This window comes from Coregonus lavaretus (assembly GCF_964263955.1).
Source record: "Coregonus lavaretus genome assembly, chromosome: 31".
Taxonomy (NCBI): Eukaryota; Metazoa; Chordata; class Actinopteri; order Salmoniformes; family Salmonidae; genus Coregonus; species Coregonus lavaretus.
In genome coordinates, this window is record NC_140018.1 from 28,693,764 (window position 1) to 28,982,121 (window position 288,358).

Genomic DNA, 288,358 nt, shown 5'->3' on the forward strand with positions numbered 1-288,358 from the left:
AACATGCTGGTAGAAATGAGGTAGAACGGATGCAAGTTTCCATGCATTAAAGTCCCCGGCCACTAGGAGTGCTGCCCTGTTTGCTTATGGCCTTATATAGTTCATTGAGTGCAATCTTAATGCCAGCATCGGTTTGTGGTGGTATATAGACAGCTATGAAAAATATAGAAGAAAACTCTCTTGGTAAATAGTGTGGTCTACTGCTTATCATGACATACTCTACCTCAGGCGAGCAAACCCTCGAGACTTCCTTAGTATTAGGTTTCGTGCACCAGCTGTTGTTTACAAATATACACCGCCACCCCTTGTCTTACCGGAGTCAGCCGTTCTATCCTGCCGATGTAGCGTATATCCCGCCAGCTGTACGTTATCCATGTCATCGTTCAGCCACGACTCGGTGAAACATAAGATATTACAGTTTTTAATGTCCCGTTGGTAGGATATCCTTGATTTTAGGTCGTCCATTTTGTTTTCCAATGATTGTACGTTGGCTAATAGGATTGATGGAAGAGGCAGATTACTCGCTCGCCGTCGGCTCCTTACAAGCCACCCCGACCTATGTATCCACTTTGCACAGTTCAAAGTGGGTACACCACATTACATAAATGTGTTGCTTACATATGTTTATTTTTCGCTGTTGTGTAACTTATCCTCAACCACTGCAATTAACACTGAAACTAGAGTAACACTAGTTCTCTGATGTTGTATACAGATGTAGGATCTTAATTTGTGCAGGTTTGCTACAGCAGGAAAAGAATCCTGCAGCAACAGGAAATGTGAATTATGTGGATTATAATTAATGGACATTTTTCTAGGGATTTATACATTTTTCGTAAGCGAAAATCAAGTCTGAAATGTAAAAGTGGAAATTAAACCTCAAATACACTACACATTTACTACTGCATTGCAGGAAGGTTCTCCTGCAACAGGGTGATCTGATTAAGATCCTACATCTGTAATATATTAGATTACATCTAATATTATATGTTAGATTATTAGAGTAATATACCCATACATTTATGGGAAGACTGACTGGCATTGTGAAGTTTGTACCATCTCAGCCTTTTCAACTGAGAAATGTTTCTGGTGAGGGCTGATGGGGAACAGACAGACAACATATTGGGGGCAGCCAATATTTTTGTTAATTTAGATATGAAATGCATCAAATATAAAAAATATTTTTCAAATTGCAGTGTGTTTTTTTTTTTTACATGTATACAAATTTAGTGACGGGACTAAAACAACTTTTTTGAACAATTGCAACATAATGAGTCGATCTTCAGTACAGTAATACAATTTCATCATTTGTGACATCACTAATGTGAGTCAAAGAACAAGAACTAGCAACTGCCTGGCTCTAGAGGGAAGGGATCAAATCACCTGTCTCGGTCAATGAGAGAAGATTTGAAATAGACAAGATGGCGGCATACACATTGTTTGATTACTTCATGGAGCAAAACATTGATGTAAATTTAACTGAGCATTTTCTAAATTCAAACAAACCCCCTGCAACTAGACATGGACGTTTAGAAGACATTGGTTGTTAGGAATTGAGGAAGTGTCGCCACGTTAAGGTTGGTCAAAACTTCTCTGCGTTATGCCAAACAGTACCTAACCTGTAACAGCTAATGGAGCATCACATTAGCCTGTTACAATCTGTTAGCGTCAAATGTTTGTTGTTACATAATAATAAAGATCACGTAATTCTAAATGATCATATACATCTTACTTCAGGTAAACATCATTCTCAGTGCTTTAGCGGGCAAATGAAAGACATTAAATAAAAATACAAAGTGGTTTTTAAAAAACAACAGAAATGAGCCAAGTGTTAGAGAGTCAAAAGAACAAGCACTCAGTGCTGAATGTCTGTTTTCAGCAAGGCAGTTGTCCTCCTCAAAGGGAATTCTTGATTCTGAGACTTTCACTGTCATTCCATCATCTTAATCTCGCCCACCCAGCCAGCTCCATCGGCCGTTGAGCCTGGAGCCAGGTTACCGTACAGTGGTTCCCCAACTCCATTCCTCGAAAACCTCCAACAGGACACATTTGTATTGTAGCCCCAGACAAGCACACCTGATTCAACTTGTCGACTAATCACCAAGCCGTTGATGAGTTGAATGAGGTGCGTTTGTCCGGGGCTACAACAAAAATGTCTACCGTAGGACTGGAGTAGGGAAACAATCTTCCTTCTAGAGAGTTCCCTTAAGATTGTGGGTCCTCTCTACAGTGCATTCATGGAAATAGCAGCCACAGCAGGTGGGGTGAGGTTCACAGAACCCCAAACCTTCACACAACTCTACGCTTGCCACTATGGGGACCCGTGTTGGTTTTCAGTCAGTCTTGTGCAAATTGGTAAGAAAATCATTCTTACGTTCAATGTGCCTCAATGGGCACTGCAGCCCATTATTTGCAGTAAAAAAAAAGTGCACCAGTTCATGGTGAACATCTTTAGGCTTCAGTAACAAAACTAGACTTTGTTGAAATAACATGAAAAATATACACTTATATTACACGTTTACAGAATACACATTTACAGAAGTTCATAAAAAATCCCAAAACACAAGCCTGTTTGCGCAAAACAATGTGAAATTGTATTACAGATCAAAAACTCATTACATTCGGTTGCTGTTAAGTTATAGTTCCAGTTCTTCAGTGCCGAATTTCTTGTCATTGATCAGGTATAGAAGGATCGTTCCTGATTTTCCATCCATTGTGATCATGGTTTATCTTGAACCTTCAGCAAAGACTTCAAATGAAAAGTCATTTTCTCTCGGCTGTGGTCGGAATGTTGGGGGGCAGTTTCACCAACCCAGTGACTGGGTGGTTTGGGCAGGACACTTGGAGACGGGGGCTCGCTGAATTTAGCTCCAGCATAGATCTTCTCTCCGTCTTTGAGCTCCTCCTCGGGTACAAGCTCAGCTGGGGATACATTCACGATCTTGGCACTGTCAGCTGAGTTGAAGGGCTTCTTCTCCTCTCTATGGAGGAGCTGGAAGGGAGCAGAGGGTGGCTTCTGGTAGCAGCTGCTGTCGCTTTTCATTACTGAGAGAGTATTGCCAGGTGCATTAGCGTGCCTGCTCCTATGGCTCCGGGTGTTCAGATTCTGGGCAGCTTGATTGTGTCTATTGAGGTTGTGGACAGACTGGCCTGCTGGTGCTGTGGCTCTCTCCACTCTCCCACTTTTTGACTTCAGCAGCTGGGAGGAAAGAAAAACAAAATTACAATCTCACAAGGTCAGAACCATTCTAACATGGTTATGTAAATTGACTTTCTATTTTGATTGCTACGCAGAACACTTGAAGAAAGAAAGAATAATTGCCAGTTCCACCTCATTTGTTTTTGGTGTCAATGCCTTATGTAAACATCTCAGCAACTGGCACATCACCAGCATGTTGAAATCCTTCAAAACAAGTAACCTAAATACCTGTAGCATGTCTATTCTGGTCCATCTTTTTAATAAAGTGTACAATGTGAACCTTATTCCTATAGGTCCACGGATAAGCATACCAGTGTGGGGTCGTGGGTTGAATATACATTTGTAAATATGCAAATTGAGTTTTTAGCCGTCAAAATAAAGTACGGGGAGGGGGGACTCCATCCCACTGTTTCAAGCGAAATTGTGTCACGTTGCATAATAATGCGTGTTGTTTACACTATGAATGATGGCTAATGGATACAAAGCGGCGTAACTTTTCATTAAGAATAGACAAAAAAAGACATCCAAATGTACAAGCACAGAATAACGAAAAACATCTTGTTCTCAAATTAACTCAATTTTATACCTCTTTCTTTGTTCCCTGCTTAAGATGATGAAGGGTCATCGCAGTTGACTGGGTCCGGTTGGTCGCGAGCTCGGCACTCTGCACTGGGGATTTCGAAACTGCGACATAGTTGTTGTCTGCCAGGCGCATGGGGTTGTTTCTCATCGGTTTTTGCTGGTGTGTCCGCTGCAACCCCAACGTTGTCGAACGCAGTTTTCTTCCACCTTTCTTCAGCAGTGCTTGCCTTGGTTTGATTAGGTTGGCCCCGACATGGTGACAGGTCAAAATTGATGGCTTACTGTTTTCAATATGATGACTTAGTGATTCGCCCAACATGACTTCAAAGTCCCGTGAAGGTGGCGAGGGAGGATACATCGACGGAACTAGCTACGCTAACTTCTGAAAAATAGTCAGGCTTGGCTAACGTAACCAGCTACCGACGTTAAGTTATTTACCTCATTGGCTTAGTACTTCGCTATCAACAGCTAACGTTTGTCGCTGGCGGAACTGAAGTCTCCAAAAACCTCTATGCAGATCAATTGCAGTGGGTTTTCGATAGTACATTGAGGACGAGTTCAACGATGTTGATGGCGTAGCTAATCTTGTAACTCTAAACTAGGTCTTCGAAGACTCGAGATGGCGCTTCTTCTTCTTCGATGAGGTTTAACCGCGGATGCCATCCAATTTGTTGCATTACCGCCACCTACTAGACTGGAGTACAACTCCCTTATATTTTGCTTGTAAAATAAATAAATACCCTACCATCTAACACTACACTCACAAATTCAAAAATATTATTAATCATTAACACCCCCCTACTCCACTATTTAAATATATTCACTCCTACCTCATGCCCTCGACCTGAAATGGGACATCACCACTTAACACTCCCTGTAACTCTTCTGATGTCATGTCTCGCACACCCAATACCTCTCTGCAGCTGCCACCACAACCTCAATTTTCTTTGACTTACGTTCCATCCCTGCAGTACAATTAATAACCATTGCTATAAATGCTAAAAATCCAATCTTACTGAAACATATATCACTTGTTGGCCTATCCCTCTGTACTGGTGCAAACCTACTACTCTCACCACTCCTCACCCTTGACCCATCTTCCTCTACTTTCTTCACTGCCTCAGCATATGACAACTTCTTCACTACTCTTACCCTGGAAACCTCAACCTGCCTCTCTCGCACAGGTCATTTCTGATCCCCAGCCCCATGGGCACCCCTACAGTTATCACATACCACTACTTTCCCCAATGCTACACATTCCTTTGTCTCATGCCCTTGTGCACACCGTGTGTAGGAACCTCCCTCCTACACACTGCTGCCACATGCCCATAAGTTTGACAACTGTAACATCGTAATGTATTCGGCACATAAGCTCGTACAGGATAACTTATATATCCTAACTTCACTTTGTCAGGCAAAGACTCAACTTCAAAACTCAAAAGAACAGACAATTACTCTTCTGTTTCCCCACTCTCGCCACCCTGTTTGCGTCGCACCAAACGACGAGCATCACAAACACCGGAATCTTCCCCTTCAGTTGGTCAACTTTTATATTTACATTTACTGCTACCCCAGTAATCACTCCTTTCAATGGCACCCTTTTCCTGAGAGCGAAACAATTCACAATTATTTCCCCCATTTGTTTAACTCTGAGCGCCTTCTCCCTCTGACCAACAGAAACACAAACAATTATCACTAGACCACTTTGAGATGGCGCATGACAACTTCCTGACTATACACGCTATTCGCAAAACCCCGGATGTACATAGCCGCCACCATTTTAATTGGACAATGCAGGGGAAGCATGAAATTGCAGACCTCCCATGTTGGAAATTAAGTAATGTATGTTGTCATTCATTCTCATGATGGGTACTTTCCAAGCCTTCGAGTATCGGGGCCTGGGGGTATCTATCTGACTGGCCACCTGCCTCTCTGTCTGTCAGTGTAACACAGTAATATAATCATTTTCATTACACAGAGAGATGTTTTCCAGACACACATTATTGTTTTGTTTTCCTCATGTGTCTGTCCTCTGAGCCAGGCAGCCAGCACTGTTTTAGTATTCAGATCGCACTGAGGGAGGGCATTCAAGCTGTTGCTGAGCTCTTGTACATCTGCTTGCCTGGTTGGATCCGCAGCATCAAAATCGCTAGGCAACAGCTGCTGCCTGTGTTGCTGGGCCGGGGGAAAAGTCTCATCACATGAGCAGACCCTCTGTGATTGGACATCCTGATCAACATTTTCTCCATTTCATTTTCTTTTTCCACATACACACACAAAGATTACGTAATGATTGTTCAGATTTGGTGGTCTGATGTACACTCATAGTATCGTAGACAGCTGTCCTGGCCACATGTTCCCTAAACAAAGGGAAGGGAAATTAATCCTGTCATGTGCATATTTGTCCTCTGTCCCTCTGCTCCATGAGCACGTGCACTACCATACTATTGCACTCAGTTGAGCAACATTACATGATCAGACACAACAACATCTGTGCCTGTCATGGGCTGGGTAGTGAGGGATATGGGCAGGATATCTTATTTACATTATATAATTACGGGTTGAATGGATCAGATATTGTATTGGAATCCCCTTTGTATCTACAGTATATAAAAACATCAGACCAATAATATATAATTAATACTCACATTCATACATATGATATGAAGGGTGGCATGGAGAACTGCATGGATGAGGCATGTAGAGAACCTAAAACAGAGAAAAGTTCTCCCTTTGAGGGTAGTGCGTACGTCTATGGGGCCAAGCTTCCTGCCATCCAGGATCTCTATACCAGGCGGTGTAAAATTGTCAAAGACTCCAACTACCCTAGTCATAGACTGTTCTCTCTGCTATCGCACGGCAAGTGGTACCGGAGTGCCAAGTCTAGGTCCAAAAGACTTCTCAACAGCTTCTACCCCCAAGCCATAAGACTCCTGAACAGCTAATCATGGCTACCCGGACTATTCGCACTGCCCCCCCCCCCCCCCCCCCACCCCCCCACCCCACCACCACCCCCACTTCTGCTATTATTTTCTCAACACTTTTTTGTTGTTGTTTTATTTTACTTCTTTATAAAAAAAAAAATGCATTGTTGGTTGAGGGCTGTAAGTAAGCATTTCACTGTAATGTCTACAGTAAAGTAAAGTACAGATGAAACAAAACTACTTAAGGACTTTACCCCACTTTGTTTGTGTCATATTTTGTTGCGGTTGTACAATTTCATAATTTACGAAATAGTCTTCCACACATTAAGCAACGAGGAATTTTGGGGTTAGTCTACCACCTAATGGTTATTTTAAGTAACTGCCATCTAATGGCAAAACAGCGCGGTGCACACTGGGAGAAATTGAGGATTTGATTTGAGTTAATTCATGGACATTTATTTGGGTTCTTGAGAAAACGGAGGATTACCTCGACATTTGGACATTGAACAATCGTGAGTAAAAACCTATATTTGAATTGATTTTCTTATTCCTGTATTAGATCCTAAGGGCTGGGTTAGGCCCTACATCTAACAAAATGATCTTAATTTTCAAGGCCCCAAATCCGCAGAGCATTGGCGCACGAGAGCTCGCGGTGAAGGGTGATCTCTCAGGGAACGTAACACCGATGTTCAGCTAACGGACTTGCTGTGGCTAACGTTGGCTACTTCTTCAGTTTGTGAAATTACAGTAGCCACGCTTGGACAAAATGTCACACACTGGGCCTCCCCCTCGATGGCGGAATTGTCCTAGAAGAGGACAACCTGTAGCAGGTGAGTGGCGAAAGCTTGTTGTGTTGCTACAACATTGGCTACAGTACTGGTGTTGTGGCGCACGAGCTACCTAGCTAACTGTCTCGCACACGGCAACTTGTCTCACATTTTGTTAACACAAGTCAATGATTCAGACCTTTTTATGACCTTTCGTTTGATCAACTATGTATTCACTGGACGAGAACCGCGTGTCACCTTAGACTAGAGGCAAAACCCCAATGCAAACACTGTTAGCTAACGTTATGTTAGCCCTTGTAGAAGTCGAGTACATCACGTGTCACAACAAACCAGCATACATATCTATTCGTGTTAATATGACGTGCTCAACAAGAAAAACAGACTAAAAATAAAGCTAAAGTAAACACTAATGGTCGGTGTTTCTATAGCTACCCCAGCTAAGAAGGATGTGTGTTTTTGTAGTTAGGATTAGCTAGCCAGATTAGGATACATGAAACGTCGCATGCCATTCGCTTAGAACCATGGAAATGAATCATGCTTACTAAGGGCGCTCCTTTTACGTTTTATTTCATGTAAATGAGCTAATAACCATAGGACAGTGAGTGTAGATACATGAGTGGTACTGTTTTCATGGTGTCTGTATATGTTGTGGTGACCAGTCTGTGACCCCTCTTACTTTCACTGTCTCACCAGGTAAATTCCTGCCAATGAAAACTATGTTGGGCCCCAAGTATGATGACAAAGTGCCAGAAGAGAACAGGTTTCATCCAAGCATGCTATCCCAGTATTTAAAGAGTCTAAAGGTATGTATTTCCTGATGTTGAAATTTGTTTACTAGTAATTTGTCTCTGTTTGGGAAAATATACATCGTTTAATGTCAACGTATGTTTTGTGTCTTCTCTAGGTTAAAATGGGTTTGCTTGTTGATCTAACAAACACTACTCGCTTCTATGACCGCAACGAGATCGAAAAAGAGGGTGTTAAATATGTGAAGCTTCAGTGCAAAGGGTATGTATGAGTGACCTGTTTTTAAAACTCAATATTTATTGTCCATGTTTACATATAGAATTGCCACTAGTTCAAAATAATGATATCATTTCGTGATTGAATATGTTGTGATGAGTTCCTTCCTTGTTTAGCCATGGAGAGTGTCCTTCAGCAGAGACCACTGCGAAGTTCATCAGACTATGTGAGCACTTCATGGAGAAGACTCCAACTGAATTGATAGGTAAGGAATGTTTGTACTGGAGCTGTACATTTCTTCTTCATTGTCGGACAATGTCCCAGGGTCTGGCTTGTTGTTCACGTGGAAAAACATGTTATTTATGATTTTGATAAGAGTCAAGAGGTGTAATTCAGTTACATTTAAACCTATTGCAACAATATCCCAAAGAACATCAGTCTCCTCTTTGGGGTGTTGTATTATAGCATATGCCTTCATAGCACTCCAAAACAGATTTTAAAGTAAGAGTAGGTCCACGTTTGTACACTAGGGGGAGCCTGAATATAACTACCAACAAGTTCTCATCTTATCATAATAATAATAATAATAATAATAATAATAATAATAATAATCTTATCAGTCACCCTCCCTTCCTAATATTATTTCAGCTCTTTGTGATATGATGCATTTTGTGTTTGTAAATACTAAATATTTTATAAAAGCAATTGCATCTAGGGCCTCCTGAGTAGTGCAGCGGTCTAAGGCACTGCATCGCAATGCTTGAGGCTTCACTACAGACCCGGGTTCGATCCTAGGCTGTGTCACATCCGGCCATGAACCCGATAGGGCGGCGCACAATTCGCCCAGCGTCATCCGGGTTAGGGGAGGGTTTGGCCAGTGGGGCTTTACTTGGCTTATCGCGCTCTAGCGACGCCTGTTGGGGAGTTGCAGTGATGAGACAAGATCGTAATTTGATAGCACGAAATTGGGGAGAAAAAGGGGCAAAAAAAATATATACACATTTGTAATCGCATCTTCGCATGCTTTCTTATAGAATTATAACCGTGTATTGGTTTATGGTCCGCTCTGCTCATAGAGGTGGTGACACACAGTAATTGATACTGATCATAAGCCAGAATATTGATAAACAAATTAGGTGGAAGCCTGAAATGTGTAGCGGCTTTTGCAGGTGCAATGTTTAGTATAGATCACCATATGTGTATGCAATCACTTTGTTTTAGCTCAGTGTGTGGCCTGCCTGAGTATACCTTGGACCACCTTGCCCCTTAACATTAAGATCACTTTATTGGTCAATTGCACACAAGGTCCAACCTAAATGTGACTTCCGCTTTTAACCCAATCCCTCCGAAAGACACCCCTACATACACATAAACCCTTGCTGCTTAGTGAGGCTTGAAGGCAAATAAACCAATTCCAAAACATTGCAGTTATGAATAAGGAATGCATAATCTCCCGTTGTGCTTTTTGTATGGCCTTGAGCATGTAGTAGTCAGTGGGAGATGCTGAAGTGTGCAGTAAATTAATATACAGTATATTGTCTGCTTGAAATTCAACTTCCACAAACAGATGTTCCTACAGGATGCTTTAAATTATTCTCCTGATGTCTCAGTTGTGTTGCACTTCACTGTTCCCAATGACACTATGTCTGAAATCTGTCTTGCCTACTACTTACTTAAACTGCATAATGTGTACTAATCGTACTACATACTATTTAGAACATACTTTTTAGCGGTTAAGAGCATGGGCTAGTAACCCAAAGTTTGCTGGTTCGAATCCCCGTGGCGACTAGGTGAAAAATCTGTCAATGTGCCCTTTAGCAAGGCACTTAACCCTAATTGCCCCTGTAAGTCCCTCTAGATAAGACCGTCTGCTAAATGAGAAATCTAAATGTAATGTATAAAAAAACGAATGCAGTAAGCAACAAATATCAGCATGCTAGGCTCATTCTACTGAAAATGTGTAATTCGCAATTACGTTGATTCCTGCCACTCGTTCATTTTGGTACAGTGTGTCTCCTCAGCTGATTATGAGCTATTGTCAGACACACGTGGGTCTCTAAAGACTATTTTCTTCCTGAGAAGTGTGCAGCGAATTCTACTAGATGAAAAGCCGAAAGGAGTATGACATCCTGGCATTTAAAGCATACTACATTCTCAAAATTTCACATACTATAAATCTTTCTGTTTTCTGATACCCAAAATACATACTATTTAGAATGCAAGTACGGGTATTCAGACACGGCCACGGTGTCTTTTGCCAAAGCTCCATCCAAGGCTACTAGAGCACCGAGGTGTACTTCCATGCTGTGACCAGCAGGGGGCTCTGTGGCACTCTGTTGTGGCTTCTGGCAGTGCAGTTCCACAGCCACTGGAGCCTCAGGGTAGACTATATGAATGTCATTATAAAAATGTCCACTGTCGGCCACCCATTGATCTTCATCTGTTCTCTCTCTGGTATTAATGCAGCCTTTGAAATTAGACAGCGGGACTGGTGAATGTAACCCTATTTGGCGGGGGGGGGTAGATCAGCTATGAAATTACCAGACAAATTTGTCAATCAAATAACATTTATTTGCATCATCCCCCCCCCCCCCCCCAAATAAAAATTAAATCATCATCATTACCGGAGACTTCATCTCCATTTCTGTTGCCGGACAGACGGATAGACAACAGCTTGTCATGTCTGATTGCTGTGGGGGAGATATGAGAGGATGTTAAATGGTGTTAGAGCAGTCAAGCAGAGGTCAGTCAGTGGAAAAGTCTGTAAATGCAACCATTGGAGAATGCCATGCATTGACAATTCAGACTTTGTATCTGAGAGAGTGAGAGTGACTTTCTTTGATCGTATTTTCAGAGATTTCATCAGAGATCTGCTGTTGCCTTGTCTACCCAGTGAGTTCCCATTTTATACCGCTCTCCAATTCTTCCCTTTTTAAAGTTGATAGAAACCGCTGAATACCAATGACCGACTGCATCATAGCTGAGAGAGATGCTTCACAGACTGTCAATCAAACATGTTTTTTCACTCAAACCAGATCTCAATGTTGATAGATGCTCTGCCACTAACATACATTTAAAGAGGTGTGAAGATTTTGTTTGCCCCTATTATACTTCCCTGCTTTGAAAAATGTCAACGCAAACATAAACCGATTCCTTGTGTGCCCTGGCTGTTTCTTTGTCCCTCCTCCACCCCACCCCTCCCTAGCGTTAGATTGGGTCTGCTGTTTGTATTCATAAAGCGACTCAGTGTGAGAGTGCTGATCTAGGATCAGGTTCTCCCTGTCCGTTCATTATCTAAAAAAGCAAAACAGATCCTAGATCTGCACTCCTACTCTGAAATGCTTTATGAATACGGGCCTTTGTGTATGTAGCATAACCTCCAGACACAGTCAGATAGTGGCTGATGAACTGGTTTTAAAGTAACTGCCCAGTGTTTCCAGATTTCTATGAAATATGAGCTTTATTTACTTATAATATGAGTGAAGTTGTTTTCCTTCCCCCCAAAAAGGTAATTAAGTATGTTAAAAGGCTGCTTTTCTGTGTTGGAATGGTGTGGGTGTACCCCAACAACAGAATGGTGTGGGCATATAGTGGTCATTAAAAATATTTATGCAAGTAGACCGCTGATTGGCCAGCTCATCTTCCTCTAGAGCCCTGATTGGCCAGCTGGTCCTCCTCAAGGAGATGACATGTTCTCATGTTCTATGAGAAAATAGCAAGCATTTTTGAAACGGTCTGTTTAAGGTGGGATTTTTTATTTTTTTTGTCATTTTAGCAGACACTCTTATCCAGAGCGACTTACAGTTAGTGAGTGATTACATTTATTTATTTTTCACACTTTTTTAAAGTGTTTTTTCTGTAATTTATGCTTTGGCCACAAATACATGTATAGACTCCTTTCTGTGTTTGCAAACATTGCCGCACAATGGCGATGCGCGCAAGTTGGTGGCAGAACACGGAGGAGATCTTATAGAACGCCAGCAAAAAAAGCCTCTATTTACATGTTGCTAATCAGTGCATTTCACACTACTTTTGGATTATAATTGGATTTTAAGGCTCGTATGAATGTCCTGCTTAATATAATATTTGTGTCAACATCGCAAGTCAACTGCATTATACTTAAAACACTTCAACTTCAAACAGTAAAATGGCTCTTTGGCTAGCTTTTGTATAATTAACATAATAAAAAAAATCCCCATCAACATCCATCAGTTTAAGCTAGAGATATCCGCCAATGTCGCCCTTCCGCATCTGCGGTGAAAGGTGGCAGAGCTAGAGCGGTATTTGTCAGTCCATGAGACATCCCGAAAATCGATCTTCTCACGAAAACGTCTGTGGCATCCGACCGGTTTAAAAAAATCAATGAAAGTATGGAGGTAGTTTTGTGCCTACCCAAAAAAAAGGGGTTAAATATGTATTTGTTGAATACAATTGCGAGTGTACACACACACACACACGATTGTAGTAGTAGTGACAGATGAGCGCTTTGCTTTATTGACATGTGCGGTGTCTTTCTCTCTCTCTCTTCTCCCACAGGTGTCCACTGCACTCACGGCTTCAATCGGACAGGCTTTCTTATCTGTGCATACCTGGTAGAGAAGTTGGACTGGAGGTAAGGCCTACCAATCCCGATCAATCAACACCCCACGGAAATGTGTTTGTCACACATTACTTCTCTGTGTGTGCATCTCACTGCCAAATCACATGTTCATGTATTCTAACATTGACCACACAACCGACACAATTCCCATAGTGGTTTGGCTTGCATCACTTCTGTGTGTTCAGGTTGGACCCCTGTAGTCCCCTTAGGGGTGGAGCCATGTTGCCGTGGAAGCAGACTTAAGCCTTGTGGTTGACCGGGTTGGCTTCTATCAGAGACTTCTATTACAACTATTTCTGCCTGCACAAACCATATGATAAGCGCCAATACAAAACCGACCACCTCATTGACACACCTCTGCAATAAAAGTCTCTGGGTTCTATATATGTGATGTCACGAGGAGGGATGCAGTCAGTATCAGTAAAGTCACGCTTGGGGAAAGACGGAGGCTCTCAGGCTGGTGGTGAAGAGTCAACTCCACACCTGACTGCAGAGGTGCTGAATAATTTACCGCAGGGGATGAGTGTGTCTTTAGGCAGAAAGAGAATGTGGATCTGTAAATGGGTCTAGAAAAGGTTAGCAGAATCTGTTAATTCCCTTGGGGTCAGTGTTGGACGTATAGACAGGATGAGGATGAACAACCTCCTCATTCTCCCCCCTCCCATTTCCTCTGGTTAAATAATCCCACAGTACACACAGACAGAGAGAGTCTGAGATGTGCATCAGTTCTGGTTCTGGATGACAATATCACATGTGGTTCATATTTCCTTTCTCACACTGTCAGCCACAGAATCAGTCAGCAGACATACAATAACTACTCTGCTACTTAGCAGCGATCTGATCAGATACGTTTGTTGAATAATTTTTGGTCAAATAGGATTGATGAGCTGAGACATCTAGGACGCTGATAGCTTGTTGACATCCTGTCTCTAGAGAGGTCTGCTGTGAGGCTAGAGGGCCTGACTGATGTTTTTATTGGATAACATCAGGGTTATATGGTGGCAACCAGCGCTGAACAATACGGTTTTTGGCAGCAGCCAACCCAGCCAGCCAAACCTTGCACTGTTTCTCGTTCAGGTGCATACATCAGGGCTCTACAGTGCGACCATTTTACTCGCATATGCGCCTAAATATTTTGCAGTGCGACCTGACATTTTAGGAGCACCAGTGCGCCTAGAAAAATTAAGCATTCTAGCTTTAATACCTCAAATATTTGTTATTGTGCTCCTACATTTCTTTGTGCGCCTACATTTTTAAACTTAGGCGCACACATGCTCCTTGTAAAAAAAGGTCAGCGTAGAGCCCTGTACCTGAATCGTCATTAAGTGGAAAAGGAATTGGTTCAAGGGGCACAGTTTTCTCAATCGTGTCAGACAGAATAGATTACACTTTCCTCCAAAACTCATAAATGTCATGACAATCCAGGGCCTGACTGATGTTCTGTTGTGTTCCTCTGTGTGTCTCTTGATGTGGGTCAGTGTCGAGGCGGCGGTGGCTGCGTTCGCCCAGGCCCGCGCCCCTGGGATCTACAAAGGTGACTACCTCAAGGAGCTCTTCCGTCGCTATGGAGATGCGGAAGACGCGCCCGCCGCCCCCGTGATGCCAGAGTGGTGCTTCGACGACGATGGCGACCAGGACGACGACGGCAACGTGATTGGCCAAGAGTCTCAGTCAGGCCCCTCCTCCTCTGAGTCGGCGCCGGGGAAACGGAGGAAGGAGAGACTAAAATTTGTGAGACTCAGACTGACTGAGAAAAGGGAGGGCACTGGGGAAATGGGCTGTTGCCAAGTAGAGAGACTGTGTCCCTAATGGTACCCTATCCCCTATATAGGAAATGGGTTGCCATTTGGGATGCAGTCTGAGAGTGACTGAGACAGAGCACTGGGGAAATGGGCTGTAGCTTAGGAGCGAGAGAGGATATCCATTGGTTCTGCTCCATATGACACATAGCTCATGTGGTGTGACTGAGAGCCGTGTGGGACCCTCTGTGAAATTGTTGCTCTCCAAATATACATCATATGCCTCTTAAGTCGGTTCCGAGAGGAGACTCCTCTGAAGTGAAACGAACAGGGGCAAATTTGCTTAAATCACAAGAAAGGAAAGATCCTGGGCCCTCATCTATTTTTCAATCTGTATCCCAAATGGCACTTCTATTTAGTGAACTACTTTGGACCAGGGCACATAGGGCTCTGGTTGGAAGTAGTGCACTAGATAGGGAATAGGGTGCCATTTGGGATGTAGTCTCAGTCACAGACCCAATGAGTGCACCACACCATGGAATGATGGCATTAGATAACATCAAATCTTCCCCAAATGTTATTTCTGGGCTGTTTCCTGAGCTGTCAGGACAGTGTGTTTTGAATAGGACGTCAATGTTTAAAATTTAAAAAATAAATAAATAGTTATTCTCCCAAATATTCAAGTCCCAACCTGTTGTGTGTCATGTTCTCTCTTTCTCAGGGTGCTATATTCGTGGAGGGGGTCACAGTGAAAGGCGTCACACAGGTCACCGTACAGCCTAAACTGGCCGAGATCCAACGGAAGTGTCAGGAGTTTGCGGAATGGGAAAAGTGAGGATTCTTTCACTCTACCAATCTCTTTCTAAATCTCTCTCTCTTTGTCATATCTACCCGTCTGGTAGCACTGTGTGTGTGACTCACTCTTACTGGATCGTTCTATAGGCTTTGTACTGTTATAGGCGTCCGCATGCTTCCCATCTGAAACAGTTTGTGCATATATTATGACGACATTTTGTGACGTTTTGGTCTTCGGCGAGGGTTCTTTCGTGCGCATGCCATTTTTTTTTTTAGGCAAGTCGAAGGTTGGTAGCCAAAGTCTATGCCCCTTCGTCTGTGATTGGTTAACAGTAAGGATTCTTCAATGAAGTGTTTGTCATTCAACGAGAGACTCGTTTTTCATGCACATTTTTTAAATAGAGAAATACTGCACCAAACATCTGAGTTGGATGTAAAATTGTGTGGCTAAGACCTCGGAACAAAATAACTCAAGAAATCTAATATTTTTTAGATGAATTCTGACTATTTTGAGGAAGTGTATACTGGGTACGGCGTCTCAAGAGGGAGAGAGTACTATTGCCACTTTTGTCTCGTTTTTCGAGCGGTCTTTTAAGCAAGTATGCAAGGCACAGACATTCACTTCGCCTGTTCTGCTAGGAGCAACTCAAACCTAGTATGCAGACGCTTTGAGACACCAGGGTAGGAAATGACTGTTCTGCCGTAGATGTCTTTCTTTACTAGCGATATGGAGGAATTGTGTTGTTTCAGCTCTACAGCCTCATAATGTTTCATATAAGAGAGGAGTTTCATATAAGAGTTTATAAAGCCTTCTGAATTTCCAGTCCCTGATGTTCTCACCAGGACATTGTTGATTAAAAAAAGTTGTATTCTGTGTGTGTTCTAGGTCCGGGTTTCCAGGTGCTCAGCCCGTGTCCATGGACAGGCGGAACCTTCGCTTTCTGGAACAGAATCCCTACAAGGTCAGCTGGAAGGCAGACGGCACACGGTGAGTCCCTCGTCTCTCGGTGTCCTCCTCCCTCCTCCTATATGACCACAAAGGGCTCACAACAGGTTGGTTAACACACTTATAGAATTCCCATCCAGCTGTGCTTCACTGGAGGACTTGAATATGAATCAATATGTGCAGTGGATTTGGCTACTTAGCGGTTTTCTCTCTCTTCTCTCCCTGGTATTTAGCTTCCAGTCCTCACTGAGACTATGCAGGAATATTATGGTGAGCAGCACATGCCTTTATATGGCAGTATCTGACTGTGCACTCAGCACTGAGCCACTGGCTTCATTTCTCGTTAATTTTCCTGGCCTATTAGTCGGGACTGTGAGCTGAATACTAACATTGTTCCCGTACACTGCACCCATGGATTTTAATAAACTTTGATTAGCCCAGCGCACTTGAGTGGCTGCGCTACTCGGTTTGTGTGGAGATTTATTGGCTGCAATTGCGGAGTGGCTGGACCGAGGCAACCACAGGAGTAGCCAGGGGCTGTGGCTGTCTCCCACATCCTCCTTCCCATTGGAATAAGACTTCCAACAGACCAACACAGTCTTCCCAATCACTTGTCAGTGTGAATTGTTTTGCCTTCCCATACCCTGGAGGGGGGTGTACTTGTTTTTAGTATTCTGGCGGCCTGTGCTGAAACACTTTCTCTCTTGATACGCTGGTGAATATTTTGTCAGCTGGTGATTGTCAAGCAAATAACTGTCGGTCTCACGGTAATTGACCGTTCATTAACATAAATACATTTGCATCTCCTGGCTTCCACACATAGCCTACAAGCCATTTTTAAAAGTCTAATAAATCCATGTAATATAGCCTACACCTTGACAATAAATCCATTATTTATTTTAGACAGGTCTAAAGAAGCATGATATGAAGAAAATGTAGTCTATTTTAGAAGAAAAGAATAGCTCTAATACTCTGAGTTGTCCTTATGTTAGGTCCTGATGTGGCTATGCCAAATGGCTGTGGGCTACACTAGTTAATTTAGCAGACAAGATTTGCTTATAATTCCATGGCATTATTTTATATTATTTTATAGTATGAAGAATACAATTGAACAAAGCTGAATAAAATATAAATATTTTCTCCAAACGATTTGAGGGAGTGGGCACACGTGGCTATTCTGTGTTGAGCAGTTAACAAAGAAATAGGTACTCCTATATGCTTAATTTAGAGTTATTAATGTAACTTTAGTTGTTCTACAAACGTAGGGCTATATGTTTAGATTTTTAATACATTGTAAGGCTGCATGATGAGACTAATGATGATTAGAAAAAAGTCGCTTGAAAGGCATGAGCTCTGCTTTGTTTTTTGTGCAGGCTGGACACACTCCAATAGTCTCTCATTCACAATTTGACAAGCACTTGATAATGCCTTGAATTTCACGACCAGCATCCCCTTTGTGGCCGTAATCCATGCGTTGTGCCCTTCTCCCTGAGTGTGCTGCGCAATCCGAAGCGTCTCTCTCTCACATGGCTCTCCGTCACGTGATCAGGTCTTTCTCACAGGCTACAAGTTAAGACAGACACATCTGGGACGCAACTGCGCGCATCCTTATCCAATTCCGAGGTGCATATTGAAGATATTGGAAGAACTGTCCACATTTACTTTTCGTCAGCCAACAAGATGACTAGGCCTAACGAACAGCAAAAGCACTAGCCAATGTCAATCTACTATCCCCCATAGTACAAAAGTTGACCTATTCTGTGCGAGAAATAAATATTCCAAACATAGTCTGGGACAGTTGTGGGATGCGATAGATCGCTAATTAATACAACCACTAGCATCAAAAAACCTTTTTTATGCAATGTGGCTGACTCAACAGATCAGAACGTTTAGCATAAAATGTTGATAAACTATTAAGTTATTTCTTCACATAATAAGCACAGCAATGGGCACATGGTAGTAGGCTATAAGCGCGAATGTTCCATTAGCAGAAAACACCATTATCAAAAGTGACCGCAAATGCAATTATGCATGTAATGCTTTTATTGTAAAGGTGCATTTTTATGGTGAAAATGATCTTCCCCAAACTTGAAACTCACGTACTGCTTATATATGCCAGTTAGGCTCTACACCCCTTGTAAAGCGGATTACTGTGCTTAATTTTAAGAAGTTATTTGCCCACTTTAGTTGTGATACAAAACGTATTAAAACATATAGGCCTATGGGCTAGGCTACAGGAGGTGTGCGACTGATTCGATAGGCTAATATTGTCACCCATCAGACTATTCTTGATTTAATCTTTACATATACTAAATAATATATGTGTGAAATTTGTTTTGATTTAGAATGGACCACTATCATGCACCTGTATCGAAACGGGCAGCGGGAAAAAATACATGTCATCTATGCACTTAAATTGTGAATGGAGGACGCTTTTCCACGTGGTTTATTTTCATGCCAGCCAGATAGGCTATTCTCCTGTTGTAAGTATAAGCAATGTGCTTAATATTAGGAAAGTTGAGAAAAAAATATAGTAGGCCTAGCCTATAGAAAGCTGATGGGATCGTTTTTTTAAATTAGCGGACATCACTCTGTTTTCTCCCGCAATTGCATGGTCTATAGAAATATTGCGCAACATGAGCTCATGGGCTCTCATGAAGTGTTTGATTAGATTTTCAAATTAATTTGCATTGATGTCAGAGTGATTAGAGGGACAATAGTGCTGAGTACCAGGGAGTTAGCAAGTTTGGTAGGCTACAAATGACCAGCAGCAGCATCAGAGCTTGGAGAAGCCTAATTACCGTGACTAAACGGTCTTGTGGAATTTGACTGCCTTCATGACTCGTGAGTGCCGGTGTGGCGGTAATACGTTCACCGCAACAGCCCTAGAAGGAACTAACATGTCCAGCCGGCTCTCTTCAGCCACCAACCCTTGGTCAATGTCACTGATGGGGTCCTTGGTGCACTGGGTCTTTTCGAAGAACGGCCCCAGTTACTCCTCCTTTATATAAGTGAGAAGAACCAGGCCCACCTTGTTCATTTAGGGGCATTTCCCTTAGTCGGTACAGAGGCGGTGTCCCCATCTGTCTATACTGTACGTCTGTCCTTTTCATGACTGCAAGCCATAGGCTGATGGCAGGCCGTGCTTAGAGCAGATTTATGTTTTCCAGAGCTGAGATGGATTTCCCATCTAAAACTCCTTGGTTGCATCCCAAATGCCACCCTATTCCCTACATAGTGCCCTACTTTTGAACAGGGCCCATAGGGGTAGTGCACTATATAGGGAATAGGGTGCTCTTGTGTTGTTCAGATAAATGAGAGTAGCTTGTTTTCTCCTGAGAGACCAGCCAGGCCTTCTTATTCACTTTGTAACGGCTCGCCTGTGGTGGAACCACTGCCTCCCCGCCCGCCCGCCCACTGCCTGCCTGACTCTGCCTTTCTGCTTTCCTCCAACCACTTCTTAAAATGTTCCTTCATCTTATTGTCACTTTTTAATGCATCTCCAATCGCTAATTGTACAGGAGATGAAACAAGCTCACTCTATGGCTTTTTGCTTCCCCTGGCCTGCACTCCAAAGTACATTATGAATGAGCCCTTGTGGGTTGAAGCCATGGTAAATGTTCAAATTGTTGCTCTGTAGTTTTTTTTTTGGTAATATCAATCGGGAGTGAGTCGTGCCAGTGCATTCATGCACGACTGAGTAGCATCATCATGAGCAGGGCCCAGTCATAGTTTAAATGCCCAGTTGGAAGGGAAGCAAAAGAAAGAATGGAAGTGAAAGTAGTGGGAAGGAGGAGTCATTGAATAGGTGCAAGTCTGTCAGAAACTGACGCTGATCTATTCTTTGCTGGAGCAAATTGAGCCCTTCACACCAGATAAGACATCTTATCGCACAATGCACAGTACGGCTCCATCAGTACACCAATAACAGGGCTTAGAGATATCGATGCAATGATACTTCCTGAGATTTGCCATGGGGGATTGCTTTCTGGTTGATGCAGCTGTCCACCTTTTTGAGTTTACTTAACCTTGTACATGCTGTCTGGTATCTATCCTAAAGGTTACAGCTCAATGCTACAACCAGTCTAATGTGAGACTCCATTCTCCCCATCCCCATTCCTCAGAGTTTCTCATCACTCAGCCAGAGACCTCTTACTTTGGATGTATTCATTAGTTGGAATCTGTTGCAAAATGCTTCATCTGTTGTGAAAAGTTTTGCAATAGAAACAGTTTACTGTTTGCTCTAGGAACCAAATGGAAGCAAACGGAATGAAACTGGGAGGGACCTACCTGAATTCGTTGCAAAACATTTTCAGTTTGAAGTAAACGGACAGAATCAGACTAAAGAATACACCCCTTGACATCTCTTACAGAAAGGCTAGGCAACCCTCGCAGGCATCTCATATTTTTGATTTAACCGACCTGGAAGACCAGGTGTGTTTCAATTTAGGCAATCACTGAACTTATCAATTAGCTCAATTGACCAGGTGTGGTGCCCATGTTGGACCAAATTATTCAGTACCTGCGGCACTCCAGGACCAGGTTAGCCTACCCCTGTCTTACAGTAACTGTCCAGTGAAAAATATATATAAAAAAAAATAACATATACTACCGTTCAAAGGTTTGGGGTCACTTAGAAATGTCCTTGTTTTTTGAAAGAAAAGCAATTTTTTTTGTCCATTAAAATAAAATGTTGTTTGCTAATCCAAGTTTATCATTTTAAAAGGCTAATTGATCATTAGAAAACCCTTTTGCCATTATGTTAGCACAGTTGAAAACTGACAGAGTTGCAAATAAAAAGCCATATCTCAGACTGCCCATCTTAATCTTTAATTTTTATTGGCCAGTCTGAGATATGGCTTTTTCTTTGCAACTCTGTCTAGAAGGTCAGCCTCCCAGAGTCGCCTCTTCACTGTTGACGTTGAGACTGGTGTTTTGCGGGTACTATTTAATGAAGCTGCCAGTTGAGGACCTGTGAGGCACCTGTTTCTCAAACTAGACACTCAAATGTATTTTGTCCTCTTGCTCAGTTGTGCACCGGGGCCTCCCACTCTTTCTATTCTGGTTAGTGCCAGTTTGCGCTGTTCTGTGAAGGGAGTAGTACACAGCGTTGTACGAGATTTTCAGTTTCTTGGCAATTTCTCGCATGGAATAGCCTTCATTTCTCAGAACAAGAATAGACTGACGAGTTTCAGAAGAAAGTTATTTGTTTCTGGCCATTTTGAGCCTGTAATCGAACCTACAATTGCTGATGCTCCAGATACTCAACTAGTCTCAAGAAGGCCAGTTTTATTGCTTCTTTAATCAGAACAACAGTTTTGAGCTGTGCTAACAGAATTGCAAAAGTGTTTTCAAATGATCAATTAGCCTTTTAAAATGATAAACTTGGATTAGCAAACACAACGTGCCATTGGAACACCGGACTGATGGTTGCTGATAATGGGCCTCTGTACGCCTATGTAGATATTCCATAAAAAATCAGCAGTTTCCAGCTACAATAGCCATTTACAACATTAGCAATGTCTACACTGTATTTCTGATCAATTTGATGTTATTTTAATGGACAAAAAAATTGCTTTTCTTTCGAAAACAAGGACATTTTGAACGGTAGTTTATATATATTTTATTTATTTTTAAACCTCATATTCTGTTAGCTCATACCCAAATAATGTTGTTGACCCGTCCTTTACTTGTAGGTGTGGCGAAAGCATACATTAAAGAAAAAACACTTGTTTTGACAGCTTTTAGAGATGAGAATGGATCAGTTAGGTTATGCTCCTCTGCCTCAGCTAAGCTGACACTAATGGCTTACTGTGTTTTTCTCACTGTTTTTTCATATTATTTTCTTCCAGTGTGCTAAGCTGACAACAGTAATGCCTTACAGTCATTGTTCCTTTAGGCCTACATCTTATTCTTCGATTTCTATTCAGGTAGTGTGAAAGGTTCACACTGAGTTGAATGTCTGACATTGGTTTAAGATGCGTGCAGAGCATATAGGATTATTCAGAGCACGTTTTTTTTGTGTGGATATTTGCATTATTGTCTCTTCTTCGGCGGCGGTGGAGCTCAGGTAATGAGCGCCGCTGCTCTTGTCACTGGAGGATGGTTGACATTTAAGGTCTCATGATGATGAAATGAAATCGTGCCTATTTTGTCAATCAGGGACATTTTGTTCCGACAGATCGTGTCCGGATATCTTCTTCTATTGTTTGTGGGAGATGAAAAATAGGGCCCATTTGAAAGCCCACTAAGTGGTAATGGGCAATTTCACAACATTTTCAGGGCCATTCATGTAGCTAGAAGTTGTAAAACCTCCATTTGTAGCAAGGTCTTTTTTTTTTTTTTTTTATGTGAGAGGAGGTTTTCAGAGAAGGGGAATATTTATTTCAGAGACATGCTGTGCTGCTTTTCCTGTGTGTTTGGTTTGGTGGTGTTTTTCTTTTACCTTTACACAGTTTAATATATAATAATAATAATATATGCTATTTAGCAGACACTTTTATCCAAAACGACTTACGGTAGTGCTTACATTTTCGCATTGGTGACCAACATCTACCAACTGAGCCACACAGGACCACCAGTTTGATGTGTTTGCCTGTTTAGCCTATAGCCAAAGTTCAAAATGTGAATTGTGTGTCTGTCAGATGCAATAAACAGGCAGGTGCTGAATAAAGAGCATTGATGATAACAATACACCCGGTCCTCCCTGAGCCTGGTTAAACGTCCTCTCTGAATGATGGTGATGTTTAGCTACATAAAGCCTGAAAAGCAGCACCTCTCTGATCGCCTCTCTCAGGATACTTCCCAAATGACATCCTATTCCCTATATAGTGCACTTCTTTTGACCAGAGCCCTATGAGCCCTGGGTCAATTGGTGTTAGAGGTGTTCGCTGAGCTGCATATGCTCCTGTCCTATGATGATGAGATTAGTTCTGCTTTTAATCTCCACCACCGTCGACTGTAATTAATCACAGGAACTGTGTCGTAATGATTAATAAGTGTTCACATTTACTGAAATATGAGCCCTCAATGCGAGAAGCAGTTAGAGCTGTGAAATTATTGTTGGTGATGCGATTTATTGGAATTTCAAGGATGCTAACGCATATTTCTTCGGGAAGGAGATTTACTGATTGATTGCCAAGGTGTAGTTTGATCGTAATTTATCTTCCCCAGGTCCCTCACGGATTATGCAAAGAATTCCTGACTCTTATCTCAGTCGTTAAATATCACGCATGCTGCCTGGCAGATCACATTTTAACAGCTAAATTGGAAAGGTGGTCCTGCAAGATTGGTCAGCAGGAGTGACAGACCGCTGAGGGGGGTCTGAGTAGTTTGGGACGTAGGGGTCTTGGTGGAGGGGGGGCTCTCCTGGCTGTCAGCAATGGTTTGATCCTTGTCCTGATCCACGGGTTGGAGAGGAGGAGGAGGAGGAAAGAGGAAGAGTGACACTAATCAATGTGCTCCCTGGGCCTCTAGAAACTCCCTTATCTCAGACCAACAGTGGACAAGAGCTTAACTCCTCTTTTCTCCTTCCTCACCCCCTTGTGTAGCCTAGCAACAGTCATTTTCTCAAAATGAGTAATCAATAGGACTGATGGTGTTTAAGAAATAAATAAAAAATAAAGAACTGATGGTGTAAGAAGTGTTGGATTAGATTGTATCTCTAGGCTGGCTATTGAAGGAGACTTAAACACGGGTTGTTTTATCTAATATTGGCAGTTATGCTATGCCTCTCTGACTATCTTTTTATTGTGTTGATCTGTCAGATTTTCAATATTCAGATGTAGGATCTTAATTTGATCACTCTGTTGCAGGAGAACTTTCCTGCAATGCAGGAAATTTAAAGCTAGAATCCTTAATAGAAACAATAACAAAGCGGACACCCCACCTCAGTTTTGGTAAAAAGCTGAGGGATGGGCCTGGAGAAATGTAACCACTCTCAAATTCATAGACAGAGCTATGGATGCAAGGACTGACCATCCATGATATATCAAAATAATAGTTTAAACTATGGTTTGAGGTTTTACAGTGTGTTTACATTTACATTGTTTACAAACAGAGTAAAACAAGCTTATATTTGGGGTTCTTATGGGGTACGACAGTTGAACTAAGTTCATGAGGCATTCATAAGTTATATTCAAATCTATTTGGTATTAGGCCTGTCCCCAACTAAAAAAAATCTTGGTCGACCAAGAGTCGTCTGTTCTTTCGACCAATCGATTCGTCGAAATTTTAAAGTGTGTATTTTTCCATAAATAGACACATCCCATGTGTTTTGAATCAAATCAACTACCGGTATATTCACTGAGCTTGTCTGATGCTTTAAGTGAACTGTTTGATTAAATAATTAAGACACACAAATTACTAGAGGGAGTCCGTCCGCAATTGATTAGATTGTGCCGGACCTGGCTCAGACTTGCTGTGTTAAAAAAACAAACAGCGAGTGACTGTGTGACTAGCACCCGTTCACTCTCTCCTCCCTGCTGCAGCGACCACCACAGAACATCAACAGTGTTGCTGAAGCTGCAACATACTTACAGACAATTCTGACTGAAAAGTTACGTTACCGAAATCCTTCATTTGTTTAGGAAAAACATTCCCTATTCCCTCAACCCTTGCTCTCTTTATGTGACACATGTATGCATCGCATGCACGTGACCAATAGGGCCTGACCTATAGCATATCATAATCACATCAAAAAATTGGTTATAACAAACTCTGAACACCGTAACTCATGTGACAGCAAAATGGATGCAGAGGACGTGACAAACTCGAAATGGGGAAATGTTTACTGGTTGCACAGGAGGTAAAGGGGAAGTCTGATGTGTGGAATACATTTGACTAGTTAGAGAGCAAGAAAAAGAAGGTAAGGAGCAAGCGCTGCGAGCATATTATGGGTGCCAAACAGGTGCTGTTAGATTACAATTACATGTTTCTGACCATTTGGAACAATGTAAACAACACTAAATAAATTAAGCGTACCAGAGAATCTGTTGTAATGTTCTTTTGTGGGGGTGAAAGCCGTTTACAGAAAATACTAAAACAGTCGCATTAATTCGTGAATGCAATTTTCCGAATGGAACGGTTTAGGCCTATTTATTGTTTACGCAAATTATTAAATGGTTGCTTTATTTTATTGGAAAACTAAAATGCTTGATTGCATTTCAAATCATGAATGACTCGTATGCTGTGTGATGACATGAACAAATACATTATTGATGATACAGTAGCCTATATACTGTACAGTGTATTTGGAAAGTATTCCGACCCCTTGACTTTTTCGACATTTTGTTACGTTACAGCCTTATTCTAAAGTATTTAAATATTTTTTTTCTCTCAAGCTACACACAATGCCCCATAATGATGAGGGGAAAAAACAATTTAATCCATGTAACGTAATAAAATGTGGAAAATGGGGGTCTGAATACTTTCCAAATGCACTGTATAACTTCAAATTAAACCAAATTGTTTGCGCCCATGACTATTGGTTTCAATAACATTTTCAGCCAACTTGCAAGAAAATACTTTTATTAATATATTTTTACTAATCAGCTTTCAGTGCTTCATTTGAGCCGGATCCTGCTGGAACAGGATTCGGCACTTCTCAGTTTTGGACCCCCCCCCCCCCCCCCCCTCCATAATGTGAATACATAGATTTTTAGCCCAGGCCTGATATTCTAAGAGTTGGCCGGCCCGCGCTTATGCTTTGCGCAACATTGAAATCTATGTTTAAGACCAACGCCTGGCTGTGGCAGTGTAAGAAGAGCGCCTGTATCTCTCACAGAACTAGAATGTGATTCACTCTCTATGATATCTCTCTCTTCTCTCATAGACATGAGTCTGCAACTCTCATCTCAAGTGTTGCACGTCATAATTCATTTAGTTATAGAATTATAGCCGCTCGACGGGTTCTGAAGGAGCTGCAGCACCCCTGATAATTTGAAATAAATTTGCCAAAGTTTTATAGAATTACTGCTGTCCAGAAATAAGTGAAATAATTCCGAATATGAGAAGGCCCATAATTTAGCCACAGAGCTTCTTTAAATATAGCCTAGCTGTGGATTGTGTGTAGCCCAAGGCATAGCCTACAGTCGGGAACGCGCTGCCAATCTGACAATGAACAGCGTGCAGGCGTAAAAGGCCTTTTGCAATATTTCAAATACAATCGCGGGACAACACAGGTTGTAAAGCAAATGGCTCCTGCTGAAAAGAGAAGACTCTAATCTGTCTGCTGTAGCCTACCAAAATATTTGATCGACATTCAAATATTGTTTGAGCGATTGAGCTGTGCATCATTGGGTGAGTCAGTGAAACTGGAATGCTTTTTTAGGACTAATTTCCTCATGTCTCCTCACACCTAGGCTTAGGCTATTGATGGATTCAAGACGAGGTTATTTTTATTGATCTCAGTTTGTAAAATGATGCAGAATTGCATGAAATGCATTTATAAAAGGCCACATTTTTCCAGGACCCTAGGCTACTAAACAATTTCTCTGAACCTTCGCCCCATGTAAATGTGATATTTTCATTTATTATGTTTAATACATTTGCAAAGATGAGGGGGAAAAAACGATTTAATCCATTTTAGAATGCTGTCACGTAATAAAATGTGGAAAAAGTCAAGGGGTCTGAATACTTTCCGAATGCACTGTAAATTGGGTTGTTAATGGCAGCTCTGCCTTGTCTGCCAGTGGACTCTGCTGCGTGCTAATGATGTGAAAAGCTGCTGGATCTGAGGGTGACTAGGTGGGTGAAGCTGCTGTCACTCAGGCCTCAGCCAAAACAATGGCCGTCTGCGCATCATTAGGACCAAAGCATTGGGGAAATAGACAAGGGGGGCGGCAGGTGGAGAGGGATTTCTGCCAATATGGATAATAGGGAATTTTGAAAATGTAGGGCCTACATTTTCGGGATCCATGATAGTTTGGCAACGGGTATACAGTGTCATTATGATGGCTTGAAAGAGGGAGAGCAAGAGGCTTATCCTTGACTGATGAGGAAGGGCCCCTCAGAGTGACAGCAGAGACATGGCTAACTGGCCAATTAGATGACAGGGGGACCACTTTGGCCCTGCAATAACTGTTTTTTTCTCAGTGGGTGAGATCTGCCCACTTTTCTTCCAAAGTATAGCTACACTCAATCTTTTGTTGTTTTTACAAGAACATCGGCCCAATTCAGAGAAAATATAGGGGTGGTGTCGTTTGAAATTTGAAATTCTACTTGTGCAGGAGAGGAGACATTGTCTCGACTCCTCAAACTTCATGTTTGCTGAAGCCATTGTATGCAAGGCCAGGCATTGAAATCAAATGAGTCATTTTCAATTAATCTATCTCACATCACTGTCATTCTTTCAATCTCCTCCCATCTTCACTTTCCTGACAGTCCCTCTCTTTTCAATATCTCTCCATCCATCTAGCTTTCTCCTCCTCCATCCTCTCTTCTGATCAGTGGTAGGGGAGTGCAGCAGAGCTAGGCTGCAGCCCAAATGGCATCATTTTCCCCATGTAGTGCACTACTTTTAACTAAAAGTAGTGCACTTCTTAGGAAATAGGGTGCCTTTTGGGATACATCACTAGAGACCTGGGTCATTCTCACCGCCCAGTATTGATCCCCTCCAGTGGAGTGGAGGTGTGGAGGACTATTACAGCTCCACTTTCCAGGGTCCACCTGGAACCATTTGAATGTAATGATGAGAATGAGATTATACGTCTGGCCCTGGCCCCCACAGTGTTTTAAAAGCCCTCCATTTACCTAGAGACGGGTTGTTTGCATTTGTAAATTATGTGTGGATGAGAAGGGCTATAGCCTGCATCCCACCCAAGGCTGAGGGCCTTGTGGTAATCATGTGCACCAGGGCCTAAAATTAACTTTTTGGTCCACCAGCCACAGTGGCAGGTTAGTAGATTTAACAAAAAGTCGACCAGACACTCAGATTTTTTACCAGCCAAAACCACCCCAAAATAATGTATGACCATGCTTTGTAATGTTTCTAAAACAAGAAATGTATTATCTAATCAAACATTAGTAAGAAGTAATGTGGTTTATTGCTCAATTTCATTCAATTTTTTGTGACCTGAGTCAAAAGCTGCCCCTTTTTAAAGGTGGGAGTTTACCGTGGTAACAGGGCCAAGTGTGTGTGATTTTGGATCTGACTACTTGCTAGTGAACGGTCGTCACTAGTTACCACAGCCACAAAGTCATAAACCCAGCCTATTTCTAAAATGTATCTTCTTAAAATTGGATTTTAAACCTAACCTTAACCACACTGCTAACCTTATGCCTACCCCTAACCTTAAGACTAAAAAGCACCTTTTTGAATTCATGATCTTTTACGATATAGCCAATTTAGACTTTTTGGCTGTGCTATCTAGTGGAAACCCAGTAGACGCCGTCTCTTCGCTAGCAGTTGACGCAACAGACTCAAACTAACATTGAAAAACAACCAAGCTTGTGAACAAAACAATGTCAATAGCCAAAAAACAAGAGGACAATGTCTCACTTTGTTGACTTTTGAATAAATTAGACAAACTTCTATGCCTGTGTGCACCGCTTCCAAAAATTAATCTATAAGCACTTATCTCACAGTGCGCACAGCTCCCCAGCCAGGCAGTGCTGCTGTGTGAGGTGGGATATAGGATTCATATTTCTTTGTGCGATTAGCAGCTGTCGTGGAAATTCTACACAGGGACACTTGAAGTCAATCTTAAATGAATAATTGTTTATTATCAGCGCGCTGGAGAGGTTCCAACCAACTCAATGCACCAAGTACACATGTCGATCAGGAGCTCTACTCGGGGCAGTCACGTTAGTTCTCTTATTTACAGAAAAGTTATAGTTGCATGATTTAGCTTATTCATCATTCATAATTAATTCATCATTAACATTTGCTTCATTCATGTAACCAACCAATACTGGGTCATGCATGTGACAGACCAATACCTCACGAGGCTTCTTCTCTCTAAGCTGAGACCTGGACACTGAAATATCTGGGCGTACTGCCAAATTGCAGATACTGATAGTGAGGATTCGTTCAATCAGTCACTTGCATGAACACAGAAATTGGTTATTAGAAAAGCACAAACATAAAATTTTCCATCACACAGCTATGAAACAAAATGGCAGAAACGTTGAAAACAGCTACTGCAGCATTTGTCTGCTATAAATCACAACTCGCACGTACTTGACTTTTTGACTATTTTTATTTGCAAATGTGAATAATAGTCGCACTGTAGAGTCCTGCAAATTGACCACACGCTTACGTGGCTGGTGAAATATACATTTTTAACCTCCGCATTTGGCAGGTGGCAGGCATACAGTTTATGCCCTGATGTCAGTGGCGATTTTAGCATGTACATCTTGGTGCGGCAAACTCAAAAAATGTTTTACATGCATGCCAGCAAAGCCACAACACTAAACAATACACTAAACGTCTTTAAAGCGTCTATGTCTGACTGTTTGCGCGAGTGGATCTTATGGGACACCAGAGAGGCTGTTGTCCAGACTCCTGAGGCTTTGTCAGCAGAGCAGATTCAGGCAGTGATTCTTCCAGAACAGAGCCTATAGGAGCAGAGGACTGCAAGGCAGATGTGGCTCACCACTCCTCTGTCACAGGGATCAGGAACTCAACGAACATCCTCTCTATGGACTAGTACAGCTCCAGCAGACCTGCACTGTCACACTTTTTTTGTCTTATAATAATTATGTCCAAGAGTTTTTATGGCCCTACTTGCAGACCTGCACTGTGATTGTAGCTGGAAGATTAGATGCCTCCTACTATGACAGCACGCTGTTGGCCCTACTCGTAATCCTTTAACAGGTCAAGAGTGAAAGACCGAAACAAGGCTCTTTTAGGGGTCTTGATTTTCTATGAGAGTGCATGCTCGTCTCTCATTGGCTGAGAGGTTCTTTAACAGGAGTTCTCTCTCAGGGCCTGCCTCATATTGTCGGAGTCCCAAATGCACCCTTTTCTCTATCTAGTGCACTACTTTTGAACAGAGCCCAAGCCTCTAGTCAAAAGTAGTGCACTCTATAGAGAATGGGGTGCCATTTGGGACACAGCCATTGTACCCCACTCTTCTCAGGGACCTGGATGCCTTCCAGAGCTCTCTGAACAAGCTGGGATAGATGGCAAATTAATTAGGTCTAATCCATATATGATTGCGTTTTTTTCCCACCTGCAGTTCTTCTTACTGTTGCTCAAGCTGTGGAAAATGCAGAAAAGTTTGCAGTGGGGAACTATACAGTGATCTGCTGTCTATCTCTGTCACCACCACCAGTGTCCTCTCCCCTGGAGAGCTGTACGTCTCAGTCACTGCATTTTAAAATGGGTTCACATCGCCATCTAATAGGTCGGGCCCGCCTTTGTGTTAATTTAGTAGTTTGCAGAATAAGCCGGGTGCCATTAGCACTGCATGATTGCACTAATGTGATAAAGTGTTGTAATGGGGGGCGAGCTCATCCGCTCACTGTTTTAGGATGCGTTGATTAGGATACTTAACCTTTAGGAGTAAAACAGGAAATGAAGTGGAGTTGCTCATTTAAAACATCTTGCTTCACAATACTTGGCATTTGCAGATGGAGAGAGAGTGGCGGTCGGCCTCCTGGAAGCATGTAATTGGATTCATCAACTCTGCCATGTAATCATTGCCGAGCAGGTTTTTTGTGTGTTGATTGTAAGAGGAAATGTGTGTGATTGAGTGTGTGTGTGTGTTTGATCACATCCCCTCAGCTCTCCTGTGGAACCTACATACCCCTGGAATCAGATCAGTCATTCTGATGTTCTGTTTTTAAAAGTAAGAGTTTGACTGAGAGTATATGCTGATGTTCGCAGGTATGTCATTCAAGGAAAGCTCTGTATCCTCCACTTCATCCCTGGTTGGGGTGATGGAGGGATCAGGCAGTAATCAGACGGAGGAGGTGTGACAGGCTGCTAGCTACATAACAGTTGGGGTCTCTCTCTTCACCACCACGCTCCACAAATCTCTCTCCACTCCTCTACCATCACCCATGTAAATATGTAGACTAGAGCAGAGAGCCTGGGTCATATCATATTTGCTCAGCAGCTTCTTAAAAAACCCAGTTAGACTTGCGCAATATCCTGTGTTTCACGTCTCTCTATTTCTTGAGGATATTCTAATTAAACAATGTTCAAAGCAGTATGATTATATCTGGTGTGGCACTGGGGTGATTTGAATGAGGACAGCTGTGTGTGTGTGTGTCCTATTGTGGCATTGAAAAAGTACTGTTCAAGAATTTGCCAAGGAATACAGCAAGGCAAAACAGAGAGAGAGATAAGGCCACCACTCCTCCTGAATGGCTGGATCAGGGGTGTATGGCCTTGCCTCTAGTCCTTTACTGTAGATGCAGTCAAAGAGCTTTCTCAAAGTTTCTCAGAATAAAACGTTATAATGCATCCACAGTATCACGATAAAATTGTATTCTGTGGTCGTCCTGAGGCCAAGGAATGTGCAGTGTATTTCTTAATGCAAACTAAGTCTTGTATCTCACCTGCAAATGCCCGAGGAACTCATTCAGGATTAGTGCTAAAACTTCCTCAATCAGTGAAACAACTCGCAGCACATTGTGCTATTTGAAGATAGAGCCACCTCTAACTGGAGGCTGGCATATTTTCATTGAAGCAGAGCTGCTTTAGGACATAACCTCACAGTATATCAGAGCCTGTGACTTTTTTTGTCATTCAGTTTTGCCAATAGAGGAGAGAATTGGTTTGAAAGTGTCTACGTGCGCTATAATATAATGCGGTTGTTTCTGTAAGTAGGGGTTGAGGTGAGTTCCGCGTTTTGAAGTTTGGAGTTTGATTCTGTGTTGTTCCCCAGATACTCTATTAAAGGTGCAATGTGCAGAAATCGCTCCGTCATTTCCTGGTTGCAAAAATTCTAATAGTTTGCTTAATTTCATTTTATGTTACGAAACAAGCAGTCATTGTGTAGAGAGTCATTGTACCATCTAAACTGCTGTGAAATATATTTTCCATAACCAAAAATATTGTATTTTCAGCTGTTTGAAGCTGGTGTACAAAACCTAAAGTAAAAGATGCAAAAAATGAAACGTAAGAACTGGAAGCATGGAAATACGCACATAGAACAGATCTATCGCTTCTTAGACTTGCTTTCAATGAGAGTGACATTTATATGTGAATTTGGTGGGGTTGCGCATATTGCAGCTTTTAATTTTTTACCAATAGCTACCTGGACTGTCTGCATTGACCCTTTTTTGCGCTAACTTTTTTGACTCATCACGTACTCTGTATGTGATTTTGATCGGGTTTGCCAAAAAGTTGCATATTGCAGCTTTAACCCAACAAAGTTTTGATTTGAACTGTAAGAAATGCAGTTGAATCTGCCGCTCTGTGAGTAATCCTAATGCAGTTGTTTGTGTCTGATATTAAATGGCTTTCTGGCTTTAGAAACTTTGCCATCTATCTACAGCATTCAATATGTATACTGCCTCTGCTTTGTTCGTTGAATGTTTGCTACTTACTAGTAAATGGTTGTTAACTTAAAGAGGTTAAGTAAACTTGAACTTGTTAAAGATGGTTTCTTTGCTCTATTTTCCACAGGTATATGATGCTGATAAATGGGAAGAATGAGGTGCACATGATTGACAGAGACAACTCGGTGTTCCACATAGCCAACCTAGAATTCCCCTTTCGGAAAGACCTCCGCGTTCACTTATCCAACACACTACTTGACGGGGTAAGTAATTCACTCTCTCAGTGTCTCTCTCTCTCTCTCCGTGTCTCTCTCTCTCTCTGTGTCTCTCTCTCCGAGTCTCTCTCTCTCTCTCCTCTTTCTCGCTCTCGCTCTCGCTCTCTCTAATTAGCCAACACACTACTTGACGGGGTAAGTCCTTCACACACTATCTCTCTGTCTCTCTCTCTCTCTCTGTGTCTCTCTCGCTCTCTCTTTCTCTCCTACAGTTAATGTCTCAGAATGGTGATTCGTACTGTACTATGTGACGCTTAGCCTACGATATAATACCCATTGAGATATTAGTCATATATTCATACAAACTCTCTCTACTCTCTCTTTCGCTTTGTTTCTCTATCTCTTTCTCTCTGTTTCTTGCGCTCGCTCTCGCTCTCTTTCTTTCTCTTTCTCTTTGTTGCTCTCTCTCCCTCTCGCTCTCTCTCGTTTTTGAAAAGCCTCCTTTTTATGTCAACACTGTGACTTCTCTGGTCTCATTGAAAGACCTACAACATTCCTGTCTTTATTCTTTCCGCCCTTTATGTCCCCTGCCTGTCCCCGTAGCCCTACCCACATCGCCCTGCTGCTCCACCCACACATGACTGACAGCATAAAGTAGCTGTTGTCAGCCTCCATCCACACCAGGAGAACCCTGTGCTTCCTCTCAACACCTAGGCCTAGAGGAGAACAGTGAGAGCAGTGATCCTTTCACCCAGTCCTCCACCACAGCCTGTTTTACAAGACAGGAGAGGAAACACTGTTCATAAATCATACCAGAAAAACCATAGATTCATCCGCCTTTATCCTGCCCTGTATTGTAATGTACTGGATAGATACCTTCCTCCCAGGAGGCTGTTTGTTATTGGCTGTCATGTCTTCACCCTGTAATAACAGGCCAATCCAGGCTACTGGAGTTTTTGTACTAGAGAAGGTGTGCATCCCAAATGGCACCCTATTCCCAATATAATGATATTCCCTATGGGACCTGGTCAAAAGTAGTGCACTATATAGGGAATAGGGTGCCCTTTGGGACTCAGCCTAGGGCTCTGAGCAATATTATTCCAAGGAGATGCATCTTTATCTTTCCTCTCGGTAATTCAGTGACTGATTGAGATGGTGGGTTGTCTCTTTGTTCGGGCCTTTTGTGCAAGGAACACATTAGCAGGCTTTTGAAGCAGCTCTACACTGCAGATGTGACAGTCCGTCTAGCCTGTCGTCAAGGCTTCTTGGTATCCTTTTTGTTGTTGTGTTGTTTTTGATGACGACTGCTAACAGAGTCCCTGTCCAGATAGAACCTGTGGCTATGCTCAAGAGTTTCATCCATAGATTCTTCATAGAATCTTACTACTTACACAGAATCTGCCTCTGCCACAAGGCTTTTACATTTAAAAAAAAAATGTAGTCATTTTTAGCCGACGCTCTTATCCAGAGCGACTTACAGGAGCAATTAGGGTTAAGTGACTTGCTCAAGGGCACATCGACAGATTTTTCACCTTGTGTGTTTGGAATTCATGTCAGTGTTTTCAGTGAACTACCCAGAGACCTAAAATGTCTTTCATGTTTGCAGATATATTGCCAGTGGAACTGTTGCTGCATACATTCAATCTTCAGCTCTTCTGTGGCAGTGGCTCTGCTGCTAGTGACTAGCTTATTGATATATCACCACACACATAATACATAACTGTTACTGCCTCTGTGCTGCACTGCTGCATGTACAGAGGTCAACTCACAGATATACAACTATATTCATCCCCCAGAGCAATTCACTCAGTGTTGTCTTGTATTTGTCTGCATTTGTACACTCACATTGGAGTAAATATTTTATGAGTAAAATCCCTTCAAAGGACATAAGCTGGAGTGAATTCGTGCCATAATAGCTCTAAAGGAGTAGTTCCCTTGATGTTCCTACAGGTCATGTCAGAATGGTGATGTGTACTGTACTGTATGACGCTTAGCCTACGATATGATACCCATTGGGATATTATTCATATATTCATACAAACTCTCTCCTCTGCTCTCGCTCTCTCTCTCTGTTTCTCTCTCTCTCTCTCTCTCTCTCTCTCTCTCTCTCTCTCTCTCTCTCTCTCTCTCTCTCTCTCTCTCTCTCTCTCTCTCTCTCTCTCTCTCTCTCTCTCTCTCTCTCTCTCTCTCTCTCTCTCTCTCTCTCTTTCTGTGTTTCTCTCTTTCTCTCTGTTTCTCTCTCTCGTTCTCTCCATCTCTTTCTTGTTCTCTCTTTCTCTTTGTTTCTCTTTCTCTCCCTCTCCACCTAGTTGCATAATGTGGCTGTGAAACCCAGTCATGTCAGTTGGGCTTCTCACCAGCTCTGAAGTACCTGATTCTCAACTCCACAATGTTGAATAATGAATGTGTAAATCTATTTCTGCTAACGTTTGCCGTTTCTCTCCCTGGTACTCTTCTCTGGTGTGTGCCGCAGTCTGCCGTACATACCCCTCAGGAGACACAGCCAGCCCCTTTGAGAGAGCTATGTTTAACCCCCCCCCCCCCAGCTTGCTCAGCTCCTCTCGCTGTCTGATTGGACCACAAATGTAGAATTATTTATCTTAGAAGAATGTGTTGCCCCCCCCTCCCTCCCCCTAGTCTCTCTCTCGCTCCGTCTCTGGGTCTCTCTCTGTCTCTGCGTCTCTCTCTCTCGGTTTCCGTCTGTCCTCATCACCCCCCGTCTCTTGTTTCCACAGGAGATGATTATCGACAAGGTGAACGGCCAGCCCGTCCCGCGCTACCTGATCTATGACATCATCAAATTCAACGTGAGTAGTGCCCTGCCCACCATGCCCGTTCAGCCAAGAACATGTTGCCCCTGTAATTCCCCTACACCCCTGATGAGGTGCCAGACATACCAGGTAGTAGTCACTACGCCATAACCACCAGGCCCATTAGCAGCCACTCTATCCCCTGTGTTGACCTCGCTCTGGTCCCCTCTCTAGTCCACATTGTCACTGCCGAGTGAGTGAGTGAGTGAGTGAGTGAGTGAGTGAGTGAGTGAGTGAGTGAGTGAGTGAGTGAGTGAGTGAGAGACTAGTCTGTCAGACTGATTAATTCTTCAGGAGAGGATCTCAGACCGCCTGCCTCTCAGCTCGCTGGCTGCCTGGCTCAGTAAAGCCTGATCATAAAGATCCAGGACACTGTCTGAGACCTATCTATCGCAAGTGCTACGGTCTGAGGACTGAGCAGCCATTCTGAAATTGCTAAACATGTTTGCAAAACCATTTTCAATATATCTCTATCACAGCAGTTTCAGAGTAGCCTCCCTTGACCACAAGCCTGTTTAACATTTTGGCAGGCCTATGCCTTTGTGAATGCTTAACTGCATCCGCAATCTACATTTTTGTTTTTCTATCTCACAAGTTCCATTGTATGCACCTCCTACTGAAGACACTCAGCTAAGGATCATTGAGCTTGATGATTCTCTTCTAAACTGAAGCTAATTATCAATTTACCGCTAATTATTTGCGTGGGCGATAATTGCCACAGATCAATTTGCTGACAATATTTGGTATAGAAGTGTAAGACTGCATCCCAAATGGCATCCTGTTCCCTACAACGTGCACTACTTTTGACCAGTGCCGTATGGGCCTAGTAGTACAATATATAGGGAATAGGGTAACATTTGGGAAGCACCTTGATTATGTATTCACTGGCTTCTTTCACAAAACTCATTTTCACTGAGCTGTGAGATTGCTGCTCTTTTTTTCTCAGGGAAATGTCCTATATGCTATTTTTAAGAGCCTGAGTAAAACAAGGTGGTGCCAGATAGTGTTTCTACCACAGAAGGTTGGTGGCACCTTAATTGGGGAGGACGGGCTTGTGGTAATGGCTGGAGCGGAATTGTTGGAATGGTATCAAATACATCAATCACATGGTTTCCAAGTGTTTGATGCCATTCCATTAGCTCCGTTCCAGCCATTATTATGAGCCGTCCTCCCCTCAGCAGCCTCCACTGGTCACTACTTATGTCTAATGAACTCATAGCTGATGCTTAGGGCTGGGCGATATGGCCAATATACAGTTGAAGTCGGAAGTTTACATACACTGAGGTTGGAGTCATTAAAACTCGTTTTTCAACCACTCCACAAATGTCTTGTTAATAAACTATAGTTTTGGCAAGTCGGTTAGGACATCTACTTTGTGCATGACACAAGTAATTCTTCCAACAATTGTTTACAGACAGATTATTTCACTTATAATTCACTGTATCACAATTCCAGTGGGTCAGAAGTTTACATACACTAAGTTGACTGTGCCTTTAAACAGCTTGGAAAATTCCAGAAATTATGTCATGGCTTTAGAAGCTTCTGATAGGCTAATTGACATCATTTGAGTCAATTGCAGATGTACCTGTGGATGTATTTCAAGGCCTACCTTCAAACTCAGTGCCTCTTTTCGCTTGACATCATGGGAAAATCAAAAGAAATCAGCCAAGTCTGGTTCATCCTTGGGAGCAATTTCCAAACGCGTGAAGGAACCACGTTCATCTGTACAAACAATAGTACGCAAGTATAAACACCATGGGACCACGCAGCAGTCATACCGCTCAGGAAGGAGATGCGTTCTGTCTCCTAGAGATGATCGTACTTTGGGGCGAAAAGTGCAAATCAATCCCAGAACAACAGCAATGGACCTTGTGAAGATGCTGGAGGAAACAGGTACAAAAGTATCTATATCCACAGTAAAACGAGTCCTATATCGACATAACCTGAAAGGCCGCTCAGCAAGGAAGAAGCCACTGCTCCAAAACCACCATAAAAAAGCCAGACGACGGTTTGCAATTGCACATGGGGACAAAGATCATACTTTTTGGAGAAATGTCCTCTGGTCTGATGAAACAAAAATAGAACTGTTTGGCCATAATGACCATCGTTATGTTATGAAAAAGGGGAACGCTTGCAAGCCGAAGAACACCATCCCAACCGTGAAGCACGGGGGTGGCAGCATCATGCTGTGGGGGTGCTTCGCTACGGTAGGGACTGGTGCACTTCACAAAATAGATGGCATCATGAGGAATGAAAATTATGTGGATATATTGAAGCAACATCTCAAGACATCAGTCAGGAAGTTAAATCTTGGTCGCTAATGGGTCATCTAAATGGACAATGACTCCAAGCATACTTCCAAAGTTGTGGCAAAATGGCTTAAGGACAACAAAGTCAAGGTATTGGAGTGGCCGTCACAAAGCCCTGACCTCAATCCTATAGAAAATGTGTGGGCAGAACTGAAAAGTCGTGTGCGAGCAAGGAGGCCTACAAACCTGACTCAGTTACACCAGCTCTGTCAGGAGGAATGGGCCAAAATTCACCCAACTTATTGTGGGAAGCTTGTGGAAGGCTACCCGAAACGTTTCACCCAAGTTAAACAATTTAAAGGCAATGCTACCAAATACTAATTGAGTGTATGTAAACTTCTGACCCACTGGGAATGTGATGAAAGAAATAAAAGCTGAAATAAAAATAGTAGTAGAGAAATAAAGTGGTGATCCTAACTAATTTCTACTAGGATTAAATGTCAGGAATTGTGAAAACTGAGTTTAAATGTATTTGGCTAAGGTGTATGTAAACTTCCGACTTCAACTGTATATCACAATATTCTTCAAATTTCTGACGGTATGACAGTATTTGACGGTATTTTATGTTTTTGAATAATACAAGTTCTAAATTTGCTTTGAGTTGTGTATGACCCTAGGGTGGCAACACATACATTCTAAGTGTTTTCAGAGGGGCTTTCTTCATTCTGATTGTTTTATACTGTTCAATCACAATTCCACTAAAATATCATTTCCACACTGTCATGTTAGGACTGCACGATATGAGCAAAAAGTCTAGGCCTTATTTTTAACCAAATATTGCAATTGCAATTTGACTTGAGATTTAGATCAAAACACTTGGGTTAACTGCTGGAATCATGGAAATATGATGATAATTTTAATTCTATAGTTAGAATGTAAAGTTGGACCCTTTTGAATACGGTGTTTGACATGGCAACGAATGAAAAAGCCAAGGAGGTGTTCATGGAATTAGGAATTAGAATACTAATAGGATCTCTATGGAGGCGTTATTGTGACAGGGTAGGAACCAAAGTGTTGGTCAGTGTTTCCCAGGGGAATGGGACCCTATAATCTTTGGCTACAAAGATTGACTATCTTTGGCTATGTTTTATCTTACTTCATGTAGCTAACCTATTCATGCTTCGCCTGTCCTCTCTGATTTAGAAGATACTGTTGCAGAAACAGCATGCTGATTTAGGCCTACACCAGCACTGGTATCAGGCTGTATTAGCTAGCTATGTTTTCTCTGACTCAGTACATTTTATTATAGCCAGCTTACTTGCGATTAGCATTAGCAGCTAACATGATTTATTTTAGCCACAACTTACTAAGAAAATATATTAGCTCTTTGCAGGCAGTTCTATACACAAACTAATAGTGTAATTATAGAACGCTTGTGGATTTATATTAAGAAGCAAAGTGGAAAGCAGCATTGTTGTCATCAACATATTGTTGCATCTGCTGCATTGACCATGCAGACTGAAGCGTGAACGGTCGGCAAATGATCTCGTGGTCGAGCAACAACAACAACTGCGCTCCTTGAGTGACGGGGCGGGTTTGGTGTGCGAGAAGGAGACAATTTAACTATCGGAGTAAACTATAAAAAGTGGTGTATCACATTTAACAAACCAAACATTGAAGTACTGTTTTATAGAAGGTAGAGTAAAAACCCAAACCGGTCCGTGCATCAATACCGTTATATAGTTAAATACGGTATAACGCCAAGCCCTACTGATACCTATCGCCTATCTTCATGCTAGGCCTTTACCAGGCGAGCTTAGAGATGAACGATCTTGCATGAATCAGGCAGTGGAGGTGGCGGCACAGAGGTTAGCAGCGCTGCGTGGCTCCCCGAGCCATCACTAAGTGCTGCATTATTGATCCCCATTACCCAGGCCATTATTGGCCTCCTCCATTATCCTAGTCAGGCTGCCCAGCCCTGGCACCAAGCACCAGGCTCCACACTGAGAGGACCACCTATTGTCCTGCCTGCCTGCTGCCCTGAGGTGGGGGGAGGGCACAGTCACAACTTATTTTGTCAAGACAAGTTACAATCAATCACTAGTCGCTATTCACTTGTCTGCTTTACAGCCAGAATCAATGCTCCTTGTTGGTCAGGTCTTTATTGTAAAAGAGAATGTGTTCTCAATGACTTATCTAACCTGATTGAAATAAAGGAAAAATAAAGGAAAAAAACACAAGTGGATAATAATGATGTATCCATAGAAATATTATATTCATTCTATTTCTATGGATGTTTCCATTTGACCCTATGTGTGGTGGCTATAGTTCAAGGAATCGAGGATACACAGCTTTGGTTGAAGGTTTGTGCAGTAGAGATGAGTCGATTGGGTACAATTACAGTTTTTTTTTTTATAGCTCATGCTGCATTACTCCGTTACGGTTCATAACATCAATAGTCATTCTACACAATGCCACAATGCTGATCCATTGTCTATGACTGGTTGCCGCTCGTAAAATGTAATTTCCTGACCCCAACCACCACCCGGAGACGAGGAAAGAATGTGTCTATTTTATGCTGTTGCCAGGAGTTTTTAAATACTAATAATAATAAAAAAAAATGTTTTCCTGCAAAGGACCTGTCGGTGTCAACTGCAGAGTTAAACCCTGCCACTCACTGTCAGCCACCAACTGGTGAGGAATCCAAGAGCTGTGTCATGATAAAGACAAAATGTCACAGTAGATTCATCTCCATATTTAATATATTTCATTTCCTGACAGCACATCACCGTTTATGCTTAATTGATTTTCTAATGGAAGACATTAACTTGAAGTTAAACAGCCAATGGCCAAGTGACTTCTGCAATTAACATTATGCACAGATGTACCCCTAATATCCCTATTGAGGTCAGGTGTGCCATTCGGCGTGATAGAAAAAAATTATGTTCTCATTGTACTGTGTGCGTGTGTGTGAACGCTTAGAGTGATACCGTTGCTAACAGCCCGGTAGTCCTCATTACTGTGTCGTGCTGTTCTGCAGGCGTGTGAAGCCTTGCCTTACCTCCTGTCCAATCCACCTCACCAGTCACCCAGAGGCTTCTGTGCGTGTGTCTGGGTCTGTGTGTCTGTGTGTTTGTGGGTTTGTGTGCTCCCCTGCAGTCACCTTGGAGCGTGAGAGCCTTACTTCCAGACTGGCTCTGCTCTGCTGCACACCAGCACAGGGCCACACTGCTATGGTCTGAGGTTTGACCATGGGGATTTCCAATGCAGGGAGCCTGGTCTTTGTTGTGATGTCACTGATCACTGCAGTCTCCACATAGAGTTTATTTGAATACCAGGGCTGACCTCATTTAGTCGACTGGTCGATTGTTTGGTTGATAGGCTGTTGGTCGACCGAGATTTCTTTAGACGAGCAGTAGCAAAAAATAAAATAAAAATCATGGTCTACAAGACACCTGTCTTGATTCGTTCCTGTCTGAATGGACTGATCCATTGTGGAGGCAGTGGGGATGGCACAGTCCATCAGTCTAAGACATTTGCTACTGAAATTGTATATGGTTATATTATGTAAGAACAATTGTGCAACACAAATAAAAACAATATTATTTTATAACAAAGACTCTTTCTCCCACGTTTGATCGTGGTTGCTGTCCGCGGTTCTGAAACATATCAGTGCACTGTTGAATTGGTGCTTTTTCCTAGATAATAGCAAAGTTAACCAGCATATTGGTGTTGAGAACAATGCGGCGGAGTCAGCAGCGGAGTTAGGAGACGAGAAAACAGCCGTTGCCTTAATTGTCTAAGAAAAGTGAGGAGAGGGGAAACACCAACTGAATTAGGTCTATAATCAATAGCCTAACAGTTAAATGTGCTTGGTTTGATAAATTATAATTTATACAGAAATAAGACAGATCCTGCTTCTGTTGCCTGTTTAAGTGTTTGTTTAATAGCCTATGGATTCCGTGAGCACCAAGCCTCAGGCAACCACAACGTTGGATAAACAATTTCACAAATTCAGCTGTGTTTCATCTTTGCTATGCTGTAATAAAGGCTTTAGACTTTTTTTTCATTAGACCAGCCTGTCTGGTATTAGTTATAATTTATTTAGTGTTTACACTGTTCCAAATTGTCTGAAATTATAGTTATAATAATAATAATAGCCCTCCTTTTTCCTTGATCTCCTTAATGTTATTATTACTATTATTATTCTGATCATCATTATAATAAGTAATGTCATTTATCATTAGTAGGCTTAGTATAGCAGCCTTGTATAACCACCATCGAGCTGTAGGCCTAAGAGCGCATCCTGTTTAGTCTTAATACTGTAACTTACTTAGGCCTATATTTCAATACTTATAGGCTACTGTATCAATCAATAATGTATTAGTTCATGTCATTACACAGCATAGGAGTCAGTCATGATTTGAAATGCAATCAAGCATTTTAGTTTTAAAATAATATGACAAAGGGACCATTGAATAATTTGCGTAAACAATAAATAGGCCTAAACCGTTCCATTTTGGAAATTGCTTTCACGAATGAATGCGACTATTTTTAGTCTTTGCTGTAATAAAGGCTTTACAAATAAACGTTACAACAGACTCTTTGGTACGCTTATAATTTATTTAGTGTTGTTTACATTGTTCCAAATGGTCAGAAAACGTATATTCTAATTTAATAACACCTGTTTGGCACACATAATATGCACGCATAGCTTGCTCCTTTTTCTTGATCTCCAGTATTTTTCACAACTAGTCAAATATATTCCACGCATCTGACTTCCCCTTTACCTCATGTGCAACCAGTAAATATTCCCCCGTTTCGAGTTTATTTGTCACAGCCTCTGCATCCATTTTGCTATCACGTGTTACAGTGTTCAGAGTTTGTTATAACAAATGTATTGATGTGATTATGATGTGTTATAGGTCCTATTGGTCACGTGCATGCGATGCATACATGTGTCACATAAAGAGCGGGTTGAGGGAATAGGGAATGTTTTTCGATTGGTCGAAAAAAACTGAACTTTTCTTAGTGGGGGACAGCCCTAGTGAATATACAGCTGTACCTGTCACTACTCCCCAGCGTTACTACATCATTGGAAATCTACAGTGCTTTTACGGCATAGTTGCCTTTCTCTGACTGTTTTATAATTCTTCCAGTGCCGCTCCTGCCTTTAAAAAAAAAAAGTGCTTCAGAGCCCCCTACAACTGTAAAACACTGTGGTGAGGTCCCAAAGGAAATCTATGTATTACGCTGCTGGCGACAACGGGTACAGACTCTCACACCATTTTAATGTGTTTTATCCCAGATTAGCCGAGAGTAGCAAAGTTCACACCAAGTCTCTGTTTGTTGTTGTTGCTGCTTCTCTGAATTTTCCAAAAATGACCGTATTCCCGTTTCTCCCTTTTTGTTTTGAAGACATCTTAATTTTGTGGTAGTGCACTTCCCTAGTGCATATTATAGATTTTATGCCAGTGTGTGTATATATAGATTCCTTCCTACTCCCTCGGTTGAATTGCTCCCTTAGAGCTCGTATATAATACACTTGATTGTGGCTTGTCTGATATTACTTTTTTCTCAACAAGCTTTCCCTTTTCCCAACACAAAGCATGCATAGAACTCTATTTCCTTATTGATGAACCCATTCATGAGATTATCTGCATATTTCCTTTCTTCATTGTATCCATTCCTATCCAATTCATTCAGTGTGCTGAGGCTATATGATAATTATTTTGTGGGATTAATTAATTTGTTTTTATTTATTTTATTTTTATGGGACAAACATTAACATTTACTGTAGTGTTGAATAGAATCACACATTTGGAAGCCCAAACAAAACTTAACTCACATATACAAAAAAAAAAAAATATATATATATATATATATACTAAACAAAAATATAAATGCAACAATTTCTAAGATTTTACTGAGTTACTGTTCATATAAGGAAATCAGTCAATTGAAATAAATTCATTAGGCCCTAATCTATGGACTTCACATGACTGGGAATACAGATATGCTGTAAAAAAATAAAAATAAAAGTAGGGGCGTGGATCAGAAAACCAGTCAGTATCTGGTGTGACCACCATTTGCCTCATGCAGCGTGACACATCTCCTTTGCATAGAGTTGATCAGGCTGTTGATTGTGTGCCTGTGGAATGTTGTCCCACTCCTCTTCAATGGCTGGATTTTGGCGGGAACTGGAACACGCTATCGTACACGTCGATCCAGAACATGCCAAACATGCTCAATGGGTGACATGTCTGGTGAGTATGCAGGCCATGGAAGAACTGAGGTGATGGCGGTTGATGAATGGCACGACAATGGGCCTCAGGATCTCATCACGGTATCTCTGTGCATTGACATCGATAACATGCCATCAATAAAATGCAATTGTGTTCATTGTCCATTATGCCTGCCCATACCATAACCCCACTGCCACCATGGGGCACTCTCTTCACAACATTGACATCAGCAAACCGCTCACCTACAAGACGCTATACACATGGTCTGCGGTTGTGAGGCCGTTTGGACGTACTGACAAATTCTCTAAAACGACGTTAGAGGAGGCTTATGGTAGAGAAATGAACATTTAAATTATCTGGCAACAGCTCTGGTGGACATTCCTGCATTCAGCATTCCAATTTCACACTCCTTCAACACTTGAGACATCTGTGGCACTGTGTTGTGTGACAAAACTACACATTTTAGAGTAGTCTTTTATTGCAACCAGCACAAGGTGCACCTGTGTAAGGATCATGCTGTAATCAGCTTCTTGATATACCACACCTGTCAGGTGGATGGATTGTCTTGGCAAAGGAGAAATGCTCACTAACAGGGATGTAAACACATTTGTGCACAAAAGTTAAGAGAATTAAGCTTTTTGTGTGTATGGAAAAATGCTGGGATCTTTTATTTCAGCTCATGAAGCATGGGACCAAGACTTTACATTTTGCTTTTATATATTTTTTCAGTGGTATGAAAAACATATGCATAACCATGGTAGCAATTGAACGGGAATCGTTTGGAGATTATGGGGAAATTATTAGATCAAATGTGAGTACACAAGACTGAATCCAAACATTACACTTAATTTTATGTGTATTTTACATATACTGTACTTTTTGTCGGATTTGTTAATGATGAAATCTGAAAATATTCTGGATACATTCAGTAACATGATAAAAATATTCCTGGAAAATGTGGGGTAGGTGCAACATAAGAGGACTTTACTGGTGTCTCCAAGTGGCCACAAAAGTGTCCAAAGTGTGCACAGTTCCTAAGTAATTTCAATGCAGCTATAAGGTGCTTTTTTGATCTTTCATAGCTGTGCCTTTGAGGAACTAGAGCAAACATACTTGTAGTTGTTTTGTTTGGACCACAACCCTGAAAAACAATTACTGTTGTTGTTTACGCAATCCAAAAACGATTCATTATAAATTGCAATCTGGGTCAGGTGGGCATAATTTGAAAGCCTGCTCTATTGCCAACGTGACTAGCTAAGTTATAACATACGATATTAAAGTGTTAGGCTTTCACAATGTATTTCAGGGACATTTTGGTGCGCATAGAAAGGAGTCATGAGGGCGTTCAGGTGCGTGTGCCGCTGTTCAGAACAACTCAGGGTATGACACCATGTCATCTTGTAACTACACATCAAACATAGTTATCATAAACATTAACACTGTATATGACATGAGTTTTATAATATGGAAATGTGAAGTGCACATTTGGACTCACGGGTGTTTGGCTTGCTTGTATGACATCAAAGCAGTATTTGTTATAATCCTCAACGTCTCATCTTTCAAAATACAGAGTCCTCTTAATTTAAAGCGTTGCCCCTCACTCAGACAACAAAACATTTGCCAAAGTTGTCCAATTAGCGGGAGGGATGAGGGGTTAGGGATGGAGGGAGGGAGAGAGCGAGCGAGTTGCTCAAATTCAGAATGGCTGTCAGTTAACCTATACAGCGCTGTGAAGCTCAGAGCCAGAGCTTTAATGTCATGTATAGCATGTTATTGTACAGCCACTGTGTTCCAATTTAGCAGTTTATCAGTGTCCAAATCTGTAATTTATAACCTGTATACAGGTATGACTGTGAAGGGCTACGTTAGGGAGCAATGGAAGTTTTAGGCTTGGATAAAAACAAAAGAACGTTGTCTGCATAAAGGGGCATTTTGTGCTGCGTGTCTTTGATCTTAACGGGAGCTATATCATCATGTGCACAAATGTGAATAGCGAGGGGTTCTATAGCTACAGTGCCTTCATAGTATTCGCACCCCTTTACTCTTTCCACATTTTGTTGTGTTACAGCCTGAATTTTAAATTGATTAAATGTTTATTTTGTGTCACTGATCTACACACAAAACCTCATAATCTCCAAAGTGGAATTATGTTTGTAGAATTTTGTTTTTATTAATAGAAAATACAACTGAAATGTCTTGAGTCAATAAGTACTTGTTATGACAAGCCTAAATAAGTTCAGGAGTAAAGGTGTGCTTAACAAATCGCATAATAAGTTGCATGGACTCATTCTGTGTTCAATAATAGTGGTTAACATGATTTGTGAATGACTACCCCATCTCTGTACTCCACACATACAGTAATCTGTAAGATCCCTAAATCGAGTAGTGAATGAAGGGCAATGAATGGTAGATGTGTAAAAAAAAAAAAGCAGATGCTGAATATCCCTTTGAGCATGGTGAAGTTATTATTTAGGCTTTGGATGGTGTATCAATACAACCAGCCACTACAAAGATACAGGCGTCCTTCCTCACTGTTGCCAGAGAGGAAGGAAACTGCTCAGGGATTTCACCATGAGGCCAATGGTTACCACTTTGAACTCAAAATATTCCAAAACATGCATCCTGTTTGCAACTAGGCACTTAAGTAATACTGCCAAAAATGTGGCAAAGAAATGCATGTTTTGTCCTGAATACAAAGCATTATGTTTTGGGCATGTCCAACACATCACTGAGTACCACTCTTCATATTTTCAAGTATGGTGGTGGCTGCATCATGTTATGGGTATGCTTGTCATCAGCAAGGACTACAGTGTTTTTTAGGATAAAAAGAAACAGAATACAGATATAAGCACATGCAAAATCCTAGCGGAAAACCTGGTTCAGTCTGATTTCCAACTGACACTGGGAGACGAATTCACCTTTCAGTAGGACAATAACCTCAAACACAAGGCAAAATCTACACTGGAGTTGCTTACCAAGACAACATTGAATGTTCCTGAGTGGCCAAGTTACAGTTTTGACTTAAGTCGGCTTGAGAATCTATGGCAAGACTTGAAAATGGCTGTGTATCAATGATCAACAATCAACTTGACAGAGCTTGAAGCATTTTTTAAAGAATAATGTGCAAATATTGTACAATCCAGGTGTGGAAAGCTCTTAGAGACTTACCCATAAAGACTCACAGCTGTAATCGCTGCCAAAGGTGATTCTACAAAGTATTACCTCAGGTGTGAATACTTATGTAAATATGAGATTTCTGTATTTCATTTACAATAAATGTGCAAAAATTTATACAAACATGTTTTCACTTAGTCATTATGGGTTATTGTGTGTAGATGGGTGAGAAAACAAATATATTTAATCAATTTTGAATTCAGGCTGTAACACAACATAATGTGGAATAAGTCAAGGGGTATGAATACTTTCTGAAGGCACTGTATAGAGAAGAGTGCCGGTGTAATAGGGCAACCCAGTCAGCAGCCTTAGAACAGGCAGAATGACGGCGACATCCCCTGATTTGGTTACCACGGTTGCTATTGGGTGTCCGTAAATAATGATTATCCAATTAATAAATTCCTTTCCAAACCCAGAATGCTCCAGAACCGACATCATATACTTCAACTATCTGATCAAATGCCTTAACTCTGCATTGAGCAATAAGCATAGCTTCATCTTTATGATCATGATGCATTACGTTGGAAAGGCATCTCAAATTGTAGTATATACAGTGGGGTCTGGAATTATTGGATCCCTTGATAAAGGTGACCAAAAAAGACTGTATAAACGGAGCTATATTGTATGCAAAAAAATGTTTATTTGCTAATACAATTGCTCAGAGAAATACATTTTGTTTAACAAGTAATTTTTTACAAAATCTCAAAGATGGGGGTCAAAATGATTTTGATCCCCTGTTTTCAATACTCCTGCACCCTCCCCTTGCCAGGATAAGAACACTGAGCCTTTTTGGAGAACACATTGGGAGGGATCTTAGACCATCCTTTAATATAGAATCTTTCCAGATCCATTTGCGGACAAGTTTCAGCCTTCTGACAGCGGCAACCAGGTTTTTGGCAAAAATATTGTGGTACTTGATAAAGTTCATGATCCTGTTGAGGTATTTGGCCAGGAACGCTTTGGCTTTCGAAAGAACAATGCATATGCAGAAAATATCTCCTCCATACTGTAAAATATGGTGGTGGATATTTTTTGTTATGGGGCTATTTTGCTTCCACTGGTCCAGGGGCCCTTGTTAAGGTCAATGGCATCATGAACTTTACCAAGTACCAGGACATTTTAGCCAAAAACCTGGTTGCCTCTGCCAGGAGGCTGAAACTTGGCCGCAAGTGAATCTTCCAGCAAAACAATAACCCCAAGCACACATCAAAATACACAAAGAAATGGTTAATTGACCACAAATTCTACATTTTGCAAATGCCATCTCAGTCTCCGGACTTGAACCCCATTGAAAACCTGTGTTTTTTTTATTTTTATTTTATTTCACCTTTATTTAACCAGGTTAACCAGTTGAGAACAAGTTCTCATTTACAACTGCGACCTGGCCAAGATAAAGCAAAGCAGTGCGATAAAAACAACAACACAGAGTTACATATGGGGTAAAACAAAACAAAGTAAAAAAAATACAACAAAAATACATATATATATACAGTGTGTGCAAATTTAGCAAGTTATGGAGGTAAGGCAATAAAATAGGCTATAGTGCAAAATAATTACAATTAGTATTAACACTGGAATGATAGATGTGCAAGAGATGATGTGCAAATAGAGATACTGGGGTACAAATGAGCAAAATAAATAACAATATAGGGATGAGGTAGTTGGGCGGGCTAATTTCAGATGGGCTGTGTACAGGTGCAGTAATCGGTAAGGTGCTCTGACAACTGATGCTTAAAGTTAGTGAGGGAGATAAGTGTCTCCAGCTTCAGAGATTTTTGCAATTTGTTCCAGTCATTGCCAGCAGAGAACTGGAAGGAATTGCGGCCAAAGGAGGTGTTGGCTTTGGGGATGACCAGTGAGATATACCCGCTGGAGCGCAGACTACGGGTGGGTGTTGCTATGGTGACCAATGAGCTAAGATAAGACGGGGATTTGCCTAGCAGTGATTTATAGATGGCCTGGAGCCAGTGGGTTTGGCGACAAATATGTAGTGAGGACCAGCCAACAAGAGCGTACAGGTCACAGTGGTGGGTATTATATGGGGCTTTGGAGACAAAACGGATGGCACTGTGATAGACTACATCCAATTTGCTGAGTAGAGTGTTGGAGGCTATTTTGTAAATGACATCGCCGAAGTCAAGGATCGGTAGGATAGTCAGTTTTACGAGGGCATGTTTGGCAGCATGAGTGAAGGAGGCTTTGTTGCGAAATAGGAAACCGATTCTAGATTTAACTTTGGATTGGAGATTCTTAATGTGAGTCTGGAAGGAGAGTTTACAGTCTAACCAGACACCTAGATATTTGTAGTTGTCCACATACTCTAGGTCAGACCCGTCGAGTGTAGTGATTCTAGTCGGGTGGGCGGGTGCAAGCAGCGTTCGGTTGAAGAGCATGCATTTAGTTTTACTAGTGTTTAAGAGCAGTTGGAGGCTACTGAAGGAGTGTTGTATGGAATTGAAGCTCGTTTGAAGGTTTGTTAACACAGTGTCCAATGAAGGGCCAGATGTATACAAAATGGTGTCGTCTGCGTAGAGGTGGATCTGAGAGTCACCAGCAGCAAGAGCGACGTCATTGATATACACAGAGAAAAGAGTCGGCCCAAGAATTGAACCCTGTGGCACCCCCATAGAGACTGCCATAGGTCCAGACAACAGGCCCTCCGATTTGACACATTGAACTCTATCTGAGAAGTAGTTGGTGAACCAGGCGAGGCAGTCATTTGAGAAACCAAGGCTATTTAGTCTACCAATAAGAATGCGGTGGTTGACAGAGTCGAAAGCCTTGGCCAGGTCAATGAAAACGGCTGCACAGTACTGTCTATTATCGATCGCGGTTATAATATCGTTTAGGACCTTGAGCGTGGCTGAAGTGCACCCATGATCAGCTCGGAAACCGGATTGCATAGCGGAGAAGGTACGGTGGGATTCGAAATGGTCTGTGATCTGTTTGTTGACTTGGCTTTCAAAAACTTTTGAAAGGCAGGGCAGGATGGATATGGGTCTGTAACAGTTTGGATCTAGAGTGTCACCCCCTTTGAAGAGGGGGATGACCGCGGCAGCTTTCCAATCTCTGGGGATCTCAGACGTTACGAAAGAGAGGTTGAACAGGCTAGTAATAGGGGTTGCGACAATTTCGGCGGCTAGTTTTAGAAAGAAAGGGTCCAGATTGTCTAGCCCAGATGATTTGTAGGGGTCCAGATTTTGCAGCTCTTTTAGAACATCAGCTGTCTGGATTTGTGTGAAGGAGAAGCGGGGGGGGCATGGGCAAGTTGCAGCGGAGGGTGCAGAGCTGGTGGCCGGGGTAGTGGTAGCCAGGTGGAAAGCATGGCCAGCCGTAGCAAAATGCTTGTTGAAATTCTCGATTATTGTAGATTTATCGGTGGTGATAGTGTTTCCTAGCCTCAGTGCAGTGGGCAGCTGGGAGGAAGTGCTCTTATTTTCCATGGACTTTACAGTGTCCCAAAACTTTTTGGAGTTAGTGCTACAGGATGCAAATTTCTGTTTGAAAAAAGTTAGCCTTTGCTTTCCTAACTGCTTGTGTATATTGGTTCCTAACTTCCCTGAAAAGTTGCATATCGCGGGGGCTATTTGATGCTAATGCAGTATGCCACAGGATGTTTTTGTGCTGGTCAAGGGCAGTCAAGTCTGAGGAGAACCAGGGGCTATATCTGTTCTTAGTTCTGTATTTTTTGAATGGGGCATGTCTATTTAAGATTGAGAGGAAATTACTTTTAAAGAACAACCAGGCATCCTCTACTGACGGAATGAGATCTATATCCTTCCAGGATACCTGGGCCAGGTCAATTAGGAAGGCCTGCTCGCTGAAGTGTTTTTGGGAGCGTTTGACAGTGATGAGGGGTGGTCGTTTGACCGCGGACCCGTTACGGACGCAGGCAATAAGGCAGTGATCGCTGAGATCCTGGTTGAAGACAGCGGAGGTGTATTTAGAGGGTAAGTTAGTCAGGATGATATCTATGAGGGTACCCATGTTTACGGATTTAGGGTTGTACCTGGTAGGTTCGTTGATAATTTGTGTGAGATTGAGGGCATCTAGTTTAGATTGTAGGATGGCCGGGGTGTTAAGCATATCCCAATTTAGGTCACCAAGCAGTAAGAACTCTGAGGATAGATGGGGGGGCAATCAATTCACATATGGTGTCCAGGGCACAGCTGGGGGCTGAGGCGGGTCTGTAGCAAGCGGCAACAGTGAGAGATTTATTTCTGGAAAGGTGGATTTTTAGAAGTAGAAGCTCAAACTGTTTGGGCACAGACCTGGATAGTATGATATAGCTCTGCAGGCTATCTCTACAGTAGATTGCAACTCCACCCCCTTTGGCAGTTCTATCTAGACGGAAAATGTTATAGTTGGGGATGGAAATTTCAGAATTTTTGGTGGCCTTCCTAAGCCAGGATTCAGACACTGCTAGAACATCAGGGTTGGCGGAGTGTGCTAACGCAGTGAATAACTCAAACTTAGGAAGGAGGCTTCTGATATTTATGTGCAGAAAACCAAGACTTTTACGGTTACAGAAGTCAACAAATGATAGCTCCTGGGGAGTAGGAGTGATACTGGGGGCTGCAGGGCCTGGGTTAGCCTCTACATCACCAGAGGAACAGAGGAGGACTAGAATAAGGATACGACTAAAGGCTTTAAGAACTGGTCTTCTAGTGCGTTGGGTACATAGAATAAAGGGGGCAGTTCTCCGGGCGTTGTAGAAAAGATTCAGGGCATTATGTACAGAAAAGGATATGGAAGGATATGAGTACAGTTCAGGTAACCCTAAGCGTTGGGTAACAATGAAAGAGAGAGCGTCATTGGAGGCACCGATTGAGCCGGTCTCGGCGTGTATGGGGGGTGGAACAAAGGAACTATATGAGGCAGTTTGAGAGGGACTAGGGGTTCTACAGTGAAATTGTATAATAAGAACTAACCCAAACAGCAATAGGCAAGGCATAATTGACATGGGAGAGAGGCATAAAGCAGTCACAGGTGTTATTAGAGAGAGCTAAGACAACAACTGGAAATAGCGATAACGTTTGGGCTAAGACTAAACAGAATAAACAGGACAGGGTACCGTGTAAAGGAACAGTCCAGCAGGCATCAGCTGTGCAGCTGAGTGATCATAAGGTCCAGTGAACAGCAATATGTGAGTCCGAGAGCAGTTCAAATTGGTGCTTCAGCACAGCTAGCAGGGAGCACAGTTGTAGTTTGCGTGTGCTAGCGGGCCGGGGCTGGCAGATGGATCTTCGTGGTCGTCGCAACTGGAAGCCTGATGAAACCACATCAGACTATTTCGTCGGCAAACCAGTCGTGTTGGATCGGCGGGGCTCAGTGTCAACACTAGGAGGTCCTGTCCGGTTGACAGAGAGGTAGATAGCCGGGAGATGGGCCTGAGGCTAGCTCAAGGCTAACTGGTGCTTGCTATAGGGCAATGGTAAATCAGCCAACAACAGGTTGCAGCTAGCTAGCTGGTTGTGATGATCCGGCGCTAGGGTCCAGTGATTCCGGCAGAAAGTCCAATAAGCTCTGGGTCGATAGCACGCTGGGTCGATAGCACGCTGTGCAGACTGGCCGACGAATTGTCCAGGCTAGAGCTAGAGCTGGCTGGTGGATAGTGTAGGCCACGGACAGTGGGGAAGACGCTAACGGTGACTAATAGCAGGTAGCCATTTAGTTGCGGCTACACTAGTATCAGCTTACGGTTCTTGATGAAAGTTATAAAGAAATAATAGAATCCTTTCCACGTTGGGTGAGGCGGGTTGCAGGAAAGTATATTTAGTGAAGAGGGCAGTCCATAAGCGTAGACAAAGGATATCATGGATCTAGAAAGATGCTGTATGGAGGAATGGTCTAAGACAGCGGTTGTCAACTGGTTTTGCCTCTAACCAAATTTGACAATGATAATTCAGTTGCAACCCAATATTGTGTGTTATGGATTGTGTTGTATATTTTGTTGTTTTGATTGCTGTTGGCTTCTTGGCCAGTTGTCCCTTGCAAAAGACACTCTGTGTCTCAATGGGCTTTTCCTGGTTAAAGGGATAATCCACCCCAAACCACTAATTCCTATGATTAACAGTGTTAAATAACACTAATATGTGAAAAAAATTATGTGAACAAATGTTTCATTTTATCGTTATAACAAGGTTGGTAGAAACCTGAAAATAGTTTTTGGAAATCTGTTGTAGCTCAAGTCTACTACAAAACCTGCAATGCAATGCTCTCTCTCTGGGCTGGCTGGATAGCTAGCAAGGTGGCTAGCTAAAAAACATAGTTACACACAATAATACCAAAGTCAATATCAGCATGTGAAGTAGCTAGCTAGCTTCAAAATCGGCTAAACAAACTGCACTATCAATTTAGGAGTCCATCTCACCAAGTTCAACTTGCAGTTCGTCTCTGCTCAGAGCGAGAGCAGAGTATGTTTCTTTCCCACAGAGATACTTTTGAGGAGATGGGGAAACTCCATTAGAATTGTATTAACACCAATTGTGTATGTTGCCCATGCATTGGCAATAGGCCGCGCGGTACATTCTGCACGATTCTGGGACAATGAGAGCTCTCCTTCAAGGAGTGAATGGGAGTCAATTGGGCGCTACCTCAAAAAGCAAACATTAGCAAGACTTTCGTGAACAAGAAATACAACATTGCAAATCTTTTCCAAGATGTGAGATAATTAACTTGTTCTCTGTAATATCGTATAGCTTTTCAATCGTGACATTACGTACTTTCGAGGAAAATTGGGAGGTTTCTAGACTCATACCCTGACTTTGAGAAGGGATTGCTTGACGATTATCTTAGCAACCGCGTGACGCAGCATGACAACGTGAATGCGATGGGTCAACAGTCATTTGGTGGGGCGTTTCTCCATTCATTGTCCAATGCGATTCCTATCTCCTCCTTTCTGTAATATCTCTGTTTCCCACAGACACACAGGGCGCATTGCGACATGGTACTTGAAGGAGAAACGGAGTTGAATAATTTGGTACACTGTTTAGATTGAGCACATCTAAGCTATATATATACTTTGTCATGACGATATAAATGGATGGATGTGTTCTAGACAAGTATGCCCATATAGGGCTGTGGCGGTGATGAAATCTTGTCAGCCGGTGATTGTCAATCAAATCACATTTTATTTGCCACATGCGCCGAATACAAAAGGTATAGACCTTACAGTGAAATGCTTACTTACAAGCCCTTAACCAACAATGCAGTTTTAAGAAAATAAATAAAAATAGATAAGTAGAAAATAAAAATAGCAAATAATTAAAGAGCAGCAGTAAAGTAAAATAACAGTAGGGAGGCTATATACAGGGGGTACCGGTACAGAGTCAATGTGCGGGGGCACCGGTTAGTCGAGGTAGTTGAGGTAATATGTACATGTGGGTAGAGTTAAAGTGACTATGCATAGATAATAAACAAAGTAGCAGCAGTGCAAAAGAGGGGGGCAATGCAAATAGTCCGGGTAGCCATGATAAGCTGTTCAGGATTCTTATGGCTTGGGGGTAGAAGCTGTTAAGAAGCCTTTTGGACCTAGACTTGGCGCTCCGGTACCGCTTGCCGTGCAGTAGCAGAGAGAACAGTCTATGACTAGGGTGACTGGAGTCTTTGACCATTTGTAGGGCTTTCCTCTGACACCGCCTGGTATAGAGGTCCTGGATGGCAGGAAGCTTGGCCCCAGTGATGTACTGGGCCGTACGCACTACCCTCTGTAGTGCCTTGCGGTTGGAGGCCGAGCAGTTGCCATACCAGGCGGTGATGCAACCAGTCAGGATGCCCTCGATGGTGCAGCAGTATAACTTTTTGAGGATCTGAGGACCCATGCTAAATCTTTTCAGGCTTCTGAGGGGGAAAAGGCTTTGTCGTGCCCTCTTCACAATTGTCTTGGTGTGTTTGGACCATGATAGTTTGTTGGTGATGTGGACACCAAGGAACTTGAGGCTCTCAACCTGTTCCACTATAGCCCTGTCGATGAGAATGGGGGCATGCTCAGTCCTCTTTTTTTCCCTGTAGTCCACAACCATCTTCTTTGTCTTGATCACTTTAAGGGAGAGGTTGTTATCCTGGCACCACACGGCCAGGTCTCTGACCTCCTCCCTATAGGCTGTCTCATCGTTGTCGGTGATCAGGCCTACCACTGATGTGTCGTCGGCAAACTTAATAATGGTGTTGGAGTCGTGCCTGGCTATGCAGTCATGGGTGAACAGGGAGTACAGGAGGGGACTGAGCATGCACCCGAGGGGCCCCCGTGTTGAGGATCAGCGTGGCGGATGTGTTGTTACCTACCCTTACTACCTGGGGGCGGCCCGTCAGGAAGTCCAGGATCCAGTTGCAGAGGGAGGTGTTTAGTCCCAGGGTCCTTAACTTAGTGATGAGCTTTGAGGGCACTATGGTGTTGAACGCTGAACTGTAGTCAATGAATAGCATGTTCTTCTTGTCCAGGTGGGAAAGGGCAGTGTGGAGTGCAATAGAGATTGCATCATCTGTGGATCTGTTGGGGTGGTATGCAAATTCGAGTGGGCCTAGGGTTTCTGGGATAATGGTGTTGATGTGAGCCATGACCAGCCTTTCAAAGCACTTCATGGCTACAGACGTGAGTGCTACGGGTCGGTAGTCATTTATGCAGGTTATCTTAGTGTTCTTGGGCACAGGGACTATGGTGGTCTGCTTGAAACATGTTGATATTACAGACTCAGTCAGGGACATGTTGAAAATGTCAGTGAAGACACTTGCCAGTTGGTCAGCGCATGTTCGGAGGACACATCCTGGAAATCCGTCTGGCTCTGCGGCCTTGTGAATGTTGACCTGCTTAAAATAATAATATAATAATAATAAAAGTCTTACTCACATCGGCTACGGTTAGTGTGATCACATAGTCATCTGGAACAGCTGATGCTCTCATGCATGCTTCAGTGTTGCTTGCCTCGAAGCGAGCATAGAAGTGATTTAGCTCTTCTGGTAGGCTTGTGTCACTGGGCAGCTCGCGGCTGTGCTTCCCTTTGTAGTCTGTAATAGTTTTCAAGCCCTGCCACATCCGACGAGCGTCGGCGCCGGTGTAGCACGATTCAATCTTAGTCATGTATTGACTGATTGCCTGTTTGATGGTTCGTCGGAGGGCATAGCGGGATTTCTTATAAGTGTCCGGGTTAGAGTCGTACGGTCACTGTGGGGACGAGTCGTACGGTCACGTACGGTCACTGTGGGGACGAAGTCATTGATGCACTTATTGATGAAGCCAGTGACTGATGTGGTGTACTCCTCAATGCTATCGGAAGAATCCTGGTCCTCTGTAGCTCAATTGGTATAGCATGGCGCTTGTAACGCCAGGGTAGTGGGTTCGATCCCCGGGACCACCCATACGTAAAAATGTATGCGCATATGACTGTAAGTCGCTTTGGATAAAAGCGTCTGCTAAATGGCATATTATATTATATATATTATTATTATACATATTCCAGTCTGTGCTAGCAAAACAGTCCTGTAGCTTAGCATCTGCGTCATCTGACCACTTCCTAATTAACCGAGTAACTGGTGCTTCCTGCTTTAGTTTTTGCTTGTAAGCAGGAATCAGGAGGATAGAGTTATGGTCAGATTTGCCAAATGGAGGGCGAGGGAGAGCTTTGTACGCGTCTCTGTGTGGGGAGTAAAGGTGGTCTAGAGTTTTTTTTCCCTCTGGTTGCACATTTAATATGCTGGTAGAAATGAGGTAGAACGGATTTAAGTTTCCCTGCATTAAAGTCCCCAGCCACTAGGAGCACTGCCTCTGGATGAGCATTTTCCTGTTTACTTATGGCCTTATACAGCTCATTGAGTGCAATCTTACTGCCAGCATTGGTTTGGGGTGGTAAATAGACAGCTACGAAAAATATAGATGAAAACTCTCTTGGTAAGTTGTCTGGTCTACAGCTTATCATGAGATACTCTACCTCAGGCGAGCAAAACCTTGAGACTTCCTTAGTATTAGATTTTATGCACCAGCTGTTGTTTACAAATATACACAGACCGCCACCCCTTGTTTTACCGGAGTCAGCCGTTCTATCCTGCCGATGTAGCGTATATCCCGCCACCTGTATGTTATCCATGTCGTCGTTCAGCCACGACTCGGTGAAACATAAGACATTACAGTTTTTTATGTCCTGTTGGTAGGATAACCTTAATCTTAGGTCGTCCAATTTATTTTCAAATGATTGAACATTGGCTAATAGGATTGATGGTAGAGGCAGTTTACTCACTCACTGTTGGATCCATACAAGGCACCCCGACCTACGTCCATGATATCTCCGTCTCTTTCTCATGCGATTGACAGGGATTTGGGCCTTGTCGGGTGTCTGTAGAATATCCTTTGCAACCGACTCGTTGAAGAAAAAATCTTTGTCCAATACGAGGTGAGTAATCGCTGTCCTGATATCCAGAAGCTCTTTTTGGTCATAAGAGACGGTGGCGAAAACATGTACAGGATAAATTACAAATAATGCGAAAACACACATAATAGTACAATTGGTTAGAGGGCTGTATAACGGCAGCCATCTTCTCCGGCGCCGGTTTCACGGTAATTGACCGTTAATTAACATAAACACATTTAGCATCTCCTGGCTTCCACGCATAGCCTACAAGCCACTGATGCAGACCTTTGGAACATCTACATTTTAAATAGTCTAATAAATCCATGTAATATAGCCTACACCATCACAATAAATCCATTATTTATTTTAGACTGCTCTAAAGAAACATGATGTGAAGAAAATGTAGTCTATTTCAGAAGAACAGAATAGCATACTCTGAGTTGTCCTTATGTTAGGCCCTGATCTGGCTGTGGCCTACACTAGTTCATTTAGCAGACAAGATTTGCTTAGGATTCTGTGGCATTATTTTATGGTATGATTAATATAATTGAACATACAGTGGGGAAAAAAGTATTTAGTCAGCCACCAATTGTGTAAGTTCTCCCACTTAAAAAGATGAGAGAGGCCTGTAATTTTCATCATAGGTACACGTCAACTATGACAGACAAATTGAGAGAAAAAAAATCCAGAAAATCACATTGTAGGATTTTTAATGAATTTATTTGCAAATTATGGTGGAAAATAAGTATTTGGTCAATAACAAAAGTTTCTCAATACTTTGTTATATACCCTTTGTTGGCAATGACACAGGTCAAATGTTTTCTGTAAGTCTTCACAAGGTTTTCACACACTGTTGCTGGTAATTTGGCCCATTCCTCCATGCAGATCTCCTCTAGAGCAGTGATGTTTTGGGGCTGTCGCTGGGCAACACAGACTTTCAACTCCCCCCAAAGATTTTCTATGGGGTTGAGATCTGGAGACTGGCTAGGCCACTCCAGGACCTTGAAATGCTTCTTACGAAGCCACTCCTTCGTTGCCCGGGATCATTGTCGTGCTGAAAGACCCAGCCACGTTTCATCTTCAATGCCCTTGCTGATGGAAGGAGGTTTTCACTCAAAATCTCACGATACATGGCCCCATTCATTCTTTCCTTTACACGGATCAGTCATTCTGGTCCCTTTGCAGAAAAACAGCCCCAAAGCATGGTGTTTCCACCCCCATGCTTCACAGTAGGTATGGTGTTCTTTGGATGCAACTCAGCATTCTTTGTCCTCCAAACACGACTAGTTGAGTTTTTACCAAAAAAGTTCTATTTTGGTTTCATCTGACCATATGACATTCTCCCAATCCTCTTCTGGATCATCCAAATGCACTCTAGCAAACTTCAGACGGGCCTGGACATGTACTGGCTTAAGCAGGGGGACACGTCTGGCACTGCAGGATTTGAGTCCCTGGCGGCGTAGTGTGTTACTGATGGTAGGCTTTGTTACTTTGGTCCCAGCTCTCTGCAGGTCATTCACTAGGTCCCCCCGTGTGGTTCTGGGATTTTTGCTCACCGTTCTTGTGATCATTTTGACCCCACGGGGTGAGATCTTGCGTGGAGCCCCAGATCGAGGGAGATTATCAGTGGTCTTGTATGTCTTCCATTTCCTAATAATTGCTCCCACAGTGGATTTCTTCAAACCAAGCTGCTTACCTATTGCAGATTCAGTCTTCCCAGCCTGGTGCAGGTCTACAATTTTGTTTCTGGTGTGCTTTGACAGCTCTTTGGTCTTGGCCATAGTGGAGTTTGGAGTGTGACTGTTTGAGGTTGTGGACAGGTGTCTTTTATACTGATAACAAGTTCAAACAGGTGCCATTAATACAGGTAACGAGTGGAGGACAGAGGAGCCTCTTAAAGAAGAAGTTACAGGTCTGTGAGAACCAGAAATCTTGCTTGTTTGTAGGTGACCAAATACTTATTTTCCACCATAATTTGCAAATATATTCATAAAAAATCCTACAATGTGATTTTCTGGATTTTTTCTCCTCAATTTGTCTGTCATAGTTGACGTGTACCTATGATGAAAATTACAGGCCTCTCTCATCTTTTTAAGTGGGAGAACTTGCACAATTGGTGGCTGACTAAATACTTTTTCCCCCCACTGTAGCTGAATAAAATAGAAAGGATATTTCCTCCAAACGATTTGAGGGAGTGCGGACATGCAGCTATTCTATTTTGAGCGGTTAACAAAGAAACAGATACTCCTATATGCTTAATTTAGAGTTATTTATGTAACTTTAGTTGTGATACAAATGTTGGGCTATATGTTTTGATTTTTAATACATTCTAAGGCTGCATGATGCAACTTTAAGTTCACCCTTCATCAGTCTCATTCACAATTTGACAAGAACTTGATAATGCCTCGAATTTCCCGGCTGCATCCCCTTTGTGGCCCTTATCCGGGACAGTTGTGGGATGCGTTAGATCCCAAATTAATACAACCACTAGCATTAAAAAAACGGTTTTAAGCAATGAGCTTGACGCAACAATGTTGATAAACTATTAGGCTATTTCTTCACATTATAAGCGCAGCAATACACACACGGCAGTAGGCTATAAGCGCAAATGTTCAATTAGCAGGAAAAAGGCATTCTCAAAAGTTACCACAAATATGATTTATGCATGTAATGCTTTTAATATAAAGGTGCATTTTTATGGTGAAAATTATCTTCCCCAAACTTGAAACTCATGCGCTGCGTATGTATGCCAGTTAGGCTCTACACCCGTTGTGAAGTGGATTAATGTGCTTCATTTTAAGTTATTTGGCCACTTTAGTTGTGATACAAACCTTATCAAAACATATAGGCCTATTGGCTAGGCAAAAAAAACATGCACTGTTTCTTGCCTTAAACTGGGCATCATTCACAAGTGATAGGCTAATATTGTCACCCATCACACTATTCTTGATTTTAATCTTGTTTTTACATATATACTAAATAATATGTGTGATATTTGTTTTGATTTAGAATGGACCATTATCTTGCACCTGTCTCGAAACAGGGGCAGCGGAAAAAAACATATTTAATCTATGCTCATAAATAGCAAATGGAGGATGCTTTTCCAGTGGTTAATTTTCATGCCAGCCAGGTAAGCTATACTCCTGTTTTAAAGAGAAGCAATGTGCTTAATATTAGGAAGGTTTAGAAATAAATATAGTAGGCCTAGCCTATAGAAAGCTGAAGGGATCCTCTTTTTAATAGAGGCCATCACTCTGTTTTGTCACACAATTGCATGGCCTATAGAAATGTTGCGCAACATGGGCTCTCATGAAGTGTTTGATTAGAATTTCAATTACGTTTGCATTGATGTCAGAGTGATTAGAGGGACAATAGAGTACAGAGTACCAGGCAGTTAGCAAGTTTGGTAGGCTACTAATGACCATCAGCAGCATCAGAGCTTGGAGAAGCCTAATTACCGTGACTAAACGGTCACATGGAATTTGACTGCCATCATGACTCGTGACCGCTAGTGTGGTGGTAATACGGTCACCGTAACAGCCCTATGCCCATACCATCTATTGACTGATTTGGCGATCTGGAGTGCAGGTAATTGTTTTAAAAGCGTTATAAAATGTAATAGTGTGTTATCCCCTATATCCAGTGACGAGAATTATGTAGTGATGACGTTTTCCTACATGATTTCATGATTTTTCACAGACGGACAACTTAAAAGTTAAATCAAGTGGACTTTTTCTATTTTACCCACTGATAGAACATAGGCTTTCACCTAATTGACAGGAGTTTAATTATTTGTATTTCTGGGGGTGGATTATCCCTTTTAAGTAAAGGTTAAATAAAAATGTAATAAACATGTTCCTTTTTCATGACAGCCATTCACCAAAATGTTAACTGAGAACATTTATTATCAATTCAAGAGGAGGATGTAATAACAGACTTTGATCTTATTCAAAACCAGTGCAGTAATGTTAGTAAACAGTATTTCAGTGCAAATAAAAAAATCATTAGGCCACTCAATCATCAATTAACTTGTGAACAGCATAAAAACACTGAATAGTGTTTTTGTTTTTAAAACCATACAAGTTTGAACCAATGCAATAAAAAGGTCATAACCATTAACAGAATTAACCGTTGCCTATTACTATTTATTGAATCAGTGTGTATGTGTGGCGAGAACGCTCTTATTTTAGTGGATCAGTATGTGTGGGTGTGTGACGAGAACGCTCTCAGAGTCCGAATGTAACCACCTACCGACCTGTAAAGCCTGCTACAAGGCAGTGCAAATAAAAAAATTAATCACAATTAATCGGAAAGCTGGGGGTGTTTGTTAAGTTTATCAAGGTCTGGGGTGATGGTGGACAGGGCAACTTGGAGGTCATGCTGGGTGTCCAGTTTGTTTCTGCTTTTTGTTTTCAGCAGAGCCGTAGCAGAGAAGCCACTCTCGCATAGATAGGTAGTGCTGAACGGTAGTGTGACTCTGATTGCATGACAGGTGAGAGCAGGATACTTCCCTGCTATGCTGCACCAGAACTGTGGGAATGTCATTTGTGGGAATCGCTTGCTCAGTCCACGATCTAATGACCGCTGCACCAGCTGGCTTTCCTCGTTGCTTGACAACGTGACACTGCCCATCTCCACTCCAAAGAGATCCCTTATTCAGTCGTGGTCCTGCCTGGTCTCCTCTGGGAAGTAGTCACAGAACCTGCCGTGCAGTTTAAGAAGGTACTGCGTCACTGTCTGTCGCCATGGTCTGCGTTGCCGAGGTGTTGCACCTCGTAGTTGGCATTGGGAAACATGTCTAGCCTCCCGGTGGAAACGTGGTTTGCTTACACAGTCAGTTCCTTTTTTGGAAGCGTCAACTTTGTCCCTCTGTTCGAACCAATTGTGTCTCCTCCCATGCATACACACGTTCAATGAGTTCAGCTGGTAAAAAAATATCAGCAAGGTAAGCAATCTGAGCGAGCCACACTTCGCTCTCAAATAGTTCTGCCAGGGAGGACTTTTTTTCAGAGAGAAATTATGCGATCTCGGTTCTCAGCTCATAAACCCGGGACAGCACTTTACCCCTGGAAAACCAGCGGGCCTCTGCATGATACAACACCCGGACATGCTCGCTGCCCATATCCTGGCAGAACGACTGGAAACACCTGCTATTCTAAGCACTCTTTTTAATGCTGTTGACCACTTTTATTACGTCTTGCAGAGTCTCGTGGAGCTCAGGCACCATATCTTTGGCTGCCAATGCCTCTCTGTGCAAAAAGCAGCGGTTCCATGTCGCACCGGGTGCCCTGTCCAGGATTATTTTTACAACCCCAGAGTGTTTCCCTGTCATTGAGGCTGCCCCATCCGTTGTCACACCAACGCGCTTATCCCAGCCCAGTCCCACCGATCCCAGATATAGGTCCAGTGTATTGAAGATCTCAGTTGCGGTGCTGGTGGTGGGCAAATCTGTAACTAATCAGAAATGAATCCTGGAAGTCCTATTCCCACACACGTCTCACGTACACAATGAGAATGGCATGGTTTGCCACATCTGTGGATTCATCCAGCTGCAGGGCATAGTAGTCATTCGCTATGCGCTCCGTGGTCTGGCACGTAATGTCCCCAAGAACGCTCTCATTTTGTTGGATCAGTGTGTGTGGCGAGAACGCTGTCATTGTATTGGTCAGTGTGTGCGACACACTGTGTGTGTGTGGGGCGAAAGCTCTCGGAGTCCGAATGTAGCTATCTCGGAGGCACTGTGTATGTGTAAAGCCAGCAACAATAAGCGATGCACTGCACGCCTGTGTGTAGCAGTAGTGTTTCAAAACAAAAGTAAAACAAAAATATATAATAATAATCTTCACAAATGTCCTTTTGAAAACCTCATCCGGAGAAGAATTCGTGACATATCCGAAGACCCAAATTTGGGTCGCAACCCACCAGTTGAGAATCGCTGGTCTAAGATAAAATAAAAATAAAAATAATATGCCATTTAGCAGACCCAATGTGTTCTTCAATCTCATAAAACATTTTAGAAAAAGTTTGTGTCGTTATCCTCGCAAGGGGAATGTGCTGGACTATTGAAAACAGTGGATCCAATAATTTGTAGATTTTTTATTATTATTTACTTGTTAAACAAAATATATTTATTTTAGCAATTGTATTAGTATAAAATAATATCATTTTTTAATGTTTTGAGTATACAATATAGCTCAGTATTTGTATTATTTAATTTATACAGTCTTTTTTGCTGATCTTTGTCAAGGGATCCAATAATTCCAGACCCCACTGTATGTCGGTTCAAGATAAAACCTGTCTGGTCGGGGTGTATAATATCAGAAATATATTATTTCAATCGGTTTGCCAATATTTTTGTCAACACCTTATATAGCGGCCACAGAGATGAGATGACATCGGGCGGCAGGTAGCTTAGTGGGTAAGAGCGTTGTGCCAGTAACCGAAAGGTCGCTGGTTCTAATCCCCGAGCTGACTAGGTGAAAAATCTGTCTGTGCCCTTGAGCAAGGCACTTAACCCTAATTGCTCCTGTAAGTCGCTCTGGATAAGAGCGTCTGCTAAATGACAAAAAAAATAAAAATAATAATAATCTTTTTTCACTAATCTCCTCTGTAGTTATCGTGGCATCGAGCGCAACTGCTGCCCCCCTGTCTAATTTAGGAAGTTCAAATTCGGTGAGAATTTGTGGATCAGCAGGATCACATTTTGATTGTTATAGCTCTGAGTAAAACTGTGCAAAGCATTTATTGATATCCCACGGATCTGTTACAATTGTACTATTATTGTATTTTATTTGATGAATAGCTTGTGTATGCCTTAGCTGCCTTGCTAATAATTTATGCGGTTTGTCACCCAGTTCAAAATACCGTTGTTTAATTCTATCAAGTAAATAGCCTACCTGTTTCTAAAGGATGTTATTGTACTCATATTTCGACTGATCTTCTCAAGGACTTCATTCGAGGAATTGTAGCTCCCCTAACTCTTGTTCGATTTCTTTCAGCCTGGTGTGTTACTTACTCTCTGATGTATATTAAATAATGTGACCTCTAATCACAGCTTTGAGAGATTCTCAAAGGATAGTCATCAACATCCCCGTGTCGTTAGCGCCAAGGAAAAAAGTGATCCTTCAAATACTGACAGAAAGCCTCATCATTCAACAGGTAAGCGTCTAAGCGCCACGGTCACTGACCTGCAGACATATTGTCCAGTTTCAGCACCATGGAGAGCGGAGAATGGTCTGTGATTAGAATCCGGTGATATGTAACAACCGCAGCAAAGAAGTTGGCAATTCTGGAATATGATTAATGAACAGACAAAAAGAAAGAATAATCCCTATCTGTTGGATGCGTCAGTCTCCAAATATCGACAACGTTAAGGTTTGTCATTGTATTTAGACAAACACTGGCATTTGATTGTTGACCTTGATAGCTGTTTATCTAAAAGAGGAACTAACATACAGTTGAAGTTGCCACCCACAATAACATTTGTATCCAATATATTTGTTACGGCCTTAAATACCTTTTGGAAAAATAATGGATCATCGAAGTTGTGCCCATATAAATGAACCAAGGTTATTGGTATCCAATTCAGTGTACCAACCACAATAATATACCGACCATTAGGATCTGAAATCAAGGATGAGTAAATAAAAGGAATGTTTTTCCTTATCATGATTGCTACCCCTCTCGCTTTTGCATTAAAAGTAGACTGGTATATCTGACCAATCCAGCCAACTCGTAGTTTGGCCTGAGCCGTGTGTTTTTAATGAGTTTCCTGAAGAAACACCATGTCAGCGGCCAGTGATTTAAGATGGGGAGAAAACCTTAGCTCTATTCACGACCTGACCTAAGCCATTACAGTTGCAACTTACTATCTTTATTCCACTAGGTCATATAAAACCCAAACCAAAGCTGTCCCGCCATACAGGAACTTATCATACCACCTGTACTGAAACTGAATATACAGTGAGGGAAAAAAGAATTTGATCCCCTCCTGATTTTGTACGTTTGCCCACTGACAAAGACATGATCAGTTCATAATTTTAATGGTAGGTTTATTTGAACAGTGAGAGACAGAATAACAACAAAGAAATCCAGAAAAACGCATGTCAAAAATGTTATACATTTATTTGCATTTTAATGAGGGAAATAAGTATTTGACCCCTCTGCAAAACATGACTTAGTACTTGGTGGCAAAACCCTTGTTGGCAATCACAGAGGTCAGACGTTTCTTGTAGTTGGCCACCAGGTTTGCACACATCTCAGGAGGGATTTTGTCCCACTCCTCTTTGCAGATCTTCTCCAAGTCATTAAGGTTTCGAGCCTGACGTTTGGCAACTCGAACCTTCAGCTCCCTCCACAGATTTTCTATGGGATTAAGGTCTGGAGACTGGCTAGGCCACTCCAGGACCTTAATGTGCTTCTTCTTGAGCCACTCCTTTGTTGCCTTGGCCGTGTGTTTTGCGTCATTGTTATGCTGGAATACCCATCCACGACCCATTTTCAATGCCCTGGCTGAGGGAAGGAGGTTCTTACCCAATATTTGATGGTACATGGCCCCGTCCATCGTCCCTTTGATGCGGTAAAGTTGTCCTGTCCCCTTAGCAGAAAAACACCCCCAAAGCATAATGTTTCCACCTCCATGTTTGACGGTGGGGATGGTGTTCTTGTGGTCATAGGCAGCATTCCTCCTCCTCCAAACACGGCGAGTTGAGTTGATGCCAAAGAGCTCAATTTTGGTCTCTTCTGACCACAACACTTTCACCCAGTTCTCCTCTGAATCATTCAGATGTTCATTGGCAAACTTCAGACGGGCCTGTATATGTGCTTTCTTGAGCAGGGGGACCTTGCGGGCGCTGCAGGATTTCAGTCCTTCACGGCGTAGTTTGTTACCAATTGTTTTCTTGGTGACTATGGTCCCAGCTGCCTTGAGATCATTTACAAGATCCCCCCGTGTAGTTCTGGGCTGATTCCTCACCGTTCTCATGATCATTGCAACTCCACGAGGTGAGATCTTGCATGGAGCCCCAGGCCGAGGGAGATTGACAGTTATTTTGTGTTTCTTCCATTTGCGAATAATCGCACCAACTGTTGTCACCTTCTCACCAAGCTGCTTGGAGATGGTCTTGTAGCCCATTCCAACCTTGTGTAGGTCTACAATCTTGTCCCTGAGATCCTTGGAGAGCTCTTTGGTCTTGGCCATGGTGGAGAGTTTGGAATCTGATTGATTGATTGCTTCTGTGGACAGATGTCTTTTATACAGGTAACAAGCTGAGATTAAGAGCACTCCCTTTAAGAGTGTGCTCCTAATCTCAGCTCGTTACTTGTATAAAAGACACCTGGGAGCCAGAAATCTTTCTGATTGAGAGGGGGTCAAATACTTATTTCCCTCATGAAAATGCAAATCAATTTATAACATTTTTGACATGCGTTTTCTGGATTTTTTTGTTGTTATTCTGTCTCTCACTGTTCAAATAAACCTACCATTAAAATTATAGACTGATCATTTCTTTGTCAGTGGGCAAACGTACAAAATCAGCAGGGGATCAAATACTTTTTTCCCTCACTGTAAAACACTGACCCCATCCCATTACTGAGTGACTTCCCCCAGCAAAGCACCCCTTAACTAACACACAAACCTTATGGTGCCTAGACATAAAACCTAAGTTAACTCTGCATCTATAGATGCTCTGCATAAAACAAAAATGAAATGACTATTTTAGCTCTCACGTAGGTGATGAGTGGGACTAAAACATGATAGGCTAAGCAATGTTATAAACAATAACATCTCACCCATAAGTTCCAATGTTCATTGTAATGAGCATCGGCAGGAAATTCAAACATAGTACTGGCCTGTATTTGGCCATTTAGCCGGTTGACACAACAGTTTTGGTTCCTCAGCCAGGGAGCTTGCTTGCCAATAACAGTTTGGCTTCTTTTGGAGTGTCAAACAAGCATGTTGATCCCTCGACTGTCACCTTGAACCGGGCTGGGAAGAGGAATCCATATCAGATGTTGGCTGCCCTGCCTTTTTTGCGCAGCTCATCATACTATTTCCGTTTGTTCCTCACCTCCAAAGTAAGATCTGGGTAGAAAGACACCTTGGCTCCATTGTAGTTGAGGGGGATCTGCAGCCGTGCGATGAATGGCATTGGTGGCGCGCCCCTAGCCGGCTTCGGTGCGGATGATCTGTGTGTGCGGTCGATTAGGATGGGCGTTTTGAAGTGTTCACTCCCCAGCAGGGCCGGTATCAGCTCCGATACAAATTCAGTGGGCCTCCCTTTCTCTGTGTCTACCTGTACCCCAAAGGTTCAGATGTTCTGCCATCTCGAATGCGATTTAAGCATTTCCGGTTTCAGGTTATTTTTTAAATTATTTTTTTATGTCCTGTAGCCAGGCATCATGATCGACTGTTGTCTGCTCGACCTCATGCACCTTTCATTCACAGTTCCTGTCAAGGTCCCAATATTCTTTGAGATAAAAGCCAACTTTGCGTCCACCTTCTCGCTTAGTTAGTTTATAGCGACCAGTAGGTCACTCGGAGTGGGTTCTGAGGGGAGCTCTTGGGAGCTAGCATCTTCAGCTAACTCCTTGTGGGTTGAAGATGTTAGCATCGGTTCATAGGCTGTCTCGTCCAAAATACCTTGTTTAGCGCCCCCCTTTTTGGTGCCTTTTCCTCTTGTCATCTTGTCAGACAATGTTTGAATTTATAGGTTGTGAGAGATTAAGATAAGTATGAATTTGTTTCAAAATTGAGCAGAGCTCTAAAAATCCAAGTTTATTCCATAGCACGCTTTCTAATGTCCCCCGGGATTAATTAAATTGGGTTATTTAGCTTCTTGCATATATTTGTCATGCTTTGTTTAATCTGTCCCTTGCATAATTTATGGCTTTTCTGGCTGTATGAACAAAATGCCATGGCATTAATTATGCTTATTGACTCTTATTGATGTTTGTACTTTGCCCGGGTCAAGTGAATTTGAATGCACTTTTCAAAAGGTCTCTCTTTGCATTTCGATTTTAAGAGAGCAAATCAAAACATAAAAGTAAGAACAAGGTTGGAGAAAGGTGGTATTTCTGACTCTAGACTACCTCTGGCAGCAGGCATACTGCACTCAGTGAACTGTACCTCAACAGTCTGGAGGACTGCACATGCCCAGAATAACTGTTTTTAATCACTTGTAGCTGTGTCTTACACTTCCACCTTGTTCTTCCCCCAATGACACACATGACAGATACTGTAAAATTGGTTGGCTTTGATACCAGTTGTTCCAGGAACATGAAGCTCTGCTTTGAGTTGCTGTGAATTGGATTGAATTCTCCGTCTGTCCATCCAGTGACGCGGTGTGCTGTGTTGTGAAACATGCATAAACGGCTTCAACGAGCCAAAGTCTAGCCCAGGGATGGGCAACTGTGATGGGGGTGGAGGCCACAAAAAATCTGAACTCCCCATGAGGTGCCGCAGTGGCTCGCGAGTCTGCGTACCTACATCCATACCCACACATGCAGTCAGAGCCCCCCCCCCAACAAAATAGATGGCTAGACTGAGTTGCCAATCTAAAAACAATTATCTGACATGGGTTAATTGACTGTCAGTGACTGACATAACAATATAAAAACTGCTGATGCGCAACCACATTTCAAAATTGGACCTTGTGTGTTCTACAGTAAGTTGAGACCCCGAGTGAATTCCCCCCCCCAAAAAATCATTACGAAAGCTGCTGTAGTTTAAACACGTTCTTAATTTTAATGTAATCGGAAAGTTTTCTCTCTCTGCACATTGAGTCTGACCATAATACATTTGAAATGTACATACAAAATGGAATAAATCTTCTTAAAAGAAAATAACTAAACTCTTGCTCATGGGGTGTTTACATAATCCCCTCTGCCCACCATCCATTAATAATAGCAGTAATTATATTTGTCTTCACAAAGCCCAACCAAAGTTACTGAAGCCTAGCAGGCAGGCGCGGGAGTGTCTTCATCCCAAATGGCACCATATTTCCTATGTAGTGCACTACTTTTGACTAGAGCCATATGAGCCCTGGTCAAAAGTAGTACACTACATATCGAATAGGGAGCCATTTGGGACACATACATTGTCTTTAGAGGTTGTGTGTGAGGATTTCAGAGTTGGAGGCGAGCCATGTCACCAAGGCGGCTGCTGCTGTGGTATTATACGGCTGCTGAAGTGCCTCATTCTCAAAATTTTAATCAAACAGCACTGTAATAAGCCCTCACAGCAGCACATTTGAGAAGTGGGGTATTATTCCCTGAGCTGTTTGTTATAGAAGTTTCAGTTGGTCCCTACACAGTGATGTTCTCCTCAGCAATGATTCCTACTAGCACCCGAGAGGCATGGCCTTTACTTAACGGTGCAGAATACAAATATACACTGAGTGTACAAAACATTAGGAACACCTTCCTAATATTGAGTTGCATCCCCTATGTCAGAACAGCCTTAATTCATTGGGGTATGGACTCTACGAAGTGTTGAAAGCGTTGCACAGGGATGCTGGCCCATGTTGACTCCAATACTTCCCACAGTTGTGTGAAGTTGGCTGGATGTTCTTTGGGTGGTGGACCATTCTTGATACACACGGGAAACTGTTGAGCACTCAGCAGCGTTTCAGTTCTTGACACACTCAAACCGGTGCGCCTGGCACCTACTACCATACCCCATTCAAAGGCACTTAAATATTTTGTCTTGCCCATTCACCCTTTGAATGGCACACATACACCATCCATGTCTCAATTTTCTCAAGGCTTAAAAATCCTTCTTTACCTGTCTTCTCCCCTTCATCTACACTGATTTGAAGTGGATATAACAGGTGACATCAATAAGGGATCATTCAGTAGCTTTCACCTGGTCAGTCTATGTCATAGAAAGAGCATGTGTTTTGTACACTGAGGTAACAGCCTTTCTTTTACCACCTGATGGTTCCCCATAGATTAGCAATGTATTGATTCAGAGTCCCCCGGTGTTGTGTGGTCACTTTATAGATGATGCCGTCACATGCTCGAGCGTCACATACGGTCGATTGGCTTGCAGAGAGAGTGTTTTCTTCTTGACAGGGTATGAGAAGCTTTAAATGTCAACCAGTTGTTACCCGCATGCATTTAGCTCTTGTGATATTTTTCAAACATGAAGTGTTAAAGGAAAAATCCACCCAAAACCACTCATTCCTATAATTTACATTTGTGAACAAATGTTTCATTTCGTCGTTATAATAAGGTTGGTAGCAACTTGTGGAATTCTGTTGCAGCTCAAGTCGACTACAAAACCCGCAATGCTCTCTCTATGGGCTGGCTAGCAAGCTAGTTAGCAAACGTACACTACTGTTCAAAAGTTTGGGGTCACTTAGAAATGTCCTTGTTTTTGAAAGAAAAGCAATTTCTTTGTCCATTAAAATAACATCAAATTGATCGGAAATACAGTGTAGACATTGTTAATGTTGTAAAGGGCTATTGTAGCTGGAAACGGCTGATTTTTAAAAATGGAATATCTACATAGGCGTACAGAGGCCCATTATCAGCAACCATCAGTCCTGTGTTCCAATGGCACGTTGTGTTTGCTAATCCAAGTGTATCATTTTAAAAGGCTAATTGATCATTAGAAAACCCTTTTGCAATTATGTTTGCACAGCTGAAAACTGTTGTGCTGATTAAAGAAGCAATAAAAAGCCATATCTCAGACTGGCCAATAAAAATAAAAGATTAAGATGGGCAGTCTGAGATATGGGTTTTTCTTTGCAACTCTGCCTAGAAGGTCAGCATCCTGGAGTCGCCTCTTCACTGTTGACGTTGAGACTGGTGTTTTGCGGGTACTATTTAATGAAGCTCCCAGTTGAGGACCTGTGAGGCACCTGTTTCTCAAACTAGACACTCTAATGTATTTGTCCTCTTGCTCAGTTGTGCACCGGGGCCTCCCACTCCTCTTTCTATTCTGGTTAGAGCCAGTTTGCGCTGTTCTGTGAAGGGAGTAGTACACAGCGTTGTACGAGATCTTCAGTTTCTTGGCAATTTCTCGCATGGAATAGCCTTCATTTCTCAGAACAAGAATAGACTGACGAGTTTCAGAAGAAAGTTATTTGTTTCTGGCCATTTTGAGCCTGTAATCGAACCCACAATTGCTGATGCTCCAGATACTCAACTAGTCTCAAGAAGGCCAGTTTTATTGCTTCTTTAATCAGAACAACAGTTTTGAGCTGTGCTAACATAATTGCAAAAGGGTTTTCTAATTATCAATTAGCCTTTTAAAATGATAAACTTGGATTAGCAAACACAACGTGCCATTGGAACACCGGACTGATGGTTGCTGATAATGGGCCTATGTAGATATTCCATTAAAAATCAGCCGTTTCCAGCTACAATAGCCATTTACAACATTAACAATGTCTACACTGAATTTCTGATCAATTTGATGTTATTTTAATGGACAAAAAATGTGCTTTTCTTTTGAAAACAAGGACATTTCTAAGTGACCCCAAACTTTTGAACGGTGGTGTACAGTGGGGGAAAAAAGTATTTAGTCAGCCACCAATTGTGCAAGTTCTCCCACTTAAAAAGATGAGAGAGGCCTGTAATTTTCATCATAGGTACACGTCAACTTTGACAGACAAATTGAGAATTATTTTCCCAGAAAATCACATTGTAGGATTTTTTATGAATTTATTTGCAAATTATGGTGGAAAATAAGTATTTGGTCACCTAAAAACAAGCAAGATTTCTGGCTCTCACAGACCTGTAACTTCTTCTTTAAGAGGCTCCTCTGTCCTCCACTCGTTACCTGTATTAATGGCACCTGTTTGAACTTGTTATCAGTATAAAAGACACCTGTCCACAACCTCAAACAGTCACACTCCAAACTCCACTATGGCCAAGACCAAAGAGCTGTCAAAGGACACCAGAAACAAAATTGTAGACCTGCACCAGGCTGGGAAGACTGAATCTGCAATGGGTAAGCAGCTTGGTTTGAAGAAATCAACTGTGGGAGCAATTATTAGGAAATGGAAGACATACAAGACCACTGATAATCTCCCTCGATCTGGGGCTCCACGCAAGATCTCACCCCGTGGGGTCAAAATGATCACAAGAACGGTGAGCAAAAATCCCAGAACCACACGGGGGGACCTAGTGAATGACCTGCAGAGAGCTGGGACCAAAGTAACAAAGCCTACCATCAGTAACACACTACGCCGCCAGGGACTCAAATCCTGCAGTGCCAGACGTGTCCCCCTGCTTAAGCCAGTACATGTCCAGGCCCGTCTGAAGTTTGCTAGAGTGCATTTGGATGATCCAGAAGAGGATTGGGAGAATGTCATATGGTCAGATGAAACCAAAATAGAACTTTTTGGTAAAAACTCAACTCGTCGTGTTTGGAGGACAAAGAATGCTGAGTTGCATCCAAAGAACACCATACCTAATGTGAAGCATGGGGGTGGAAACATCATGCTTTGGGGCTGTTTTTCTGCAAAGGGACCAGGACGACTGATCCGTGTAAAGGAAAGAATGAATGGGGCCATGTATCGTGAGATTTTGAGTGAAAACCTCCTTCCATCAGCAAGGGCATTGAAGATGAAACGTGGCTGGGTCTTTCAGCATGACAATGATCCCAAACACACCGCCCGGGCAACGAAGGAGTGGCTTCGTAAGAAGCATTTCAAGGTCCTGGAGTGGCCTAGCCAGTCTCCAGATCTCAACCCCATAGAAAATCTGGAGGGAATTGAAAGTCTGTGTTGCCCAGCGACAGCCCCAAAACATCACTGCTCTAGAGGAGATCTGCATGGAGGAATGGGCCAAAATACCAGCAACAGTGTGTGAAAACCTTGTGAAGACTTACAGAAAACGTTTGACCTGTGTCATTGCCAACAAAGGGTATATAACAAAGTATTGAGAAACTTTTGTTATTGACCAAATACTTATTTTCTACCATAAATTGCAAATAAATTCATTAAAAATCCTACAATGTGATTTCCTGGATTTTTTTTTCTCATTTTGTCTGTCATAGTTGACGTGTACCTATGATGAAAATTACAGGCCTCTCTCATCTTTTTAAGTGGGAGAACTTGCACAATTGGTGGCTGACTAAATACTTTTTTCCCCACTGTATGTCTGGGCCTGCAAATGGCACCCTATTCCCTATTTAGTGCACTACTTTCGGCCATGGCATAGGGCTCTGGTCAAAAGTAGTGCACTCTGTTGGGCTTTATCTCCAACCTTACAGGCTGGCTTCAGGTTTGCATTTCAGTATTTCTCAGTTCTGCTGAGAATGGTACGTCACAACAATCTTTCTCTGCAAGCCTCTTTCTCTCTTTCTCTCTCTCTGTGTCTCTGTTTTCTTTCTCTTTTATCTCTCTCTCTCTCTCTCTCTCTCTCTCTCTCTCACTTTCATTTGGCTTCTTGGAGTGTTATTGCAGCAAGATCTGAAAATCCACAATCCGTGTCAATGCTGTTTGAATGTAGGCTAGACTACGTCAAAGCCCTATGAGAAGTCCAAAGAAAGTAGAATACTGTATGGCTTTAGTCAATGATCATGATGATTAAGAGGATAAAGATGATGATGAGGAGGATGATCATAGTGAATGATGAAGATGATGCATATGCTGTGCTGCAGTTAACACTCATCAGCCTGCCTGTCAGCTCCTCCAGTGGTCCGTTCCTGCTAATGAGTGAATGTAGTTGGTGTTTTTAATTAAGCACATCCAAGCAGACAAGACTGTCACGGGATTGCAAGGGAAGGCTGCGATTGTCTCTCTGCAGCTCTCTAATCTTGTTAGTACTTCATTATTTATTTATTTTCCTTCTATTTCATTCACTTTAGGGAAAATAATTCTCTGTGCACTTTTCTTGTTGCAGAGTTTTGTCGGCGTTTGTATTCCCTTTGCTGTATGAATAACTAAGGGCTTTGAAATTTGAAGTTGGACTTGACTTGGATTTGACTTCCCAGAACAAGTACTGAGATCAGTGCCTTTCTTGCTTTATGAAGTAATGATTGAAGACCCTAACATGCTGTGTTCATTTTACTTACTGTCAGTCTCAGCTCCCTCCACCCTTCCAGACTGTGAAGTGGCTGGGCTGACTAGGCTGACCTGTATGGAGGTAAATCATTGACATAATGATTTGAGCGTGTAGAATATATTTGTAGTTGTAATAGCATTTGCAAACTTGTAACTTAATATTTGCGAGCAATAATTGCATCTGTACACCTGCACATGTCAATTTCACACGCTCAGACTGGCATTGCTTTAGAGCCCTACCGTGACAAAAGCTTTGTAGATGTGCAAACAGCGATTTGCAAGGGGAGAGAACGAGAGCAGGAGCTATTGGAGGTGGGACCTGTTTCTTCTAACCAATCAGATGATGTTTTCATAGACCACCAGGGCTCGACATTAAGGTTTTTCCGCTTGCAAGTCAAAAACATTGTCAGGCAACCAGAATATAGATTTCAGTTGTCCGAATGGACAAGTAACAAATCACAATACCAAACAATTACTTCAATCAGAATTGGATCAGGCAGCACATAGCAGGGTAGTGCATGGTTGACATTCTGAGTAAATTGCCTATATTCCTATTTGCTATAGCCTATTTCAATAAATATGTTATATTTACACAAAGCAAGAGAACAATGTAGACGGAGCTAAGTCTCCCCAATCCAGTGCAAAATATCCGGTCAGATTTTTCATTAAAAAATTTTATGATCTGGGCCAATAGCCAAAGTTTATTTTTATAGCGGACACTCCGGAGTCTTATTGTTATAGAAGCACACATTTTTTATTGTCTCTCCATTTCATATGAATATGACTTGGTCTATTAAGCCACTATTTCAGTTTAGTGCATGCTAGATTTCTATTGGCCCAGCGTCATTCAGAGACTTGTCCCGAAGCCACTCCTGCGTTGTCTTGGCTGTGTGCTGAGGGTCGTTGTCCTGTTGAAAGGTGAACCTTCGACCCAGTCTGAGGTCCTGAGCGCTCTGGAGCAGGATCCAAGGATCTCTCTGTACTTTGCTCTGTTCATCTTTTGCTCAATCCGGACTAGTCTCCCAGTCCCTGTTGCTGAAAAACATCCCCACAGCATGATGCTGCCACCACCATGCTTCACCGTAGGGATGGTGCCAGGTTTCCTCCAGACGTGACGCTTGGCATTCAGGCCAAAGAGTTCAATCTTGGTTTCATCAGACCAGAGAATCTTGTTTCTCATGGTCAGAGTCCTTTAGGTGCCTTTTGGCAAACTCCAAGCGGGCTGTCATGTGCCTTTTACTGAGGAGTGACTTTCTTCTGGCCACTACCATTAAGGCCTGATTGGTAGAGTGCTGCAGAGATGGTTGTCCTTCTGGAAGGTTCTCCCATCTCCACAGAGGAACTCTGGAGCTCTGTCAGAGTGAGCATCAGGTTCTTGGTCACCTCCCTGACCAAGGCCCTTCTCCCCCGATTGCTCAGTTTGGCCGGGTAGCCAGCTCTAGGAAAAGTCTTGGTGGTTCCAAACTTCTTCCATTTAAGAATGATGGAGGCCACTGTGTTCTTGGGGACTTTCAATGCTGCATATATTTTTTGGTACCCTTTCCCAGATCTGTGCCTTGACACAATCCTGTCTCTGAGCTCTACGGACAATTCCTTCAACCTCATGGCTTGGTTTTTGCTCTGACATGTGCTGTCAACTGTGTGATATTATATAGACAGGTGTGTGCCTTTCCAAATCATGTCCAATCAATTGAATTTTCCACAGGTGGACTCCAATGAAGTTGTAGAAACATCTCAAGGATGATCAATGGAAACAGGATGCACCTGAGCTCAATTTCGAGTCTCATAAGAAAGGGTTTGAATACTTATGTCAATTTTTCTAAAACCTGTTTTCACTTTGTCATTATTGGGTATTGTGTGTAGATTGATGAGGATTTTTTTTATTGAATCCATTTTAGAATATGCCTGTAACGTAACAACATTTGGAAAAAGAGAAGGGGTGTGAATACTTTCTGAATGCACTCAGCGAAGTGACGTTGCACGAGCAGCACCACAGATATTGCGACGAGCAAGATGCATGAGTTCGCTTCACGCATTTACAACGTGATAGATAAGGGACCAAAACAGCTGAGAAGTTGAGCCTCGCGCTTCAAGCTCTTGGTAGTTGCTGAAATTGACCCACTCAGCTGTTTACTTTCTGCATCTACGTCATAGCACTGAGTCTACCTTTAAACCTTCTTCATAAAACTGTCCCCCTTTTTATGTCAGATGGTCCAGCACCATCCTCATACAATTTCTTTCATTTTCGGTCTAATTCTCATTTCTGGAAAACGCTTAAAATAAAGGTTAAATTCCAGGTCATGTGACATGATTAACCAAAACACTGGGTCCTATACAGAGAGGGCAGTACAGACTTACTTTTGTAAGTATTAATTGATGACCGAGGTGAGGAGGGACACAATCTTGTTTGCCATCAGGTCATTTATCATCTGTGATATCTGGGCACCAATCCAAATTGTGTTATTACACAACTAGTTCAAACTATTTTCAAATGCTATACGTTATGATTTAAACCTTAAATGGAGTAGAGTAACTGTGTTATATCAAACTAGAACAACAAGGAACTACTACTGAATAGTAGCATGGGAGACTTCTAAAACAAATTGTGGCTGGCCACCACTAATGTTTACAACTCGGAAAGCATTAAGATAGTTTTGCTAAACGATTGCCCTCAAATAACTTGTTTGAAGTTGAAATCACAGTAGGAGATAACCTTACTTTTGAGTTACAGCAGCACACTGACAATATGCAGCGTAAAAGCAAGGGGTCGAATGGGCCTAAATGAAGAATAAAATAATACATTTGTTCTCGTGTTTTATTAGAGGGGGTAGGGGCTGTTTGTGACCAACTTTGTAGCCTTGTGCTTAGCGTCTGAGATTGGAAGGTTGGAAGTTCGATCCCCGTCTGAGTTAACCAAAGACTGTAGAAATGGGCCCCAATGTGTCTCTGCATGGCACTCAGCATTAAGGAGATGCTGTTCGGGCTCGCACAAGCCAATGCTCTTGAGATGCCGCTTACGTAATTTACTGAGGGGCTGTCTGGCTCTCCTAGGCCCCCAGGTCCTGCCATTATTGGGTCAGTTTGTACTGAGTTGTTTGGTACCCAAGGTCCCCCAGGACAGGATGGTGCTCCTGGTCAACTGGTAGGTCCACAGGAGATGTTGCAATCCCAGCCAACTGACACTCTGGCGCATGCTGCTGAAAAGTCCAATAGTAGATATCACACATCTTTTGGGATCAGCTTGCATTGAGACTAATGTATTGATACTGTTTTTACCCCTATTTAAGATTTTTTTGGGTTGACTGTCCTTAGTACAAATGTCTTACCCCATCATATAACTCCAAATTAAATGTTTTAACCCATTATTTTTGTTGTCATAAGTCTTTGTATTGCTTGTACCAACTGAGCCATATGTTTAAAACATTATGTCCTTGCATCCATAGTTCAGATAGCATAGTAGCCCACACATGCATAGTAATTTTTCTCCTAATTGTATGGTCACGGTCTTAAAGTCTCAATACTTAAAGGGCTTTGAAAACAATGAACACAATATTGGGATGCAAACCAGGTGCTTGAAGGATCTTCTGGGCCTTTCCCAGTCATGGTGGGCAAAACTTGCAGCCGTGCACCTCACTGAAGACCACTACTGAATTGGGGTAGGATATGGTGGTAGTACTTCATGGGAGTTGGTGGTGCAGAAGGCCTAGTAGAACAGAATGCAGCCCTTCTCACTCAGTAGCCGGAAGCAGGAACAAAGCAAGGTCCCTCTTGGTTCTCACTGGCAAAGACTATGTCATGCACCCTGATGGTAGGAAGGTGCACTGGTCAAACATTACGGTACTAAAACCCATAGACAAATGTCTTGAAACAGAGTAATTACACAGAACTCGGGTTAGTGTTGAGATTTCATGTTAGACTCACCAATACCAATCTTCCCCAAAGATTGTAAATTAACCCCTTTTAAGCTTATACCTATATTATAATGACAGCACACCTAACATCTTAGGTGAATGGGTCAAAATGGCCTAATCAAATCAAATGTTATTGATCACATACACGTGTTTAGCAGATGTTATTGCGGGTGTAGCGAAATGCTTGTGTTTCTAGCTCCGACAGTGCAGTAATATCTAACAAGTAATATCTAACAATTTCACAACATATACCCAATACACACAAATCTAAGTAAAGTAATGGAATTAAGAATATATAAATAAATATGGACGAGCAATGTCAGAGCGGCATAGACTAAGATACAGTAGAATAGTATAGAATATAGTATATACATATGAGATGAGTAATGCAAGGTATGTAAACATTATTAAAGTGACTAGTGTTCCATTTATTAAAGTGGCCAGTGATTTCTAATCTATGTATATAGGCAGCAGCCTCTAATGTGCTAGTGAAGGCTATTTACAGTGGGGGAAAGAGTATTTAGTCAGCCACCAATTGTGCAAGTTCTCCCACTTAAAAAGATGAGAGGCCTGTAATTTTCATCATAGGTACACGTCAACTATGACAGACAAATTGAGGAGAAAAAATCCAGAAAATCACATTGTAGGATTTTTAATGAATTTATTTGCAAATTATGGTGGAAAATAAGTATTTGGTCAATAACAAAAGTTCTCCATGCAGATCTCCTCTAGAGCAGTGATGTTTTGGGGCTGTCGCTGGGCAACACGGACTTTCAACTCCCTCCAAAGATTTTCTATGGGGTTGAGATCTGGAGACTGGCTAGGCCACTCCAGGACCTTGAAATGCTTCTTACGAAGCCACTCCTTGGTTGCCCGGGCGGTGTGTTTGGGGTCATTGTCATGCTGAAAGACCCAGCCACGTTTCATCTTCAATGCCCTTGCTGATGGAAGGAGGTTTTCACTCAAAATCTCACGATACATGGCCCCATTCATTCTTTCCTTTACACGGATCAGTCGTCCTGGTCCCTTTGCAGAAAAACAGCCCCAAAGCATGATGTTTCCACCCCCATGCTTCACAGTAGTTATGGGGTTCTTTGGATGCAACTCAGCATTCTTTGTCCTCCAAACACAACGAGTTGAGTTTTTACCAAAAAGTTCTATTTTGGTTTCATCTGACCATATGACATTCTCCCAATCCTCTTCTGGATCATCCAAATGCACTCTAGCAAACTTCAGACGGGCCTGGACATGTACTGGCTTAAGCAGGGGGAAACGTCTGGCACAGCAGGATTTGAGTCCCTGGCGGCGTAGTGTGTTACTGATGGTAGGCTTTGTTACTTTGGTCCCAGCTCTCTGCAGGTCATTCACTAGGTCTCCCCGTGTGTTTCTGGGATTTTTGCTCACCGTTCTTGTGATCATTTTGACACCACGGGGTGAGATCTTGCGTGGAGCCCCAGATCGAGGGAGATTATCAGTGGTCTTGTATGTCTTCCATTTCCTAATAATTGCTCCCACAGTTGATTTCTTCAAACCAAGCTGCTTACCTATTGCAGATTCAGTCTTCCCAGCCTGGTGCAGGTCTACAATTTTGTTTCTGGTGTCCTTTGACAGCTCTTTGGTCTTGGCCATAGTGGAGTTTGGAGTGTGACTGTTTGAGGTTGTGGACGGGTGTCTTTTATACTGATAACAAGTTCAAACAGGTGCCATTAATACAGGGAACGAGTGGAGGACAGAGGAGCCTCTTAAAGAAGAAGTTACAGGTCTGTGAGAGCCAGAAATCTTGCTTGTTTGTAGGTGACCAAATACTTATTTTCAACCATAATTTGCAAATAAATTCATAAAAAATCCTACAATGTGAATTTCTGGATTTTTTTTCTCTCAATTTGTCTGTCATAGTTGACCGTGATGAAAATTACAGGCCTCTCTCATCTTTTTAAGTGGGAGAACTTGCACAATTGGTGGCTGACTAAATACTTTTTTCCCCCACTGTAACAGTCTGATGGCCTTGAAATAGAAGCTGTTTTTCAGTCTCTCTGTCCCTGCTTTGATACACCTGTACTGACCTCGCCTTCTGGATGATAGCAGGGTGAACAGGCAGTGGCTCTGGTGGTTGTTGTCCTTGATTATCTTTTTGGCGTTCCTGTGACATCGGGTGCTGTAGGTGTCCTGGAGGGCTGGTAGTTTGCCCCCGGTGATACGTTGGGCAGACTGCACCACCCTCTGGAGAGCCCTGCGTTTACGGGCGGTGATACAGCCCGACAGGATGCGGTCCTGCCGATGTGGATAGGGGGGTGTTCCCTCTGCTGTTTCCTGAAGTCCACGATCATCTCCTTTGTTTTATTGACGTTGAGTGAGAGGTTATTTTCCTGGCACCACACTCCCAGAGCCCTCACCTCCTCCCTGTAGGCGGTCTCGTCATTGTTGGTAATCAAGCCTACTACTGTTGTGTCGTCTGCAAACTTGATGATTGAGTTGGAGGCGTGCTTGGCCACGCAGTCATGGGTGAACAGGGAGTACAGGAGGGGGCTGAGCCCACACCCTTGTGGGGCCCCAGTGTTGAGGATCAGCGAAGTGGAGGTGTTGTTTCCTACCTTCAACACCTGGGGGCGGCCCGTTACGAAGTCCAGGACCCAGTTGCACAGGGCGGTTTTCAGACCCAGGGCCTCAAGCTTAATGATGAGCTTGAAGGGTACTATGGTGTTGAATGCTGAGCTATAGTCAATGAACAGCTTTCTTACATAGGTATCCCTCTTGTCCAGATGGGATAGGGAAGTGTGATGGTGATTGCATCGTCTGTGGATCTATTGGGGAGGTAAACAAATTGAAGTTGGTCTAGGGTGGTAGGTAAGGTATACAGCAGGTGCAATGATGATTAGTTAACAAGTGAGGATTCAATTCTGTGTCAGGCTCTCCAAACTGCTTTATTTGATCAATTTACAGATTAACTGCACTGAACCCTGTTTGTGCTGATATTAGTAGGATTATAATGACAGTGCACCTTAAATCTTAGGTGATAGGGTCAAAATAGCCCAATTCTCATTGTATACAGCAGGCTGACCACTTCATCAAAACACTTTTGGAAAGAAGTTTATTGTGATCATATATTTTAAAATATTTGTTTAATATTTGAATATCAACTGATGGCTAACTGAAAAAGGATAACTTCTCACTATCTGAATGCCTAACTCACACTAAATTAGAGATTTTTGGCAGGAGGGATACAGGACACACGGGTGAGAAGGAGGAATGCAACTAGAAACACTGAAGGCATGTTAGTTTGAACTCGGCTACATTTGTTACCTGCAGTCTTGAGAGAAATATAGATTTGACAGTGATGAACAATAAATTGGTGGTTCTAAAAAAAAAAACCTACATGAAAGACTGATTCATCCATTTTCTTTTAGGATAAAATCTTTATTTCACAATAACAGTAAGGAATTCATAGCAGAATACTAATGTTTCAAGCATCATAAAATACTTTGTCTAATTACACATTAAAAGTATAGTTCTACTACTAAAACCCTACATTAGTGATTACAAATGACAAAAGCAATAAGTTTGCGTTTATTAGCTGAAATTGACTGAATAGTTAGCTCAAGACGTGTGTATTTTCTGATGAAGATCTCCTTGGAGGGGAGAAACACTTACAGTGCCTATATAAAGTCTACACCCCCTTGAACTATTTTCACATTTTGTTGCGTTAGAAAGTGGGATTGAAATAGATTGAATATAATTTTGTTGTCATTGAACTGCACAAAATAATCAATGTCAATGCAATTCTCAAATTAAATAACTAAAATATAGTTGTTGCATAAGTATTCACCCCCTTTGTGTTGTCAAGCCTAAATTAGTTCCAAAGTCAAATGACCGGGAGACCCATGGGGCGGCGCACAATTGGCTCAGCGTCGTCCAGGGTAGGGGAGGGAATGGCCGGCAGGGATGTAGCTCAGTTGGTAGAGCATGGCGTTTGCAATGCAAGGGTTGTGGGTTTGATTCCCACGGGGGGCCAGTATGAAAAATACAAAAAATAATGTATGCACTCATTAACTGTAAGTCGCTCTGGATAAGAGCGTCTGCTAAATGACTAAAAAATAAAAATAATAAAGAAATAAATCACATAATAAGTTACAGTGAGTGAAAAAAGTATTTGATCCCCTGCTGATTTTGTAGGTTTGCCCACTGACAAAGAAATGATCAGTCTATAATTTTAATGGTAGGTTTATTTGAACAGTGAGAGACAGAATAACAACAAAAGGAATCCAGAAAAACGCATGTCAAAAATGTTATAAATTAATTTGCATTTTAATGAGGGAAATAAGTATTTGACCCCCTCTCAATCAGAAAGATTTCTGGCTCCCAGGTGTCTTTTATACAGGTAACGAGCTGAGAAAGGGAGTGCTCCTAATCTCAGTTTGTTAACTGTATAAAAGACACCTGTCCACAGAAGCAATCAATCAATCAGATTCCAAACTCTCCACCATGGCCAAGACCAAAGAGCTCTCCAAGGATGTCAGGGACAAGATTGTAGACCCAAACAAGGTTGGAATGGGCTACAAGACCATCGCCAAGCAGCTTGGTGAGAAGGTGACAACAGTTGGTGCGATTATTCGCAAATGGAAGAAACACAAAATAACTGTCAATCTCCCTCGGCCTGGGGCTCCATGCAAGAAATCCCCTCGTGGAGTTGAGAACGGTGAGGAATCAGCCCAGAACTACACGGGAGGATCTTGTCAATGATCTCAAGGTAGCTGGGACCATAGTTACCAAGAAAACAATTGGTAACACACTAAGCCATGAAGGACTGAAATCCTGCAGCGCCCGCAAGGTCCCCCTGCTCAAGAAAGCACATATACAGGCCCGTCTGAAGTTTGCCAATGAACATCTGAATGATTCAGAGGAGTACTGGGTGAAAGTGTTGTGGTCAGATGAGACCAAAATGGAGCTCTTTGGCATCAACTCAACTCGCCGTGTTTGGAGGAGGAGGAATGCTGCCTATGACCCCAAGAACACCATCCCCACCGTCAAACATGGAGGTGGAAACATTATGCTTTGGGGGTGTTTTTCTGCTAAGGGGACAGGACAACTTCACCGCATCAAAGGAACGATGGACGGGGCCATGTACCGTCAAATCTTGGGTGAGAACCTCCTTCCCTCAGCCAGGGCATTGAAAATGGGTCGTGGATGGGTATTCCAGCATGACAATGACCCAAAACACACGGCCAAGGCAACAAAGGAGTGGCTCAAGAAGAAGCACATTAAGGTCCTGGAGTGGCCTAGCCAGTCTCCAGACCTTAATCCCATAGAAAATCTGTGGAGGGAGCTGAAGGTTCGAGTTGCCAAACGTCAGCCTCGAAATCTTAATGACTTGGAGAAGATCTGCAAAGAGGAGTGGAACAAAATCCCTCCTGAGATGTGTGCAAACCTGGTGGCCAACTACAAGAAACATCTGACCTCTGTGATTGCCAACAAGGGTTTTGCCATCAAGTACTAAGTCATGTTTTGCAGAGGGGTCAAATACTTATTTCCCTCATTAAAATGCAAATCAATTTATAACATTTTTGACATGCGTTTTTTTGTTGTTGTTATTCTGTCTCTCACTGTTCAAATAAACCTACCATTAAAATTATAGACTGATCATGTCTTTTTCAGTGGGCAAATGTACAAAATCAGGAGGGGATCAAATACTTTTTTCCCTCACTGTACAGTGGGGGAAAAAAGTATTTAGTCAGCCACCAATTGTGCAAGTTCTCCCACTTAAAAAGATGAGAGAGGCCTGTAATTTTCATGATAGGTACACGTCAACTATGACAGACAAAATGAGATTTTTTTTCTCCAGAAAATCACATTGTAGGATTTTTTATGAATTTATTTGCAAATTATGGTGGAAAATAAGTATTTGGTCAATAACAAAAGTTTCTCAATACTTTGTTATATACCCTTTGTTGGCAATGACACAGGTCAAACGTTTTCTGTAAGTCTGTAAGACACCCGTCCTGTAAGGTTTTCACACACTGTTGCTGGAATTTTGGCCCATTCCTCCATGCAGATCTCCTCTAGAGCAGTGATGTTTTGGGGCTGTCGCTTGGCAACACGGACTTTCAACTCCCTCCAAAGATTTTCTATGATGTTGAGATCTGGAGACTGGCTAGGCCACTCCAGGACCTTGAAATGCTTCTTACGAAGCCACTCCTTCGTTGCCCGGGCAGTGTGTTTGGGATCATTGTCATGCTGAAAGACCCAGCCACGTTTCATCTTCAATGCCCTTGCTGATGGAAGGAGGTTTTCACTCAAAATCTCACGATACATGGCCCCATTCATTCTTTCCTTTACACGGATCAGTCGTCCTGGTCACTTTGCAGAAAAACAGCCCCAAAGCATGATGTTTCCACCCCCATGCTTCACAGTAGGTATGGTGTTCTTTGGATGCAACTCAGCATTCTTTGTCCTCCAAACACGACGAGTTGAGTTTTTACCAAAACATTCTATTTTGGTTTCATCTGACCATATGACATTCTCCCAATCCTCTTCTGGATCATCCAAATGCACTCTAGCAAACTTCAGACGGGCCTGGACATGTACTGGCTTAAGCAGGGGGACACGTCTGGCACTGCAGGATTTGAGTCCCTGGCGGCGTAGTGTGTTACTGATGGTAGGCTTTGTTACTTTGGTCCCAGCTCTCTGCAGGTCATTCACTAGGTCCCCCCGTGTGGTTCTGGGATTTTTTCTCACCGTTCTTGTGATCATTTTGACCCCACGGGGTGAGATCTTGCGTGGAGCCCCAGATCGAGGGAGATTATCAGTGGTCTTGTATGTCTTCCATTTCCTAATAATTGCTCCCACAGTTGATTTCTTCAAACCAAGCTGCTTACCTATTGCAGATTCAGTCTTCCCAGCCTGGTGCAGGTCTACAATTTTGTTTCTGGTGTCCTTTGACAGCTCTTTGGTCTTGGCCATAGTGGAGTTTGGAGTGTGACTGTTTGAGGTTGTGGACAGGTGTCTTTTATACTGATAACAAGTTCAAACAGGTGTCATTAATACAGGTAACGAGTGGAGGACAGAGGAGCCTCTTAAAGTAGAAGTTACAGGTCTGTGAGAGCCAGAAATCTTGCTTGTTTGTAGGTGACCAAATACTTATTTTCCACCATAATTTGCAAATAAATTCATTAAAATCCTAGAATGTGATTTTCTTGAAAAAAAAATCTCAATTTGTCTGTCATAGTTGACGTGTACCTATGATGAAAATTACAGGCCTCTCTCATCTTTTTAAGTGGGAGAACTTGCACAATTGGTGGCTGACTAAATACTTTTTTCCCCACTGTATATGGACTAATAATAGGGGTTGATACTTGACTTTTAAATTACTACCCCTTCCTCTGTCCCCCATACATATAACATCTGTAAGGTCCCTCAGTCAAGTATTACATTTCAAGCACAGATTCAACTACAAAGACCAGCGAGCTTTTCAAAAGCCTCATAAAGAAGGGCAGTGATTGGTAGATGGGTAATAATAACAGATCAGACATTGAATATATCTTAAAGCATGGTCAAGTTAATAATTATGCTCTGGATGATGTATTAAACCACCCAGACATCAAAGATGCAGTCGTCCTTCTGAACTGAGCTGACAGGGAGGAAACTGCTTAGGGATGTGACCATGAGGCCATTGGGGATTTTAATACAGCTACAGAGTTCAGTGGCTGTGATGGGAGAAGACTGAGGATGGGTATGGGTATGCTTGACATTGGCAAAGACTGGGAAGTTTTTCAGGATGAAAAGAAATGGGATGGAGCAAACACATGCAAAATCCTGGAGGAAAACCTGCTTCAGTCTGCTTTACACCAGATACTGGGAGAGGAATTAACCTTTCAGCAGGACAATAACCTACAACACAAAGCCAAATCTACACTGGAGTTGCTTACCAAGAAGTCAGTGGTGAATGTTCCTGAGTGGCCAAGTTACAGTTTTGACTTAAATCTGCTTGAAAATCTATGGCAAGACATGAAAGAAGACAAAAAGACTCTCAGCTGTATTCGCTGCCAAATGTATTTCTAACATGTATTGACTCGGGGGTGAATACTTACAGTATCTAAAACAGGTATAGTAGTGTTTTATTTTTCATTAATCTTTAAAAAATGTTTATTTTTCTTCCACTTTGACATTGACATTGAGTATTTTGTGTAGATCGTTGACAAAAAATGACAAATCCATTTTAATCCCACTTTGTAACACAATGCAAAGAAATCCAAGGGGGGGTGTAGACTTTCTAGTGCATTTGGAAAATATTTAGACCCCTTCACTTTTTCCACATTTTGTTACGTTACAGCGTTCTTCTAAAAATTGATTAAATAGTTTTTTCCTCGTCATTAAAATGGATTTGTCATTTTTTGTCAATGATCTACACAAAATACTCTGCAAAGTCAAAGTGGAAGAAAAACACACAATACCACATAATGACAAAGCAAAAACTAATTTTTTTGTAAGAAAAAAAAAGAAAAAAAGATCAGTATTCAGACCCTTTACTCAGTACTTTGTTGAAGCACCTTTGGCAGCGATTACAGACTTGAGTCTTGGGTATGATGCTACAAGCTTGGCACACATGTATTTAGGGAGTTTCTCCCATTCTTCTCTGCAGATCCTCTTAAGCTCTGTCAGGTGGGATTGGGAGAGTCGCTGCACAGCTATTTTCAGGTCTCTCCAGAGATGTTTGATCAGGTTCAAGTCCGGGCTCTGGCTGGGCCACTCAAGGACATTCAGAGTCTTGTCCCGAAGCTACTACTGCCTTGTCTTGGCTGTGTGCTTAGGGTCATTGTCCTGTTGGAAGGTGAACCTTCGCCCCAGTCTGAGGTCCTTAGCACTCTGGAGCAGGTTTTCATCAAGGATCTCTCTGTACTTTGCTCCGTTCATCTTTCCCTCGATCCTGACTAGTCTCCCAGTCCCTGCCGCTGAAAAACATCCCCACAGCATGATGCTGCCACCACCATGCTTCACCATAGGGATGGTGTCAGGTTTCCTCCAGATGTGACACTTGGCATTCAGGCCAAAGAGTTCAATCTTGGTTTCATCAGACCAGATAATCTTGTTTCTCATGATCTGAGAGTCCTTTAGGTGCCTTTTGGCAAATTCCAAGAGGGCTGTCAAGCGTTTTACCGAGGAGTGGCTTCCGTCTGGCCACTCTACCATAAAGGCCTTATTGGTGGAGTGCTGGTTGTCCTTCTGGAAGGTTCTCCCATCTCCACAGAGGAACTCTGTAGCTCTGTCAGAGTGACCATCGGGTTCTTGGTCACCTCCCTGACCAAGGCCCTTCTCCCCCGATTACTCAGTTTGGCAGGCGGCCAGCTCTAGGAAGAGTCTTGGTGGTAATAAACTTCTTCCATTTAAGAATGATGGAGGCCACTGTGTTCTTGGGGACCTTCAATGCTGCCGAAAGTTTTGTATAGTACGAACTAGAGCCCTTGCCGTGGTACTTATTCAGACAAGAATACATTCTAAGGTCTGGTCAAATACACAGTAAAGTAACTAGGGATTGGAATTAAGGTAGCCCGCTAGCCAGAGGCTAGTACTTTGTGCCCAAAAAGCTGGCCAGTGCCCAAAATCCATCCTGAAGTTCCATCACTTAAAGTAACCTTACTGTACCATCTCTAGACCACTAATTTTCCCCCAGTTGTTGGTTTATGAAATTCAGGCTGATGCGACCAATCGGGATACGGTTGACCTATATGATACCTGGAAGACTATGGCTGGGACGGTGGTCTGATGGTACCCATCTTAATCAGCCTCTGGCTCCGTATCTTTCTGCCTTTCAGTCTCTTGTCTGTCTCTAGAGCCTTGTGCAGCCATTCTGTGATGTTGGATTGTGGAAGGGTGAGAGATTGTAAACTGGTCTTTCTGCACAACTCAACCTTGTTCATCTTTAATAACAATAATAGCTATGGGTGACCCATCATCTCCACACTGGAACACATAATCACAGTCCGATATATAAATGAGAGAACCATGTATGTGCTGTACTGTACTGTGGACATTCACACATACAGCAATGCACGGACGCACGCACCACAATGCCTGAATCTACATTTTACACACAAATACATTTGCAAACAGTCACGAGCACAGACACATGCGTTCAATGAGTGACGTCACCCTATCTGAAACCTAAAAGTAGTAGTTTCCCTTGCTCTGAGCGATAGGTAACAATGCTTTGTGGTTGACAGTTGTCTATGTGTTTAGAGGGACACTGGTTAGAGCCCAAGCAACACTGTTACAGTACATACAGAAGCACACACCCATTCATAGAAAATCTGAGAAAATATAAATAATTTATCAGTGGTTCCCATGTAATGCAGGCAGGCTAAACAAACTGGCTGGCATTTACGACAGCAGCAGCGACCATATTTCGTTTACAACCTAAGATGATAGAAAGTTATGATTGGACTGGTGCCCAGATATCACTGTTGCTACATGAGTCACAGAGAGGGCAGTACATACTTACTTACTTTTGCAGTTATTAATTGAGGACCCAATTAATGTGAGGGACAACATTTTGTTGGCCGTCATGTCCTCTGCAGCCAGTTCCTGCACCCTCATGGACAAAGTGTTGTAGTAAAGCTTGAAGAACCTGCCAAGTTGTGTTGTAATGTGTTGGGAAGCACTACAGCAGCGTCACTGCTCACTGTGGCCTACAGCCTTGCCCATGTCGCGCTGCAGCACTATCCACAGTTGCTTGACCAGGTCGTCTGACAGGCCCTGCACCTTGCCAAAGTAGTTTCGAATGAGGTTCATGTTGTGCATGTTCTTGCTGCCTTTGCGGTACTGATTGTACATGAGGTCATTCCATGAGCACTCCAGGTTCATCAGCTTGTGGTGGCCCTCCAGCACCTCGGCTTGCTCTATCATTAACGGAGTGTCTGCCACCCTCTCAGGCACTGCACAGGAAGGGAGGAGAAATGTTAATACATAAATACATTAACTGTACAGTGTCGCATCAAATGCAATGCAAGCCATCAATAATAGTTCCCAATCAAGTGGCATTTAATGGTGCAGCTGACTGTGTTGCATCCCAGCATATGTGAGGTCCTTCAGGTTCTTAATGGTGTTGATGCTTTGCCTCCTGTCATTGCTGACTTCTGCCAGGGAGTTCTGGATGTCCTTCCCATCCCCCAGGGCATTGTGGAGCTGACCCCATCTAACTGGGAGTGGATTGCAGCCTGGAGTGTGGGGACAGACAATTGTAAATGGTTTAGATAGGGATTCACATTAATCAAAGGGCAGTAGCTACAGATTCACAGAATGCTGCCAATGTCAAAGCAAAACAAATTACGTTATACCTTCAGTCGTGCTTCTACTAAAACCTCAGATCTAACTGGGTGATCAATAAATCATGGGATTTATGTCAGTTTCTCGGTTTTAGCAGATTAATGATTACTTTTCTAATGATTGTGCTAGCTAGCTAGCTATGGCTCCATACAGAATCAAGCTAGCTAGTTAGCTTAAAAATAGTTTGCAAAATAACTTTACCTAATTGATTTCGGTAGCTTGCATCAGACTACAACGTTAGAGTTACAAACTCTTAATAACAGTGACTTGGACAATAGCTTCCAAAAATGATATTACAGAAGAAAAAAGCTTGCTAACTGGCCATAAAAGAAAGACATTTAAACTTACCTGCAATGACAGCTAACAGCTGGGCTTCTTTGGTGGACATTGCCAAGTGGTAACCTGGCAATGCATGTCTTGATTGACAGGTGGTTGCGCCAGACAACACGGCTGTATGCTGGTCTATGTAAATCTCATCTGATTGGTTAGAAGAAAGACGTCCCACCTCCAAGAGCTCCTGCTCTCACTCACTCGCTCTCCTTGCTTGCAAATCTCTGTTTGCACATCTACAAATCTTTTTGTCACGTAGGGCGCTAAAGCCCTGCCAAAAGTCTAAGCGCGCAAAATTGACATGCACAGGTGTACAGATGCAATTATTGCTCGCAAATATTAAGTTACCTGTTTGAGAATGTGTTTACAACTACAGATTATTCTTTCATCTTCACAAGTCATCAGTTACACACTTGCAAATTGTGTTTACAACTACAAATATATTATACACGTTCAAATCACTATGTCAATGATTTACCTCCATATTCATTAGGGCGTAAAGGAAAACAGAAAACAAGCGTTTCTTATTTGGCAAGTTTAGGTAGTGTAGTCCATCCCTGTTTCTGTCCGTGTTCAGGGTCGTATTCATTAGGCACCAAACGGAAGAGAACCGTCTGACCGTTTAGTACCTAATGGAAGAAAATGGACTGACCGTTTGGTGCCACATGAATACAACCTTGGAGTGTGGCCCCTGAGGTTTGGGAGACATACTGCGGTCAGTCTGAAGTGAACCTATCCTTTTCTCAGAAGCTCTGTGTGAAAAGCAGGAGTGGAGGACATTAGACAAGACCCGTTGGCATGGCGACCTCACTAAAACGTTGATTGAATATATAGACATTCAATACCTGTGGCTTCTAGCTGCCTTAGCGATGCTCTTTATTTGATGGCCCTGGCTCTAGCTATCCCAAGAGAACTCAACAATTTCAATCTCTCTTTCTCTCTCTCTTGCTCTCCCTTTCTCTCTATTCAGTTCAGCTCATGATTATTCAGACCTGTACACTGTTGCCATGGCACTGGATTGGCAGTTCGTAACCTTGTCATATCTAGACCAATCTATCAAGAGGATTTCATTTGAAAATATCAACCAAGTAAAAACATCCAAATGCATTCGTTTTCACTGTACCATTGAGCTGTGGGGGAGATATTATCCCTACTTTGATTGACATTGCATTAGTAAGTCAGGTTTTGCATTAGTTCCTTCTCGAATGAATTATGGAAATGCAAAGCCACACAATGTGTTCGAAGATGATTAATTTGTTTGTCTGTTTATCTTTCAGGGTCAGCCGGTCGGTCAGTGTGATTTCAATATTCGGCTGTTGTGCATAGAGAAAGAGATCATCTCCCCTCGGATGGAGAAGATGAAGACGGGACAGATCGACAAGACCAAGGAGCCCTTCAGTGTCAGGAACAAGCCATTCTTTGACATCCACGCAGCACGAAAGGTAATATATGCATGCATGTGCACACACACACACTGTGCCAGGGCCAGATCATCACAAGTCTGTGGTGGTCTGACATTCTAGCCGTACGTGTTACTAATGCATTATTTAACTTTCATCAGTTCAGGGACTCATCTAAGGTCTAATCAAAACAACAGGATAGATAAACTTTGTAGATGCCTCTATCACCATTAAAAGAGAAATGATCAAAGCTTTTATTATCAGTGGGAATATTAATGAAAACTCTAAATAATCAACAGAAATAATAATTAGCTCTGAAAATGGCCTATGTGGCTCCACTATTTACAATCTATAATTGATTATTCACAGATCATGGAGATATTCTAATGAGCCTTTTTTTAAATTCGATAACCCGGCCTACCTCTGTACAGAGTTATTTGTGTTTGCAGATCATGTGCTGCTGCTGACAAGGACAAGAGTGTTTTTATTCTCCAATAGCTATTAAACCTCCCCAGCAAGGCCCTCCCCCCTTGGTCTCATAATGGCTCCACCGAAGGGCATTGCACAATTAGCTAGATCAGTGGATCAGCGCCGGTTCAGTGGGAAACTGTAGCTCTGTACGTTCACATTAAATGCCTGATAACAGAGTAGAGGGAGCAAGGGTTTCTGGTAGTCTTCACATTTTTCCCACCACTGTTCATATGGCTGGTCTGGTCATGGCGGGAGCAGGGAACAGCTCCAGTCCCAGCTACTATCACTGATCTCTTTGTGCTGGAGCCTTTGTCATGTATGAAATGTTAGCCATGAATGACTGGGTTACCACCCTGGTTAACCCGGTTCCAACTTCCAATCCCTCCTGTCTGAGGCCTTTATGACAGATTGCCCACTCTTGTTAGCGGGATGTAGTTGAAGATATTCAAGTCATTTGAATTATGCCTGCCTCATTCGCTATGTCTTTGTTCTGATGCTGAGGCCATCTGCTCTGCATACAGCCATATCTCTGTTAGAGACATCATGAAATGGGGGAATAGGAATCTGGTTTATTCATTCGCGGTGGCGCAGCTTTCCACTTCATGGCATGTTTGCCGGAAATTATTTTTATGATATTTCAATGAGGCCGAGGCTGTGTGATGGCTTTTCTTCAAGTTTCCAGCTCTCCTGAATTAACACTAGGACCGCCATAGGCCAACGGCCACTGAGGTTTGATTTTGTAAATAAAAGAAATCAGCAATAAAAAGCAACATCCTGCTCCTTCCCTGACCTTTCCTAAATGTTTGTATTTTACATTGCTCATTTGTCTGAATTTAGAAATCACAAACAGAGAAGTATTTAGAGCCTTTTTACCCATTGTTTTCACACCTATTCCCAACTTAACCCGCCACGACAATGCGCGCTGTAAGATGTTGGAACCCAACCAGGTGCTAATGCATCTCTCGCTCCTCACTGAATGAATGACAAAAGGATGAATAGGTCATAATTGTTCACGTTGCTTCACAGTTGAATTTAAATTAGGCCCAACAGAATGGTGAGAGTGAAGAGGTTGATTTAATTTAGAAAGAAAATAGTATAATGATATGTTTGTGTTATGCCTATTTATCAGCGTTGGCACTCATGTTTATAGCAAATAATTTGACCGTTTGCCTTGCGGGTTGATACATTGTGAAAATAAGCTCTTACGGGACTGTTTTATTTACTATAATCTAATTTATTGCTAGGGAAACTAAAACATGCTACATGTTGCAGTAGGCCTTTAGAATAATGCAAAACATATCCTTGACTCTATCCAAGTTGATGAGCGAGGAGAAACAAACCATGCCAGTTAGCCTGCGCAGCCGGCCCATCGAATCTATACCGAAACTAATTTCACACAAGACATAGCCTATAGACAATATTAAATGGACAATAGTCAGAGTGACAATATTATCAGTTATTATCAGTTGTATGAAAAATTTACGCACTCACTAACTGTAAGTCGCTCTGGATAAGAGCGTCTGCTAAATGACTAAAATGTAAAAATGTTGTCAAATTGAACATGAAGAGATGGGCGCATCTTGTATTTGACAGTTGCAGGGAAAGGAGCATCACTTTATCAAATCCTTCTTCAGAGTCACATGCAGGTCAAATGTTTTGATTTCTATATAGTATCAGAAAGATAATATTTTGCAGTTTCTATGACACTTACCTTTGTCAAATAACTCTACAAAATTCAAGAGGTAGAGCTCTATTTCCAAATTTCACTTTTTGCAAGAATATCTGTGCTGTCCATGCATTCAGCACATGACCACTCGAGTGGCAGCGTTGTTCTTTGAAATAATTCTGTTTTAGTATTCTAATGTTACCTAAGACCTTTATAAACACAACCAAATAATTATTCTTCAGATAGCATATATGAAATGTATTTATTAGAATGGTGATGGGTCATTGGCTTAAAGTGTCGAAAATTGGCTTTAGGCCTACATTTTTCACTAGGACTTTGTAGAATTATACAAAACATATCCTTGAATCTATCTAAACAAATATCTATTGTTATATTTTTACATGGATATATTTCCACGAATATTTCTTTATGCACTATTTCTCAATCATTGGTGCTTATGTTTGTGCACCTTGCGGGTTGATATGCATCTTAATGTGCAATTTTATTTTCATATTGGACTATATAGGCCTGTCTTCTGTCTGCACTTCACAAAATAGATGGCATCATGAGGAAGGAAAATTATGTGGATATATTAAAGAAACATCTCAAGACATCAGTCAGGAAGTTAAAGCTTGGTCGCAAATGGGTATTCCAAATGGACAATGACCCGAAGCATACTTCCAAAGTTGTGGCAAAATGGATTAAGGACAGCAAAGTCAAGGTATTGGGGTGGCCATCACAAAGCCCTGACCTCAATCCTATAGTGTGGGCAGAACTGAAAAAGTGTGTGTGAGCAAGGAGGCCTACAAACCTGACTCAGTTACACCAGCTCTGTCAGGAGGAATGGGCCAAAATTCACCCAACTTATTGTGGAAGGCTACCCGAAACGTTTCACCCAAGTTAAACAATTTAAAGGCAATGCTACCAAATACTAATTGAGTTTATGTAAACTTCTGCCCCACTGGAAATGTGATGAAATGAATAAAAGCTGAAATAAATAATTCTCTCTACTATTATTCTGACATTTCACATTCTTAAAATAAAGTGGTGATCCTAACTGACCTAAGACAGGGAATTTTTACTAGGATTAAATGTCAGGAATTGTGAAAAACTGAGTTTAAATGTATTTGGCTAAGGTGTATGTAAACTCCCGACTTCAACTGGGCTCCCGAGTGGCGCAGTAGTCTAAGGCACTGCATCTCAGTGCTTTAGGCGTCACTACAGACCCCCTGGTTTGATTCCAGGCTGTATCACAAACGGCCGTGATTGGGAGTCCCATAGGACGGTGCACAATTGGCCCAGTGTCGTCCGGGTTTGGCCGGTGTAGGCCGTCATTGTAAATAAGAATTTGTTCTTAACTGACTTGCCTAGTAAAATAAAGGTAAAATAAAATAAATGTAACCCCCTGAGTCAATACATGTTAGAATCACCTTTGGCAGTGATTACAGCTGTGAGGATTTCTGGGTAAGTCTTTAAGAGCTTTCCACACCTGGATTGTGCAACATTTGCCCATTTATTATTTTCAACATTTTTCAAGCTCAGTCAAATTGGTTGTTGATCATTTTCAGGTCTTGCCATATAATTTCAAGCAGATTTAAGAACATTCACTGTCTTCTTGGTAAGCAACTCCAGTGTTAGCCTTGTGTTTTAGGTTATTGTCCTACTGAAAGGTGAAAGCAGAATGAACCAGGTTTTCCTCTAGCATTTTGCCTGTGCTTAGCTCTATTCCATATTTTTTTTTATCCTGAAAAACTCCCCAGTCCTTAACGATTACAAGCATACCCATAACGTGATGCAGCCACCACTATGCTTGAAAATATAAAGTACTCAGTTATGTGTTGTATAGGATGCATGTTTTGGAATATTTGTATTCTGTACAAATTTCACTCTGTCAATTAAGTTAGTATTGTGGAGTAACTACAATGTTTTTGATCCATCCTCGTTTTCTCCTATCACAGCCATTAAACTCTGTAACTGTTTTAACACTAGAACCGCTGGGTCTCGAGGGACCCCCCCTTCAAGCTCATTTATACAGTAGGTGTAATTAATACATTTCATATACAGTACCAGTCAAAAGTTTTGACACACCTACTCATTCCAGGGTTTTTCTTTATTTTTACTATTTTCTACATTGTAAAATAATAGACACCAAAACGATGATGAAATAACACATATGGAATCATGTAGTAACCAAAAAAGTGTTAAACAAATCAAAATATATTTTGTATTTGAGATTCTTCAAAGTAGCCACCCTTTGCCTTGACGACAGCTTTGCACACTCTTGGCATTCTCTCAACCAGCTTCATGAGTTAGTCACCTGGAATGCATTTCAATTAACAGGTGTGCCTTGTTAAAAGTTAATTTGTGGAATTTCTTTCCTTCTTAATGCGTTTGAGTCAATCAGTTGTGTTGTGACAAAGTAGGGTTGGTATACAGAAGATAGCCCTATTTGGTAAAAGACCAAGTCCCAATTTGTAAGTCGCTCTGGATAAGAGCATCTGCTAAATGACTTAAATGTAAATGAAATATTATTGCAAGAACAGCTCAAATAAGCAAAGAGAAACGACAGTCCATCATTACTTTAAGACATGAAGGTCAGTCAATCCGGAAAATGTCAAGAACTTTGCAAGTTTCTTCAAGTGCAGTTGCAAAAACCATCAAGCGCTATGATGGAACTGCCTCTCATGAGGACCGCCACAGGAATGGAAGACCCAGAGTTACCTCTGCTGCAGAGGATAAGTTCATTAGAGTTAACTGTACCTCAGATTGCAGCCCAAATAAATGCTTCACAGAATACTTTGACATACAGTACCTTTTGTTTGGTTGTAGTGCGTAATAATCTCAGGCTTTTCTCTTTATTTTGTCCCGTTGTCTTGTCATTCTTCAGCACCGTTGTTGACTACAACGGCTGTGCAGGTGCCTTATTTTGCGCAGAGAGAGGTAGCTCCTATCTCACTTTGTTCATGGTGCCAGCCAGGCTTGTTTTCTTTACAAGCAACTTGTTCGCCAATGACAATGAAGTGAAGAAATTGTCCATGGTGACATTTGTCCCCTTGTCAACGTAAGGTTCTACAAGCCTCATCACCACATTCTCCGACACTTGCTAACCTGCTGCCAGATATTGAAAGCCTTTCATCATGTACAATTACGCACGCTCTCACTGTGTAGCCTACTCCAAGTAGGCCAGAGTAGACTGATAAGACTGCTTGGATTTGGTGGACTGATATAGGGTGCATACCATTTTGAGATTATAATTAGAATAGATCAATAGAATGGCCCGCCCTGTTCTTCATTCACAATTGGTGATTACATAACTATGCATAATTCGCTTCCCCTCGCTCATCAACTGAACCATTCCCCCCCTCATACTTTACTTAATGTATTTAATCTGTGTGAAATTAGTTTCGGTGTAGTTTAAGTTCAGTTTCGAGACAATTGTCGGGGTGATTATCAGCTGGGCACTGCACTTTCAACTGTCAGGAGAAGGAGCAGCGCAGGCCCTACTGTCGGGAGAAGGAGGAGCAATGGGGAAAACCATTCATGCCCTCCAAAAACGGGTTATAACTCCATTTCTGTTTGTGATATTAAGATTCTAACAATGACAGTGTGTTATTACATTTACATTTACGTCATTTAGCAGACGCTCTTATCCAGAGCGACTTACAGGAGCAATTAGGGTTAAGTGCCTTGCTCAAGGGCACATCGACAGATTTTTCACCTAGTTGGCTTTTTTCTGGCCACTCTTCCGTAAAGCCCAGTTCTGTGGTCCTAGGGACACATACTCCAATCTCCGCTGTGGAGCTTTGCAGCTCCTTCAGGGTTATCTTTGGTCTCTTTGTTGCCTCTCTGATTAATGCCCTCCTTGCCTGGTCTGTGAGTTTTGGTGGGCGGCCCTCTCTTGGTTTGTTGTGGTGCCATATTCTTTCAATTTTTTTTATAATGGATTTAATGGTGGATGTTCAAAGTTTTGGATGTTTTTTTTTATAACCCAACCCTGATCAGTACTTCTCCATAACTTTGTCCCTGACCTGTTTGGAGAGCTCCTTGGTCTTCATGGTGCCGCTTGCTTAGTGGTGTTGCAAACTCTGGGGCCTTTCAGAACAGGTGTGTATATATACTGAGATCATATGACAAATCATGTGACACTTGGATTGCACACAGGTGGACTTTATTTAACTAATTATGTGACTTCTGAAGGTAATTGGTTGCACCAGATCCTATTTAGGGGCTTCATAGCAAAGGGGGTGAATACGTTTGCACACACCACTTTTCCGTTATACATTTCTTGAAACAAGTTCTTTTTTTCATTCCACTTCACCAATTTTGACTATTTTGTGTATGTCCATTACATGAAATCAAAATAAAACTCAATTTAAATTAATTACAGGTTGTAATGCAACAAAATAGGAAAAACGCCAAGGGGGATGAATACTTTTGCAAGGCACTGTAATTCCACTTTGACATTATTGGGTATTTTGTTTAGGCCAGTGACCAAAACATCTCAATTCAGGCTGTAACACAGCAAAATGTCAAGTGGTGTGAATACTTTTGAAGGCACTGTATGTGTTAAGTACGTATTTGTTTCGTGAGTAATCTCTCCCTGCCTTCCCCACCAGTCTAATATCCACAACTCATTTATAAAACACGGCAAACCGTTAGTTCAATAAACAGTGCTTAATTGGATCATTAAAGCAGTGTGATCAGTATCAGCAAGCCTTTACCTTGTGGGTCTGAGACCTCTAACCCCTCCAATAACACCAGCTTAATGCTCCCTAATTAGAATGTTTCTTCAGCACTGCAGTGTGTTCAGGGCAGTTGTAAGCGGAAGCAAGGGAGCAAATACGATTTTATACTGCGAGAGCCATTTTCATCTTCAAATGAAAACTGTTTATCTGCAATTGAATTTTCTCAGGGACCTGAAATTTGGGCCTAGTTCATTTTCATACTTCATGAGATTAGTTTATTTTCGCTGAACACAGACTGATGGCGTAGTCGGTGGGGGACTAGAATATGGCTTAGCTGATATATTGACTGCATTATAGCTGGGAGAATTGGACTTTAAAAGGGAGTTAAAGTTTTAGGTGAAATGGACTGGGGGAAGACTGAAGCATGCAATTTCCATCTCTGGGGCATACTTCAAAGCACTCAGTTGTTTTTCTGTGAGGAGCTATTAGTCAGAAACAGCAGTCCTTTATCTGTGTTGCACCATGAGAGAGCCACTTTGAGGTTTCTAATGCAGCGCTATGGAATTACCTCAGCTCTATTGTATTCTGGTTTGGGCCTGGCACCTGTTTCTCTTACCTCTGGCTGTATTGGCCCAGTGTTGTTGTTGTTGTACCTCAGGACTCATCCAGCCAGTCACAGGTTAATGGATGAAGATGACCGCATGACTGCCTCTCTGTATCCCATCATGGTTGCATCACAAGTAGTGCACTATATAGGGAATAGAGTGCTATTTCAGACCAGGGAATCCATTAGGAAAATGTGGCGCCGTACATTTTGACAGGCAGCATTTTAGTTTACCGGACAATTTAAGAAATGTACCGGACCCATATGCATTGGTTGCATAACCTGATTCGGGCGTCAACCCACAGTTCTCAGAATTACAGCAATCACATTCAGTTTATAGTAATTAATCTTAACAGAACATGCAACTCGGATGCAACGGCGTGCGCCATTCTTACCGAATTCCGATGTCCATAAGGCTAGGGGAAGCTAAGCTTTCCCTAAAGTAAATTGAATTCAATTGCCAAAATTATATAGCCTAATTAGCTTACTCCTGTCTATACATAAATAAATAAAACCATTCAAAATAAGCTACTACACCAGAAAGCATGATTTGACCACAGAGGATAATTAGCTTCTTAAAAAAAACAACATGTGGATTGTTTTAAATTGCTTAGCCTACAGAGCGAAAGGCCCGCAATTTGTGCAGAGCACGCGGCAAATACCAAATAGATGATTGTTAAGTTGTGACTGTCAGTGAAATGCAGAGAGACCGAGCCAAGCATATCACAATATTTAAAAATAGAATCGTTGAAAAACAGTTTGGAAAACAAATGGCTATTGCTGTAAAGAGAAGACAATGAAAATAATCCAGTGTGTCTTTTAGTGATACAAATTCTCCGTGAAAAGTAGCCTTATTATCTTATTGGCACCAGCGGAGAACATTGTCCATATACCCAGTGACTGTGCATATTCACTGTCCTTATTATTGGGTCAGTGCTACTTTTGTTTGTTTTTGGACAATAATGTCCTCCTCCAGGTTTGATGGACGTAATATTGTATTTGTCTCCTCTTTTCGTAGGCCTAATATATGGATCAGACAATGTTTGTCAGTGTCAGCAGAGTAGGCTACCTTGTAATTTTTGTCGTTTAAAAAAAAGATTCTGCTAATGTCTCCAGTCATATAAAGTTTAGTAGAATTGCATGAAGTGTATTTATCAAGGGCCGACATTTTCCTGTGCAAAGTAAGGAGAAGAAATGTAGGCTGTCTGATATAGCCTAGGCCTACTCCAAGCCACTACTGCATTGAACAGTCTTTTTTGCGAAGAGTGATTGAGTTTTTATTATTAGCCTAAATTATGACTATCCAATCTAATCATCACATTAGGAATAGTAGGCTATCTTACATAAGAATGCTTTATTATAAAGGTGCATTTTTATGGTGAAAATGTGCTTCCCCGAACTTGAAACCGACACGCCACCTATGTTAGAATAACTGCCCACATTTACTTTTCTTCAGGCAACAAGACAAGTAATGAACAGCAAAATCACTAGCCTATGTCAATCTACTGTCCCATATAGTAGAATATTTGTTTTTGTGTGTGTACTTTTTACCCCTTTTTCTCTCCTATTTCGTGATATCTAATTGGTAGTTACAGTCTTGTCCCATCGCTGCAACTCACCTACGGACTCGAGACAGACGAAGGTCGAGAGCCATGCGTCCTCCGAAACACGACCCTGCCAAGCCGCGCTGCTTCTTGACACACTGCTCACTTAACCCGGAAGCCAGCCGCACAAATGTGTCGGAGGAAACACCGTCCAGCTGGCGACCGAAGTCAGTTTGCAGGCGCCCGGCCCACCACAAGGAGTCACTAGAGCGCGATGGGACAAGGAAATCCCGGCTGGCCAATCCCTCCCCTAACCCGGACAACGCTGGGCCAATTGTGCGCTGCCTCATGGGTCTCCCGGTCATGGCCAGCTGTGACACAGCCTGGGATCGAACCCGGGTTTGTAGTGACACCTCAAGCACTGTGATGCAGTTTACCTATGCTTGTCGGTCTGTGCGAGAAATAAATAGCGTATTCCAAACAGACTCTTGGACAGTTGTGGGACGATATATCCCAAATTCATACAACCAGTAGGCCTAGGCTACATCTAAAAAATATATAAGAAAGCAATGAGGCTCATGCAACAGATCAGAACTTTTAGCATACAATTTAGATAAACTATTATTTCTTCACATTATAAGTGCAGCAATGCGCACAAGGCAGTAGTCTACGTGCGAATGTTCGTTCCATAATGCAATTAGTGGGAAAACACCATTGTGAGCGGTTTCATGTGACAGAGATGAAAATATCCGTTAGAAATTTAGAAAGATGGGAGGTCTAAATATGCAACAACTAACATGGGTTGCTAATATGACTAGGATTGTGCTTTTGGCTACTGGACAATCAAATACATTTGATTTGAAAACCAATAGAACATGAGAGAAAAAGGCTACTGGTTTCAATGGCATATGGTCTTCATAAAATAATTGCCTTCACGTTTGGTTGGATTTTGGCTAGGCTTCTTTGAAGCAAGGTAAGACATGCCTCATAATATGTAGTAAACGTTCAGGTTTCAAACAATTAAGTATATGTTTTCAGAATGCATACTGCCTCCAGCTCATTGCAAAGTGGTGTGCGCTGAAGCCTGCCTAGTTGCCTACACACTTCAATGGCGAATGGGAAGCGCGCTTTAATTACCAGTTGAGAATATTTTTTTATCATGGCCATTGTTTTTTACACGCGATTGCCTTTAGAATTGTTGTGCAATTATTGGGCTTATTAAAGCACGTTTCACTACAGCAGCAACAAACAGCTGTCTGAGCTGTATCGGCAGCTCTCGCGCTACATCCACTGGTATTTACATGGGATTTTTCCCCCCCCCAGACAATTGGCCCGGCGGCAATTCTATTTATCGGCTTGTCAATTTTTTTATCTGCCAAAAGTCTGCTATTACCGGCTAACGGAAACCCTGTTTGACGCAGCACATCTCCCTCCTGGCCCAGCCCGGCCCTTAATAAACAGGGCTAATTGTGTTGAGACGCCATACCCATGCTTTTTGTGCCCTTAAATTGTCTATGGGGTTCAGATCGTCGTGCCGGGGCCCGGGCTGGTGTTGCTGACTGTCGGAGAGAATTACATTTGTCAGGCTGAAGGAGAGTAAATCCCCCTTAACAGCGTGTCTCATTAGTGAAGCCAATGCTGGCTGTCTGCAGGCTGGAGGCTGCCTTCTCTCCTCACTCACTGACCTGCTCCCACCCACCTAGCACCCTCCAGCAGCTCAAGGTGAACGTGGTGGGGACTGGGGAGGGAGACGCAGTCCGGGGATGGGGGTGAAGGAGTGAGTCATGGGGATGGTGGGAGTTTTGTGTGTGTGCGCATGAATGCATCATGCATGTGAATGCGTGTTATTGAAAGGTGTTCTATCCTACCCTTATCTAGGTAGGCTTATGTTAAACATTTCCAAGGTCTTGTCCAGATTGCCATTTTTCATCAGAAGTTTTAGACCATGTTCATTGTTTTTGTTTGTGTTTTTGTGTCTTTGCATGTCATTGGAAGGTGTTCGGTCTTTCCCTTATCTAAGTGTATTTAAGAAATTCCAAGGTCTTGTCCAGATTGCCTTATTTGAATCAGAAGTTTTAGACTATGTTTTGTGTTTTTGTGTGCAGTACCAAGGCCTTGTCCAGATTGCCATCTTTTAAGTTTTTGACAATGTTCAGTGTGCCATTTCGTTAACGCAATAATTACAGAAGTAACATGCGTTGCGATTTACATTTTATTTAGCCTAATAAAAAATGTTGATGTCGATAAAATCCCTGCTTCCCCTTATCGGTATTCAATTCATAGCAAACTGTAGAAGCGTGTAATCATTAATTCGCTTGCAGCAAACCTAAAGCAAATCGTTTTTCAGATGTGTTTTTCTCCAGCAAATGTTTGTCTTCTCGGAAAGGTCCTGCACAAACTTCTCCTGTATTAAAACTTTGAGACTGATAAATAGGCCATACCCAACCAAGAGAAAACACAAAGAATGTAGTGTTGACACTGCCTTAGAACATTCCACCAATACCACCCCCTCCGCACTATACCGCAATTGCACTCAAACACACACCTTCCACAATGCCCTCCAACAGTGGCCTTGGTAACATCGCAGCAATTACCATGGTTGGATTCAAGGACCACATCCACCATTATCACCTGCATTCTCTCTTCCCTTCAACAGTGCCTTACAAAGAGAAACATGTAGTTTACCTTCTTTTATAAGGGCTATTATGATTAAAGAGGTTTGTTTACCTCAGTTCTTCTGGGAATTAGAATCTTTCTTCAAGTCCTCGTCAGAAAAAAACTTAAGCAATATGTAATGACGCAGATAAATTAATGTAGTCAATGGTGTATTCTATGGAGTGATGAGTGTGTGTGATTGCCATACCAATATATTAAAACAGTGCATTTTCTGTCTTTAGTTTGGCACTCCATTACATGCCCTCCAGGCTTAGCGAGAGAGCCTGTACACTACAGTTGGAGAGAGCCTTGAGCTCTCTGAGTGAAGTCAGCAGGTGTCAGTCAATCTTCAGATGTGCTCAGGAAGCCTGGCTCTCGATGGGGTTCTGAGCTCTTTTCAATGTGTCAGTCAGACACTACCTCGTCAGCCAGGCCTCTGCTCTGCCACCCTCAGTGGATGACGCATAACGCCCTCCCCTCCTCTTGGTTGCATCCCAAATGGCACCCTATTCCCTTTATAGTGCACTACTTTTGACCAGGGCCCCTAGGGCTCTTGTCAAAAGAAGTACACTATATAGGAAATATAGGGTGCCATTTGGGACGCAGCCCCTGCGTTCACATCCAGACCCAGGATCCCCCAGTCAATCTGCCAACTGTCCCTACCCAGCGCTCAGAACACAGCTAAGCCACCTCTGTCTAAAACAATACGGGGATATATATTCTTCTCTCTTCCATGCTTTTGGACAGTTATGCCTTGTGGGACTCTTATATTGGCATTAAACCTCTTTGAAAAGGACAGTGTCCAAAATCTATCTTGCCTACTACTTACTGAAACTACGTACTGTGTACTAATTGTACTACCTACTATTTAGAACATACATTTTTGTAAAAACTAATGCAGTAAGCAAATTATATAAACATACTAGGCTCACCCATCCTGAGAATGCGTCATCTAATGCGCAATTGCATTGATGTCCAACATTCATTAATTTGGGTACAGCGCGTCCCCTTATCTCATTATCAGCTATTGTCAAACACACGTGAATCTGGAAAGACGATTCTCTTCCTCTAACGTGTGCAGCAAATTATACTAGATGAAAAGACAATGAATATAACATCCTGGCATTTAAAACTTACATGATTTATGAAATTTCACTTACTATAAAAACAGCTTATTTTCGCATACCTAAAATGCCTAGTATTTAGAAGCCAACTATGGGTATTTCAAACATGACCACGGTCTTCTCTGTCTGTTGCTGTAAGCTCTGTCAGACAGTCGTGTGAGGACTTCAGTGTCGGGGGAGCTTTCTGGGAAATGATGCAACAAGCGTCATTATCCCCATCATTACCTTTATCATATGGAAGTTGAACATGATAAACCTCAGCGCCAGAGTCGCCACAAGCTCAGCATTACAGAACTTGAGTGTTAATTTACTACTGAATTACACCAGACAGAATGAAGTCCTTATTGACACCTCAGGCTCCCGTCGCATCCCAGATCGCTTTGCAGTTGTGTGAAATTCAGTGTAGTGTTTTCATTAATCATTAAGCTTCTAAGCCAGCAACCATCCTGCCTATATGTAGGCTACATATCTACCTCAAATACCTCGTACCCCTGCACATTGATCTGGTACTGTTACTCCCTGTAAATACTGTAGCTTCATTCTTGTGTATTTTTATTCCTCGTTATTTTTCGTATTTTTTTTACTCTGCATTGTTGGGAAAGGGCTCGTAAGTAAGCGTTTCATGGTAAAGTCTACACATGTTGTATGTGGTGCATGTGACAAATTGTTAGTTTTTTTCATTTTGATTTTAGGGGGTTCAGGCATCACTGGGGGATATGTTCACAGAGGCATGATGGAAATGAGCTCTTTGCTCTTATGTTGGAGGGAGAGATCGGCTCCCTGCCTACACACATCATGTCTGCAGTAAGTGGATGTGCTACTGCCACCACCTTCAATTGGATTTGCAATAGAAAATAATCACGCTCATCTTGAAGACTGAACTGTTTGGTTTAAAACTCATCCTGAGTCAGCGAGTCTTGAACAGTCACTTGCCTGAGATCAGTGAGTTAGGGATACACAGTGGCATATCATCACTTTCAGTGATCGCTACACTGACCTGACCGAATCAAATATGGCGGTGTCTGGACATCTTCATCTTGCTCATGAATTTTAAAAAATTTGATTATGGTTTTATTGAATCCATCCATCAACGCCAAACCCCCAAAAGTCCTCCGCCGCAGCTTCATACTCTAACCTTGTTTGACTCGAGGCCAGCAGGCAGTAGCCTTGTTACTCAGTTGTCCCATGCTCTCTCTCTGATGTCGGCTTGTGTATTTAACAGGGAGGCTCAACCAACTGAGGCTATATTCTTATATAGGGAATGGACTGCCATACTCTAACTGAGCCACATGGGACCCCATCTTAGGTTGCGTCCCAAATGACAGTCCATTCCATTTATAGCGCACTTCTTTTGACCAGGGCCCTGGTCAAAAGAAGTGTGCAATATAGGGAGTGGAGTGAAAATTGCAGGTATGGAAGAAAATTACAGGCATGGAAAATTGCAGGTATGGATGAAATAATGAGGCAAACAGTGTCACAGTGTTATGAATTCTCACCCTGTGTACTCAGGCTGTATGTGTCGTGATTCTGTGGAAGCCTTGGTGGTTTGCTCACAGCTGTCAGATGGCTTTTAACGCTGAATGTGATTTACTGTGCTTTTACTGATACAGTAAATGTGTTTTTTTTGTCTTCGTGCATGTCTGGATACGTAGTATGTCTCCATATACACTTACAACACTAGAGAAAACAGTTGGCTCTGTATTAGCGGTTTTCTGAGAAACTGTATTGTACATAACTTGAATGGAAAAATATTTTCTGTTTATACAGTACATGGTGTTGCTGAGAATTTATTCTGCAAGACTTATGTCTCGCCTTAGATGCCTGATTTAAAATCAAATCAAATTTGTCAAGTGTAGACTAACAGGGAAATGCTTACTTATGGGCCCAACATTGCAGAGAGAACAAAATTGAAATAATAGATAATAAACAGTAGCAGCAGAGAATGTGCAGATAGTCTGGGTGCAGACTAGTCTGGGTAGCTATTGGTTTACAATTTAAAGCTGCAATATGTAACTTTTTGGGCGAGCCGACCATAAAAATGTGAGTTATAGATCTGTCATTCTCATTGAAAGCAAGTCTAAGAAGTGGTAGACATGTTCTATGTGCGCTATTTCTATGCTTCCTGTTCTTAAGTTTTGTTTTTGCTTCTTTTATGTTCGGTTTTGTACACCAGCTTCCAACAGCTGAAAATACAATATTTGTGGTTATTGAAAATATATTTCACAGCAGTTTAGATGGTACAATGATTCTCTACACTATACATCGCTTGTTTTGTCACATAAACTGAAATTAGGCGAACTATTAGAATTTTTGAAACCAGGAAATGGCAGAGCGCTTTCTGCATATTGCACCTTTAACTATTTAGCATTCTTGCAGCTTGGGGGTAGAAGCTGTTCAGGGTCCTGTTGGTTCCAGACTTGGCGCATCGGTACCGCTTGCCGTGCGGTAGCAGACAGAACAGTCTATGACTGGAGCTGAAGTCTTTGAAAATGTTTAGGGCCATCCTCTGACACCGCCCCGTATAGAGGTCCTGAATTGCAGCGCCGTACGCACTACCCTCTGTAGATTAGAGTGAATCTCAGTTTTGCAGGGGGCCTGTGCCACTGAACTGTGACCACTATTCTATAGAGAGCTTATCTTGTGTCTCTCTTCGTTTGTCTCTCTCTCTATAAGACTGTCCCCTAATCTGACATAGCCAGTACAGTGCTCCGGGAGCAGCCGTTGGAGCTGCTTTTATACGCTTCAGAAGAGTTGGAGTCTTTTGAAAGAGAATAAGGTGTCACTATTCTGTGGGAGATGTGAGCAGCTTGTTTCCATTCCTAAGCTACTGATTAGTGCTCAGTGCTGATATCTCATAAACACCCCAATTTAACATACTTTTTTCTTTTTCCTAGGTGTGATTTCATCATCACTTCAAATGTGAGATTCTCTGACTAGAAATTCCGTTTTCTATCAGATTGTAAAACAATGAACATTTTGGGCTGATTCTACAGTTGTATCTGAGAATGATCCATGTCAGGATTCTCTTCTGGATTTTTTAAGAAGGTGGTGCTGCTGAGTACGGCAGGGGCGAGGTCCAGAAGTGGGCAGTGCCCCCCTTTAGAATCAGAGATTTTTGCATTTTTTAACACCTGTAACTGCAATTTCCTGAAATCTAGGGCAAACAATGGCCTTGTATAATAACAAATAACATAAAACAATAAATATTCATAGTGGCGCAGTCAGTCCACAAGGTGGCACAGTGCCTCTCTTACATTATTTTGGGGAGAACCCTGCATAATGATATTCATATTTTGAGGGAAAGGTTCTCAGATGATAACAGACAATTGCGGCGACAATTTACATGCAACTGCATTTTTTATCAGATCGACAGTCACACCAGCTGTGGCTGTGAAATTAATTCAGAGCCTTTTGTTAATTGTACATTATTTATTGAATGTGTTAAATGTCAAAGTCCTCCAACACTCTCACTACTTAGTTCAGAGACTGGCTGTCTCCTGAACTACTGTCGTCTCAGCCTCAGAGCAGCTTCCTCTGAGAGAAGACGGGGAGGGGCGGGGCAGCTAGGAGCAGGGATGTGGTCTTTTGTGTCCTAAATGGTACTTTAGGAATAGGGTGCCATTTGGTTTGCAGCCCTTGTTTGATCTCTAGAATGGTTGTAGGATTGGTTGGAGTATATATGAGTTCAGTGTTGAGAACCAAGCACTCAGGGACAGACCTTTCAATAAAGCATGGAGGTTGCAGTGGTAGTGATAAAAAAAAAAAAAAGGGAAATGGGTGTGAAGAACAATGGTAAGCTGGGCATTGTAAAACCCACAAACAGCAAGCGCCTTCCATGACGTTATCACCTACCATTGTATTCGATCAAGGCGTAATTGGGACATTTGTTAAAATGTGCACTCTGTTTGGTGCCTATCAATATTAAACAGCCCAGCAGGACGGTTGATGGTAAGTTCTTCAGATGTGATTTGTAGTGAAGGTGTGCACTGCTATCATGTGATTTGTAGTGAAGGTGTGCGCTGCTAACAGAATGATCCATGTCAGGATTCTCCTCAGGATTTTTTAAGAAGGTGGTGCTGCTGAGTACGGCAGGGGGGAGGCCCAGAGGTGGGCAGTGCCCCCCTTTAGAATCAGAGATTTGCAGGGAGGGATAGAGAGAGGGAAGAGAAAGAATGCAGGGAGGATGGCATGCTCGTTGTTGTTTTAATGTTAATCAGCCCTTCTCCGACCGAACTATGATTCATCACTGTGCCACTATGTGAAATTAACCTGGACGTTCAGCCGTAGGGGAGAAATTGCACTGACTTCCATTCCATCACCTTGGCATGAAGATAGGTACGCCATTTTACCTTTTGTCTCTGCGTCGAGTGCAACGCTAGTCGTCAGGTACAGTAGTTATTCCCTCCTTCCGCTTGACGTCTCCTGTGGAAGCCTGAAAGATCTCCTAATAGGACTGTGTGGTTTCATCTCCTCCGCAGGCCTTCCAGGCGAAGGCTTCGTGAATCCTGTCTTAACAGGTTTAGCATGAAAGCCGGGGCTGCTGGGCTGCGGCCCTCTCTCTGTAGCTTCCAAGCAACCATAGCTCCAGGGAACTTCCTCTATGGAGGTGGGTGCGTCGGTGGATGTCTTCGTCGGCTCATCTCTCCACCTCAGGTTCACCTCTCTCTGTCTCCCTCTTTCAATCTCTCTCTTTCTCTCTGATGGCTAGGAGATGCAGTGGGGGTGGTGGGTGTACTATGGTGTCAAAGAACTGAAAGGGAACTCCAGATAGACCGCTGTGCCGCCTACATACAGTTGCATCATAAAGACAACAGCAGTTATTTTTTGTCTGGCTGGAAGCAGAATTATTTTATTCTTTATATGGAAGTTGAAATTCAGTACGGAACCGTAATGACTCACTCCTATTCCATTCCAGGTTGTCCTGATGCTTCTCTTTAGTGGTAATATTCACTGTCAGGTACTGTCTTGGGTTGTTATCTACTGCCAGCTGAAGGAACCATTATCACTACTTTATCTAATTTTCCACCTGTGGCAACTGGCAGGTCTTCTCAACTTAGCCACCGAGCAGCCATTCTGATAGGGGCTTATTTCATTATTTCCCCCTATTGCATTCTGTGCATCTTAGCAGTGTTTGACATTAGAGAATTTGGCTCCAAAATCAATTGCGCCTCACAATAACGAAATCTGGCTACTGCAGGTCTGTTGTGTGTTTAGCTCCATTATAATGAAGCGTTGTTTCTAAGTAATCAGCGGGCAGATGATACCTCACATTTCCTGCGTGTTGACTGTACCTCGGCTCAGGCAGCTTGTTGACAGGCTCCTAATCTCCCCTCTCCTTTCCTCTCCTCTGTGTCATTCTATGTCATTTCAGCAAGCCGTGACACCCATCCTCTCAGATTGTTCTGAAATTGTTTCTGTAGTTAGAAACAGATAAGATGAGCATTCCTGCAACATTATTATTTTGTAGAAATATAATTTGATTTGAGAAATTAAGCTAATTGATTGCACCCATAATTGCCATTTAAAATGATAGGATTCATATAATATTCAATAAATATAGTACATAACATCTGATTTGGACATGCATTTTTTCTAACAAGGAGTAAGACATGAGGATTCCAAAGAAATAGTCAAAAGCCACCCACGGACTCCCCCACGCCAATTCCAACCCAACAATGAGTATACAATATCAGTTCTCTATGTTTGACAAGTAATATGGAGCTGCGGCTTGGCGTATTGTTTCTTCATCCTATGTAATGCATTCTCAGTTAATTTTGTGACCTGTAAGCAGTCTATGGAAAAGGTACGACAGCAAACCATCCTTTGGTTTTGTTTACCTGGCCACTGCATTTGTCGCACAAATCCAATGCAAGTCAATGGTACCTTTGAAACAGTGGCCAGGTAAACAAACTCAAAGCATGGGTTGCTGTCGTACCTTGTCCATAGACTGCTTACAGGCTTAGGAAACCAATATGTCATTTTGTAATTTGGGTGATCTATCCCTTTAACATTGAGGGGGTGGGGGGATTCTTAAAAAATAATCAACTAATAGCAGGAACAGCACCATCTAGTGGTCAGAAATTGGTAATGTAGGATGAGACATAAACCTAACAACTTCAATTACTAATTTCTCTGAACAGGGGAAAAAAATATCACCAAATTCACTGAGAATGCTTTACATAGGATGAAGAAACAATACTCAGATCCGCAGCGCCATACTACTCGTCAAACAGAGAACTGATACTGTATACTTGTTGATGGGTTAGGATTGGCGTGGGGGGTCCGTTGGTGGCTTTTGACCATTTCTTTGGAATCCTCATGTCTTACTTATTGTTAGAATTTTTTGGGATCCAAATCAGATGTACTATATTTATTGAATATTATATGAATCCTATAATTTAAAATGGCCAATTTGGGTGCAATCAATTCGCTTAATATCTCAGAAATACAATTATATTTAAACAAAATAATGTTGCAGGAATGCTAATCGTATCTGTTTCTAACTACAGAAACGATTTCAGAACGATCTGAGATGGTGGGTGTCTCAATCCTCTTTTTTGTGCTTTTTGAGGTGGAACGACTCCTCTCCTTTCTTCTCCTCCCCCCTCCTGACTTCAGAGTGCAGAAGCGCCGTCTGTTTCCTAGCTACAGGCTCTTGTACCAGGCACACAGCCTAATCCTCAAAGTTAAATGTCAGATTCTGACAATGCAGAGAGAAAGACTCTTCATTCTTCATGATTAGTTATGTCTATTGTTACAAGTGTCACTGACTCCAGTCACTCAGCAAGTATGATACAATAACTGGTGATGACAGTTCTATATGAATATGATGATTGTTGTTATGTTCCTGTCTTGTTGTATGTTGCTGTTTGTATTTCAGCTCTGTCTCCTCTCTCCTAGTGGATATGATACCTTAACCTGCCTTCTGGCTAATGCAGAACTGTACTTATAGAGGAGCAATGCCATTTCTTGTCAGTTATCCTATTTACCACTCATGTTATAGCACTTATGGCACATGTAGAAAAATCACTCCTGGCTAATTGTTTGTAAACCATTGAAGAGATTGTAAAACTATGGATAAGAAAGAGGGGCAAGAAGGACTCCATGATATTAATTTGTTGTTCATCTCTTGGTCGTTTTCATGATTTATGTTGGCATTGACTCAAATCCAATCAAATTTTATTTGTCACATGCGCCGATTTACAACAGGTGTAGACCTTACCGTGAAATGCTTACTTCAAGCCCTTAACCAACAATGCAGTTCAAGAAATAGAGTTAAGAAAATATTTGCTAAATAAACTAAAATAAAAAGTAACACAATAAAAGAACAATAACTGAGTGACCCATACACAAAAGAGAAGTTCCCATCTCTTTTATGGACCTGCTGTGAGTATGCAGCCTAAACAGAGAAATAAATGCGGTCAGAGACCTACTTGAGCAGCACCGCCCCCTCAAGATTCTGAGCCTGCCTGGCAGGGTTGGTCCTACAAAGCCAGAGCCCCCTGATGGGAGAGCATTATATACAAGGAAATTCTCAAAGCTGCTAATGAGAACCTTGACAACCTTTTACCTAGCCGGTGGGGATTCCAGTGGGGTACCCCCACCCAGGTTGTGGCAGTGCTGGCAACACTGGCTGCAGTAACCCATGGGGAGGGGGTCACACTCGGACAATCAGAGAGGGGGTTTATCATTGTGGCCCAGGTGGCACAAAATAATCAAAGGTCTAACTGCATGGAGATGCTTGGGAAAAATGGTTACAACGGGGGACCAGAGTATTTGTGTCTCAGGTGAAGAGGGTGGATCTGATCTCCATCACCTAGGACTTGACATAGATTAAGTAGATTAATCAAATCTGACATTGTTGTCAATTTCTGCTCAATCTTGCATGCTTTCTCAATCAGCTGTAACTGTATGTGCACTCGTAAATCAGGTCCTTTCTTGAGTTGGGCTCTGGGATATAACAACCGTTGAGTATCTGATTTTATGGTGGATTGTGGAGGAGGGGGGATGAGTGTGTTGGAGTATGTGCTTGTGTGTTTGTCCGGCATCTGTTGTGGGGGGGTGGGGATGTTGGGGGGTGTATGGGATGGACCACTGTAATTATTTGCTAGGATAATAATTGCTTGTCAATAAATTAATTATAATACAATGGCAATCCGGGTTATATGTTAAAATCCTACGTATGAACTGCCAACATTATTACGCATATTAATTGATAATGATGGAAAATAAGATATGCAAGATATTTGAATAGATATATATTTTTAAATAGTTATATACAGTGGGGGAAAAAAAGTATTTAGTCAGCCACCAATTGTGCAAGTTCTCCCACTTAAAAAGATGAGAGGCCTGTAATTTTCATCATAGGTACACATCAACTATGACAGACAAAATGAGAAGAAAAAAAAAATCCAGAAAATCACATTGTAGGATTTTTAATGAATTTATTTGCAAATTATGGTGGAAAATATGTATTTGGTCACCTACAAACAAGCAAGATTTCTGGCTCTCACAGACCTGTAACTTCTTCTTTAAGAGGCTCCTCTGTCCTCCACTCGTTACCTGTATTAATGGCACCTGTTTGAACTTGTTATCAGTATAAAAGACACCTGTCCACAACCCCAAACAGTCACACTCCAAACTCCACTATGGCCAAGATCAAAGAGCTGTCAAAGGACACCAGAAACAAAATTGTAAACCTGCACCAGGCTGGGAAGACTGAATCTGCAATAGGTACAGTGGGGGGAAAAAAGTATTTAGTCAGCCACCAATTGTGCAACTTCTCCCACTTAAAAAGATGAGAGAGGCCTGTAATTTTCATCATAGGTACACGTCAACTATGACAGACAAAATGAGAGAGAAAAATCCAGAAAATCACATTGTAGGATTTTTAAGGAATTTATTTGCAAATTATGGTGGAAAATAAGTATTTGGTCAATAACAAAAGTTTCTCAATACTTTGTTATATACCCTTTGTTGGCAATGACACAGGTCAAACGTTTTCTGTAAGTCTTCACAAGGTTTTCACACACTGTTGCTGGTATTTTGGCCCATTCCTCCATGCAGATCTCCTCTAGAGCAGTGATGTTTGGGGGCTGTCGCTGGGCAACACGGACTTTCAACTCCCTCCAAAGATTTTCTATGGGGTTGAGATCTGGAGACTGGCTAGGCCACTCCAGGACCTTGAAATGCTTCTTACGAAGCCACTCCTTCGTTGCCCGGGCGGTGTGTTTGGGATCATTGTCATGCTGAAAGACCCAGCCACGTTTCATATTCAATGCCCTTGCTGATGGAAGTAGGTTTTCACGCAAAATCTCACGATACATGGCCCCATTCATTCTTTCCTTTACACGGATCAGTCGTCCTGGTCCCTTTGCAGAAAAACAGCCCCAAAGCATGATGTTTCCACCCCCATGCTTCACAGTAGGTATGGTGTTCTTTGGATGCAACTCAGCATTCTTTGTCCTCCAAACACGACGAGTTTAGTTTTTACCAAAAAGTTCTATTTTGGTTTCATCTGCCATATGACATTCTCCCAATCCTCTTCTGGATCATCCAAATGCACTCTAGCAAACTTCAGACGGGCCTGGACATGTATTGGCTTAAGCAGGGGGACACGTCTGGCACAGCAGGATTTGAGTCCCTGGCGGCGTAGTGTGTTACTGATGGTAGGCTTTGTTACTTTGGTCCCAGGTCTCTGCAGGTCATTCACTAGGTCCCCCCGTGTGGTTCTGGGATTTTTGCTCACCGTTCTTGTGATCATTTTGACCCCACGGGTGAGATCTTGCGTGGAGCCCCAGATCGAGGGAGATTATCAGTGGTCTTGTATGTCTTCCATTTCCTAATAATTGCTCCCACAGTTGATTTCTTCAAACCAAGCTGCTTACCTATTGCAGATTCAGTCTTCCCAGCCTGGTGCAGGTCTATAATTTTGTTTCTGGTGTCCTTTGACAGCTCTTTGGTCTTGGCCATAGCGGAGTTTGGAGTGTGACTGTTTGAGGTTGTGGACAGGTGTCTTTTATACTGATAACAAGTTCAAACAGGTGCCATTAATACAGGTAACGAGTGGAGGACAGAGGAGCCTCTGTCTTGCTTGTTTGTAGGTGACCAAATACTTATTTTCCACCATATAATTTGCAAATAAATTCCTTAAAAATCCTACAATGTGATTTTCTGGATTTTTTTTTCTCATTTTGTCTGTCATAGTTGACGTGTACCTATGATGAAAATTACAGGCCTCTCTCATCTTTTTAAGTGGGAGAACTTGCACAATTGGTGGCTGACTAAATACTTTTTTTCCCCACTGTATAGAGGTGACAGCATTGGAAATGCTTTTGGCGGTTAATCTGCTTCTGTTTTGTGCGTGGCACTGTGTGCTGTTTTCGATGGATGGGTCCTAGCCTCTCGGGGCCCTAGGGATCCGGAGGGATGTGGGTGGGATGCCGATCACTGGGATGACGGCTCAACTTGGGATGGGGAGAGGCTTTAGCGGGGGAATTAGTGGAGAACAATTGAAGGGATACTTAGTAGCAATGCAAATATCATGGTACAGCTATATGGACACTCAATCGTTACGTTATTCTTTTATGGTAAATTTACAAACATATATAATGATAAATAGACTTGAAACTTGTATCTCATTATGGTGTATGTTGAAATAAGTATAGCCAGTTATAATTGTAATGGCTTAGCTGATAATAACAAAAGAAGAACAATATTTACATGGCTCAAAGAGAATGAATATAATATCTATTGTTTACAGGAAACTCATTCAACAATTCTAGTTGAAGTTGCGTGGAAAAAGGAATGGGGGGGTGAAATATACTTCTCCCATGGGCAAAGAAATTCAAAAGGGGTGATGATATTAATTAATAATTTCGATCCGAATGTGCAAATTGTCAAAATAGATACGCAAGGTAGATGGATTATTTTAAATATGTTATTGGACAATAAACAGATATGGCTCATTAACATTTACGGACCAAATAATGATGATCCACACTTCTTTGACAATATATATAATAAATGATCAACCCTGCAAGCAATTCAAGACAATATTATTATGGTGGGGGATTATAATACTGTTTTAAATAGCTCAATGGACCGTAAAGGAAATCACACCACAAACAATCACCCACATACTCTTAAGGAAATCGTGAATGTCATGGATACATTAGAACTAGTAGATATATGGAGGCTTAAATTTCCTGATCTAGTGAGATATACATGGCGGACACTCAATCAAGCTAGTCGTCTTGTCTTCTTTCTTATCTCATTCTCGTTGGCACCAAAAGTTAAAAAAGTGTTGATAGGGGACAGAATGCGGTCGGACCATCATATAATTGGCATATACATTACTCTTACTGAATTTCCACGTGGGCGAGGATATTGGAAATTTAATCAAAGCCTATTGGATGATAATTTATTTTTAACTAGGACAAAGGAATTTATAACTGACTTTTTCCGACATAACATAGGTACAGCAAATCCCCTTATTGTATGGGACACCTTTAAATGTGCCTTTAGAGGCCATGCAATTCAGTACTCATCTCGAAAACAAAAGCAATTTAGGTCAAAAGAGTTTATACTAACAAAGGAAATAGAAAGTCTAACAGAACAGATAGATGGCAATAAAAACTGTAACATAGAGGCTCAGAATAAATTAGAGGAAAAACAAAAAGAAATTGAGAAACTTATTCAAGAAAGATCAAGTGTAATATATTATAAAAAATAAAGCAAACTGGATGGAATATGGGGAAAAATGCACCAAATTCTTTTTTAATCTTCAACATAGGAATGCTACCAAAAATAATTTAATGAAATTGGTTACAATTGACGGAGTAACCCATGATTCACCAAATGATATTTTGAAGGAGGAAACAAGGTACTTTAAGCATATGTTTTCGTTTCAGTCGCCTCCATCTCCTCTAACTGAAGCTAATTGTAGAGCTTTTTTTTCTATTGATAATGTAAAATTAACAGCCAAACAGAAAGACTCATGTGAAGGTGAAATTACAGAGGAGGAACTTCTGGATGCAATTAAAGACTTTAAGTCCGGGAAAACTCCAGGGTTGGATGGCATACCAGTCGAAGTATACCAAACCTTTTTTGATATACTAAGAGGACCGCTATTAGCATGTTTTAACCACTCCTATGTATAAGGTAGATTATCTGACACTCAAGAAGAAGGTCTGATCTCATTATTACTGAAACAGGATACAAGTGGAAAATATAAAGATCCAGTCCATAAAAAAAAATTGGAGGCCCCTTACACTTCAGTGTTGTAATGCAAAAATTCTAGCAAAATGTATAGCGCATAGAATTAAAAAGGTATTGTCGGATATTATTCATTCTAATCAGACAGGTTTTTTACAAGGAAGATACATTGGAGATAATATAAGGCAAGTATTGGAAACAATATAACATTATGGAAAATCTGAGAAACCAGGCCTGCTATTCATAACATACTTCGAAAAGGCATTTGATAAAGTACGACTGGGATTTATACATAAATGCCTGGCGCATTTCAATTTTGGTGAAACTCTTATGAAATTGGTCAAAATCATGTATATTAACCCTAGGTGTAAAATAGTAAATAATGGCTATTTCTCAGAAAGTTTTAAACTGTCAAGAGGAGTAAAACAAGGTTGTCCACTATCGGCATATCTATTTATTGTGGCCATCGAGATGTTAGCTATTAAAATCAGATCCAACAATAATATCAGGGGATTAGAAATCCAGGGCTTAAAAACAAAGGTGTCATTGTACGCTGATGATTCATGTTTTCTTTTAAATCCACAACTAGAATCACTCCACAGCATCATAGAGGATCTAGATACATTTTCCAACCTCTCTGGATTACAACCAAATTATGACAAATGTACTATATTACGTATTGGATCAACAAAATATACAATTTTTACATTGCCATGTAGTTTACCAATAAAATGGTCTGATGGTGATGTGGATATACTCGGAATACATATCCCAAAGGAAATAAATGATCTCACTTCAATAAATTATAATAGAAAGTTAGCAAAAATAGATAAGATCTTGCTACCATGGAAAGGTGGGTGCCTGTCAATTTGTGGAAAAATCACCCTGATTAACTCTTTAGTATTATCCCAGTTTACGTATTTGCTTATGGTCTTGCCTACGCCTAGCGAACAGTTTTTTAAATTATATGAGAAAAAAATATTCCATCTTATTTGGAACGGCAAGCCAGACATAATTAAACAGGCCTATTTATATAATGAATATGAATTCGGAGGACAGAAATTATTAAATATTAAAGCATTAGACCTATCACTAAAAGCTTCAGTCATAAAAAGGTTATACTTAAATCCGAACTGGTTCTCTAGCAAATTAGTAAAATTGTCTCACCCAATGTTCAAGAATGGCCTTTTTCCCTTTATTCAGATTACAACCACTCACTGTGTTATTTGAAAAGGAAATCATCTCCCAGATATCACTATTTCTAAAACAAGCCATAGAAAGTTGGTTGCAATTTCAATTTAATCCTCCAGAAACGACAGAACAAATAATGCAGCAAATATTGTGGTTAAACTCAAATATACTAATTGACAAAAAAAAGGTATAATCTTTGTAAATGATATCATCGGTAGGACTGGTGGAGTTATGTCGCACATGCAGCTAACAAAAACATATGGAAATGTCTGCTCTACCCAAAATTACAACCAAATAATTGCAGCCTTACCGCAAAAATGGAAGAGGAAAGTGGAAGCGGGAGAAAGTAAGGAACTTGTCTGTCGGCCTTGCATTAGAGAACATAATTGGTTAAGGAAAACTGTGATAAATAAAAAGGTATCAGTTTCATTTAAGGACCAAAGGATTGACAGCCATCCCATATAGATTGCAAAATAGTTGGGAAGAGATTTTTGACGTACCGATCCCATGGCATAGTGTTTATGAACTGATACGCAAAACGACACCGGATTCAAAACTTAGAATCTTTCAATTTAAATTATTAAATAAAATTATTGCTACCAATAGAATGTTATTTATATGGGGGATACAATCTTCCCAGCTCTGCAGATTTTGCTGCGAAGAGACAGAATCATTAGATTATTTGTTTTGGTACTGTCCATTTGTAGCTTGTTTTTGGACACAGATCCAGGAATGGCTAATGGATTGCAATATTTACCTGAAGATAACCCTGCAGAGCACTACTGGGTGATCTGAAAAGTCATAGTCATTCGATCAATAACATAATAATACTATTTGCAAAAGGTTTATTTTCAATTCACAATCTGTAGAAACAATGAGAATAGAAAGGTTCAGAATTTTTGAAGACATCACAGTACAGTTGAAATATATATGGCAAATATAAATCCTATATGGATGGTGTTAAAAGATAGATGGGAGGTGTTGAATGGAATTGAAGGATGGGACTAATAACAACAAACAATAACAAGATGACTAATAATGTAGGCACGCTGTGTCCATAATAAGTGTATGGGTTGTAGGTTGGGAGCTTTTGTGAAGGAGCACAGTTAGAAAGATATGGCATATAGAAGCAAACCGGATGGACATCATGAAAATGATCGGAGAGGTTGAGAGTAGAAGAAGTTCAGGAGAAAGAACAAACAAAATGTAATTACTGTAAAATTGACCGTGTCCATAAAATGTAGATAGTGGGTATGCCTGTAAGTAGAGGCCTAGGCGTTGTTGTTCACTAGTTTACTCCAAGTGGGGAAAGGGTGGCGGGGTTGGAAAGTAATAAAGGGGAATATATATATATTTTTAAAGGATATGCATGTATATATATATATATATATATATACACACACATGGGGGATTGGAAGTGATGCAGACAATTACATTGATGGAAATTACAATCTATCTGCAATATTAAGCTGATCTACCACCGAAAATAATAAAATAATAATAATAACGAGGCTATATACAGGGGGTACCGGTACCGGGTCAGTGTGTGGGCGTACAGGTATGTCGAGGTAATTTGTACATGTAGGTAGGGGTAAATTGACTGCATAGATAATAAACAGCGAGTAGAAGCAGTGTAAAAACAAAGGGGGGGGGGGGGTCATTTGATTAATTGTTCAGCAGTCTTATGGCTTGGGGGTAGAAGCTGTTAAGGAGCCTTTTGGACCTAGACTTGGCGCTCCGGTACCGCTTGCCGTGCTGTAGCAGAGAGAACAGTCTTTGACATGGGTGACTGGAGTCTTTGACAATTTTTTGGGGCCTTCCTCTGACAACACTCTGGTTCTTGTAAAGAGACTCTGCAATGTGACATTTGGAGATATTTTAGCAGCCACATTGCATTGCTACCACCACCTGTGGTGACGTTTGAAATGTGTGACGCATTGTCAACTGTTTTCAGCGTTTGTTTTGTGTTTGAGTAAAATGCTATTTACAGAGATAATGAGTAAATGATGGCTATGAAATTGAACTCTACTTTAATTTCTATTTCACTGTTATTTATGAACATGTAAATTGAGTTGTTTGTTTAACACAAATGTAGTGTTTGCATGCAAGGTACTTTGTTTGTCTGTCTTGTCTGAAAGAATGACAAAATCAGTGGTGGAAAAAGTACCCAAATGTCATACTTCAGTAAAAGTAAAGATAACTTTAAAGAAAATGGCTCACCCAGTAAAATACTACTTGAGTAAAAGTCTAAGAGTATTTGGTTTTAAATATACTTAAGTATCAAAAGTAAATGTAATTGCTAAAATATACTTAAGTGTCAAAATTAAAAGTATAAATAATTTTAAATTCCTTATATTAAGCAAACCAGACGGCACAATTTTATTTTTATATACAGTGGGGGGAAAAAAGTATTTAGTCAGCCACCAATTGTGCAAGTTCTCCCACTTAAAAAGATGAGAGAGGCCTGTAATTTTCATCATAGGTACACGTCAACTATGACAGACAAAATGAGAGAGAAAAATCCAGAAAATCACATTGTAGGATTTTTAAGGAATTGATTTGCAAATTATGGTGGAAAATAAGTATTTGGTCAATAACAAAAGTTTTTCAATACTTTGTTATATACCCTTTGTTGGCAATGACACAGGTCAAACGTTTTCTGTAAGTCTTCACAAGGTTTTCACACACTGTTGCTGGTATTTTGGCCCATTCCTCCATGCAGATCTCCTCTAGAGCAGTGATGTTTGGGGGCTGTCGCTGGGACCTTGAAATGCTTCTTACGAAGCCACTCCTTCGTTGCCCGGGATCATTGTCATGCTGAAAGACCCAGCCACGTTTCATCTTCAATGCCCTTGCTGATGGAAGGAGGTTTTCACTCAAAATCTCACGATACATGGACGCATTCATTCTTTCCTTTACACGGATCAGTCGTCCTGGTCCCTTTGCAGAAAAACAGCCCCAAAGCATGATGTTTCCACCCCATGCTTCACAGTAGGTATGGTGTTCTTTGGATGCAACTCAGTATTCTTTGTCCTCCAAACACGACGAGTTGAGTTTTTACCAAAAAGTTATATTTTGGTTTCATCTGACCATATGACATTCTCCCAATCCTCTTCTGGATCATCCAAATGCACTCTAGCAAACTTCAGACGGGCCTGGACATGTACTGGCTTAAGCAGGGGGACACGTCTGGCACTGCAGGATTTGAGTCCCTGGCGGCGTAGTGTGTTACTGATGGTAGGCTTTGTTACTTTGGTCCCAGCTCTCTGCAGGTCATTCACTAGGTCCCCCCGTCTGGTTCTGGGATTTTTGCTCACCGTTCTTGTGATCATTTTGACCCCACGGGGTGAGATCTTGCGTGGAGCCCCAGATCGGGGGAGATTATCAGTGGTCTTGTACAGTGGGGAAAAAAAGTATTTAGTCAGCCACCAATTGTGCAAGTTCTCCCACTTAAAAATATGAGAGAGGCCTGTAATTTTCATCATAGGTACACGTCAACTATGACAGAGAAAATGAGAAAAAAAAATCCAGAAAATCACATTGTAGGATTTTTAATGAATTTATTTGCAAATTATGGTGGAAAATAAGTATTTGGTCAATAACAAAAGTTTCTCAATACTTTGTTATATACCCTTTGTTGGCAATGACACAGGTCAAACGTTTTCTGTAAGTCTTCACAAGGTTTACACACACTGTTGCTGGTATTTTGGCCCATTCCTCCATGCAGATCTCCTCTAGAGCAGTGATGTTTTGGGGCTGTCGATGGGCAATACGGACTTTCAACTCCCGCCAAAGATTTTCTATGGGGTTGAGATCTGGAGACTGGCTAGGCCACTCCAGGACCTTGAAATGCTTCTTACGAAGCCACTCCTTCGTTGCCCGGGCGGTGTGTTTGGGATCATTGTCATGCTGAAAGACCCAGCCACGTTTCATCTTCAATGCCCTTGCTGATGGAAGGAGGTTTTCACTCAAAATCTCATGATACATGGCCCCATTCATTCTTTCCTTTACACGGATCAGTCGTCCTGGTCCCTTTGCAGAAAAACAGCCCCAAAGCATGATGTTTCCACCCCCATGCTTCACAGTAGGTATGGTGTTCTTTGGATGCAACTCAGCATTCTTTGTCCTCCAAACACGACGAGTTGAGTTTTTACCAAAAAGTTATATTTTGGTTTCATCTGACATTCTCCCAATCCTCTTCTGGATCATCCAAATGCACTCTAGCAAACTTCAGACGGGCCTGGACATGTACTGGCTTAAGCAGGGGGACACGTCTGGCACTGCATGATTTGAGTCCCTGGCAGCGTAGTGTGTTACTGATGGTAGGCTTTGTTACTTTGGTCCCAGCTCTCTGCAGGTCATTCACTAGGTCCCCCCGTGTGGTTCTGGGATTTTTGCTCACCGTTCTTGTGATCATTTTGACCCCACAGGGTGAGATCTTGCGTAGAGCCCCAGATCGAGGGAGATTATCAGTGGTCTTTTATGTCTTCCATTTCCTAATAATTGCTCCCACAGTTGATTTCTTCAAACCAAGCTGCTTACCTATTGCAGATTTAGTCTTCCCAGCCTGGTGCAGGTCTACAATTTTGTTTCTGGTGTCCTTTGACAGCTCTTTGGTCTTGGCCATAGTGGAGTTTGGAGTGTGACTGTTTGAGGTTGTGGACAGGTGTCTTTTATACTGATAACAACTTCAAACAGGTGCCATTAATACAGGTAACGAGTGGAGGACAGAGGAGCCTCTTAAAGAAGAAGTTACAGGTCTGTGAGAGCCAGAAATCTTGCTTGTTTGTAGGTGACCAAATACTTATTTTCCACCATCATTTGCAAATAAATTCATTAAAAATCCTACAATGTGATTTTCTGGAATTTTTTTTCTCATTTTGTCTGTCATAGTTGACGTGTACCTATGATGAAAATTACAGGCCTCTCTCATCTTTTTAAGTGGGAGAACTTGCACAATTGGTGGCTGACTAAATACTTTTTTCCCCACTGTATGTCTTCCATTTCCTAATAATTGCTCCCACTGTTGATTTCTTCAAACCAAGCTGCTTACCTATTGCAGATTCAGTCTTCCCAGCCTGGTGCAGGTCTACAATTTTGTTTCTGGTGTCCTTTGACAGCTCTTTGGTCTTGGCCATAGTGGAGTTTGGAGTGTGACTGTTTGAGGTTGTGGACAGGTGTCTTTTATACTGATAACAAGTTCAAACAGGTGCCATTAATACAGGTAACGAGTGGAGGACAGAGGAGCCTCTGTCTTGCTTGTTTGTTGGTGACCAAATACTTATTTTCAACCATAATTTGCAAATAAATTCATTAAAAATCCTACAATGTGATTTTCAGGATTTTTTCCCCCTCAATTTGTCTGTCATAGTTGACGTGTACCTATGATGAAAATTACAGGCCTCTCTCATCTTTTTAAGTGGGAGAACTTGCACAATTGGTGGCTGACTAAATACTTTTTTGCCCCACTGTATATATATTTTTTTTAAACAGATAGCCAGGGGCTGTCTCCAACACTCAGACATCATTTACAAATGAAGCATGTGTGTTTAGTAAATCCGCCAGATTAGAGGCAGTAGGGCTGACCAGGGATGTTCTCTTGATAAGTGTGTGAATTTGAAAAAATATCTGTCCTTCTACTTAAGTGCTTTACACCACTGGAAAGATGAATGAATGAATGAATGAATGAATGAACTGAACTGTGAGTTGAGTTTATTCCTACTATGAGGCTGCTGTACAGTGCCCATATTTTACCAAAAATAGAACTGTTGGGCCATAATGACCATCGTTATGTTTTGAGGAAAAAGGGGGTTGCTTGCAAGCCGAAGAACACCATCCCATCCGTGAAGCACGGGGGTGGCAGCATCATGCTGTGGGGGTGCTTTGCTGCAGGAGGGACTGGTGCACTTCACAAAATAGATGGCATCATGAGGAAGGAAAATTATGTGGATATATTGAAGCAACATCTCAAGACATCAGTCAGGAAGTTAAAGCTTGGTCGCAAATGGGTCTTCCAAATGGACAATGACCCCAAACATACTTCCAAAGTTGTGGCAAAATGGCTTAAGGACAACAAAGTCACAGTATTGGAGTGGCCATCACAAAGCCCTGACCTCAATCCTATAGAAAATGTGTGGGCAGAACTGAAAAGGCGTGTGCGAGCAAGGAGGCCTACAAACCTGACTCAGTTACACTAGCTCTGTCAGGAGGAATGGGCCAAAATTCACCCAACTTATTGTGGGAAGCTTCTGGAAGGCTACCCGAAACGTTACAGGTTGTGATGCAACAAAATAGGAAAAACGTCAAGGGGGATGAATACATTTGCAAGGCACTGTATTAATTACATGTTAGATGGTGTATCAATACACCCAGTCACTACAAAGATACAGGCGTCCTTCTTAACTCAGTTGCCAGAGAGGAAGGAAACCGCTCAGGGATTTCACCGTAAGGCCAATGGTGACTTTAAAGCAGGTACAGAGTTTAATGGCTGTGGTAGGAGAAAACTGAGGATGGATCAACATTGTATTTATTCCACAATACTAACCTAATTAACAGAGTGAAAAGAAGGAAGCCTGCACAGAATACAAATATTCCAAAACATGCATCCTGTTTGCAACAAGGCATTAAAGTAATACTGCAAAACATTTTGGCAATGCAAATAACTTTTTGTCCGGAATACAAACTGTTATGTTTGGTGCAAATCCAATACAATGCATTACTGAGTACTACTACTCTCCATATTTTCAAGAATAGTAGTGGCTGCATCATGTTATGGGAATGCTTGTAATAGTTAAGTACTGGGGAGTTTTTTTTGTTTTTTCCAGGATAAAAAAGAAACAGAATGGAGCTAAGCACAGGCAAAATCCTAGAGAAAAACCTGGTTCAGTCCGCTTCCCACCAGGCCTGGTTGGTAGAGTGCTGCAGAGATGGTTGTCCTTCTGGAAGATTCTCCCATCTACAAAGATGAACTCTGGAGCTCTGTCAGAGTGACCATCAGGTTCTCAGTCACCTCCCTGACCAATGCCCTTCTCCCCCGATTGCTCAGTTTGGCCGGGCGGCCAGCTCTAGGATGAGTCTTGGTGGTTTCAAACTTCACCCATTTAAGAATGATGGAAGCCACTGTGTTCTTGTGGACCTTCAATGCTGCAGAAATGTTTTGGTACCCTTCTCCAGATCTGTGCCTCGACACAATCCTGTCTCGGAGCTCTACGGACAATTCCTTTGACCTCATGGCTTGGTTTTTGCTCTGACATGCACTGTCAACTGTGGGACCTTATATAGACAGGTGTGGGCCTTTCCAAATCATGACCAATCGATTGAATTCACCACAGGTGGACAATCAAGTTGTAGAAACATCTCAAGAATGATCAACAGGGGCACCTGAGCTCAATTTTGAGTCTCATAGCAAAGGGTCTGAATGCTTATGTAAATAATAATACATTTGCGAACATTTCTAAAAACCTGTTTGCTTTGTCATTATGGGGTGTTGTGTGTAGATTGGTGAGGAAAAATAATGTAATCCATTGAAGAATAAGGCTGTAACTCAACAAAATGTGGAATAAGTCAAGGAGTAGGAATACTTTCTGAAGGCACTATCAACTATGGATTGTGATTTCTTGTTTTTATTTTCTATTTGTTGCTAGCCATTCTACTGCACTGTTGGAGCTAGTAACAAAAGCATTTAGCTTCACCTGCAAATCTGTGTCGAGACCAATAAATGTTGATTTAATTTTATTTTAAATGTTCTACAATTGTGATCACAGTTTTCAGCATGAGACTTAGCAGTATTGTGCAGGCTCAGGCTTTGTTGTCAGCCAGTGTCACTAATGTTTTTAGATTCATCCCCACAGTGGTTGATTCAACAAGGACTGGGTGCTTCTCAATCTCGGGATACAAAGCCTTAGACTATTAGGGACTCTTCCCCACCGCACGATTCCTTTGAGTTTAGGCTATGTGCTTACTCTATAATGCAGATCATGGTCATATTAGTACTTCAAGGTATGAACGTGCTTTGCAAATTCTTAGTTTCTTACTTAGTCCTCTTTGTTCCCGGAGGAACATAGGGCCTGTACTAAAGATTTCCAATGCTGTCGAACAAATTCTGCAGTGACCATAATCTTAATCTCTCTGGCCCTGAGCTTTAACGTTAGCCTAATTTACGCCACTCTAAATGATCTGCTCATGGCTGCTCTTCATTTGAAGACCATTTTCATTCAGACCAGCTAGTTGACAATGTAGTACAACTTCATCTCAGAATAATGTAGATTGTCTTTCGCTGAACGTCTGTCCTACAGTCATCCTTAATCGAGGAGCTGAACAAGCATCTCTTTTCCTGCCATCATGAGCCTAATTATTCCTGTAGTCTATTTCGGTCATTAACCTAGGCCTTAACTGTCAAATGGTGTGCAACTGTGCATTGATGTTTCCAACTTGATTGATGCGTGTTTGATACAGTAACAAGAAAGACAATACATTATGTGTGTTACAGTATATTGATTGGTTGGTTGCAAAGATGTCCTCCTGCATAGTTCTACAGGGATTGCTTTGCTGCATTCTAATAGAAACCATGGTTTCGTCCCAAATGGCACCGTATTCCTTACATAGTGTGCTACTTTTGACCAGATGGCCTGTAGGGCTCTGGTCAGAAGTAGTGCACTATAAAGGTAATAGCGTGCCATTTGGGATGCAGTCCATGGTTATTATGTGTGCGCTTATAGGAGGATATAGATGTCATTCTATTCCCCACTCCAGTTTATTATTTCCATTCCTTGCTGTACAGAAACTGTCCTTCTGTCCTGTTGCTGATGATATCTCCTGTTATGTTTTTCCAGCTCCTGGAAGGCAGCTTCACGTCCCAGGTCAGCCATGAAGTCGACGGCCTTATCTTCCAGCCGTGCGGGGTGAGTCTTAACCTCTTATAGATCTGACCCTTTTCTTCTATTTTTGCCTAGAATGACACACCCAAATCTAACTGCCTGTAACTCAGGACCTGAAGCAATGATGCCATTTGATACCATTTGAAAGGAAACACTTTGAAGTTTGTGGAAATGTGAAATTAATGTAGGAGAATATAACACATTAGATCTGGTAAAAAATAATACAAACAACAAAACGTGTTTTCTATTTTTTTTTTTGTTCCATCATCTTTGAAATGCAAGAGAAAGGCCACAATATAATATTGCAGTTTAGGCGCAATTTAGATGTTGGCCACTAGATGGCAGCAGTGTGTGCAAAGTTTTAGATTGATCCAGTGAAGCGTTGCAATACTGGACTATTTTGTATCAAGTCTGCCAAAATGTGCCGAATTGGTCAATTGGTACATTTTCAAGTACATAACTATAGAGAACATACAACAATGATATGGTAATACAAAATGTAAGTTTACACACTCCCAGGAATGTCATACATGATGGATTATTAGCTTATCCACTAACTTTCACACATCTAGATGGCCAGTCGGGGTGGGTGTGGCGCCAGAGACAGCAAAGGTTCAAACTGTAGAACCCAGTTCCTACATTTGCATATAAAAATGGATTTTATCAAACATAATTATGCTACATTTTATGTCTGGGACCCTCAGGATGACAAATCAGAGCAAGATTACTGAATGTAAGTACATTATTTACCTTCAGAGGTGAATGTATCAAACCAGTTGCCGTCGTAAGTTTTTTGTTATTGTGCACTCTCCTCGAACAATAGCATGGTATTTTTTTTCACTGTAATAGCTACTGTAAATTGGACAGTGCAGTTAGATTAACAATAATTTAAGCTTTCTGCCCATATAAGACATGTCTATGTCCTGGAAAGTTTGCTGTTACTTACAACAGTCATGCTAATCACATTAGCACACTTTAGCTCAACCGTCCCGTATACGGGACACAGATCCCGTAGAGGTTAAACACTGTTATTTGTGTCAGAGCAGTGGCCTATCTCTACAGGCTAATTGCACAACAGCACCAAGTTTTCATCAACCTCTCTCTAAATAAGGCAGCAGGGTAGGACTCAGCCTCAGGTTTCTGGAGAAGGTTATTTCAAATTAAATCACATTTTATTTGTCACATATCCCGAATACAACAGGTGTAGACCTTACAGTGAAATGCTTACTTACAAGCCCTTAACCAACAATGCAGTTTTAAGAAAAATAAGTGTTATGTAAAGAAAATCCACGGGGGGCCGGGGGGGCCAGTATGAAAATGCACTCACTAACTGTAAGTCGCTCTGGATAAGAGTGTCTGCTAAATGACAATTACATTTATTTTTATTTTTTATGAATAAGTAAAAAAAAAAAAAAAGAAAGAAATATATATATATATATATAATGATAATTAAAGAGCTGCAGTAAAATAACAGTAGCGAGGCTATATACAGGGGGTACCTGTACAGATTCAATGTGCGGGGGCACAGGTTAGTCGAGGTAATATGTACATGTAGGGTAGAGGTAAAGTGACTGCATAGATAATAAACAGAGAGTAGCAACAGCATTAAAAAGAGGGGGTGGGGGACAATGCAAATAGTCCGGGTAGCCATTTGATTAGCTGTTCAGAAGTCTTATGGCTTGGGGGTAGAAGCTGTTAAGAAGCCTTTTGGACCTAGACTTTTCGCTCCGGTACCGCTTGCCCTGCGGTAGCAGAGAGAACAGTCAATGACTTGGGTGGCTGGAGTCTGGCAAATTTTAGGGCCTTCTTCTGACAACGCCTGGTATAGAGGTCCTGGATGGCAGGAAGCTTGGCCCCAGTGATGTACTGGGCCGTACGCACTACCCTCTGTAGTGCCTTGCGTTCGGAGGCCGAGCAGTTGCCATACCAGGCAGTGATGCAACCAGTCAGGATGCTCTCGATGGTGCAGCTGTAGAATGTTTTGAGGATCTGAGGACCCATGCCAAATCTTTTCAGTCTCCTGAGGGGGAATAGGCTTTGTCTTAAGACTCCTGAACAGCTAATCATGGCTACCCGGACTATTTGCACTGCCCCCCCCACCCCATCTTTTTACGATGCTGCTACTCTGTTAATTATTTATGCATAGTCACTTTAACTCTACCCACATGTACATATTACTTCAACTACCTCAACTAGCCGGTGCCCCCGCACATTGACTCTGCACCGGTACACCCCTGTATATATAGCCTCCCTACTGTTATTTTATTTTACTTCTGCTCTTTTTTCTCAACACTTTTTTGCTGTTGTTCTATTTTACATTTTTATAAAAAAATTAATGCACTGTTGGTTAAGCGCTGTAAGTAAGCATTTCACTGTAATGTCTACACCTGTTGTATTCGGCGCATGTGGCCAATAAAATTTGATTTGATTTGATGCTCGGAGTACACGTCCTGGTAATCCGTCTGGCCCTGCGGCCTTGTGAATATTGACCTGTTTAAAGGTCTTACTCACATCGGCTACGGAGAGCGTGATCACACAGTCTTCCGGAACAGCTGATGCTCTCATGCGTGCTTCAGTGTTGCTTGCCTCGAAGCGAGCATAGAAGTAATTTAGCTTGTCTGGTAGGCTCGTGTCACTGGGCAGCTCGCGGCTGTGCTTCTCTTTATAATCCGTAATAGTTTGCAAGCCCTGCCACATCCCACGAGCGTCGGAGCCGGTGTAGTACGATTCAATCTTAGTCCTGTATTGACTCAAATCAAATCAAATCAAATTTTATTGGTCACATGCGCCGAATACAACAGGTGCAGACATTACAGTGAAATGCTTACTTACAGCCCTTAACCAACAGTGCATTTATTTTAAACAAAAAAAGTAAGAATAAAACAACAACAAAAAAAAGTGTTGAGAAAAAAAGAGCAGAAGTAAAATAAAGTGACAGGGTTCGTCGGAGGGCATAGCAGGTTTATTATAAGCGTCCGGGTTGGAGTCCTGCTCCTTGAATGCGGCAGCTCTACCCTTTAGCTCAGTGCGGATGTTGCCTGTAATCCATGGCTTCTGGTTGGGGTATGTACGTACGGTCACTGTAGGGACGACGTCATCAATGTACTTATTAATGAAGCCATTACCTGATGTGGTGTACTCCTCAATGCCATCGGAAGAATCCCGGAACATATTCCAGTCTGTGCTAGCAAAACAGTCCTGTAGCTTAGCATCTGCGTCATCTGACCACTTCTTTATTGAGCGAGTCACTGGTACTTCCTGCTTTAGTTTTTGCTTGTAAGCAGGAATCGGGAGGATAGAATAATGGTCAGATTTGCCAAATGGAGGGCGAGGGAGTAAAGGTGGTCTAGAGTTTTTTTGCCTCTTGTTGCACATTTAACATGCTGCTAAAAATGAGGTCAAACGGATTTAAGTTTCCCCAGCCACTAGGTGCGCCGCCTCTGGATGAGCATGTTCTTGTGTGCTTATGGCTTATACATCTCGTTGAGTGTGATCTTAGTGCCAGCATCAGTTTGTGGTGGTAAATAGTCAGCTACGAAAAATATTGGTAAATACTGTGGTCTACAGCTTATCATGAGATACTCTGCCTCAGGCGAGCAAAACGACTTCCTTAATTTTAGATTTTGTGAACCAGCTGTTATTTACAAATATACACAGACTGCCCCCCCTTGTCTTACCGGAGGCAGCTGTTCTATCTTGCCGATGCACCGAAAACCCTGCCAGCTGTATGTTATCCATGTCGTTGTTCAGCCACGACTTGGTGAAACATAAGATATTCGTTTTTAATGTCCTGTTGGTAGTATATTCTTGATCGGCGCTCATCCATTTTATTATCTAATGATTGTATGTTGGCTAATAGGACTGATGGTAGAGGCAGATTAGCCACTCGCCTTACAAGGCACCCCGACTTACGTCCCCGATATCTCCGTCTCTTCTTCGTGCAAATTAGGGGATTTGGCCTTGTCGCATCCGAGTCGTTAAAGAAAAAATCTTTGTCCAGTACGAGGTGAGTAATCATTGTCGTGATATCCAGAAGCTATTTTCGGTCATAAGAGACAGTGGAAGAAACATTATGTACAAAATAAGTTACAAATAACGTGAAAAAACACACACAATAGCACAATTGGTAAGGAGCCCGTAAAACGGCAGCCATCTCCTCCTGGTCAGTCACCTCTACCTGCCCTCCTGTCATTGTGAAACCTGCACTTACACAGTCCACAGGCCAGATATCTGTGTGGAACAGCCACTTTCAGCACTATAAAAGGGACAAGGTAGGTAGGCCACCTCTGCTTTGTGTTGGAGGGAAATATCAGTTTCTACCAACACCGCTGTTAAGATGTTATGATGATGATGATATTATTACAGTAGCGGTCCCGGGGAAGATTACCCTTGTCTGGGGCATGAATCATGGTCTTTCATCATCTGCCTCCCTCAAGGAGGCACAGTGTCCCCTATTTGGATAGTTTGCAGAGACTTGTTTTTCTCTGGAGCGATACAACATGGCTCTGTACATAGTCAATTAATTACCACAACATCACCTCAGGCAGATGACCGATAGTGTCTTCACAGCGTAACGGAAGGGATGGCATTTAGAGAGAGGGAGACGTGATGGAGGTAAGTAGAACCAGAAGTGGCGTGCAGCTGTGCACACCTGCAGGCATTCAGATTGATTGGGCGCAGGGAGGCAGAGTGTTTTACATACAAATTACTATTAGAGTCTGACTCAGTGTCTTATCTCTGATGATGCACATTGTGCGACGTGCATCAACCCTGTTTCTTCCAAATACTGGTGGAGTACTACCTTCAAGAATTCTCTAGTTTGGTGCCACAGGTGTTAGACATTATTTTCATAAAAAATATACTTTCCTCAGTCTGTGCTTTAGTCAGTTGCTACTGTAGGTCAAACAAACTATCACACTATGTATTTAACTACTCCTTCCTTTCTTGTGTTGAGGGCTGTTTTGCCCTGACCTTCTGAGTTCTCATTTATTTGCCATCAGGAGCCTTGTCTTCTTCCTTATGTCTGTGTGTTACAGTATTGATTTCATATCCCGGTCCAGCTGCAAATCATTGAGTAGCAACAGCAAAGTGATTGATCATCACTGAAATAGCCAAACCAGGAGATGGGACTGTTTGACAAAGACAACGGCTCAATAGAAGGGAAGTAAAATGACATAGAGCCTTTCCCCTAACTAGGAAATGAGGGTAGATTTGGACTCAAGCTATCCAACCTGTTTGCCTATATCCCTTGAGCTGAATGTTCCTTCGATCAGTCGTTAGTTCACAGGTGAAATGTGGTGAATTGATAATAGAGAAATATTTATATTCCTTCTTTGGGCCGGAGGGAAAGCTAGTCCAGCCATGCACCTGCTAGAAGAAAACAGCTTTTCAAATCATGTTGTCATATCCCTATGGGCAAAACAATGGCCATGGCTTTTTTTCTTATTATCCAAATTGTCAGATTGGATTCCCACTCAAGTGACTGTGCATCAAGGAATCAAGTTTCGCCTCGAATAACAGCACTAGCCATTTAAGTCAGTCCATTTTGTCTGAAAGTAGCAACAGCCTGAGATCACTCACCTCTACAACTCGTTCTGTCGGTCTGCATCCCCCCCTCCTCGCCGTAAACAAACAGTTATGGTTATACCTGTAATTTCAGAAATAATAATTTGAGAATATGAAAAGCTCAGTAGCTATCAGGTAGCAGGAGCCAGTCTCCTGGGTGTGCTGGGCTGGGAATTTAGGCTGCAGACTGCAGGTTTGAAGCGGCTGCAGCAGCCCCGCACTCCACCGGAACACATAGAGAGTGGCTGGCTCTCCAAAGTGAATAGGCGTCTCTTTCAGGGGAACTAATTGATGTGTCGTTTTATGTTATTAATATCACAGTGCTGATTTCCTGTTCCCCCATTATAGCCGCGTACTTTGGGTGCTCCCATATGGCACCCTATGTCCATTAAAGTGCAGTACCTTTGACCAGGGCGCATAGGGCTCTGGTCAAAAGTAGTCCACTATATAAGGAATATGGTGCCTAAGCCTCTGTCTGCATACCCAATGTTTGTATTGCTTGTATTGATGTAGCCTAGCTGAGGGTCAGAGTGCCTTCTGTGACTGATGGGTGCACCAGATAAGTTCTCAGCTCTGACTAAGAGGAGGATTGGATGCACACTGGCCTTTTCCGAGGTTTGGATGCTTATGTGGTGGTCTGATGTGGGACCGACCTGGCCGAGCTATCTATAGGCTTGCAACATAGTACCCTCCAAGCTCATCACTAAGCTCAGGGCCCTGTGTCTGAATCCCTCCCTGTGCAACTGAGTCCTAGACGGGCCGACCCCAAGTGGTGAAGGTAGGCAACAACACCTCCGCCACGATGATCCTGAACACGGAGGCCCCACAGGGGTGCGTGCTCAGCCCCCTCCTGTACTCCCTGTTCACCCATGACTACGTGGCGTGCACATCACTGACAACTTGAAATGGTACCTTCATACAGAGAGCATGGTGAAGAAGGCACAACAACGCCTCTTCAACTTCAGGAGGCTGAAGAAATTCAGCTTCGCCCCTAAGACCGTCACAAACGTCTACAGATGCACCATTGAGAGCACCCTGTCGGGCTGTATCACCGCCTGGTACGGCAATTTCACCGTCCGCAACCGCAGGGCTCTCCAGAGGGCACACTGCCTGCCCTCCTGGATATCTACAGCACCCTGTGTCACAGGAAGGCCAAGAAGATCATCAAGGACCTCAGCCACTCGAGCCACAGCCTGTTCACCACGCTACCATTTAGAAGGCGGAGACAGTACAGGTCATAGTATGTGAGCTGAGTTGAGCGGTTGGAAATCTCACTCCTGGTGCTCCACGTACTTTCCAACCGCGCCACTAAAAACCACTTCGCTCTCACAGGGGGAAAAAAACTGCAGCTCCAAATTCGCTCCATTCATTAAAATCACAATTTAACCAACACCCATCTATTTTTGTGACTACCTGGACCTACCATTTGGTTTTGAAATATTGAAACCAAACCATATGGATTTGAATGAAAAATATTTGAATAAACATGAAAAGGTGCATGTAAGAAGCGAACATCATTTCAAACAGGCTACATGTCATATTAAACAGCATATAAACACGCTAAATAGGTCAGGAGCCAGACAGGGAGCCTAAGAAGGAATTACAAATAATTATTTAGGCTATATTATTTCAATTATTTCCAGGCTATAGCCTACACAGGAATACATTGTGAAGCATTTGCGAATGCGACACAATATACAGGTAGGGACATAAAGTGCTCAGCATTTAAACAACATTTCGTTGTATTAAATCATTATAGTCTATAAATTGCACATATAGGCTGACTTAGAATTAAATAAAAAAATTAACGAAAAATGACTTAGTGCCTTTGAATAAATTTTTTGAATAAATTTTTAGAAACACGAGTTTGGCCAGTCTGTGGCTTCAGGCTCATTCGATGGTGGCTGGAGCGCAGGCCAGCAGCGGAGAATACCCTCTCCGCACTTGCAGAGCCACTGGGGACGCTGAACACCCTTTTGGCCACTCTTGCCAGGCTGGGCAGAGATGCAGAGTTTTTTAAAATATATATATACAGTGGGGAGAACAAGTATTTGATACACTGCCGATTTTGCAGGTTTTCCTACTTACAAAGCATGTAGAGGTCTGTAATTTTTATCATAGGTACACTTCAACTGTGAGAGACGGAATCTAAAACAAAAATCCAGAAAATCACATTGTATGATTTTTAAGTAATTAATTTGCATTTTATTGCATGACATAAGTATTTGATACATCAGAAAAGCAGAACTTAATATTTGGTACAGAAACCTTTGTTTGCAATTACAGAGATCATACGTTTCCTGTAGGTCTTGACCAGGTTTGCACACAGTGCAGCAGGGATTTTGGCCCACTCCTCCATACAGACCTTCTCCAGATCCTTCAGGTTTCGGGGCTGTCGCTGGGCAATATGGACTTTCAGCTCCCTCCAAAGATTTTCTATTGGGTTCAGGTCTGGAGACTGGCTAGGCCACTCCAGGACCTTGAGATGCTTCTTACGGAGCCACTCCTTAGTTGCCCTGGCTGTGTGTTTCGGGTCGTTGTCATGCTGGAAGACCCAGCCACGACCTATCTTCAATGCTCTTACTGAGGGAAGGAGGTTGTTGGCCAAGATCTCGCGATACATGGCCCCATCCATCCTCCCCTCAATACGGTGCAGTCGTCCTGTCCCCTTTGCAGAAAAACATCCCCAAAGAATGATGTTTCCACCTCCATGCTTCACGGTTGGGATGGTGTTCTTGGGGTTGTACTCATCCTTCTTCCTCCAAACACGGCGAGTGGAGTTTAGACCAAAAAACTATATTTTTGTCTCATCAGACCACATGACCTTCTCCCATTCCTCCTCTGGATCATCCAGATGGTCATTGGCTAACTTCAGACGGGCCTGGACATGCGCTGGCTTGAGCAGGGGGACCTTGCGTGCGCTGCAGGATTTTAATCCATGACGGCGTAGTGTGTTACTAATGGTTTTCTTTGAGACTGTGGTCCCAGCTCTCTTCAGGTCATTGACCAGGTCCTGCCGTGTAGTTCTGGGCTGATCCCTCACCTTCCTCATGATCATTGATGCCCCAAGAGATGAAATCTTGCATGGAGCCCCAGACCGAGGGTGATTGACCGTCATCTTGAACTTCTTCCATTTCCTAATAATTGCGCCAACAGTTGTTGCCTTCTCACCAAGCTGCTTGCCTATTGTCCTGTAGCCCATCCCAGCCTTGTGCAGGTCTACAATTTTATCCCTGATGTCCTTACACAGCTCTCTGGTCTTGGCCATTGTGGAGAGGTTGGAGTCTGTTTGATTGAGTGTGTGGTCAGGTGTCTTTTATACAGGTAACGAGTTCAAACAGGTGCAGTTAATACAGGTAATGTGTGGAGAACAGGAGGGCTTCTTAAAGAAAAACGAAAAGGTCTGTGAGAGCTGGAATTCTTACTGGTTGGTAGGTGATCAAATACTTATGTCATGCAATAAAATGCAAATGAATTACTTAAAAATCATACAATGTGATTTTCTGGATTTTTGTTTTAGATTCCGTCTCTCACAGTTGAAGTGTACCTATGATAAAAATTACAGACCTCTACATGCTTTGTAGGTAGAAAAACCTGCAAAATCGGCAGTGTATCAAATACTTGTTCTCCCCACTGTATATATATATTAGGCCTAAAGGTTTTTTGACAAAATAAGCCAATCAAAATGGAAAGTCCTTGAACGTGGGAATATGCAAGGCCTATTGGGCCAAAATCAATTAGGGCCTATTGTATAGAAAATAGAACAAAAATGAACTAAACCTTTAAGAGCTCAGATATTTTGCTACAATGACACACTTAGTTATCTACCCACCTCGTTCCTTTCTTTTAGAATGTGCACGTAGTGAGTACACCATCATGCTTTCGGGATACGTGTCTTTTCGGATTCCACAATGATTCTTTAGCTGTTGACACTACATCACCACACTCCCTCTCTTGCTTTTGGTCCTCATCTTTGTAAGTTACCTTGATTTTGCACCTGTGTGTGTTTATCAGTTTCTTTATTAAAATATGTAGCGAACTCCTTGACAGTAGCTAAAGCAAGGGGCTATAGCAGCACACAAGTAGACTACAAATGCATGCTGGGCCGGGCATGCCCTGAGCTCCTGAAGTGAGTGCTATTGGAGCGAAATTGGAACGGGCGAGAAAGCCGACGCACCAGCCTTTGCGAATCTCGCTCCGCGCTCCAGTCAAATTGGGCTCCAGCTGCGCTCCGCTCACATACTCTGGTGCAGGCGCAACAAAGCTGGGACGGAGAGACTGAGAAACAGCTTCTATCTCAAGGCCATCAGACTGTTAAACAGTTACCCTGCCCTGAACCTCAGTCTCTGTTCTAGCCGGCTACCCCCCGATACTCTACCCTGCACCTTAGAGACTGCTGCCCAATAAACTCTGGTTACTTTAATAATGTTTACATACTGTTTCACCCACTTGTATATGTATATACTGTATTCTAGTCTTGGCTCATCCTACAGTATATAACTTGTTTATTTTTCTGGATTATGTATTTTTATTTTATTTTATTGCTAGGTATTATTGCACTGTTGGAGCTAGAAACACAAGCATATCGCTGCTCCTGCGATAACATCTGCAAATCTGTGTACGCGACCAATAAACTTTGATTTGATTCAATTCACATTCATATCATGATGAACATTCAGTTGAAGAAGAACTCTTGATAGTTTGTCTTGATGAGCTATTTTGGAGCATTTGTACTGCCTTCGGTGAACAGCCTGCCCTGATTGCTTTTCATCATGTGTGAATTAAACCTGTCAGTGTGTTTTGAAGCTGTGGGCTGTGTGAAAATGTTCAAGACAAGTACAGGAAACAGGGAGACGGCTGTCCATACCATCCATCTTGTCAACAGGTCTCTTTACGTACTTAATAAAATTGTATTAGATATTTAATTGTAAGCCTACTGTAACTTAAACATCCGTTAATACAAGTCTTACAAAAATATAAATGTGTGCAGAATATTGTATGAAATATTCGGATGGTTAAAGGCCAACATTTGGTCATTTGAATTAAATCTGGTTGTTTCAATTTAAATTTGACTCGTTCCATTCTCCATTCTCTTGTTGATCTTATATCCTGGTCTTTATTAACAATTATTTTCGTTTTAAAGAATGTATTTTCTTCCTGAAGAACACCAACCGTTAACACCAACATCTCATTCAATTTAGTTTCGCTCACCAATTAGCTATTATGAGAGTTTTGGCTGGCTATTGTCCAATTTAATGGCTCATCAAGGCGTGAACTGTGACCAATGTCCATCACTACTGTAAGCCCAGTACTTTTATTCTAAAAATAAAAACACAGCGTCTACAGTAGTAAAAAAATATATTATTGAATTAGATACAAATAAAAAAGACTGCATCAGCCGTCGCCCGTATCTCTGCCCTCAGAGAATGTTTATCTTTCTGCTCATCTGCCTTCAATGACTCGAATAACTCTACATCACAGCTTCCGTTAGCCGGTAATAGCCGGCTTTTGTCCGATTTCAAAAAATTGAAAAGCCGATTAAATAAAATTGCCGCCGACCAATTGCCCCAGAGAAGAAGAAAAAAATCCCATTGCGAAAATAATGCTTTTAGCCTATTCATTGGCGGAAATACATTTGACTGATGCTGGTTTCTTATGCTTATTGGTCTATAGGTCAATTTGCATAATTTAGTGGAATTAAATTGGCACGTGTGTACAGTATATTAGTTATGTATCTTATTTATCACACGTGTACAGCATACAGATACAGAGCCTTGGAGTATAAAATCAGTCAACTTGCTGCTGCTGCAGAACCTTGTGGTGCTGCAGCAGCAGACATCAGTGATCTTCAGGTCGGAAAGTCAGCGCTCTAGAAAGAGGCCCGAATTCCGAGTTGGATGACTGTTAAAAAATATTTTTCCCAGTCGGAGCTCATTTTTTTCCCACTTCCCTGTTGTCTTGAATGCACTGAAGTTGGATATTTACGAGTTCCCAGTTCTCAGTTGTTTTGAACGCTGCATCAAACCGCAATGGAAGGCAGGCTTCATCAGCACATCACACACCACTTTGCGATGTGCTGGTGGCAGTATGCATTTTGAAAGCATATACACTATATACAGTTGAAGTCAGAAGTTTACATACACCTTAGCCAAATACATTTAAACTCAGTTTTTCACAATTTCTGACATTTAATCCTAGTAAATATTCCCTGTCTTAGGTCAGTTAGGATCACCACTTTATTTTAAGAATGTGAAATGTCAGAATAATAGTAGAGAGAATTATTTATTTCAGCTTTTATTTATTTCATCACATTCCCAGTGGATCAGAAGTTTACATACACTCAATTAGTATTTGGTAGCATTGCCTTTAAATTGTTTAACTTGGGTCAAACGTTTTGGGTAGCCTTCCACAAGCTTCCCACAATAAGTTGGGTGAATTTTGGCCCATTCCTCCTGACAGAGCTTTTGTAACAGAGTCAGGTTTGTAGGCCTCCTTGCTCGCACACGCTTTTTCAGTTCTGCCCACAAATGTTCTATAGGATTGAGGTCAGGGCTTTGTGATGGCCACTCCAATACCTTGACTTGTTGTCCTTAAGCCATTTTGCCACAACTTTGGATGTGTGCTTGGGGTCATTGTCCATTTGGAAGACCCATTTGCAACCAAGCTTTAACTTCCTGACTGGCTTGTTTATGGCGGTTTTGGAGCTGTGGCTTCTTCCTTGCTGAGCGGCTTTTCAGGTTATGTCGATATAGGACTTGTTTTACTGTGGATATAGATACTTTTGTACCTGTTTCCTCCAGCGTCTTCACAAGGCTGAGTATAGCCCATGAAGATCTCTTCCACCGCACAAGCCCAAGGGGGCGCAAAACCGGACAGGAAAATCACGTCAGTGACTAAACCCACTCAAGTCGAGTATAGCGAAAAAAGCCTGAAAAAAAGCCCTGCCTCCAGCTGTTTCCTTAGAAATTCTAGGGACAATAAGGAGGTCTGCGTCTTGTGACCGTAGAGTACGTGCAGGTATGTAAGACAGGACCAAATCGGAGAGATAGGTAGGCGCAAGTTCATGTAATGCTTTGTAGGTTAGCAGTAAAACCTTGAAATCAGCCCTAGCCTTAACAGGAAGCCAGTGTAGAGAGACTAGCACTGCAGTAAGATGATCACATTTTTGGGTTCTGGTCAAGATTCTTGCAGCTATATTTAGCACTAATTTAAGTTTATTTTGTGCTTTTTCCGGGTAGCCGGAGATTAGAGCATTGCAGTAGTCTAATCTAGAAGTGACAAAAGCATGAATTAGCATTTTTGGACAAAAAGTTTCTGGTTTTTGCAATGTTACGAAGATGGAAAAATGCAGCCCTTGAAATATTCTTGACATGTTCGTCAAAAAAAGAGGGCAAGATCCAGAGTAACGCAGAGGTTCTTCACAGTTTTATTTGAGACGACTGCACAACCTTCAAGATTAATTATCAGATCAAACAGCAGATCTCTTTGATTCTTGGGACCTAGAACTAGCATCTCTGTTTTGTCCGAGTTTAAAAGTAAAACATTTGCCACCATCCACTTCCTTATGTCTGAAACACAGGCTTTCAGGGTAGGCAATTTTGGGGTTTCACCATGTGTCATCAAAATGTACACCTGTGTGTCGTCCGCATAGCAGTGCAAGTTTATGTTTCCGAATGACATCACCAAGAGGTAGAATATAGAAAAGCAACATAAAATGTAGTTATGCCTAATATGGCAATTCTAAAATGAATTATTGTTAACTTACATCTCAAAGCCATGCATGCTAGAAGCCTTGACCTGGTGCAGACTTATTTCTCTGTTCTCAGTTTGATTGAAGGCCTCAATTTGTATTTTTGCCTTGTAACTGGTTGCTTCTAGAGAGAGAGAAGGAACAACACATGATCAAGATGCGCTAGCTACTAGTTTAAAGCAATGAAATATCTAATTGTTACAAAGAATGAATGTATGGGCTACATTTATGAGAATAATACATGCATTTGCTTACCTTATCAAGCTTAAAGATGATAGTCATTTTTCACTCAAAAAAAGTGATAGTGTTCATGCATCCTCCTCCCAATAATACCCATAAAACCTAGTGGTCAAACAAGGAAATGGTTCCAATCGTTTTTCCACCATTCATTTGATCCCATAGGAGATTTTAGAAACACTTAAAATATGGTCTGTGTTTCATGTAGGCTTACCCTGGCGTGACGTTTTGATAACCGTGTAAATCTCTCTAGGACAACCTGACTTTTATCATTATATTCGCCTGTATTTTGCCCCCCAAAAATGAAATGCTAACTTGCTGCTAATGTGGCTATCATAAAGAGCTACAAATGCCATGATGATCTGGACAAAACTGCCAAATCAAGGCAAAGATAAGAATCTCTGGATTAACTATCTAATGTTAGCTAAATTTAGTAATTAATACATTGGCTAAATGTCTTTAAATTGACAATTCTGTGAACTGTCTTGTGCAAGTTTTAAATTGACACAGTACCTGTTAGCAAAGGTGTCAGCTAGAGATGACGTGCAAGAGCTTGCAGGGATTTGTAGTCTTGCATGATGTCTACTTTGATGCTAATTAGCACTTTCGAATCTGTCAGTAAATAGAGACGAAAATATTGATCAAAGTCACCTTGTCCGAGAGAGATTTACATGGTAATCAAAACGTCACGCCAGGGTAAGCCTACACGAAACACAGCCCTTATTTTAAGTGTTTCTAAAATTCCCTATGGGAAAAATGAATGGTGGAAAAAGATTGGAACCATTTCCCTGTTTGACCGCTAGGTTTTATGGGTATTATGACACCTCCACTGTGGGGCTCTATACAGCCTCTTCCAACACCACGGGTAGGGGAAGAGTATCCCGTCTGCAAAAGTGAAGTCTTGCTTTGACGTCAAGTCAGCTCATATTGTTGCTACCTTAGCTGTTGTGCTAGCTAACATGCTACTGAACAGTGACACTAGCATATTGACATGCAAATGGAACCAAGCTATCTAGCTAGCGACCTACCAAAGTTGTCCTGTGAGTGTCTAACTTATTAATTAAACTTGAAACTGATTGAAACTGGAATCAACAAAATCTGTTTCACTCTATCCCATAAAACATGACATTGCTACCTAGGCATCAATTAGCTAACACAATTTTAATGTTTATTAGGAAGTTTAATTCATAAGTTAGACACTCACCGGACAACTTTGGTAGGTAGCTAGCTAGATAGCTTGGTTTCCATTTTCCAACAGATTTTCTAATCCCCCTGATTGGTCATCAACCTTTACTGGTCTTAGAACTGATATGTTCACCAGAAATGGCTTCTGGTAAACTGTTTGCCACTAGTGGCAATAAATATTGTTGCCACAGATTCAAATAGAATCTTGAGAGAATTGTTTGCCAGAAAAAAAACTCTGGCGACCTGTTTGCCAATAGTGGCAATAAATATTATTGTTGCCAAAGGTTTGCCTCAGATTCACCACTAGTGGCAACATTTTGTGGCACACTATTTAGTTTGCAGTAAATTTGCCACAAACTTGCGGGAAGTTTACCGCAACAAATTCATTTTTGTAAGGGTATCCACAATGTGCATAAATGAGGCCCATACTGATTACTTGCCTGTTGTTTTTTCCTCGCTGTAGCCTACGCTCTTTCATTTCGTTTCTTAATCACATCAGCAAAGAATGACTCCATGTTTCAGAAACTCACTTTATATAAACTAGGGGCTATTACTCTTTTCACACTTTAATTCAGAATTCATTCTTACTGTTTTTTTCGAGGGAGAGAAACCAAAAGCATAATCAGCGTTCTTACTCCCCCTTGCGATAATCTGGCGCAATGATGGAAAGTCGCTGTGTCATAAGCTCTAAACTTTTATTTGCAGAACCACTGTACTGAGTCTACGGTCACCTGCCTCCCCTGTTTATCCTATCACCACTGTTTGCCCTCTGTCTGAAACATCAGCTCCATCAGTGTGTGCATCAATGGTCTCCTTTCTCTACTGGTGGCACGGAGAGCCAGGCCCCCTCTTATCCCCCCCCCCCCCCCCCCTCTTATCTGTGTCACCAGGAAGGATGTGTCCGTCTGTCCGATGTTCACTGGCTCCCCTGCGGTAATGCTTCCCAGTGTGACTCTGTTATCTGCATCCGCTCAGCCAGATCATAGCACAGCCACTGCCTCAGACACCACACTGGACCACATATCTATCTCACACTGGGTCTAATGACCGGAATAAAATAAACAGCAGCCCCTACACAACACCACTGACTGACACCAAGTGTGTGTCCCAAATGGCACCATGTTCCTTCAAACGTAGTGCACTATAGGGAATAGGTTGCTATTTGGGACGTATCAGATGCCTTGTGTAAATAGGGGATTTTGTCCCTTCTATTCTTAGACCAGTCCCTGTCTCTGATATTAATTAAATCATGTTTTGTAATGATTGTTGGATGGGGCTTTCCAAGAAGCACAATCATGACTGACCTCATTACTGATTATACAGTATGCCATATCAGAGATGGGTATTTTCTGACAAATACTTTTCTCTCCCATAACTTAGCTTCTTGAGGTGTAGATTGACATTAAGCAGACGGTCTATTATCTGAACAATTTATCTGATCTACTGCCAACCATTTGGAGTAATGTTATTGAGTGATTAAGGCCGTAGCATTGATGTACTGTAGGAAGGATGTGTGTTTTGTTATGTGTGATGTCTTGATCAGAATAACCTTTATTAATTTACACATACTCAGAATGTGGTGGTCCATGTGAAAGCACATTCTCCTCTTGGGCATGACAAGCAGCCTGTCAAACCTGCTGTTCTCTGGGGGTGCTACTGCAACAACAATCTGTGCTTCCACTGAAAAGGTCACTGCAAAGTACTTGTTTTTGTTTAATTGCTTTAATTTGCTTCAAGCCAACGGTGTAGAACCTTAAAGGGATAGTGCGAGACTCTGGCAATTAAGCCCTTTTTCTACTTACCCAGAGTTCGATGAACTCGTGGATACCATTTGTATGTCTCTTTGTGCAGAAGTTGAAGATAATTTTGCGAACCAGAACAGCTTAATTGCCAGTGTCTCACACTATCCCTTTAAGAAGAACAGCAAATGTACTTTTAAAAGCTTAACCCCAGGTGTGGGAGTTTTTTCATTAGCTTGTACTAAAGCGAGCAGAAGGCAGGGAAGGGTAGTAATTATTACCAAGGTGTTATTTACTCAGCGTAGAGGGACACAACCTCTGACTGTGTTAGCCAATTAAGAGACATCCATCAGAACGATAAGCTTAATAATAATAATATATGCCATTAGCAGACACTTTTACAAAATCGACTTACAGTCATGCGTGCATATGTTTTTGTGTATTTGGGTGGGCCCGGGAATCGAACCCACAATCCTGGCGTTGCAAGCGCCATGCTCAACCAATTGAGCCATACCCCTCCAAACAAACAAATGTCAGGTAGTAGTACCTCTGCCCAGCAGAACAGAGCCACTTACACACATCTCTCTCCTGGCGCCGAACATCGATACTACTCCCAATAAACGCAGACCTGCCATGGTGGCACGGAGGAATAGCCTAGCTATCACAGACTAAACATTTATTTTGATCTTCAGCGCCATGGGGGGTTCATACCTCCGGGCTCTCTCTGGCTTTGTGGATTCTGCAGGAAGACGGAATGTGAAAGGATGAGGAAATATTGGACCAGGACTCAGGATTTATGACATGCAGAAATCTTTTATTTCCGAAGAATGTAATGCTTATTTTTCCTTTTCTGTTAGTCACACAGTATATTCTCCTAGTTTGAAAGTGAACTGGGTGTAGACAGGGCTGTGTCCCAAATAGCACCCTATTCCTTATGTAGTGCACTACTTTTGACCAGGGCCCATAGGACTCTGGTCAAAAGTAGTGCACTACATAGGGAATAGGGTGCCATTTGGGATGCTTTCAATGTGGAGATTAACAGGGTATTAATGCCAGTGAGTGCTTGGATCTGACTGCTAGATGTCCAGGCAGTAATATAATCTGGATACCCATCACAGCAGTGGTTCTTACTCACTGCTCTTTGGTTGTTATCTTGCACAACACATTGTGTTCTTGGGAAATGTTTCTTTGTGTGGGGGGCATTAATAATAACAGAACAGTGTCATTGCCACAGATGGCTAAATAGCAAATGGGCCAACGCTCCAGATGGTGATCTTTGTACAGAGTGTACGAAAACCCATAAGAACTCCCCCCATGAACTGTGTTCATCTTAAATAATACTTAATTTCCAATGGAGAAGAAGAAAAAAAATGGCGCAAAAAATATCATGTAGCAGACTGTCTGGTCCCGATGTGGGAGGGCTGTGGTAGATTGGAGTGATTATAATGAAATATTGTTACTTTGATATGATCGTAGCTAATTTTTCACTCAGTGGATAACAGATTAATTTGGTTTTATACATGAGCCTGTGCATCCCTTTAAACATCACTTCTTCCTAATACACACATTCTGCTCATTTTGGGGAAATTGTCCCCGAGATAATTGATATCATCAATTTAGATGGAAGGTTTTCATGTTACCTTTCGGCTCTGGGCTTTATAAATGTAAACTTCGGTATCTTTGGATGGTGGGTGTGGACACGTCTCTGCAGGGTGTTTGTCGCATGATTTATGCTAAACTTAGGTTCTGTGTGCGTATTTGCGTCCGTGCTTGCGTGCATATCTGAGCAATGACAGAGGCGGCTCCTCTCAGGATGGGATTTAGTGGAGGGGTCCCTCCTTTGTCTTTATTCCTCAGCAACACTCTAACAAAGAGCCTGCCTTGGAGCAAACAAAAAGCTGTTATTCAAAGGAGACAACTCTCTGTGAATATTACTGTGATGGGAGGGGAGTGATCTCGAAGCAATAGATCATAATTTGACTTATTATTAAGCATACATTTCAAATATAGCATACATTTCAAATATAGCGTATCATTCACAATTCAGCCTTGCCATTTCTGCACTTGTCTCAGATGATGGATTATATTATAATAGCAGAATACAGCTCTATGTCTTTACTGTGTAGGTGTCTCAAACACCACTGGGCACCGTGTGTTCTCTATGGGCACCAGGAACACCTCATTCCAGAGTGACACGTCATCAGAGTCCTGACTGTTCCGTCATCCTGGCAGTGTGGAGAGTGATCTTTATGTCCCAGCAGGCTCACCGCAGTATAGTGGGCATCACTCCTCCACACTAGGTCCAGATGGCATGGAGAACCGGCCAGAAACAGGCTGGAGTATACCCAGCCTTCGGTGCCTTTTCACTGGGCAACTCCCTCAAGTTGTCAGCCCTACAATGGTAAACACACTGATTTCATCGGCAGTGACAGTTGCCAGTTTATATGCAATGTGCGATCCATCACATACAAATGAATTTGCTAGATGGAGTACTATGTGTTCGAATTCAAGTTGAGTGTCTGTTTTGCACTTTAATAATGTAGACACTCAGACATTGTTTTGTCTGTCCTTGTTTTTTGACATGCAAAACAACAGTAATAAAAAAATAGTACTTTTCCATCAGAGAATCAACTCGGTCACCCAGGAGTCTAGAGTCTTGAGGGGTATGTTAGTTGCCATGGTTGCATTGAGGACAGCATCATTCCTTACCTGTATTAATCTAACCATTTACACATCCAATGTGTGTGAAGTAAATGTAGGTTATCTTATTAGGCATATCTGTGTCCAGTGTTCCTGCTGTTATCATTTGTGTCTTTGTAATTACAGGACACAGCTCAAGTATGTCCGATATTGCGTCTGCTGTCCTAAATCATGTTTGGCATGACAATTAGTGACAGAAGGAGTTGGCATGATGGCACAAACCGACTGGCACTCAGACTAGTGATAAGGAAATGTATTTGATTGGTAGTAGATAGTAGATATGTAGGGTGTCCAATCAAAAACACATATTTTGACCAATGGATAATTGTGTGGATTTACCGAGGGGAAAAAACAATGGTCCAAACGTCAACGTCTATCATAATCCGTTCAAAAGTTATGGGAGTTTTTACCCTTGTAGGATGGCTAGAATTAGGGTGACTAAATCAATGGAGGCCAAAGAGAAGAAAAGTGGTCAAAAATCAGTACGATTGGATCATGTCAGCTAGGCTGAATTCTGTGCAAGAATTAAGGCAACTGGCCAACTGACAGGCTCACTTTCCCGTTGAACTCGGTCCTGCCGTACATACCAATACGTACGCTACGGTCACAAGACGCAGGCCTCCTAATTGTCCCTAGAATTTCTAAGCAAACAGCGGGAGGCAGGGCTTTCTCCTATAGATCTCCATTTTTATGGAACAGTCTGCCTACCCATGTGAGAGACGCAGACTCGGTCTCAACCTTTAAGTCTTTACTGAAGACTTATCTCTTCAGTAGGTCATATGATTGAGTGTAGTCTGGCCCAGGAGTGTGAAGGTGAACGGAAAGGCTGGAGCAACGAACAGCCCTTGCTGTCTCTGCCAGGCCGGTTCCCCTCTCCACTGGGGTTCTCTGCCTCTAACCCTGTTGCAGGGGCTGAGTCACTGGCTTGCTGGTGCTCTTTCATGCCGTCCCTGGGAGGGGTGCGTCACTTGAGTGGGTTGAGTTACTGACGTGATCTTCCTGTCTGGGTTGGCGCCCCCCCCCTGGTTTGTGCTGTGGTGGAGACCTCTGTGGGCTATACTCGGCCTTGTCTCAGGATTGTAAGTTGGTGGTTGGGGATATCCCTCTAGTGGTGCGGGGGCTGTGCTTTGGCGGAGTGGGTGGGGTTATATCCTTCCTGTTTGGCCCTGTCCGGGGGTTTCTTCGGATGGGGCCACAGTGTCTCCGGACCGCTCCTGTCTCAGCCTCCAGTATTTATGCTGCAGTAGTTTATGTGTCGGGGGGCTGGGGTTAGTTGGTTATACCTGGAGTACTTCTCCTGTCTTATCCAGTGTCCTGTGTGAATTTAAGTATGCTCTCTCTAATTCTCTCGTTCTCTCTTTCTCTCTGAGAACCTGAGCCCTAGGACCATACGTCAGGACTACCGGGCATGATGACACCTTGCTGTCCCCAGTCCGCCTGGCCTTGCTGCTATTCCAGTTTCAACTGTTCTGCCTGCGGCTACGAAACCCCTACCTGTCCCAGACCTGCTGTTTTCAACTCTTAATGATCGGCTATGAAAAGCCAACTGAGAGACCTGAGCCCTAGGACCATACGTCGGGACTACCGGCCGTGGTGACTCCTTGCTGTCCCCAGTCCGCCTGGCCTTGCTGCTATTCCAGTTTCAACTGTTCTGCCTGCGGTTATGGAACCCCTACCTGTCCCAGACCTGCTGTTTTCAACTCTTAATGATCGGCTATGAAAAGCCAACTGAGATTTATTCCTGATTATTATTTGACCATGCTTGTCACTTATGAACATTTTTGAACATCTTGGCATGGTTCTGTTATAATCTCCACCCGGCACAGCCAGAAGAGGACTGGCCACCCCTCATAGCCTGGTTCCTCTCTAGGTTTCTTCCTAGGTTTTGCCTTTCTAGGGAGTTTTTCCTAGCCACCGTGCTTCTACACCTGCATTACTAGCTGTTTGGGGTTTTAGGCTGGGTTTCTGTACAGCACTTCGAGATATTAGCTGATGTAAGAAGGGCTATATAAAATAAAATTGATTGATTGAATCTCAACTTAGCATTGAGTGTATTCCAAGCTTTTTATTTTCAAAGTCTTTTACATTTAATTCAGCTCGTGTCGTGCTAATTCAGCTTTTTGCGACCTGTAGAAACAACTTTGAACATGACCACCACAAAATGTAAAATCCTCAAAAGTTGTTACGAGAAACCAGCACCGCTATGTCAACAGAGCTCTGTGCTTATTATCGGATGTATTAGGTTAAGAAATCCGACTTTTTGGATATAATGTTAATGATATGTTGGAGAAAAGACCCCACTGAACGATTCAGAACATGAATAGTCATATTTGTCTTGGTAAAATGTATTGTAGAACATAAGGAAGTGAAATTTCATCACCAAAGCGTGTTTTCACCCACTCTGGGCAGAGTGGGTGGACACCCTAAGCCAGGGATCATCAACTAGATTCAGCCGCGGGCCAATTTTTTATTGAGTGGATGGTTGGGGGGCTGGAACATAATAAAACAAATGTTTTTGATTGCAAATTGACCACAAGAAGCCTAAACAGATGTAATATTTGACTAAAACATAATCATTTCTAACCTTGATTATATTTGGGGACATTGCCGTCTTTCAGATGGGACGTTAAAACGGGTGTCCTGACTCTGTGGTCATAAAAAATCCCATGGCACTTATTTTAAGAGTAGGGAAGTTCCAGTAGTGCCTGGAGAAGTGGGTATACTCTAATTTTGCACCCCAAAAAATCAAAACGGCCCGCCCGGCGAAGGAAAGGCTCCCTGTGTGAAATATTCTATGAGAAACAGTGACATACACTCTGAATTACCCAAAATGATAAATCCCATATTGGTCATTCAGTTAGGTCAACCCAAGCTGTACTGTGCAGTAGGCTAATAGTAGGCCTACTATTGAAACAGATAAACTGAGTCAGAAATGTACGTTTCAGATGTTCCCAAATGTTCATGTTTTCGTTCTCAAAGTCAAAAAATTTAAACAGAAAAACAACAAAATTGTATGTTCTAAGCCCATAACAATGCTTAAACCACATCAGGAGACTACTTTTGAGGTCTGGGAAAAATCGAATATATATATATATATATATATATATATTAGTAGTTATGCTTTAATTCAAGTGTGCAGGCACTTAGCACTATTGTTTGATTAGCGGTGTTTCTGTAGCGCATGAAATGGATTTGCAAAAGAAATGGCCACTGGATTGATGCATATAATCATCATGATATCATTCTGACAGGTAAGCATGGGCTACCATCTAGCAGAAGACGGTTAGGCCTATCGCATCGCTATATTTTTCCTGTTCCTTAATTGTTTGAAACCAGGACGTTTTACTTCATATTATGAGGCATGTCTTACCTTGCTTCAAAGTAGCCTATAGCCAAAATCCCACCATAGAAATGTGGAGGCAGTTATTTTTATAAAGACTTACTCATATTCGTTCTCCTGTTCTATTGGTTTTCTTTCAACTTTCTTTCATTTTCTAGCAGCCAGCGGCATTATCCTAGTCATATTAGCAACCCATGATAGTTGTTGCATCTTTAGATCTCCCCTCTTTCTAAAAGATATTTCCATCTCTGTCCATGAAACCGCTTGCATGTGCGGTGCGCATTTTAGAACGGTGTTTTCCCGCAAATTGCATTTTGGAAAACTCACGCATAGGCTTACTGCATTGTGTACATTGCTGTGCCTAAAATGTGAAGAAATAGTTTATCAACATTTAAAGCTAAACATTCCGATCTGTTCTATCAGTCCTATTAATTGATACAGCATATACCTACTCTACACTACTTTGATACGTATCAGTGGGGATTAAGAAGTGAGTATACACAATGCCCACTGAAAAATAAGGGGGTACAGAGCATATACCCTCAACTACACCACTCGGGTGTCATGACTAAATTCCCAACCTGGCCACATTCCATCATGGCCACCTAATCATCCCCCTCATTCCTAATTGGCATACAGTGGTGGAAAAAAGTATTTAGTCAGCCACCAATTGTGCAAGTTCTCCCACTTAAAAAGATGAGAGAGGCCTGTAATTTTCATCATAGGTACACGTCAACTATGACAGACAAAATGAGAAAAAAAAATCCAGAAAATCACATTGGAGGATTCTTAATTAATTAATTTGCAAATTATGGTGGAAAATAAGTATTTGGTCAATAACAAAAGTTTCTCAATACTTTGTTATATACCCTTTGTTGGCAATGACACAGGTCAAATGTTTTCTGTAAGTCTTCACAAGGTTTTCACACACTGTTGCTGGTATTTTGGCCCATTCCTCCATGCAGATCTCCTCTAGAGCAGTGATGTTTTGGGGCTGTCACTGGGCAACACGGACTTTCAACTCCCTCCAAAGATTTTCTATGGGGTTGAGATCTGGAGACTGGCTAGGCCACTCCAGGACCTTGAAATGCTTCTTACGAAGCCACTCCTTCGTTGCCCGGGCGGTGTGTTTGGGATCATTGTCATGCTGAAAGACCCAGCCACATTTCATCTTCAATGCCCTTGCTGATGGAAGGAGGTTTTCACTCAAAATCTCACAATACATGGCCCCATTCATTCTTTCCTTTACACGGATCAGTCGTCCTGGTCCCTTTGCAGAAAAACAGCCCCAAAGCATGATGTTTCCACCCCCATGCTTCACAGTAGGTATGGTATTCTTTGGATGCAACTCAGCATTCTTTGTCCTCCAAACACGACGAGTTGAGTTTTTACCAAAAAGTTCTATTTTGGTTTCATCTGACCATATGACATTCTCCCAATCCTCTTCTGGATCATCCAAATGCACTCTAGCAAACTTCAGACGGGCCTGGACATGTACTGGCTTAAGCAGGGTGACACGTCTGGCACTGCAGGATTTGAGTCCCTGGCGGCGTAGTGTGTTACTGATGGTAGGCTTTGTTACTTTGGTCCCAGCTCTCTGCAGGTCATTCACTAGGTCCCCCCGTGTGGTTCTGGGATTTTTGCTCACTGTTCTTGTGATCATTTTGACCCCACGGGGTGAGATCTTGCGTGGAGCCCCAGATCGAGGGAGATTATCAGTGGTCTTGTATGTCTTCCATTTCCTAATAATTGCTCCCACAGTTGATTTCTTCAAACCAAGCTGCTTACCTATTGCAGATTCAGTCTTCCCAGCCTGGTGCAGGTCTACAATTTTGTTTCTGGTGTCCTTTGACAGCTCTTTGGTCTTGGCCATAGTGGAGTTTGGAGTGTGACTGTTTGAGGTTGTGGACAGGTGTCTTTTATACTGATAACAAGTTCAAACAGGTGCCATTAATACAGGTAACGAGTGGAGGACAGAGGAGCCTCTGTTGGTGACCAAATACTTATTTTCCACCATAATTTGCAAATAAATTCATTAAAAATTCTACAATGTGATTTTCTGGAAAAACAATTCTCAATTTGTCTGTCATAGTTGACGTGTACCTAACTTGCACAATTGGTGGCTGACTAAATACTTTTTTTCCCCACTGTACATCACTCCTCACCTCTTCACCTGATAGCTGATGTGTGGTGAGTGTTCTGGCACAAGAATGGTCGCCATGCATCACTGAGGTGGTGGATGAGGTGAGGTTTCCACCTACTATGTAAAGCGCTTTGAGTACCTCAGTTGGTAGAAAAGCGCTATATAAATCAAATCAATTATTATTATTATTTGTATACAATCACGTCTCTCTATAATGCCTGGGAATATTTGGGAACAGATTTCCTAAATTAAAATCACTTGGAGCTGAATTCCTGGTGTTTTTACAGTATTTTATGTCCAATAATGAAAATTAAACAAAAATAAAAGATATATATATGGAGGGCCAAATAAAACCACTTTGTCCCGCGGGCCGCCAGTTGGGGAACCATGCCCTAAACTAAGATATGGTTACAATTCTGCATTGCTGTAGCAAGGCTATATTACAGATCTCTACAGAGCATTTTAGAGCTATATGTGTCACGTATGTATTATGCATGTGGTTGTGACTTGATGTGCAGTCAGACAGAACCTTACAGCCTAGCTGTTGCCACTTCATTCATATTGATGTAGGCAAATAATTTTGTAGAGTTGCAACTGCATAGTGTTAAAGTGCTGAAGTCTGGGGACGAAAACACATTAAAGTTTGACTCAAGTTTTCTCTACATACACTACATTACCAAAAGTATGTGGACATCTGCTCGTCGAACATCTCATTCCAAAATCATGGCCATTAATATGGAGTTGGTCCCCCCTGCTATGACAGCCTCCACTCTTCTGGGAGGCTTTCCACTAGATGTTGGGACATTGCTGCGGGGACTTGCTTCCATTCAGCCACATGAGCATTAGTGAGGTCTGCACTGATGTTGGGCGATTAGGCATGGCTCGCAGTCGGTGTTCGATGGGGTTGAGGTCAGGGCTCTGTGCAGGCCAGTCAAGTTCTTCCACACTGATCTCGACAAACCATTTATGTATGGACCTCGCTTTATGCACGGGGGCATTGTCATGCTGAAACAGGAAAGGTCCTTCCCCAAACTGTTGCCACAAAGTTGGAAGTACAGAATCGTCTAGAATGTCATTGTATGCTGTAGCATTAAGATTTCCCTTCACTGGAACTAAGGAGCCTAGCCTGAACCATGAAAAACAGCCCCAGACCATTATTCCTCCTCCACCAACCTTTACAGTTGGCACTATGCATTGGGGCAGGTAGCGTTCTCCTGGCATCCGCCAAATCCAGATTTGTCCGTCTGACTGCCAGATGGTCAAGCTTGATTCATCACTCCAGAGAACGCATTTCCAGAGTCCAATGGCAAAGAGCTTTACACCTCTCCAGCCGACGCTTGGCATTGTGCATGGTGATCTTAGGCTTGTGTGTGGCTTCTCGGCCATGGAAACCCATTTCATGAAGCTCCCAACGAACAGTTATTGTGCTGACGTTGCTTCCTGAGGCAGTTTAGAACTCAGTAGTGAGTGTTTCAACTGAGGACAGATGATTTTTACGAGCTTCAGCACTTGGTGGTCCCGTTCTGTGAGCTTGTGTGGCCTACCACTTCGCAACTGAGCCATTGTTGCTCCTAGACATTTCCACTTCACAATAGAAGCACAGTTGATCAGGGCAGCTCTAGCAGGGCAGAAATTTGACGAACTGACTTGTTGGAAAGGTGGCATCCTATGACAGTGCCACATAAAAGTCACTGAGCTCTTCAGTAAGGCCATTCTACTGCCAATGTTTGTCTATTGAGATTGCATGGCTGTGTGCTCAAATTTTATACACCTGTCAGCGACAGGTGTGACTGAAATAGCCAAATCCACTCATTTGAAGGGGTGTCAATATACTTTTGTATATATAGTGTATTTCCTAGTTTTTGTTGTGCAGTTTGGTGAACTACAGTGGGGAGAACAAGTATTTGATACACTGCCGATTTTGCAGGTTTTCCTACTTACAAAGCATGTAGAGGTCTGTAATTTTTATCATAGGTACACCTCAACTGTGAGAGATGGAATCTAAAACAAAAATCCAGAAAATCACATTGGATGATTTTTAAGTAATTAATTTGCATTTTATTGCATGACATAAGTATTTGATCACCTACCAACCAGTAAGAATTCCGGCTCTCACAGACCTGTTAGTTTTTCTTTAAGAAGCCCTCCTGTTCTCCACTCATTACCTGTATTAACTGCACCTGTTTGAACTCGTTACCTGTATAAAAGACACCTGTCCACACACTCAATCAAACAGACTCCAACCTCTCCACAATGGCCAAGGCCAGAGAGCTGTGTAAGGACATCAGGGATAAAATTGTAGACCTGCACAAGGCTGGGATGGGCTACAGGACAATAGGCAAGCAGCTTGGTGAGAAGGCAACAACTGTTGGCGCAATTATTAGAAAATGGAAGAAGTTCAAGATGACGGTCAATCACCCTCGGTCTGGGGCTCCATGCAAGATCTCACCTCGTGGGGCATCAATGATCATGAGGAAGGTGAGGGATCAGCCCAGAACTACACGGCAGGACCTGGTCAATGACCTGAAGAGAGCTGGGACCACAGTCTCAAAGAAAACCATTAGTAACACACTACGCCGTCATGGATTAAAATCCTGCAGCGCATTCAAGGTCCCCCTGCTCAATCCAGCGCATGTCCAGGCCCATCTGAAGTTTGCCAATGACCATCTGGATGATCCAGAGGAGGAATGGGAGAAGGTCATGTGGTCTGATGTGACAAAAATATAGCTTTTTGGTCTAAACTCCACTCGCCGTGTTTGGAGGAAGAAGAAGGATGAGTACAACCCCAAGAACACCATCCCAACCGTGAAGCATGGAGATGGAAACATCATTCTTTGGGGATGCTTTTCTGCAAAGGGGACAGGACAACTGCACCGTATTGAGGGGAGGATGGATGGGGCCATGTATTGCGAGATCTTGGCCAACAACCACCTTCCCTCAGTAAGAGCATTGAAGATGGGTCGTGGCTGGGTCTTCCAGCATGACAACGACCCGAAACACACAGCCAGGGCAACTAAGGAGTGGCTCCGTAAGAAGCATCTCAAGGTCCTGGAGTGGCCTAGCCAGTCTCCAGACCTGAACCCAATAGAAAATCTTTGGAGGGAGCTGAAAGTCCGTATTGCCCAGCGACAGCCCCGAAACCTGAAGGATCTGGAGAAGGTCTGTATGGAGGAGTGGGACAAAATCCCTGCTGCAGTGTGTGCAAACCTGGTCAAGACCTACAGGAAACGTATGATCTCTGTAATTGCAAACAAAGGTTTCTGTACCAAATATTAAGTTCTGCTTTTCTGATGTATCAAATACTTTTGTCATGCAATAAAATGCAAATTAATTACTTAAATCATACAATGTGATTTTCTGGATTTTTGTTTTAGATTCCGTCTCTCACAGTTGAAGTGTACCTATGATAAAAATGACAGACCTCTACATGCTTCGTAAGTAGGAAAACCTGCAAAATCGGCAGTGTATCAAATACTTGTTCTCCCCACTGTATGTGCCTTTTATACTAGTTATCGGCTCTCATTTTGCTCCACTGACCACATAACCGAGTTTTCAGACTGAATAACTCACCTTGCTGAGACTTGTTTTGCATTTGTACCGTAATCCTGTTTATCCACCGTACCGCATAACTGCCTTTATTGAAGAATGTTCCCTATCTACACCCACCGTTTTCAGAAGAAGATATGTTGGTGGCGTGGAAGTCCTTGTTTGCCCTGTTTTTCATGCCCTCTGGCAGCCTCTGCTGAATAGCCATTGTGAAGGAGAGCGCTGGTTTCAAAGGCTGGTGAAGGCCTCCACCTACATGCATCAGGGACACAGGAGAAGTACTCACTGTTCTCTGCTCTCTACTTTACTTCTCTTTGGACTGAATGAGACAGGCTTTCAGTTAAGTGAACCAAAAATTGCAAAAAAGTTAACCTCACTGAGCTCCACTATCAATAAGCTTATTTAATTAAGGTGATGCCTGAATAGCTCAGCACACATATTGGTGGGGGCTCGGCATTGGAGTGTGTGGGCTGGATCATATACAGTGCCTTGCAAAAGTACACTTCTCAAAAAAATAAAGGGAACACTTAAACAACACAATGTAACTCCAAGTCAATCACACTTCTGTGAAATCAAACTGTCCACTTAGGAAGCAACACTGATTGACAATACATTTCACATGCTGTAGTACAAATGGAATAGACAACAGGTGGAAATTATAGGCAATTAGCAAGACACCCCCAATAAAGAAGTGGTTCTGCAGGTGGTGACCACAGACCACTTCTCAGTTCCTATGCTTCCTGGCTGATGTTTTGGTCACTTTTGAATGCTGACGGTGCTTTCACTCTAGTGGTAGCATGAGACGGAGTCTACAACCCACACAAGTGGCTCAGGTAGTGCAGCTCATCCAGGATGGCACATCAATGCGAGCTGTGGCAAGAAGGTTTGCTGTGTCTGTCAGCGTAGTGTCCAGAGCATGGAGGCGCTACCAGGAGACAGGCCAGTACATCAGGAGACGTGGAGGAGGCCGTAGGAGGGCAACAACCCAGCAGCAGGACCGCTACCTCCGCCTTTGTGCAAGGAGGAGCAGGAGGAGCACTGCCAGAGCCCTGCAAAATGACCTCCAGCAGGCCACAAATGTGCATGTGTCTGCTCAAACGGTCAGAAACAGACTCCATGAGGGTGGTATGAGGGCCCGACGTCCACAGGTGGGGGTTGTGCTTACAGCCCAACACCGTGCAGGACGTTTGGCATTTGCCAGAGAACACCAAGATTGGCAAATTCGCCACTGGCGCCCTGTGCTCTTCACAGATGAAAGCAGGTTCACACTGAGCACATGTGACAGAGTCTGGAGACGCCGTGGAGAACGTTCTGCTGCCTGCAACATCCTCCAGCATGACCGGTTTGGCGGTGGGTCAGTCATGGTGTGGGGTGGCATTTCTTTGGGGGGCCGCACAGCCCTCCATGTGCTCGCCAGAGGTAGCCTGACTGCCATTAGGTACCGAGACGAGATCCTCAGACCCCTTGTGAGACCATATGCTGGTGCGGTTGGCCCTGGGTTCCTCCTAATGCAAGACAATGCTAGACCTCATGTGGCTGGAGTGTGTCAGCAGTTCCTGCAAGAGGAAGGCATTGATGCTATGGACTGGCCCGCCCGTTCCCCAGACCTGAATCCAATTGAGCACATCTGGGACATCATGTCTCGCTCCATCCACCAACGCCACGTTGCACCACAGACTGTCCAGGAGTTGGCGGATGCTTTAGTCCAGGTCTGGGAGGAGATCCCTCAGGAGACCATCCGCCACCTCATCAGGAGCATGCCCAGGCGTTGTAGGGAGGTCATACAGGCATGTGGAGGCCACACACACTACTGAGCCTCATTTTGACTTGTTTTAAGGACATTACATCAAAGTTGGATCAGCCTGTAGTGTGGTTTTCCACTTTAAGGTTGAGGGTGACTCCAAATCCAGACCTCCATGGGTTGATAAATTTGATTTCCATTGATAATTTTTGTGTGATTTTGTTGTCAGCACATTCAACTATGTAAAGAACAAAGTATTTAACAAGATTATTTCATTCATTCAGATCTAGGATGTGTTGTTTAAGTGTTCCCTTTATTTTTTTGAGCAGTGTATTTTGTTAAATTACAACCTGTAATTTCAATTGATTTTTATTTGGATTTCATGTAATGGACATACACAAAATAGTATTTTTTAAAAAAAGTGAATTGAAAAAAATAACTTGTTTAAAAAAATTCTAAAAAAATACATAACGGAAAAGTGGTGCGTGCATATGTATTCACCCCCTTTGCTATGAAGCCCTTAAATAAGATCTGGTGTAACCAATTACCTTCAGAAGTCACATAATTATTTAAATAAAGTCCACCTGTGTGCAATCTAAGTGTCACATGATCTCAGTATATATACACCTGTTCTGAAAGGCCCCAGAGTCTGCAACACCACTAAGCAAGGGGCACCACCAGGCAAGCGGCACCATGAAGACCAAGGAGCTCTCCAAACAGGTCAGGGACAAAGTTGTGGAGAAGTACAGATCAGGGTTGGGTTATATAAAAATATTCAAAACTTTGAATATCCCACGGAGCACCATTATATCCATTATTAAAAAATGGAATGAATAAGGCACCACAACGAACCTGCCAAGAGAGGGCCGCCCACCAAAACTCACGGACCAGGCAAGGAGGGCATTAATCAGAGAGGAAATAAAGAGACCAAAGATAACCCTGAAGGAGCTGCAAAGTATCTGTCCATAGGACCACTTTAAGCCGTACACTCCACAGAGCTGGGCTTTACGGAAGAGTGGCCAGAAAAAGCCATTGCTTAAAGAAAAAAATATGCAAACAGGTTTGGTGTTCGCCAAAAGGCATGTGGGAGACTCCCCAAACATATGGAAGAAGGTACTCTGCTCATATTAGACTAAAATTGAGTTTTTTGGCCATCAAGGAAAACGCTATGTCTGGTGCAAACCCAAAACCTCTCATCACCCCGAGAACACCATCCCCACAGTGAAGCATGGTGGTGGCAGCATCATGCTGTGGGGATGTTTTTATTTAGCAGGGACTGGGAAACTGGTCAGAATTGAAGGAATGATGGATGGCGCTAAATACAGGGAAATTCTTGAGGGAAACCTTCAGTCTTCCAGAGATTTGAGACTGGTACGGAGGTTCACCTTCCAGCAGGACAATGACCCTAAGCATACTGCTAAAGCAACACTTGAGTGGTTTAAGGGGAAACATTTAAATGTATTGGAATGGCCTAGCCAAACCCCAGACCTCAATCCAATTGAGAATCTGTGGTATGACTTAAAGATTGCTGTACACCAGCGGAACCCATCCAACTTGAAGGAGCTGGAGCAGTTTTGCCTTGAAGAATGGGCAAAAATCCCAGTGGCTAGATGTGCCAAGCTTATAGAGACATTCCCCAAGAGACTTGCAGCTGTAATTGCTGTAAAAGGTGGCTCTACAAAGTCTTGACTTTGGGGGGGTGAATAGTTTTGCACACTCAAGTTTTCTGTTTTTTTTGTCTTATTTCTTGTTTGTTTCACAATAAAAAAATAAAAAATTCATATTCAAAGTTGTAGGCATGTTGTGTAAATCAAATGATACAAACCCCCTAAAAATCCATTTTAATTCCAGGTTGTAAGGCAACAAAATAGGAAAAATGCCAAGGGGAGTGAATACTTTCGCAAGCCACTGTAGATCAATTGTCGTTTTAGTTCCAACCAAGAATATTTGCTGATCTGTTGTGTGTAATGAGGAGCAACCAGACGGCACACTTGACGCAATTCAGAAATTGCGTCTTCCAGTTACTGATTAGCATGCACCCATTAAAACACTGACTTTTAAAACTACTAAACCCTGTGGATCGATGAGAAATTGAAAAACTGTATGGTTGAGCGGGACGAGGCAAAGGGAATTGCAAAGAAATCTGTCTGCACAGCCGATTGGCAAACTTACTGTAAATTGTGAAATCATGTGACTAAGCTAAACAAAGATAAGAAGAAACTGTTGTACGAAACAAAGTTTAATTATATAATGGATGATAGTCAAATGCTTTGGAGTACCTTAAATTAGATTTTGGGCAAAAAAGTGAGCTCAGATCCATCCTGCATTGAATCAGATGGTTCATTTATCACAAAACCCTCTGATATTGACAACTACTTTAATGACTTTTTCATTGGCAAGATTAGCAAACTTACGCATTACATGCCAACACCAAACTCTGAACCTTTATATCCATGCAATTGATCAAATAAAGATAGACACGCATTGTAATTTTGAATTCTACAAAGTGAGTGTGGAAGAGGTGAAAAAATTAGTGTCCATCAATATTGACAAAGCAACTGGTACTGACAACTTGGATGGAAAATTACTAAGGATGGTAGCGGACTATATTGCCACTCCTATTTGCCATCTCTTCAATCTAAGCCTACATGAAAGTGTGTGCCTTCAGGCCTGGAGGGAAGGAAAAGTAATTCAGCTGAATAGCAAAGCACCCTTTTACAGGTTCAAACAGCCGACCAATCAGCCTGCTACCAACCCTTAGGAAACATTTGGATAAAAAAATTGTTTGACCAGATACATTGCTATTTCACGGTAAACAAATTAACAGCAGACTTTCAGCATGCTTATCAGGAATGGTGTCTATGTACGCTGATGGCTTAACGTTATACAGTGCATTCGGAAAGTATTCAGACCACTTGACATTTTGTTACGTTACAAACTTATTCTAAAATGGAGTAAATGCTTTTTTCCCCTCATCAATCTACACACAATACCCCATAATGACAAATGTATTAAAAATATAAAACTGAAATATCACATTTAAATAAGTATTCAGACCCTTTACTCAGAACTTTGTTGAAGCACCTTTGGCAGCGATTACAGCCTCGAGTCTTCTTGGGTATGACGCTATAAGCTTGGCACACATGTATTTGGTGAGTTTCTCCTAATCCTTTCTGCAGATCCTCTCAAGCTTTGTCAGGTTGGATGGGGAGCGTCGCTGCACAGCTTTTTTCAGGTCTCTCCAGAGATGTTCGATCGGGTTCAAGTCCGGGATCTGGCTGGGCCACTCAAGGACATTAAAAGACTTGTCCCGAAGCCACTCTTGCGTTGTCTTGGCTGTGTGCTTAGGGTCGTTGTCCTGTTGGAAGGTGAACCTTCGCCCCCAGTCTGAGGTCCTGAGCACATTGGAGCAGGTTTTCATCAAGGATCTCTCTGTACTTTGCTCCTTTCATCTTTCCCTCGATCCTGACTAGTCTCCCAGTCTCTGCTGCTGAAAAACATCCCCACAGTATGATGCTGCCACCACCATGCTTTACCGTAGGGATGGTGCCAGGTTTCCTCCAGAAGTGACACTTGGCATTCAGGCCAAAGAGTTCAATATTTTACCATTTAAGAATGATGGACGCACTGTGTTCTTGGGGACCTTCAATGGTGCAGAATTATTTTGGTACCCTTCCCCAGATCTGTGCCTCGACACAATCCTGTCTCGGAGCTCTACGGACAATTCCTTCAACCTCATGGCTTGGTTTTTGCTCTAAAAACCTGTTTTCGCTTTGTCATTATGGGGTATTGTGTGTAGATTAATGAGGGGAAAAGTATTTTAATCAATTTTAGAATGAGGCTGTAACGTATCAAAATGTGGAAAAAGTCAAGGGGTCTGAATACTTTCCGAATGTACTGTACATGTCAGCTACCGCAGCAAGTGAAATCACACCAACCCTTAACAAAGAGCTGCAGTCAGTTTTAGAATGTGTGGCTAGTAATAAGCCAGTTGCTTCCCCAGTGATTTTACCCAGTCACTGCTACTGTAATAAGCTACTCCTAAATATATCAAAAACTAAAAGCAATGTATTTGGGACAAATAATTAGCTAAACCGTAAACCTAAAATAAATATTGTAATGAATAATTGAGCAAGTTGAGGAGAGTAAACTGCTTGGTGTAACCCTAGATTGTAAACTGAAATGGTCAAAACATTGATGCAACAGTTACTAAGATGGGGAGAGGTCTATCCGTGATAAAGCGCTGCTCTGCTTCTTGACATCACAATCAACCAAACAAGTCCTACAGGCCCAAGTTTTATCACACCTGGACTACTGCCCAGTTATATGGTCAAGTGCCGCAAAGAACGACATAAGCAAATTGCAGTTGGCCCAAAACAGAGCAGCACGGCTGGCCCTTAAATGTACACTGAGGGCTAATATCAAGAGATTGAGGAGAAATTGACTGCATCACTACTTGTATTTGTGAGAGGTATTGACGTGTTGAAAGCACCTAACTGTCTGTTCAAACAGACAGTTCAGACACCCATACAGTATTTGATACCCTGCTGATTTTGTACGTTTGCCCATTGACAAAGAAATGATCAGTCTATAATTTTAATGGTAGGTTTATTTGAACAGTGAGAGACAGAATAACAGCAAAAAAATCCAGAAAAACGCATGTCAAAAATGTTATAAATTGATTTGCATTTTAATTAGGGAAATAAGTATTTGACCTCCTCTCAATCAGAAAGATTTCTGGCTCTCAGGTGTCTTTTATACAGGTAACGAGCTGAGATTAGGAGCACACTCTTAAAGGGAGTGCTCCTAATCTCAGTTTGTTACCTGTATAAAAGACACCTGTCCACAGAAGCAATCAATCAATCCAAACTCTCCACCATAGCCAAGACCAAAGAGCTCTCCAAGGATGTCAGGGACAAGATTGTAGACCTACACAAGGCTGGAATGGGCTACAAGACCGTTGCCAAGCAGCTTGGTGAGAAGGTGACAACAGTTGGTGCAATTATTCGCAATATGGAAGAAACTGTCAATCTCCCTCGGCCTGGGGCTCCATGCAAGATCTCACCTCGTGGAGTTGATGATCATGAGAACGGTGAGGAATCAGCCCAGAACTACACGGGAGGATCTTGTCAATGATCTCAAGGCAGCTGGGACCATAGTCACCAAGAAAACAATTGGTAACACACTACACCGTGAAGGACTGAAATCCTGCAGCGCCCGCAAGGTCCCCCTGCTCAAGAAAGCACATATACAGGCCCGTCTGAAGTTTGCCAATGAACATCTGAATGATTCAGAGGAGAACTGGGTGAAAGTGTTATGGTCAGATGAGACCAAAATGGAGCTCTTTGGCATCAACTCAACTCGCCGTGTTTGGAGGAGGAGGAATGCTGCCTATGACCCCAAGAACACCATCCCCACCGTCAAACATGGAGGTGGAAACATTATGCTTTGGGGGTGTTTTTCTGCTAAGGGGACAGGACAACTTCACCGCATCAAAGGGACGATGGACGGGGCCATGTACTGTCAAATCTTGGGTGAGAACCTCCTTCCCTCAGCCAGGGCTTTGAAGATGGGTCGTGGATGGGTATTCCAGCATGACAATGACCCAAAACACACGGCCAAGGCAACAAAGGAGTGGCTCAAGAAGAAGCACATTAAGGTCCTGGAGTGGCCTAGCCAGTCTCCAGACCTTAATCCCATAGAAAATCTGTGGAGGGAGCTGAAGGTTTGAGTTGCCAAACGTCAGCCTCGAAACCTTAATGACTTGGAGAAGATCTGCAAAGAGGGGTGGAACAAAATCCCTCCTGAGATGTGTGCAAACCTGGTGGCCAACTATAAGAAACGTCTGACCTCTGTGATTGACAACAAAGGTTTTGCCACCAACTACTAAGTCATGTTTTGCAGAGGGGTCAAATACTTATTTCCATCATTAAAATGCAAATCAATTTATAACATTTTTGACATGCGTTTTTCTGGATTTTGTTGTTGTTATTCTGTCTCTCACTGTTCAAATAAACCTACCATTAAAATTATAGACTGATCATGTCTTTGTCAGTGGGCAAACGTACAAAATCAGCAGGGGATCAAATACTTTTTTCCCTCACTGTACATACCCCACAAGACATTCCACCAGGGGTCTCTTCACAGTCCATAAGTCCAGAACAGAGGGCTAGGAAACGCACAGTACTATATAGAGCCAGGACCAGGGCTGTGGCGGTCATGACATTTTGTCAGCCGGTTATTGTTGTGCAAAAGTCTGCCGGTCTCACGGTAATTGACCGTTAATTAACATAAACACGTTTAGCATCTCCAGGCCTCCTCTCATCTACATAAAAAAAGTTGAATAAATCAATTTAATATACACCATCACAATAAATCCATTATTTATTTTAGTCCGGTCTAAAGAAACATTTTTTTTATTTTTTATTTATTTTATAATATGTTTATTATTTTCCAATAAAAATAAAGTAAAAGAGACAGCAATACAAACAATGACATTCATTGTACTGTTGGATGGGATGGCCAGTTTAGAGGACAAAACAAAAGTTAACTCACACATACACAAAATAAAACAAAATCCTATTAGGTGGTACGTGTATAAGAAGACAGCATATAGTCATTACAAGCAGTGTAGTTCAGCCAAAAATAAATATTGAGTGGAGTACAGCACAGAGTAGCAGCAGATCGTCAGCCCAGTTATGAAGCGGGACTAGACCATTTATCCAGTATCGGCTGCCATATTTTGTAAAACAATGGACTTCTATTGGAGGTGTTGTATCGAATCTTTTCCATATGGATTACATTCCCTAAATCCCGTAACCACATTTCAAAGGTAGGTACAGTCTCCAATTTCCAAAATTGCAATATGAGCCTTTTGGCTAATAGAGTACAAAGAGAGACAGCTTTCCCCTCCTGGTTATTCCCATCAACTGTACCAAACAGAGCGATCAATGGGTCTGGGGCTAGAACTCTATCAAAGGCCTTAGATAAGTAATCAAAAATGAGAGCCCAGTAAGCCTGTAATTTAGGGCATGTCCAGAATAAGTGGGACAACGTCCCCTCCTCCTGCTTGCACCTCTCACACAGTGGTGAGGTGTCCGGGAATATTTTATGCAGTTTTACTTTTGAGTAGTGTAACCTGTGTATCACCTTAAACTGTACAAGGTTGTGTCTGGCATTCACTGAACTGTGGTTTATATTCCTGAGAGCTTCTATCCAGTCCTCATTTGAGATTTCTGAACCAAGTTCTTGTTCCCAAGCCCTTTTAATGGTGTCTGTGGATACCTCTATGTGGGCCTGTAGCACATCATACAGTCTGGAGACCGACCCTTTTGAATGGGGTTTGACAAGGATCAAGCTATCTAATGTAGGACTATTTGGCTTCATGCCATACTGTGGGATGTGTGTCCTTAAGAAATTCCTGATTTGGAGGTATCTGAAAAAATGTGTTGTTGGCATGTTGAACTTTGCCTGTAGTTGTTGAAATGAAGCTAACTGACCATCTATGTATAGATTACCAATTGTTGTGAGCCCCTTCTCCCTCCACTGTGAAAACACCACATCATCCATTGCAGGGTGGAAAGCATGATTCCGGCTAATCGGGCTGTCTATGTACACAGTGGGTATGTTAAGAAAATCCCTAATCTGTTTCCAGATCCTAAGAGTATGACAAATGACTGGATTGGAGTCATAAGTGGCTTTTTTCACATATGATGGGCTATTAACAAGTGCCGGGAGTGAGGAACGTTGACAGGAGGCCTGCTCAATCAAAAGCCATGAAGGCATATCCTTCCGTCTCATCTCAGGTAAACTTTCCCTCCAGAAAGACACAATGTTCAGATTAGCAGCCCAATAATACAGTTTGAAGTGAGGAAGGCCAAAGCCCCCCTCTATCTTGTACTTGCATAAATGCTTCTTTGCAATTCTGGCTGCCTTGTTATCCCATAAAAATGGAGTTACTATTGAATCCAGTTTCTTAAAATAGCTTTGTGGTATGAAATTGGGTAGACATTGGAAGAGGTAAAGAAACCTGGGTAGGACAACCATTTTAATGGCGTTTATACGACCAACCAAGGAAATAGGCAGAGTTTTCCAGAAATCTATATTTTGTTTAAGCTGATATATTTTCATGTCCCAATTCACTTTCAATAGCTGGTCAAGGTCTCTTGTCACTACAATGCCAAGGCTTGTGAACTTGTCCCTCACTGTTCTAAGCGGGGTAGATTGCAGAAATTGCATATCCACAGGCCGTGATATTGGCATCATCTCACTTTTTTGCCAGTTTATCTTGTAGCCAGAGAAGGAGCCGAATGTGTTTATCAATTTAAGTAATGGTGGAATAGACGTTTTAGGCTTGGACAAAAACAAAAGAACATCGTCTGCATATAGGGAAATTTTGTGCTGTGTGTCTTTTATTTTAACAGAAGCTATATCGGCACATGCCCGAATGCGCGTAGCAAGGGGTTCCATGGCTATAGCGAAGAGAGCAGGCGAAATAGGGCACCCCTGTCGGCACCCCTTGAACAGGCGGAATGACTGCGACATTTCCTGATTGGTCACCACGGACGCCATTGGGTGTGCATAAATAATTCTTATCCAATTAATAAATTCCTTTCCAAATCCGAAATGCTCCAGAACCGACATCATATACTTCCACTCAATCTGATCAAACGCCTTCTCTGCATCAAGAGCTATTACCACTGCCTCAACTTTATGATCATGATACATTACGTTGAAAAGGCGTCTCAAATTGTAGTATATATGTCGGCCCGGGATAAAACCTGTCTGGTCAGGGTGTATGATGTCGGAAATATATTTTTTCAATCGGTTTGCCAATATCTTTGTCAACACCTTGTTTTCTATGGGGAGTAACGACACGGGGCGATACGACGACATCTCCATGGAATCTCTATCTTTTTTCAAGATCAGGGCTATTGTAGCCTCATACAGTGTTTGCGGGAGTTTGGTATTTTCTTTGGATTGTTGAAACATTCGCAGCATAAGTGGAGATAGACTAGCGCAGTACTTCTTATAGAATTCTATTACATATCCATCGGGCCCAGGGGCCTTGCTGTTTGGAAATTGTGCTATCGCTGTGTTAATTTCATCTAAGGTTATCCCTGCATCGAGTGCGGCAGCTGCCCCCCTGTCTAGTTTAGGAAGTTCACAATCAGCGAGAAAGCGTTCCATAGTTTGTGGATCAGTAGCATCGCATTTTGATTGGTATAGCTCTGAGTAAAACTGTGCAAAGCATTTATTAATGTCCTGCGGATCTGTTACTATTTTACCCTTCTTGTCTTTTATTTTGTGAATAGCTCTAGATGCTTGTACATGCCTTAGCTGTCTTGCTAATCATTTATGTGGTTTGTCCCCCAGTTCAAAATAACTTTGTTGCGTTCTAGCAAGTAAAGAGCCCACCCGTTTCGAAAGGATGGTATTGTATTCATACTTTAACTTTGTGATCTTCTCAAGGACTGTATACGAGGAATTTGTCCTAAAAACGTTCTCCTGTTCCCCTAACTCCCTTTCAATTTCTCTCAGCCTAGTATTGGCACGTTTCTTCCTCTCTGATGTATAAGAAATAATGTAACCTCTAATCACAGCCTTTAGAGATTCCCAAAGGGTGGAGTCGTCAACATCCCCCGTGTCGTTAGTACTGAGGAAAAAGGCAATCTGCTCCTCCAAATACTGACAGAAAGCCTCATCTTTCAACAGGTATGCGTCTAAGCGCCACGGTCGCCGACCTGTCGACATATTGTCGAGTTTCAGCACCATGGACAGAGGAGAGTGGTCCGTAATTAGAATGGGGTGATAGGTAACCGACTCAGCTGCTGAGATTAGTTTGGAGTCCAACAAAAAATAGTCAATTCTGGAATATGATTTATGAACTGATGAGAAGAAAGAATAATCCCTGTCTGTTGGGTGCGTCAGTCTCCAAATATCGACAATGTTAAGGTTTGTCATCAATGTATTTAGACAGACACTGGCATTTGATTGTTGAAGTGACCTTGATAGCTGTTTATCTAAAAGAGGGTCTAACGTACAGTTAAAGTCACCTCCAACAATAACACTTGTATCCGAGATATTTGGTATGGCCTTAAATACCCTTTGAAAAAATACTGGATCATCGAAGTTGGGTCCATATAAATTGACCAAGGTTATTGGTTTTGAATTCAGTGTACCAGCCACAATAATATACCGACCATTAGGATCTGAAATCGAGGTTGAGTAAACAAAAGGAATGTTTTTCCTTATCAGGATTGCTACCCCTCTCGCTTTTGCATCAAAGTTAGACTGGTATATCTGACCGATCCAGCCGACTCGTAGCTTGGCCTGCGCGGGGCGTTTAATATGAGTTTCTTGAAGAAGCACTATGTCAGCACCCAGTGATTTAAGATGAGAAAAAACCTTAGCTCGTTTCACGACATGCCCTAATCCATTACAGTTCCAGCTGACTATCTTTATTCCACCTGGTCTACTCTGTGCTCGGTCACTATGTGGCATTTCTTATTTTAAAGCAAATTGCTGCTGTCATACAAAACCCAGAAGAAAAACGTCCCGCCGTGCGGGAGCTTGTCATGCCACCTGTACTAATAAACGTGAACATAAAACACAGACCCCAACCCCCCTCCCGTCCCTTTACTGAGTGACTTCCCCAAACGAAGCACTCCTTGGCTAACACACAAACGTTAGGGTGTCTAGACATAAAGCTTGAACTAACTCGTCGTCTATAGATGCTCCGCATATAAACTAATATTAAATAACACTTAACTTAACTCTCATGTTAGGGGGTGAGTGGCGCTAAAACATGACATGCCAAACAATGCTATATTAGCCACAACATCTCACCTATCCTATAAGTCCCAATTTCTGATCTTCTGATCGAAAAGACATAGGCCGGAAATTCAATTCACACACATTCCTGGCCTGTATTTGGCCATTTAGCCTGCTGGCACAGCCGTTCTGTATCCTCAGCCGGGGAGCTTGCTTGTCAAGAACAGATCTGCCTCTTTTGCGTTGTCAAACGTACGTGTTGATCCCTCGACTGTCACCTTAAACCGGGCTGGGAAGAGGAATCCATATCGGATGTTGGCCGCCCTGCATTTGTTGCGTACCTCATCATACTCTTTCCGTTGGTTCCTCACCTCCAAGGTAAGATCTGGGTAGAAAGACACCCTGGCTCCGTTGTAGTTAAGGGGGAACTTTTGACTAGCCAGCTTGAGGATGAGATCCCTGGTGTGGGGATAGTGCAGCCTTACAATGAATGGCCTTGGTGGCCCGCCCTTGGCCGGCTTCGTTGCCTGTGCTCTGTGTGCGCGGTCGATCAGGATGGCCGTTTTGAAGTGTTCACTCCCCAGCAATGCCGGTATCAGCTCCGAGACAAATTCAGTGGGTTTCCCTTTCTCCGTGTCCTCCTGGATCCCACATATTCGGATGTTCTGGCGTCTTGAATGCGACTCGAGCATTTCCAGTCGGGCCTTCAGGGTTTTGTTGTCATTTTTTAGCGTTGCGCACTGTTTCTCTATGTCCTGTAGCCTGGCCTCGTGATCGATTGTCGTCTGCTCAACCTCGTGCACCCTTCTCTTAGTTGCCTTCACAGTTTCGGCCAAAGTCCCAATACTCTTTGAGATATCAGCCAACCTTGTGTCCACCTTCTTGCTTAGTGCGTTTATGGCAGCCAGTATGTCACTTTGAGTAGGATCTGTGGGGAACTCTTGGAAGCTAGCCTCTTCAGCTAGCTCCTCGTGGGTCGGCGACGTTGAAATTGGTTCGTTGTCTATCTCATTCCAATTATCTTGTTTAGCGCCCCCTTTTTTGTTGCCTTTTCCCTTTGTCATATTTGTTTGAAGTTATAGGTTGTGAGAGGTTAAGATAAATATTAATTTGTTTCAAAATTGAGCGGAGCTCTAGCAATGCACGTCTACTCCATAGCACGCTCTCTAGCGCCCCCCCTAAAGAAACATTTTGATATGAAGAAAATGTATTTCAGAAGAACAGAATATGAGTTGGCCTACTGTATGTTATCTGGCTATGCACCATGCCATATGCTGTAGGCTTGTTCATTTATCTGACAAGAAATGTTTAAGTCCCATGACATTATTCTTTATATTATATGATTTTATGGTAAGAAGGATATAAATGAATTTAGCTGAATAAAATATAAAGGAGATTTTTTCCCATTCCGGAGCAAGTGCGCTTATTAAGTGGCTATGTTGAGCGTAAAAGTGATCATTTGAAACAGGTCCTATACGCTAGATTTAGAGTTATTTGTCAACATTTTAGTTGTGAATGATACAAACCTTAGAATGTCTTAGAAATCAAAACAGATATGAGCTGCATGATGCGACTATAGACTATTGATGATTTCAGAAAGTCGCAAAAAAAAGCTTGCGCTCTGTTCCTTGCCTCAGGTTGCACAGCTGTTCTCTCAAATGATCATATTTTCACCCATCAGTCTATTCTTAATTTGACCTTGTCTTTGCAAAAACCTATTTTCGCTTTGTCATTATGAGGTATTGTGTGTAGATTGGTGAGGATTTTGTATTTATTTAATCCATTTTAGAATAAAGCTGTAACGTAACAAAATGTGGAAAAAGTCAAGGGGTCTGAATACTTTCCGAATGCAATGTATTGGGTGGTCCCGGGAATCTAACCCACTACCCTGATGTTATTAGCACCATGCTCTATCAACTGAGCTACATTATTATTATTATTATTATATTATTATTATTATATTATTATGTATTTTATTTGTGATGTAGGCTATTGTTTTATTTATGATGTAGGCTATTGTTTTATTATGATGTATTGCTTTATTTATGATGTAGGCTATTGTTTTATTATGATGTATTGCTTTATTCCTGTTTGGATACTAAATACTCTAGCTTTAAGAACTCGCTGTTGGCTGGGCTTCCCGCTTGTGCCTTCAAACCTCAGCAATTTATCCAGAACGCTGCAGCCCGCCTGATGTTCAATTTTCCCAAGTTCTCCCATTTCACCCCGCTCCTCCGCACACTTCACTGGCTTCCAGTCTAAGCTCGCATCCACTGCAAGACCATGGTACTTGCCTATGGAGCAGCAAGAGGAACTGCCCCTCCCTACCTTCAGGCTATGCTCAAACCCTACACCCCAACCCGAGCACTCCGTTCTGCCACCTCTGGTCTCTTGGCCCTCCCACCCCTACTGGAGGGCAGCTCCCACTCAGCCCAGTCCAAGCTCTTCTCTGTCCTGGCATCCCAATGGTGGAACCAGCTTCCACCTGAAGCTAGGACAGCAGAGTCCCTGCCCATCTTCCGATAACATCTGAAACCCTACCTCTTCAAAGAGTAAACAATCCCACAACACCCCCCCCTCACACTACCTCCTCACCCCCTTAACACTCACACTTGACTCCCTCCCCCCCCCTCTTACTAGCTCTGACCTTGCTGATAGCTACTTTATTGGGGGAAAATGTATTTATATATTCCTATACTTTTTCTTTCAATTCTTGCCAAAATCCTTGCTCCATCCTTTCCCAAGTCATGGGAATTGGTTTCTTGGAATTCTCTACTATACATTCTTCCAGCAAAGGCTTTCCTTTCCATGTCTCTCTGGAATAGAGAGAGTGGGTGGAAATTGAGATTTGCGCTATGATGCCCATGTGATGCCTTCTCTGAGGACCTCCCAAGTGATGCCTTCTCAGAGGAAATCCCTGGAGGCATAGTTCTGTTACCGGGCAACCTGACACTTACACCATTGGCACATCTGTTCCTGCCCCCTCATACTGTATGGCCTTACATCGTAAATACCACATTCACACTCTTTACACTAGTTACATATGAGTTAGATTAAATAACTTCCATGTACTGTATGTATATTAATGTATATTATGCTAATCTATATGACAACATGTATCCTATCAGAACAGGCTATGAAAATATAATGCCTAGGCTACTCGTTGTAGACCAAAGTAGTACTTTAAAGAAGATGTCGGCTTAAGACCTAAAAGCAACGTCGAATTTGTACTTCCATTTGCAGCTTTAATTGGATTTTCCAGAAATGAATTTCTGAGAAATTATGAATTCATGTAGGCTACTCCTTCCCTTTCAATATCTATCTATAAATTGCTCTTGACAAACTTGCTCTTTTTAACCACAATACAAGCATCCTATTTTAGACCTGCCATGGAAGCTTAATTATTAATCTTATTTGCCCCCTTTATCGTTATTAGAGCGGTACATTTTCCCTGTTACGAACATTATGTATTTTGTTTGTCTCTTTTTCCAGCCTGGTTGTGAAATTACGGACAATATAACCTGACTATCTTACTCCTCATTTTTAAGACAGGGTTTTTACCCTAAATTCAAAGTGGAACAAAGTCGATATTCACGGTTTTGAGCCATTCTCTTTTCTTTGTTGATTTTCTGAAGGGAGCAGTGTAAAATACCTGGACTTTTAGTCAATTTCTCTTAAGAGTGTGAAGGTACATCTTATGTGTTATTCTGCCTTTTAGTATTTTGTTCATGGATCGAGAAATCAATGAGATGAGATTTGTACTTTATTAATCCCCAAGGTGACATTAGATTGAAAAAAAGCTTGCTAAAGTTTATTGAGCGTGCCCCAGCACTGAGTGTACAAAAAAATTAGGAACACCTTCCTAATTTTGAGTTGCACCCCCTTTTTCCCACAGCATGATCATTACACAGGTGCACCTTGTGCTGGGGACAATAAAAGGCCACTGCAGTTTTGTCAAACAACACAATGCCACAGATGTCTCTAGTTGAGGGAGCGTGCAATTGGCATGCTGACTGCAGGAATGTCCACCAGATTTGTTGCCAGAGTATTGAATGTTCATTTCTCTACCATAAGCCACCTCCAACGTTGTTTTAGAAAATTTGGCAGTACCTCCAACCGGCCTCACAACCGCAGACCACGTCAGCCGTCGGGGGGAGGGGGGGTGTGCTGAGGAGTATTTCTGCCCAGTGATGTGAAATCCATAGTTTAGGGCCTAATGAATTTATTCCAATTTACTGATTTCCTTCTATGAACTGTAACTCAGTAAAATCTTTGGAATTGTTGCGTTTATATTTTTGTTCAGTACTAAAAGCAATCCAAAACATAGTTCACAGACAACAAACAAAATTAAATACAGGTGATGCTCTAACTGAGTGTGTGCCAGCGTGCTGTATTTTGGAATGAATTATCTGACATGTCATGTAGCTTCCTCTTTTGTGGTCCTCTGTAGCTCAGCTGGTAGAGCACGGCGCTTGTAACGCCAAGGTAGTGGGTTCGATCCCCGGGACCACCCATACACAAAAAAAAAAATGTATGCACGCATGACTGTAAGTCGCTTTGGATAAAAGCGTCTGCTAAATGGCATATTATTATTATTATTATTATTGTGCAGGTGTGGGACAGGGGGGTACTATTTATATCTGACTGTCTATTGTTGTTTGTTTCCTGCTGTGTTCCTATGTGTATTATGCATGAAATGTGTTAGCTGTAGTAAGACTTTCCTTTTGTATGACAATAAATGTCAATCTAATCTAATATCGCTCTCTCTCCTTGTGTCTCTGCAGAAATACAAAGCTGGGCGATGTGATGACATCCTCAAGTGGAAGCCGCCCAGCCTCAACTCCGTAGACTTCCGCCTCAAGATCACCAAAGTCGGAGGAGAAGGGTGAGTCACTGTTGCTAGGGAAACGCTTTGGCTGCATGATGATTCTACTGCAAGAACAAACCCCCATCTCTTTGACACATGCGTGTTGTTTGACACATCAACACAACCACATACTATAGTAGTAGAGTGAGTGAGTGTCAGCTAATCGCTTTGAACCATGTTTTGTAACTTTTAGACTTTTTAATGTGTGTATATAAGAAGTTTTTTTCTGTATGAGCTATACCTTGAATCACCCATAACTACTGATATTATGTTATGCCACAGGGCCTTATTGAATTCAACTGCAATATCTGTCCTAGACACATTGGTATTTTATTGCCACTATTCTGATAATGAAGAAGGAATACAAGGCAGCAGGCATTATTGTCATTACCTGAACTGCAGACTTTCATTCTACATATGAAAGTCCACAGATGAATCGGATGTTTTCCCACTGATAGGCAAAGCTCTCTTTTACTTTCTTCACCTGTATTAGGCTAGAACACCATATTTATCACCAACAGATTCTCATCTCATCTTGCAAACCTGCTAAAGAAATGGTGGGAGTATTTTTCAGAAAATACCTTCGATTAAATCGACCCATTATTCTCAGTTCCTCTGTCCCTACTACCTACCCAGGCACTGCTGTGCTGTACTGTGCTGTAAAGTGTTTCCTTTAGGTTCACAGCTAATACATCAAACATGCTAAATAAATAATGTTGGGAGTATATTTGAGAAAAAGCCTGCTTGCTACCTCAGTCCCTCAGCACCTTCCCAGGTACTACTATGCTCTTCTGTGAGGCGAGTTTTCTTAGTTGGCACTGTAAGTAAGACTCACTGCAGTGCGCACAACCACTCAGTGGTTTTTTAAAGGAGACCAGAATTCCAACCACCTTTACGTATTTATTTATTTTTCACAGTATAATAAGAAAATTTGACAGGGAGATGGACACAGGGGGGCATAGACAGGAAAGTGTCCGAGATGGGGCTCAAAAACCCCGTTGCGAGTGGGGCATACAGTCATGAAAAAGTAAGTACACCCCCTGGAAAGTTGTATTTTTTTGTACATATTTGGACAGCTGGATATGTAATCTTCACTTCAACACTATTGCCAGATAAAGGTAACCTAATTTAACAAATTACACTGAAAGATTATACTTTGCAATCATTTATTCATCAAAAATCAACAGAAATGCAATTCCATAGTGCTGAAAAAATAAGTACACCCCTAGCTTCAATAGCTTGTGTTGCCCCCTTTGGCTGAAATAACTTAATGTAGCCGTTCTTGTGACTGTCTATCAGTCTCTTACATCGACTGGGAGGAATTTTTGTCCACTCTTCTTTACAGTACTGCTACCTGCCGGCCATCCAGGCTCTGTCGTAGCCGGCCGCGACCGGGAGACCCATGGGGCGGCGCACAATTGGCCCAGCGTCGTCCAGGGTATGGGAGGGAATGGCCGGCAGGGATGTAGCTCAGTTGGTAGAGCATGGTGTTTGCAACGCCAGGGTTGTGGGTTCGATTCCCACGGGGGGCCAGTATGAAATTTTTAAAAAATAATAATGTATGCACTCACTAACTGTAAGTCGCTCTGGATAAGAGCGTCTGCTAAATGACGTAAATGTAAATGCTTCAACTGTGTCATGTTCGAGGGCTTTCTTGCATGCATGGCCCGCTGCAAGTCCCCCCACAGCATTTCGACAGGATTGAGATATGGGCTTTGACTCGGCAATTCCATAACCCTCCATTTCTTATTTTTGAGCCATTCTGTTGTAGCTTTGCTTGTGTGTTTTGGATCATTAATTGAAATCCATTCCAGGTGACTACCTCATGAAGCTGGTTGAGAGAATGCCAAGAGTGTGCAAAGCTATCATCAAGGCAAAGGGTGGCTATTTGAAGAATCTCAAATATAAAATATATTTGGATTTGTTTAACACTTTTTTTGGTTACTACATGGTTCCTTATGTGTTATGTTTTCACTATTATTCTACAATGTAAAAAATAGTAAAAATAAAGAAAACCCTTGAATGAGTAGGTGTGTCCAAACTTTTGACTGGTAGTGTATACTGAACAAAAATATCAACGCAACATGCAACAATTTAAAAGATTTTACTGAGTTACAGTTCATATAAGGAAATCAGTCAATTGAAATGAATTCATAAGGCCCTAATCTATAGATTTCACATGACTGGACAGGGGTGCACCCACTGGGGAGCCAGGCCCAGCCTATCAGAATAGGTTTTTCCCCACAAAAAATGCTTTATTACAGACAGAAATACTTTCAACAAAATGTGAGATAAATAGTATTTATGTGTGTATGGAAAATGTTTGGGATTTTTTATTTCAGCTCATGAAACATGGGACCAACACTGTACATGTTGCATTTATATTTTTGTTCATTGTAGTTCTGAAAGTGTTGTTAGCTGGCTGAGTAGCGCTCCTCGTCTTGTACTCAGAGCCCACTGGTGGTGCAGGTCATTAAGTCTGTCTTTGTCTCTGTTAGAGAAGACAGAGAAGGAATGAGTGCTTGTTTATCTGCCCACTCACTCATCCCTCAGCCTGTCTCTGCTCTCTGTGCTACTACAAAGAAGAAGCTCACAGTCTCACCACTTTCATATCAACCTCAACTGAAAAACAGGAGGAGAAGCCGAGAGAAAAGGATGTATAGGTGGAGGGAGGAAAGGAGGATAGAGAGAAAGAGTAGGAAGAAGAGAGAGAGCGTGAGAGAGAGAGAGAAAATAAGACAGTTAGGGAAAGAGACAGCAAGTAATGAAAGGAGTTTTACCAGGTGGGGCATGGAAGAAGAAGTGTTTTGGATTTTGACATGGCAACTTGAATTATGGATTAATCTAGGTCGGTTTCTCTTTGAAGAGGCTACCTCTAATTGGGCCATTAAAACATTTTATGCATTCGTCATTGTAAATTTAACCAATAGTGGTGAGACCTGAATGAGACCTGACTGCACTACAGTCCCTGTTAAAGCAATATGTGGATATGAATCACGGCAGCAAAGGTGGACTGGATAAGACCGCTCCACGGGGTGCCAGCCAGACGTAATTGATGCTGCACCACATTACGGTGGATTAACTGCTGAATGCTCACAGCTAAATATCAGAAGTCACAATTAATAAATGTAGGCAGAGATGTAGGGAGAGAATGCAAACCAGAATAAGATTCTATTAAAAACACTGTGTGAGGCCTCCCGAGTGGCGCAGCGGTCTAAGGCACTGCATCGCAGTGCTTGAGGCATCACTACAGACCCGGGTTCGATCCCAGGCTGTGTCACAACCGGCCGTGACCGGGAGTCTCATAGGGCGGCGCACAATTGGCCCAGCATCGTCCGGGTTAGGGGAGGGTTTGGCCAGGGGGGCTTTACTTGGCTTATCGTGCTCTAGCAACTCCTTGTGGCGGGCCGGGCACCTCTAGGCTGACTTCGGTCGTCAGTTGAGCAGTGTTTCCTCCGACACATTGGTGCGGCTGGCTTCCGGGTTAAGCGGGCGGGTGTTAAGAAGCGCGGTTTGGTGGGTCTTGTTTCGGAGGACGCATGACTCGACCTTTGCCTCTCCCAAGCCCGTTGGGGAGTTGCAGCGATGAGACAAAATTGCAATTGGTTCGCAATTGGACATCACGAAATTGGGGAGAAAAGGGGGGTAAAAAAATAAATAAACAATAAAAATGTGTGAATATGATTTACCAAAGCCGAGGTGGAGTGGACCTGCTCCACGGGGGCCAGGTGTATCTGGGCCAGTTCTGACTCTGCCTGGCCTCTGTCATATGGGACACTGGTGTTGTCACACCAACTGACAGGTCTGGGCAGAGTTACAGCCACAGCCTTGCAATAGAACTCGCCAGCTTGTAGTCCTACAAACTGGAAATGAGTTACCTCTGGTCCGTTCTGCCATTCCTATGGGGAAAGAATAGGGTTTTTGGATAAATGCCGAGATTAACACAGGTTTAGAAGATCTTATACGTTTTGTTCTGTGAAATAATATCAGTAGTGACCTTTATGAAGTATGAAGCCTTAATGTGCTTTATGTGGGGGGGTTTTATTACATACAGTGTACACAACACTTTCACCCAGCTCTCCTCTGAATCATTCAGATGTTCATTGGCAAACTTCAGACGGGCATGTATATGTGCTTTCTTGAGCAGGGGGACCTTGCGGGCGCTGCAGGATTTCAGTCCTTCACGGCGTAATGTGTTACCAATTGTTTTCTTGGTGACTATGGTCCCAGCTGCCTTGAGATCATTGACAAGATCCTCCCGTGTAGTTCTGGGCTGATTCCTCACCTCATGATCATTGCAACTCCACGAGGTGAGATCTTGCATGGAGCCCCAGGCTGAGGGAGATTGATAGTTATTTTGTGTTTCTTCCATTTGCGAATAATCGCACCAACTGTTGTCACCTTCTCACCAAGCTGCTTGGTGATGGTCTTGTAGCCCATTCCAGCCTTGTGTAGGTCTACAATCTTGTCCCTGACATCCTTGGAGAGCTCTTTGGTCTTGACCATGGTGGAGAGTTTGGAATCTGATTGATTGATTGCTTCTGTGGACAGGTGTCTTTTATACAAGTAACAAACTGAGATTAGGAGCACTCCCTTTAAGAGTGTGCTCCTAATCTCAGCTCGTTACCTGTATAAAAGACACCTGGGAGACAGAAATCTTTTTGATTGAGAGGGGGTCAAATACTTATTTCCCTCATTAAAATGCAAATCAATTTATAACATTTTTGACATGTGTTTTTCTGGATTTTTTTGTTGTTATTCTGTCTCTCACTGTTCAAATAAACCTACCATTAAAATTATAGACTGATCATTTCTTTGTCAGTGGGCAAACGTACAAAATCAGCAGGGGATCAAATACTTTTTTCCCTCACTGTAAATGCTTCAACATTTACAAAAAGTGACATTAGCTAATTAAGATGATCTCATAGAACAAAACATATAACCTAAGCCTGTGTTTACCACAGACCTTATTTTTAGCATTCGTGCAAAAACCCTACAAAAACTCAATTTCCCCATAGGCTTTGGCCAACGAGCCATGGCGGGGTTAGTGCCTACAAAAAGACGCCATTACTATTGCTCTCTATTAACATGTCAGTTGTCCTTGGAAAAAGCTTAGCTCAAAACCTCCCACCTCAGTACAGCATATGCACACCAAATGTTCTACCTCGCAGGGCAACAAAGTCTAAAAACTCGTTTTTGGTAGACTTGGCCCTGGGTTAAAGCCTTGAGGAGTTTGTGCTTGTGTAAAGATAATTTAGTCTGAAGTGAATTACCTGTTATCGGCCACAAAACGTGGCCGCGGGTAATCTGTGTTCCACCTTTATCAGCTGCTGAACAGGACCCCAGTGAGAATAGGCTTGATGGCCCTGCAGGGAAGCAGTTTACAGCACGGAAGCAGTTTACAGCACGGAAGCAGTTTATGGCAGGCAGGCAGGCAGGCAGGGGTTAGAGGCTTTAGTTTACAGACCCCTGGCCTCCCAGCCATTTGCAATGGCAAGAGACAGAGGCTGATTCTTAAATGGCACCCTCTTCCCTATCTAGTGCACTCGTTTTAGCTAGAGCCCTATATGCCCTGATCAAAAGTAGTGCACTATATAGGAAATAGGGTAGCATTTGGGATGCTGCCAGAGATCCAACTGGTTCCATCCTTCAGCATCTAGAAGGAGATCTGCAGGGCAATACATGTTCCTTTGGACTGTTTTCTCTCTGTGAAATAGCTATTGTGCACGTAGAAAAAGTTATCTGGAATGGCATTGTGGCCCACAGCCCTTGCTGGCAGCTCAGCCCCAGTCCATTTGAAGCTTGTGGGACAAAGGCCGTTTCAATACACTAGAACTGTATTGTTGACTGTGGCACTCTGTGATTTGGGGATTCAAACTAAGTCCTGTACCCAAATGTGTTTCATTCAATTTGGGTAATGTAGGCTATAAATGCAAGCATCACGTTATCACCTTTACTCAGTGGATTTTAGGTTGTTTTTACCTCAATTGAGCAATCATCAAACGCAGCGTGAAATGCTAAGTAACACATATAGCCCAGAGTAACATATTCAGATTGCAGTGGAACATCAACTTAGCGTCTCACATAGAGATCCAGAAATTGAAATGACAGAGGCCACAGGCAAACTGTCATTTCACAGTATCAGTCTTGCAGTCTGCCTCAATGACTGTGATACATTTGGTTATTTTCGGAGCACCATGTCAATAGAATTTTACATTTTGTCATGGTTTACCTTTTTGTCAGTGACAAGAGGGCTTGGTAAATACACAGCCATACAGTTTAGGAGAGCAAAGTAGGCTATTTTAGGAAAGTTTGACGTCGGACAGAGGTTGAGTAAAGAAGCGTGTGAGTGAGACCTTTGGCGGGCGGGTGTGAGATGAAAGGTTATGTTGTGAACTCTCAGGGTTGCTCTCCAGTTGTTTCCATCAGTTCATGGATGGCCGGAGGGTTCCATGGCGGTGTTGACGGCTGCTTCCTGCCTACCCTCTCTTCATCATCATTACAGAGGAAAAGGGAGTGGAGAGGCAGTCCACTCCCCTTCCCCCTAATGTGCGTTCTGCTCACCCAAATCCATGTATACCCAATAGGCTGTCTCCAACAGATTAAATCCACCTACTGTGGTTTGAACATCAGATCAGCCCTGCTAGCCCCCTCATTTCCGCTGGTGCGTCTCACTGTTTAAGTGATGCTGTAGGGAGAACCAGGAGCAGGAAGCCAGTGACAGTATTGTCAGAGACGGTGTTTAGGTCTGGGGAGGAGGGTTTGGTTGCGTATCAACAGCAGACGATGCGTCCCAAAATAACCATGGGCAGCCAGGCCAGGGGTGTTCCAGGGGAGGGGATGAGTGTGTCATTAAGGCCAGCTGTGGGGCGTGCTCCCTGGGATGAGACCAAAAAGCACATGGCTACATGAACAGGGGGGCCAGGGAACCACTTGTTTGGGGCCTCACACACACACAAACCCCTAATAAAGCCACATTACGGTGGATTAACTGCTGAGCGCTCACAGCTGGCGATCAGAGGTCACATTTAAAATAGCTGACGTATAGAAAGACGGATGATGTATGAAGTGAATGTAAAACCATTATAACATTCCAAGCAGAAGGTGCTCAGTTTGATGCCTGTGGGTTTTGGGCGTAGCTATAATTGCCCCCCATATGTGGCATCGTCACTGTTGTGTGTTTGCACTCAGTACCCTACAGTGAGGGAAAAAAGTATTTGATCCCCTGCTGATTTTGTATGTTTGCCCACTGACAAAGACATGATCAGTCTATAATTTTAATGGTAGGTTTATTTGAACAGTGAGAGACAGAATAACAACAAAAAAAGCCAGAAAAACGCATGTCAAAAATGTTATAAATGGATTTGCATTTTAATGAGGGAAATAAGTATTTGACCCCCTCTCAATCAGAAAGATTTCTGGCTCCCAGGTGTCTTTTATACAGGTAACGAGCTGAGATTAGGAGCACACTCTTAAAGGGAGTGCTCCTAATCTCCTCTTGTTACCTGTATAAAAGACACCTGTCCACAGAAGCAATCAATCAATCAGATTCCAAACTCTCCACCATGGCCAAGACCAAAGAGATCTCCAAGGATGTCAGGGACAAGATTGTAGACCTACACAAGGCTGGACGGGCATGTATATGTGTATGTACATATGTACATTTGGCAACTCGAACCTTCAGCTCCCTCCACAGATTTACTATGGGATTAAGGTCTGGAGACTGGCTAGGCCACTCCAGGACCTTAATGTGCTTCTTCTTGAGCCACTCCTTTGTTGCCTTGGCCGTGTGTTTTGGGTCATTGTCATGCTGGAATACCCATCCATGACCCATTTTCAATGCCCTGGCTGAGGGAAGGAGGTTCTCACCCAAGATTTGACGGTAAATGGCCCGTCCATCGTCCCTTTGATGCAGTGAAGTTGTCCTGTCCCCTTAGCAGAAAAACACCCCCAAAGCATAATGTTTCCACCTCCATGTTTGACGGTGGGGATGGTGTTCTTGGGGTCATAGGCAGCATTCCTCCTCCTCCAAACACGGCGAGTTGAGTTGATGCCAAAGAGCTCGATTTTGGTCTCATCTGACCACAACACTTTCACCCAGTACTCCTCTGAATCATTCAGATGTTCATTGGCAAACTTCAGACGGGCCTGTATATGTGCTTTCTTGAGCAGGGGGACCTTGCGGGCGCTGCAGGATTTCAGTCCTTCACGGCGTAGTGTGTTACCAATTGTTTTCTTGGTGACTATGGTCCCAGCTGCCTTGAGATCATTGACAAGATCCTCCCGTGTAGTTCTGGGATGATTCCTCACCGTTCTCATGATCATTGCAACTCCACGAGGTGAGATCTTGCATGGAGCCCCAGGCCGAGGGAGATTGACAGTTCTTTTGTGTTTCTTCCATTTGCGAATAATCGCACCAACTGTTGTCACCTTCTCACCAAGCTGCTTGGCAATGGTCTTGTAGCCCATTCCAGCCTTGTGTAGGTCTACAATCTTGTCCCTGACATCCCTGGAGATCTCTTTGGTCTTGGCCATGGTGGAGAGTTTGGAATCTGATTGATTGATTGCTTCTGTGGACAGGTGTCTTTTTATACAGGTAACGAGAGGAGATTAGGAGCACTCCCTTTAAGAGTGTGCTCCTAATCTCAGCTCGTTACCTGTATAAAAGACACCTGGGAGCCAGAAATCTTTCTGATTGAGAGGGGGTCAAATACTTATTTCCCTCATTAAAATGCAAATCAATTTATAACATTTTTGACATGCGTTTTTCTGGCTTTTTTTGTTGTTATTCTGTCTCTCACTGTTCAAATAAACCTACCATTAAAGTTATAGACTGATCATTTCTTTGTCAGTGGGCAAACGTACAAAATCAGCAGGGGATCAAATACTTTTTTCCTTCACTGTACATGTTGAACCTCCAGATGCGCTGAGAGAAAGGCTACATCCCAAACATCTTTCCTTCCTCCCAAAGTCTATACTTGTTCACTTCCCTTCACTGATTTGAAAGGAAATTAGAACGAGTGCACACTTAAGGACAAAGCAGATATTATTGGGACGGACCCAGAGATGGGATGATTGTTGGCAGCATATCATTCTGTTACTAGCTGGTAATCAGCGGTGTGCAGTAGTAGGCTAACTCTGTTCTCGGAGAACCATTGTTTCCTCTCTCTCTAACGAGCAGAGCAGAGGGTGCTGTGTTGCGCTTGGCGCTCAGGGTGACCTCAGGGAGTCTTGGGGTGTTAATGAAAATGTTTTGTATTTGCAGGTTGCTCCCCCAGACTGTCGGATTGCTCTACGTCGGCAGCTATGACATGCCTTTTGCACAGATGAAGGTGAGACAAGAAGCTAAATGTGTTGCTAAATTCAACCCAACACCCACACACACAGAACGCTGTAAGCCCATAAAAAATATCTGCCTAACAACACCAAGTGAGCCTGCACCATCTATGACAGATCTGTTTAAGTCAGACACCACCGGCGTTTATGGTGAAAGCAGCAGGTAGCAGTGACACGAGAGGAGCCTTTAATGGCAGGCAGTGTGGGAGTATGTAAATGTGTACGTCACCAGCCCAGATAGCGATCCATCTTTTTCTCCATCAATCAATTCCCCAGGGCAGGGACTGTGTAATGCATCTCAGTCTCACTGTATAATGCTTATGGTGTGGGTTAATGGCAGTGCTTCATTTGATCCGGATCCTGCCGTAACAGGATCCGGCACCTCTCAGTTTTGGACTGTTTCGTACCGGTACCTCTCCTGGCATGAACAATTATTTTCACTGTTTGAAATGTAATAATTCCAACAAAAGTGATCAGTGTTAATTCGAGTTGCCTCTTCTGTAATTCTCCTGCCCCATAAAAAACGTAATGTGAAAGCATGCCTGATATTCTAAGAATTGATTCGTTATGGGCCGACCCGGGTTTATGGTTTGCGCAACATTGTAGCCTAGAGACAGACCAACGTGTGGCCATTGCTGTGGTGAGAGAGAGAAGCACGCCTGAATCTCTCACATAACTACAGTGGCTTGCGAAAGTATTCACCCCCCTTGGCATTTTACCTATTTTGTTGCCTTACCATTACAACCTGGAATTATTTGATAAAACATAATTTGATTTACACAACATGCCTACCACTTTGAAGATGCAAAATATATTTTTTTGTGAAACAAACAAGAAATAAGTCAATATTTTGTAGAGCCACCTTTTGCAGCAATTACAGCTGCAAGTATCTTTGGATATGTCTCTATTAGCTTGGCACATCTAGCCACTGGGATTTTTGCCCATTCTTCAAGGCAAAACTGCTCCAGCTCCTTCAAGTTGGATGGGTTCCGCTGGCGTACAGCAATCTTTAAGTCATACCACAGATTCTCAATTTGATTGAGGTCTGGGCTTTGACTAGGCCATTCCAAGACATGTACATGTTTCCCCTTAAACCACTCGAGTGTTGCTTTAGCAGTATGCTTAGGGTCACTGTCCTGCTGGAAGGTGAACTTCCATCCCAGTCTCAAATCACTGGAAGACTGAAACAGGTTTCCCTCAAGAATTACCCTGTATTTAGTGCCATCCTTCAATTCTGACCAGTTTCCCAGTCCCTGCCGATGAAAAACATCCCCACAGCATGATGCTGCCACCACCATGCTTCACTGTGGGGATGGTGTTCTCGGGGTGATGAGAGGTGTTGGGTTTGCGCCAGACATAGCATTTTCCTTGATGGCCAAAAAGCTCAATTTTAGTCTCATCTGACCAGAGTACCTTCTTCCATATGTTTGGAGAGTCTCCCACATGCCTTTTGGCGAACACCAAACGTGTTTGCTTATTTTTTTCTTTAAGCAATGGCTTTTTTCTGGCCACTCTTCCGTAAAGCCCAGCTCTGTGGAGTGTACGGCTTAAAGTGGTCCTATGGACAGATACTCCAATCTCCGCTGTGGAGCTTTGCAGCTCCTTCAGGGTTATCTTTGGTCTCTTTGTTGCCTCTCTGATTAATGCCCTCCTTGCCTGGTCCGTGAGCTTTGGTGGGTGGCCCTCTCTTGGCAGGTTTGTTGTGGTGCCATATTCTTCCCATTTATTAATAATCGATTTAATGGTGCTCCGTGGGATCTTCAAAGTTTAAGATATTTTTTTATAACCCAACCCTGATCTGTACTTCTCCACAACTTTGTCCCTAACCTGTTTGGAGAGCTCCTTGGTCTTCATGGTGCCGCTTGCTTGGTGATGCCCGTTGCTTAGTGGTGTTGCAGACTCTGGGGCCTTTCAGAACAGGTGTATATATACTGAGATCATGTGACATATCATGTGACACTTAGATTGCACACAGGTGGACTTTATTTAACTAATTATGTGACTTCTGAAGGTAATTGGTTGCACCAGATCTTATTTAGGGGCTTCATAGCAAAGGGGGTGAATACATATGCACGCACCACTTTTCCATTAGTTATTTTTTTCATTTCACTTCACCAATTTGGACTATTTTGTGTGTGTCCATTACATGAAATCCAAATAAAAATCAATTTAAATTACAGGTTGTAATGCAACAAAATAGGAAAAACGCCAAGGGGGATGAATACTTTTGCAAGGCACTGAAATGAAATAATTCAGAATACTACATCAGGAATAGACCTATAATTTAGCCACAGAGGATCAATAGCTTATTTTTTTTAAATACGTAGCTGTGAGTTGTGTGTAGCCCAATCACAAGGCATAGCCTACATGTCAGTCAACAGCATGCAGCCAAAATGTTCCTTTTCGCAATATTTCTAATACAATTGCAGGAAAACACAGGTTGGAAAGCAAATGGCTCCTGCTGAAAAGAGAATACTAATCTGTAGTCTACCAAAATGTTTTATCTTCCAAATAGGCCTATTTTGAGTGAACAGCATTGTTTTACAAAGTAAAACAAGAGAGATAGGCTTTTGGCATGAACCCATCTGCCATCACAAGTGAGTGAGCTGCGCATCATTGGGTGAGTCAGTGAAATTGGAAAGCTTTTTTTAGGACTATAATTTCCTCCTCATATTGTACAATATGTCTGTCTCCACACACTTAGGCCTAGGCTATTATTAGTGGATTCAAGACGAGGTCGTTTTTATTGATCTCAGATATTCTCAGTTTGTCAGTGTCAAAGTATTTCGATCATTTGTGCAGTATTAAAAAAGATCCAGTCATGTATAATGATATAGAATTGCAATAAATGCATTTATACAAGGCCACATTTTTCCCGGACCCTAGGCTAAAACAAATGTTCCCCCGTGTGTGCAACTTCTGCAAGCACCTTTACTCTACAGCTCTATGCCACTACGCAAAAGCGATGATAATGCATGCGATGCTTTATTAAAAAGGTAATTTTTATTTTGTATTGCATTCCGGTCTTGCTCACTTTTTGTTCCGGGACCTCCCGATTTGAACTGAACTCTCAACTTAGCTTTTTGCTTTAGTCCACCAATTAGTGTACTCACGCGTCTGCCACTCATTTCACAGACATTATTATCCGTCTTTGACGATCAGTATGACCTCACATACAGTGAGGGGAAAAAAGTATTTGATCCCCTGCTGATTTTGTACGTTTGCCCACTGACAAAGAAATGATCAGTCTATAATTTTAATGGTAGGTTTATTTGAACAGTGAAAGACAGAATAACAACAAAAAAGTCCCAATAAACGCATGTCAAAAATTGTATACAGTGATTTGCATTTTAATGAGGGAAATAAGTATTTGACCCCCTCTCAATCAGAAAGATTTCTGGCTCCCAGGTGTCTTTTATACAGGTAACGAGCTGAGATTAGGAGCACACTCTTAAAGGGTGTGCTCCTAATCTCAGTTTGTTACCTGTATAAAAAACACCTGTCCACAGAAACAATCAATCAATCAGATTCCAAACTCTCCACCATGGCCAAGACCAAAGAGCTCTCCAAGGATGTCAGGGACAAGATTGTAGACCTACACAAGGCTGGAATGGGCTACAAGACCATTGCCAAGCAGCTTGGTGAGAAGGTGACAACAGTTGGTGCGATTATTCGCAAATGGAAGAAACACAAAATAACTGCCAATCTCCCTCAGCCTGGGGCTCCATGCAAGATCTCACCTCGCAGCTGGGACCATAGTCACCAAGAAAACAATTGGTAACACACTACGCCGTGAAGGACTGAAATCCTGCAGCGCCCGCAAGGTCCCCCTGCTCAAGAAAGCACATATACAGGCCCGTCTGAAGTTTGCCAATGAACATCTGAATGATTCAGAGGAGAACTGGGTGAAAGTGTTGTGGTCAGATGAGACCAAAATCGAGCTCTTTGGCATCAACTCAACTCGCCGTGTTTGGAGGAGGAGGAATGCTGCCTATGACCCCAAGAACACCATCCCCACCGTCAAACATGGAGGTGGAAACATTATGCTTTGGGGGTGTTTTTCTGCTAAGGGGACAGGACAACTTCACCGCATCAAAGGGACGATGGACGGGGCCATGTACCGTCAAATCTTGGGTGAGAACCTCCTTCCCTGAGCCAGGGCATTGAAAATGGGTCGTGGATGGGTATTCCAGCATGACAATGACCCAAAACATACGGCCAAGGCAACAAAGGAGTGGCTCAAGAAGAAGCACATTAAGGTCCTGGAGTAGCCTAGCCAGTTTCCAGACCTTAATCCCATAGAAAATCTGTGGAGGGAGCTGAAGGTTCGAGTTGCCAAACGTCAGCCTCGAAACCTTAATGACTTGGAGAAGATCTGCAAAGAGGAGTGGGACAAAATCCCTCCTGAGATGTGTGCAAACCTGGTGGCCAACTACAAGAAACGTCTGACCTCTGTGATTGCCAACAAGGGTTTTGCCACCAAGTACTAAGTCATGTTTTGCAGAGGGGTCAAATACTTATTTCCCTCATTAAAATGCAAATCAATTTATAACATTTTTGACATGCGTTTTTCTGGATTTTTTTGTTCTTATTCTGTCTCTCACTGTTCAAATAAACCTACCATTAAAATTATAGACTGATCATGTCTTTGTCAGTGGGCAAACTTACAAATCAGCAGGGGATTAAATACCCTCACTGTAATGGCACATAGGCCTCACGTAATGGCACAGTGCGAGACTGTTAACGCTCTTCCCATTTTAAAAGGTGGATGTGTAGATGCGTTAATGCGCTGTTGTTGTTCTTAGCTGAGTCATGTTGTTGACTTTCCTACAGATCGAATGGGTTTGGTTTGGAGGCTGAAATGAATGGCACAGTCCTTCCTGCGCCTAACCATCGCATTATCATAGCAACACAAAGATTGCTAGGGGCCGTCTCATAGCATCATATCAACAGCTAAGACCTGCCTTTTATTTATGTGTGGATATCAAAGGACTGTGTTTACCTCAAATTTCCGTTTCTGCGTCTGCATCCCTTGCATCGTTAAATAGTGTTCCAGACAGTTCTCCAACTATACAGCAACCCGCTTTTTTATTAGAATGGACTCAAGTGCCACCACAGAGCCCCGGGCCAATCGGACCAGCTATGATTATGTCCAGAATGAAAGAAAGGGCCGTCAGGTCGGAGGGGAATGAGAAATAGCCTGACCTACCGTGTAGTAGAAATGCCTTCCTCTTTGTCTACATCTCACTTGTAAAGGCAGTCTTTCCCCTATAAAATTTTTCAGCAGCGGTGGCTCAGTTAGGGATTGGGGGCATCACTTCCCATGGGCGACCGTACCTCAAACAGACAGAAAGAGGGGTTAAATACAATTCAGGAGAACACTTCATTACTCCATCAACCAATCAAATGTCTGGGAGAGTTAATGAGTCAATCAATCACAGCTGTGACACTATGACGAACACAATATAATTTTTCCCCGAAAGCAGAGTTGCTGGTCCCAAACTTGCCATGATTGGAAGAGAGTGGCATGGAGGACAGATTGGCGTAGTTATTATATTGTGCAGTTGAAAACACTGAATAATAGATTGGGTGATAGTGGGTTTTCCTTTGCCAGAGTCTCCTGCTAGCTGGCTGCAGGAGTGAGACCATAATGAAGTGGATTTGGACGGATTAAACACCAAGCGGTGGGGAGACATGGCAGCCAGCATGTCACACACACACTACTAGATGGGATCCCAGAACACAGGACAGACTCCCATCCCTGCCTGACAAAAACTTGCCTCCTGCATTGTTATGTGGCAGCTCGCCCCGCTTGGCTTTGTGTAACACATTTTTTGGCCCATTCTGCCACTCCTCCTGAGTTTAGTCTCTCAGCTATTCTTAGGAAGGTCTGAAAAAATGTGTTTGGTTTGGAAATGGAACCTAATCAACAGATCATGACAGCTAAATGTGTGCTTATTCTCCTTTTAATAGCAGAGAACTGCGACTTGGCTCTGAGACACTAGTGATAAGGCTAGTGTGAGAACATGTACTCCCGGCGTCTTAAAATGTGTGACTGTGGGTTGATCCCACTTTTCTCAAGGTCATGCAATCTGTGGTGTGATGTCCACCTGAGCATGTCACCTCCATCTCTTCATACACACACACAATCTCAACACCCTTTTTCTCTCTCTACACACAGACACACACACACACACACACACACACACACCTAACTCCCTTCCCTGTTGAGCACCCAGATGCCTTTCTCTCCAAGAGCAGACAGGCTCTTACTGAGGGCTTGGTCTTGCCAGTCATGGTGTTGTGCTCCTGGCAGGGCTGCCCACTCCCTGGCGTCTGCCGGCCCTTCATCTGCTCAGGGGCAGCCTGGCAGCGGGCCTACGCCAGTCCTCTGAGTCCAGCCCAGCCGGGCCCTAGAGGTTCAGTGGATCTCTGCCCCACTCTCCATAGCTTCTTAAACACCACCTCACCCATGTAGATGGATACTCAACAATTGAGCAGTCAATATCAGTGGAACTTAAGACCAAATCGATGAGAGCTTCATAATGAAGTTTGCCTCTTCCTATATCACCATTGACTTTGTGCATAGAGTAGAAAGTGCCTGTTTTATTTGCTATTAAGGAACACAGCTACTAAATAGCACAAATGGTCGTTTTTTACAACAGAATCTCGGTAATCAAGCTCATGACAAGTGGACAACAGATGACACAAATACCAGTCCTGATATTCACAGTGTTCAATTGTACATACAATTTACACACTGTCAAACTGTTACTGTTGTGTAATGTAAGTCCCAATATTGTGACAGGAGTACCAGAATTATTGTAGTCAATATAATATACTGCAAATGTTGATATTCTAAACCAACCACAGTGACTTCTCTCACCTTCTATAGGCCTCCAAGGAGTTGAAGCAGTACGACAACAAGATCATCGAGTGCTCCTTTAACAACAACACCTGGGTGTTCATGAGACAGAGGGTAGACAAGAGCTTCCCCAACTCTTACGACACGGCCATGGGTGAGTGAGCAGTGTGTTCCCCAAAATGTTTGCCATACAAAATCAATGCTATTTGGCTGCCAGCTGGTGCTTATGGGACACACTGGGTGAGCGCATGCCTGCCAGCCTGCCTGTCCTACCTGGCTGCCTGACTGACTGTCTGGCCAGCCTTGGAGCAATCTGTATTAATATCTACAGCCTCTTTATCTCTGTCTGCAATGAGACAATTACTGGGTCTATTAGATTAATGGCTTAGTTCATCTATATTTCACACACATCCTGTCTTACTTTAGTGCTTTAATGCCAGTGTTTCTTCATTACTCGTGCGTGCGTGCGTGCGTGCGTGCGTGCGTGCGTGCGTGTGTGTGTGTGTTTGTGTGTGTGTTGGTTCTTCTATCCTTGTTAGGACCTGAAATCCCCAAAAGTCCCCACAAGGATAGTAAAACAAGGAAAAATCTCCCTCGTAGGGACATTTTCCACGTCCCCATGAGAACAAAGGCTATTTTAAGCTTAGGGTTTAAGGTTATAATTAGGGTTAGGGTTACAATTAGGGTAAGGGGTTAGTGGTTAGGTTTAGGGTTAGGGAAAATATGAAATCAATTTTAGGTCCCCGCAAGGATTAAAGAACAAAACATGTGTCCAAGAGAAAAGAGAATACACTTGCATGTAGGAGATCAAGTTATTCTCTTTGTGTATGATGTTCATTATTCTGTTTTTATTTTATCGTAGCAATGTCCACTGATGGTATACCATACTCTTTCTTCTATGCTTCAAGGCTTTTTGCCTTCTCGGTTTCCCAAGTGTTTGTTTGTTGAATGCTTGAATTCTGCCAACCTTGTAGCTGCAAATGTCAAGGGAGCCTAAACATAGAAAACATATATTTTGAAGTTCCTGAAACTTCTTTAAAGGAATTTGAGGATATCCGGAAGGTTACCATGTATTAGAGTTGCTGTAATATCGGTTAACCCAGAACTAAAGTCTTGCGTAATTGGTCAGATGCTCGATTAAGTTCTGGGTCCATACATGTTAAGAGAAGAGGTAGAACGAGGATCGGAACCAGAACTATGAGCTCCACCCTCTCTCTTTGCAAGTTACAGGCAAGTCTGGGCCAAATGTACCCTCACCTTCCAAAATTTGAAAGATCCTAAGACCTGCGAAATCGTGATTTGTCCAAATAACCAGTGACGAAAAACCCAAGCGGAACTAATGTTGCTTGGTATCTCAAGCATCCAGATGTATCATGACAGAGCTATGGTACCATTTATGTTTACGTAGTCTGTCCACGAGAGATTAGAGTTGCTGCAGTACACTTGTGCCCTGAGGTAAGGCATAAAAGGAAAAGGTTTTAAACTACCTGGATAGTTTTTTATTTTTTCTGTGAGCTGCAGAAACAGCCTGATTTTAGAGGTGGACGAAGCCCAGGGAAGAGTCCATCATCATGTCTGAGATAACTTCCTGTCTGTGTCTCTCTCTTCTCTTCCAGCTGTGTGTAACAGCATCCAGCATCCTGTCACGAAAGAAAACCTCTATGAGTTTCTGGACCGCTGTGCCCTGGGAGCCCAAGGACAGAACCGGAAACGCCCCTCTGACCCAGACACGGAGCTCATGCCCCCTCCCGCTCCAAAGAGACCCAACCGGGCTGCACCATAGAGCACCACACAGCGGGAGTGGGCTGGGCTGGGCCAGAGTAGCAGTGTGTGTATGTGGCTTGCAGAGGAAGGTCCTTCATGGCTACAGCCCTCCTCCTCGTCCCCCCTCAGTGACAAAGACATTTGGAAAGCCCCTCTTATCTCTGACCATTTGTTTGTCAGCCTCTAAAAGGCTTTCTTAATTAAAGACTTTTAAAAGATATTGTTGAATTGCTTAGAGATCCCCTTAGATATCCCTATGTAGCATCCCTTCTCACTTTAATTGCTATGGTACTTAATAAGGATAAAATACATAATGGTGAATTTTTATTTTATTTTTTTATTTTCCATTTCTTAAGGATCTCCCAACTAATCTATTGGTCAACAACAGACAAATTGGTATTATGACTACAGCAGCACCTGACTATGCAGATCTTGTAAATGTTTTGTCTAGCTATTTGGTTGGCTGTTTGTTTGTATTTGGGAGGGCTGTAACCAGATGGGAAACAAAAAACCATCTAATGCCTCCTGTCTACCCTTTCTCTATCTCCCAACAGTGAAGGAACTCACAAGCACATATTTCGATGTATAGTTTAGTAGCAAGAGCGGGCTATTCCTCTCTGACATATTCTGACACACAGTGATACATCTAGTAGTTGACAACATTAGTAACCATGACAGGCATTATCCTCAGTATGTGTGTAACAAACGCACCCTGCCTCCACGTCACATTACCATGTCGTCAGACCCCAGAATAAACTTGGCAACCGCTTGGGAAATGTGATGCTAGAAACATGCCGCTCCTCCTTTCTTTTTCCTTTGTTTTTTGAACACTTCACCCCAGCCCCTGCTTTTGTAACAGCTACTCCCCTTAAGGACTGCCCTGGTTCATAACAGAATATGACTGGTTTACTGCATTTGTTGTTTGGTTTGATCCATTAAAGCAATACATGTGAAAGGGAAGATATTTCCAACAGAGCTTGTTCATGCTCACTTATTTCCTGCTGATGACTGATTCCATGTTGCTACTGTAGATAAAATGAAATACCATTTGAGGAATATTCCTTTGTTTCTGTCTCTCTGTGTGACTGCGTGTGTATGATATTTTACGTATTTCCGGTCTATTTGGTTGTATTTTTGTCTTCCTAGTGTGTGTGTGTGCGCGTCTGTCTGTCTGTCTGTCTGTCTGTCTGTCTGTCTGTCTGTCTGTCTGTCTGTCTGTCTGTCTGTCTGTCTGTCTGTCTGTCTGTCTGTCTGTCTGTCTGTCTGTCTGACTGTCTGACTGTCTGACTGTCTGACTGTCTGACTGTCTGACTGTCTGACTGTCTGACTGACTGACTGACTGACTGACTGACTGACTGACTGACTGACTGACTGACTGACTGACTGACTGACTGACTGACTGACTGACTGACTGACTGACTGACTGACTGACTGACTGACTGACTGACTGACTGACTGACTGACTGACTGACTGACTGACTGACTGACTGACTGACTGACTGACTGACTGACTGACTGACTGACTGACTGACTGACTGACTGACTGACTGACTGACTGACTGACTGACTGACTGACTGACTGACTGACTGACTGACTGACTGACTGACTGACTGACTGACTGACTGACTGACTGACTGACTGACTGACTGACTGACTGACTGACTGACTGACTGACTGACTGACTGACTGACTGACTGACTGACTGACTGACTGACTGACTGACTGACTGACTGACTGACTGACTGACTGACTGACTGACTGACTGACTGACTGACTGACTGACTGACTGACTGACTGACTGACTGACTGACTGACTGACTGACTGACTGACTGACTGACTGACTGACTGACTGACTGACTGACTGACTGACTGACTGACTGACTGACTGACTGACTGACTGACTGACTGACTGACTGACTGACTGACTGACTGACTGACTGACTGACTGACTGACTGACTGACTGACTGACTGACTGACTGACTGACTGACTGACTGACTGACTGACTGACTGACTGACTGACTGACTGACTGACTGACTGACTGACTGACTGACTGACTGACTGACTGACTGACTGACTGACTGACTGACTGACTGACTGACTGACTGACTGACTGACTGACTGACTGACTGACTGACTGACTGACTGACTGACTGACTGACTGACTGACTGACTGACTGACTGACTGACTGACTGACTGACTGACTGACTGACTGACTGACTGACTGACTGACTGACTGACTGACTGACTGACTGACTGACTGACTGACTGACTGACTGACTGACTGACTGACTGACTGACTGACTGACTGACTGACTGACTGACTGACTGACTGACTGACTGACTGACTGACTGACTGACTGACTGACTGACTGACTGACTGACTGACTGACTGACTGACTGACTGACTGACTGACTGACTGACTGACTGACTGACTGACTGACTGACTGACTGACTGACTGACTGACTGACTGACTGACTGACTGACTGACTGACTGACTGACTGACTGACTGACTGACTGACTGACTGACTGACTGACTGACTGACTGACTGACTGACTGACTGACTGACTGACTGACTGACTGACTGACTGACTGACTGACTGACTGACTGACTGACTGACTGACTGACTGACTGACTGACTGACTGACTGACTGACTGACTGACTGACTGACTGACTGACTGACTGACTGACTGACTGACTGACTGACTGACTGACTGACTGACTGACTGACTGACTGACTGACTGACTGACTGACTGACTGACTGACTGACTGACTGACTGACTGACTGACTGACTGACTGACTGACTGTTTCTGTCTGCAGCACATGAAAGCTGCCCGATCCTCATCAAAGCCACGCTCACCTTTTGTCCTGTATTCGGCTGCCTCAGAGATGCAGTCATTCACATGCTGCTGGAGGCCTACACACACATAAATAATCATTCAGAGGCTTGCTGTGGAGGTGTTTGTGCCATGGACTATAGACTGGTAGAGAATCAAATTTTATTTGTCACATGCTTCGTAAACAACAGGTGTAGACTAACAGTGAAATGCTTACTTACCGGTCCTTTTCCAACAATGCAGAGTAAAACATTATTTTTTTATGAAATGGTGACACAAGGAATAAATACACAAATAACAATAACGAGTAAAAATAACATGGTTATATACAGTATAGGGAGTACCAGTACCAAGTCGATGTGCAAGGGTACGAGGTAATTGCCGTAGCTATGTACATATACAGTACCAGTCAAAAGTTTGTACACACCTACGCATTCCAGGGTTTTTCTTTATTTTTACAATTTTCTACATTGTAAAATAATAGTAGAGACATCAAAACTATGAAATAACACATATGGAATCATGTAGTAACCAAAAAAGTGACCAAGAGTAACCAAGAGATTCTTCAAAGTAGCCACCCTTTGCCTTGATGACAGCTTTGCACACTCTTGGCATTCTCTCAACCAGCTTCATAGGGTAGTCACCTGGAATGCATTTCAATTAACAGGTGTGCCTTGTTAACAGTTAGTTTGTGGAATTTCTTTCCTCAATGCGTTTGAGCCAATCAGTTATGTTGTGACAAGGTAGGGGTAGTATACAGAAGATAGCCCTATTTGGTAAAAGACCACGTCCATATTATGGCAAGACAAGCTCAAATAAGCAAAGAGAAACGACAGTACATCATTACTTTAGGACATGAAGGTCAGTCAATACGGAACATTTCAAGAACTGTGAAAGTTTCTTCAAGTGCACTCGCAAAAACCATCAAGCGCTATGATGAAACTGTCTCTCATGAGGACCGCCACAGGAAAGGAAGAGCCAGAATTAAGTTCATTAGAGTTAACTGCACCTCAGATTGCAGCCCAAATAAATGCTTCACAGAGTTCAAGTAACAGACATCTCAACATCAACTGTTCAGAGGAGACTGCATGACTCAGGCCTTCATGGTCGAATTGCTGCAAAGAAACCACTACTAAAGGACACCAATAAGAAGAAGAGACTTGCTTGGGCCAAGAAACACAAGCAATGGACAAAAGATCGGTGGAAATCTGTCCTTTGGTCTGATGAGTCCAAATTTGAGATTTTTGTGAGACGCAGAGTAGGTGAACGGATGATCTCTGCATGTGTGGTTCCCACCATGAAGCACGGACGATGAGGTGTGGGGGTCCTTTGCTGGTGACACTGTGATTTATTTAGAATTCAAGACACACTTTACCAGCATGGCTACCAAAGCATTCTGCAGCGATACGCCATCCCATCTGGTTTGCGCTTAGTGGGACTATCGTTTGTTTTTCAACAGGACACTAACCCAAAACACACCTCCAGGCTGTGTAAGGGCTATTTGACCAAGAAGGTGAGTGATTGAGTGCTGCATCAGATGACCTGGCCTCCACAATCACCCAACCTCAACCCAATTGAGATGGTTTGGGATGAGTTGGACCGCAGAGTGAAGGAAAAGCAACCAACAAGTGCTCAGCATATGTGGGAACTCCTTCAAAACTGTTGGAAAAGCATTCCTCATGAAGCTGGTTGAGAGAATGCCAAGTGTGCAAAGCTGTCATCAAGGCAATGGGTGGCTACTGAAGAATCTCAAATATAAAATATATTTGGATTTGTTCAGCACTTTTTTGGTTACTACATGATTCCATATGTGTTATTTCATAGTTTTGATGTCTTCACTATTATTCTACAATGTAGAAAATAGTAAAAATAAAGAAAAACCCTTGAATTAGTAGGTGTGTCCAAACTTTTGACTGGTACAGTAGGGATTAAATGAATAGGCAACAGGATAGATAATAGACAGTAGTAGCAGCGTATGTGGTGAGTGTTAAAGTGTGTGTGTGTGGAGTCGGTGTGCGTGTGTTATTTGTGTGTATGTGTGTTGGGGTGTCAGTGTAAGTGTGTGTGTGAGTGTGTGTGTGTGGTAAAGATTTTTTTTAAACGGAATAACGTTAGAGTCCAGGGTGTGTGCGTAGAGTCCGTGCAAGAGAGCAAAAAAGGGTAAATGCAGGAGGTCCGAGTAGCCATTTGATTAGCTATTTAGCAGACTTGTTTAGCAGTCTTATGGCTTGTGGGTAGAAGCTGTTCAGGGTCCTGTTGGTTCCAGACTTGGCACACTGGTACCGCTTCAAATCACATTTTATTTGTCGCATGCTCCGAATACAACAAGTGTAGTAGACCTTACTGTGAAATTCTGACTAACTGTATATTTGTAGTGATTGGGTGTATTGATACACCATCCAGAGTGTAATTAATAACTTCACCATGCTAAAAGGGATATTCAATGTCTGTTTTTTTTGTATTTTTACCCATCTACCAAAAGGTGCCCTTCTTTGCGAGGCATTGGAAAACATCCCTGGTCTTTGTGGTTGAATCTGTGTTTGAAATTCACTGCTCGACTGAGGGACCTTACAGATAATTGCATGTGTAGGGTACAGAGAGGAGGTAGTCATTCAAAAATCATATTAAACACTTATTGCACACTGAGTGAGTCCATGTGACTTGTTAAGCACATTTTTACTCCTGAACTTATTTAGGCATGCCATAAGGGGTCCAATACTTATTGACTCAAGACATTTCAGCTTTTCATTTTTCATTAGTTAAAAAAAGTTCTAAAAACATAATTCCACTTTGACATTATGGGGTATTGTGTGTAGACCAGTGACACAAAATCTCAATTTAATAAATTGTGCATAGAGCCAGTGCAATAGAGACATTGCAAATAAAAAGGGGGTCAATGCAAATAGTCCGGGTAGCCATTTGATTAACTGTGCAGCAGTCTTATGGCTTGGGTGTAGAAGCTGTTTAGGAGCCTTTTGGTCCCAGACTTGGCGCTCCGGTACGACTTGGCGCTCCGGTACAGCTTGCCGTGCGGTAGCAGAGAGAACAGTCTATGACTTGGGTGGCTGGAGTCTTTTTAGGGCCTTCCTCTGACATCGCCTGGTATATAGAGGTCCTGGATGGAAGGGAGCTTGGCCCGAGTGATGTACTTGGCCGTATTCACTACCCTCTGTAGCGCATCACGGTCGGATGCCAAACAGTTGCCATACCAAGCGGTGATGCAGCCAGTCAAGATGCTCGCAATGGTGCAGATGTATAACTTTTTGAGGATCTGAGAGCCCATGGACTTAGGAAAATTGCAATTGGCTCAGAACAGGACAGCACGGCTGGCCCTTGGATGTACACAGAGAGCTAACATTAATAATATGCATGTCAATCTCTCCTGGCTCAAAGTGGGGGAGAGATTGACATGTTGAATGAACCGAGCTGTCTGTTTGAACTACTGGCACACAGCTCGGATACCCATGCATACCCCACAAGACATGCCACCAGAGGTCTCTTCACAGTCCCCAAGTCAAGAAGAGACTATGGGAGGTGCACAGTACTACATAGAGCCATGACTACATGGAACTCTATTCTACATCAAGTAACTAATGCCAGCAGAAATTTTTGATTTAAAAAACATAAAAATACACCACATGGAACAGCGGGACTGTGAAGCAATACAAACATAGACACATGCATACAAACACATGATAACATACGCACTATACACACATGTACACATGGATTTTGTGTTATAGATATGTGGTAGTAGAGTACAATTGTGGTCAAAAGTTTTGAGAATGACACAAGTATTGGTCTTCACAAAGTTTGCTACCAGATGTTACTATGGTATACTGAAGTATAATTACAAGCATTCCATAAGTGTCAAAGGCTTTTATTGACAATTACATTAAGTTTATGCAAAGAGTCAATATTTGCAGTGTTGACCCTTCTTTTTCAAGACCTCTGCAATCCGCCCTGGCATGTTGTCAATTAACTTCTGGGCCACATACTGACTGATGGCAGCCCATTCTTGCATAATCAATGCTTGGAGTTTGTCAGAATTTGTGGGTTTTTGTTTGTCCACCCGCCTCTTGAGGATTGACCACAAGTTCTCAATGGGATTAAGGTCTGGGGAGTTTCCTGGCCATGGACCCAAAATGTCGATGTTTTGTTCACTTAGTTATCACTTTTGTCTTATGGCAAGGTGCTCCATCATGCTGGAAAAGGCATTGTTCGTCACCAAACTGTTCTTGGATGGTTGGGAGAAGTTGCTCTCGGAGGATGTGTTGGGACCATTCTTTATTCATGGCTGTGTTCTTAGGCAAAATTGTGAGTGAGCCCACTCCCTTGGCTGAGAAGCAACCCCACACATGAGTGGTCTCAGGATGCTTTACTGTTGGCATGACACAGGACTGATGGTAGCGCTCACCTTGTCTTCTCCGGACAAGATTTTTTCCGGATGCCCCAAACAATCGGAAAGGGGATTCATCAGAGAAAATGACTTTACCCCAGTCCTCAGCAGTCCAATCCCTGTACCTTTTGCAGAATATCAGTCTGTCCCTGATGTTTTTCCTGGAGAGAAGTGGCTTCCTCGCTGCCCTTCTTGACACCAGGCCATCCTCCAAAAGTATTTGCCTCACTGTGCGTGCAGATGCACTCACACCTGCCTGCTGCCATTCCTGAGCAAGCTCTGCCGTGATCCCGCAGCTGAATCAACTTTAGGAGACGGTCCTGGCGCTTGCTGGACTTCCTTGGGCACCCTGAAGCCTTCCTCACAACAATTGAACCTCTCTCCTTGAAGTTCTTGATGATCCGATAAATGGTTGATTTAGGTGCAATCTTACTAGCAGCAATATCCTTGCCTGTGAAGCCCTTTTTGTGCAAAGCAATGATGACGGCACGTGTTTCCTTGCAGGTAACCATGGTTAACATGGCACCACCCTCCTTTTAAAGCTTCCAGTCTGTTATTCTAACTCAATCAGCATGACAGAGTGATCTCCAGCCTTGTCCTCGTCAACACTGTGTTAACAAGAGAATCACTGACATGATGTCAGCGGGTCCTTTTGTGGCAGGGCTGAAATGCAGTGGAAATGTTTTTGGGGGATTAAGTTAATTTTCATGGCAAAGAGGCACTTTGCAATTAATTGAAATTCATCTGATCACTCTTCATAACATTCTGGAGTATATGCAAATTGCCATCATAAAAACTGAGGCAGCAGACTTTGTGAAAATTAATATTTGTGTCATTCTCAAAACTTTTGACCATGACTTTAGAGGCCTTAATATGTTGTGAAATCTGTTATGAATGTATTGTCATGTTTTTAAAATGTATAGCTGCCTTCGTTTTGCTTGGAGGGCACTATGGTGTTGAATGCTGAGCTGTAGTCAATGAACAGCATTCTTACATAGGTATTCATTTTGTCCAGGTGGGTGAGAGAAGTGTGGAGTGCAATAGAGATTGCGTCATCTGAGGATCACCTGAGGATTGTGGTGGGGTTATGCAAATTGGAGTGGGTCCAGGGTGTCTGGGATGATGGTGTTGATGTGAGCCATGACCAGCCTTTCAAAGCATTTAATGGTTATAGATGTGAGTGCTACGGGGTGATAGTCATTTAGGCTGGTTAATTTGGAGTTCTTGTGCATGGGGACTATGGTGTTCTGCTTGAAACAAGTTGGTATTACAGACCGGGTCAGGGATAGGTTGAAAATGTCAGTGAAGACACTTGCAAGCTGGTCAGCATATGCTCCGAGTACACGTCCTGGTATTCCGTCTGGCCCCACAGCCTTGCCAATGTTAACCTGTTTAAAGGTCTTACTCACATCGACTACGGAGAGCGAGATCACACAGTAATCTAGAACAGCTGGTGCTCTCATGCATGCTGTGGCGACCTGTCATTCAGGGCAGGTGGGGCAGAGCTTTTTGGCTTGCCTGTTTTGCATGTTATTTTGGCATTAATACGTGTCACATATCAGTTTGCAAACAATAAAATAAAAACAATTAAAATATTGAGTTAATAAAGCTACATACAAACATAGTCTCTTTTTTGCTTTCTTGAGTAAGGCATCTCCAAAATGCAGGCGTTTCAGGCTAGATAAGTGCTTTCTTTGGTGGTGGGGCAGCCAGCAGAAAATACAGAGCGTAGGGGTTGATAATGTTCTCTAGTTGCGCCGTGATTGGCTCAGTGTTCTGTCACTCATGGGGACACTACGTCATTGCCAAATCTAAGGGTAGAGCTCGAAAACAGAGTCTGACACTTCCCCGATCTACAGAGAGGGGGAGTCATCAGACTCGATCTGGTTCACCTGAGTTCTGAGCACACCTGTCAGTAATTAGTGTAGGATTTAAGGTGTGCTCAGAAGTTCAGTCGGTGCGAGGTATTGTTCCATTGTGACTTGCTAAGCGTTTTGTTCCGAGAGAGAGAGAGAGAGAGAGAGAGAGAGAGAGAGAGAGAGAGAGAGAGAGAGTTTGTTGTTTTTGATTGTATCCGACCTGTGCCTTGTTGTTTGACTCCCCGAATTGCTTAATCCTCTGCTTGTCTACCCCAGTGATTACCGTCCTCTGATCCTGTGTCTGTGACCTCGACTACGACTAAGCCCGCTCCCTTGGTACCTCTGCCTGTCTCTGCCTGGCCCGGTTTTGACCACAGCCCGCCCGACCACGATTAAGCTATTCCCTTGTCTGTACTCTAATAAAGCATCGCTATTCTGCGATTGGATCTTACCACTCTGTCCGAGTATTCATTACAGAATACCTCGCCTTTACCATGGATCCAGCGGAATTACAGAGGCGATGGGAGATACAGGAGAAACGGATGGATGAACTCCTGCAGCTACTCAACGCTGGTGCGGCTGAAGGCACCACCCCGAGCACGGTCAGTCCTCGTCATGCACCTCCGATTTCTCTACCGACAAGGTACGACGGGGAACCTGGCAAATGTCAGGGGTTTCTACTCCAGACGTCCCTGTATATGTCGTATAATCGTACTATGTTTCCCGATGACCGTAGCAGGGTGGATTTCATGATTTCTCTGCTAACGGGAAGAGCACTGGATTGGGCTACTGCGCTTTGGGCAGCTGAGGTCCCCGAGTTGAATGCGGAAGTTCAGTTCAAGAGACTGTTCCAAGAGGTGTTCGACCACCCAGTATCTGGGCGTAGTGTGGGAGACCAACTATGCGAACTTCAGCAGGGCCGTCGCACAGTAGCCGACTACGCTTTAGAGTTCCGTACTATAGCAGCCGGAAGCGGATGGAGCGAGACTGCTTTGCTCACCGTTTTCCGAAGAGGGCTGCGCAAAGACGTACAGACTGAGTTGGCTTGTCGAGGAGATATCACTGCGCTACATGAGTTTATCAAAATAGCCATCTCTATTGATAATCTGATAGTGCAACACAAGGTATCCACAGTCCGGGAGCCCTCGATCACTGGTCCTAAGCAATCGACAGAGCGGAGGAGAGAATCTGAGGAGGAACCTATGCAACTGGGACGGTCACCTCTACAAGGTTCGGTGAGACAACAACGTCGGCAAGACGGACTATGCCTGTATTGTGGTCAGTCGGGTCATTTCGTTCGTCAATGTCCGGTACGACCAAACCGTACCCCAGAATATCGCCTCGGAACTGCCAAACCGGTGAGTGAGACTCAAGTTTTGAACATTACATCTAAACAAATGTATGTGCCAGTTACCTTATCTGTCGGAGAGAAGGTGCGCAGGTTGGAAGGACTTATTGATTCCGGAGCGGCTGCCAGCTTTCTGGATATGGGTCTTGCTGAGGAGTTGGGTGTTCAACTTATCCCAATTCAACCTCCCCTGCGAGTCAACGCGCTGGACGGTGAGCCCATGGGCACTGGGTTCATTACGCACCGTACAGAGGTAATCAAGTTACAAGTGGGCTCCATACACCATGAGAACATAATTTTTTTCGTCATCTCCGCTCCACGGGAGCCGCTAGTTCTCGGCCACCCCTGGCTCGTCACCCATGATCCGGTCATCTCCTGGAAATCTGGCGATATCACGGCTTGGAGTGAGGTATGTAGGGCAGAGTGCCTCAATTTACCGTGCAAAATGTCTACTGTGGAGGATGCGCAGGGTGCGGTGTCTACTGTTGTCCCTACAGAATACCAGGATTACGCGCAGGTGTTCTCCAAGGAGAGGGCTACCGTGTTACCACCTCATCGGGCCTGGGACTGCGGGATTGATCTGCTATCCGGGGCTACACCTCCTCGTGGAAGAATCTACCCGTTGTCACAGCCGGAACGAGAATCGATGAGCCAGTATATTGATGAGGCGCTACAGCAAGGGGCCATTCGCCCATCTACGTCTCCCGCCGCCTCCAGTTTTTTCTTCGTGAAGAAAAAGGATGGCGGACTGCGTCCTTGTATAGACTATCGAGGGTTGAACGATATTACCATCAAAAATCGTTACCCTCTTCCTTTGATTCCAGCAGCCCTCGAACAGGTGGGACAGGCCTCCATGTACAGTAAACTGGACCTCAGGAGTGCGTACAATCTGGTGCGTATTAGAGAAGGGGATGAATGGAAGACCGCCTTCATCACACATCGAGGACACTACGAATATTGTGTCATGCCCTATGGACTTACCAACGCGCCCTCAGTATTCCAGGCGTTCATGAATGACATTTTCAGGGACATGATTGATCGCTTTGTTATAGTGTACATTGATGACATCCTAATATATTCTAACTCTCTGAGTGAACATGTGTCCCATGTACGACAGGTTCTGGATCGGCTCCTACAACATTCTCTGTTCGTGAAGGCAGAAAAGAGTGAATTCCATGTCACTACGATTTCCTTCCTTGGGGCCATACTCACTCCCGACGGGGTTAAACTGGATGAATCCAAGGTGCAAGCGGTACAAGACTGGCCTCAACCCCAGACGGTGAAAGAGCTCCAGAGATTCTTAGGGTTTGCCAATTACTATAGACGGTTCGTGCGTAATTTCAGCACAACCGCAGCGCCCCTGTCGGCGATGACCAGCTACAAGGGGCGCGGTCTGAACTGGACGGAGGGGGCAGTGCGTGCGTTTGAGACGTTGAAACAACGCTTTACCACCGCTCCTATTCTATGTCAGCCGGACCCTACCTTACCGTTTATCGTGGAAGTGGACGCTTCGGAGGTTGGAGTTGGAGCCGTGTTATCCCAACGCCAAGGTGAGCCGCCTAAATCACGACCCTGTGCTTTCTTTTCAAGGAAACTGACTTCTGCCGAGCAGAACTATGACGTGGGTAATCGGGAATTACTGGCGGTGAAGTTAGCACTGGAAGAGTGGAGACATTGGTTGGAGGGAGCAGAGCATCCGTTCCAAGTGCTCACGGACCACCGCAACCTGGAGTATCTTCACAGTGCCAAACGACTGAACTCCCGACAGGCAAGGTGGCCTTTATTCTTCAACCGTTTCCGATTCACTGTCTCTTATATCTCCGGGTCCAAGAATGGTAAGGCGGACGCGCTTTCCCGACGGTTCGAGCGCGCGGAAAGACCCGTGGAGCCAGAACCTATTCTCCCCATGAGTTGCCGTGCTGGTCCTGTGAGGTGGGCTATTGATGACACTATTCAGGAGAGCTTACAAGCGGAACCAGCCCCTCCAGAAACCCCGGTGTCTAAGGTGTTTGTACCAGCTCCACTTCGACCTCAACTGATGGAATGGTGCCACACGTCGCTGGGCTCTGGTCATCCCGGAATCACTCGAACTACACGACTCATCAGCCGAAAATACTGGTGGGATTCCCTCACAGATGACGTCAGAGACTATGTCTTATCCTGTCCAGTATGTGCTCAGTCCAAGGTACCTCGTGCACTACCGGAGGGTAAGCTGATGCCATTGCCAACTCCTCAACGACCCTGGTCGCACATTGCAATGGACTTTGTTACCGACCTACCAGAATCAGAGGGCCATACTGTAATTCTCGTGGTCATCGATCGTTTCTCCAAGATGTGCCGGTTAGTACCCATGACCCGTTTGCCTAACGCCACTCAGATGGCTGAGACTATGTTTACCCAGGTGTTCCGGCAGTTTGGTGTCCCGGAGGATATTGTTTCCGACCGGGGACCCCAGTTTGTATCCCGGGTATGGAAGGCCTTCTGCGAACGCTTGGGCATCTCGGTTAGCCTAACCTCCGGATATCATCCCCAGGCCAATGGGCAGACAGAACGGCTCAACCAGGAAATTGGGAAATATCTACGGCAACAATGTTCGCGGCAGCCGCAAGAGTGGAGCCGATTCCTTCCTTGGGTAGAGTATGCTCAGAACTCACTCATTCACACCTCCCTACGCCTAACGCCCTTCCAGTGTGTTCTAGGGTATCAACCACCCCTGTTCCCGTGGGATACCGCATCAGGGATGGTACCGGCTGTGGACGAGCGGTTCCGTCGGAGTGCGCAGGTCTGGGAGACGGCCCATCAACATCTCAGTCAAGCCTCACAACAGCAAAAGACCTACGCCGACCGACGCCGGAGACCTACTCCCACTTATCAACCCGGGCAACGAGTGTGGCTGTCTACCCGAGACCTGCGGTTCCGACGGAGCTGCAAGAAGCTCCAACCCTGGTGCATCGGTCCTTTCAAGGTACAGAGACGTATTAACCCTGTCACCTACCGTCTGTTACTCCCTCAACACTACAGGATAAACCCTACGTTCCACGTCTCCCTATTGAAACCTGTCCACTATAGCCCGATGTACCCCCCAATCGCCCAAAAACCTACTACACCACCTTTGGAGGAGGAACAGGACACCACCTATACAGTCCACGAGATACTGGAGTCAAGACGGAGACGAGGGGGCATCGAATATCTCGTGGACTGGGAGGGATATGGACCTGAGGAACGGTCCTGGGTCCCTGCTAAGGACATACTGGATCCCGCTCTCAAGGCCACTTTCCACGCTGAACACCCAGATCATCCAGGACCCCGACCCAGAGGAAGACCACCCGGTAGAGGTAGAAGGCCGTCAGGAGCCGGCCCTGGGGAGGGGGGTACTGTAAGGGATCGGGGGTTGGCTGGGCCTAGACAGAGTCTGACACTTCCCCGATCTACAGAGAGGGGGAGTCATCAGACTCGATCTGGTTCACCTGAGTTCTGAGCACACCTGTCAGTAATTAGTGTAGGATTTAAGGTGTGCTCAGAAGTTCAGTCGGTGCGAGGTATTGTTCCATTGTGACTTGCTAAGCGTTTTGTTCCGAGAGAGAGAGAGAGAGTTTGTTGTTTTTGATTACCCGTGTATCCGACCTGTGCCTTGTTGTTTGACTCCCCGAATTGCTTAATCCTCTGCTTGTCTACCCCAGTGATTACCGTCCTCTGATCCTGTGTCTGTGACCTCGACTACGACTAAGCCCGCTCCCTTGGTACCTCTGCCTGTCTCTGCCTGGCCCGGTTTTGACCACAGCCCGCCCGACCACGATTAAGCTATTCCCTTGTCTGTACTCTAATAAAACATCGCTATTCTGCGATTGGATCTTACCACTCTGTCCGAGTATTCATTACAGCTGCCATAGCGTTACATTAGAAGTGCCCATCCAAGAAGGCTCAAGGTCATTGGCCACAGATAAAATGACCTCAAATCACGTTATATCTACAGTAGCTTTGATTGGACTGATCATGTCAACATCATACTTTCAAAATCTTAGCTAGCAGTCATCATCATGAATCAAGTCGACAATCTACTGGTAAATCCTTTTTTCATCTTTGTCATATGAAGAGAAATGATATGCTCATCTGACATTGGACATAAACATTACACAACAAGTTGGAAATCGCAAATTCAACAATGAGTGGTTTGGAAGGAATCAGTGGCTAACTGCAAGCATTGCAAAGCAATCACTAGCCTGCTATTAAGTGGAGTGGGTGTGTGGTCCCAATTCTGGGTTTAAGGGTCTCTTTTCCAAGCTTAAAATGATAAACATTCAACTTTGGCCATGCTGTCAATCCAGCATGACTTCTGCCACGCTCAAAACAACTTAACTCGGAACTGGGACTTCAATGAGTTCAAGACAACTGGGAACTTGAGAAAAAACGTTTGGAACGGTCATCCAACTCGGAATTGTAAATCGGGAACTCGGGCCTCTTTCCAGAGCTACGACCTGAAGATCACTGACGTCTTCATGATTCAACCTTTTTTTTCAGAGTTCCCAGTTGTCTTGAAAGCACCATAAATCCAGAGAATGACAGACTTTGATGACAAAAGTTTGATGGCAAAATTTGCCCACAAAGGACCGCCGCGCCACCTTCCTGTTCAAGTAAGCACAACAAGGTGAGTCCAAAAATGTATTGTACGCTGCTGCATAAATGATGTAATATGCCAGGGAGATATGCATACTGTAGCTAAGAAAGTAATACTAAGTGCATGTTGTGTAGTAAGCTGTTAGTAGCCCATGTGCCTCACCCTAATAATTTGGTATATTTTCCCCTCTTAATTTTGCCTACTGTTCTGACTTGGTGGTGCACATGTAGCCTATAACCTGTTTAAGAGAAATGTAATCATTGTAAGAGCTTTCATTGTCTGCTTATATGCCCCCTTATTTATCCTACGGTTTTGACTTGGTGTACAGGGAGAATACTGTAAGAACGGCCCATGTTCTGAATTCTGTCGCTGTACATTTAAAAAGTGCTGAACAAATAGTTATATTGACTATGTCCGTCCTAGCTCACTCATTAATGTCTTAATCGAAATGACGGATTGCCTCTTATGCGCTTGTCATCCCCTTATGCCATAGTTTGTACATATCAATTGTCAGTAGAAACCATATTTGTTTAAGCAAGTCAGCCAAATCAGCTATGTTTTTTTTTTAAGTCAGTAAATGAGGCTAAATGAACTGTTTCGCTGCCAGACAAGGCTCTGTTGATAGCCAGGTGTAGCAGTCATAAGGTGTTGGGACTGCTGTTGGGATAGAGTTATGGTCTGATTTACCAAAGGGAGGGCCTTGTATGCGTTTCTGTGTGTGGAGTAAAAGTGATCTAGAGTTATGTTGCATCTAGTTCCACAGGTGACATGCTGGTAAAACGGATTTCAGTTTCCCTGCATTAAAATCACCGGCCACAAGTATGCCACCTCTGGATGTGCATTTTCTTGTTTGCGTATGGCCCTATACAGCTCGTTGAATGCGGTCTTAGTGCCAGCATCGGTTTGTGGTGGTAAATAACCTCCCGAGTGGCGCAGTGGTCTAAGGCACTGCATCGCAGTGCTAGCTGTGCCACTAGAGATCCTGGTTCGAATCCAGGCTCTGTCGTAGCCGGCCGCGACCGGGAGACCCATGGGGCGGCGCACAATTGGCCCAGCGTCGTCCAGGGTAGGGGAGGGAATGGCCGGCAGGGATGTAGCTCAGTTGGTAGAGCATGGCGTTTGCAACGCCAGGGTTGTGGGTTCGATTCCCACGGGGGGCCAGTATGAAAAATAAAAAATTAATAATGTATGCACTCACTAACTGTAAGTCGCTCTGGATAAGAGCGTCTGCTAAATGACTAAAATGTAAATGTAAATGTAAATAGACAGGTATGAAAAATATAGATGAAAACTCTCTTGGTTAATAGTATGGTCTGCAGCTTATCATGAGGTATTTTAACTCAGGCGAGCAAAACCTTGAGACTTCCTTAACATCACAAAGAGACACACCCCTCCTCCCTTCGTCTTACCCGAGTCTGCCGTCCGGTCTTGACAATGCATTGAAAAACCAAGGAGATGTATATTATCCATGTCCTTGTTCAGCCACGGCTCTGAGAAACATAGAATATTAAAGTTTTTCATGTCCCGTTGATAGGATAGTCTCCAACGGAGCTCATCCAGTTTGTTCTCCAGTGACTGAACCTTTGCCAATAGAACAGAGGGTAATAGTGGTCTGTTTGCTCGCCGACGTAGTCTCATCAGGATGCCGCCTTGCCTACCTCTCTTTCGCCGCCGCTTCCTTTTTCGAGTCCCAATGATCCAAATCGAGGTTAGTGATTGGAAATTATGGCAGAGACATTATGTACAAAATAGCAGAATTGGTCAGGAGCCCGTAAGACGGCTACTATCCACTGCAGGGCCGTGGCTGTGCATGACTGTGTGTGTAACAGTGTGTGTGTGGGGGGCCGCAGATTGTAGTGTGTGTCTGCTCCAGGGTGTGGAGGATTATCACCAGCTGACACTTGGTTCAGGTGTGTGTGTGTGTGTGCCTTTGGAACTCTGAGTAACACTAACACACACACATATCACTTCAGGAGAAGAGACCGAGTGGCAGTTCTGCTCGATATGTATTGTGATCTTGAATATTGCATTTGTTGAGAGTGGGTTGGCATTGGGGAGAAGAACCGTACTCTTTCATTGTGAGAGTGCGTGCATGCAGTGTGTACAATCATTGATATTATTTCAATCTTAAAAGGGAGCCCAAATCATGTCTTTGATCAAGCAGGTGAGACGAGAGGTGCAATCAGGGAGCTAATGATGACAATAATAACAACCTAACTATGAATATGATCAGAGAAGTGAAATGCCCCTCCCCATGCATCCGTCTTTGTATAACTGATTTAACGGGGCGGTTTGCACTAGCTTTAAGTCAGGCTGGTCTGACCCAATTACCCTCCTGAAATTACACATTTAATTGCATGGAGTTGGCCATCTGAAAAATGAGTCAGACCCATTTTGAACATACTGTACTTTCTCATCAGACAGACTGCAGTGTCACAACGACAAGGCCAGCCGTTCAGCTGGCACAGATTGCCAGGTAGGTGGAGTAGATCCTGGGCATCAGAATCGTGGGCATGGCAGGGCCCTTCTGCTCCTGTCACAATGCCTCCACCTCACATTTCTGTCAGCCCCAAAGGCTCCAAGACGCCCATGCCATTCCTTGGCCCTCAGATGTCTGTCTGGTCTACCAGTGCCCAGCCTGGTTGCCAGTCTGTTTCTGCTCTTTTGCCAACTCCTTATGGAATTGTCATGCCAGCTTGACAATCTCAATGGAGTAGGCCAGAGCACAAACATGTTCTGGGACCAGGCTATCCAAGTCCTCCAGTCCAGAACAATCAGTTCTTTGTATCTTGTCTGGATTTCGTAACATACAAATGGGTGGGTGCTCATATTTGTCCAATTTCACATATGTACAGATGTAGGATCTTAATTTGATCACCCTGTTGCAGGAGAACTTTCCTGCAGTGCACAATATTTTTTACTTGTAGTGTATTCAAAGTTTAAAAAGGCTTCTGAAGTTAGAAATTTTAAAGGGGGAATTACAGACTTGATTTTTCCTAACCAAAAAGTTTCAACCCCTACAAAAATATCCATTAATTGTAATCACATAATAATTCACGTCTTGTTGCAGGAGGATTATTTTCCTGCTGTGAGAAACTGGTCAAATTAAGATAGTACTTCAGTAGGATCCCATCTGCCTCCTCCTATGGAACTTATAAATTGTCAACTAACTTCATGCTGAATCACTCTGATTCCTAGTGTTATGTTCATCAACAACAACATAAAAAAGCCTTGATTGGTACAGACGCAATTAAACCCTAATGAACCTATTTGCATGGTAAAGAGATTAGATCTTGATTACACCAACTGTTTGACTACCGGAATGGACATGGTGCCGCTGCGATGCAGTCAGTGTCATTTATTGTATTGAGATGAGTCTTGGAAAAACATGGACATAGAACTGAAGACACAGCCTCTCATATCCATGTCACTGATACACTGGCAAATGAAATGATCTGAGGGCAATATGACTGCAAATATTACAGAATGTGCACTCCAAGTCAAATATACTGAACCAAAATATAAACACAATATGTAAAGTGTTGGTCCCATGTTTCATGAGCTGAAATAAAATACATGTTCCATACCCACAAAAAGCTTATTTCTCTCATTTTGTGCACAAATTTGTTTACATCCCTGTTAGCATTTTTCCTTTGCCAAGATAATCCATCCACCTGACAGGTGTGGCATATCAAGAAGCTGATTAAACAGCATAATCATTACACAGGTGCACCTTGTGCTGGGGACAATAAAAGGCCACTCTAAAATATGCAGTTTTGTCAGAACACAATGCCACAGATGTCTCAAGTATTGAGGGAGTGTGCAATTGGCTTGCTGACTGCAGGAATGTCCACCAGAGCTGTTGCCAGAGAATTGAATATTCATTTCTCCATGTCGTTTTAGAGACTTTGGCAGTACATCTAACTGGCCTCACAACCGCAGACCACGTGTAACCACGCCAGCCCAGGACCTCCACATCCGGCTTCCTCACCTGCGGGATCGTCGGAGACCAGCCACCCGGACAGCTGATGAAACTGTGGGTTTGCATAACCGAATAATTTCTGCACAAACTGTCAGAAACCGTCTCAGGGAAGCTCATCTGCATGCTCGTCGTCCTAACCAGGGTCTTGACCTGACCGCAGTTCGGCGTCGTAACCGACTTCAGTGGGCAAATTCTCACCTTCAATGGCCACTTGCACGCTGGAGAAGTGTGCTCTTCACGGATGAATCCCGGTTCAACTGTACCGGGCAGATGGCTGACAGCATGTATGGCGTAGTGTGGGCAAGCGGTTTGCTGATGTCAACGTTGTGAACAGAGTGCCCCATGGTGACGGTGGGGTTATGGTATGGGTAGGCATAAGCTACGGACAACGAACACAATTGCATTTTATCGATGGCCATTTGAATGCACAGAGATACCGTGATGAGATCCTGAGGCCCATTGTCGTGCCATTCATCCGCCGCCATTACCTCATGTTTCAGCATGAAAATGTACGGCCCCATGTCGCAAGGATCTGTACACAATTCCTGGAAGCTGAAAACGTCCCAGTTCTTCCATGGCCTGCATACTCACCAGACATGTCACCCACTGAGGATGTTTGGGATGCTCTGGATCGGTGTGTACGACAGCGCGTTCCAGTTCCCGCCAATATCCAACAACTTTGCACAGCCATTGAAGAGGAGTGGGACAACATTCCACAGGCCACAATCAACAGCCTGATCAACTCTATGCAAAGGAGATGTGTTGCACTGCATGAGGCAAAGGGTGGTCACACCAGATACTGACTGGTTTTCTGATCCACGCCCCTACCTTCTATTTTTATTTGTATATACAGTATGTAACCAGCAGATGCATATCTTTATTCCCAGTCATGTGAAATCCATAGATTAAGGTCTAATGAATGCATTTCAATTGACTGATTTCCTTATATAAACTCTAACTCTGTAAAATCTTTGAAATTGTTGCATGTTGCATTTATATTTTTGTTCAGTGTATGTGATAAAAAAATTAATACTAGCCTCACCCCTCTCCATTGATTGCTCATATTTTATATTTGGCCTGAGTTACTGTCTAAGTGCTTATATAGCTGTAGCTTTATAGCTATGTGGTTTCAGTAGGTGGCCTTAGCATAATGTTATAGCCAATCCATGCAGTGGTTTGAGATATAAATTTCTAACTGTCTTAATGGGTTTGTAATGGGCTGGATGATATGGGCCAGTGTGATTGCTGTAGTGTGACTGACTACCACTGTTGACTTGCCTCCGGTCAGCATGGCAAGAGATGACTGATAGGAGAACAGTGTGTTTATGTGTGCTGTTCTGTTCATATTCAGGTTCAAAAACACTTGCCAAGGTTACCATGTGTTGCAATGGCACAGGGCAGTTTTAGTGATTTATTAAGGAAGATAGATATTACTTAACTATTATGCATTTGCTCCATGAAATTCCCCCATATTCAATTGCAAAAATGCTTATTTCCTCTGAGCGTTACATTTTGTTATGCTGTAGGTGTGTTATGAAAGGGGTGGGGTGTGGTGGTACATCGAAAACAAGCCTTGCAGCTCTCTTTTGTACTAAAGTTAAGTGGATTTGGTGGGAGATGTGTTGAGAGACTGTTTTGTTTCCGTGAAGAAGTACAGTACTTTCATCATAAAAGACTGATTAATGTATTTGCATAAAAAAAGGTCCCTTTCACTCATGTTAAACTGGGTGTCAAGCGTTTCTCTCTGAAAGTGTTCCTGGTGAAGTGCCAGAAGGTAGTCAACGTCGCATGGTTTTTATGTCTTTCTTCTCTGGTGTTTTCTGTGAAAAATTAGGTGTAGTGGTTGAAGTGTGAAATATTTATGTGTACACATTAAACAGCTGTTCATGCAGTCGAGAGTGAAACTGGAACACACTTATGAGCCTTATTCAGGGGGTTGTAGAGTAAGCGCGTGATTTTACAAACCTTATGGGTAGCTATCAAACAATTTTTCTGCATCAATGCCCTGCTCTTAAGTGGCAAAATGACTCTGAAGAGACCTGTGGATAGTTATTGCTCTCATATATTTACAGTGCATTCGGAAAGTATTCAGACCCCTTGACTTTTTCCACATTTTGTTACGTTACATCCTTTTCTAACATGGATTAAATTTGTTTTTTCCCTCGTCAATCTACACACAATACCCCATAATAACAAAGCAAAAACAGGTTTTTAGAAATGTTTGCACATATATTTAATATAATAAACTGAAATATCACATTTACATAAGCTTGGCACACCTGTATTTGGGGAGTTTCTCCAATTCTTCTTTGCAGATCCTCTCAAGCTCTATCTGGTTGGATGGGAGCGTCGCTGCACAGCTATTTTCAGGTCTCTCCAAAGATGTTCGATCGGGTTGTAGTCCGGGCTCTGTCTGGGCCACTCCAAGACATTCAGAGACTTGTCCCGAAGCCACTCCTGCGTTGTCTTGGCTGTGTGCTTAGGGTCGTTGTCCTGTTGGAAGGTGAACCTTCACCCCAGTCTGAGGTCCTGAGCGCTCTGGAGCAGGTTTTCATCAAGGATCTCTCTGTACTTTGCTCCGTTCAACTTTCCCTCGATCCTGACTAGTCTCCCAGTCCCTGCCGCTGAAAAACATCCCCACAGCATGATGCTGCCACCACCATGCTTCACCGTAGGGATGGTGCCAGGTTTCCTCCAGAAGTGACGCTTGGCATTCAGGCCAAAGAGTTCAATCTTGGTTTCATCAGACCAGAGTCTTGTTTCTCATGGTCTGAGAGTCCTTTAGGTGCCTTTTGGCTAACTCCAAGCGGGCTGTCATGTGCCTTTTACTGAGGAGTGGCTTCCATCTGGCCACTCTACCATAAAGGCCTGATAGGTCGAGTGCTGCAGAGATGGTTGTCCTTCTGGAAGGTTCTCCCATCTCCACAGAGGAACTCTGGAGCTCTGTCAGAGTGACCATCGGGTTCTTGGTCACCTCCCTGACCAAGGCCCTTCTCCCCTGATTGCTCAGTTTGGCCGGGCGGCCAGCTCTAGGAAGAGTTTTGGTGGTTCCAAACGTCTTCCATTTAAGAATGATGGAGGCCGCTGTGTTCTTGGGGACCTTCAATGCTGCAGAAATGTTTTGGTACCCTTTCCCAGATCTGTGCCTCGACACAATCATGTCTTTGAGCTCTACGGACAATTCCTTCGACCTCATGGCTTGGTTTCTGCTCTGACATGCACTGTCAACTGTAGAACCATATATAGACAGGTGTGTGCCTTTCCAAATCATGTCCAATCAATTGAACTTACCACAGGTGGACTCCAATCAAGTTGTAGAAACATCTCAAGGATGATCAATGGAAACAGGATGCACCTGAGCTCAATTTTGAGACTCATAGCAAAGGGTCTTAATAATTATGTAAATAATTGTATTAAATGTATAATTAATACATTTGCAAAAATTTCAAAAAAACTGTTCGCTTTGTGGAAAAAGTCAAGGGGTCTGAATATTTTCCGAATGCACTGTATGTCTCCTATCTTTATAATTTAAACACTATGACAGCAATCCAGAGGAGAGGTAAAATATCTTGCTACATAATATGGAGACCAAGGGGGGCGTTTATATTGAGAGCTGAGCTAAGCTTGGAGCTGACCCACCATTCTCTTCACCTAGTAGGAGATTTTTCCAATCCCAATCCAACCAAATTCACATTTACAGTTTCAAAATCCCAAATCCCTCTTTGAGCTCTACCTGAGCCAAGGCACACAGGGAGGCACCGTTTCAAATAGACAGACATTATTATTGGCAATAATAATAGTATGGGGCACTGCTTCCAGAGCAGGAATAATAAAAAAGGATGAAATCTGTAATGGGACTCTGCAGAGATAAACCGAATCTGTGTGCTAATGGGCAAAGACCGGCCAATATAAATTATTAAATGATTTAAAACCTTTTAGCCTTGCACAATAGCATACGTATAGGGCTCAGTAATCAGGTGGAGAAATCCTACAGTGGGGAAAAAAAGTATTTAGTCAGCCACCAATTGTGCAAGTTCTCCCACCTAAAAAGATGAGAGAGGCCTGTAATTTTCATCATAGGTACACGTCAACTATGACAGACCAATTGAGGAAAAAAAATCCAGAAAATCACATTTGTAGGATTTTTTATGAATTTATTTGCAAATTATGGTGGAAAATAAGTATTTGGTCAATAACAAAGTTTCTCAATACTTTGTTATATACCCTTTGTTGGCAATGACACAGGTCAAACGTTTTCTGTAAGTCTTCACAAGGTTTTCACACACTGTTGCTGGTATTTTTGCCCATTCCTCCATGCAGATCTCCTCTAGAGCAGTGATGTTTTGGGGCTGTCACTGGGCAACACGGACTTTCAACTCCCTCCAAAGATTTTCTATGGGGTTGAGATCTGGAGACTGGCTAGGCCACTCCAGGACCTTGAAATGCTTCTTACGAAGCCACTCCTTCGTTGCCCGGGCGGTGTGTTTGGGATCAATGCCCTTGCTGATGGAAGGAGGTTTTCACTCAAAATCTCACGATACATGGCCCCATTCATTCTTTCCTTTACACGGATCAGTCGTCCTGGTCCCTTTGCAGAAAAACAGCCCCAAAGCATGATGTTTCCACCCCCATGCTTCACAATAGGTATGGTGTTCTTTGGATTCTTTGTCCTCCAAACACGACGAGTTGAGTTTTTACCAAAAAGTTATATGGGAGAATGACCATATGACATTCTCCCAATCCTCTTCTGGATCATCCAAATGCACTCTAGCAAACTTCAGACGGGCCTGGACATGTACTGGCTTAAGCAGGGGGACACGTCTGGCACTGCAGGATTTGAGTCCCTGGCGGCGTAGTGTGTTACTGATGGTAGGCTTTGTTACTTTGGTCCCAGCTCTCTGCAGGTCATTCACTAGGTCCCCCCGTGTGGTTCTGGGATTTTTGCTCACCGTTCTTGTGATCATTTTGATCCCACGGGGTGAGATCTTGCGTGGAGCCCCAGATCGAGGGAGATTATCAGTGGTCTTGTATGTCTTCCATTTCCTAATAATTGCTCCCACAGTTGATTTCTTCAAACCAAGCTGCTTACCTATTGCAGATTCAGTCTTCCCAGCCTGGTGCAGGTCTACAATTTTGTTTCTGGTGTCCTTTGACAGCTCTTGGCCATAGTGGAGTTTGGAGTGTGACTGTTTGAGGTTGTGGACAGGTGTATTTTATACTGATAACAAGTTCACAGTGGTGCTACAGATCATTTTTATAAAATATATTTACACCTTGACATTCTGGGGAATATTACACAAGACATCTATTTTCTCCAGGTTTAAGTCAGAGAGGCTTTCAGGTTAATTTGTACCCTGTCACAGGCTTTCCACCTTCGGTAAGCAAAACCCAATAACACATCCATGGGGTGACAATAGGAACAATGTCTTAGAAGGTTTGAGGGCTGTTCACACCCAGTCACACCCTCTCCACTGAGCTCAACCCTCCCACAGTCAGACACTAGATATCTACTTGTTCTGTACAATCATCTATCTACGGCGGTTTCAGCAAAGTGTTACTGTAGATGTTCATTTGTCTGAGCCTAGCCTCTCTTCTGTTAGCAGCCATTTTTATGCGGCGAGACTTTGTGTTGTCTGAGGATCATCTGATCCCAAGGATCACACACTTTGAGAGACAACACTCCGAGTTCCTTTTGTCCAACAATGACGTTTCTTTCTTTTTTTGTTCAAAGTTGGTATGATTTTCAAAGCCTCCTACAAACTCAGATGAACATTTCGAAGGCCGAGGGGAGTATAAGAACAATATCCAACTTTGAATCAAAGTATCAACAGAATGATTGGTATGTAAATGAAACAGTGGACAATGATAACATTTCAAGGTAATGTCTTCAGTGATCTGCACAGTATATACTGTAAGTCTCTTAGATACTGTGTAATGCAGAGATTATATGCTGAGAGGGAGAGAGTGAAGAGAGACAGATGTTTGAAATTACAGAGGCAGAGAGAGATGTTTGAATTTGCCCTCTCTGACTGACATCTTTGTAATGATCTATTATTGAGATTCAAGGCTGTGGGGAATTTCCAGTCATGAGGCGGGGATTCTTAGGGTGCACGAGAAAAATGGATTTGGAGAGAAAGAGGCATTATAAAGCCTTGTGCGGTGCTTTTGTGTAATTCTGAGCAGAGGCGGCATCAAGCACTGTGTTTCTGAGTTATGGCATTATGCTGTAATAAGGAATTGGACCTTGAATGCCCTGCTATATTGCCCCTAGCCACATCAAAGAGCATCCTCAGTCTAACTCAATAGCCCAGAGAACATATTACTAGTGCAGCATCTGTGGTGGTGCTGGTTTAATATTTAACGCCAGGCACTGATAAATGTCCCCTGATCATGAGGTATCATGGGAGAGCAGCAACACCTCCATAAAAAACAACTGATCAGAAAAATGAAAGGAAAATGAGGAACTCAGGTTTTCTTGAGGACTAGTTGAACACAATGCTATCACCTAGGGATTTGAGCTAAAAGAAGATCAGCAAAGGGGAAGAGAATACAGTCTGAGAATAATGTAAAAGTAGTATTCACAGTTTGTTTTCACAGTTTGTTTTTCCAGACACCTAATTTCTGTGAAAGCATTCAAACCACACAGAGCAGACCCAACCCTGACCTCTTTTTCCTGTTTTTTATATATGCTCTGATCAGAGTTGTTCCTCTCTGGGAATGTGTGATGAGGTGGTGATGAAGGAGTCAGGCGCAGGAGGGTAAATCACAGAATAACAGGCTTAATCCGCAAAATACAGGTTTACGCAGAAATGCGTCAAACACACTCCAGGGCACAAAACAGGTGCACTGGAAAATACATAAATGGATAAAAGGCAGTGCGTGTTGACGTAGTGCACATACCTCTAAAATCAGCATAAAAACAATATGCGCATTTTCCCACCAGAGATGTGTTCCCATCAAATTGATTTATGGATAAAGGGCTGTGCGTGTTGACGTAGTGCACATACAAATACCTTTTGCGGTTAAATTCCCATGTACCGAATAACAATACAAGTTAAATGGGTTTCCATCGCATTTTCAACTCTACTGATGGTTTTCTCACAACAACAAAAAAGTTATATGGCGTGTGCCAACTCTGGTATTGGCACGTGCGCTTTAGCCAACAGCTTGCAGATACAGTGCGGGTATAGCCTACATGATGAGATTATTATGGACAAAAGAGCGAGATTATTTTTATTTGTTAAACTGCAAATGATGATCATGTCACCAAAATAAGACCCTCGATATTTATTGGAAAGGAGCATCAAGCTCATCACCGTGCACTTTCACCACCCTGTGAAGTTCATCATAATTTAATTCAACACTTAATAATCTGCATGCACCATATCGTCGAGTGACTACAAATTTACTTTGATATGTTATTATATCAATATTTTGCGCATAAAGGCGTTTCCACCGCCATTTCTCGCATAATTAATTTTATCAACACAAAAAGATCCCACCATGATGAACGAACAAATGAACTGTCAGCATTTAGAAAATTGTACTGAAACTTCATATTCCGTTCACAGCTGTCGTAATTTTTGAGGTATTGTATGACTGTTATACGGTATGAAACGTGGTTATCCTGTATGATGGAAGAACATCAACACCTCATCTGTGTTGGTCCCGTGGCCATGGCACCAGAGCTTGATTGGTCTATAGTTCATGCAGTGGATGCTGATGTTTTTTGCTCTGCTCCAACCTCTCAACCCTGTGTATGTTTGTGTGTATTTCGGAGGGGCTGGGATAACATTTCTGTGGACTGCAAGGACAATGGATCAATAAAGTATTCTTCTTGGTGGAGGAGCGTTGGGGCTTCGTCGTCTTCCACTGCTCAAGAGCACAGTCACTATCAGTGCCAGTGAGATCTGGATGTACAGTTGGCCTGCTGTATTGCAAAAGACACCCACTTCACCACATACTTTAAGAGGCTGGCTTCCTTGAACATGTTGGATGTCTTTCAGACTTCTGACACAAGCCGTCTTGTAATTGGCTCTTATTTTCTGAACATTGCACTCAATTTGGAAGACTTCCTTGTGAAAAATATATTGTATTTCAGCTCTATAATGTGTTTCATCCTCGTGTGTCATGTAACCAGTCGTCTGAGTCCTCTGTGGTTGTCATGCCAACAACATATTCTAGGCGGTTGGTTGGGTAAGCTTGTGGAGTCAAGTGATGGAGGTGTCGAGAGATATATACAGTACATGTGGAGAGAGGGGGGAAGAGCTGTACTGGCTGGCTATCACTGGTGTCGCTCAGACAAGACGTAAAAAATTTTCCCTCATCAATCTACACACAATACACCCATAATGACAAAGTGAAAACAGGTTTTTAGAATATTTTGCAAATGTATAAAAAAAGAAAAAAAGAAATACCGTATTTACATAAGTTTTCAGACCCTTTGTTATGAGACTCGAAATTGAGCTCAGGTGCATCCTGTTTCCATTGATCATCCTTGAGGAGTTTGTACAACTTGGAGTCCACCTGTGGTAAGTCCAATTGATTGGACATGATTTGGAAAGGCACACACCTGTCTATATAAGGTCCCACAGTTGACAGTGCATGTCAGAGCAAAAACCAAGCCATGAGGTCGAAGGAATTGTCCGTAGAGCTCCAAGACAGGATTGTGTCGAGGCACAGATCTGGGGAAGGGTACCAAAAAATGTCTGCAGCATTGAAAGTCCCCAAGAACACAGTGGCCTCCATCATTCTTAAATGGAAGGAGTTTGGAACCACCAAGACTCTTCCTAGAGCTGGCCGCCCGGCCAAACTGAGCAATCGGGGGAGAAGGGCCTTGGTCAGGGAGGTGACCAAGAACCCGACTCTGACAGAGCTCCAGAGTTCCTCTGTGGAGATGGGAGAACCTTCCAGAAGGACAACCATCTCTGCAGCACTCCACCAATCAGGCCTTTATGGTAGAGTGGCCAGACGGAAGCCACTACTTAGTAAAAGGCACATGAGAGCCCGCTTGGAGTTTGCCAAAAGGCACCTAAAGGACTCTCAGACAATGAGAAACAAGATTCTCTGCTCTGATGAAACCAAGATTGAACTCTTTGGCCTGAATGCCAAGCGTCACGTCTGGAGGAAACCTGGCACCATCCCTACAGTTAAGCATGGTGGTGGCAGCATCATGCTGTGGGGATGTTTTTCAGAGGCAGGGACTGGGAGACTAGTCAGGATTGAGGGAAAGATGAACGGAGCAAAGTACAGAGAGATCCTTGATGAAAACCTGCTCCAGAGCGCTCAGGACCTCAGAATGGGGTGAAGGTTCACCTTCCAACAGGACAACGACCCTAAGCACACAGCCAAGACAACGCACGAGTAGCTTCGGGGCAAGTCTCTGAATGTCCTTGAGTGGCCCAGACAGATCCTGGACTTGAACCCGATCAAACATCTCTGGAGAGACCTGAAAATAGCTGTGCAGTGACACTCCCCATCCAACCTGACAGAGCTTGAGAGGATCTGCAGAGAAGAATGGGAGAAACTCCCCAAATACAGGTGTGCCAAGCTTGTAGTGTCCTAACAAAGAAAACTTGAGGCTGTAATTGCTGCCAAAGGTGTTTCAACAAAGTACTGAGTAAAGGGTCTGAATACTTATGTAAATGTGATATTTCCGTTTTTTTATACATTTACGAAATGCTCTGAGACCACGTTGCTCTGCTGCCTGCTGGGGGGTAAGAGAGGGCCTTGCCCAAAGTAGTGCACTGTATAGGGAATAGGGTGCCATTTGGGACTCAGACTCTGTCTGTCTGGGACACCTCCACTGCTGTTGTTCCGGCGGCAGTTTGGAACTGCCAAGTAGCCATATGGCAAAGGCAATACTCTCCTCTGGTGAGACATGTCTGGCATGAGAGCAAAGGGCAAGGATGGAGGAATGCAATGAACCATCATACCCATACCTTCAACATTGTCTCTTAAACCAATCAATTGATCCACTTGTATAAGTAAAGACCTGCTTTTTAATAGATGGTTTCCTGTATCTAACCATTAATGGCACTGACTGAATTTGATATAGGCAGCGCACTAGGATAGACAACAGACATAGCTTCATTTTGGCTTTGTTTTGTAAAATTTTTGTTAAAATTGTGGTTATTCTCTTGTCAATGCAATTGGGAATATTGAAATGACCCCATTTTTCACTTTGACTGAGGATTCATAAAGGTGTGCAAATGACATTTGTGGAGAAAAGCGGTATCAATCATTTACATGCACTAAGGGTGACTAGTGGTGTTAATTCATCTGCAAATCCAATCAGTTTTTCACATCGATTCAACACGGCAGGTTTCCAAATGGCACCCTATTCCTTATATAGTGCACTACTTTTGACCTGCCTGCCAGCGTAGGCCTCAAGTCCTCCCACACAGAGAGGCTGACTGATCAGACTGGAGACTGATGTTTCATGAGCTGAAATAAAATATCCCAAAAATGTTCCATACGCACAAAGGGATATTTCTCTCAAATGTTGTGCACAAATTTGTTTATATCCGATTTAGTGAGCATTTCTCCTTTGCCAAGATAATCCATCCACCTGACAGGTGTGTCATATCAAGAAGCTGATTAAACAGCATGATCATTACACAGGTGCACTTTGTGCTGGGGACAATAAAAGGCCACTCTAAAATGTGCAGTTTTGTCACACAACACAATGCCACAGATGTCTCACATTTTGACGGAGCGTGCAATTGGCATGCTGACTGCAGGAATGTCCACCAGGGCTGTTGCCAGAGTTTGGCAGTACGTCCAACCGGCTTCACAACCACAGATCACATGTAACCATGCCAGCCCAGGACCTCCAGCCCAGGACCTCCAGCCCAGGACCTCCAGCCCAGGACCCAGATGCATATTTGTACTCCCTGTCATGTGAAATCCATATATTAGGGCCTAATGAATTTATTTCAATTGACTGATTCCCTTATATAAACTGTAGCTCAGTAAAATCTTTGAAATTGTTGCGTTTTATATTTTTGTTCAGTGTAGTTATGACCAGAAAACTACTTTGTAGGGAATATGGTGCCATTTGGGACACAGACAGAGAACCACTGGCTTCAAATGGCAATGGGAAATACATTTGATTCAAGAGTCAGTCTCTTTCTCAAATCAACATGATTGATTACTATCCTGCATGGCACCCTAATGACAGTGATCGCAACTGGAAGTTTCCAGTTAATGAGAGAAGTTCATGAAATGCACTCTACTGAAAATGGTCTGAGGAAAAGTTCATTCCCTGTTGATAGGGCCTTGAATATCTCATTCCAAGCTCTATGTTGCGCTGTATGCTCATCTGAGCCCTGACAGGACAAAATGTATGAAAATGTATGCACTCACTAACTGTAAGTCACTCTGGATAAGAGCGTCTGTGAGACCCAGATCACAATGGGTTTCGATAGTGTCACTGTTCACCATCTGATTGGCAAAATGTAAGTCACCAAAATGATCACACTATTTTATACAGTCAGTGTTTACTCATTCCATGGATTATTTTGTGCAAAAAAGAGTGGCAGAGACTTTCTTTAGTAGTCTATGAAAAACCACAGATGTGAGGTTAGGCTTTTTGTAAGTCCTCTACAGTGGCGGTCGGTGCCGTTTAAGATGAGGGAGGACAATTCTTTTTTTTATGGGTGTGACAGTGTTGCTTCCGACCCTCTCCTCGCCCCTACCTGGGCTTGAACCAGGGACCCTCTGCACACATCGACAACAGTCAACCTCGAAGCACTGTTACCCGTCGCTCCACAAAAACCGCGGTCCTTGGAGAGCAAGGGAAACAACTACTTCAAGGTCTCAGAGCATGTGACGTCACCGATTGAACCACTACTAGCGCACACCGCTAACTAGCTAGCTATCGCACACTGGTTACACTCACCCCTCTTTGACTTCCTCCTTTTCCGCAGCAACCAGTGATCCGGGTCAACAGCATCAATGTAACAGTTTTGCTTCCGTCCCTCTCCTCGCCCCAACCTGGGCTTGAACCAGGGACCCTCTGCACACATCGACAACAGTCACCCTCGAAGCACCGTTACCCATCTCTCCACAAATGGCCCCGGCCCTTGCAGAGCAAGGGAAACAACTACTTCAAGGTCTCAGAACGAGTGACGCTACTAGCGCGCACCGCTAACTAGCTAGCCATTTCACACCGGTTACATGAGCATGGCCTTATTTCTATTACAGCATATTGGATGACTGTCATTCATATTCCATTCACCCAGTTCAATATAACATAGATAGGTTTAAGCTATACTCATCGTGAGGTTGCTACAACCTAGCCTATGAATGAATGTTTACAACGTAGGTGCACACAGGTCGAGAGAAAGATTTGAGGTGACACATGGACAGACCATGACACACTCTTGCCTGTATCTAGCTGATCTAGGGTGTAATCATTAGTCAAACAGTTGCAAACAAGAGTTTCTATTGGACAAATTCAGGTATGTTTATCTCCGTTTCATTTGCTTCTGTTCAATAAATGTTTTTCAACAGAATCGGTGGAATGAATACACCCCTGATTACATGCAAACAGTTCACTTTCATAGCCACATATAAACAGCTCGTTGTATTCCTTCTCGCATCTACGCGCTCTCCTCCTCTCACCTTTTCCCTTCACTTGTGGACTTCAGTGTACAACACATCAGATGTCCGTGACCCGGCGAAAAAACCTTGATATCATAATCGCTACACACACAGCCTACATCGTTGTCGCCATATTAGCTAAAGTAAAGTCATAATCACATAGCTAATAGAACTAACGCGTTAGTAAACCCGCTACAATCATGCAGTACAGTGTACAGCCAGTAAGCAGTTTAGCAGTTACACCGGCGGGCCCCGGTGGCAATAAATTAGTAAAACCAAAAGCTTACCTTGACTTGGAAGAGTTCCAGTGTTGGATAGTCATAGCCTGCTAGCTAACATAGCATCCCTCTATTTGAGCCGGTTGTTTGAGCAGGCTAAACTAGCTAGCTGCATTTGATAGCTAAGTAAGTGAAAGTGAATTTTTTAAAGGAAATATAGCTAGCTCTCGCTCTCTCTCTTGCTCCTCCATTTGTTCAAAACTGTTCAACTATTGTCTTTCTCTCTCTTTGAGTCATCTACTCACCACATTTGATGCACTGCAGTGCTAGCTAGCTGTAGCTTATGCTTTCAGTACTAGATTCATTCTCTGATCCTTTGATTGGGTGGACAACATGTCAGTTCATGCTGCAAGAGCTCTGATAGGTTGGAGGATGTCCTCCGGAAGTTGTCATAATTACTGTTTAAGTCTATGGAAATGGGTGAGAACCATGAGCCTCCTAGGTTTTGTATTGAAGTAAATGTACCCAGAGGAGGACGGAAGCTACACAATGCTGCTACCCTACAGAGTGCTGTTGAGGCTTCTGTAGACCTTCATTGCATTGTGTTTTAATCAATTATTTGGTGACATGTGAATATATTTTGTATAGTTTTATCTAAAAAGGATAACTTTTGAAATGTTTCACTATTTGTATGAAATTCACTGAGGAGGATGGTCCTCCCCTTCCTCCTCTGAGGAGCCTCCACACTCCACTAAGGCTCTACCACAATGTCACGAAAGTGTTAATGAAACGCTTAGTACTTACGTTATGTTTAGCTCAATAAAGTCAATAAAGCTTTGAATTTCGTCTCATAAAAGTTTGAGTTGACCCATGGAGGCCAACACTTTCTATTTGTATATAGTATGAAAAAAAGAAACACTAGTAAATGGGTAAAATGAAAAAGGATAAACCAAGAAACATTTTTATTTCAGCCTGTCACGGATGGCCTAGCTGTCACCTGCCACCCACAGCCTATTAAAACATAATTTAGAGCTGTGTTGACTGTGGAGAACATTATGCACACTCAATACAGTCTCCTGGCCCAGCCACATTAGTGATTAAACCTGCTGTCACAATACTAAGAGAGCCTCTCTCTCTATCTCTAATTTATCGCACTGCTTTGCTTTATCTTGGCCAGGTCGCAGTTGTAAATGAGAACTTGTTCTCAACTGGCTTACCTGGTTAAATAAAGGTTAAATAAAATAAAAATAAAAATCTCTCTCTCTCTCTCATTGCTTAAGTGGCAGACAAGCTTGTCACGCTCTGGCGAGGCCACCTATGGATTCGATGTCCAATTCTATTTTTCATGTCTCCAACTGACCATTCAATTGATTCTTCCCCGGTGGCTGGTTTATGATGCAGAATAGAAATCTAATTCCACGCATAAGAGGTTGGTCCACTCCATGATGACAATGGACAATGAAATGTAATGGAAACAAATCTATTCATTGTCTGTGCTTATAATCATGATTAAAGTCATTCGGAGGGCCAACATTATAATTCATTGCAGTTAAATACTTTTGAGATTTCTAATTGGGCGAGGGGTTGAGGTCGCAGTGTTACCTGAAGGAATACCAATCCAATCCTTCTGAGACTCTGTTTCAGTATTCTTCCCTGTGCTCAGACCCATTTTAGATTTCTGCCCTTTGAGGTCAATATCTACAGTAATTGATCTTAAAGACAGACTGAAAAGACAGACTGAAAATGTGCTATCCCACAAGCAATGTCCTTAATCAATAACATGGCGCTGAAAAATAATACACGTTCAAGTAGCAGTCTGAGAAGAGACAGATACTGTACCTAAAGAATGGCAAAACATGGTCCAATTATGCAAATATCCTAATGATAGTTTGACATGCTATGCTGTTGAGGAGGTCATTCACGGTGCTCCTATGGCCCAATTCATGAACACACACTGACTAGGTTACAATGCATAGTGCTTCTTCTTAGGTTATTCATCAAAACAATTAACCCAGAAGATGTCTAGGGCACTCCTTCCTGCAGCACTCTGCACATGTCAGGTAATTGATATGCAGTGTGTTCCACTGACATGAAGACACCCAACAGATCACTCACTGGTGGGATTCACAATCCAAGATTTTCATTCGATAAATATAGTAATGAACAATAGTTTACCACATCAAGCAAGTTACATTTCAAGAATAATGTAAATGTCTTTTTTCATTATAATACATCAATGACAGTGAAATTATCAGAAATTGACACATTCTCTTAAACAAAGCGTATCTGTAAGTGAACCTATTTGAGCCATAATGCACTGAACCTGTAACAGTAGGCTATGTGCAGCTATCCTTTTGTCTAAGTGCATGGGCTTTGGAGACTAAAATCCGTTTCTTTATTTTGTCTGCATGCTCCCTTGTCCTTGCACTAGACGGCACTAAAATCCATGCACTTGGTTATAGAAATCTATGGAGAGCGCGTTTCACAGCACGTGATGTGGCTTTCTAAAGCGATGCTTCATAAATATGCAGATGAAAAAACCTCAGACATCGCAGCAACCAGAACTTTAGACCAGTGCGAAGGACACACATGAGAGCGCGAATGCCAAAGGAAATGAGCGCCCATCAAGAAACCTTATAAACCAATAAATAACCACTTAGATACTTGTATAAAGATATTTTCTGTATAGTGTTAAATGTTTTTACCTTTCCTTGTTTTGATGATTGGATGTATAGTTATTTAGTCAGGCATTGCGCGTCAAGGTTGGATTAATGATTGGATACAGTTTGGGTGGAGGACGTCTACACCTGGGCGAGCAATGTGAAGGTAAATGCATTTTTAAATTTTATTTCATTTACCATTTTAATTTATTAAAGAATATTTTTTTCCCCAAATGACAGAGTCACGTATAATTGAATTTATTGCGATTTATTAGGCTATCATAAATTATTTAGGTCTATGTGTCCTCCTAATTCAGAACTCTTTAATTCATTTCACAGTACAAAACCGCTATTAAAGCCTGCATTTGTATTGACTTCAACACATTAACCTAAAAGTTAACGAAGCCTATACAAATGGCATTGAATAGTAGATCTATAATATATTTTTTTATTCTATTAATTTAATATCTATTAATTAATTTGAAAAATAAAGGTGAAACCCATTGAAAGAATAATAACCAATTTAAGGGTAGCCTATAGTGGTGAAGGTGAAACTAACGTCTACAAAGTAGGGCATTTATCCTATTAGTCTAATATTTTGACATTGTTAATGCAGAAAAAGTGATAATGAATTTAGGACTCTTGAAATACATTTAGTAAAATATAAATCAATGTTATAAAGGCTTTATTCACTTTTAGATAACGGTATACCCCATCAGCTTCGGTATGACTGCACCTGTGTGCACCATCCTATGGCAGCTGCTAATCATGAGAATGATTGCACAAAATATCAGTAAAGGGAATGTATAACAGGAGTCGTATTTAGTGATCTCATGTATTCAAACATGAACAAAATCGACTGTCACCTGTTGCACATGAGTTATCTGACAGGAATGGAATTTACTCTCTGTGTGATGTGCAGGGCAACAGCTTATTACCAGTGAACTACCTTTGCCCGTCCCTAATGGTCAGCATACTCTATCAACTTTTTTTTATAAAAAAGACTGCCTCTCAGGCTAATGATTATCATTAGATAATTAGAGTGTAATATAATTTATAGAATGAGATATAGCAGGTTGTAGTTAAAACACCCTGATGATTTTGCGCATTCAAGCAATGTGAGAAAAGCCCAATCTAAGACATGGTTTAATTTTGGCAATGGAATATGGGATTCAATGCCATTCAATGCCAGCGTCAAATAACATTCAGCTCAGACACCCATACATACCCCACAAGACATGCCACCAGGGGTCTCTTCACAATCCCCAAGTCCAAAACGAATTCACGGCAACGCACAGTATTATACAGAGCTATGATCGCATGGAACTCCCTTCCATCTCCAATTACTCAAGCAAACAGCAAAACTACCTTTAAAAAAAGATTAAACAACATCTCATGGAACGGCGGGGACTGTGAGGGGACACACACACAAAAACACAGACACTAACACACACATCATTTTTTCTTGTTGTATTGTTTGTATTATTATTATTATTATTATTTTATTTTTTATTGTTTGTATATCGTTGTATTTTTTATTTGTGTGACTGGCCTTGTCTATCAGTGTACCAGTGTTTTGTTACTTTTTATGTTTTGTGTTTTTTGTGGACCCCAACAAGAATCACTGCTGCCTCTGCAAAAGCTAATGGGGATCCAAAGAAAAAAAGAAAAGCATAATTATGTCTGTGCTTTCAAATTTCTCTTGTTCAATGTTAGGGTGTTATAATGTCCACAAACATTTCTCTCATCATTTCATAGGTTAACCAGGGATCAGCTTAAACTGCAGTGTTCACCTCTCAGGCCCAGTCATGAAGTCTGTGCTAGATAGTGTGGCTGACACCACCTTCCGGACTATAACCTCTGGACTGCAGTACCTGGGCTCCAACGATGCCAGCTATGATGACACCACCATCAACGCTGACTTCACTAAGGGTGGATTGTCTGTCCAGAAGCCTCTCTCTGATTTCCGCAGTAACTCTTTCCCAGACAAGGTGGCTGGAGATGAGGAACTCATCCTCAAAGGCATTCCATTCTTCCCTACCAATGCCACAGACCTGTTTGGCAACCGGAGTGGCTTTGGAGATGAGGGAACCGGAATCCAGTGTGGGGAGAACTTCATGGACATGGAATGCTTCATGATCCTTACCCCTAGCCAGCAGCTGGCTGTGGCGGTGATGTCACTCACCCTGGGCACCTTCACGGTGTTGGAGAACCTTATCGTGCTGTGTGTGATCCTCCAATCCCGCACCCTGCGCTGCCGCCCCTCTTACCACTTCATAGGCAGCCTGGCTGTAGCCGACCTGCTGGGCAGCGTCATCTTCGTCTACAGCTTTCTGGACTTCCATGTGTTCCACAGAAAGGACAGCCCCAATGTGTTCCTCTTCAAGCTGGGTGGAGTCACCGCCTCGTTCACAGCCTCTGTGGGAAGCTTGTTTCTCACTGCTATAGACCGCTACATCTCCATCCACAGGCCCATGGCCTACAGGCGCATCGTCACGCGGACCAAGGCTGTTATCGCCTTCTGTGTGATGTGGACTATCTCCATCGTCTTCGCAGTGCTCCCTCTGCTGGGCTGGAACTGCAAGCAGCTCAACTCGGTCTGCTCAGACATCTTTCCGCTTATCGATGAGAAGTACCTGATGTTCTGGATCGGGGTGACCAGTGTGCTTGTCTTCTTCATCATCTACGCCTATATGTACATCCTGTGGAAGGCCCACCACCACGCTGTGCGCATGCTGAGCCGTACCTCCCAGAAGAGCCTGGTGGTGTACTCGGCGGATGGGACTAAGGTGCAGACCATGCGCCCTGAGCAGACACGAATGGACATCCGCCTGGCCAAGACACTGGTCCTCATCCTGGTGGTGCTGGTCATCTGCTGGGGCCCCGTGCTGGCCATCATGGTCTACGATCTGTTCTGGAAGATGGATGACGATATTAAGACAGTGTTTGCTTTCGCCAGCATGCTCTGTCTGCTCAACTCAACTGTCAACCCAGTAATTTACGCCCTGAGGAGCAAGGACATGCGACACGCCTTCCTCAGCTCGTGCCAGGCATGCTGGGGCAGTGCCCAGCAGCTGGACAATAGCCTGGAGTCTGACTGCCAGAGCAGGCACATTGCTGCCAACAGGGCTGCAGAGAGCTGTGTGAAGGCCACTGTGAAAATAGCCAAAGTGACCATGTCTGTCTCCACTGAGACATCTGCAGAAGCTGTCTAGCAGGTCATCATCATGTCACAGCGATATTGTGTCACGAGAAGGTGGTGGACCTTCCACAGGATGTAATGAATTACACACATAACTAAATGCTTCAGCGGTTCATGACTTAATTGTTTTATGTTTATGAGGTGTGCCGCTATATTGTTACAGTGCCTAAGTGCCAAATAGAGTTTTAAAGTGATGAAGAGAGTGGATGGAGACTGTTGGCCTTAGACTTCACGATGATCAAACTGTAGAAGGCTTAGTATATTTTTGTACTGTGAATTCAGGTTCTGAACCAATGATATAGTCATTCATGGGATAAGGGGCTAATTAGGTTTTGGATTAGAAGTATGTTTTAATATGTTATCAAGATGCCAATATGTGTTCCATAAAGAAGACAAATCATGTAGGCTTTGAGCAGCCAGAAGTGGCTTTGTCCAGGCGTTATGTACAAATATACAGTGTTGTGTGAAGAGTTCCATTTTATTTACATAAGGGTCTAACTTTAATATGAATTTACTTAAGACATGTATGATCCATAAAGCAACAGAGGAACAGTTGCTCTTGTATTTTCTTTTTATACCTGCCTGAGTTTGTTTATTTTTTTTATACAGAAATAACTAACAAGACTTAGGATAAATAAAGTCTGACCTGACTTTGTGTAGACAGCTCCATTGACTGTTTGAGTCATCTTTCATATAGAAGCTGGATGAATCTGAAAACCACAGTCTTCAATTTAATGAAATAAATGTGCCATTTGAAGCCATAATAAGCTAATCTGCTTTAAATACTTATGAGATGTGTTCACTAAGTCAGAAATCTACAATGTCATGCTCTATAAGTTATTCGGCTTTTCACCTCTTTCACTCTACTCTTGGCTATAGTGGTATGTTTTCAATAAAAATGAATGTATAGAAAACAATTGTACAGTGTTACATACAATGCAGTTCAAAAAAGTTATTTAATTATGAGTCTGTCTTTAAAAAAGTTTGTCAACATAACAATGTATTGTATGGCTAAAGCTTGAGCACAGGTCATGAAAATTGAAATCTGTTTGCTGTGTGCTGGCCACACTACCATAATAATAATAGAACTACATTCCATGGATTGAATTCAGATGACTATTAAGTGGATTTAATTTAATTCAGTACATTTGTGAATAACCTTGCCACTTGATAAAAGATTTTCAACCTACTGTTCAACACCTCATCAAATTGTTTCAGTGTTACCATAAATAAATAAATAAAACGTAGTACTGTTGATGAGGATTATATTGATTTTTGAGGAGATCACAAAAGCTACCCTAGTGCAGGCCTACAGCACAGTTTTTAGATAAACAAAACAAGAAGATAGCCTCTCTGTCAGTTTTTAGGTTGACTGCAGTACATTTTTATCAAAAGCAAGCCTTTCATTCATTAGCTAACAAAACATTAGAATGAGCCTCTTACAAGTGTTGATGAAAATTGTCATTTTCAATTATATTATATAGGACTTTTAATCTAGAACTATCACTCAGTTAGCATTGTTCTATAGACATTTATCTTGGTGTTAAACTACTACCGACAGCTGTTTACCAGTATGCTTTGCTGCCTCTTGTAATGTTGAGTGTTGGAAATCAAATGTCAACTGTTAAGTGGCTTCTGTACGGTGGTGGCATCTGAGAAGTCTGTGGGGGAAAAGAAATCTGCGGTATTCAACTGTTTTTTTTCGTATTGCAATGTAATGTTTCCAAGCTTTTGAATAAAGTCACAGTTGGCTATCATGTCTGCTGCCCAAGTTCATGATTATTTGATGAAGAGCTGTAGGCTAGTAGGTATAGTGTGTTCAGCCTACAAAATACAAGAAAATCACAATCGAACACATTTGATAAACTCATGAACTGTAATAAGTGACCCCAAGTTCCTGTTCGAATAGCACCATTCCTTCCTCTCTTATTTGAAGTAATCTCTGATAACAAGGCGTTAGATATGTCACAAATAGGTGTAATCGTGGATCCACTCATATAATTTATACAACTATACACCCATAGCTTATACACCTACACCAACCATGGCAGGTACTGTATGTTATTACTCTATCTCAAGAAGGCTGGAAGGAAGGACACTGAACAGAAGTCTATTTTGTCGAGGAATAAAAAGGGCTCCATGGTCAATCCAACATCTGCAGTGGCGGTACAGGATTTACTGCGATGCGGCCTCCGCAGAAGTCAGAGCAAACATACTTTTTGCGCTTCGTGGAGCAGAGCAGAGCTGTCGTGAAGGAATTTGTCAAGGAAGAGCGTTTGTGTTTTTACAGAACCTCCCTCCCCCACCTACCGTCAACCAATTATGTAAATGCGGAGCTATATGGAGCCCTCTGCATTGTCACAAAATTTGAGAGGCGCACGGTGATGCGGTATGCACCTTGATTTGGCCTCTGCACCCCTCTGGAGGCTCCGCAAATGCGTCACACCCCCCATACGAAGCCTCCGACCACATTTTCGGATCAAGCATAAATTGGATTTAAAGGGAAGCATGGCGTCCTGACGCTTTCTCGCCCTCTTGTGGACGATATACAACACTGCCCTCACTTTCTCACATCCACACAGGATGGGAATATCCCAACAACTCTTCATTGTCCACGTTATAGGCCTTTTTGGAAGATGGTTAATCAGAACAGGCCTGCTGTGATTACAATCTTGCAGGATGAATAATGATAATACTGCCAAATACAGTTGTTATAAACTGAGGGGCCTGGGATTGTGTGTCCCCTGTAGCTCAGTTGGTAGAGCATGGCGCTTGCAACGCCAGGGTTGTGGGTTTGTTTCCCACGGGGGGCCAGTATGAAAATGTATGCACTCACTAACTGTAAGTCGCTCTGGATAAGAGCGTCTGCTAAAATGACTAAAATGTAAAAATGTATGTATAAAGCACCTCATATTGAGTGCTGATCTACAATCAGTTCCTGCTGTCCATGTAATCTCATCCATTGTGATCTAAAATGGCAAAACTGATCCTTAATCAGCACTCATACTCTAAGACGCTTCATACATAGGACCCCCTACGTGGGACAGTGCTAATAGCACTGCTATACCTACTATAAACAGACATGCCTTTTTTGAACAGTTCAGATTTACAGCTGAACAGAGACACATGAAAGAGGCAATTCGATGAATATGATTTCATAGGATGTCAGTTCAGGTATAATCTCTCGTGGACAGATCTACGGAAACATAACTGGTAGGCCTACACTCTAAAAAGAAACGTTTCCTGGAGTATCCTTTAGGGGTTCTTCAAATTGAAACTGTGGGGGAACCCCTATAAGTTCTTCAAAGAACCCTTTCTAATGGATCCTCAAATAACCTTTTGAAGAACTTTTGGGGTTAATTTTTGAACTACCCCCCTCCCCTGTTATTATTATTGTAATGACCCTGCTGGGTCATAAAGTAAAAGAGAGACGGGCACCAGGTGTACAGGCAGAACACAGGTTTATTCCTGAATGGGCTATTGTTCAGGCCACAACCCACGCCGCTAAACCTCGAACATACACAAATAGAACATGTCAAATCAAGGGTCCCGAACAGAAGAGAAGAGAGATGAGACCGTAACCCCTATTTAAGCCTTTCAAAACCCCGCGGGATTACCCATCATACCCCCCCAACCTTTCCATCTGTCCTGGCATATTTAACCCCTGCTAGCACCCATGAGAACGATAACACACCCATGAACACAGAACACAATACAGGGTCGTTACATAGCCCCCCCCCTTTCTAAACCCTAGCCCCTAGGGTTACAAAACAAAATCCTTAAAACGACCCGGAGGTCGCATCAGTCTCTTGTGCCTCCCCTTGACTCTCACTGGTGGACCCCCAGAACACTCATCTGCCCCAATGTCATTTCCAGCGCCCTCCGAAGAGGCAGCCCCCGTCCCAGGCTCAGCTTGCACTAGAGTCTCCTCGCTAGACTGTCCCCGTGTGCTCACATCAGAGTCCTCACTTCCATTCCCTACCGTTTTCCTCCCTCTGTAGGGCGCCAATCGGTCCCGGTGGACCACCACCTTCCTGCCCCGTGGGGGAACCTCCACCCGGTACGTCACCTCCCCCACTCTCTCTATCACCAGGCACGGACCCACCCAGGCACTGTCCAGCTTTGGGCACCGCCCCTTCTTGCGCGTGGGGTTGTGAAGCCACACGCGTTCTCCCGCTCCAAAGTGCCTCCCCCTAGCGCGTGAGTCATAGTGGCGCTTTTGGCGCATTCCTGCGTTCTCGAGTTGCTCTCTTGCAAAGGTGTGAGCCGCTTCTAACCGGTTCTGCAGTCGACGAACATAGTTCGGGCCAGGCAAAACCCCGTCGTCGTTATCAGGAGGGTGGCCAAACGTCAGTTCGGCTGGGGTGCGCAACTCACGACCTAACATTAGTAGCGCTGGGGAGCACACAGTCGATTCCTGAACAGCCGACCTACATGCCATAAGAATAAACGGTAAGTGGGTGTCCCAATCTCTCTGGTGTTTTGAGGTAACGATAGCCAGCTGTTGTGCTAATGTTCTGTTAAATCTTTCCACCAGCCCATCACTCTGGGGGTGAAGCGGAGTAGTGTGCGTCTTCTCCGCGCCTAACCGTCTACACAACTCTGAGAACACCCGTGACTCAAAGTTTCTCCCCTGGTCGCTGTGTATAGACTGTGGCACCCCGAACCGACTGATTATTCCCCCTACCAATGCATCAGTTACTGTTTCTGCCTCCTGGTCTGGGAGAGCGTAAGCCTCTGGCCACTTGGTGAAGTAGTCCATAGCAGTTAGAATCCACCTGTTACCGCTGTCTGTGGTTGGAAACGGTCCAACTATGTCTACCCCCAGTCTCTCCATGGGCTCCCCTACTGGGAATTGTTGTAGGAGGGCGTGTGACTGACCTGGAGGTCCTTTCTTAGCAGCACACTCATCGCACTGCCTGCAAAAGTCCTCCACATCCCTCCTGTGCCTGGCCCAATAGAAGCCTTTACGTACGCGCTTTAACGTTTTGGAGACCCCAAAATGCCCTGCGCCTACTCCCCCGTGAAGCTGCTGTAACACGCTCCCTTGCAGCCTTTTGGGAACCACTACCTGCCACGTCATTTCTCCAGTAGCTGGCTTTTTCCACCCCTCTCTCTTCCACCCACCCCAGCACAGGACGCAGCTCTGCGTCCTCCTCCTGGCGACGCCTCCACTCCCCGACGTCCACAGCCTCAAGCTCCCGGCACTCTGTCACACTCAGCTGACTCACCGTGGCGGTGACTCCCTCCTCCATGCACAGTTCCCTCTCTCGCTCCACCCGTTTGGCACAGTACCCACAGCCGTCCTCAGCACACGGGCGGCGGGACAAGGCGTCTGCATTGCTGTGGCGAAGGCCGGCCCTGTGCTCCACCTGGAAGTCGTAGGGTTGCAGCTCCTCCAACCAGCGGGCGATCTGACCCTCTGGCTCCTTGAAGGAGAGAAGCCACTGCAGGGCGGAGTGATCCGTCCGCACCACAAACGGCAGGCCCCCCAGGTAGTATTTGAAATGGCGTACTGCTGCCACGACAGCCAAAAGCTCCCTCCTTGTCACGCAGTAGCGTTTTTCAGCCTTATCAAAAGTTCTGCTGTAATAAGCTACTACGTGCTCCCCGTCAGAACCACGCTGAGCCAGCACGGCCCCCAAGCCCTCATTGCTTGCGTCGGTGTCCAGGATAAATGGACGGTTTGGGTCTGGTGAGGACAGGACAGGGGCCTCCACCAGGGCACGTTTGAGGGCCTCAAACGCCCGCTGGTGCTCTTCGGTCCACTGAAAAACAGTGTCCTTCTTGAGAAGGTGGTTCAAAGGAGCTGCTATCCCCGCAAACCCTTTCACAAACCTATGATAGTAGGATGCCAGACCCGGGAAGCTCTTAACCTCTTTTTTTCCCCTTGGAATTGGCCACCCCCTCACAGCCTCCACTTTGTCTGGCATCGTGCTGATACCCTCACCACCCAGCTGATGACCCAGGAACGCCAACTCCCTTTGCATGAAATGGCACTTTTCCGGGTGTAATTTTAGCCCCGCCCCCGAGATCCTCTCCAGCACTCGCCTAAGTGCCCCCAGTGCCCCCTCAAACGACGTGCCGTGTACCAATATGTCGTCTAGGTACACGACACACTCGTCTCTCGGAACCCCCGCCAGCACTCTGTCCATGAGCCTCTCAAAGGTGGCAGGAGCATTACAAAGCCCGAAGCACAGCACCTTGAACTGCCAATGGCCCCTATCCGTGGAGAAGGCCGTTTTTTCACGTGCCCCAGGCGAGAGGGGCACCTGCCAGTAGCCACTGCGCAGATCAAGGGAAGAGAACCACGAGGACCCTCTGACGTGGTCTAGCGACCCTCTGACGTGGTCTAGCGACTCACCAGCTACGTGGTCCTCTGTAGCTCAGCTGGTAGAGCACGGCGCTTGTAACGCCAAGGTAGTGGGTTCGATCCCCGGGACCACCCATACACAAAAATGTATGCACGCATGACTGTAAGTCGCTTTGGATAAAAGCGTCTGCTAAATGGCATATTATTATTATTATTATTATGTAAGAGTCTTTAATGGTGACAGAATTTAGGCCCCTGTAGTCCGCACAAAACCTAAGTTTACCCCCTTTCTTAGGCACCATGACGACCGGCGCGGACCATGGGCTATCTGATGGCTCAATGAAATCAGCCCGCAACATGTCAGCAATAGCTGTGGCTGCTGCTTCCCTCTTGGCAAGGGGAATGCGACGGGGCCGAATTTTAATGGGTTGGTTGTCCCCAGTGTCGATGTCGTGCTGAACCAGGTGCGTTTGCCCTACCTCATCTTCCCCCCAAGCGAAGCTATCTTTAAAGTCAAACAGCAGCTGCTTTAACTGTCTCTGTTGTCTCTCGTCCAGACCTTGACAGTTTTTCAGCCACACAGCCTCAACGGCGTCGATAACTTCCTCCTTCCCCCCGTCGGGCTGATGGGGTGAAGGTGCCAGTGTGTTTTGAGCTACTGGGATGCCTGTGCTTGCACCATTATGGGGAGTGAAGGTCGTTGCCGCCGGAGACAGCTGCTGGGATGGCACAACGACCAAGGGAGCAGCCGGGACGACCAGTGGAGTTTCGGCAAGCTTGGAGGAAGACGGAGGGACAGCCCTGCCCCCTGCTGGCCCTCCCGAAGGCGACATTCCCACTGTGGGCCCCCCCGACAGCCTCAAAGTGCCCGAAGCTAAGTCCAACTGAGCCCCACAGTTTTTCAAAAAGTCCATTCCCAGTATACAGGGGTCCTGTACCGCTGCTACCCACACCGGACACCCCACAGTTCTCCCCCCCACAGTCACAGACAACCGACACTTCCCTAACATGGGGGCTAGCTCCCCCGTGACAGTCCGTAGCTGGACAAGGGTCGGCTCCACCCGCACCCCAACAGGTAGTATGTCTGGTCTCACCAGGGTTACTGTAGAGCCCGTGTCGACCAGGGCCAAACATTCCACCCCCTCTACCTTGACGATGACATTGCAGAAGTCCCCAATGGTGGTACGTCCCACCACAACTACCGGACTAGGAAACACGGTGGCAGCTACACCCTGGGGAAGCAGGTCCCCACCCTCTTGCCTGCACTGCTGGGTACCTCTTCTGCTTACTGTGGGTTCGGGGGCGGAGGAATGGGCCCGCGCTGCCCCCTGCGCGAGAACCCGCTGTCGTTTCCCTGTTGACTGGAGAATCTGCCACACTCCCGCTGAATGTGGCCAGGCTGGCCACAACCCCAGCAGACAATGGAAGTTGAGCTGACACTGCGATGTTGTCTGGAGCCCCTCTCAATGACAAGCGAAGCGGTCTTGACTAACCCTCCCAACTCGTCGACCCACTCTGGTTTGGTGACTCCGCTGCTCTCACCTCTGGTTGACTGGCAACCTCCACTCTCACTCCCTCACCCCAGATCAGCTCCCTCTTCCTGGCTATCTCCACTGCAGCCCGCAGAGATGCTGGGTCCGCCATCTGAACATGCTTACCCAGCTCGGTGGGGGAGAGCGCTCTAATAAAACTGTCCCGTGCCAGCTCGTCTTGCACCCCAATCGGCATAGTTGCATAAGCCCGCCTGGTCAGGCTCAGAATACCACTTGGCAACGCCTTTAATGATTCCCCCTGAAGTCTCTTTTTGTTATTCAGTTCAATCTGCAGCATGTTGGGCTGTGCATCGCTGCCGAAACGGCCCCCCAATGCCTCCACTAGCGCACCGTAGTCGCCCCTCTCGTCCGGGGCTAGCGTTAGCAGGCATTCCGACGCCTCCTCTGACAGGCTCAGGGCAAGCTGTAACCCTTTCGTCTCGTCAGACCACCTCCCGGCTCTAGCCAACAACTCGAATTGAGTGAAAAAAACTTCCCATTTACCTTGTCCATTGAACTTTGGAAGTTTAGCCGCTACCGTGGCTAATGGCAATAGGGCGCTGCCATCTCTGTTTACATAAGGGGGCCCAGCCATTTCCGCACGCGGTGACGTCGATATCTCCGTCGCCGTGACGTCTGTTCTGGTCGAGCGGTTTGAAGGAAAACCCGCCCGTTCTGCCATCTTGCTGACTGACAATTTAACTCCCACCATGTGGCTCTCCAGCTCTTCTACAGCCGTCATCGCCTGACCCTCCCGACCGGGTACACCCGAGCCCACAACGGACACTTTGTCCGACTCTTCCTTAACTTTCCGCCTCGCCCCGATCATCATGACCGTAAATGCGAGTCACGCTAAAGCTAACCACGGCCTATACTGAAACAGCTAACTCGCCTAATCACGATCTATCCCGTCGTTCGAAAGCACTTCTGACACCAATGTAATGACCCTGCTGGGTCATAAAGTAAAAGAGAGACGGGCACCAGGTGTACAGGCAGAACACAGGTTTATTCCTGAATGGGCTATTGTTCAGGCCACAACCCACGCCGCTAAACCTCGAACATACACAAATAGAACATGTCAAATCAAGGGTCCCGAACAGAAGAGAAGAGAGATGAGACCGTAACCCCTATTTAAGCCTTTCAAAACCCCGCGGGATTACCCATCATACCCCCCCAACCTTTCCATCTGTCCTGGCATATTTAACCCCTGCTAGCACCCATGAGAACGATAACACACCCATGAACACAGAACACAATACAGGGTCGTTACATTATTATAACAATAAAAACAATAACACAACATTTTAGTTCTCAGTGTAATTAACTATGATTTTAGTGGCAAAGCAGAATTTCCAAATATGAGGTCAACTCCCAGCAGAGCCCCAAACTCAAAAAATTGGGGGTTCAACAAGGGTTCTTCTAAGCCCCTCAAAGTTCTTCAAAGAACCTTAGGGTTCTTGGCACTGAAATTTGCCACCAAAAGGTTCTTCCAAGAATCCCATTGGAGGTGGGGTTAATCGAGGAACCTCCTTAGTTGGTGAGGGTTATTGCAGGAACCTAACTGCCCAACTGAAACATTTGGATTTGAATTTGAAAGGACAGCAGGTGCAGGCACTTAACTGAAAAATGTAAAGATCTCCTCAATGTAAGGTAAGGTTTGTCCCTTGCATGATCTAAATTGATATTGTTTTCTGATTATACCATCTATCTTTTCATATTTGTGCAAATCTTTCTAAGACAGAAAATGGACACAATTCAATGGATATCAATCAACAAAGAGGTAAGGCTTGCGAAAGTATTCACCCCCCATGGCATTTTTCCTATTTTGTTGCCTTACAACCTGGAATTAAAATGGATTTTTGGGGGGTTTGTATCATTTGATTTACACAACATGCCTACCATTTTGAAGATGCAAAATATTTTTTGGTGTGAAACAAACAAGAAATAAGACAAAAAAACAGAAAACTTGAGCATGCATAACTATTCACCCCCCCCCCAATACTTTGTAGAGGCACCTTTTGCAGCAATTACAGCTGCAAGGCTCTTGGGGTATGTCTCTATAAGCTTGGCACATCTAGCCACTGGGATTTTTGCCCATTCTTCAAGGCAAATCTGCTCCAGCTCCTTCAAGTTGGATGGGTTCCGCTGGTGTACAGCAATCTTTAAGTCATACCACAGATTCTCAATTGGATTGAGGTCTGGGCTTTGACTAGGCCATTCCAAGACATTTAAATGTTTCCCCTTAAACCACTCAAGTGTTGCTTTAGCAGTATGCTTAGGGTCATTGTCCTGCTGGAAGGTGAACCGCCGTCCCAGTCTCAAATCTCTGGAAGACTGAAAGGTTTCCCTCAAGAATTTCCTTGTATTTAGTGCCATCCATCATTCCTTCAATTCTGACCAGTTTCCCAGTCCCTGCCGATGAAAAACATCCCCACAGCATGATGCTGCCACCACCATGCTTCACTGTGGGGATGGTGTTCTCGGGGTGATGAGAGGTGTTGGGTTTGCGCAAGACATTTTCCTTGGTGGCCAAAAAGCTCAATTTTACTCTCATCTGACCAGAGTACCTTCTTCCATATGTTTGGGGAGTCTCCCACATGCCTTTTGGTGAACACCAAACGTGTTTGATTATTTTTTTCTTTAAGCAATGGCTTTTTTCTGGCCACTCTTCCGTAAAGCCCAGCTCTGTGGAGTGTACAGCTTAAATCTCTGCTGTGGAGCTTTGCAGCTCCTTCAGGGTTATCTTTGGTGTCTTTGTTGCCTCTCTGATTAATGCCCTCCTTGCCTGGTCTGTGAGTTTTGGTGGGCGGCCCTCTCTTGGCAGGTTTGTTGTGGTGCCATATTCTTTCCATTTTTTAATAATGGATTTAATGGTGCTCCGTGGGATGTTCAAAGTTTCTGATATTTTTTTATAACCCAACCCTGATCTGTACTTTTCCACAACTTTGTCCCTGACCTGTTTGGAGAGCTCCTTTTTCTTCATGGTGCCGATTGCTTGGTGGTGCCCCTTGCTTAGTGGTGTTGCAGACTCTGGGGCCTTTCAGAACAGGTGTATATGACAGATCATGTGACACTTAGATTGCACACAGGTGGACTTTATTTAACAAATTATGTGATTTCTGAAGGTAATTGGTTGCACCAGATCTTATTTAGGGGCTTCGTAGCAAAGGGGGTGAATACATATGCACGCACCACTTTTCTGTTATTTATTCTTTAGCATTTTTTGAAATAAGTTATTTTTTTCATTCTACCTCATCAATTTGGACTATTTGGTGTATATCCATTACATAAAATCCAAATAAAAATCCATTTAAATTACAGGTTGTAATGCAACAAAATAGGAAAAATGCCAAGGGGGATGAATACTTTTGCAAGGCACTGTACCGTCCTCCTCCCTTCCCTCTTCAATGAATATCCCATAGGCATCTACATTATGGACAAGGTATGTCTATGAAAACCATTATCAAAACAGTTTTTTTTCCATTCACATTTATCACGGTAAACATCAACACATTAACATCAACACGCCATAGTATATACCCATTGGACTTGCCCAATGGGTATATCCTATGGCGTGTTGATGTTAATGTGTTGATGTTCTCCGTATCCATAGCCAGAAGGATTTAGCAGTGCCTGGTGATCGAACAGGTTTCCTGTTATATTCATCAGAGGTGTAGGGAGGGTGAAGTCTGTGAATCCCAAAAAATTTAATTATACAGATGATTAACAAAACACACAACAGTATTCATACTTTGGTTTTTGTGGTGAATGTGAATGAAAAAAACCTGTTTTCATAATGGTTTTCATACACATACCTTGTCCATAATGTAGAGGCCTATGGGATATTCATTGATGAGGTAAGGGAGGAGGACGGTAAATGTGATCTGCATAACATACCAATACCAATTGACATACCTTTGTATGCCTCATTGTCTGTATACCTGCAGACACAGACACAAAAGTGAGAAGTTCAGTCATCTGCACCCAATACAGCTAGCCTTCAACATATTCTTATAGCCTACATATTCTAACCTCTTTGTTGATTGATATCCATTGAATTGTGTCCATTATCTGTTTTAGAAAGATTTGCACAAATATGAAAAGATAGATGGTATCATCATAAAACAATATCAATTTAGATCATACAAGGGACAAACCTTAGCTTAAATGGAGGAGATCTTTACATTTTTCAATTAAGTGCCTTCCCCTGCTGTCCTTTCAAATTCAAATCCAAATGTTTCAGTTGGGCAGTTAGGTTCCTGCAAGAACCCCATCAACTAAGGAGGTTCCTCGATGAACCCCACCTCCTATGGTTTTCTTTGGAGGACCTTTTGGGGGCCATTTTCAGTGCCAAGAACCCTAAGGTTCTTCGAAGAACTTTGAGGATCTTAGCCGAACCCTTGTTGAACCCCTAATTATCAATAATAATAATATGCATAACAATAATGACAATAACAACAATAACACAATAGTTTAGTTCTTATGCACTCACTAACTGTAAGTCGCTCTGGATAAGAGCGTCTGCTAAATGACGTAAATGTAAAATGTATATCTGAATCTGGACATAAACAACATCTAAAGAAGGAAGTGCACCTCAAACACAATGGGGCCAGTCCTAAACTAAACTGAAAGTATGTAGCCTACTGACATGGGGATGTCCCATATGAGAGAGAAACATTAAGGAACATTTAACTTTTGTCCAATAATTTGAAAAGTCTGTGGGATGAGCTGTTGAATGAGCTGTAAAAATAGATCTCCTGGAAAATTCATGGGCTGCGTTTAGACAGGCAGATCCATTTTTTTTTCTCCACTAATTGGTCTTTTGACTAATCACAGCAGATATTTTTCAGAGCTGAGTGAAAAAAATATAATGATTGGTATGCCTGTCTAAACGCAGCTCATGTTGCTTTTTTCCTGCTGGTAAATGAGTCACATTGCAGCACAGAACAATAGAGAATAGATCTTCCACGGTACTGTTATTTACAAGAACAATAAAAAGAAGTTGAATCAGATATGCACATTCAGAAATGAGACTGTGTGCAATGACTGGAGGACACCTTTTCAAACTTCCTGTTCTTCGTTAGGAATTAACCAATAGCTTTATTCCAATTCTTCAAATCATTTGGCATTTAAATTGGTCAGTGCTATGCAGAATCCTTGGGACGTCCCTACCCAAAACCCAAAACCCTTACCCTAACTTTAATCCCTACCCTTAGCCTTAGCCTAACCCTAAACATAACCATAACCCTTACCTTACCCTAACCCTTATCTAACACTAACCCTTACCTTAACCATTTTACATTTAAGCTTCAATGGGGGGGTATGGACGTCCCAATGATCCCAAATAGCACGAACCCATTTAAATTTGGTGAGTGCTTTTGGCATTCACGGTTTATGTGGGGAATGTAGTGAAAAAGCCCAAAGTATTGCATATGAACGAGTATAAACTGTATAAAAAATAAACTACATTTACCAGCACGACATTCATTAATTGCGCATGCCCATTAGCTCGGAATTTGAAATTAATGTTGTTTTGACGCCATGTTGGTTTTCATCGAGGAGAGAGTTTGACGACGGTCCTGGGAGATGAAAGTACTTGTCTGAAATCTACTATCATCTGGTTTTATATGATAATTCACATAAAAGGATTAATTGAATGAATGTCTACTAGCAATAGGCCATTACAGGGTCTGAGTTTTGGATGGTATTAAGACTCCGAGAGTCGAAAGAACGAAGCCATTTGTGCCTAACCTGAATTTTCCCTTGAGGGTAGTTGGAGAAGAAAGCCAGCGGAGGGGCCCAGTCACAGGAACTCCGGTGTGCCCTCTAATTGCGAAAACCACAGCTTTATCTCGTTTTTATAGCGACATAATATTGTCAACGGAATGGCTTGTGGGGCTACTTTGAAAAGGACTATGGATTTCGATCCATTGATGAACCAGGCGTCCCCCAAAAGGAGGAGATGCACCCCAATGTCTCAAGCTGCCTCAACATCATCACCCCAGAAATATCTGCGTATGGAGCCCTCACCATTTGGAGAAGTGTCGTCCAGACTCACAACCGGTTAGCAACATTTCATAGCTACTAGATATAAGGCATGAGTGGGAATCTATTAATGAAATGTGTTATTAGGGCACCTTTTGTGAGGCTAGCTAGATGTGTTCGCTTAGCTAACTAGTTGGCTAGGCAATGTCAGTCAAATGCCTGACTAGTAGCTAACGTTACAGTACTGATAAGCTTGTAAGAACTTCTTGCATTTGTTGTTGAAACCTGTGACTTAGACACAACTGTTTGCTCAACTAGCTTGCTAACTAACGTAACCTAACATGGCAGTTAGGAGGCCGGTGATAAACCTTCAAGCTAAGCTAACTAGCATAGATCTTGTTAATGAGCATTTGACATTTAGCCAGACATTTGGCTGATAAACACTTCTTGACTTTAACAGCAACAGGATGATGGCATGTAGCCATATTGGCAGTATATTAGTCGAACATAGTGGTGTAAAGTACTTTAGTAAAAATACTTCAAAGTATTACTTAAGTGGTTTTTTGGGGGGTATCTATACTTTACTATTTCTATTTTTGACGACTTTTACTTCACTACATTCCTAAAGAAAATAATGTACTTTTTACTCCATACATTTCCCCTGACACCCAAAAGTACTCGTTTCATTTTGAATGCTTAGAAGGACAGGAAAATGGTCCAAATCACACACTTATCAAGGGAACATCCCTAGTCATCCATACTGCCTCTGATCTGGCAGACTCACTAAACACAAATGCTTAGTTTGTAAATGATGTCTGAGTGTTGGAGTGTGCCCCTGGCTATCTGTGCATTTGCTTAATATAAGGAATTAAGAAATTATTAGTAGTATTTTACTTGAGTCATTTTCTATAAAGGTGTCTTTACTTTTACTCAAGTATGACAATTGGGTACTTTTTCCACCACTGGTCGAATATGGCTACGCATGACACCCCCTAGTCCAGGGGTTCCCAAACTTGGCCCTAGTACTACACAGCTGGGGGGGGGGGGATTGGTCCAAGTTTGGGAAACCCTGCCCTAGTTTGTGCTTCGGGATGGGGTTCTCATTTGCTAGGGAAGTGGCTAGCTAGAGTTTTGTGGCTTTTGTCCTTGAATTAAGGTGGGATTGTGGTTAGTTACTTAGTGAAATATCAAGACGACTCACAAGGTATATTGCTAGAGTATGTTGTGCAAATTGTTATTTGGAATGATTGATTAGCTTGCCCTAACCAAATCTTGCCCTTGTTTTCCATTCCAGAGCAAATCCTGCACAATATCAAGCAAGAGTACAAGCGGATGCAGAAGAGAAGGCACCTGGAGAACAGTTTTCAGCAGACCGAGGGCTGTTGTCCCCTGGAGTCACAACCCCATAGCTCCATCATTAATGGATCCAGTCTGCCAGGTATGTCCAATCTGCTTTTACTCAGGAAGGACATCAGGAGGAATAAAGACACATCTGAGGGGGTTCATCAAATGGAAACCATTGTTTGCCTCACAACAATGTTAATCCCTTTTGTTAACTTGCAGTTGTATGTCTCTTGGCTTCATTGAATGTCAGAATTTTTTGGCCAAAGTTTCTCATGTGATTTTGAGAATGTTCTCCCTGATAATGGATTCTTATTCTCTATACAGGAACATCTTCTGGTGCCGTCTCCCCATCAAGAAAAGAGCAACCTCTATTTACTTTGAGACAGGTTGGGATGATCTGTGAACGACTACTCAAAGAGCGAGAGGAGAAGATAAGGGAAGAATATGACGAAATATTGACAACAAAACTAGCAGGTGTGTTGGAGAAACTGTTTCTGTGACCTTTGTTTCTCTGCAGAATATATAGCACTATCTATTTATTGTCAGACCTTTTTTACTCTCTTTTTGCAGAGCAATATGACGCTTTCGTTAAGTTCACTCATGATCAGCTAATGCGGCGATTTGGAGAGCAACCTGCTAGCTGTGAGTAACAAACTTTTACTCTGTCAGTGCAGTGTTTACCATATATTAATTTAGCAGCATCGCACCGCCGCTGCTAAATTGTTGCCACCACACCCCAAAAATTTGACTGGGGGAAATATAGCGACGCTAATGATAAGTATTTTGGTAGATGGAAAGACTTTCCCCAAAATCTTCTCAATTAAATGTTAACTAGCTACAAAGTAGCCTATGCCTACCTGGCAGAATGATATCATGATTATTTCCATCAATCCAATAGGCAATTGTTTTGCAAACGCCATCACATGTGCTCTACAGAAACACTGCTAACCAAACAGTGCTAGGTGCATGCGTCCTTGAATAAAAGGGTAACCACTAAAAAATCTAAATGTCTTAGATGTTTCTCAGACCTCTAAAGTGGTCTCCTGGTGTGGTTTTAGCATTGCTGTGTACTTAGAACATCCAATTGTGTTGTTTTTCTATATAGAACGTGTGAATTTTGAGAGTGAAAACCTGAACAACCCCCCCCCCCCACCCCCATCTGTGACTTTTGCCACCGCTGAAATAAAAAAAAATCTAGGGGAAAAACTGCAGTGACATGCCTCCTCCCTTCTTTATGAAGACCACTGTCACTTCTGTATCATGCTTAATGTATTGTGAACTCTGTATTCATAGCTGCTCTCTCTCTCTTCCTCTCCAGATGTTTCCTGAGTGAAACCTCATGTTTGATGGAATACCAATTTCCCATTTTATTATTGCTAAAAGCTCCCCATCTGATTCTCTGCCAACCGTATTCTCCAGAGACTCAGGGGGTCTAGTTGGACTTGTAGCAGTGCCATATCTCCCCTGTGGGCTTATGCTGCCATGTTAGCTTCTCTGTGGCAACTACATTCATTTCAGCGACTGGTATTTGTGCTGTGTCCCAAATGGCACCCAATTTACTACTTTTGACCAGCGCCCATAGAGCTACGGTCAAAATTAGTGCACTATATAGGAAATAGGGTGCCATTTTGGATGAAGCCTTGGAGTGCTTCCTGCTGTCAACACATATATGGACCTCTGCTACCTATTACTCTACCAGTGGCCTCCGTTGTTTTAATTGCTGTATTGATATTTATTAGGCCTTTTATAAAGTGACCTGCCATTCCCAACTCTGCTAACCTCGTCCCAGATCTGTTTGTGCTCTTGCCAACTACATTGCTGTCCTTGTCAAGCTAAGACAATGAGTGACAAGGAGTTGGCATTATAGCCCAAATAGTCTGGCACTCAGGCTACGACTCTGCCACCACACATTAGATTTATTTTGTTCCATAAACATGTTTTTTTGTTGCAAAAATGATGACAAATAACCTTTTTTATAAAATCAATATGTACATTTGGGGGGAGGGGTGGTCCACTATAAAAGAGCAGATCAATCAAGGTAGCTTCTGGACTGGACTCCAGGAGAGGACATCCTGGCATTTATCAGTTATGATTACATTGTAATGGTAAATGGCCTATGTACATTATGTAGTTTTGCTTGACCTTTGTTACAGTTATCCTTTTTGTTCATAAAAAAAAAATGGACTTGGGTTGGGAAAAGTTCATGAATAATAGGTTTACATTAAAGGGTGTTCCGGTTTGACGTTGTCTTTTTCATAGGAAAAAATGCTAGAGTAGTTTACATTTCTGTTCAATTTAGCTCCTCCAAGTGTGCTGGAGAAGGTTCCACTTCAGTGATTGCTTTTGATGGTGTTGATTTTGGACTGTGTATAATCCATCGCCTTCACCATTTGAGGAGGAGTATTTATTAGAATATGCACATGAAAATCTGTCAGCAATTGGATGGAAACCTAGCTACTGTGAAAAATGTAAATGTGTTTGGACAAGATAAAATATCTTCAATCTGCATAAAAACAATGTGCTCATTTTCCCACCAGATATGTGTGCATCAAATTGATTTGTTATGGATAAAAGGTTGTGCGTGATGACGTAGTGCACATACAAATACCCTTTGCGGTTAAATTCCCATGTACCGAATAAAAAATTATAGTTAAATGGGATTCCATCACATTTTCAACTCTACAGATGGTTTTCTCACAAAAAGTGTTGCGTTATGTAGATTGTGCTCACTGATATTGGCATGTGCGCTCTGGGCAACAGCTCGCAGATCCAGTACGGGTACATGTGATTATTATGGACAAAAGAGCGAGGTTTTTTTTTTTTTTTCAAACGGCAGCCAAGAATCGATGATCATGTCACCAGAATAAGGCACTCGATATTCATTGGAAAGGAGCATCAAACTCATCACCGTGCGCTTTCACCACCCTGTGAAATTCATAATTAATTTAATCTGTAGCCTAATAAACTGCATGCTTTTTCAACCAGTAAAAGTGGGAAAGGGGGACAATTGGATGCATTCAACTGAAACGTGTCTTCCGCATTTAACCCAACCCCTCTGAATCAGAGGTGCGGAGGGCTGCCTTAATCACATCCAGGTATTCGGAGCCCGGACCACGTGTCATCGTGTTTACTTTGATATGATGATTATTATATCAATATTTGCGCATAAAAGCGTTCCATCGACATTTCTCAAATTTTACCAACACAAAAAGATCCCACCTTGTTTAACATATTTCGTTTTTTCGACATTTGGAAAGTTTACTGACACATTTTCTGTTTCCATCAGGCCTGTCATGACAGTTTTTACCCAACATGTACTTTACTTGCAGAAAAGGGTTGGATGGAAACCTGGTTAGTGTAAGGAACATGAAGCCTATGACTTCATGTTCTCAAACATATAAAACACTGTGTTTTATCTGTCGAGTTAGTACTTACCGGTCAAATTCAAATATTCACTGCTCTCATAGCAATTGTGTGGTTACAGTATCAGGTGTATTATTGACCTTAGAAATATACATTTTCTTAATTCTTATTCTGCATTGGAACTCATATTTGACCTATTTGAGCCAATTCCTTTAAGAAAATGTATCACTAGGAATTAGTGATGGGTCATGCGCACAAGCATCGGCTCTGAGAGCCGGCTCTTTGTAGTGAATCAGAAGAGCCGGCTCGCATCGAGTGAGAGCCGGCTCCCAGTTTTTTGCCCATTCGCTGCTTAGGTTTCACTTTCACAGAGGTCTGTTATGATTGGCCAGCATGGCGACCAGCATGCGGCATTCACGTGAGAATTAAGGATGTGTAAACAGAGAGGGGGCGGGGCAGACACACCACTTGACTCCACTGCAAGTGAAGAGAGAGACAGAGCGGACTGAGGAGCGTGTGTGCGTCTTGCATTGTCGTGTCGTTTAACTATGAGTGACACTAGAAAGCGAAGCAGCATCTGGCTGCAGTTTAAAGATATTGGGAACAAGAAAGCAGAGTGCCTTCACTGCAAAACGAAGGTCACTATAAGAGCAGGTTCCACCACAAACCTGCATAGACATACAAGAACTGTCCATCCTACAGTGCAGTTAGAGGAGAGAGGGCAAGCCAGCTCACCATCTACTGATCCTGGTGTGTCTCATACCAGAACAACAGCTGCTGTAACGTCTACTGCCATCCCCATGCGTGCAAGTATAACCTCTCCTACTGCAACTCAAAGCAAAATAAGTCAGTTTTTACCTAAACTGATGACCCCAGCCAAACAGCACAGTATTGATGATGAGTTGGCTAAAATGGTAGCTTCTGATTTTCAACCCTTTTCCATTGTGGAGGACAAAGGAATGAAAAACTTTGTCAAAGCCCTAAATCCCACATACACTCTACCCAGTAGAAAAACACTTTCCCAAACAATGATCCCAAAACTATATGACACAGAACGTGCATTATGGCAAGAAAGGGTGACAAAAGCTCCATCAGTTTGCCTGACAACTGACTGCTGGACCTCCAGAACAACCTGCTCTTTCATGTCTGTCACTTGCCACTTTATTGAAGATTACAAGATGACATCTTGCCTTCTGGACTGCTTCGAGTTCACCGACAGACACACTGCAGAAAACTTGGCAGTGGAGCTACTAAGAGTGGCAAAAGAGTGGCAAGTAGAGGACAAAGTGGTGTGCTGTGTGAGTGATAATGCTGCAAACATCACCAAAGCCATAAAAGTTTTGAAGTGGACCCATCACCCATGTCTGGCGCATACACTAAACCTGGTGGTTAGAGATGCTCTGAAGGTGATCAAAACAACCGTGGATAAGGTGAAGGCTGTTGTGGAGTTTTTCCACAAAAGCACAGTAGCAGCACAGAAGCTAAAGTCCACACAGCGCCAAATGGGGATTCCTGAACTGAGGCCCAAACAAGAGTGTGCCACCAGGTGGAACTCAACATTTGATATGTTGAAACGAATGCTTGAAATAAAAGATGCCATCATCTCCACCCTGGCCCTCATCAACGCATCTATTGAGCCATTAAGCCAAGAGGAATGGGAGCTGGTGAAAGAGGTCTGCGCCGTCCTGCAACCATTCCAGGAGGTGACTGTGGAGATAAGTGCAGACAGGTACCTAGAACCATTGAAGCATTGTTTTCTCTACTACTATTCAGTCACTATTATACATTGCAAACACAACACATACAGTATAATGCATCACGTATAATATGCCACATACTTTTAAAAAACTAAATTCTAAAAGTTGCTGTTTTCTCTCCTTCAGCTATGTCACAGCCTCGAAAATGCTCCTGCTTTGCAAAGGTCTGCAGCTGGTGACAGCCGAGAACCAATGGACAGTAACTGTGCAGAAAGTGAAGGAATTAGTTGCAGCTCTTTGTTCAGCCATGGACCGCAAATTTCTGCGGATGGAGTACAACACTGTCCTTTCAGAAACTACCTTATTGGATCCAAGGTTTAAAAAACTTGCCTTCAGTGATCGTAGAGCTGTTGATGAAGCTCTTCAGAGGATTAGTGCAGCAGCAGCAGCAAAATGCACCCCCAGCAGCCAGCCAGCTCCACCATTACAGGGCCAAGTGGAGGAGGAGCAGCAAACCTCTGCTGTTTGGAGGCTTTTTGATGACAGAGCTACAGGAGATGCTTCAAGGAGAAATCCGACAGCTGATGCTATAATGGAGGTGAGGAGCTACCTTGAGGAGCCCCTCATCCAGAGAGCAGAAGACCCACTGAGCTGGTGGCAGGCCAAGGCCTCAGTCTTTCCACTCCTGGTGAAGGTGATGGAGGGGAGACTATGTATTGTTGCCACATCAGTTCCTTCTGAGAGAATCTTCTCCAAAACAGGGCAGATACTCACGGAGAGGCGAAATCGTATCAGGCCTATCAGCCCATCCAAGCTGAGGCATCTGATCTTCCTGAATGCCAACCTGCCCTGAGGACTAATGCTGTTTGCTGGAGTTTGGTTCTGGTTTTGATTCTGTTCTGTGGATTTGTTTGAAGTTTATTGTTAATTTGTGCAATAAAAAAGTTTAATTGAAATAAACAAATGTAAGAGTGGTTTTGTCACAGAATAAATGCACAGAATTAGGCATTATAAGGTCTCTCATAAAAACACTGAAAGCAAAAGGGTTTTCAACACATAAACCATGATTTTTTTTCAAAGTTAAGGTAAAATATAGGCTACAAAAGATCCTAAATAAAGAGCCGTTCGGGAGTCGAAAGAGCCGGCTCTTCTTTGGGAGCCGAGTCAAAAGAGCCGGCTCTCAGAAAAGAGCCGAACTTCCCATCATTACTAGGAATACAAAATAAATGAAAAAGTGAGCACTGCATAAATATATCAGTATTTGCATGTGCATATTTCATTTTGGTAGCACAGTCTGAGTGTGAGGACAGACGATCAGGACGTCTTGACGAGACGACTCCAGAGATTGACGAGACGACTCCAGAGAGCGCCGAAGTAGAAATCGAATGCACCCACTTTGGCATGACGTAGTCAGCAAATACACCACTTCGATTGGATGAAACGTGTGAGGTTGAGTTCGAAGATCACTCAAGCAGGAAATGAGTGTGAATGTCATCAGCTGCAAAAGCACGCATGAATGTAACATGGAATAATATATTTTATGATCATTGAATGTGATTTATGAAAACACGGCATTGATGTCGACGTATGCACATGGCTTGTTATTTCAGAAGAAGTATTGCATCGAAGGTAATCGCATGTGTTCTGTATAATTTGTGTTGCTAGCTAACGTTAGCTGTATGGGGTTTCCTGTAGTGCATAATGTTAGCAAATATTATCCGCATGTTACTGCCTGGCATTCTTTAGAACCAAGATGCCCTCGGTCTGTTTAAATATATAACTATCATCTCCATCGGCCAATTAACATTGATATAAGAGTATTCTGAATATTTCAAGCTGGTGAATGTAGGTAATCATGACTTCAAAACATAGCAACAGTTTATGCTATGGGGTTCAATTGACACAACAACAATGTGTATTGCAGTTGTTTTCATGTTTGACCTCTCTTGGTTTAGCTCTCTAGGGCTTTGGGACGGTCTGAAGATGCCTTCATTTCTGCTCTCTGTGCTATCCCAGTCTCAAAAAAACAGTTAAGTATGTGTGTTCAGTGGTGGAAAAAATCCTGAATTGTCATACTTGAGTTAAAGTAAAGATGCCTTAATAGAAAATTACTCAAGTGAAAGTCACCCAGTAAAATACTGCTTGAGTAAAAGTATTTGGTTTTTAAAATACTTAAGAATCAAAAGTAAATGTAATTGCTAAAATATACTTAAGTATCAAAAGTTAAAGTATAAATAATTTCACATTCCTTATATTAAGCAAACCAGACAGCACAATTTTCTTGTTTTATTATTTTACGAATAGCCAGGGGCACACTCCAATACTGAGACATAATTTACAAACAAAGCATTTGTGTTTAGTGAGTCTGCTAGATCAGAGGCAGTATGGATGACTAGGGATGTTCCCTTGATAAGTGTGTGAATTGGAAAAATGATCTGTCCTGCTTAGCATTCAAGATGTAACTAGTACTTTTGGGTGTCAGGGAAAATGTATAGAGTAAAACGTACATTATTTTCTTTAGGAATGTAGTGGAGTAAAAGTTGTCAATGATATAAATAATAAAGTACAGATACCCCAAAAAACTACTTAAGTAGTATTTTAATGTAATTACTTTACACCTGTGTGTGTGTGTGTGTGTGAGAGAGAGATCTGCTGAATGAAATCTCAGTCCTAGTCTGGTCCTTACAGATCACTCAATCAAACATGAGTATCACTACCCAGTCACCATGTTTCTCAATGGTTCTTATGATATTGTTCGCCTCAGGCAATCCCCTGATTTCCGGTTGTCAGTCAACACTCTGCTGAGGAATGGGATCCTGCCAGCTAATGGAGACCTCCAGGCACAGACAGAGGCTCTGGCCAGACAGGTGGGGGCCCCTAGCGTTGAAGGGTGAAGTTGCAGTCTAGATGCTGATCTTGGGTCAGGTTAGCATCTTCCCCCACTAATTGTTACGGTTTGGATTGGGGGAGGAGAAACTGATCCTAGATCGGTACCTAGGGGAAACTTCACCCTGAAACGTTTAGTGGTCAGTCACATACTCACACTTCACTGATATTTTGATTTCACACTCCTGTCAGAATTACAGTGCATGTTATTTCCTTTCAGTTAAAGCAAGACAGTGTGGTGGAAGAAATATTTGCTGGACGGGGAGTGATACACTTTAGAGTTAGTCGGACTCTGTTAGTACAGGTGAATATGCCTTTTACCCAACTTTTTTCATTTTGATATTGTCAGTTGGAAAACTGCAGACTGGTTGAAATATTTTTATCAACCAGCGTGTAGGAATAAAATGTATATAATTGAACAAGACAACCATCTGGAAGTCTACACATTTGTTTTTGTTTTGTTGTTTCAGAAAGTTTTAGAGCAGTTGTGCCAAGAACGTCACAAATTTGGTGTGAAAAGTGAACTTTTCGATGGCCTCAAAAAAGGAACAACTGTGGTGGAGTTTAGGTATTGAAATATGTTCTCCTCAACCGTCCATTCGTTGGGATTGTTTCAGAGTAGGTGGTTGAGGCAAAGTGTTAAGAGGCAACCACTAAAGAAAAAGCTACCTTCTTTTATGAATTTATTGACAACATTTCCCTTTTGTTTTTCTTACAGTTCTCCAAATATTGCCAAGAAGTTTCATGCTGGACATCTGCGTTCCACCATTATTGGTGAGACTCAGTTGAAGTTCTTTAACGTACCAGGAGAGGGTAGAGTTTGTCATATTGTTCCTGACCTCAGGCTAAATTCAGGATGTGTTTGAAATATTTTATCTATTGTGACTGAAATGCACAATGTTCTTTTTAGGTAACTTCATTGCCAACCTGAAAGAATCCTTGGGAAATAATGTATTGAGAGTGAATTACCTGGGAGATTGGGGCATGCAGTTTGGTGAGTTAAGCAGAGAAGAATAACATAAAGGAATACACTGAGAAGCATTAAAGGTAGACTCAGTGAAATGATGTTGCCACAAGCATCAAAGCAGATATTTCCATGCATGTGATGCAAGACTTCACTCCCACAAAGTCACACACAGTGAGTGCACGCATGTCACTGTCTTTATTATTGGATCAGTACCACTGAAAAGTTTTTTTGGGGACAATAATGTCCTCCAGGCTAGATAGACGTCATATTGTACAATTTGTGTCTCCCGTTTTCGTAGACCTATATTAGATGGTTGCATTCAAGACAAGGACGTTCTTACTGATCTGTTTGTCAGTGTCAGCAGAGTGGGCTACTAATTTGTGTCGTATTAAAAAAGATGTTGCTTGTGTCTCCAGTCATATAAAGTGTAGTAAAATTGCATGAAATGTGTTTATAAAATGCCAAATTCTTCTCATGCAAAGAAAGGAGAAGAAATGCCTCTGATTAGGCCTACTCTGTCACTAGGTGCTCAGGCATACATTGTTCAGAACTGTCTGTTTTGCTACCAGTGATTGAGTTATATTATTAGCCTAAATTATGACTATGCAATCTACACATCACATTAGGAGTAGTAACCTATCTTACATTATTTAGCAAATGGGAAGATGGATGCATGCAATCCTTTATTGTAAAGGATTTTATGGTGAAAAAACTGCTTCTCCAAACTTGAAACTCACGCACTGCCTGGATATCGCCATTTGAAGTCGACCTTGATGTGACTTGATAGCGTGTATTATGCATCTATTTCACATTGCAATATATGTGCCATTCCACAAGTAAATGAGTCAATTTATGAGGAGGTTGAGTAGTGGTTGACATTGTATATGCCGTTCCACAGACCTTTAAACCTAATATTGCGGTGATAATTAATGGCTGGGGTCATTTCTGTTTGTTTTTGTTTTTCCAAATAGCATTTTAGAGTATAAATTGTGTAGAAATGCAGTAAGCGAGCTTCAACTTTGGGCACCTACGTCATATCACGAAGTCTACCTTTAAGCAAAAATAAATCTAGATATTTGATTACTGGTACCACAACTTTTTGAAAATAAGAATGATAGTTTTCGCTGAAAGGTATAGTAAACCATTGCCTTTGGAAATGGGACCAGGTTTCCATAACCTCTTCTTTGCCTGTGGATTTTAGGTCTGCTGGGAGCTGGCTTTCAGCGCTTTGGTTGTCAGGAGAAATTGAAAAAGAATCCCTTACAACATCTATTTGATGTAAGTTTTGAGAATCATAGTAGTTCTGAGAGAAAAGTTGAACCACTGCCCTCTTGTGTTCTGTTTTTTATGCAGTCATGTCAGTAGGTGTGAACACGTCTTTGGCGGCCTACCCTTACATGTTTGTGTGTATACATGTCCTGTAGGTTTACGTTCAGGTGAACAAGGAGGCGGAGAACAATGAGGTCATAGGACAGGCGGCCAGAGAGTTCTTTAGACAGCTGGAACAGCAGGAACAGCAGGCCCTGTTACTATGGAAACAGTTTAGAGAGATCACAGTGGAGGAGTACCAACAAGTCTACAAGGTATTGACCCGGCCTGCACACCTCTGACCAACTAGCCACTAGCCAAAAAGCTGTTGTAGGACTATACTGTTTTAATTTAATAAAACAGTTTGGGCAAAAGGTATTTACACTACTCAAGCAAACACTGTTCGTATTGAATTCCATGCACTGCCTAACAAACTCAGACAGGGTTGTCATTCCAGGAAAGTGCACAAGACTTTAGGGCCTTTGTAACACAGTTTTGTTATCAGATGTCAATATTAGTACAATGTGTTTCTGTTCCTCAGCGTTTAGGGGTTCACTTTGACATCTACTCTGGAGAGTCATTTCACCAACAACAAGCCCAGGAGGTGGTACAGCGGCTACAGAGACTAGGCCTACTAAAAACCACAGAGTATGTCACGGAAGCAAACAACCTTATGAGTAATGAAAGAGCATTGTGTAAATGTCATACACTAAGCAAACTGTCATCACAGACCTTTAAAGTAAACATTCCCACCCAACATCTAGTACTACTGTGTGTTTAGTTAAACAGAGAAATAATCTATGGATTATTTATAGGGAAGTATGTAGAAATAAATAAGAAATAAAACAAATGTGAATTGTTCATAGGTAAGTGATTGTATATGTAGAATAAGCGTGTCCAATTAACAAACAAAAGTGATTGTATATAACTGTTAACAGGAAGGGGACCAGCGTGGTGGATCTCTCTTCAGCTGGAGACATGTCCAGCTACTCCACAGTACTACGCAGTGATGGGACATCTCTCTATATCACCAGGTCTGTGCTGCTTTAGAAAGTTGACAGTGATGTTATGACTGGTGTGCAAAACCTTAGTAATTATCAAGTGACACGAATCTTGTTTATCATTTTTGTCATATTGTGTGTTTCCAGAGATCTTGCTGCAGCCATAGATCGAAAGGAAAGGTACAATTTCGATGAGATGATCTATGTGGTAAGTATTCTGCCAAACTGCTCGAACCCTCAGCAATGGCTACAAAAAGTAGTGTTATATGAACTTTTATCTAAACTTATTAACATTTGTTTCTTTGTGAAGACAGACAAAAGTCAAGGGATTCATTTCCAGCAGCTGTTCCAGATCCTCTTGGCTATGGGACACTCGTGGGCTGAAAGGTAAACACTGTGTACACAGCTGTCACAATACAAACAATCGATTGTTTCTACAGAGATAAAGTATGGGACTATCTAGTTTGAGGGTTTGGTTTTCACCCTCACTGTTATGCTGCAGGCACAGAGATGCATGCAGTTGTTGTATATGTTTTATCTGTTATGTTTATGTATATGTAGGTATTGTTTTATCTGTTTGGCTGCAGGTGCCAGCATGTGCCGTTTGGCCTGGTGCAGGGTATGAAGACGAGGCTGGGAGAGGTGGTTTTCCTGGAAGACATTCTGGATGAAGCCCGGGCTAGGATGCTCAGGAACATGAGCCAGTCTAAGAGTAAGGACATGGCATGGGATTCATTATAGCGATTTTGTGTGCATCCCAAATGAAACCCAAAGTAATAGGAATTTGCAGGTGAACAAAAGAGAAGAGCAGTCCCAGATAAAGTCAATCAAAAATCAATCTGGTTAATTACAAGTTGCAACAGGGAGACACCAACCAGCACAGAAGCAGAGAAAATGTCTAACTGGCCTTCTCGGAGAAGGCCATTCTACCATAATCAGCAGACAACTGTTCTGTAAACACCAGCCCAATAGGCTTGTAGGAAGTCAAAACAAAAGGCAGTGACTTTGTCAGCTGCTAAAGAATCACACAATGTTTTCACAGAATACAATAATAATCAGTGTCATTGTACCTCCAGTCTGGCGTCAATCACTATCAACAGATATGAGTTGAATCCATAACATACTGCATCGAGTCTAGTGACCATCAACCCGAGTGTCACAAACAGAACACTGGAAATCATGTGTACTACAGAAAGGGAAAATATTAATATGCTAAACTATGTTAATCACTCTAAACTGAATATTAACTTAATTACATTTACATTACATTTACGTCATTTAGCAGACGCTCTTATCCAGAGCGACTTATAAATTCATCTTAAATATTCTCATTACACCCTATTTCCTATATAGTGCAGTACTTTTGACCAGGGAACATAGGGCTCTTGTCAAAAGTAGTGCCCTATGCAGGGAATAGGGTGCCATTCAGGAGTTAGCCTAGGTGTATAGTTATTAGTCATTAATAATCTGTCAATTAACGTTCTTTAAATCTCCTCAGCCACCAAGGAAATGGTGTATCCAGAAGACACCGCTGAGAAAGTGGGGATCAGCGCGCTCATAGTTCAGGTGAACCAGTTATACCAACCTTAAAGAATATGACATACGAAGGACAAACAAAACAAAGGGTAAGAACACTGTGGGTGTGTACGTGTAGCGACAGGTGTCTCTTTGGAAATAAGTTATTGAAGCATAAAAATAATGGAAGATTGCTCTAGGTTATGCTCAGGCATGATCCTGTTTTCTGTCTTTCCTGTCTCAGGACTTTAAAGGGCCTCTAGGATCAGACTACAAGTTTGACTGGGACAGGATCCTCCAGGCCCAGGGTGATACCGGGGTGTTCCTACAGTACACACACGCCAGGCTCTGTAGGTGAGCGATGAGGAACCATTCACCAGTTCACAACCTGCAGGACCTTCAAGAATATAGAATGCTATTACAATTTTTTCGTTTTGTTATTTATTTAACTAGGCAAGTCAGTTAAGAACAAATTCTTATTTACAATGACGGCGTACTTGTAAAGCCCCCCGGCCAAACCCTCCCCTAACCCGGACGATGCTGAGCCAATTGTGCGCCACCCTATGGGACTCCCTATCACGGCCGGTTGTGATACAGCCCGGGATCGAATCCGGGTCTGTAGTGACACCTCTAGCACTGTAATGCACTCGGGAAACAATACATGAACTGACTCGTGATTAAGAACTCATTAATGTCTGACTTCTCAACAACTGTTGTCATTTCAGTTTAATACATAGGCATGGCGACGGAGAGGAAGGTGCCTTTGACCCGTCACTTCTTATAGATCAGAGGAGTATTTCTATACTCCAGCACTTGCTTCGGTAAGCGAATGCCCTCTAACCCCACACATAGAGGAGAATGGTCAGGGTTACTCTTCACTGATTGCATGATGGGCCGGGATGGTTCCGACCAGGAAACAAATTCAATAACCTGTTCTCGTTCCTGTTGCATTTCAATATGTCATAGAGGAATGAAAATATGTGGGTGTGGTATTGGGTGGGGTACTCAGATGAACAGATACGTGTTGGTAAAATAAATGCAGTCACACCAGAACATGCTGTTTTCACATCATTCACAATGTGACGTGTGCCGTCTATTTTCAGCTATGACGAAGTTCTATACCAATCTGCACAGGATCTGCAGCCAAAACATCTCGTCAACTTCCTTATGACACTGAGGTAAGGAGCAGGATGTTCATGTGTGAAATCCAGGCACAATGGACATGATTATATTACCTAACCATAAAATGTATTTGATATCCTTCCTGGCTAGTCACCTGGTTGCATCAGCACACAGGGAGCTGCCAGTGAAGGGAAGCCCTCAAGCTGTCGCACAGGTAGATAAGCACTGATAATTTGCTCAAATATCTTATTCAATATAGTGTCATTTCAGTCAACGGATGCATTAAGGGCCTGGTGTACTCAGATTAAATGCTATCCAATGAATGGCCTTCCTTGGAAAATGTATTTTATACGGGCATAGCCATATATTTTACAAATCTACCTTTGACCATTTGCTAATAGGTTTTAGTACTATCCTTTGATAAGGAACATGTTCATGATGTAAACTGTTGAGATATGATTCAGATAATTTGTTAATCCTCCTCGACAGGCAAGGCTGCGGCTCTTCAGTGGTGTCTGCACTGTGTTGGCCAACGGGATGAAAATATTAGGCATCACACCAGTCGAGAAAATGTGAACAATCAACGCCTGCTTGATCAATGTTCCTGTGTATGTAGTTATTGTATTAATGTAAATAAATGTAGTCTTGATTTAACACTTCCACATGATAAATGACTGGTTTCTGGTTGCATCAAATCCAATGTCTTTGCTTTGACAGGATAGGGAACTGCCCAAATATCTCCAGGTGATTATATACAATGCCATTGGAAAATATTCAGACCCCTTGACTTTTTCCACATTTTGTTACATTACAGCCTTATTCTAAAATTGATTTATTTTTTCGCCCTCAATCTACACACAATACCCCTTAATGACAAAGTAAAAACAGGTTTTGACATTTTTGCTAATTTATTAAATGGAAATATCACATTTACATAAGTATTCAGACCCTTTACTCAGTACTTTGTTGAAGCACCTTTGGCAGCGATTACAGCATTGAGTCTTGGGTATGACGCTACAAGCTTGGCACACAAGCTTGTAAACTCTCCTTCCAGACTCACATTAAGCATTTCCAATCAAAAGTTAGATCTAGAATCGGCTTCCTATTTCGCAACAAAACCTCCTTCACTTATGCTGCCAAACATGCCCTCGTAAAACTGACTATCCTACCGATCCTTGACTTCGGCGATGTCATTTACAAAATAGCCTCCAACACTCTACTCAGCAAATTGGATGTAGTCTATCACAGTGCCATCCATTTTGTCACCAAAGCCCCATATACTACCCACCATTGTGACCTGTACGCTCTTGTTGGCTGGCCCTCACTACATATTCGTCGCCAAACCCACTGGCTCCAGGTCATCTATAAATCACTGCTAGGCAAATCCCCGTCTTATCTTAGCTCACTGGTCACCATAGCAACACCCACCCGTAGTCTGCGCTCCAGTAGGTATATCTCACTGGTCATCCCCAAAGCCAACACCTCCTTTGGCCGCAATTTTTTCCAGTTCTCTGCTGCCAATAACTGGAACGAACTGCAAAAGTCTCTGAAGCTGGAGACTCTTATTTCCCTCACTAACCTTAAGCGTCAGTTGTCAGAGCAGCTTACCGATCACTGCACCTGTACACAGCCATTCTGAAATTAGCCCACCCAACTACCTCATCCCCATATTGTTATTTATTTTGCACCCCAGTATCTCTATTTGCACATCATCTTTTGCACATCTATCATTTCAGTGTAAATTACGAAATTGTAACTATTTTTGCACTATGGCCTATTGATTTATTGCCTTACCTCTATAACTTACTACATTCGCACACACTGTATATATATTTTCTGTTGTATTTTTGACTGTTTTGTTTACCCCATATGTAATTCTGTGTTTTTAATCGCACTGCTTTGCTTTATCTTGGCCAGGTCGCAGTTGTAAATGAGAACTTGTTCTCAACTGGCTTACCTGGTTAAATAAAGGTGAAATAAAAATAAATAAAACACCTGTATTAGGGGAGTTTCTTCCATTCTCTGCAGATCCTCTCAAGCTCTGTCAGGTTGGATGGGGAGCATTGCTGCACAGCTAATTTCAGGTCTCTCCAGAGATGTTAGATCAGGTTCAAGTCCAGGCTCTGGCTGAGCCACTCAAGGACATTCAGAGACTTGTCCCGAAGCCACTCCTGCACTGTCTTGGCTGTGTGCATAGGGTTGTTGTCATGTTGGAAGGTGAACCTTCGCCCCAGTCTGAGGTCCTGAGCGCTCTGGAGCAGGTTTTCATCAAGGATCTCTGTACTTTGCCTCAATCCTGACTAGTCTCCCAGTTCCTGCCGCTGAAAAACATCCCCACAGCATGATGCTGCCACCACGCTTCACCGTAGGGATGGTGCCAGGTTTCCTCCAGACGTGTCGCTTGGCAATCAGACCAAAGAGCTAAATATTGGTTTCTCATGGTCTGAGAGTCGTGAGGTGCCTTTTGGCAAACTCCAAGTGGGCTGTCATGTGCCTTTTACTGAGGAGTGGCTTCCGTCTGCCCACTCTACCATAAAGGCCTGATTGGTGGAGTGCTGCAGAGATGGTTGTCCTTCTGGAAGGTTCTCCCATCTCCACAGAGGAACTCTAGAGCTCTGTCAGAGTGACCATTGGGTTCTTGGTCACCTCTGACCTAGGCCCTTTTCCCCCGATTGCTCAGTTTGGCCGGGTGGCCAGCTCTAGGAAGAGTCTTAGTGGGTCCAAGACCTTCAATGCTGCAGACATTTTTCTGATACCCTTCCCCAGATCTGTGCCTCGACACAATCCTGTCTCGGAGCTCTACGGACAATTCCTTCGACCTCATGGCTTGGTTTTTGCTCTAACATGCACTGTCAACTGTGGGACCTTATATAGACAGGTGTGTGCCTTTCCTAATCATGTCCAATCAATTGAATTTACCACAGGTGGACTCCAATCAAGTTGTAGAAACATATCAAGAATGTTCAATGGAAACAGGATGCACCAGAGCTCAATTTTGAGTCTCATAGCAAAGGGTCTGAATACTTAAGTAAATAAGGTAAGTTTTTTTTTTTTTATACATTTACAAACATTTCTAAAAACCTGTTTTCACTTTGTCATTATGGGGTATTGTGTGTAGATTGAGGAAAATAATTTATTTAATCAATTTTAGAATAAGGCTGTAACGTAACAAAATGTGGAAAAAGGAAAGGGGTCTGAATACTTTCCAAATGGACTGTAAATGTCCAGGCTCTCCCAGGTGAGATTCTGTCAGCTGTGTATATACATTCAGTACTTTGTCAATTGTGGAGTACTTGACATTGACAGTGGTTCATGAAAACTATTGTCCAAGACTAACAGCAGTCACACAGTAAACAAAAAAAATAAGGAATAAAAACCCAATGGGATTTATTTTCTATGCATACATTCTGCCTCAGCGCCACACTCCCCACAGAATATTGAAGCATAAGTGTATTTGAAATACCTTCCCTTAATGCTCCAGCATCACTGATATAATGATTCATCTATATTATTTAAGTTCCTTGCCGACACTCTTATTATGGGACACAACAGTAGACTTCAGTGTGAAAGAGGGCCTATGGGCAGCTCCAACACAGAGGTCAGGAAAGACCATAAACATTTTTGTTCTTCCAGACTTCAAACAGTGATCAGTTTCTGCCTGGACTCAGTGTCTGCTCTTGGAAGCTTGGTGGTGTCTTGTTTCGGAAGTCCATAAAGGTATATGGAGACACACACCAGCATTGCTCCACAGGCAAAGGTAGCAGCTGCATGAAAAGTGAACATGGTTACTGAAAACCTGCCATGGACTATTGATAAATTCACTCAAAAATATGTTCAAATCAGTGTTTCCCCTATATTCATTTAGCAGCGGTTGCCCACAGGTGCTAAATTGTTGCGATCGCTGCTAAAAATGATGTAATTTAGTAATATATAAATATCTGCCGAGATGCACTTTAAATGGATAGTAGTTGGCTTAATGACTGGAAGTCTATGGGAACAGGTAGCATGTCATTGCGCTAGTAGCAATGTACCCACACGTTGCCACAACAGCTGAAAATAAATCTTAAGGGAAACACTGCTAAGCTATATTAGTACTCGCGTGTCAGAGACCACACAAAGCCTAGTGGCTGAACAGTAATTTATGATAGTCCATGCCCACAAAGATGTGAATGATTTGACTCACTTATCTGTAGCCCAAACAGAGTGACGGATGCCACAGTAGAGAGAACGATGGCGGCAGCAGCAGAGAAGCCTTTCATGATATTGTCTGTGTACTTCACCACCACTGATGTGTACAGACCACCCACACTGGCCAGAACTGGAAGAAGAAAATACCAAATGTAAATTCAATGTACAACACAAATTTACATTAGGAAAAGTTTAAAACAATGTACATTTCTCCAGGCATTGTAGAAAAGCAAGAAACTCAGGAATATGTTCATGTATCAATATTGAAATTTGACTCACAGACTACAACGCTCACCCAAGGCGTGTAACCGTAGAAGAAGCCTTTCTCTATGACCTGAGCACCCTCCGTCATGTAAACACCAGCGAGGGTGACCACGATGCCAGACAGGTACATCTGGATGTTCCTCACCCATAAGGATGTGTCTGAGCTCTTTAGGACCTTCTCAAAGTACACACCTGTTCAAACACAAAGGGACACCATTAGATAAAAACCTGCCATTATCATCATCAATTATGTTATAGAATATTAAAAGGTATAAAGAGATAGCAAGATTACCTGCAAACCCAGAGCACAACACAGCGACAGCAATGGCCATAAACCCCAAAAAAGGGTTCTGCTCCACCTAAAAAGATTAGAACATGTCGAATACTCCTTACATACCAAGACATTTAGCCCCCAACTTTACCATGCCGGCAACCTTTTGCCGCCTTTTCTTTATATCTGAAAGGTATTGCCAGTAACAAAGGAAAGCCAGTGCTTTTAATTCCACCAACCGACCTAGTCATGATTGCAGTAAAGTTCTATCTACGGCTTAGTATGAAACGTAGCCGTAATGCCAAAGCAGCATTGGGACGAACGACCATAGAATTAAGAATTATAATACTAGAATGGACATGAACCTTCTTATGATGGGATAAAGGTCAGTCATTTTGGTCAGGGAGTTGGTCAACCATGGTTTGCCAGTGCTGTGATAAGAGTGTAAAATAATGAATTTGAAGAATTTCTGCACAGTATGTTTGTTAACTAGCTAGCCAGCCAGTTTTAGAGGAACTGGCAAATTAACTACAAATATGCCAATAGTCCATTCAAACAACGCAGTCAATTCACAGGCTGGAATCAGTTGATGATAGGACTTGGAAATGCAACAAGTACTGATATTGTATCATAATAACACTCACAGCTTTCCAATAAAACAAATAGAGACATTTATTTGCTAGGCAGCACCCATTACTAGGCTGTAACCTTGGCTGTTACATTTGTCATTTAGCAGCCCCCTGTGGGAAACAAATCCACAACCTTGGCGTTGCAAACGCCATGCTCTACCAACTGAGCTACATCCCTGCCGGCCATTCCCTCACCTACCCTGGACGACGCTGGGCCAATTGTGCGCCGCCGTATGGGTCTCTCGGTCGCGGCCGGCTACGACAGAGCCTGGATTCGAACCAGGATCTCTAGTGGCACAGCTAGCACTGGGATGCAGTGCCTTAGACCACTGCGCCACTCGGGAGTTTCACATAGTGCATGCTTAGTGGTGGGCTGTTTTCTTAACCACAACTGGATGAATCCATAAAGATTTACTGTGGGGTTGAATATGAAAATACTGAAATAAAGTAGGCTAATGCAAAAAGTCATGTATCAAATTGTTGCTTACTGAAACTCCCAGTCATCCAATTGTTATCATACATTTGAAGCAATAGCCTACTCACGTCTGGTCAACTAGATCAGTGCTTCCCAAACTGTGGGGCATGCGAGGTGTCGGCTTTAAACATACTCTTGAAAGTTGTAATAATAGAATGCACAAGGTGCAATTTTGAAATGGGCAGTGCATCATCATGTTAGTCATTGCATGCCTTAGAGAGCTATTTATAACTTGTCATAAATGTCCGGATCAACTAGCCTATGTCAGTTGACGTTTTTTTATTTAGGTTTTTCAGTCCATAGATATTGTTGTACATTTTTTGTCACTCCAATATCACATGAATACACATTAGACAATGTATAGAATTGTAATTTAAAAAATAGTTTTAAAACTGCAAAATTCTCTTTGCACCCCATGACAAAATGTGTAGAATTGCAGGAAATAAGCTTTAAACCTGCAAAATTCTCTTCCCGAGTGAAAAAGTTTGGAACCACTGAACTACATCATTTCAGCACTGTTTTGATTGGGACAGTGCCATCGCACTGCTTTGAGAAGTGTGGGGACCAATGACTTATACAAACCGCTATGTCTTTGCTAATAAGAGCCTTTGAAGCCACCGGGCCGCAATTATCATACTCTTCCTATCGGGGCTTTGATTAATGGAAGTGAATCAGGGAAAAAACAATATCCCCAAATTAAATGAGCCAACTTGTCAACAATGCCACGAGGTGTCACAAATAGATGCAGCCAGCACCAATTCAAGGGATGTGGAAAGACATTTCATATGTAAGTATAACAATTGTTAGTGTAGAACATTTTCTTTTTGGTCTATTTTGGGAGAGACTGCCCCTGACAGCTTTTGTAACTATAGAAACGCATGTAAGCAAACGTCCATGAATGCTTGCTAGTTTACAAAACGATAACCCATTGTTGATGTTATTAAGCATGGAAGGAGTGGTGATACATGCGTAGAATTTTAACTGCTGTTCTTATGGATTTTCTAATAGTCCTTTCACAAATATTGTGCATTGACAATGAATGTAGTTAACGTTAGCAGCTGGCCTAGTATTACATGATGTATACAAAAAGGCCACCAGTGAACCCGGTGTTTTTTACAGTCTGAGTGAACCAGTTCTTAGGTTTATTGTCCTCGACTATTGCAATTTCTTTTTACTGGCTTCACATTGATCTTAAATTGGTCAGCAATATTGAAAACATTATGGGATAATGCATTAACTTCTCCAGCTTTGCATTATAGTAATCAACATTGTGTAAGGAATAATCAACAACAAGCGGCTATGCATTCTATGGAAAATAATGAACGATGTGGAAGGTGTGTTCCACGACACCTTTTCAGAGAATGCATAGAGCCACGAGTTGATTATCCCTTTTATACCATGGCTATAAATGTGTTCATTTGCCTCTAGAAATGTGTTCAACATCCACTGAAGTAGCTAGCAAGTTTACTAGATAGCGACAGTAGTTGCCTTGGTAACCAAACAAAACAGACTTGCTAGTGCAGATAACAAACCCTTAAGAGACGCCATGGAAACATATTTAACAGGGATGAAAAGAAAGGCGGAGAGAGACGGAGATAATGAGACAAACGTAAGTCTCCCGAAAGCTAAGACGAGGAAATATGACGAAGCGTATGTCGCGCTTGGCTTAACTGTGACTACGGTGGGAGAAGAGGAAAGACCGGTATGTTTACTGTGTCTAAAAATGTTGGCAGCGGACAGCATGAAGCCAAATAAATTAAGGCGTCACTTAAATACATTACACCCCAATCACGCTGATAAGCCGCTTGAGTTTTTTCAGCGAAAACGTGCCGAATATTGCCAACCATCTTCCCGCTTTGTGAATGCTACTTCAGTAAACCAGCGAGCACTGTTAGCATCATATAAGGTGGCGTACCAAATTGCTCAGTGCCAAAAAAAAAACAATCCATAGCAGAGGAGCTGATACTGCCTTCAGCATTAGACAAGGTCTCTGTCATGCTGGATGACGCAAGTGCTGCAAAAATAAAAACTATCCCTCTGTCCAATGACACTGTCGCCAGACGTATAAATGACATTGCTAACGATCTTAAAGAACAGCTGGTAGATAAACTCAAAGACAAACGTGCCTTTTGCCATTAATGCTGACTTCCTCATTTTGCTAAAAAAAAAAAAATCAGCACAAATGGTTTTATTCATTTTTGTTTTATAGGTCAGTGTTTCATATATTGGGCTCCTGAGTTCATGTTGCTGATCAATTTGAATTTATTATTATTTATTGATTATATTTTATTTTTCAGTATCAAATGGTCAAAAAATTTTTACAGTTTAAATAAGGCAAATTTCAGGCAAATTGATGCACTTTAAGTCTTTTCTGTTACAGACTAAAAAACAATGTTAATAAAGTTATTCTTTGTTGTAAGTTGATCTATATTTCTTTATTTTATTTTATTTAATGTTAATAAGGATACAATGTTATGCAGAGGTGTACTTAGAACAATTTCATAGACAAATGATACTATTTCCAGTTGCGGCGGAGAGTTGGGGGGCGCAAAATGTTTACTTCTTCCTAGACCTATCAGCGCAACAGAAAATAATTGAGAAGCACTGAGCTAACCAAACCCTCAGTCCTAGAGTGCTATTATGAAAATCAAATTCAACAATGCCAATAATGTTTTCAATTTGACTTTTGCTTTCAAAAGCAACTCAAACATAGAACATGTCATTGAATTCTGCCATGCAAATATACTGTGCATTATAGGGAAATAATACATGCTCTAGAATGCCCTTCAAGACAATCAGAAACGATTATTCAACAACACCATGGTATAATGCTTTTTAGTGTAGAGAGCTACAGGTTTTGGAAGATATACTTATTTTTTCTCTTTCATTACAGACACTAATACATACTATTATGTATTGTAAAAAAAAAAAAAAGTATGAACTGAACAGAAGCCAATCATTTTTATTTTTTAAATATACAAATATTTTGGATTTTAAAAATAGTTCTTATGTAGCAGTCCCCACTACAACAACAAAAAATACTTAAAGCATGTATTTTTGTCCTTGAAACATTACATTGAAATACTGTAAATTTCCATTAATTCCTATGAGGCTGTTCCTTATGAGGAGTATCATAATGGCGAACGGTGACTTCAGAAGAGCCCCCCCTTACAGTCATCTAGTGCAGGGTTTCCCAAACTCAGTCCTGGGCCGCCCCAGTTTATTTTAGTAAATACTTTAACTCTTATTTTTCTTAAAACTGCATTGTTGGTTAAGGGCTTGTAAGGTCTACACCTGTCGGAGCATGTGACAAATAAAATGTGATACGGGGAATGTGTCTTGTCTGTTTAATGAACAAAATATTTATTTCATTTGCATGGGGCAGCCATGTAGCCTATAGGCTGCAGAAACCAGTAACATAATTCAACTGAAAATATACTATTCTATTCATGCCATTGGATGTATTTAAAAGGTTTATGCTGGCAAGAATGTGGTAAAAATGTGCCTTTTTTTTTTTTTTTTTTTTTACAGGCAACATACCATAAATCCTATGTGAAAAGTGTATAAGATCCATATCAAATAGACATGGCAGAGAATTCCAAACGTCAAACTTTGATCGTAAACAAGCCATTAGAACATCAGCAACAAACCAGTATACCCATTGGCCATGTCTCCCTTATAAAATAGGTATTCTGACCTCAATGGGACTTCCTGGATAAATAAAGGTTAAATAAAAAGCCAAACAGAAACACTAAGGGTACCTGGACTTTAGTGGCCTCTGCCGGTTTCCACTGGACCAGTGCGACGCCCCCACACAGCATAAAGACTGAGAACCACTGCAGCCTGCTGAGAGAGCGGTTCAGCATGAGGACCATGCACAGGGCTGTGCACGGGATCTTCAACTGATAGGTCACCTAGGTAGGGATATACAGTGAGAATATGAGCCAGAAAGGAAATATAGACATATCAATTCTTAATGTGGTGTTTTCTGCAGAAATCGTGACATTTCTAGTTTATACCTGATACACAGCTGCATCAAGATTGCTCAAGGCAACGAAGGCCATGTTATTCTGAACTGCATAGACCACAGAGGGAACACACAGTTTCAGCAGCTCTTTTGGACTCCAAAATACATGTTCAACTATGGATGCTTTTAACCTGCCAAAGCTGCCAGTTTCTCTGCAAGGTGAAAATGAAGACAAAAATGTGTAAAATCTGAGCTACTGGGGCATTCATTCAACAAAATACTAAACACAAGGGTGTTCTACAGTTTTTCTTCAAGGCAGAGACCACATGTAAAGAGCAAGTGATAGCTATCCAAGTGCATTTGGAACATTATTTGGATGGTCATGAAAACAGTAGTACATTGGATATACTTACTTGGTCAACATCCCAAGGCTCAATAACAATTTAATAACCTCTGTGATGCATACTGCTGTTGTAGAGAAGTACATAGCTGTTGATGATATTGTCCTTGTGTATCGTAATACCACGGTGTAAGTTGCTGCCACCAGTGTCATCACTGACAGACAGTACATCTTGAACATCACACTCACTGGCTCTGTTGAGAGAGGACAATTAATATTGACAGCATGAAGTGTGACGTTGACAGCAAGTAAGGCAAGGAACTGAAAATCACAGTGTGGACGGCCACCTATTGACGAGATTCTCATTCGTTACAAGAACACGCTATATAGCCGGGGCCGCTAAGTTAAGACAGTTGTATCTGGACTCAGCAGCTGGCTAACAAGCTAACTAACTAACTACGTAGCATTGCGCTTCAGTTCAGAGAAGCTGTCTTTTTTTCGCTAGATAGCTAAATACCAAAGACAATTTGTTTAACTTTAGTGCGTTGCGCTATCTTGCTGCGTTAAATAGTTCCGAAACAGAAATTAGTAAATAACATTGCAAATAAGCATAGCTAGCAGATTTCACTTACCGTTAGTCATGGTTAACTTGATTGTTATGATCCGTTGTTAGACAAATGCTTGGGTATTTAACGTGATCACCTAGCGAGGTGTCTAGCGACAAGTCTGACTGAACTTTCCAAGTATGATTATCAGGTATGAAATCCTAAATAAGGTAGTCGTCTTCTTCTTCTTCTTTGGTATCATGGCGTTCGCACATTTTTTTGTGCATGCCGCCACCTACTGTGCGGGAGAGTGCTCACGTTACATTTTGTGATACAAAAATAAAAAGGGAAGGGGATAGGAAAAAATTGCACCACTACACCTATTTCCCACTATTTCATAAAGACGGGGCTCTTTCGTTCAACATATCTTGTAACTCTTCTGAAGTAAAACCTTGTACACCCAAGTATTTATCTGCAGCTGCCACCACATCTGTTTTCTGTTATTTACGTTCCATTTCTGCATTACAGTTGATAATCATGGCAATGAATGCTAAGAAGCCAACCTTACTGAAGCACAAATTCGTATCACTCTGTATTGGCCTAGGCCTACTACTCACCCTTGACCCTTGACCCATCATCCTCTACTCTCCACTGCCTCAGCATATATGACACCTTCTGTTCTTCTCTGACCCTGGCAATCTCAACCTGTCTCTCTCGCACAGGGCACTTCTGATCCTCAGCAACATGGGCACCCCCGGAATTAACACAATTTTTTACACCTATACTACACATTCCTTTGTTCCATGCCCTCCTGCAGACTTCTCACATCTCGGAATCTCCCTCCTACACACTGCTGCAACATGACCATAAGCTTGGCACCTAAAACAGCTTAGTGGGTTCAGCACAAAAGCTCTAATGGGATCACTGACATATCCTAACATGACTTTGTCAGGTAAAGACTGCTTCAGAACTCAAACGGACCGACAGTGGCTTCTCAGTTTCACTACGCGCACCACCGGGTCTGCGTAGCACCAAACGGCGGGCGTCACAGACACAGGGAATCTTCCATTTCAGTTGCTCCACTTCAACACTTAACACCACCCCAGTAATCACTCTTTTCCAGGGCACCCTGCTCCGGAGAGCAAAGCAAGTCAGATATCTTGCCCCGAGGCATGTGACACGAAGTGCCCGCTCTCTCAGGGGGGAAGAAACACAGAAAATCGTCACACTTCGAGCTACCTTCCCCAATTTAACAGTACCCAATTTATTTTCTACCCAGCCTGTGACTACATATGGGTCAGCTAAAAGGCATGGTTCCACTTTCTCCAAAAAAAATGTAACTCCCACTGACCCAGAATCATCCTTTGGAAGACCATCAAGGCGAGGCTCGGACTCGCATGTAATTCATCCTCACTCTTGTCAGGTTAAATTTCAGAGCCATCAAATCAAATCAGACAGCAGAGTATGGTTTGTTGTGCTTAGGCCCCATTCTTCTTCAACACACATCTACCCTCTGCATTCGGCTCTTCTCCTTGTTCCTCACTGTCCATATCCACATCTCTCCGTTCACCACGGTCATGCCGCACCTTCATCCGCTGGATTGTTTGCAGAACACACACTGATGGCATTTTTCCAATACCCAACTTCTGTTCCTTTGCCCAATTTACTAGTCTGGCTATCTCTGGCCTCTCCATGCTCACAAAACGTGCCACAGTCATCAGCCAAGTCTCCTCCTCGTCATCAATCTCGAAGGCCCTGAATAAGGTCGGAACTAACCAGTCTTCAAACCATTGTCATCTGTCTGCCTGGTTCTAGTCTTGTGCTAGCTAGCTAGTGACAGCTCTGCAAAATGTTCCCAGGATGGCAAGGTATGTTGGGTGCACTTGCTTTCAAGTTGGAGTAAGACGGGCCACCGGCGGGTGGAGGTCATGCCCTGCGAACTTTACATCCCATCATAGGCTGTGTCATGTGCATGTGCCTACTCCTACAGTCGGTTGGTGGAAAGTTTTGGCAGACACTGTTTTGACCAAGTGTAACCCTCTTTGTTATCCTCAGTGCAAACAATATGACATGATGTGTGTGTCTTACTGACAACAGTTTTCGGTGGGCAGTAAGCACCCAGCCCAATGAGCTGCAATTTCTTTAAAAAAAACAAAGACGACATAACAGTTATTCATCTACTGATCTGGTCAAGTTTGTTCTCATCATATGTGTAGTGTTGGTTTTCCCTCCTTGAAGACCAGCCAGGAACACATTCCTCTTGCTCTGGCATGCACCATCTTTGGGGAGGTAGGTTTGGGTGACATTCTTCCTCCTCAAGTGAATTAGATTAGTCTGCATTGAGGGGGTCACTTTACTACGAAGATTGGCCTGAAAAAAAGGCAGGACATAAGAGACTGTTCAAATGTTTACCTTCTTGAATAAAAAAGAGCCAAGCAAGAAGACCATGGTAACCCTACCACTGATAGAATATAACAGTACACTCAATAATGAGTCAATGAAATCACTGACCAATTTGATTGCTTTTCTCCTCAGCTCCCACTCACTCCACTCGTATGAGTTCACAATGTTAGTTTCCAACAAATGAGTGTCCATCTGAGTGCTGCTGTCACACTTCATGATGGGTTTTACCAACTGTCTCTCCCCTGACCGGATCTGCAGAGACAGAATTTCAGTGCACCGTTGGTAAGAATATCTCTGCAAGTTCTGAAGATACAACTTAAGAATTATGATATTGTAAGTGAACATACCTCAGAGTGTGGAGTGACACAGGCAAACTGTTGGAGGAGCTGGATAAGCTCAGGGGACCACTTTGCTTTCTCTGCCACACGGGCAATGTACTCATCTGGTTGGATCCCAATCTTAAAGCTGCCTTCTTGGAGATGAAAACATAGTATTTCTCACTATGTTTCAGGACTGCTATGCTTGGGTTGCCTGAAAAAACATAGTCACTTCTTGTGAATATTTTAAATATTGTAACAATATATACAAATGCCACCTCCAAAAATCTACACACCTGGCAGTAAAAGCCCATCCTTCTTCACGAGTGTATGACAGTGGAGGCTGCTGAGGGGAGGACGGCTCATAATAATGGCTGGAATGCAGTCAATGGAATGGTATCAAACACATTTCATGTGGTTGATACCATTCCATTGACTCCATTCCAGCCATTATTATGAGCCGTCCTCCCCTCAGCAGCCTCCACTGGTGTATAACCACAAATTCCCTTGTATTGCAGTGGTAATTTGTCAAAGTTGGATGTTGTCTCAGGCAAGAGCTACTTTTGTGTTTTGATCTCAAAGGGGTCAATATGGTTTTGAGCTTATGATAGAGATGTAAGAAACGCAGACCTATACTGTTGGTGAATGTGAGGGTGTTAACACAGTACTTACCTGAAGACTCCTTCATTCTCTGCTCGTCGGTCTTGATCACCGACACCAGTATGTCCTCCAACTGACCATCAGGGAAGAGCTGGGACTAAGCAGCCAGGAAGGGCTGCAGGTTCACCATCATGTTACTGAGGATGCTCAACAGCACCATCTCATCCTGAAGACCTGACCAATACTTTGCTAGAGCTGTGAAATGGGGCTGGAAGAGGACATATAGTTTGAGAGTTGAGGCCTAGACATTAATGGCCGGTTTCCCAGACATACTGTAGGTTAAGCCCTGGACTAAAAAGCACTTTCAATGGAGATTCCTGTGCTTTTTAGTGTAGAACTAGGTTTAATCTGTGTCTGGGAAACTACCATGTAATGGGAATATTTAAGATTACTAAAGTTCATATTTTTATTAAGCGTGATCAAATGTATATTTGATCACTATTTGGAGTTTCTGTAATACGCATGCTTTCCATTGTTCTGTTTGCGACATTTTAGGTGTGGGTTGATGGTTACTAGACCTGATGCTGAATGTTATGGATTGTTCTCATATCTGTTGATAGTGATTGACGCCAGACTGGAGGACCAAGTGCATGGACTGAGGACACACTGATTATTCACTGTTGTATTAGTATATAAATGGGCCTGTCTCCAAGAGGCCAGTTAGACATTTTCTATGCTAGATGTCTCCCTGTTGCAACTTGTATTAAACCAAATGGATTTAAGATTGACTTTATCTTCGACTTCTCTTTTATTCACTTGGAAATTCCTATTACACTCCCGGTAACTCAAATATAACCGAATATACAGTACCAGTCAAAAGTTTGGACACACCTACTCATTCAAGGGTTTTTCTTTATTTTTACTATTTTCAACATTGTAGAATAATAGTGAAGACATCAAAACTATGAAATAACACATATGGAATCATGTAGTAACCAAAATAGTGTTAAACAAATCAAAATACATTTTATATTTGAGATTCTTCAAATAGCCACCCTTTGCCTTAACGACAGCTTTGCACACTCTTGGCATTCTCTCAACCAGCTTCACCTGGAATGCTTTTCCAACAGTCTTGAAGGAGTTCCCACATATGCTGAGCACTTGTTGGCTGCTTTTCCTTCCCTCTGCCGTCCAACTCATCCCAAACCATCTCAATTGGGTTGAGGTCGGGGGATTGTGGATGCCAGGTCATCTGATGCAGCACTCCATCACTCTCCTTCTTGGTAAAATAGCCCTTACACAGCCTGGAGGTGTGTTGGGTCATTGTCCTGTTGAAAAACAAATGATAGTCCCACTAAGCCCAAACCAGATGGGATGGCGTATCGCTGCAGAATGCTGTGGTGGCCATGCTGGTTAATTGTCACTGACAGTGTCACCAGCAGAGCACCCCCACACCATAACACCTCCTCCTCCATGCTTTACGGTGGGAACTACACATGCGAAGATCATCCGTTCACCCACACCGCGTCTCACAAAGCCACGGCGGTTGGAACCAAAAATCTCAAATTTGGACTCATCAGACCAAAGGACAGATTTCCACCGGTCTAATGTCCATTGCTCGTGTTTCTTGGCCCAAGCAGGTCTATTCCTCTTATTGGTGTCCTTTAGTAGTGGTTTCTTTGCAGCAATTCGACCATGAAGGCCTGATTCACACGGTCCCCTCTGAACAGTTGATGTTGAGATGTGTCTGTGACTTGAACTCTGTGAAGCATTTATTTTGGCTGCAATTTCTGAGGCTGGTAACTCTAATGAACTTATCCTCTGCAGCAGAGGTAACTCTGGGTCTTCCATGCCTGTGGCGGTCCTCATGACAGCCAGTTTCATCATAGCACTTGATGGTTTTTGCGACTGCACTTGAAGAAACGTTCAAAGTTCTTGAAATGTTCCGTATTGACTGACCTTCATGTCTTAAAGTAATGATGGACTGTCGTTTCTCTTTGCTTATTTGAGCTGTTCTTGCCATAATATGGACTAGGTATTTTACCAAATAGATCCATCTTCTGTATACCACCCCCCCCCCTCCCCTCCCCTCCCCTCCCCTCCTACCTTGTCACAACACAACTGATTGGCTCAAACGCATTAAGAAGGAAAGAAATTCCACAAATTAACTTTTAACAAGGCACACCTGTTAATTGAAATGCATTCCAGGTGACTACCTCATGAAGCTGGTTGAGATAATGCCAAGAGTGTGCAAAGCTGTCATCAAGGCAAAGGGTGGCTATTTGAAGAATCTCAAATATAAAATATATTTTGATTTGTTTAACACTTTTTTGGTTACTACATGATGTCCAAACTTTTGACTGGTACTGTATATGTGCAAGATACTTACAAAACCCGGTGCAGTGGGTACTGCAGTCTTCGAATGAACGGTGATCCTCAAAAGCTTCTTCCGTGTCGCTAGTTCAGTCTGTAGGGATTCAACTTGCTTTGCACATAGAATGACATCTGCCTGGTGAAGAACTGAAGCAGAAGTATGGGTAAACTGTCTTTATGAAACAGAATACTCTTGAAGAAACACTCATGGGACAATTTAATGAAATGACTTGACCTCATGAAGCCCATCCCCTTGCAACTCACCAAAATAACTTTGAGGAAGGCTTCATGTTGTCGTATGTTATAGAGCCTGTTAAAGCAGTCTCTGGTCTCAGCCTCCAGGTCCAGGAGCCTCTCCAGCAGGGTTGTGTACTGCCACACCAAACTCCAGTTCCTAATCAATGTCTTTACTAGTGGATGGAATGGCTTCATTCAGAATTGCTGGCACTATATAGGAAATTGACAATTAATAGTATGGAGCTCTGTAGTTCAGTTAACAAGAATATCCATTCACTATCAGAAAACAAATTTGATGTTTGGGAACTCACAGTCATCGATGACCTCTCCTCCTTTCCTGCTGTCTTTGTTGAAGAGGCCAGTCACAATCATGCTGAGCTTGTTGATCTGTTGCTCCTTGACCTTCTTTAGGAGGGACATGAAGGTCCCCAGCTCTGACTGGGGAAAGATGCTTTGTAAGGCATCTGCAAAACACACACAGTAATTCAGATATGAGCAAAACAGGAACAAAATGATAAATGGTGGAAAATGGGATGATTCCCACATTGTAAACACCATCACTTTCATGGCCAGTGTAATTACAACTTACCATTTTGCCCTTTACCTTCTTTGTGAATAGGGATACCTTAATTTAAACAATAGCAAAACGTACTTCCCGCCTCTGTTTCAGTAAAAAGCTGAGGGATGGGGATGGAGAAATGTAACCACTCAAATTCATAGACAGAGCTATGGGTGCAAGGACTGACCATCCATGATATCAACATTATAGTTTTAATCATGTTTTTAGGCTATATAGTGTTTGTTTCAATTTACTTTGTTTACAAACACTAAAGTAAAACAAGCTTATATTTTGGTTTCTGATTGGGTATGACAAGTTAACTATGCTCATAGGGCATTGATTTTCTTCAAGAATCAATGGGTAAATATAATTCATTTATAAGTCCCAAAAATTGATGTAGCAACTAAGGATTGCCCCTTTAATTAGTGGTACAAAATGAGAATAAAATAGTCCTTATGGGTACCTGTAGCCTCTCGCAATGTAGTGATGTCTGTGGGGGAAACCAGACCTGAGCGCAGCAGAACATTACTGACGATCTTATGGTAAAGGCCCTCCAGATCCTCACGTGTTTTCACTCGGCTGTCGGGGATTTCTCGACTCACTGGGCCTAGCCTTGACTGAAGTACCCGCTGGTGATCCTCAAGGAACTCACCTGGGACACAAAACACGACCTTTGAGGATAAACTGATGAATGGGTACAAGACCAGCATGCCATGTCTTTAGAAGGTACTTGACAATGGCCTTATGTCTCAACACAGTTAGGGTTTAGTTAGTAGACCATATGAGTCATACATTATTAGATACATTGGTTCATGCATCCTTTGAGCATTTTAAAGCCCCCACTTACGTCGAGATGTGTAATTCATGTCAAAGTAAGCTTGCATCTTGATTGTGTCAAGGGCAGGGCTCCCCTGATCCATGAGCTTGTCCACAGACAACTGCAAAGGAAAAACAACACTGATGAGCCCATTGCGCGAAGATCTCAAGCATGATACCAGCCAAACCTGGTTGTTATAATGAAATGGAGTGAGAATACAGACTTACTTCCACAAGTTCTAACATCTTGCTGGGTAAGAGTCCGATTAACATTGAATAGATTTTGTGGATCCAACACAACACTTTTACCGAATACTAGGAAAAACATTGATTTGACAAAGTAGCTAAACACTGTCACTGCTTGCCTTTTTCACACAAGGCTAGTAACTAGCTAGCCACGTTACTAATTACAGTGCATTCAGAAAGTATTCAGACCCTTTTACTTTTTCCACATTTTTTACGTTACAGCCTTATTCTAATATGGATTTTTTAAAAATGTTTCTTCCCCCTCATCAATCTACACACAATACCCCATAATGACAAATCAAAAACGTTTTTTAAATATTTTCTTTACTAGTTTATACAAATACAAAAACTGAAATATCACATTTACATAAGTATTCAGACCCTTTACTCAGTACTTTGTTGAAGCACCTTTGGCATCGATTACAGACTCGAGTCTCCTTGGGTATGACACTACAAGCTTGGCACACCACTGCTGCACCGGGTCCTCATGGTTCAATGCTGGTTGCCATGGTAATCAATGTAACACTGCAGGAGCCACAGGACGTAAAAGTTGCAAAATTGTAACAGTAGTAGCTAGCATAATGCATTGATGCACATATGACTGGTGAATGAGTCTTCTCACTAATTCCATGTCATTAAATGCACATTTAAAAAATGTACTTTGCAGAACATTGTCATGCAAGACGTAATGGCAACAGATACATTCTGATAAAATATTTATTATAAAAACAGACATGACATACACAACTTGGTCTAGATTAAGTTAGCAAGACTCGAGCATGAATGCACAATTCGAAAAGGAGAGACTGGGACTTCAACTTTACCTCTGACCACCGAGAACTAACATCAATGAGCTGACTATTCATCAGTCTCCATATTTCAGCCCTTGGATAAGGCCTTTCCATTTCACACAGGGATTGCTTACGGACTTCCACTTAGGACCTGAGATTAAGATCACATGGCAACCCCACTTCTTTAGAGTAGAAAAACACATGGCAGTTCTTAAAACACACTGACGAGCACATGCAAAAATGGTTCGTCAAAGACTGGTTAAGTAATACATGAAATCATACACTAAGTAGGTCTACTGTCAATAAAACATGGGGTTGATATTCAGGTTTATCAAAATGCTGCAAGGTCTTTAAACTAATAAGGCCAATTGCTTGTCCATAGTATCCATAGGAATAGTCTATTTTTAGGAAGAGTGAAAGGCAACCATCAAATGGTAAAGTCATAGCCTCAATGAATCAACATACAACGTTCTCATCAAGTTCAGGTATTTGCTGTCAAAACACTTTTCCAAAAATACTTTTACAGTAGAAAAACATGCACTTACCAGAAAGATTGATCAAACGTTGAAAGATTGATCAATACTCAAGTCAGAAAATTCTATATATTGTGAACAAACATGCAAAGTCAAAAAAGAAAATAAATACAATGTGAAGAAACATGTACCCGAGTCAAGAATAGGTTACGTTAAGAATTGAATCAAGGGCCCCTTCACAAACAAAAATGTAGGTTTAAAGGATCAATGCACAATATAACAGTGTGTTTTCAGCACAATAATGGCCTCAAATTCAGGACTTACATTATAGGCCTTCAATTTGGGACATGCATCATTAAAATTAGGTTGTGGAGAATCAAGAGGGAAAACCCAAATGGAGAAGTAAAATGAAAACATTCAGTCTACCATTTAGGGGTGGTGGCAGTTTCAACATACTGTACATACTCAACATTTCACCTGCATTGATTTGGCTACAAATCTTGGAGGGGAAACTACAGTAACCTACCTTTCACCAAGTTAACGCTGAAAAGATAAACATGGACATTTTAGGTTTAAGTTATTTCAAGATAAAATGTAGAAAGCTAATAAAGGAGAGGCACACAGAGGAGAAATATGTTCAAACTGTTCTGAATCACCTAAAAATCAGTCATCTTTCTTTACATGTGGCCAGACCCTGATCAATGGATTCTAAGTAAATCTTTGGACATCCTCAGGACATCTTTGACAAAGGCATGATTTAAGGAATGCAAATGTCTTGAGTCAGGATTCATGCCACGAAGCAGAAATGGAAACATTCTGATCGGTCTGGCAACAGTAGAAACATTTTATAATCACACTCAAAGTAATAGAGCATTGGAAGCTTCAGTTCTGAAATGTCCTCTCGACCCAAAAAAAAGTAATGCATGATGTAGTAGAGCTATATTGCACTTGTGTGAAAACTTGTATCCATTCATTTCAGGAGCTTCCAGTCCAGAAGATGAGTCCAACTCAGAAGCACTTCCTGAAGACGATCTGGTGGCCATATTCCTCATGGCTGATCCAGGCAGAGGCAAAGGATGACAAGTTGGCCAACACTGCACCTCCGCTCCACACAGAGAAATCTCTGTCCTTAGGACTGGTCACACACTCCCTAAAGTCTGTAGGCACCATGGTTCTAATTTCACTCTGAAGCCGCTCAGGCAGTCCAGCCAGCAGGGTATTTCCACCTTCACAGAGAAAATGAAAGACATTTTAGGTTGTGTCCCAAATGGCTACTTTTGACCAGGAAGTAGTGCACTTCATAGGAATAGGGTGACATTTGGGACACAATCTTAGAGTAGACATGGGTGGATAAGTATTCAGCAACTAATAAACCAAAACTATGTACCTGATAGGACAATGTTCCCCAAAAAGCTCAGCCGGAGGTCAATGTCTGAACGGAGGATTGACTTGAAAATACTCTCATGCATCCCGTAATGGTCTCGTCCAATCAGCTCTGGCTTAAACAGTATCTCAGGAGCCCTGTGGATGGAAGACATCACTGATTAACAGATCATAGCTGACCCCTGGTGGCCATCCAATGGCTTACTTGGTAGTACCATAATCAAAAGTGAAACCTAAACAGCACCGTTTGCGGAGTTAAACACTTGCAGTTCTTAGTCTCAATTTCCTCAGTACATAGCAGCAGATCACTTAATCGTCACCACTCATTAGGGCGAGTGTTCTTTAAAGTGGGGATACAGGGGGTCGGTTAAAGGGTTACCTGAACCACTCTGTGCTGAGGCAGACGACCTGTCCATCAGGCATGGTGTGATACATCTCTCTGCTAGCCGACCGCCCACAGGTTAACTCAGATTCATAGTCCTGGGCGACCCTGCAGCATTTCTCCTTTATCTCTCTCACAATTTCCATCTCGGCAGAAGTGTGCATGCACACCCCCTGCTCCTGCAGAAGCTGGGACACAGGATAGCACAAAACAAAGAAAGTGAATATAATTAATTGTTTTATTGATCAAATGAGCATATTTGACAGAGTCCCTGTAAAAAAAAGTATCAAATACCATTTTAAGGTGCATTGTAACATCATGGCCAGCCAGGGTGAAGTGCTGCACTGCCTGAGGTAGACAGTATCCCTCAAACACTGGCACACTATGACACACTCCATCCCCAGAGTCAAACACTGGCACACTATGACTCACTCCATCCCCAGAGTCAAACACTGGCACACTATGACACACTCCATCCCCAGAGTCAAACACTGGCACACTATGACTCACTCCATCCCCAGAGTCAAACACTGGCACACTATGACTCACTCCATCCCCAGAGTCAAACACTGGCACACTATGACTCACTCCATCCCCAGAGTCAAACACTGGCACACTATGACTCACTCCATCCCCAGAGTCAAACACTACACCTAGTAGGAGAAAGAGGCTACAATGATCAGCGATCTTAACCATTATTAATGCAAAAATACATTGTTTCTCTCCTAGATTGATAGCAATCTCCTAGATTGTAACTTTAAACAAGAGTGAACGCATGCAATCCTTTACTCAGGAATATATTCACTGGATTAGATGGATTCATATATATTAACTGAATCTACTGTATATTTATTCACATCAACAGAGTAGATAAAGTTAGTTTACCTGTGGACCCCCCTGTTGCGTAGAGTGCCAGCCTTGCCTGCATGGCCACGTAGGTGAGGGGAACGTTTAAGCACTCAAACATGAGTTCCACCATGCGCTGGCGGTTCGCCAGCGGGTTCATGGCTGCTTCGGTCAGTAGGACAGGGTGATCATCTGGATCGACCTGCAGCAGCTGGAACGTGTGGTGCCAAATCTGAAATGAGACCAGTGAGGTTTATATCCTATAACCACCAGGTTCTACAGTGTCATCAGAACAGCCATGGGATAGAATTGTCAACAGTAGACAAACCTTTTCCATTTCATCCCAGTTGCGTATAATTCCATTTTTCATGGGATACTTCAATGCCAGGACTCCTTCTCATGTGTTGAGCCTCATGTCCAATGAAAGTCTCCCATTCAAAGTTGCCATTCATTATTTCCTGTTGACAAAACAATAGGCAAATCAGAAAGCCAGTCTCCATGTAGGGAAACGTATGATGGCGGCCTAGCATATGAATAGCGACATGACCCGAGTACAAACACCAAATACTTTGCTCATACAATTACCTCATATTTAGGCAGCCCAATGATATTTGGGAATATAGTATTTGGGAGGTCCTGATCAGCAAACCCTGCTTTCATCAAACCAGACCCTGTGTCCAGCACTATTGGCGTCTTGAAATTGGTCATCTGTAAATAAAAGTGCCGAGATATAATAATTCCCATTTAACTGAAAGAGAATGCATAATATTCAGCAGGTCAATGGTGAATAATGTACATTTCTTTCCCATCAACTACTAAGCCTTACGTCGGTTATTTGGACATTGGGTTGATTGACAGGTGACCTAGAGATGGACCTCCTTGTAGTCATACACCTCTGAAACCCATCAGGGATCTCTACTTCTCTCCGCTCATCAGCTCTGCTTGGTTCACATGATCCAGATGTTACTTCAGCAGACATACGAGGTAGCTCTTTAGAATTAAACCCAGAATGTACTACTGAAACATCCTCAGATTCCTGGGAGAGGTGGATTTCTATCTGAACACCGGCAGAGAGTCAACAGGTGTTAATGTTGATTCCACAGAGGAATTGTCTAGCGTGGACTGTTCATGGGACCCCAAAGGGTTATTGCATAAGGATGCCTGTGGAGCTGCGAGGGGTTTGTTGTTGTTGTTGTTGTTATTATTGCTGTGCTCATTCACATCTGGACTATGAGATCTGTTTGGAGGTTTGAGGCTTCGCTCTTTAGGCTTCGGATGAGTATTGAACTCTGGCATGACTTGTGGTGCGAGTCTAGGGTCAGGGTCTGAATCACTATCAGGGCAGTGTGTTAAATACATGGTTTCCGTTGAGATATTGAGTTCTTGCCCTTTGTCATTCACAGGAAGTGATGCCTTTCTTGGTTTAGGCACTGGGGGGTTACCACTCGGGTCAAACGCTCCATGTTCTGCGCTCATTTCAGGTGTCAAGGAGGCCTCTGGTGTGCAATTTCCAATTTCCCCAAATCTGAAATCTTAGCATTCCTCATCTGTACCCTCTTGGTGTTGGATTACAACCTCTTCAATAAATTCATTGGGATCAGAATAGCTTTGTGGTGGAGTTAAGACCGGTTGTGGTGCACTGGGCTCCGTAAACTCACTGTGGCTGGGAATGTCTACCTCTACCATGGCATCACCACACCCAGAGATACTAGAGTCAGCATGTGGAGACTGACCATTTACACTGAACAAAGTCTTCTGATACAGGCAATATGGCAGAAAAGGTTGCAGTAATAACAAGGGATTTATTAGGATCAAGGTTTATGGTGTCTTTGGGCAGGGTTGGCAAGTGCTTTATGTTGAGCTGTTGGCTTCTATAGTCTGATATAATCTCATCACAGAGAGCACCATCTTCCAAGATATTCACTTTAGATGTCCATTATAGAGCATTTCACTACTTTCCTGGTTCTGCTTATCCTCTTCTTGAGTTGACATTCTTTGGTCATCTCTTTAGCTAGGTTATTTTCCATCCTCTCCACTTCCCTTTTCTCCCTCTCCAGTTCTAATAGAAAACACATGCCTCTCCTTGCTCCTACTTCAGCTTGTCTGAGCTTGTGGATCTTGAGGTTCACCTCCATGATGAGCTCATCTAGAACGTGCAGTCCTTTAAGCTCCTTCAGGAACTGTCCCCTGTTGGTTTGAGGGGCCCTCAACCCCGTCGGCCCGGTCTCCATCAGCCTTCCATTGTGGCTCATGCTGCATTCTGAGGCCTCTGATGACCTGCATTCACTATGGTTGTCAGTGTCGGCAGAGTCAAGACCCAGGACACCCGCCGCTTTTAAATCACTGGAGGACATCTGGAAAACAGAATAACATTGTTATTGATTTAACAACTAAAATAATAGTGGAGATTCCCCATCAGCTGGTTATCTATTACAATTTAAATGCCACTAAACAAAATAAACAATTGTCTTGTATTAAGTAAAATACATGTTCAATCTTGTAAAAACAATACTTTCTGACAAATGTGCAGGGAGTCTCCACGAAAATAGTACAAATGGTCGTTTGTTGACCAGTGCATTTTGTAATTGCAGGAAAACCCCAAAATCTAATTTATGGAATCTCATTTGTAATGTACAGACAGTGGTCTACTTTGTAGTTCATCAGCTTAAGTGGTTCCATGATCCAAATCTGACCTACAGGAACACATTTACAGTGCCTTCAGTAAGTAGTCACACCTCTTGACTTCTCCACATTTTGTTGTGTTATAAAGTGGGATTAAAATGGATTTAATTGTAATTTTTGTCAATTATCTACACAAAATACTCTAATGTCAAAGTGGAAGAAAAATTCGAACATTTGTAAAAATAAAAAAATCTACGTATGAAAAATAAAACACTAATATGACCAAAAGTATGTGGACACCTGCTTGTCGAACATCTCATTCCAAAATTGTTGCTCCTATACGTTTCCCCTTCACAATAACAGCCCTTACAGTTGACCGGAGCAGCTCTAGCAAGGCAGAAATTTGACAAACTGACTTGTTGGAAAGGTGGCATCCTATAATGGTGCCACGTTGAAAGTTACTGAGCTCTTCAGTAAGGCCATTCTACTGCCAATGTTTGTCTATAGAGATTGCATGACTGTGTGTTCGATTATTTACGCCTGAAATAGCCGAATCCACTAATTTGAAGGGGTGTCCACACACATACATGCATATATAGTATATCTTGATTAGATAAGTAGTCAACCCCCTGAGTCATACATTTTAGATCCAACTTCGGCAGCAATTGCAGCTGCGAGTCTTTCTGGGTAAGTCTCTAAGAGCTTTCCACACCTGGACTGTACAACATTTTCCCATTATTATTTTCAGAATTCTTCAAGCTCTGTCAAATTGGTTGTTGATCATTGCTAGACAACCATTTTTCCAGGTCTTGCCATAGATTTAAGTCAAAACTGTAACTCAAAACATTCACTGTCTTCTTGGTAAGCAACTCCAGTGTAGATTTGTGTTTTAGGTTATTGTCCTGCTGGGGGGTGAATTCATCTCCCAGTGTCTGGTTGAAAGCAGACAACCAGGTTTTCCTCTAGAATTTTGCCTGTGCTTAGAGCAAATGTAAAAATATGGAGAGTGGTACTCCGTAATGTGTTGTATTGGCTTTGCCATAAACATAACACATTGTATTCAGAACAAAATGTTAATTGCTTTGGCACAATGTTTTTGCAGTTATACAGTGGGGAAAAAAAGTATTTAGTCAGCCACCAATTGTGCAAGTTCTCCCACTTAAAAAGATGAGAGAGGCCTGTACTTTTCATCATAGGTACACATCAACTATTACAGACAAATTGAGAAGAAAAAATCCAGAAATTCACATTGTAGGATTTTTTATTAATTTATTTGCAAATTATGGTGGAAAATAAGTATTTGGTCACCTACAAACAAGCAAGATTTCTGGCTCTCACAGACCTGTAACTTCTTCTTTAAGAGGCTCCTCTGTCCTCCACTTGTTACCTGTATTAATGGCACCTGTTTGAACTTGTTATCAGTATAAAAGACACCTGTCCACAACCTCAAACAGTCACACTCCAAACTCCACTATGGCCAAGACCAAAGAGCTGTCAAAGGACACCAGAAACAAAATTGTAGACCTGCACCAGGCTGGGAAGACTGAATCTGCAATAGGTAAGCAGCTTGGTTTGAAGAAATCAACTGTGGGAGCAATTATTAGGAAATGGAAGACATACAAGACCACTGATAATCTCCCTCGATCTGGGGCTCCACGCAAGATCTCACCCCGTGGGGTCAAAATGATCACAAGAACAGTGAGCAAAAATCCCAGAACCACACAGGGGGACCTAGTGAATGACCTGCAGAGAGCTGGGACCAAAGTAACAAAGCCTACCATCAGTAACACACTACGCCGCCAGGGACTCAAATCCTGCAGTGCCAGACGTGTCCCCCTGCTTAAGCCAGTACATGTCCAGGCCCGTCTGAAGTTTGCTAGAGTGCATTTGGATGATCCAGAACAGGATTGGGAGAATGTCATATGGTCAGATGAAACCAAAATAGAACTTTTTGGTAAAAACTCAACTCGTCGTGTTTGGAGGACAAAGAATGCCGAGTTGCATCCAAAGAACACCATACCTACTGTGAAGCATGGGGGTGGAAACATCATGCTTTGGGGCTGTTTTTCTGCAAAGGGACCAGGACGACTGATCCGTGTAAAGGAAAGAATGAATGGGGCCATGTATCGTGAGATTTTGAGTGAAAACCTCCTTCCATCAGCAAGGGCATTGAAGATGAAACGTGGCTGGGTCTTTCAGCATGACAATGATCCCAAACACACCGCCCGGGCAACGAAGGAGTGGCTTCGTAAGAAGCATTTCAAGGTCCTGGAGTGGCCTAGCCTAGGGAGTTGAAAGTCCATGTTGCCCAGCGACAGCCCCAAAACATCACTGCTCTAGAGGAGATCTGCATGGAGGAATGGGCCAAAATACCAGCAACAGTGTGTGAAAACCTTGTGAAGACTTACAGAAAACGTTTGACCTGTGTCATTGCCAACAAAGGGTATATAACAAAGTATTGAGAAACTTTTGTTATTGACCAAATACTTATTTTCCACCATAATTTGCAAATAAATTCATTAAAAATCCTACAATGTGATTTTCTGGAAAAAATTCTCTCATTTTGTCTGTCATAGTTGACGTGTACCTATGATGAAAATTACAGGCCTCTCATCTTTTTAAGTGGGAGAACTTGCACAATTGGTGGCTGACTAAATACTTTTTTTCCCCACTGTACTTTAGTGCGGTGTTGTAAACAGGATGCATGTTTTGGAATATATTTCATTCTGTACAGGCTTCCTTTTCACTCTGTCAATTATGTTTGTATTGTGGAGTAACTACAATGTTGTTGAGCCATCCTCAGTTTTCTCCTATCACAGCCATTAAAGTAACTGTTTTAAAGTCACCATTGACTTCATGGTGAAATCCCTAAGCGGTTTCCTTCCTCACCAGCAACTGCGTTAGGAAGGACGCCTGTATCTTTGTAGTGACTGGGTGTATTGATACACCATCCAAAGTGTAATTAATAACTTCACCATGCTCAAAGGGATATTTCATGTCTGCTTTTTTAATTTTTACCAATAGGTGCCCTTGTTTGCGAGGTATTGGAAAACCTCCCTGGTCTTTGTGGTTTAAATTCACTGCTTGACTGAGGGACCTTACAAATAATTGTATATGTGGGGTACAGAGATGAGGAAGTCATTCAGAAATCATGTTAAACACTATTATTGCACACAGAGTGAGTCCCTGCAACTTATTCTGTGACTTGTTAAGCACTTTTATTTATCCTGAACTTATTTAGGCTTGCCATAACAAAGGGGTTGAATACTTATTGACTCAAGGCATTTCATTTTTAATTATTTGTAAACATAAAAAAAAAAAACATAATTCCACTTTGATATTATGGGGTATTGTGTGTAGGCCAGTGACAAAAATGTAATCCATTTTAAATTCAGGCTGTAACAATTTTTTGGGGGAAAAAGTCAAGGGGTGTGAATACTTTCTGAAGGCACTGTATATCATCATGACCTACCAAACTTATCTGCTCCTCACTGCCCCATGATGCCCACGGTTTGCTCGTGCTCTCAGTCTTCAGAAGAATATCCAACATCTGCTCCTGTGCCATCACATTCTCTTCCGCCTGTACAAAAACACAAAAAGTTAGAGAAGTGTTTACAAATGTAAGCTATCGGCCTATGCCAACTGTGATTTAGGTCACTATTACCAATCTCGGTAATGTGCAAATCTAAAGCTCCGAACTATTTACTGCTTTGGCATGAAAACAATCCATTGAACGTTTGAGTCAACCTGCCTCCAGTATTACAGCTGCCTGGTCCAGGATCTCTGCCACCTTCCTGAGACCCTCCTGTTCCTTTAGGTCCCAGTCATTTAACGAGACTTCAGTCATGGAGCTTGTAATCCTGCAAACACATTAAACAGCAACAATATGAGTGCTAGGCACAATTAGCGGCTATGTGGACCATGTCAGGAGACAAGAGCATAAATGTGTCATTACCTTTCACAGGTGTCCTGTTTGGAGTTATGGAAGTCATACATATCCCAGAGAAGAGTGGGAATGCTCTCTGCAGTGTAGTTGGGCCCGTCTCTTGCATATGTGATGGTGCTGGAGAGGGCATTCCAAATGGGGCTCAGTTCCGACTCCTTAAAGCTGTCCTGTGCCTGTAGGATACTGTCCCTGGGCTGTGCTCCTCTGCTCTGAGGACTGGTGTGTACCTCAGTCTGTGTGGGCTGGTCTCGAGACCAATTGGATAATTGGTCGGTGTGGTGGGAGCACTCGGAGGGGTTTGGGCTCTTGATGTCCCGCTGACGTGGTGATGGGTTCTGGGTGATGGTGACCGTGTAAGAGTTCTCCAGGTCATCCACAGGCAGACTGAGCCAGGGGTTCTGGGGCAGGGTAGCCGACCGCTTCAGCTTGATCACAAAATTTAGCGAGTCCACCGTTATTTTAGGGATAATCTGAATGCTGGCCCTGGAGGTGTTTCCCACAGAGCCAAAGTCAAACTCCTGCCTGCGGTCCTCCGAGTCAGACACGCTGGAGATGTTCTCCTCGTGGATCTGGGGCTGCCTGGTGATGGGCCTGAAGGAGTCTCTGGTTCCTGGTACCCTGGACAGCCCTTCCCATCCCTCCATCCCTGCCCCAGTCTCCACATGGCTGCTTCCTGCTCCATCAAAGCCAGAGTCAATGGATCTGAGAGAGGGAGGCTTCCCCACAGCAGACAAAGCCCCAGAGATGGCACTGGAGGGGGACGTACCTAGAGGGGCTTGATGGTGCTTGAGGTTGGAGAGGGAGCCATGGCTGTGCAGGTTGTCTGTGTGGTGGTCTGATCTGGAACCAGAGGTTCTAAGGAGACTACATAATGCCCTGTCTGGACCGTTGTGAATGGCCTCGGGGCCTCCTCCGCCCACAGCCAGGTTAGTGTGTGGCCCAGGCCCTTTCCTGTGGCGGGCTCTCAGAAACTCATACTGCCACTGCAGTGCCAACTGGAAGTCGTTGATAGGTACTGCTCCTGGAGAGGTCAGGAGTTTACGCAGGGTCATGCACCTGGAGAGAAGGTGGCAGGGTCAACTTGGCTGTGAACACGTATTCAATGCAAATACTGCCTTACAAGTTGCCAGACAAATGGCTATGGAAGTTTTAACTAGTTAATACCCTCCTAAAGCGTTTAAACATGATTATGCAACAGAAGTTCTGACACACAAGCTGGAGTTTCTCACCCATGTGACAGCTGTTTGCCCATCTGCTGGAGCTGGGCATCAGGGATGACATTGGCCAGGTGAGCCAGCTGGGCCAGCTCCTCAATGTCTGGGGAGGGTTTCTTTCTCAGGAGGTCACAGACCGCCTGCCTCCACACAGGGACAGGGCCATGCATCTCCAGCGGGTGGCACTGTTTGGGGAGGCTGTCGCAGTTCACACCCCACAGAAGGTCTTGGAGAAAAGTCTCACACAGGACGATGCGGTACCAGCTATTGGCCTGTTGAGATGAAAGAAATTGAGTACATGACATTAGATTAAATAGACAATGTATAACCACATTACAAGCCACATGCATGTCACGAGGAGATAGAAATGTCAAACGTAATGTCATTTCAATAATCTTCCTATTTGTTGTCAATTTCAATTGCATCACCACTTCAGTATTATATAAACATGTATAAGTTAGCATACACTCTCAGAAGTCATAAAAGGTCAGTCCAAGAGGATACCTACTTTGTTGTAGTAGTGGTAGTAGTCGGCGACTGCTCCGAGGGTCTGCCGCGGAAGCTCTACAGCAGAGTGGAAGTTCTCCTTCAGTCTGTCCAGATCCTGCACCCACTCTTCCCTGGTCTGGGCATCACCAGGGGGTAGAGTCTCAGCTAACGTTTGGATCACATTCTCAGCACTGCGGACTAAAGCCTGGTAGCAGGGGGAGAACACATGTTAACACAACCCCACTGTGTTGTTCAGGATCCATACAGAAGCTTTAATACTTCAATGCACCCATCTTAGGAGGTTAATATCAGAGTATCCTATATTTACAATCGCAGGTGTATAGATGGATGCCTCAAATTCAGATTTTAACATCTCAGCCTTCCTCGCTTCTTTAGCGATCTCTATTCTGTAAGGCTGGAGCTTATCTTTTTGAAGGCTTTTAATCTGTTCAGTTATCTGCAAGTGGAGGTAAATGAACCAAAATAATCAACAAGGCATGACAGTTGGGCCGTGTTCATTAGGCACCAAATGGAAGAAAACTGACTTAAACAGGGAGGACTTAAGAATATTTTTACTAAAATGTTTTCTGTTGCGTGCCCCAATGAACACAACCCTGGAGTAATTGTTATGTATTATAA

The 288,358-nt window shown here is 42.7% G+C and overlaps 7 protein-coding genes and 1 pseudogene across 9 annotated transcripts; 5 read left to right on the forward strand and 3 right to left on the reverse strand.

The window, feature by feature from the left end:
* Nucleotides 1–1,431: 1,431 nt before the first annotated feature.
* pnrc1 (proline-rich nuclear receptor coactivator 1) lies at nucleotides 1,432–4,399 on the reverse strand. Its single transcript, XM_084148947.1, has 2 exons — nucleotides 3,783–4,399; nucleotides 1,432–3,196 (listed from the first exon to the last, which is right to left on the reverse strand). Exons 1-2 carry the CDS (start codon nucleotides 4,134–4,136, stop codon nucleotides 2,717–2,719), a joined length of 834 nt encoding a protein of 277 aa, XP_084005073.1. The 5' UTR covers nucleotides 4,137–4,399; the 3' UTR covers nucleotides 1,432–2,716.
* Nucleotides 4,400–7,093: 2,694 nt separating this feature from the next.
* rngtt (RNA guanylyltransferase and 5'-phosphatase) lies at nucleotides 7,094–191,631 on the forward strand. Its single transcript, XM_084148967.1, has 17 exons — nucleotides 7,094–7,214; nucleotides 7,316–7,532; nucleotides 8,184–8,293; nucleotides 8,395–8,498; nucleotides 8,630–8,718; nucleotides 12,990–13,065; nucleotides 14,532–14,784; nucleotides 15,514–15,623; nucleotides 16,474–16,575; nucleotides 33,113–33,248; nucleotides 35,936–36,007; nucleotides 91,868–92,032; nucleotides 126,978–127,046; nucleotides 172,526–172,626; nucleotides 181,874–181,940; nucleotides 188,840–188,963; nucleotides 190,426–191,631. Exons 2-17 carry the CDS (start codon nucleotides 7,469–7,471, stop codon nucleotides 190,590–190,592), a joined length of 1,809 nt encoding a protein of 602 aa, XP_084005093.1. The 5' UTR covers nucleotides 7,094–7,214; nucleotides 7,316–7,468; the 3' UTR covers nucleotides 190,593–191,631.
* A 35,285-nt stretch (nucleotides 191,632–226,916) lies between these two features.
* On the forward strand, nucleotides 226,917–228,323 carry cnr1 (cannabinoid receptor 1; the record flags this gene model as incomplete). The annotated part of the gene is made up of 1 exon (XM_084148813.1): nucleotides 226,917–228,323. The coding sequence occupies one exon, from the start codon at nucleotides 226,917–226,919 to the stop codon at nucleotides 228,321–228,323; it is 1,407 nt and encodes a 468-aa protein (XP_084004939.1).
* Nucleotides 228,324–241,667: 13,344 nt separating this feature from the next.
* Nucleotides 241,668–245,723, forward strand: akirin2 (akirin 2). Of its 2 annotated transcripts, XR_014610348.1 has the most exons (6): nucleotides 241,697–242,218; nucleotides 243,435–243,578; nucleotides 243,809–243,958; nucleotides 244,055–244,126; nucleotides 244,803–245,019; nucleotides 245,104–245,723. XR_014610348.1 is itself a non-coding variant. In XM_084149034.1 (5 exons), exons 1-5 carry the CDS (start codon nucleotides 242,041–242,043, stop codon nucleotides 244,811–244,813), a joined length of 555 nt encoding a protein of 184 aa, XP_084005160.1. In that variant the 5' UTR covers nucleotides 241,668–242,040; the 3' UTR covers nucleotides 244,814–245,723. The 2 variants fall into 2 exon arrangements, 1 of the variants encoding a protein (XP_084005160.1); XM_084149034.1 differs by having other exon boundaries at nucleotides 241,668–242,218; nucleotides 244,803–245,723.
* Nucleotides 245,724–247,160: 1,437 nt separating this feature from the next.
* Nucleotides 247,161–249,497, forward strand: LOC311106667 (E3 SUMO-protein ligase ZBED1-like). The gene is made up of 2 exons (XM_084149061.1): nucleotides 247,161–248,576; nucleotides 248,731–249,497. The coding sequence occupies exons 1-2, from the start codon at nucleotides 247,396–247,398 to the stop codon at nucleotides 249,395–249,397; spliced, it is 1,848 nt and encodes a 615-aa protein (XP_084005187.1). The 5' UTR covers nucleotides 247,161–247,395; the 3' UTR covers nucleotides 249,398–249,497.
* Nucleotides 249,498–249,996: 499 nt separating this feature from the next.
* On the forward strand, nucleotides 249,997–258,002 carry rars2 (arginyl-tRNA synthetase 2, mitochondrial). Its single transcript, XM_084149321.1, has 20 exons — nucleotides 249,997–250,173; nucleotides 250,500–250,573; nucleotides 251,309–251,411; nucleotides 251,651–251,734; nucleotides 251,901–251,998; nucleotides 252,149–252,204; nucleotides 252,341–252,424; nucleotides 253,599–253,675; nucleotides 253,822–253,980; nucleotides 254,247–254,353; nucleotides 254,644–254,739; nucleotides 254,854–254,914; nucleotides 255,017–255,093; nucleotides 255,294–255,418; nucleotides 256,205–256,272; nucleotides 256,466–256,575; nucleotides 256,947–257,042; nucleotides 257,325–257,399; nucleotides 257,494–257,557; nucleotides 257,833–258,002. Exons 1-20 carry the CDS (start codon nucleotides 250,132–250,134, stop codon nucleotides 257,917–257,919), a joined length of 1,743 nt encoding a protein of 580 aa, XP_084005447.1. The 5' UTR covers nucleotides 249,997–250,131; the 3' UTR covers nucleotides 257,920–258,002.
* Nucleotides 258,003–260,706: 2,704 nt separating this feature from the next.
* slc35a1 (solute carrier family 35 member A1) lies at nucleotides 260,707–268,279 on the reverse strand. Its single transcript, XM_084149322.1, has 8 exons — nucleotides 268,110–268,279; nucleotides 267,551–267,731; nucleotides 267,190–267,349; nucleotides 266,932–267,084; nucleotides 262,088–262,154; nucleotides 261,811–261,987; nucleotides 261,527–261,661; nucleotides 260,707–261,107 (listed from the first exon to the last, which is right to left on the reverse strand). The coding sequence occupies exons 1-8, from the start codon at nucleotides 268,117–268,119 to the stop codon at nucleotides 260,980–260,982; spliced, it is 1,011 nt and encodes a 336-aa protein (XP_084005448.1). The 5' UTR covers nucleotides 268,120–268,279; the 3' UTR covers nucleotides 260,707–260,979.
* Nucleotides 268,280–270,191: 1,912 nt separating this feature from the next.
* LOC311107150 (cilia- and flagella-associated protein 206-like) lies at nucleotides 270,192–275,655 on the reverse strand (annotated as a pseudogene). The gene is made up of 12 exons: nucleotides 275,556–275,655; nucleotides 275,359–275,449; nucleotides 274,975–275,163; nucleotides 274,264–274,416; nucleotides 273,980–274,162; nucleotides 273,732–273,851; nucleotides 271,415–271,610; nucleotides 271,222–271,343; nucleotides 271,039–271,060; nucleotides 270,773–270,956; nucleotides 270,534–270,677; nucleotides 270,192–270,392 (listed from the first exon to the last, which is right to left on the reverse strand). The product of its transcript is annotated as a cilia- and flagella-associated protein 206-like (transcript).
* Between the last annotated feature and the right edge of the window lie 12,703 nt (nucleotides 275,656–288,358).

Excerpts from the sequence above, each read along its gene's own strand:
- slc35a1 (XM_084149322.1), bottom strand. Across the intron at positions 267,350-267,550 it reads AGCCTTGGGATGTTGACCAA|AGAAACTGGCAGCTTTGGCA; the intron begins GTAAGTATATCC and ends TTCACCTTGCAG. Across the intron at positions 261,662-261,810 it reads TTGGGTGAGCGTTGTAGTCT|TTCTGGCCAGTGTGGGTGGT; the intron begins GTGAGTCAAATT and ends TTCTTCTTCCAG.
- LOC311106667 (XM_084149061.1), top strand. The coding sequence starts at position 247,396 with ATGAGTGACACTAGAAAGCGAAGCAGCATCTGGCTGCAGTTTAAAGAT. Across the intron at positions 248,577-248,730 it reads GTGGAGATAAGTGCAGACAG|CTATGTCACAGCCTCGAAAA; the intron begins GTACCTAGAACC and ends TCTCTCCTTCAG.
- rars2 (XM_084149321.1), top strand. The coding sequence starts at position 250,132 with ATGCACATGGCTTGTTATTTCAGAAGAAGTATTGCATCGAAG. Across the intron at positions 255,419-256,204 it reads GAACATGAGCCAGTCTAAGA|CCACCAAGGAAATGGTGTAT; the intron begins GTAAGGACATGG and ends AAATCTCCTCAG. Across the intron at positions 256,273-256,465 it reads TCAGCGCGCTCATAGTTCAG|GACTTTAAAGGGCCTCTAGG; the intron begins GTGAACCAGTTA and ends TTCCTGTCTCAG.
- pnrc1 (XM_084148947.1), bottom strand. The coding sequence starts at position 4,136 with ATGTATCCTCCCTCGCCACCTTCACGGGACTTTGAAGTCATGTTGGGC. Across the intron at positions 3,197-3,782 it reads AGCAGGGAACAAAGAAAGAG|CTGCTGAAGTCAAAAAGTGG; the intron begins GTATAAAATTGA and ends CTTTCCTCCCAG.
- rngtt (XM_084148967.1), top strand. The coding sequence starts at position 7,469 with ATGTCACACACTGGGCCTCCCCCTCGATGGCGGAATTGTCCTAGAAGA. Across the intron at positions 8,499-8,629 it reads GTGAAGCTTCAGTGCAAAGG|CCATGGAGAGTGTCCTTCAG; the intron begins GTATGTATGAGT and ends TTCCTTGTTTAG. Across the intron at positions 15,624-16,473 it reads GAGTTTGCGGAATGGGAAAA|GTCCGGGTTTCCAGGTGCTC; the intron begins GTGAGGATTCTT and ends TGTGTGTTCTAG.
- akirin2 (XM_084149034.1), top strand. The coding sequence starts at position 242,041 with ATGGCTTGTGGGGCTACTTTGAAAAGGACTATGGATTTCGATCCATTG. Across the intron at positions 242,219-243,434 it reads GTCGTCCAGACTCACAACCG|AGCAAATCCTGCACAATATC; the intron begins GTTAGCAACATT and ends TTTCCATTCCAG. Across the intron at positions 243,579-243,808 it reads TAATGGATCCAGTCTGCCAG|GAACATCTTCTGGTGCCGTC; the intron begins GTATGTCCAATC and ends TTCTCTATACAG.